This window comes from Urocampus carinirostris, chromosome 7 (genome assembly GCF_059441175.1).
Source record: "Urocampus carinirostris isolate Australia breed hairy pipefish chromosome 7, RoL_Ucar_1.0, whole genome shotgun sequence".
NCBI lineage: Eukaryota > Metazoa > Chordata > Actinopteri > Syngnathiformes > Syngnathidae > Urocampus > Urocampus carinirostris.
This window is the reverse complement of record NC_142355.1, coordinates 6,466,022-6,672,516: the sequence shown is the minus strand read 5'-3', so window position 1 is coordinate 6,672,516 and position 206,495 is coordinate 6,466,022. Positions and strand designations below refer to the sequence as shown.

General features: G+C 40.2%; 8 protein-coding genes and 2 pseudogenes across 11 annotated transcripts; 2 read left to right on the top strand and 8 right to left on the bottom strand.

Annotated features, from left to right (window-relative positions):
• Positions 1-2,019: 2,019 nt before the first annotated feature.
• sinhcaf (SIN3-HDAC complex associated factor) lies at positions 2,020-20,885 on the bottom strand. The gene is made up of 6 exons (XM_088339617.1): positions 20,740-20,885; positions 12,142-12,269; positions 11,975-12,074; positions 6,998-7,121; positions 6,676-6,826; positions 2,020-4,219 (listed from the first exon to the last, which is right to left on the bottom strand). The coding sequence occupies exons 2-6, from the start codon at positions 12,267-12,269 to the stop codon at positions 3,910-3,912; spliced, it is 813 nt and encodes a 270-aa protein (XP_088195743.1). The 5' UTR covers positions 20,740-20,885; the 3' UTR covers positions 2,020-3,909.
• A 5,677-nt stretch (positions 20,886-26,562) lies between these two features.
• Positions 26,563-26,676, bottom strand: LOC148362198 (U2 spliceosomal RNA; annotated as a pseudogene).
• A 42-nt stretch (positions 26,677-26,718) lies between these two features.
• Positions 26,719-84,065, bottom strand: LOC148362196 (DENN domain-containing protein 5B-like). Its single transcript, XM_088339609.1, has 21 exons — positions 83,787-84,065; positions 66,097-66,206; positions 63,342-64,053; positions 60,548-60,735; positions 57,702-58,199; positions 54,173-54,404; positions 51,620-51,767; positions 43,873-43,975; positions 43,669-43,788; positions 42,351-42,503; positions 42,176-42,254; positions 41,996-42,068; positions 40,707-40,835; positions 40,516-40,637; positions 37,479-37,624; positions 37,129-37,247; positions 36,845-37,029; positions 36,652-36,734; positions 34,968-35,094; positions 31,140-31,314; positions 26,719-28,289 (listed from the first exon to the last, which is right to left on the bottom strand). The coding sequence occupies exons 1-21, from the start codon at positions 83,884-83,886 to the stop codon at positions 28,106-28,108; spliced, it is 3,786 nt and encodes a 1,261-aa protein (XP_088195735.1). The 5' UTR covers positions 83,887-84,065; the 3' UTR covers positions 26,719-28,105.
• On the top strand, positions 67,464-67,726 carry LOC148362197 (U2 spliceosomal RNA; annotated as a pseudogene).
• Positions 84,066-89,658: 5,593 nt separating the features above from the next.
• armc10 (armadillo repeat containing 10) lies at positions 89,659-100,824 on the bottom strand. Its single transcript, XM_088339608.1, has 6 exons — positions 100,408-100,824; positions 99,130-99,275; positions 98,921-99,055; positions 97,410-97,586; positions 97,253-97,324; positions 89,659-93,170 (listed from the first exon to the last, which is right to left on the bottom strand). The coding sequence occupies exons 1-6, from the start codon at positions 100,664-100,666 to the stop codon at positions 92,919-92,921; spliced, it is 1,041 nt and encodes a 346-aa protein (XP_088195734.1). The 5' UTR covers positions 100,667-100,824; the 3' UTR covers positions 89,659-92,918.
• Positions 100,825-104,805: 3,981 nt separating this feature from the next.
• fbxl13 (F-box and leucine-rich repeat protein 13) lies at positions 104,806-173,152 on the top strand. Of its 3 annotated transcripts, XM_088339612.1 has the most exons (22): positions 104,806-104,985; positions 105,095-105,180; positions 105,267-105,373; positions 109,014-109,107; positions 109,191-109,258; positions 118,019-118,173; positions 118,325-118,434; positions 119,550-119,645; positions 121,558-121,653; positions 122,751-122,886; positions 143,342-143,394; positions 145,115-145,215; positions 150,652-150,781; positions 152,466-152,564; positions 158,633-158,753; positions 160,878-161,040; positions 161,182-161,301; positions 164,117-164,240; positions 165,941-166,021; positions 168,109-168,243; positions 169,387-169,550; positions 172,828-173,152. In XM_088339612.1, exons 2-22 carry the CDS (start codon positions 105,112-105,114, stop codon positions 172,904-172,906), a joined length of 2,301 nt encoding a protein of 766 aa, XP_088195738.1. In that variant the 5' UTR covers positions 104,806-104,985; positions 105,095-105,111; the 3' UTR covers positions 172,907-173,152. The 3 variants fall into 3 exon arrangements, with proteins under 3 accessions (XP_088195738.1, XP_088195737.1, XP_088195739.1); XM_088339611.1 differs by having other exon boundaries at positions 104,806-105,180; XM_088339613.1 differs by lacking the exon at positions 168,109-168,243 and having other exon boundaries at positions 104,806-105,180.
• Positions 108,976-114,757, bottom strand: LOC148362194 (uncharacterized). Of its 2 annotated transcripts, none has more exons than XM_088339615.1 (4): positions 114,550-114,757; positions 114,432-114,487; positions 111,693-113,240; positions 108,976-109,222 (listed from the first exon to the last, which is right to left on the bottom strand). In XM_088339615.1, coding segments are annotated over exons 1-3 (1,605 nt in total). In that variant the 5' UTR covers positions 114,552-114,757; the 3' UTR covers positions 108,976-109,222; position 111,693. The 2 variants fall into 2 exon arrangements, with proteins under 2 accessions (XP_088195741.1, XP_088195740.1); XM_088339614.1 differs by having other exon boundaries at positions 114,556-114,757.
• Positions 123,459-150,892, bottom strand: LOC148362193 (leucine-rich repeat-containing protein 17-like). Its single transcript, XM_088339616.1, has 7 exons — positions 150,722-150,892; positions 140,330-140,507; positions 135,868-136,338; positions 132,276-132,490; positions 130,501-130,656; positions 129,232-129,373; positions 123,459-125,531 (listed from the first exon to the last, which is right to left on the bottom strand). The coding sequence occupies exons 2-7, from the start codon at positions 140,449-140,451 to the stop codon at positions 125,249-125,251; spliced, it is 1,389 nt and encodes a 462-aa protein (XP_088195742.1). The 5' UTR covers positions 140,452-140,507; positions 150,722-150,892; the 3' UTR covers positions 123,459-125,248.
• Positions 173,153-174,631: 1,479 nt separating the features above from the next.
• fam185a (family with sequence similarity 185 member A) lies at positions 174,632-194,414 on the bottom strand. Its single transcript, XM_088339172.1, has 8 exons — positions 193,839-194,414; positions 191,276-191,385; positions 188,304-188,393; positions 184,870-185,008; positions 183,383-183,424; positions 183,209-183,304; positions 178,664-178,798; positions 174,632-176,308 (listed from the first exon to the last, which is right to left on the bottom strand). The coding sequence occupies exons 1-8, from the start codon at positions 194,260-194,262 to the stop codon at positions 176,196-176,198; spliced, it is 1,149 nt and encodes a 382-aa protein (XP_088195298.1). The 5' UTR covers positions 194,263-194,414; the 3' UTR covers positions 174,632-176,195.
• A 5,119-nt stretch (positions 194,415-199,533) lies between these two features.
• Positions 199,534-205,651, bottom strand: LOC148362190 (uncharacterized). Its single transcript, XM_088339607.1, has 2 exons — positions 203,062-205,651; positions 199,534-200,380 (listed from the first exon to the last, which is right to left on the bottom strand). The coding sequence occupies exons 1-2, from the start codon at positions 205,649-205,651 to the stop codon at positions 199,653-199,655; spliced, it is 3,318 nt and encodes a 1,105-aa protein (XP_088195733.1). The 3' UTR covers positions 199,534-199,652.
• Between the last annotated feature and the right edge of the window lie 844 nt (positions 205,652-206,495).

Here is a 206,495-nt window from a genome sequence, read left to right as displayed (position 1 = left end):
TTGGAAATATACACTTTTTTCCTTGGATTACTTTCAACGGGACCTGGACTCTGCAGGTCTGCATCAAACCTTAAGTACGGGTATCATTTTCCGTTTATTTTGCCGGCTGTGATTTTTGGACTGTGGACTTTAAAGAAGGACATTTAGTTTCAATCGCGGGACTTGAAGTCGGGTTTGGGTTAATTTGGTGTTTGAGTTACATGTTTAAATGTGGGCGCATGCGGCTTATATACAGGTGCGGCTTGTGTATGTACAAAAACGGTTTTCCTCTTAAAATGTGGTGGGTGCGGCTTATAATCAGGTGTGCTCTATAGTCCGGAATTTAAGGTAGTTTCTTTTGCTTTACAATGCATGGATATCAACAATATGGAATAGTAAACGCTATAATGGCTCTACATAAGCTTTTAAAAGGTGACTTTGAAAATCACATACTTGAGAAGTAAATGACTCATTTCAATATTGCTGAAGTTACTGATAAATGGATTGATGGTGTATACAGTCGTTTTTTGTTATGCATGGACGCTCAAATGTTGTTTCTAGTTTTTATGTTTACATACAAAAATAAGTTCAGTGTAACTCCTTCACGTTTGAAAATATTTAGAAAAGAAAAGTAGGTTTTTACACTTTTTTTAAGGCCATGCATTTGAATCGATTCTTGCATCGGACCATGGGATTCTTTTAAATTAGTGGGCTTTGGAAAAGAAAAGCCGAGGCCACAATCACTGCGACGGTCTCTCGTTTTTTTTTGTCTTTCCCTCTTTCTCTCGTTCTACCCTTGTTCCTTAAAATGCATTCAGAAAGAGCCTTTTAGGCAAATCATTTTCGTCTTTATGAGAAAGAGAGGAGTAAGGCTGGTGCATTTGCTGTTGAAGCTGTGAATAGGCCTGCTTGAGAACGCCGTGAGTGTTTGCGCACACGTTGGGCTAATTGTTATCAACACTCAAGTCACTCTTGGTGGAGGAACAAAATGCTGTTGCAGATTTTTGATCGAGATCCCTCAAGTCCAGTTTGAGGGCATTAGTGTACTCCTTGTCCTCATTACCCTTACAACTTTGGCAAACTAATACGAGACATATTACTCGTGAGGCAAAAGTTAGATTGGGTTTCTTAATTTCATTGTCTGGAGTGCCGCATGAATTTGTTTAATTCCATCTCTTTGGTGACAATAAATTGATGATATATTATATGAAATGAGCAAAACTAGATTTTGTTTTTGCGCTTTAAGTTCAAACGTCAACTTCTAAAAAATATATTTACTCATGCTAACTCCTGAGTCTCGACCGCCACAAATAAGGATTCCTATGCGCAAATTTCATTGTTAAGCTAGGTTATTACTTCTATCCTATGGACATGGGTTTTAACGCACAAGAAATGCGTGTATTTCAACTCCTTGCCCTGAGGAATTCTCGTGCCGGCGTGATGAAGGGGCCCATGGTGGAAGAAAAGCCGAAGCTAGCGAAGCGGCTAGCGGCGTTATAAGTCTTCGGTACCATCCGTAATCATGGTAAATGCGAACTCACGACCAAATAAGATCATCGAGTGCTTTTTGAAAACATCGAAGCGCACAGGGAGCGCAGTTGCTGTGTTTTGCGGAAACGTGGCTCACGTTTAGCATTCCGGACGCTAACGTGTAGCCACCCGGAGCCACCTGGAGAAATCCGGCTTCAACGTCGCTAAACAGAGACATGAAAGCCGGGGGGAATCGGAGAGGAGGCGGACTTGCACGAGGTGGTGTATCCCAGGATTTTCACAAAGAAAAGATTTCCATCTGCCGCAGGAATGTCGAACTTTTGGACTGGCGTGACGTCATCCACTCCGCTACAAGCACCCTCGGGCATCATGTTAATCTGTTAATAAACAACGGGGTAGACTGCTGGAAGTGTGAATTTCCCTACGGGGATGAATAAAGTATATATCTATCTATCTATCTATCTATCTACATTGATGTCGGTCTTGATTGTAAATGTTAGAAAAAAATAAACTATATGTAATTTTCGGGACTTTTCGAAATGTAAATGTGCTTTCAATGAAAGAAAAAGTGTGCTTTGGCTCGGCAAAGGTCGAGAAAATAACCCGGTGACCACTTTTGCCTCCCGAATAAAATGCAGTCCAGTTACAATACAATATGTCAACACTGTCATGAAGTAGCTGAAAACGTTTACATACAAGACAGTCATGGACTGTATACTGGATATCAAATAAATGCTTAATCGGAAAGCTAGGATGGGGGGTATCAATAATATAGATCTTACCTTGATCATAGAGGAAAAATGTTCTGAAGGGAGTTGACTTTTCTTCACTTTAAAAGATATCCAATGTCTAAAATGTAAATTCATTCTTTAGACAGGAATCTCCTGAATTTTGGGTAACACCAACATATTGCAGAAGAAATGGAAGTCGACAGTGTTCCATTGTGCAAATAAAATGTACCTACAAACTTAAAGTCCAGCTTTTGTCTGAAGACTAAAAACAAAGCAGAAAAGATTATTGGTCCGTTTGTCCGATTAAGGGTAGTTAATGGGACAAAGTCAAAAACATTAAACTCAATCCATACGTAACTGTTAAATGGAGTGATTCCCAACCTGTATGCCTTTCCTACAAGGCTCAATTGAGGAGGCTAAACCGAAAAAAAACCAAAAACAGATTGTGATATGGAACTTCTTAAAAGTATTTACAGGGGATGCCTTAAATGCAAATGAAGCGACGATATCATTTGGATCTACAGTGCAAGCTTATAAACAACTGGTTTTAAACTGACTCTCCAAGTTGATGCTGTCCTCAAAACAAACATTAAAGGGATGTATAAAAAAACAGCAAAATCACATTGCTTGAATAAGTCAATTCAGAGTAGAGGTAATATCGGGCCCCCCCAAAAAAAACTGTTACGCGAGCATTTTCTTTCTTTAAAAAAAAAACAAACTATAGCCCAACCCGACCCCGACCAATTAACTGTATTTGAGGGACAGAGCCCAAAGAAAACCAAAATTCTCATTTTATTAGAGTGGGCAGGCCAGGCTTCTATCTCGCTGCCTTTTTTTCTTTTTGAATCATCCACACTCACACAAATACTGGAATACACAATGGCACCAAATCAACAATTTTTTTATGAGTAGTACTTTTTTTGGGGGCGGGGCGGATTAAAAGGTTTGACTATGGCCTGTTGGCCGTAATTTACCTACTTCTTCCCTAGAACAACTAACACATTTTGTACTACAGTGGCAACTAAGCAATGGATAGTTTAGCAAAAACTGTGCAGCAAACATGTAACAGTAGCTGTTGTGAATGCTATGTGAGAAGCGCTAACTTAACTTACTCCAACTTTAAATGAACATACACACAAAACACTTTTACAACACAAAATTTGTTATTATGATTTGCCTGTAGTAGATTGCATGTGCAGACTGGACGAGCTGATGCCGGTGGTAAGCATTCAGGAGCCGTGGGCGATCTCTAGTGGTAGCCACTGGGACTTTTTGTGAACTGGATTTTTCTTCGTATAGCGAGCAAATTTTTTGTTGCAAATGAAACTCTTCCAGCGAAATTCTCTGGTTTAGATGTCATCGTACAAAGAGGTACCACTGTATGAAGAATAAGCCCTGCGATTACTGAAATCATAAACACACTATGAACTAATCTAAAGTGATATTTCTTCATTCTATTTAAGCCATCTACGCTTGTACTAAATTTAGGAAGGGCCATGAGAATTTTTGTATATTATTTTGTCTTAATTCATGTAAATGATTTCCCTTGGAAATGACATCAAAGGTTGGGAAACACTCACCTTAAAACATCAAAACATTTGTCCAGCATTATGACGGAAATGAACAAAAGAGCTGCTCTGAAGTAAGCGAAGGCGGCACAGGACGCCTGGCAAGTGTTCGAAAGAGGACGAGCGAGCCCATGGCGACTTTACCAGCCTCCTTCTGATGTGGTCACCATTGTGACGTGGAGTTGCGTGGCCTCGGTTTCCTTCGCTTGCTTCTCCAGCCCGGGCAGGGATTCCACCCGGCCCGCCGCCTCGCCTCCTGCCGGGGCCGCCTCCGCATCGTCTTCCTCCACGTCCTCGTCTTCTTCTTCTTCCTCCTCGTCTTCTTCCTCTTCCTCGTCCTGCTCGTGCCGCTGTTGTTGCTTCTTGCGACAACAGGGCTTGAATAGGTGCGGGTCGATGAGGACCTCGCCAAAGCGACCCTTGTAGATGATTCCGCAGCACACCTTTTGTCTGAACAAAACAAAAGAAAAAAATAATAATTATACATTTCGTTATATAATCATCATTATTGATAAGTTTGTTACTATCAGACGTGTGCAAAGGGTTAGAGATGCCAGTTCCTTACTTGGTCTCACTGATCTGCGTCGTTTTAACTATTACACTTGTCAACCTGTACGTTTTTGCCGTACAAAGTATGTTTATTATGCATTTTAAAACGTGTACGACGTACGAGAAAATCTGTACGGAAAAACGCAAATTTGTCAATTGTGGGTACCATCCGGTATACACCGACTATCACGAAACGGCAAATCAATCAAGTCAAACGAGTTCGCCGCATGGAGCCCTGGAGCTTGACAGGTATGCATCATTGTCACCATTGGCCAATTACTGTATGTTGCGGCTCTTTTATTTTCACATCCGTTAGAGCTGATCAGTTTTTTTTTTTAACCTTGAAGATTTAATAAAAAGAGGGAGCTCGAAGGAATGCTTAACAAAGTGTTAGAATTTTCTTATCTGAGAACACTTCTCAAGGTCCTCCTTGCAAGTTCATAATACACTGATGTCTTCTCACCTTATTTTGAGTGTCTACTAAGTTTAAACTTAGCTGCGGCCCGCGGGTCAATTTTTATTGGCCCGCAGCAAATTCCGAAAATATAGTTGAATATGGCCCGCACATGGCGCTTAAGCTCACACTTCTCAGTTATAACACTAGATGGAGCCAGTAATGGAAAAGGTGCTTCTCCACCCATATGCATTTGGGATCCCCTGAACTGGAAAACATTGGAATTGTGTTTTCTTTGCTTATTTAATGAACCTTCGTGTCATTCATTTGAACTGTCATTGAAATTCAAAGTGTATTACTGTGTAACTTATTCTAACACAAAATAAATTGATTGTTAATTCTAAACCCTATCAGTGCAGATAAACGTAAATTTTGCTACTAAAAATAGGTTAACAACGAAATTAGAGTAGATGACCGGCTATCAAACTTAAAAATAAATAAAACATCGATCCATCCATCCATTATCTGCACCGCTTATCTTCAGTAAGGCCGCGGGGGTGCTGGATCCCATCCCAGCTGTCTTCGGGCAGTGGGCAGGGGACACCCCGAACTGGTTGCCAGCCAGTCCCAGGGCACACAGGGACAGACAACTCACTTGCTCATTCACACCTAGGGAAAATTTGGACCAGCCAATTGACCTAACATGCATGTTTTTTGGGAATGTGGGAGGAAGCCGAATTGCCCGTAGGAAACCCATGTAACCCACGGGGAGAACATGCAAACTCCACACAGGAAGGTTCGATCTCATGACCTCAGAACTGTGCCGCACACGCGCTAACCACTGCCCCGCCATGCTGCCCGAAATGAAACATATTTAACAAAAGAAATATTACCACTCCTCAAACCTAGAACAAGTCCAGTATATTTTATTTCCTCTGTCTAACAGCATAGGAGCTACACTCAGGTATTGCTGAGGTTTGTATTCGTGATTGTATCGCTATATACAAAAAAATGTAATCAGCATTTTTTTTCTCCTCCTGGTCCTTTCAAAAAATGTTTAAGCTCTCCAACTTGTTAACATGTGTTCTATGGTGACAGGCTTGCTAGGGTGCTGGTGTTCCTCTGATGACATCACAGCTCATGATAAAGACAACACACGCCTTTTCGAAATGCATTATTTCGGAAATAATTGTAATACTAATGAAATAGAGGTAAGATCGGGTCTAAAAACCTGACCAGAGGGGCCCTAGGAATTCACTAGGGAGCCACGGGCCCGCCAGTAAGTTTGGGAACCATTGCTCTAAATTAAATATTTTGATTTTATGCAAAAAGCATGCATTATATCCTCACATTTTGCATGTTTAAAAATACCTTCGTTACAAGCAAAATGATGACAGACAGAAAAACTTCTTATAGTTTTGAATATATATACATTTTTATACAGGGCAGCACGGCGGCGCAGTGGTTAACGCGTGTGCGGCACAGTTCTGAGGTCGTGAGATCAAACCCCTGTGTGGAGTTTGCATGTTCTCCCCGTGGGTTGCGTGGGTTTCCTCCGCACTTCGGCTACCGGACTTACTGTGCGGAGTTTGTATGTTCTCTCCGTGCTTGCGTGGGTTTCCTCCGGGCACTCCAGTTTTCTCCCACATTCCAAAAACATGCTTGTCAGGTTAATTGGCCGGTCCAAATTGTCCCTAGGTGTGAATGAACAATGTGTTGTCTGTCCCTGTGAGCCCTGCGATTGGCTGGCAACCAGTTCAGGGTGTCCCCTGCCCACTGCCCGAAGATAGCTGGGATGGGCTCCAGCACCCCAGCGACCCTACTAAGGATAAGCCGTGCAGATAATGGATGGATATCTTTATACCAAGGTAAAAAAAATTGAATGAAAAAACACAATATTTAATAATTGAATAAAAAAGGAAATGTTTTTTGCAGTGTGCTCAAGCAGTTGAAAGTACTTCACCTTTTCCAGTAGGTGAGATCAAGGAAGGAGAAGACGGGTGAGCGACTGGAGCCTTGAGTTAGCTCCGTGTCTGAGCCATCATCCGACAAGTTGCTGTAGCTGGGTGACTGAGCAGGAGAAACACTGGAGGTGGTACTGTGGGCGTCGGAATCTAAAACGGAAGGGACACAACGGCGAGGTAGCATTCAAGATCCCAAAATTGAAAAAAGTTCAATTAACATATAGATAAAATGTATCATTTTTTGACTATTGAGATTGGATTTGCACCGTCCATTTTAGTTTGCACGAACGTGAAAGTCTTTAGCCAAAAGGCAGTACTTACTATTTCTTTTGAGCTCCTTCCGCAGCCTGTTGATCTGACTTGGACGGGCTCTTTGGGTGATGGACTTGATCTTCTTGGGCCTGGAGGTCAACTTCAGACTGGGACCACCTCGAGCATCAACCACCTGTTAAGACACGAAATTATGAAAGAGGTTTTTGAACGCAAAGAGAAAAGTGGTTGTACCGTAAATTCCGAACTATAAGCCGCTACTTTTTTCCCCAAACGTTCAACCCTGCGGCTTATTCAGTGATGCGGCCAATTTATGTCATTTTTCTAACAGCCGCCAGCGGCGCTCGAGTACAAAGGGTAAGATTTAGACCGGTGGAATATATGCGCCGAGGAAGACTGCAACTTCTTAGCTTGTGCACAAATTAATTTAGCGTAGAAGTATCCTCACAGTGCAAATTGCAAAAAGAAAGGCACATGATGCAGCTTTCAAGCTAAATGCAATCGAGCAGTCCGATAAAGAAGGAAACAGAGCTACTGCACGTAAACTTTACTTTGGGAGCGTGTTGATAGCGTGTTTTTGAATATGGGAGCGTGGGATGACGTATATATGACAAAGTCTCTTTCCCATACTGGGGAAGACAACTTTGATGACTTCAGTTATAAGGAGGAAGATGAGGACGGTTTACCGTGATCACTACAAGTACGGTATGTTTTTTTAACAGAGCCGTTTAATGTGTTGCGAGCGTGTTGCTAGTAGCGTTTTGCTCCCCTTCACAGGCACGGTTTGGGATGAAAGTTATAATATTATTATTAAAGCTTTGAAAACTCTCTCGGTGTACCGTCTTTCTTTGTAAATATGTGTAACCATGTTTAATATGTATTTGCAACTGTATATTTTGTAATGTATTTATTTTAGAGACTTATTCTGATTTGTCTTGTACGGGCGAATAAAAAAATGGGGCGAAAACCACGGAGGCTGACGGGAAGAGGAGTAAACGTGAGACGTGTTTGTGGACGCAGCGGACAATAGTGGATATATATTTTTCCCACCCTTACCTTTGGAAATATACATTTTTTTCCCTTGGATTATTTTCAACGGGACCCGGACTCTGCAGGTCTGCATCAAACGTTAAGTACCGGTATCATTTTCCGTTCATTTTGCCGGCTGTGGGTTTTGGACTGTGTACTTTATATTCAGTTACAATCGCGGGACTTAAAGTCGTCAGGTTTGGGTTAAATTTGTGATTGTGTCACATGTTTTAATGTGGGCGCATGCGGCTTATATACAGGTGCGCCTTGTGTAAGTACAAAAGCGGTTATCCTCTTAAAATGTGGTGGGTGCGGCTTATAATCAGGTGCGCTTTATAGTCTGGAATTTACGGTATTTGCTTTAAATATGTATTTGATAAATTATTTTGTTTGAGGTGAGGTATGTGGATTGGAGATTCTGTTGAATAATGTGAAGTTGCAGGGGGTTGATGGTTTTAGGTAATTGGGTTTCTATGTAGCAGAAGGTGGCGGTTTGAAGGAGGCTGTGAAGTGGGTGGGCGATGGCGAAAAGCAATGGGTGTGCTGAATGGATTGTTCAAAACAAACATCTGCAAAGGATTGTATAAAGGTGTGATGGTACCAACAGTGATGTATGGCTCAGAGGCGTGAGATTTGAGAGTGAATAAGCTTAATAGGTAGGGGCGGGCCGAGGTGGGATCGAACCATATGATGCAGTGGGGGTAAACCAGAATATGCTGTCAGGCCTTTCTGCTGATTAAGGGTTGCATGGCACAGCAACTTACCCCTTGTTGTGCTATGGGCTCAATGTTCAGTGTCAGTTTGTAAAGAGTGAATGGGAATGTAAGTGTGTTCTTGACTCTAACCACCTCCCAATAGGGGGATATAGCTTTGGTATATAGATATAAAGATTTTGTTTGATAAGGCGGTTTGAAATTGCGCCGTAAAAAATAAAAATGAAATTAACTCTTTTACTAAAATATGAATGCAACAGATAAATGTAGTAAAACATGCATTCTGTTCCACTCTCAGATAACTCATTTTATGGTGATGTCAGTAAGTTCAAAATATTTTACTTGTTGACGTCATCTTCTGGCTGTTATAATCATTGCAGCCTCTGTCAAGCTCCTTTTTTTGCGCTACCAAGTATGTGAAATTCTTAGATGCGCTTGAATGAACTCCATCTTTTCCATCTTTTTGGGGAGTTTGGGTTGGCATCCGGACTGTATTTGATGCAGTCTTTTTCCAACTTTCACCATTTTCATTCTTCATTAACAGAAAACTTCAAGCACAGTATGAAATCACTCAATACCTCAGTTTTTGCTTTATTATTGTATCGTTCTCAGCGAAGGGATGCTGCTGGAAATGTGAATTTCCCTGCGGGGATGAATAAAGTATCTATCTATCTATCTATTCTCCCATCTACTTCACCTCTGTGGCTGGAACACCGGGGGTAAAAGTAAGTTAAAAGCAGATAAGTGTGGTGGGAAAAAAATGAAAGCTCTTTGAACTCAGTTGAGCATTGTTAAAGCATACTTAATGGAGAAAATATTTAATTTGAAACTTATAAGGACTCCTCGAACTACAGACCGCATCTTTAAGTATTTTTTTAAAAAGAAAAAAAGATAAAACAAAAATTGAACAAACTGGTTAAAATTTAGTTGAATCCAAAATGACAGCAAAAACAAAAATGGATACCCTGAATGAACTCCTGAGCTACGGTAACCACAAATAATAAGAACATCCATCGATTTAGGCAACATGATAATTTAAGCTATACGAAAAACATGAACCTGGTGCCGGGAATACATTTTTAAACATTTTAGTAGGATCATGTGACATGACTGTACCACTGAAGTTTGTGGTTCATTAGCCAAAAGGACGCAAATCAGAGAGTCGAAATGTTAAATCTTTTAACTGAAAAACACTGCTTTGACTCATAAAATGTTGAGAAATACTGCTCCACACCAGGGCTCCGGAGCCTATGGCTTGCGATCCATATCAGGCTCATTTCATGGGTACATATGGCTCAGAGATAAAATGGATCTTGTGCAATACATCGATATATTGTTACATTCAGAGGCCACTGTCACACATGTGAAGACAAGACAATACTGATACACTAAGGGCTTGGTCCAGTATACCGTATTTTCCGCACTATAAGGCGCACCGGGTTATAGGGCGCACCCCAAAAAAACGTGGACAAAACAGTCAGATAGTTCAGTCCAATTTATTACCCCGTTAACATTCCCAAAGCTTGCAAAGACTCAAATACGTGTCGAGAACACGTGCGGATGCGGTGTCCGTACGATGTCACTCAAATGCATCGTTCCATCATTCGGAAGGTTCAAGTCTTGGGATTCAAGAAATGCCAACCATTCCTGAGTTTCTATTTTCTTTTTCGCTCGCAACTTTACTGTGCATATGACAATAAACACTTGGAATTGAGTTTAGGCTTTGTGTTGCCGTTTAAGCCAATGCCAGCCTGTAAATGATAAAAAGGATCCGCCCCTTGACCTCCGAATAACTTTAGCCAATAGTGATCAATTCAAATGATGATTGACACATTGGTTAGCCAATGAAACGCCGGTAAATAAATCCCAGCATACACCGTTGTTTTGGCCAATTGCAGGCTTTGTGTTGCCGTTTAAGCCAATGCCAGCCTGTAAATGATAAAAAGGATCCGCCCCTTGACCTCCGAATAACTTTAGCCAATAGTGATTGATTCAAAAGATGATTGACACATTGGTTAGCCAATGAAACGCCGGTAAATAAATCCCAGCATACACCGCGTACTACTTGGCGTTCGGGGGAAAATCGAGTCGGCGGCTGCAAGTTAGTTGGAAAACTTTGCAATTATAAAATTGATCCATAAATAAGGCGCACTGTATTATAAGGCGCATGGTCAGCTTTTGAAAAAAATAAAGGCTTTTAGGTGCGCCTTATAGTGCGGAAAATACGGTACATAAGACACAATTTTAACTACAGTTTACACTCAAAGTGACACACCAAAATACCTCGTTTTGGCTGTAAATCACTCAATAATCCTCTATATTGTGGCTCATTATACAATATATGTTCATTGTGTTATGAATAAAAGTCACATAACAACCTTTATCCTAAAACAAACATTTTACCCAAATGCTCTAGAAAAGCACCTAGAGCAAATTGATTCGGGGAGCGGTAGGAATTGGCAGAGCTATACACTGTCCTTGCCCAGCACTGTCTGCACTACAGGTAAATAAGTTTGTTTCCTTGTTTGCTGTATTTTGTGATTTTTTTTTTAAATAACTTTGCTTGCATCTTGTTTTTAAACCATTATTCAGGACAAAAATGTCAGTCAAAATGAGCCTCAACATTCTTGAGTAACTGCGGGAGGTAGAAGGATTTTAAGTGGTATATTTGTTATGATATGGGACACAGGCTCTGGCATTATTAATAATTCATAGATTTGATCAAGTCCTCAAACAGTGAAAATAAATGTTCTTAAGAATTTGCTTTTGTCTGGAGAGTGGGTTTGGCGGTTTTGTTGAATTGTGAAAAAAAGAAGTATTTATACATTGTATCTTTGCCTTGGCTTTTTTGGGTCAAAAAAGTTATCGACCCCTGCTCCACACCAACCTTTCCACTGATGGAACTGCTGCGATTAATATTTTTAGTTGGTTGTACAGGTTACAAAATTTGGTCTCACTCTTGTTTGTGGCAATACAGGAGAGCCAGTAGAGGAAAAGGTGAACGCATTCAAAACATACTTAAGAAAGAACTAAACCAATATCCTATGAGCTCCACGATCTTATCTAGTTGTGCACAATGCAAATGTAACCACATACGAAGGGATATTGTTTAATACATCTAGCCTTGGACAAGATGCCATTATTTTCTCAATGTACTAGTGAAGTTCTGGTAAAAAAGGACAATATATGATAGTGTATTTCATTCAGTCTATGAAATGCTTCTAAAACATGCAATTAATTTGTTGAATTTAAATTCGACAGGTGTTTTTGGACGCATTTTACTCACATGATTCCAATTCTTCTTTGTTCCAACTGGTAACTTTTTCCACCGCTTCACCAGAAGCACACAAGCGTTGCAGATCTCTCCAGAACGTGTTTCACTTAATCTGCAAAGCATCTCATTAGGAGTGAGAAAAAGTGAGATTTTTCATGCAGTTCCTGGCCTACACTCACCCGAAACAGCTTCTGAAGTCTTTCTCGTAACGCTTGCTGTCTGTAAAGCGAGAGCTGGACGACTTTGCTCGGCAGATGCAGCAGCCGTCCGAACTCCGGTACATTTTCGGTTTATGGAAGCCAAACATCTGTAAGAAATAAGTGAAAAGATGGTAGCGTGGCAATGGCGTCAGCAAAATACAAAAAAAAAACATATTTTATATCATATCCATCACCGAAAACATACATGTCATCTTAAAAGGCATGCTGCGCGGATCTTCCACGAAGGGAAATTAACATGCTATAGAACACATTACGAGTGGATCATTTTTGAAAGAAGAAAAAAAGAAAAAAAAAATCAGAGAGAGAGAGAGAGAGAGAGAAAAGCCCAGCTTAGTGATCGACATTTATTCGGTCATAACGCGCATCCCTAATTTTTGATGAAAAGTCTGTATAAAATGTACAATATATTTATTTAATGTCCGATTCATCACCATCAAAGATTTGTTTCCCTAGTCATGCCTTTTTGTGTGTATCCATTTCTTTCAGGATGGCTTTTCGTATTTTCCATTCTCTAAATAATTGCCCGTGGTACTGTAAAAAAAGTGTGATAATGAGATACAATACAATGCCTTTTCTCATTTCATCCATATCACTGTTAGTCTCGTGCAAGGGGTTGGTTGTGTTCAGTTAGTTCAGACCGTCAGAATGACTTCCCACGATGACTTTCTCGTCACGCAGTTCAGAATATCGTGTGCTTTGTAAATGCTTTACAAGTCGGCTGTACTATGGACCGGTTTAATGTCTCGACAATTTTCCCTTGGCCCGGCCCGATAAGAACATCCGCAATTTGGCACTGTGACTAAAATTTGTGTGAAGATAAGCTAAAATCTAATGCCTTTTCACTTGTCGACTGCATCCCTACAGGTCTAGAGAATGGGATCTGGCGCACTTGCCCTCGACAGGTCTTCGACAGGTGAGGACCGTGACGATGGGGTGGCAATTTTAATAAACAACCCTCGAATCATCATAAAGGGGAGCACTGTGAAGAAAGGAGGACGCGCAATCTTATTGTGGAAGTTGAACTGCTCCCTGCTGGAGGATGAAGCCTGGCCGCGCAATACAGGGAGCGGTACAAGGACTGGCAGACCCTTCAAGACTCGTATGATTCACGAGCACAATGGTGGGAGATAACAAAGAAACGAACACAGATTTTCTTTTCAAATATGCTGAAAAAAATAAAAAACTTAAAGAGATGAAATACATGTTGGGACTACAAAGAAGACTCCAACGCTATTTTACCCTAACACAAAAGGGGATCGAATTTAATGATAAAATCAGAGAGATCAAACAAGAACTAAAAGCTTTGGCGGAAATAAAGAGCAAAGGCAGAAAGTCACACTTTCACTTTACCTCCAGAAACCTTGTTAGAATATGATATTGTGAAATTGTGAATGTGTTTAATTGCTGTTAAAAGTGTTGATAAAAATTGTTCAAACCTCATATTGTCAGAATATGATAAAATGAAATTGTGAATGTGTTTAATTGCTGTTAAAAGTGTCAATAAAATTGTTCAAACCAAAACCTTTTCTTTCCAATTGTTCAAACCTCAGATTGTTAGAAAATTACGATATAATGAAATTGTGAATATGTTTAAATGCTGTTAAAAGTGTCGAGAAAAAGGGTTCAAACCTCACATTGTTTATTTGCTGTTAAAAGTGTTAATAAAAATTATTCAAACTAAAACTCCACACAGTAAGATATGCAATTGTGATCAGTGTTTTATTCTGATGGACCAATTAATGCCCAAATACAGCACTTTTCTGTTTTTCGGGAAACCCTACCCTCACAGTAGTTTTAATTCCATGCAGATTATTGCAGGTGTGCTTTTTGAATGAAAACATCACAAGAGACTATTTTGGGGGCTGCGCCTTATAATCCGTTGTGCCTTATAGTGCGGAAAATACAGTACACTATATTTCTCTCGTGTAATTCTCCCAAATAGTGATGCTCAATCACAAATGATCCATAAATTTACTTTTTTTTTTGTCTTCCTCGCTTTGACCCACATGAGATGATGTTGTTGGATATGCGTGTGTGTGTGAAATAAGTAGGTCAACAGTCAGACAGCGTGTCAGACAGATCATGTCACCATGCTGCGCGGGCGGCATGCATGCTTTGCTTTTGGCCAGTCCAAAATATTAGCCGGCACGCACGCCCAAGCTGCAGGGAAAGCTTGACATGGAATAAAAAGTCCACAAATGATAAGGCTCGTAACAAGCACGCCCACTGTGGAGGGATGCCGCTATGTTGCTAGGCAAATCTAAAGTCTCCCCAGCACATGGTGAGCACAACTGCGGCAGAACCGCGCCCCCTTAGACTCAGAGTGTGCTTTTTTTTTTGCCATCAATCCTAGGAAGTCTTCTGACTGTAGGAAGCCACAAAGATGCCTTAACGCAAAGATAGCACACTCAGAACTTTATATCTGACACAGTTAAGTCAAGTCACTTTTACCGTAAATTCCGGACTATAGAGCGCACCTGATTATAAGTCGCACCCACCACATTTCAAGAGGAAAAACGATTTTGTACATACACAAGCCGCACCTGTAAATAAGCCGCATGCGCCCACATTTAGAAATGTAACGCGAACACAAAATTAACCCAAACCCGACTTCAAGTCCCGCGATTGAAACTAAATGTCCTTCATTAAAGTCCACAGTTCAAAAATCACAGCCGGCAAAATGAACGGAAAATGATACCGGTACTTAAGGTTTGATGCAGACTTGCAGAGTCCGGGTCCCGTTGAAAGTAATCCAAGGAAAAAAGTGTATATTTCCAAAGGTAAGGGTGGGAAAAATATATCAGATGAACACATTTACTCACGCAACTTCTTTTTCTTTAACCAACTTTTTACCCCCTTCTTATATCCTTATCTGTCCCTCACCTTTAGCGGTCCCCACTTAAACTCGGCACCCCGTGTTTGTTCCGCCCCTCATTTTTCGTTCACACGTGCAAAACATATCAGAATAAGTGTCTAAAATAAATACAAATGAATATATTACAAAAATATACAGTTGCAAATACATATTATACATCTGTTACACATTTACAAAGAAAGACGGTACACCGAGAGAGTTTTCAAAGCTTTAATAATAATAATATAGCTTTGACAGGGCAGTTAATGGTAGCAACACTCAGGCGCCGCTAGAAAAATTACATAAATTGGCCGCATCATTGAATAATCCGCAGGGTTGAAAGTAGCGGCTTATAGTCCGGAATTTACGGTATTCATATAGCCCTTAATCACAAAAATGTCTCAAAGGACTGCACAGGATTACAATGACCTGATCTTAAACCAGCATGTGGGCAAGGAACAACTCAAAACCTCGGCGCAAGGAAAAAGAGAAACCTTGAGAAAGGACCTCACAAGTGGTAATCCCCCTTCCAGGATGACCAGGGTGAATCACAATTAGCATTACTATACACAAGCATAGTAAACACTAGATAACATGTTGAACATATAAGTTAAGAGTTCTCATAAATATGCAATTTGTTTCGATGAGAAGCACACAAGTGGGTGTGTGTTCGTGTGCATCCATGAAGTTCAATTGAATTATTTTGAAGGTCAAAATGTTTGTGAGGAGTTTGCAGCTGCAACTTTCACTGTATTTTGTACTTATAAGATAAACACCATCAATGGTATTACAAACATTAACTGTGATGATCACATTATATACAATATAGTGGCTTATTTCATAATAAATTGGTCATGTTGCTGTCCACGGTGCTGATGTGAATGTGTCATGCACTGTATGTTAACACCAAAAGAATCACTCCGCCTCAAAAAAGAATGAATAAAATAAGTCAGCAAAAAGATAAAGCTATTTTCCCGTTTTTTATTATTTATGCGTGTATAGGACTGTCTTAGAAAATGTTGTTGTTGTGATAAAGTTCTTTATTTTCATTAAAGAAAAATGTTTAAAAAAAAAAAAACAATCTTCATACATTCTGGATTCATTACAAATCAACTGAAATAATGAAAGTATATTTTTGTTTTAATATTGTTAAAGCAAAAATCTCATCTTGAAATATTTGATTATGAAAGAATATACTAAGCCATAATCAGCATTAAGAGACCTGCAAGATTTCATTTGATTTGTAATGAGTCCAGAATATGCGACATTCTAATTGTTTTAATTGCATGAATGAAAATAACTATCACAATATTCAAATTTTCAGAGACAATCTTGTATACTAGGGTGGTCCTTATTTTTCGACTTTTAAAATTTCATGCTCTGACCCCTTGAATATGTTCCAATATATACAAAACGTAATTAGGCAAAGTTTCATCAAAATCAAAGGATATTTAGAGGTCGCTCAAGGCCTCTGAAATTTTGGTATGAAAAATAAGGATTTTTCGCACATTATATCAGACCTAGTGTACAAAGTTACTTGTAACTTTTCTTGTGTTACAATTATAAGCAATGGACTGAAATTGGATGTTCTAAAACGCCGTACACATAGGGTTAAGATTTCCGTTTTTTCTCGAAAATTGCCAAAATTTTACCATTTTGGGAAATTTCAAAGTCGTTGAGCTACCTCTAAATATTATCCAAATTGTTCAAAATTGCACACAGTGTGTTTTTATCGATATAAGAACATATGCGGGGGGTCAGAGCCCAATATTTCAAAAAAAAAATTTCGACCCCCATTAAGGACCACCCTATTGTATACCAATTTAACCGATCTGTCCGATTGTGTGCACCACTGCGCATGTGCGATTCCTCTATCTAGGATTCTTTTTTTCTTCCGTGGTGCCGCAAAGAAAGTGAACTCGATGTAAGGAGACAAATGAATTCAGGGTTGGGTAGGGTTACTTTAACTGGATTACTTTTAATGACTTTTGGATTACTCCAATACCAAATATGCTCATAAAAGACAAAAGAAACTAAATAGGAATAAAATTACTAAATTTTGTGCAGGCTTGGGGAGTACCGGAATACATGGAACAGCAAAAATGATGTTGGCAAGCTGTTTGGATTTATTTTCATTTTCTTTCTGTCGCATTTCATGATAGTTTTGACGGACATCAAAGCGATCAAAGCCAGGAGGGAAAGCTTACCACGTGTTGTGAGTCATCATTTTATTGATATTTAGTTTCTTTTGTCTTTTATTAGCATATTTGGTATTGGAGTCATCCAAAAGTAATTGAAAGTAATCCAGTTAAAGTAACTCTACCCCAACCCTGCAAATGATACATGCAAAATGTGCCTTAGACGCGAAATAAACCTCATGTTTGTTGGTTTATTTCTCCAGAACATTTCCATTTTACTTTTTATTCATTACGGCAGAAATACCACAGTTGTGGGCATACATTTATAGTGTTAGTGCATACTTCGGGCAGGAAAAGCAGAAGCCCAACTTGTGAACGCACCAGATACCTCAATGGAGAAATTTTGGGTTAGGAGCAAACAAGTACAATACTTTGCTGATTTTTATTAGTGGCAAACTTTAAAAAAGTGCAGCCATGATTAATATTTGACAACGTAAACTATGACCAAAATACTAACATAAAATTGACAATGTATTGACTTATAGTCGTCAAAGTCCAATTCAACATCAGATTTGTTCCATTGTTGTACTTTTTTTGCGTTTATTTATAGTGCTCAGGATGACTTTCGTTTTTCTCCATTCTCTAACATACGTTTATGCTACCGTGAATAAAAAGTGTGATGATGAGATGAAATAGAATGACTTTTCATATGTCATCTTTAACACTTGTGGTCTACTGGTTAGAATTTGGCGCTCTCATTGTTGAATTTAATGTTTTGTGTAGTCAGCAATATATATCGACTCAATCATTACACAAATACGGTAATATACCAGGGCGGCACGGCGGAGCAGTAGTTAGCTCGTGTGCAGCACAGTTCTGAGGTCATGAGATCGAACCTCCTGTTTGGAGTTTGCATGTTCTCCCTGTGCTTGCGTGGGTTTTCTCCCACATTCCAAAAACATTCATGTCAGGTTAATTGGCCGGTCCACATTGTCCCTAGGTGTGAATGAGCGAGCGAATTGTCTGTCCCTGTGAGCCCTGCGACTGGCTGGCAACCAGTTCAGGGTGTCCCCTGCCCCCTGCCCGATGATTGCTGGGATGGGCTCCAGCACCCCCGCGACCCTACTGAGGATAAGTGGTGCAGATAATGGATGGATGGTAATATACCACCGTAAAACCTTGTGTATACCTTATAATTGTTTTAGGTAAAAATAAGTGCATTATACATAAATAAATACAGTAATTCTACACTTCATAGTGCCGATGAAGCCATTATGGGCTGCCTCTTAGTAGCAATTTTACAATAAAGAACCTGAAATTAAAGTACACAATGGTAAATTGCTTTGTAAAATGTGATACGAATGGAAACTTGGATTTAAAAAAAAAAAATTGATTAACAGTAAGTTGGGCAATAATCAATAACTACAAGATTTGGATATCAGACAAAATTACTTTGTGGTATTAAACATCCTTGTTTTAGCCTCTAACTCACAGGTGTCAAACAGGCAGCCCGCGGAACAGATCAGGCCCGCTAAGGGATTGAATCCGGCCCGCGAGACAACACTCAGAGAAGCGCAAGAGAAAAACAAGCTGCAGGTCGAAATATGTCAAATTGATGTTGCCAACGCCAGGTGCCTCGAACAAAGACACTGTACTTTTATTTCTTTTTCTCTCTCCCACCCTTTTTCTCCCACTCTCTGTGTCTCTCTTTTTCTCTTCCCTTGTTGCTCTTTGTTTCTTTCTCTCTGTGTCTTTTTAACTTCTTTTGCTCTAATTTCCTTTTTTCCTTCTCTCTTCCTACCCTTCGTGCTTTCTATTTCTGTTTGGATTTATTTCTTCCTCTCCCTTTCTTTTCCCCCTCGCTCATGACTTTTTATCTCTTTTGTTTCTCACGCTCTCGCTCTCTCTTTTTTCTTTCTCTGTCCTGCCCTCTCTCCTTTTCCCTCCCTCTTTCTCTTATTTCTTTATCTCTCTTTTTCTTTGTCTTTAATCTACTACGGTATGATGACTATGTTTGCACCAATGCATATGTTGACTATTTTTTTTTGCACTATGATGACGTTTGCACCGAATGCAAAATTGCACAACCCTTACGATACCAACCGTATTACGATACCAACTGTATGTGACATTCTACATGCCGACATTTCTTGTGTAAATATCATGTAAATTATAACTATAGCCTTATCCTCCTTGTTTTATGGTAACCTTATCTTCTCTGTTCCTTTATCTTCTTGGCTTTTTACCTCACCGTGAATGTGTGAAACTAGAGTGTCATGCCCAATCTCATTGTCACAATATGTTAACCCATTTTGTAACAATGACAATAAAGGTATATTGTATTCTATTCTATTCTACTAGTCCGGGCCCCGACAGAATGTTTTTTTCTATCGTGTGGCCCCCGAGTTAAAATGAGTTTGACACCCCTGCTCTAACTCTACTAGTAAGTATTGATACTCTGACACAGTACTCTGCCCCGGAGTGGTGCATCTTCGCTGTGTACGCGATCTCAGCAGCAGGCTCTTTTACTGTGACGTAAGCCAACATGGCAACTAACGCACACACACTCAAAAGACAGCAGGAAGAGACGTGATCCGAACACACGAATATATCCTACAAACGCCTTCCCGAAGTCCCAATAAACATCATTAATATTACACTGACGTCTTAGATTTCGATTCCCGTGTCTTGTTTCCTTGAAAGGAAAAAGTTAAATTCGTCATTTGGTTTCCCACAGCTCTCTTTGGCTAGGCAGCATGGCACCACACGACCTGCTTCATGCGCACCCATCTTTAAAAAAAGCGCCACTGGGTTGGGGTGCCGAACGACGTTATTTATCTCCGTTTAACAAGCCAAAAGCTCAAAATATCGTTAATTAGTCACATTTTCGACGAAAAAGCAACATTATGATTTGATGGGAAGTATTTTGCGGCACATACTTCTAGGATTACCGACTTAAAAGACGCGGAATACACCGAAACGCGGCTTATAGAGCGTTAAACAACAACAAAATGAGGAGAAAACTGTATTTAATGGAGTTTCTCGTTGAGACGAGTCGCTCGCGTGCGCTTGTTAGCTTGTATGTTGACAGGCTTCACCGCGTGTTCCCGCACACGGGTGGGCGTGTGAGCTTCTCCAACTTCACTCGGGACTCACGCGCCACTAAAACCCACGAAGTGATAAATTACGCGAACACAAACGCATGTTATTCCACTCACTCGCACAAAAAAACAACTTAATTCGGCATTTTGGGAGTCATTCCTTCTCCACTGCGCAACAACCCCCCCCGGTTGCCAGCTGCATCGACCCACGAACAACAGCCATTACACGCGTGAGAAACACAGGTCGACATATTTACCCCCCCTTCTAAAAAATAACGTTCTCAAACACTTTAAAACCGAATTTCAACCGCAAAGTCCACGAATTACGTTTTAAACTTATATTTAAACGAAGAGGAAAGCACACAACTCGGGAGAAATACAATGATAACGGCTTCTAGTGTCCAGAGACACGCCTGATACCAAAACACTTAAAAAGATGAAAATCTCGCCATATGTGACTTACCTTGCAAAGTTGTGAAAAGTTAACGTTGTAAAAGTAATATTCCGTACAAGGTTTGTGTTTTCAAAGCGTCTCTCTTGTTGATGTATGCGCCTGAAGAGTTGTGGAAGCGACTGCGCATGCGTGGCCCTCACACGCCTCCATTTTGCGGGCCGCTGTGCGTTTCTTCAATCGTCCTCATTAGCATAAATGACGCGGTGACGTCACGTACGTCTGCATTCTGCTGCCCTTATAAGGAAAGGGAACATTGCGCGGGAACAAGGGGCTCGGCTCTGGTTGCTAGGGCACATTGGAGAATATCAAAAAGGGGGCGGGGCGAATTGCTTGACTACAGAGCCGCCAGATGGTACAAGGCGGACTGTTAAAAAAATTAAAAATGAATTTTAATGACAAATTCCAATTGCTTTCGAATATTTTCATAGCTCTCTTTTTACTTCAGGAGTGTAGTCTCAAATCATTCGATTAAAATAGGCCTAAAACAACGTAGCCTACGTTTAGCATTGTTTAAAGCACGAATCAGGCCCGCCGAGGATTTTAATCCGGCCCGGTAGACAACACTGAGCAAAGCACAAGAGAAAAATGAGCTGTAGTTTAAATAGCAAAGCATCTGTAGAAGTATTTTTATCTTTCTCTCTATTCGCCTCATTTTTTTCATTCTTTTTCTTTCTCTTTCTTGCTCTTTTTTTGTCTCTTTCCTTCTCACACTCTTCCTTTCACTCTTTTTCTTCTCCCTCTCGTTCTCTCATTTTTTCTCTCTATTGTTTTCTTTCTCTGTCTTGCTGTCTTGGTTATTCTCTTTCTCTCTCTCAAGTTTCTTTCTCTTTTTTTCTCTTTCCTTCTCACTCTCTGTCCCTCTCTATTTCTCATTTTTTATATTTCTCTGTTTTGCTCTTCCCTTCTTTTTTTCTCACTTTGTCTCACTCTCTTTCTAATGCTCACTCTTGTTCTCTCTTTTTCTTACTCCATCTTTTTCTCCTTTCTTATTCTTTTGATCTTTCTTTCTTCTCACTTTCTCTTTTTAATTTTCTTTTTCGGTCTCTTTTTACTCTCTATGTGTTTCTCCTTTTTTCTCACTTTCTCTCTATCGTGTTCCCTCTCTGTATTTCTCTCACTTTTTCTCCATGTTTCTGTCTCTCCCAAAAACCTGATGAAAGGTTTTGCAAAATAATAAAAATAAAAGTGATAGTTTAGTCACTTTGAGTCTCTGTCGTTTGTAATTTTCCCTGTAGAATGCATTTTACGGTTGCACCACATAATACAGAGAGCGACGTGTAGTGGTCAAATATTAGTGTCCCTTTCACATTAAAATGATCTATTGATTGAATATAAAGGACAAATATCTAAAAATAGCATTATTTCATCCCTACAACTGGCTGGCAACCAGTTCAGGGTGTCCCCTGCCCACTGCCTGAAGATAGCTGGGATGGGCTCCAGCACCCCCGCGACCCTACTGAGTATAAACGTTGCAGATAATGGATGGAACATTAATTCATGAAATTGTATTAATTAGTATATTGGAGCCGAATACTTCAAAAACGTTTCTTTCAGAACTGCAGCACATTTAAGGCTTCACTCGGCTGTGCCTCATAAAAGCCCACATCCAACTCAAAAGTCATTTTTTTGCAGTAGATGATCGAACACCTTTGATGAAAAAAATATGTACCGTGCTTTGGGACTATAAGCAGTGCTCTCGTTTGCCCGCGTCCCTGCGTCCTAGACGCATTATTTTTGCTGGGGACGCATCGTGTCAAATCAACGTGCGTCCCCGGGACGCAACTTTTTGGACACCAAATTGTCATTATCATTTTTTAACAAATATTTACCACACTCCAAAGTTTTCGTCAGATCCGCCATTGTTGTTTTGGTCTCGCGGTTCGAGTTTTCGTCTGCACGCCGATTTTGAGTTCGAGTTGTGTAGTGAAAGTCCGTCTCTTTTTAGAGAACCGGCTTTTTCGGCTCAACTCATTAAAGAGCCGGCTCTCAAACGGCTCACTTGCTTTGATGCATTATATTACGAATGATGATGTTGTATAAAGAAGTTAGGAAAAAAAGGAAGTATAAAAGGAGAAAATGAAAAAAGACAGGTTTGTGGTGATCCCTTTTAATTAGTATATTACCAACAATAATTTAATGCAGAAATGAATTCATAATTTGAATAATAAAATGTATTATTCTACTTAATTCTATTTGCATGTATTTTTTCCTTCTACAGTGAACGTCCAAGCGACTTCATTTTTGAACTTTTTTTATAATAAACCTCATTCATGTCGAGCAACTCAGTGTCTCGCAACAAAATGTTCATTAACAATATATATGATATAAGGAAACACATGTACAATATAACATGTTAAACTACATAAATAAACAAGATTTTTTTGTATTTTGTAAGGGAAAATTCGACAGTTTGTAAGGGCATGGAGCACACTAAATTTTGGGGAGCCATAGATCTCTGTTGGGACCCATAGATTTTTGAGCATGAGAGTCCCCGGGACCCATCACTTTTCACAGGTCAAATGAAGACTGCTATAAGGGGCACCCATAACCCCAAAATATGCAAGAAAGTCAGAAGCGCGCCTCATAACCCAGTGAGACTTATAGACTGGAAATAGAGTAAATAAAGTTGAAAATGCATAAATACAATGAAATGCTTCAACATAGAGTGACTATTTACTAATAGATCAAGTTGCAATAAGAATATATAATATGTTTTTGTTCTGATGTTTTTTTAGCGCAACACTCGCTCTTACAGTAGTTTTCATTTTATGCACCCTATAGTTCAGTGCGCCTTATATATGAAGTCAGGTCATGTTTATTTGCAGGGTTGGGTAGGGTTACTTTAACTGGATTACTTTCAATTACTTTTGGATTACTCCAATACCAAATATGTTAATAAAAGACAAAAGAAACTAAATATGAATAAAATGACTCAATTTTGCGCAGGCTTGGGGAGTAACGGAATACATGGAACGGCAAAAATGATGTTGGGAAGCTGTTTGGATTTATTTTCATTTTATGTTAGTTTTGCCAGAGATCAAAGAGATCAAAGCCAGGAGAGAAAGCTTACCACGTGTTGTGAGTCATCATTTTATCCATATTTAGTTTCTTTTGTCTTTTATTGGCATATTTGGTATTGGAGTCATCCAAAAGTAATTTAAAGTAATCCAGTTAAAGTAACCCTACCCAACCCTGTTTATTTGTATAGCCCTTAATCACAAAGAGTCTCAAAGGGCTGCACAGACCACAGATTATGGCAAACCACAGACTATTATTACACTTTTTGGTGAGTTTTTGCCTTTAAAAACCTGCCTTATAATTGAGTGTGCCTTATAGTCCATAAAATACGGTACATATAAGTAAAGGGTGTAATAATAACTTTTGTTTTATTGAAATTCCTGCTAAAATATGTGTATAGTTTTTGGTAAATGTCCTGCAATGAGTCCAACAGTGCCACCTGCTGGTATGGGGTGGGGTTTGGTTTTGGCTTCTGACATGTGACCGGGAGGCGGGGTTTTTTGGCAGTTTCCAGAGAGAGCTGCTACTGGTAAGACACATTTTTTGGTGCTCCACAAAAGAAGTTAATTTTAAACATTATAACCCCAGCTGACAAATCTCTCAACATGCACAGTAATGTGATTGATATTGTCAAGCTGTTTAGGTTTATTTTCGTTTTGTTTCTGTTTTACTAAATATTAATTCCCCTTGTAGAGATCAAAGAGATCAAAGCCAGCAGAAAAGCTAATGTTGTGACTCATCCATTTGCAGGTAAATTGTACCCATTATTATACTCATTATTGTTTTTTTTATCTATTTTCTCATATACATTAAAAAAGGATGATGTTGGTTAAAATTTAGACTAAAGAAAAATATGTTGAATTCATTGTAAACGTTAAAAATCCACTATACGATCTCTTGTTAAAAGTATCTTGTTAAAATGTAAAGATGTAAAAATGTATTGTGATATTCTAAAATGTATTTTATGTAAAGTGAAAAGAAAGCTCTTTGATATGCTTTGTTGGCAGTCTTACCAGAGAGAACTGCAATGAGATCAAAGCCAGCAGAAAAGCTAATGTTGTGACTCATCCAGTCCAGCGTGATTGTGGATCTTTGGTGGGACACGTACACCGCGGTTACATATAATTGCGTTAGTAACTTTATTCAATGACGTCACACGTTCATAAATATCCTTTTATTGCGCTCTCTCTCTTAAATGACAATAGAGACTGGGTTACATAGTCTTTGCGTGATAATAAAGGAGAAAACGACAACTTTTTTAATGCGTAAATTAAACGCAAAACAGTAAGTTCAAAATCATTTTAAGTTCAAAGTGAGCCTAAAACACTTTTGCTATGATGAACTGGGATCACTCGATAAATGCTTCGGAAGATTTAATGAGGTGTTATTCTCTATTTAACACTTTTGTATCCGACCCACAAAACAATATTCACATGATAAAAATCTATAGTCCGAACACAAAGTTGGCCAGGAAAACATCACAACACTGAGATATTCTTCCAAGAGGCGAACATATTTACAACAAAAAGAGAAGCTTCGTTCTGAGTCCGAGCAACAACAAAATAAAGATATCGCGAGAGTATCGTCACGTACCACAAAACAAGGGGGAAAGTCATAACCCCTCTGGCGTGGAAACAAGCAAATAAGGCCCGAGTCTTGATAAGTAGGATCACGACACACTAAGGACAAAACAAACAGATTTGGCCATGCTTGTGTTTCATTTAAGTCAAAAGAGTGCAAGCAACAACAGGAGGAGAGGTAACACTGTTGGTTCAAGCAACCGCTCCAGGAAAAATAGCACATTATTGTTTTTATTATGGTGGAACAATGCACAGAATTTGTAATATTATAAAAGCCGAGTGTTTGTAAACCATCTACATGAGATGCCATCAAGGTTCTCTGTGATTTTCCTTACGGGTCTGAGCGTTCACACAAAGTCGGTGAGCAACGCTTGAAACGACGGTGAGCAACGGCAATCCCGAGTGTGGCAACTAAGTCATTGTTAAACATGTCCAAAACATCAAGTTACATTTTGAGTTTCCGGCAATGCAAAATTATTTTTCACTTTTGAATGAATTGACTAATGTACGATTGCAAAGATTGTTCGACCTACAAACGTCATTTGTTTTTACAATTCTTTCACTAGATAGATTTCCATTTCTTTTTATTTCCTGATATATTTTGTCGCATAATATTAACATTTTTGGGGGGCTTATTTAGTCGGTTGCAAGATACAGAACTGTATTTAATCATTTTTTTTAGTGGAAGTACAATGTTGGCAACAAGATTGACTTGGTATAGTTGGAAATGATTTGACTGCAACACAAACTTTTTCTTCTTTTTCCCTGTTTTTAAAAAAAAAAAAAAAAAATTCCTTTAAAAAATCTCATTGTGTTTATTTTTTCCTAGCTGTTACTTTTTCCTTTTTGTTCTCTATTTACTTTTTTCCTTTGTTTCTTTCTTTTTTTTCTGGCTTTTTTCTGAATTTTTCCTTCTTTTTTCTCTTCCTTTTGTTTCTTTTTTTCTCAGCTTTTCACTACTTTTTCATTTTGGTATTTTTTTCTTGTAATTGAACAGTTTTTATTTGTACGTAAATTTTGTTTAGTAGGCTTTGTTTTGAAAATTTGAATCAAACACATCATCCATCTGGGGTTTTTGGGGTTTTTAAGGGTTATTGTTCTATCTTCGTTATTCATTATCCATTATCCGTTATCGGTCAGTTCATAGTACGCTACAAAGCCTAGGAGCCGGGACACTTACTCTCAGCCAAAAGGCCAAGCTAAGGTCCTAGCCCTAAAGCCTTGCTGCGATCATTGCGAATGCACCGTTCCCGGAGGTACTGCAATACCGGGCCGATGCGTGGAGTGGACAGAGCAAGCTCTTATTCCATCTCCGGATTGCAAAAATCAAAGTTCAAGGCCAAGCTAAGGCCACTTTAGCCTGCGATGCGTGGATTAACTCAGCACACATCATCCATCTATCCAAGACTCCATTATTTTTTTCTAACATACTGAAAGTAGTTTTGTATCTTGATCAAATTTTGCAGTACAGTGGAACCTCGCTAGTTCGCGGTTCCACTTTTGCGGGTTCAGAGCTTCGCGGGTCTAAAAAATATACCTTACCTTCTCAACAAAAGCATTTATTGACTTGACGCCATTGAGCGCGAGCTTATGTCAACTGAGGACACGGTGTGGACACTCTTATTGTGAAGGGGAGGGGGAGGCCCTGACACGATGCTTAGTCATGGTGAGTTACCACTTCGCTTACCCCCCTCTCCTTTAACTCCTCCCACCTCACCCCCTTCTTATGTGGCGCTCAATTTATCATGGAGGAACTCGACAACGCGACATAAGTATATTCTCTTATGTCACATTTTATCTCAAGTTTGACTTTATCATACCAAAAGCGAGCGGTTGTTTGTACTACCTAAACACGGCTAATTGTGTGTGGTTTCGTGTATTTGTTGTAAAAGCCGTTCGATGCCGCTAGCTAAAGTATGTTGTTATTGTCAGAAGGCAGCTCTTTCACTTTCATTAAAATGAACACAGACCATTTTTTTAACAGTTGTTTCCCAAAACGCTTCACAAACACTCATCGAATATCACATTTTCACTGTTTTTATGGTTCGTAGTGGTTTTGCCGCAGTCCTATTCCGTGTACATACAACATATTTTAGTTTTTTTTTGTTATAAAATGAATTTCACTCTCTCTCTCTCTACCCGTATTCTATATGGTGTACTGTATACAGGGGTATACTCTATACATTTTTTTAAGCATTTTTGAAGGGGCGCCGCTACTTCGCGGATTTTCACTTTTCGCGGGTGGTCTTGGTCCCCATCAACCGCGAAAACCGAGGGATTACTGTATTGGCATTCTAGGTAATAGTTTGTCTTACTTACTGGTGTGTCAGTCAAGGTTCCCAAATTGTGCAGGTGCAGTGTCAGTGGTATATAAGAATAGTTGAAGTGTTTTTAGCCCCGGAGAACCCACATTTTTCCGAAAAAGAAACGGGTTTTCGGGTTCTCTAGGGTTAAAAAGCTCCCAATAGAAACATCAATGTGCTTTTTTTTCCCTGAGCGTGCACACGATTAAATGACATTACAAACACTGTCTTCCCATGTAGAGTGGGAAATTGCAACTTCTATACAAAGATTTTGTCATATTTTTCTTGTTCTTTTGTTTTCACAGTGTAATCACACAAAGGAGGATCCTACAACTTAAAGCAGATACAAGACTTTTACAAGGCGAAAGGTTTTGAGCTCACGTGGCATCATTCCCGTCCCCGAGAGACGTTTCCTTTTTTCGAGGGCAATCTCGCAGTTCTGATGCAGACGTGGCGAAGTCCGCTCGGAGGGTGTCAGAGGGCCACGCCCTTGACCAGCGAAGACTCCAAAGTGACAGCAAACTCATTGAGCGTGTGCAGGATACGAGAGAGCGAGTGCACGGCGGCGCGGTCGCGCATCAGGGCGCCGTCTTCGTAGGTGCGGGACGTCAGGGGACACTCGGCCAGAAGGGGAAGCCACTGGGAAAGAAGACGGTCCCTAAGAAGAGGACAGGCATGCTGATAAGATACTCAAGACTTTCGTGGCAGGTTGGGTCCAATGTTCCCTCTAATTTTCCACGAGTCCGAGCGTTTACACAAAGTCGGTGAGCAACGCTTGAAACAACAGTGAGCAACAGCAATCCCAAGTGTGGCAACTAAGTCATTATCAAACATGTCCAAAACTTGACATCAAGTTACATTTTGCTGAGTTTCCGGCAATGCAAAATTATTTTTCTCTTTTGAAATGAATTGACTCATGTACTATTGCAAAGGTTGTACGGCCTATGTCGTTTGTTCTTACAATTCTTTTACAAGATATCCATTTCTTTTTATTTCCTGATATATTTTGTCGCATAATATTAACATTTTTGGGGGCTTATTTAGTCGGTTGTAAGATACAGAACTGTACTTAATCACATTTTTTAGTGGAAGTAGAAGTAGAACAAGATTCACTTGATATAATGGGAAATTATTTGAATGCAACACAAACTTTTTCCCGTGTTTTTTTCTACTTTTTTTAAAATTCCTTTAAAAAAAATCTCATTGTGTTTATTTTTTCCGAGCTGTTACTTTTTTCTTTTTGTTCTCTATTTACTTTTTTCCTACATTTATTTCTTTTCTTTTTTTCTGTCTTTTTTCTAAATTTTTCCTTCTTTTTTCTCTTCCTTTGGTATCTTTTTTTCTTAGCTTTTCACTACTTTTTTCTTTTTTGTTCTATTCCCCCCTTCCTTTAAGTCATTTTGTGAATAATCTTACATAATATTTGGTCATGTTGGGATTAAAGAAGCAAAACAACCCAAAGAGCCGTTTAGGACCCGAAAGAGCCGGTTCCTTTTAGTGAGCCAAGCTGAAGAAGCCGGTTCCCTGACAAACTCTACTAACTTTACTCAACTTCGTTCTCCTTCGACTCGACTTCTAAATATCGCGTTTAGGACACAACGTCAGGGGAACCCGTGTATTTTTACCTTCATGCACTGTAACTTTGACTTAAGTCGCTTCTTAATAAGTAATTTTGAGCCCTCATTTTTGTGCGCTGTCTAGATTTTCTTGTGCACCGAGAATATGCGAGCAGTGCGCAATTGCGCACGCGCGCAGCTTAGAGGGAGCACTAGTTGGGTCTAAAATATCTATGATTATGTTCGGGTCTGGCCTGGCTTCTCACTTGCTGCTTTAAAAAAACTATCCACCTGTCATTGTTCTTCTTTGTCTCTCTCCCTCTTAAAGTGCCAATGTAGATTCTTAAGCACGTACTGCTGCTGCGGTTTATGGCTGAATTTTTAAACCGTCAAAATGAGGGCGGCCTTACAATTTTCCGGTCAACTCTTAAAAAAAATGTGTTAATGATAGAAAATTGTCGGGTAATAGTTGCTCTGCAAGGGTTTGTTGCGCCTCCTTCTCCTAGGGGGCGCCAACCGGGTTTGGAACTGGGCGCAGGTGTGTTCAATCTTCACACACCTGACCCCCTCATCATTCTGGCCTTTTATATAAACATTTTGGACAGCACACGTCGTCAAGCTATAATTCATTTCCTCTGTCCTTTCATTTCTTCTGTCGTTACTGCATCGGGTTTGTTTTTCTGTTCCTCTTTTGGGCATTTTGTTTGTGGCTTTGTGCCCACTTGTATGTTTGTGACTTTGTTCACTACGTCTCGATTTCCGGTTTTGATCTCCGTTTCTGGTTTGCACTTTGTCAGGTTCGATTTGGTTTGGACGTGTCGTTTGTTTTGTGCCACCTCGTTGTTCATTTCTTACTTTGGTTTTGTGATTAAATAGTATCCTTATGGCAGCACGGCGGCGCAGTGGAGCGCATGTGCGGCACAGTTCTGAGGGTATGAGATCAAACCTTCCTGTGTGGAGTTTGCACGTTCTCCCCACGGTTGCGTGGGTTTCCTCCGGGAACTCCGGTTTCCTCCCACATTCCAAAAACATGCATGTCACGTTAATTGGCCGGTCCAAATTGTCCCTAGGTGTGAATGGGCTAGTGAGTTGTCTGTCTCTGTGTGCCCTGCGATTGGCTGGCAACCATTTTAGGGTCTCCCCTGCCCACTGCCCGAAGATAGCTGGGATGGGCTCCAGCACCCCCGCGACCCTACTGAGGATAAGCGGTAGAGATAATGGATGGATGGATGGATGGATGGATACTATCCTCATTTTGAGCACATCTGCCTCAGTTCCTGCCTCCCTCCCAAGGGTCCATCACCCCCAAAACTTGACCTCAGCAGACACCTCATCTCATCTCATTATCTGCACCGCTTATCCTCAGTAGGGTCGCGGGCGTGCTGGAGCCCATCCCAGCAATCATCGGGCAGTGGGCAGGGGAGACCCTAAAATGGTTGCCAGCCAATCGCAGGGCGCACAGGGACAGACAACTCATTCGCTCATTCACACCTAGGGACAATTTGGACCGGACAATCCACCTGAAATGCATGTCTTTGGAATGTGGGAGGAAACCGGAGTGCCCGGAGGAAACCCACGCAAGCACGGGGAGAACATACAAACTCCGCACAGGAAGTCCAGTAGCTGGATTTGAACGCACACATGAGGTTCTCAAGACCTTAGAACTGTGCCGCACACGCGCTAACCACTGCGCCGCCGTGCTGTAAATGTTTTCACTGTCTTGTTTAACTTAGACTTTGTTACAAAATACACGCATTATTTTTTATCATAAATCACCCCTCACCAATAAATTGTTAAATTTTAAGCTAGGCTACGGGCCCGGTCCTGCAGATTAAGTTAATTGGTTAGGCTCTGGGTAGGTGGCGCTTTAATACCCGCGGGTATGGGTCAGGTCGGATTTTCTTTAGGCCCGAGCTTATCACTCTAGTGCGTGTATTGATGAAACCACTGACCTGACTCCCAAGCAAACCAACAGCTGAAATTTGCCCTCCTTCCCTATGTTTCGTGGTGAAGCGCTGATTGAATGAACATAGTGGCAGAGCAAGTCGCAAGGCGGATCCTTGATCAGCATGGACCCGGGCGGGTGGCCTGGGTGGTCAGCTGTCTCCATGGAAATCACAGCCTTCTCTATTACAAAGAGATATAAAAATATATATAAATATATTGTTAAAACATAACACACTTAGTGTAAAGTGACAAGAATATCATTTACTGCATTCTAACACACACAACAAACATCACACACATACAGAACTTCGAGATAAATTTTGATTTCCAGACTATAAGTTGCAGTTTTTTTCATAGTTTGGGTGGGGATGCGACTTATACTCTGGTAAGATTTATATGTCAAGTCATTTATTTTTATTTGTATAGCCCTTAATCACAAAGAGTCTCAAAGGGCTTCACAGGTTATTACACAGACTATCATTACACCATCCCCTGACCTGGAACCAACAAATGTTAATTTATTAACACATTTTTACCAGGTTTATTATTTAAAATGTTATTTTCGCACTAAACCGCAAGAGGGCCCTCTAGGCCCGTTTTCATCATTTCAATCTTGGTGTGTAGTGCCACCAAGTGTATTTTTATCCTATTGCTTTTGTTCAGAAAAAGATCCCTTGTCATTTGTTTTTATACCGTATTTTCCGCACTATAAGGCGCACCGGGTTATAGGGCGCACCCCCAAAAAATAGTTTTTGGTCCGATATTTGACATACATAAGACGCACCGGATTATAAGGCGCTACAATGGGAACGTCGACAAAACAGTCAGATAGTTCAGTCAAACTTATTACCCCCTTAACATTCCCAAAGCTTGCAAAGATGCAAATACGTGTCGAGAACACGTGCGGATGCGGTGTCCGTACGATGTCACTCAAATGCATCGTTCCATCATTCGGAAGGTTAAAGTCTTGGGATTCAAGAAATGCCAACCATTCCTTAATTAATATTTTCGCTCACAACTTTACTGTGCATATGACAATAAACACTTGGAATTAAGTTTAATTTAAAAATAGACACTCCATTCCATCCATTATCTGCACCGCTTATCACAGAAACATCGAGTTCAGTCTGAAACAAGATACAGGGAAAATATATAGCCGAAGTAGCTCACCGAAGTGGTTGTGTTCAAAAATAATGTGCAGCCATGGTCCTCTTATATCCGTGAGTTTAGTAAATCCAGGAGAATAAAACATTTAAGAATACAGAATAGAAAAAAATGCTTTCTGTATGCCGTCAACCATGTGCTATACGCATTCATCTTTTTTGGCCAATTGCAGGCTTTGTTTTGCCGCTTCAGCCAATGCCAGCCTGTAAATGATAAAAAGGATCCGTCCCTTGACCTCCGAATAACTTTAGCCAATAGTGATCGATTCAACTGATGATTGACACATCTTTTTCGGCCAATTGCAGGCTTTGTTTTACAGCTTAAGCCTATGCCAGCCTGTAAATGATAAAAAGGATCCGCCCCTTGACCTCCGAATAACTTTAGCCAATAGTGATCGATTCAAATGATGATTGACACATTGGTTAGCCAATGAAACGCCGGTAAATAAATCCCAGCATACACCGCGGACTACTTGGCGTTCGGGGGAAAATCTAGTCGGCGGCTGCAAGTTAGTTGGAAGACTTTGCGATTTAATATTCATCCATAAATAAGGTGCACTGTATTATAAGGCGCATGGTCAGCTTTTGAAAAAAATTAAGACTTTTAGGTGCGCCTTATAGTGCGGAAAATACGGTACTTAGTATATGGCTAATCAAGTACAGAATGAAATCATAATATTGAAAAACGTAGCTAAACATTTGGAGTTGACATGCTATAACTGATTCAGCCTAATAACAGAAAGTCAGGATCCGGATCCAGAGCCAAACTGTGTTTGACATCCGTGAAAGAGGCAAAACAATTCAAGAATCTGGGGTTGTTTTTGTTATGTGTAAAAAGATTTGAAAAGGAAGATGTTATTGCCCGTTTGAGTGTTTTAGCGGACAATCAAAGTAGTTGATGGAATGCATTTTTATCTAGATTTTTGACTATAATGTATTTATAAAAATAAATATTTATATTTCAAAAGGAACATACAGTGGAACCTCAGTTTTCGAACGCCTCTCAGTTCGAACAAATCGGAGTCCGACCAAAAATTTAGAGAAATTCTTGCTTCGCTGTTCGGTCAAAAAAATCGGAGTTCGAACGCCGGTAATGCGTGAGTGCGTACGCTAGGGTGCCATGCTGAGCGGCGTACGGGTGTTTTAGCCCCTTATTATGCCTCCGAAGAAAGTCAGTGCAAGCGGCAAAGTTGCTACAGGTGAAAAAAGAAAAGTAGTGCGTACAACTATTTAAGAAAGAAATAATAGCCAAATATGAAGGAGGTGTGCGAGCGCCTTCTGCTGACCACCACAAAGGTAAGAAATCCTATTCATAAGATTACTATAACGCGAACGTACAATTAGCCTGGGTTAGCTTTAAGTTTACGTTAAACATTCAGGGTGTTGGAACGGAGCCCAACATTTAGGGTGTTGGGACGCAGCCCCCTTTCCAATAAACCGCTCACCACTTGTTGTGGAGACCCGGGTGCTAAATGACTTGTAAACGACCTGATTTTTTTATTTTTACACGTTCATGTTAGCGTAATCTTTCGTACGGAAGATTACGATAACGCAAACGTACGATTAGCCAGGGTTAGCTTTATGTTTACGTTAAACATTCATGGTAAACATTCAGGGTGTTGGAACGGATTAAAACGATTTACATTATTTTTAATGGGAAAAATGATTTCGGTGATCGAACAAATCGGTTTTCGAACAGGGTTCTGGAACCGATTATGGTCGAGAACCGAGGTTCCACTGTAGCTTGTTTTGTTTTTTTCCAATTTTCTTAGTTTCATAGAAAATTGGTAATTCGTAATTTGTTATAAACTGGCGTAGCAAACTACAGAAGATTCATAGTATTCGGTAGCTCTTTTCAAGTACTGTTATTTAAGGTCAACAAAAACATAGTGCCAGAAAACATCCTAAAATGATTCACTTGGAAAGAGGGAAATTATAACTTGAGGGGCTGTAGTGAATTCAAAATCCCAAAGGTGAGAACCACCAGGAAAAGTATGTGTGTGTCTGTGTGTGGAGTCAAACTTTGGAATCATTTACAAGATGAGATCAAACAATGTTCAAATTTAAATACAAAAAAGCATTACTGGCGAAATCCAGGGATGAAGAAAATGGGATGTGAGGGAGATTGGAAATACTGCGTTTAAAACTATGGTTAACTTGTTGTTATTGTTGCTATTATTATATCAGAACTGTTATTATGTTTATTTTTATTGTTGTTATTATCATTGGTGCCGCAGTGACATTTGGTAACCTGGCGCATTATGACGTTGAGGGATGGGTATTGCCAAGATTAGTGTATAAAATCTGTGATTATTGTAATTATCATAATTATTGATATCCGACCTATGTAATAAGTATATCAATGAGATTTTGTTATATTAGACACAAGAGGAAAGGAGGATTTGTAAAATGTATTTAATAGGGAAGATAAAGGGGTAGGGAAAATAAGCAGTTGCTTCTGACTACCCCTTTCGAAGTTATGTGACATTATTTTGCTGTTGACTCATTGTTTTTGTCCTGTTTTTATTTTAATGTTCGAAATAAAAGTTTTCATTCATTCATTCATTCATTCAAAAACACGGTGTAGTTAACAGGACCATTTGCAGCCACTTCAGAAGTTACCAAGTGTTTCCTGAACATTCAAGTGAGTCTGAAAAACGTAGCACTCACCTACAAAGTCCCAAACAAACACGTTTCTTTGGAAAAGACGGCTGGACTTGATGCCGTGGAGGAGGAACTTCTCTAAAGACGGAACCAAACCGCCCTCACCGCATAGCAACATGGTCAGGTTGCCTCTCTGTCAAAAATCAAAAGGGGACAAACAGACACCAGATACAATTTTCAGTGATAGCCCCAACCAAAAACAACGTCCATTACTTAGTTACATGTACACAACTGTATTTTTTATGTTATTCTATACATTTTGGTATATTCTATACAATACAATTCATGGAATACATCCAGTACAAATGAGAGTGGTTTGCTATCTGCGATCAGGCCCACCCTTCCAGAGCGTGCCCAACGGGGGATCTGTGCCATGCTCAGGCACGGATTAATTGTGCTCACACTTCATCACATCTAAAATCTGGATTTTAGGAGCAAGCGTGCTTAGGTACAGTACAATGGCTCTCGTGTGAGTGCACCCTTTTACTGAGACGTGGATCAACAGAAGTTTTCATTGAAATGTACAACTTAAAATATGTTACCGTAAATTCCAGACTATAAGCCGCTACTTTTTTCCCCAAACGTTCAACCCTGCGGCTTATTCAGTGATGCAGCCAATTTATGTAATTTTTCTAACGGCTGCCAGCAGCGCTCGAGTACAAAAGGTTAAGATTTAGACCGGTGGAATACATGCGCCGAGAAAGACTGCAACTTTTTAGCTTGTGCACAATTAAAATTAGCACAGACATATCCTCACCATGTAAATTGCAATAAGAAAGGCACATGACGCAGCTTTCAAGCTAAAAGTAATCGAGAAGTCCGATAAAGAAGGAAACAGAGCTACTGCACGTAAACTTTGCAAGTGTGTTGCTAGCGTGTTTTTGATTAAGGGAGCGTGGGACGACGTCTATATAACAAAGTCTATTTCCCATACTGAAGGAAGACGACTTTGATGACGTCAGTTCTAAGGTGGAAGATGAGGACAGTTTACCGTGGTTTCTACAAGTACCGTTTATTTTTTTAACAGACCCGTTTACTGTGCTGCGAGCGTGTTCCTAGTAGCGTTTTGCTACCCTTCACAGGTACGGTTTGGGATGAAAGGTATAATATTATTATTAAAGCTTTGAAAACTCTCTCGGTGTACCGTCTTTCTTTGTAAATATGTGAAACCATGTATAATAAGTATCTGCAACTGTATATTTTTGTAATGTATTTATTTTAGAGACTTATTCTGATATGTTTTCCACGGGCGAATCAAAAAGAAGGGGCGAATACAACCGGGGATGACGGGAAGTGGAGTAAAGGTGAGACGTGTTTGTGGACGCAGCGGACAATAGTGGATATACATTTTTACCACCCTTACCTTACCTCCCACCCTTGGATTATTTTCAATGGGACCTGGACTCTGCAGGTCTGCATCAAACCTTAAGTACCGGTATCATTTTCCGTTCGTATTGCCGGCTGTAATTTTCAGACTGTGTCCTATATATTCAGTTATAATCGCGGGACTCAAAGTCAGGTTTGGGTTATTTTTGTGATTGTGTTACATGTTTTAATGTGGGTGCATGCGGCTTATATACAGGTGCGGCTTGTGTAAGTACAAAAGTTATCCTCTCAAAATGTGGTGGGTGCGGCTTATAATCAGGTGCGCTCTATAGTCCGGAATTTACGGTAAATGACATAAACACACCTCTTGTTCAGGTTTGTGAAAGTGCTTAACGAGGTTATTAGCCGCCTCCCTCATGTCTTCGTGGACTTCAACAGACAGAACTCCTGTCAAGATTCGGAAACACAAACATGAGAAAGAGTAAAGAAAAGTATGAGAACTGTTGTTTATCACAAGAGAAGCATAAAGAAGTTATAGATTATTTTCTAGTACGCACTGGTCCGATTCCCAAGAGAGCCCAGCACAGCGCGTACGCCTTGGGAAGGTGAGGCCAACTCTGGTGGTGTCCCGGTCCATCTTCCAGAATCCTCCTCTCCACCAGGGGTCACTAAGTGACCAATGAGGACTCGTTCCAGGCTGCCATCACCCACACCTTTCCCCAACCATCGGCCGCAAGGGAACCTAGCAGGGAACAACATACACATTTAAGAACCATGAAAAAAAATAAAAAAAATAATACAAAAATAAAAAGATCAATAAGGATAGGCTGCTTCTTTTTACTTGTAAGTGTGTCCCGTAATCTCATTGTAGACCATCACGCAGTCGATGAGACACTTGGCCAGTAGGCCCGAGTTCTCCTGTCCTAGCTGCAAAGTGCTCAGTCGACCCAGGTTCTTGCACTGGAAAAAACACAACAAGTTGTAAGGCTAGAGTATCTTTGGAAGACGTAGAACATATTCTCGTGACACAAAAATTTGGAAGAGCACATCTGCCTGTTTTGCACTTTTTTGAGACCATCACATAACTCTGGGTAGCAAAAATGTTGAATGAAAGTAGTACAGATGCTTTTTTTATTCCAAAATTGTATTCATGCACTTATGACTTTTTTGTGTGTGTGTTTTGACCCACACCTCGAAATAAATCTCCTGCGTATTCTTGGGGATCTGTCTGACTCCCGAATCTCCCATTTCTCCAGACACGCACACCCACGGGTTGACAGTTGCCATGGCGATGCTCAGCTTCTTCATGGGAATGATAGCAACACGATAGGGAATGTCTGCAGAGAAAGTGGGTTGAATGTGAAGTCAGTGTGTTAAGTTTAAACCTTGGCAGACACTCAAAATAAGGAGAGAACATAATAATGGATTTTTAACTTGCGAGTGGGACAGAAAGAGAAGCCATCAGATAAAGTATTTCCATCCTCGTTCTAAGGCCCTCTCTATTTTATTAGATCTTCAAGTTTACATAAAGCAGATCAACCTCAAGGGTGTGGAAATCAAAGAACAGCAACATGATAAAGACAATTATTTAAGTCTCGCTACTTCGCGCTTTGGTTATTGCTGTTTTACTGCTTTGCGGATTTTGAATTATATTGTCTTTATTGTAATTGATACCAACGTATTGTACATTGTGTTCTGAGCAGACAGCACACAAAAAATGCCAGGTTGTGGAGGGCTTTGTATGTTAGGTGGGCATGACTTTCATTGTGCGCGACGGTCATAAACTGGTGTATACTGCGGGTCAAACAGCACAAGTGCACCAAAACAAACTGGGAAGCATGGTAATAGCTAACTTTTAGCGTCTTGTTACATACATTGAGGAAAGCCAGAATAGCGCAAAGAAAGGGTGATCACCGGCAGGTTCTCCGTGGATTGCTATATAGTCTGAGAGGGGACTGAGGCAGCGTCGGTAGAGAAGGCAATAGCGAGGCTGCAGGGCTGGCCTACTCTTAAGGCTAAGTTGCGTAAAAATCATCACAAGCTACCGCTGCGGAGCTCAATTCGAGGTTTCCTGATGCTAGCATGCAGCTAGCCAGCGCACAATAAATCGTTTTCTTGCACGAAAAGGAGCAGCCTTCCAATTTCGTTGAACTATTGTATGAGAATAAAGACCATGAATTCAACTAAAATTCTGTGTTCTTATTTGTAGATCCAAGTCCAGTCCAGTCAAGTCAAGTCATGTTTATTTGTATAGCCCTTAATCACAAGGAGTCTCGAAGAGCTTATTACCATAATATGTTGCTATATTGTTTTATGCAACCAAAAACGAGTGCTAAAAGGCACAAGGAAAAATACAAACTACGGAGGCCCAAAGTGATCAATCCATAGTTTTTATTATGTTACGGTCGTGTACTCTTAGTAAGGACGTCATCTTGAGGTAAGTTTGACCCTTGGGGGTTTTTATAATGGGGGGACACTCCTTCGCGGATATTCCCTTTTCGCAGGGGTTACTGGTCTCCATTAACTGTGATAACGAAGGGATTACTGGAAAACAACAAACAACAGTGCGCAATCATAGTCAAAACAAGGAACTGGAATCCTATGAAGTCTCCTTTGCAGGTGTCCAATATCAAAAACAGAATAAACTTATTAGTATCAATCCATCTGTCCATCTATCCAAAACATAGTACAGTGAAGTCTCTGTTATCGCGGTTAATGGGGACCGAGACCACCCGCGAAAACTGAAAATCCGCGAAGTAGCGGCACCCCTTCAAAAATGTTTAAAAAAAACGTATACAGGTATACAGTATATCCCCCCCTGTATACATGCTCTTCGGTTCACTAGATGCACCAAGGGATAAAGAGCGTTTGGGAAGCATCACGATGGGCTTCACAAAACTTTTACACATAAAAAATCACCGCGAGACAAAGACTAACTAACAGCGATTTATGGCGAGAAGCGTACTGTATACGAGATAAGCGTAGACTGATGGGCATCGGGAGAAGCTTTGGCTACTGTAGTGAATGGGCCAATGGGGAGTCGAGTATTCAGCGAGTGCTGGCCAATCAGCTTGCGTTTATGCCCGTGATGCTTAGCGTATACGTGCATTTCTTTGTGTTTTCAAATTTTGTAAAATGATGCAATTACTAATTCTAATTGAATATTTTGTTTTCAAATTTTGTAAAATAATGTAATTTCTAATTCTAATTGGATATTTTGTTTTAAAATTTTGTAAAATAATGTAATTTCTAATTGTAATATAATATTTTTCATTATTACTGTACGTGCATTTCTTTGTGTTTTAAAATTTTGTAAAATGATGCAATTAGTAATTCTAATTGAATATTTTGTTTTCAAATTTTGTGAAATAATGTAATTTCTAATTTTAATTTAATATTTTGTTTTAAAATTTTGTAAAATAATGTAATTTCTAATTGTAATATAATATTTTTCATTATTACTGTACATGCATTTCTTTGTGTTTTCAAATTTTGTAAAATGATGCAATTACTAATTCTAATTGAATATTTTGTTTTCAAATTTTGTGAAATAATGTCATTTCTAATTTTAATTTAATATTTTGTTTTCGAATTTTGTAAAATAATGTAATTTCTAATTGTAATATAATATTTTTCATTATTACTGTACGTGCATTTCTTTGTGTTTTAAAATTTTGTAAAATGATGCAATTACTAATTCTAATTGAATATTTTGTTTTCAAATTTTGTGAAATAATGTAATTTCTAATTTTAATTTGATATTTTGTTTTCAAATTTTGTCAAATAATGTAATTTCTAATTGTAATATAATATTTTTCATTATTACTGCACATGCATTTCTTTGTGTTTTAAAATTTTGTAAAATGATGCAATTACTAATTCCAATTGAATATTTTGTTTTCAATTTTTGTGAAATAATGTCATTTCTAATTTTAATCTAATATTTTTCATTATTATTATTATTTTTTGAATATTTTTTGATATTTTTAATTTTTGAATATTTTTTAGACCTGTGAAGCTCTGAACCCGCGAAAGTGGAGGTTCCACGGTATATCACTTTTTCATTAGGGTTTATTTCAAATTGCATTTGCCCTTTTTTCCTTTATTTGCTTTGCAAGTATGAATCCGATCTACCTTAAATTTGACTGAAGCTGTACAAAAAAAGCTTCCCTCGTCTTGCCTATGTCACAAAAATTAATGAATGATAGTTGTATCTCTTTTGACTCACTGATGGAGGCGAAGGCGTACGTGAAACAAAGGTAATCCACCGTGTTGAGAGAGAGAAGGTGAAAAAGGAACTGTTCCCTTTCTTCCTCGCAGAGAAGGAATGCGTGAGGCTTGTATAACTGTCTGTGTGTACAAACATGAGCAGAGAAGGTCAAATAATGCACGGGACAAAAACAAGAATCTATTGTTCACCTGAGTAACTCTTGGTTTGCAAGCAGCTCTTTAAGGTGCAGCGATAACATCCGTTTTTCAAGGGCCAAGCTGATCCAGGCTCGCGCTTGTCCTACTTCTGACAGGCCTTCACTCATTGTCTGGATGAACCTGAAGCAAAATACCATACACTTTTTAAGAGTATTGACTGTTTATGTATCTTTATTGAATGTTCAATTTGAACCCAAGAGAACTTGTAATAAAAATAATGTTTTTTTCCCTTTTAACTTGGATTCACTAAACACCTCATTTATAACACTTGACATGCTTTTGTTTCTGATCTAATTCCAACTACCATATTCCACATTCCAAACTATTTTTTAGGTGTACAAAACAGCAAAAATCAGTCTTTGTAGTTTTTAAACCGAACCACAAATGATTTCTGAATATTCACCCGATTATGGTGTTATACAACTTCAAAATATTATTACATTTTCTGAAAAAAACATTCACCTGTACAGGGATGCTGATGCAGATATCTCTGCATATATTCACTACTCAACCGTACCTAGACAAGTCTTATTACCTCAAAGTTTCTATCCTCAGCCAAACAGCAATTACACCTTGCAACCAGTGTTCCCTCAGCGCACAAGAAAATCTATCCAGCGCAATGTTCCCTCTAAACTGCGTGTGTCAGTTTTTAGAGTTTTTCGAGAACCGGCTTCTTCGGCTCGGCTCACTAAAAGGAAACGTCTCTTTCGGGTCCTAAACGGCTCTTAAGGATGTTTTTGCTTCTTTCATCCCTATATGACCAAATATTATGTAAAATTATGCACAAAATGATTTAAAGGAAGGGGGAATAAAACAAAAAAGAAAAAAATACCAAAATGAAAAAGGAATGAAAAGCTGAGAAAAAAAGAATTGTTGTAAAAACAAATGACGTTTGTAGGCAACACAACCTTTGCAATAATACATGAGTCAATTCATTCAAAAGTGAAAATATTTGTTGCCGAGCAAAATGTAACTTGATGTCAATATTTGGACATGTTTGATAATACTTCGTTGCCACACTTGGGATTGCTGTTGCTCACTGTTGTTTCAAGCGTTGCTCACCGACTTTGTGTGAACGCTCAGACCCCTGGAAAATTAGAGGGAACATTGCTTGCAACCCTCACCTTTAAGATTAATGTTGTATTCCGGGGAGCTTTATGTAAAAGGGTTCAAAAGAATGATTTGAATTCCTCTAATTGGGATTTCAACAAGGTTGTTTGGAAGTTTTAAGTACACATTTTCTCTTTAATTCCTAATGGAGACACGGGTATGTTACTCACCTCATATCTTGTACTAAGGATCCTCTGAAATGGACAACACCCTCATCACATCTTTTCTGGTCTGTGCCTGAAACTATTTGATACAAATGAAAACATGCATTGCATTTACACATGAACCAAACCGAGACCAGACTAGATGACATGCGATTATTTACATCATATCATCCTCATTTACCCTACCTGGAGATTCAGCGGAAAACTCTGTTTTCTCCAGTGCTGCCAGGTAATGAAGCAGATGGGACCATAAAGCCGACTTCCCCTGTTTAAACCCATTTAGACACATATTAATATTGGTGACTCGGTAATTCTGCCGGCATTAATTCTATTTGGTAAAAAATGTGAGATCACATCTAACCTGTTTCATCTGCAGACCATGACCCCAGGTTCTTTCTAGTAAATCACACAAACCGTGGATCAGCGTGTTCTCCTGCAGGCCGGTGATATTGGCCTCCCCTGTACCCACTTCCACACTCTCCTTTCCTATCCTCTCCATCAACATACGTTTGGTCTAGAGAAGAATGTTTGATCATTTAAAAAGCAACAAAATTATTTAGACAGTGGCTATGTTGACATGCAAGGAATAGTCCCATTGGGATCAGATTTTGGACCAATCAGAACAAATTGTTTACATTTCTAGTGACAAATAACCTCAGATACATGCCATTTGCGAGAAATACGAGAGGGGTCTTTGGGAGGGGCAGAATTAAGCAGCGTTGTGGCGCAAATAGACGTCTTCGCATTTAATTTGAGATTAAATAAAGAACAGTTTAATTAATGTCACTCACCACAAGCAACAAAAAAACTGCGTGTTTCCTCCTTGCTCTGAAAGTGTGTGCTCTATTGTTAATTTAAAATTGTGCTCATTTGCACCGTAAATTCCGGACTATAGAGCGCACCTGATTATAAGCCGCACCCACCACATTTTAAGAGGATGACCGCTTTTGTACTTTGTACACAAGCCGCAACTGTATATAAGCCGCATGCGCCCACATTAAAACATGTAACATAATCACAAAATTAACCCAAATCCGACTTTGTGTCCCGCGATTGTAACTGAATATAAAGTACACAGTCCAAAAACCACAGCCGGCAAAATGAACGGAAAATGATAACGGTACTTAAGGTTTGATGCAGACCTGCAGAGTCCGGGTCCAGTTGAAAATAATCCAAGGAAAAAAAAAATATATTTCCAAAGGTAAGGGTGTGAAAAATATATATCCACTACTGTCCGCCGTCTCACGTTTACTCCAGATCCCGTCAGCCCCCGTGGTTTTTGTCCCTTCTTTTTGATTCGCCCGTACAAAACATATCAGAATAAGTCTCTAAAATAAATACATTACAAAAATATACAGTTGCAAATACATATTATACATGGTTACACATATTTACAAAGAAAGACGGTACACCGAGAGAGTTTTCAAAGCTTTAATAATAGTATTATAACTTTCATCCCAAAACGTGTCTGTGAAGGGTAGCAAAACGCTACTAGCAACACGCTCGCAACACAGTGAACGATCTCTGTTGGGACCCATAGATTTTTGAGCATGCGACCCATCACTTTTCAGAGGTAAAATGAACACTGTGTGCAATGCTGGCAGTCGCCCGTTTTCATCTATTTCCTGCATGTAAACATAGTCAGTGTTTTAAAAAGTACTTTAAGTTGACCCTCTCACCTTCAGTCGGCATTCACTCAACAGCCCTTGAACAAACTCCCCGTGTGTCTCAGCAATCACTTGAGGAGAAAGGTTTAGAAAACACAACTGATTGAGTTGCTTCCTTGCCAGTGAGTGCTTCTATGGAAGAAAATCAAATCAGCAAAGACACAATTAGAAATGCATTTCCATACGGACTTGATTGTAATTGTCAAAACAAAATACCTGTCTTTGTTCACCGTCCGGTCCGGATAGCTCCGCTGCTGTTGCCGCTGCTGATGTCCACCTGGGATCGGATCTGCGTGATGCTGTGACACGATTGCACCGTCTACCCGAAAGTTAACAGTCATACACTCACCACTAGATAAATGGTGAATGACCAAAAGTAGAATCCTTGTGTAACATGGTCTACAATTTTCAACTGGTGGGCCAGGGGCAAGTCAGGCTAAAAAACCCTCAAAAGGTGGACCAAATTCCTGTTAGGTCCAAGAGGCAAATATTTTTTAGAAAGGGCCAAAAAGATTTAGATTTTTTTTCCCTTCATAAATCGAATCCAAATTTCAAACCTGCATTTTGTATTTTTAGGGTTGTCTCTGTGATATTAAAATATGTGTGATGATCTGAAACCCTTGTGATTGATAAATAAGCAAAAAACGCAGAAATCAGAGAGAGAGCAGATACTTTTTACGGCACTGTAGCTATAAAACACATTTTCATGATCACAAAAACACATTGAAATAGTAATTGAACATAGAAATACAGTAATGAGACAGATAAAATGATAATAAAAATAACTTTATAGCCTCGGTCTCAAGTGGCAATGCCTGAAAATTCCCATAAATTGGATTATCTCTCATATGTCAGGCAACATATATGTTTTAAAGTCATCACAAAGCTCCAATTTTGCGTTGCTTAAGTGGCTTGTAAGTAGAGGTATCAATGTATTTATTTTTCCATATTACGCAGTATATGTGTAGTGACATTTTTCTCTATGCGACTGTAATGTTTGTGACTTGAATAATTAATAACTTGAAACTTACTTCACATTAGGTAGTTCCATTTATTTTACATAACAATTACACTAAGTTACATTTATACATCAGGCCATTTGAGGAGAGACATTAAGCTGATGTGGCCCTCGGTGAAAAGGATTTGCTCTACCTCCTGAGCTACTGCCGCCCCAAGTTGGGCATTGTTAACACATACTTAACAGAGAAAATATGAGACTTTTTTTAAGAACAACTCAAACGATGCACCCCACCTTTAAATCATTTCATTGCTTTTTAACCTTCATTATATATTTTTTATCACATCTTGTTAACAGATCCATTGAGTTCTTTATAGGTGCGCAGTGTGCAAATGGTTTATGCTTTCACCGTTAATCATGGCGTGACTGAGGCAGAAATAGCTGCGAAAACCTTGGTGGGGAGAGCCAAGAGCAATAAAGCAGCCTAATTACGATTAAAAAAAAACAATCATGCTGTTTTGCGATCCTGACTTGAAAGAGTGCCTTGGATACCAACTGTCAGTCAGTAAACCCCTGCTATATGATTCAGTAGCGCTACCAATTCATTAATCAAACAGCTACCACACCCCTTCCAGTGAGGAGACCCACCACGAGAAGAAACAACATTTAAAAGGACTTTAAAGAAATGCTGGAGTATGAAATGACGAGATAACCCAAACATCTCATCTCATCTCATTAGCCATACCGCTTATCCTCATTAGGGTCCTGGGGGGGCTGGAGCCCATCCCAACCATCTCCGGGCAGTGGGCAGGGGACACCCTGAACTGGTTGCCAGCCAATCGCAGGGCACACAGGGACAGAAAACTCATCCACTCATTCACACCTATGGACAATTTGGACCAGCCAATTCACTTGAAATGCATGTTTTTGGAACGTGGGAGGAAACCGGAGTGCCCGGAGGAAACCCACGCAAGCACGGGGAGAACATACAAACTCCGCACAGGAAGTCTGGAGCTGGAGTTGAACCCACGACAGGTTCCCATGACATGAACTGTGCCGCATAAGCACTAACCACTGCGCCGCCGTGCTGCTAACCCAAACATAAAAGAGTGAAATAAAAAGTCAAATGTAATACAATAAAGACCAATTAAGTCATACTAAAAAGTGTGCCATTAGCCTCCTCTTAGAAAACATGAAATGATCTGCATTTCTATAGCGCTTTTCAAGTCAAGACTTCCCAAAGCGCTTTACAGTGTGCTTCACATTTCCCAATAGCGGACGTGCAGCCATGTAAGGCGCTAACCTGCATATTGGGGGTATTAGGGGTTCAGTGTCTTACCCAAGGACACTTCGACATGTAACACGGAGGAGCCGGGATTCGAACTGCGATCTCTTGATCCCAAGACGATCCTACCTCCTGAGCCACTGCCGCGCCTGAGATCAAGGATCTCTGCAGACCTGATATACCCTGGTAAGCTGTTCCGCAAAGGAACCCTTACTGTAAGTGGCTGAAGGCAGTCCTACCCTAGATTTTAGTCTCTATTCTGGGATCGGCCAAGAAACCACAGTTAGAGGACCTTAAGGCCTGAGAAGGTTGATATTATAAAAGCAGGTCAGACTAGTAAAAACATCTTAAAATTGATCCTGAAAAGCACAGATAGTAAATGTAGTGATTTTAAAACTAGTATAATGTGATCCTACCGCTCACCCCCAGTTAACACACTTGCTTCTGAATTTGCAACAGCGACAGGCTTGAGATAGTCTTATTGGGATTCCGGAGAGCAGGGAATTATTATAATTTGAACTAAAAAAGATGAAAGCATGCATCACCAGCTCTGTGTTTGCCTGAGAGAGAAATGGGCACAATCTCTGAGCTTAGATTTTTTTCATTATCTAAAGCAGGGGTCGGCAACCTATGACACGGGTGCCAACAGTGGCACGCGAGGGGTTAACCAGTGGCACGCGAGCGAAAGGCAAAATAATAATGATTTTTTTTGTAAAGCGCATTTACCTGAAATGTAGACATTTTCAGTTGCACACCGTGTTATTTATAAGCTCTACTTGAAAAGTGCTATATAAATTCAGACCATTTACCATTTATGTTAGGGCCCCTCCGTGTGTCAGCGCGTGTTTGCGCGGCGCCACGCAAAGGAGAGCTCCGTGTCTTAACCCAGCCAACGAAACACACGCGCGCATTAAATGAACGAATCATGACGGCTCCTCGAGCGAAAACCAGCCAGCGGGGACAGATGACTGGGGCTTTGTGCAAAAAAATGAACGTGCTGTTTTGTGCATTATGCCTCGAGAGCGTTGTACCTCGCGCATCAAGTGTTAAACGTCATTACGGGACGAAACATGAATTCAAGGCAGAGACATTGAAACGCGCTGTGTCCAGGTAGCAAACAAACACAGACCATTAAAAACCTTTGTCGCTGCTAAAAACACCACCACTGAAGCTATCTAACAAATTGCTCACTGAATAGCAGAGCACGGAAAACCATTGACTGATGGCGAATATTTTAAAGAAGCGTGTGTAGGCCTTCTGCATTGCTGCTGTTATTTCAAGTTTTGATATTTTCTGCAAAAAGATATTGATGAATGGTATAGTAGCTGACCATATTACTTGTTTTTTGATTGCAGTTTATAGTTGATGAAGAATGGTTGATTCTGGTTAATTCTTGTGGTAAAAAGTTGAAGTCAGAATGGCTACAGGCCTTTCCACATGTTGTTCACATTCATATTTTAGTTAATTGATGAACAAGAATAGTGGAAGATAAATACGTGAGTTATACCAGTGTTTTTCAACCAGTGTGCCGTGAGACCTTGCCTAGTGTGCCGCTGGAATTTTATCTTTCCAAAGAAATCAGGCCATTATTCAGTATTTTTGCACTCCTTAGACGAGGAACTGTAATAGTCATCCATATCAATAGGTGGCAGTAGATTTTTATATAATTTTTATGTACTAATTATCTGCTCTTGAGGTAGCACAGTACATTTAATAACTTAGTTTGTTTAACAAAGCGGTTTAAGATTGCAGTGTAAACAATAAAAACATAAAGCACATCATTCTTTTTTATTTTAAGTATTATTTTCTTCTTTTTAAATAGTAATTATGAGGTAGTACAGTAAAATATTTGACATAACTTCATTTTCAACGGACGGTGTGCCATGGAACTTTTTTATAAATAAAAGTGTGCCTTGGTTCAAAAAGGCTTTGAAAACACTGAGTTATACGATTAAAATGCTATCCATGTTGTATATTTGGACTGATGTAAAATGACAGCTCTGTTTGATATTTAAAAAATGTCGTGCGAGTCATTAATCTTGGTGTGGCACACCGATTCACAAGGAAAGTGGCACTCCGCACCGAAAAGGTTGCTGTCCCCTGATCTAAAGAATAGAGTAAAAATAACGTTCCTAACACATTGTGAGGGTCTTAATTCTTGTAATTTTTGTATAAGCTTTTCTCTCTGACTAAAACTCTCTGCTTTAGGAAGTTCTCTCCCATCCATGACTTAACATCTAAAATTCATTCCAAAAGGGTATTATCAATAGGACTTTTGTTATCGGTCACAGTTGTGTATTATCTGCGTAATTATGGAACATGGTGCAGTCTCCTGATGACATCCTGGAGGAATTGCATATACGCATTCAAAAGTACTCTGAATTTTCATTTCGTTTGCCCAGTGTTGGCTCCTGCAAACTGGTGAATTTTTGTTCCACAAATCGTTTATATTTGGGTATACATTTAGCTGTCTGATTCACTTAAATTGACTACTTTGTTTGTGCAAGGTTACTGCTTGATGAGTTATATTTACTAGAATATTTATACACATTTTTAATACACTATTAATGTTGTTTCTTATTGTACAATGTTACTGTGTGCTGTTAGAACTAAGTTAGCGATGCTTAAACAATATTTTGTTCAAATTGCAATTTAAAAACATTTTAGTAAAAGATGGATAAACTTGTATCGTATCTAACTCTGTGTAAAGAAAATTTTTGTTCAACTAAAAATTAACTCATAGTTTGGGTGCACATTATAAATGAGTTTTTACAGTGGTATAATACCGCATTTGTGCAATAATTCATCAGTCGAATGCTGACCACAATCGCAAAACATTGGATGCAACAGGAATTGAACCCAGGTCGCGGCAGTAAGGGCCTCAAATCCTAATCACTAGACTACCAGTGTTATAGGTGACATAAGAAAGCGCATTAGATTTTAGCACATTATAACACTATTTTTATTCACAGTACCAAAGAAGAATGTTGGAAAATGGAGAAAACAGAAAGTTATCCAGAAAGATATAAATATACGCAAAAAAAGCATGACAAGAGAAACGACTCTTTAATGTAGTTGATGATGAATCTGACTTTGAAGGACATTAACTAATTCACTAAGTGCTAAAACGTAAAAATACTGTCTTGTTGTTATTTGAAAAAAGAACGATTATATTATGTTTGGTGTAGCTCATCGCTAAGTATTAAGCCTCAGGGAATGATTTCAGTAAGAGAAATCACTATTAGGTGCCAGGGGTGTCTATTTAGATCTTTTTTTCCCCCTGACTTTCTAGTTTTGCCCTCTCCTATTAGGCAAATGAGAGTGTGTGGACAACCCACATCGCGATTAGGCGTACTGAAGCAGTGTGGTGAGAGAACACAGCTTATTCCTTAAAAAAAAAAAAGACAAATTCCCATTCGTCATCGTCGGGTCAGAGATGGATGACATTTCATGCATGTCTGCAAGAACAAGATCGCCCAAGGCAATGTAATTGCCATGGTGAAGGAAATTGTGTGATCATTTCACCGCAAATGGACGCTGAAAAGTTCTTGCAGAGTTTAGGTATCACTTCATCGTTTAAGCAATAAAATTTATTTTACAAGAATAGTTTCCTTGTGTTTTATTGAGAGTATAGTTTAGATATTGGAGGTATCACAATCGCAAAAACATTACCAAAGTGAGAGTTCTGCTCGAAATGCATCATTCCAGAAAAATACGTTTAACTCCGTTTTTTGGGGGAAGCGAGTATTTTCAAGAAACTAAGCAATGTAGAACTGCAGTAAACAATGGTAAAAGCTAGAAACATACTTTTTTCTTTTAATGGAAGGTTAGGGTTAAAGCTTTCTTTTGATTTGTCCTATATCTGTATAGCTAAAGGAAACTAAATTTTCTATAAGCCTTCAAAAAGAGTCAAATTGGCACCGGCACTTCCAAGTTGTAAGAAAAATCTGGCATTGAACGAGTTGAATAGATTATAAATGTCATGTTTGTATTATGTATTAAACGTTTGTCACTTACAATGCTTAGTTTGAGCTGAGAAAAATGTAAAGAAAATGTTCTACTGATTTTTAATCGGTGCATGTTATACACGAGTGTGCGTTATACACAAATAAATATAGTATGAATTCTTAAGATATAAAATTAATTATTTTTATCAATTTTAGAAGGTACCTAATATTAACCACATTGTCAAAGTCTGAAACGCAGGGTTAGGTAGGGTTACTTTAACTTGATTACCGTATTTTCCTCACTATAAGGCGCACCGGGTTATAGGGCGCACCCCGAAAAAATAGTTTTTGGTCCTATATTTGACATACATAAGACGCACCGGATTATAAGGCGTTACAATGGGAACGTCGACAAAACAGTCAGATAGTTCAGTCCAACTTATTACCCCTTTAACATTCCCAAAGCTTGCAAAGAAGCGGATACGTGTCGTAGACACGTGCGGATGCGGTGTCCATACGATGTCACTCAAATGCATCGTTCCAAATATCATTCTGAAGGTTAAAGTCTTGGGATTCAAGAGATGCCAACCATTCCTTAGTTTCTATTTTCTTTTTCGCTCGCAACTTTACTGTGCATATGACAATAAACACTTGGAATTGAGTTTAATTTAAAAATAGACACTCCATTCCATCCATTATCTGCACCGCTTATAACAGAAACATCGAGTTCAGTCTGAAACAAGATAGAGGGAAAATATATAGCCGGAGTAGCTCACCGAAGTCGTTGTGTTCAATAATAATGTGCAACCATGGTCCTCTTATATCCGTGAGTGTAGTAAATCCAGGAGAGTAAAATATTTACAAATACAGTACAGAATAGTAAAATACTGTTTTCTCTATGCCGTCAACCCAACTTGCTATTCACATTCATCTTTTTCGGCCAATTGCAGGCTTTGTTTTGCCCCTTTAGCCTATGCCAGCCTGTAAATTATAAAAAGGATCCGCCCCCTTTACCTCCAAATAACTTTAATCAATAGTGATCGATTCAAATGATGATTGACACATTGGTTAGCCAATGAAACGCCGGTAAATAAATCCCAGCATACACCGCGGACTACTTTGCGTTCGGGGGAAAATCGAGTCGGCGGCTGCTGCATTAGTTGCAAGACTTTGCGACTTAATATTGATCCATAAATAAGGCGCACTGTATTATAAGGCGCATGGTCAGCTTTTGAAAAAAAATAAAGGCTTTTAGGTGCGCCTTATAGTGCGGAAAATACGGTACTTTCAATTACTTTTGGATTACTCAAATACCAAATATGCTAATAAAAGACAAAAGAACCTAAATATGAATAAAATGACTAAATTTTGTGCAGGCTTGGGGAGTAACGGAATACATGGAACGGCAAAAATGATGTTGGCAAGCTGTTTGGATTTATTTTCATTTTGTTTCTGTCGCATTTTATGTTAGTTTTGCCGGAGATCAAAGAGATCAAAGCCAGGAGAGAAAGCTTACCACGTGTTGTGAGTCATCATTTTATTCCTTTTTAGTTTCTTTTGTCTTTTATTAGCATATTTGGTATTGGAGTAATCCAAAAGTAATTGAAAGTAATCAAGTTAAAGCAACCCTACCCAACCCTGCTGAAACGTTACCCCTACAATACTACAATGGTTCACTGTTCATCCTTTTCTGAGTGAAAACAAAAATGATCCTGGCTGTTGTATGACACAGCGTCTATAGACACAGTTCACCAACCAGAATGAAAGACTCACTTGTTGCTTTGTGGGTGCATGAGGACATCAGCCTGCAGCTTGGGAAAATAACCCGGCTGGTGTCGACCCTGGCCGATCCTCATGTCTAGGAGGTGGGGGTGTATGGCGGTGTGGTCGGCCTTCAGCAGCCTGCACTCGATGGTCTTAGCTGCACGCACGGAGACAATGAAACGTCAGGAAAATACGATAGCGCTTTCTTGTCATTTTTGTGAGCAAACAAAGGACTGTTAAGAGACTATGGGTCACCGAAAACAGGGGTCCCTGACTTTTACAGTACCACAGAACGGTTTAATGTTGTTAAATAAGTAAAGGTTTCACCATTGAACAAGCAATTTTTCTCACAGTAAAGCAAACAGCTATACTGTACAGTATATGTATCTATGTATATGTATTTCAAGGACAATTGTCCTTAAACAGGGTCTTTAATTGGTTATCAATTAAAGACCCTGTGTAAGGACTAGAAAGTGAGGGGAAAAAAGATCTGAATAGAGCCACTTCCAAAGTTCCCTCTAAGCTGCGCGCGTGCGCAATCGCGTACCGCCTGCACATTCTCAGCGCGCAAGAAAATCTAGCCAGCGCAATGTTCCCTCTAAGCTGCGTGTGTGCGTAATTGCGCACTACCCAGAGCTTTTCCGCGCACAAGAAAATCTAGCCAGGGCTCGATATTGCTAATCAAGAAGCGAATTAAGTCAGCGTTACAGTGCATGAAGGTAAAAATACACGGGTTCCCCTGACGTAGTGTTCTAAATGCGGTATTTGGAAGTCAATGTCGAAGTAGAACGAAGTCGAGTAAAGTCAGTAGAGTTTTTCGAGAACCGGCTTTTTCGGCTCGGCTCACAAAAAAGAACCGGCTCTTCAGGTTGTTTTTGCTTCTTTAATCCCTACATGACCAAATATGGCTTTAAATGCTTTTTCGGCTCAACTCATTCAAGAGAGCAGGCTCTCAAACGGCTCACTTGCTTTGATGCATATTACGAATTATTTGACTTAAAGGAAGGGGGGGAAATAGAACAAAAAAGAAAAAAATACCAAAATGAAAAAGTAGTGAAAAGCTAAAAAAAGAAACAAAAGGAAGAGAAAAAAGGACAAATTCAGAAAAAAGCCAGAAAAAAAGAAAAGAAAGAGACAAAGGACAAAAGTAAATAGAGAACAAAAAGAAAAAAGTAACAGCTAGGAAAAAAAACACAATTAGATTTTTTTTAAAGGAATTAAAACAAAAATAGAAAAAAAAACAGGGAAAAAGAAGAAAAAGTTCGTGTTGCATTCAAATAATTTCCAATTATACCAAGTCAATCTTGTTGCCAACATTGTACTTCCACTAAAAAATTTAATTAAAAACAGTTCTGTATTGTGCAACCGACTAAATAAGCCCCCCAAAATGTTAGTATTATTATTATTATTGTTTTATTTGATCATTGATTTAGAAATTGAAATCTTGTGCAAGATTTTTTGTAAAAACAAATGACGTTTGTAGGCCATACAACCTTTGCAATAATACATTAATAATGCAAATTTTTTTTTGCATTGCTGGAAACTCAGCAAAATGCAACTTGATGTCAAGTTTTGGACATGTTTGATAATGACTTAGTAGCCACACTTGGGATTGCTGTTGCTCACTGTTGTTTCAAGCGTTGCTCACCAACTTTGTGTGAACGTCAGACCCGAGGAAAATTAGAGGGAACACTGGCCACCTCTGCCATCTAACTGAAATCATTCCCCGAGGCTTAATACTTACTGATGAGCTGCACCAAAGTAATTATTAGTTATTGGAGTCATCTTTTCTTATTGTCATTAGAAGAGTTGTAGTCGACACAAAGCAATGTATCAAAACAAATCCCATTTAATATTTAACGTAATATCTCATCTCATCAGCTGCACCGCATATCCTCAGTAGGGTCGCAGGGGTGCTGGAGCCCATCCCGGCAATCGTCGGGCAGTGGGCAGGGGACACCCTGAACTGGTTGCCAGCCAATCGCAGGGCACATGGCGACAGACAACTCACTCGCTCAGTCACACCTAGGGACAATTTGGACCGGCCAATCTACCTGAAATGCATGTCTTTGGAATGTGGGAGGAAACCGGAGTGCCCGGAGGAAACCCACGCAAGCACGGGGAGAACATACAAACTCCGCACAGTAAGCCGGGAGCTGGATTTGAACCCACGCAGGAGGTTCCCACGACCTAATATACTTGAGTAAAAATAAACAAATCCTGAGTAGTTAATATATAATACTTATATTTTCCAACCCTAAATCCATGACCAACCCCGCTATGTGTGAATTGGGGGAATAAACTATACAAAGTATACTGATAATTTGTAACCAGACAATGAGATATATTTTTGGGTGATTTTAGCGAAGTGTGAAACCCTTGTCTGTTGATTTGTCAGTACTATGTACTTTTTGGTGGAGGTTAAAATGTAACAAACATTTGTGAAATGTTTTGAAAAATAGGTAAGTGAACAAATTCATGTAAACGGATAGAGAAATCAGATTATGGTCCTCGTTTGACTGAAAACGGTCAAAAGACTAGTGTTGTACATTTCCCAAGTACCTGACTCGAAGAGTGTTGCGCATTTTCTATAGGGACACTCCGGTGAGTCTGCTTGGTTTGTGTCGTAAAGCCGCTCCCTTTCTAGCCGGCTGTCGAAGAGCTGTTGCAGTGGCTCACGCTCTGCCCAGCGAGAGATCACCTTGCCGTCGGCAAAAGATGAAAACATGGACGTCTCCAGGAAACGGGACAGGAAGTGCAAATGGGTCACAGGCTGAGATGCGAGGAAGGCAACCTGGAATACAAAGCACGACTGTCACACAATGTACAGTAAATAGCACATGCGTCAATCTCCCGGCCCGCGGGCCACGTCCTGCCCGCAAGACTATTTTACATTATGGTTATTAATGGCCCGTCAATATGAAGAACGCCGTCTCATCCCTGGACATCATATTCTGACGTTTTAGTCACTGTACCTATTCTTTCATATATGATGTATACTATATACCAGGGGTCGGGAACCTTTTTGACTCAAAGAGCCATAAAAGCAAAAAATATTAATTTTATTTTGGGAAAGAGCCACACCATATATTATGAGACACATTTACTAAATTGCTAAACCCGCGCCCCAGACAAAAGCTTAGTCTTCAGCACATTTATTTTTGATGATTTGATAAAAATGATGAAAAGAGAATAATGCCAGAGCCCCTGTCCCAAATTCAACAAACATACCACTTTAAACTTGTCTCTTTCTTGCAATTACTCAAGATCGGTTAAACTCCTTTTGACCCTTTTTTCATACATATTGGTTTCAAAACCAGATGCAAGCATTTATTTTGTAAAAACGTCACAACATTCTGAGAATAGGGAGCCTTATGTGCTTACCTTTGGCGAGAGATGGGAGGGAATGCTTGTACTTTTTGCATAGCTCCACCCATCCCTCCCACTCACCCAATCAAATGACTAAGTTCTCTTCCGGTGTTTTGGCGTATTTACAGTTCTGTGGATTCATCATAAAGTATCTGAACACTGAACACAGATTATATAGTGAACTTTTAAATAAAGGATTCTTTAGCGTTGTACAGCCAAAACAAGTTTTTTTTCCCCCTTTTTTTTGTGTGACACCTTGACTGTAAATTGTAGTGAAAAACGTGCCCTATATATACTGCGAAGTGTTACCCTTGTGTTTAGCTGTGGTTTGGCTTTACGTGTACTTTGATAGGATAGACAACACCGGTTTTGAACTAGATGGAGAAATTTTGCATGCAATCAAATTGGTCTCTGAGCCACAGATACTCATAGAAAGAGCCATAGGTTCCCGACCCCTGCTATATACCAAGGGTCGGGAGCCTATGGCTCGCGAGCCATATATGGCTCTTTCTATGAGTACCTATGGCTCAGAGACAAATTTAATTGCATGCAAATTTTCTCCATCTCGTTCAAAATTTAAGCCATTAATCCTGTTCAGATACTGCCTGCCTCGTGTCATTTCTCTAGCGCCATTAAGTCCTCATGGGGCGTCTTGTGGATAGCTAACTAAGGACTGTTGCAAAACCGCAACAGACAGTAATGCTTTCTATCATTTGCTGTGCTTCTTTTCTGTGCTCAGCAGGCTGGGGCCCTTTAATTACGGTAGTCCAATTAGGTACACATAAGAGAATTGCACAACTCTCAACTAAACAACTGCCAAACCATTATTTATGTACTAATCCGATATTTTTGCCAGTAATCCAAAGCTCCCTGATAACCTGGAAGGCCTTTGTTCCACAGAGTAAAACACAAGTTAAAAAATAAGGTTGCAAGTACGACAATTGTCAAAAATACAACTCAGGGTAGACAAAGTTGCAGTTTTTAACAAAACTGATAAACCTTACGTAAAAAAGTTTCGCTTTTTTATATTGTTTCATTTGTAAAGCTTGAAATTATTACTGTTTTGTCCTGGTCAGCAAAGAGATGTACTGAGACAAATTTCAGTAAAATAGAAGGTCGGAAATTATCTGTATTTCACCACACAGCACAGGAAACATATCTGTGAAAACTTTGAACAATGTTATATGATTGATTTGTGTGTTTTTTTTAGCATGCATTACAATTTCATTTCAGTATTATTTATGTCATATCAACGCTATTTCGATTTAGTTTTGAAACGTTATTATAGACTTTTAACAGGTAAGATTGTGCCTAAAAAATTCAGCCCGACCCGACCCAGGCCCATGGGTAATAAAGCCCCACCCAGTCCAAACCCGACCAATTAACTTGATTTGCAGGACTGAGCCTGACGCAAACACCTCATCTCATCTCATCAGCCACACCGCTTATCCTCAGTAGGGTCGCGGGGGTGCTGCAGCCCATCCCAGCAATCATCGGGCAGTGGGGCAGGGGACACCCTGAACTGGTTGCCAGCCAATCGCAGGGCATTCGGGGACAGACAACTCACTCGCTCATTCACACCTAGGGACAATTTGGACCGGCCAATTCACCTGAAATGCATGTTTTTTGGAGTGTGGGAGGAAACCGGAGTGCCCGGAGGAAACCCATGCAAGCACGGGGAGAACATACAAACTCCGCACAGGAAGTCTGGAGCTGGATTTGAACCCACGCAGGAGGTTCCCAAGACATGAACTGTGCCGCACATGCGCTAACCACTGCGCCTTAAGAATCTAACACGGCACTTTAAGAGCGAGGCAGAGAGACATATAGGAACAATGAGTAATTAAAAAACAAAAAGTCGACAATAAAGAAGCCCGGCCCGATCCGACCGTAATGATTAACATTTTACGCCCGTTCCCGACCAAAATTCGAGTCTGGCTCAAACTCGGGCTTAAGGTCTTACCTCTAAACAGAATTACAGACGCTGCCCGATCTACGAACGAGTTAGGTTCCGGACGATCGTTCGTAAGTTGAATTTGTTCGTAAGTTGCTTCAGTGCTATATTTTGTATGGAATGTATGTTTACAGTTTATTTAAGTATGTTTAAAATTTATTTAAGTATTTTTAAGGCTTGTATAAGTAACCCATCATTGTTTTGGACTAAAAACTAAAAACTTAATAAAATATGCTTTAGAAAGATAAATAAAGTGAAGTTAGACTTACTTTTGGAAGATGGGCTTCAAGAGTTAGGCGATGCAACCATTTCCTCAACCACGCTTTCTTATTCCACTTTCATTTTAAAGAAATTGGCTTACAATTTCCACCAACCATATTGAAAGGATGCACGAAATATTTAACAGTAAAATGTCAAAGTTCTTAGCGCGCTGGAGATACAGTACAGTATGTTTACACACAAACTGGGACTGTGACAGGAAGAGGAAAACGGTGGATGCTGCGGAAAGAAGCACTGGAGTACTGTCCTGTACTCGGAAAAAGGTGCAAAATATAAAATCTAACTTACAGCAATGTCGGAATATATTTCGAAAATCCCGATAAAAATGTTCGTATGTACCGTGGTTCGTTACTCGAATATTCATAAGTAGGGGAGCGTCTGTACTGTAAACACCAAGTTTGAGGGCGAATATGATCGATAACATTTAAAAAAATAGTATTAAATCCTCACAGATACCCCCCATTCACCAAAAATGTAAATTTACTGTACCTTATCAAAGTTGAACATCCCCTCTTTGTTACTCATCCAGGAATCTAAATCGACTGCACTGTGGATAACAAACTCCTCATAGCGGCTGAACATGGTGGTAAAGCGTCCGGCAAACACCTCCCGTAGTTGAATATTCATTTTCGCATTAAAAAGAGCTTCTTCTTCCTCTGCCCACACACATCCTAGCGTTTTGCCTTCACCAGAAGACTTGTCTCCTCCGCCCCGCCAATCCAAAGCCTGCAGTCTATCCAAAACTTCCAGTTCTTCACCTGCCAGGTTCCCGTTCCTTCTGTCCTCCATCAGATCCTCCAGGACGAGGCTGCTAAGACGAGGAGAGTCTGCGGTAGGCTTTGTGCGAGACTCTCCCTGCAAGGGAAACCCAAAATGCTGCAGAATGTCACTCAGTTCTTGCACCAGTTCGACTTGGTTCGGAAAGACTGGGAGATCTTCTGGAGATTCCACGCAATGGTTGTCAATGTCCACAAAACAAAGGTTGGCCTGTGCAGCAAAAATAGAAAAACAATGAGAAAAAAACGTTTGAATTAATTCAAATAAATAAACTATGGATCATATTTGAGTAATTTATGTTTGCGAAAAGAAGTTTCTAAAGAAACGATTGTGTAGCTACACCTAAGGTAAGTCTAATTAACACAGCTTAGTCCACATGTGTCAAACAGGCGGCCCGCGGGCCAAATCAGGCCCGCTAAGGGATTGAATCCGGCCCCCGAGACAACACTCGGAGAAGCGCAAGAGAAAAACAAGCTGCAGGTTGAAATATGTCAACTTGATGTTGCCAAAGCCAGGTGTCTCTCACAAAGACACTGTACTTGTATTTCTTTTTCTCTCGCTCTCTCTTTTCCACCCCATTTCTCCCACTCTCTGTCTCTGTCTCTTTCACTCTGTGTCTCTCCTTTTCTCTTCCTTTGTTGCTCTTTTCTTTCTCTGTGTCTTTTTAACTTCTTTTGCTCTAACTTCCTTTTTTCCTTTTCTCTCTTTTATCTTTCTCTCTTCCTACCCTTCGCACTTTCTTTTCTCTTTTCTCTCCTGTCTTTTTATTTCTCTTTGGATTTCTTTCTTCCTCTCCCTTTCTTTTTCCCCTCTCTCACGACTTTTTATCTCTTTTGTTTCTCACGCTCTTTCCCTCTCTCTCTCTTTTTCTTTCTTTGTCCTGCCCTCTCTCCTTTTCCCTCCCTCTTTCTCTTATTTCTTTATCTCTCTTTTTCTTTCTCTTTAATCTACAAGTCCGGCCCCCGACAGAATGTTTGTTCTATCGTGTGGCCCCCCGAGTAAAAATGAGTTTGACACCCCTGGCTTAGTCCACAGAACCTTGAGCAGCGACCTGACACTCAGGTTCAAACCTTAGAGGGCAGTTGCAAGCTACACATACATAGTTTTACTCACTTTCATCAATTCACTCAATTCCCTTGGTTTGTTTTGAAGGTTATTTCCCACCTTTCACCATTAATTACACCACAATAGGGTAATAATTATATCACATGCATAATTCAGTATCTCCCATGCTTATGCTCTGCTGCTTTCATCTTTGCCCTCAAGTGACTCAGCTGCCTTCTTTCTAGGGCAACCTTACAAGAGGCTGAAGCGAGATATTCACAAAGCATGCAGTAATGTTGCACGATGGATTGGATTAGTGAGCCGGGTGAAGCAGAAAGATTCCAAAAGATCTGATTTAAAAAGAATGTCACACTAGAATTCAATGTTGCCTAAAGGACTACATACATTTTTAAAAGGATTTCTAATGGATTTTTGATACATTATATAGAATTTACCTAAACAATTAAATCAATCTTTAGTCTGCTTGCTAACTTTGTTCACCTTACAGTAGGGCTAATATACATAAATAAACGCCTTGACCGCGTTTACTAGCCACAATTTGGGTTTTGGACTCACTAAAGATCAAGGAACACTTTTAAGCTAATAAAGGGCTGGGGAATAAATAAAATGTTTTTAGATTACCGCATTTCCTGCACTATAAGGTGCTACGTATTTATTCGTGTATAATTCAGATTCAGATTCAGATATTCTTTATTGTCATTCTTGTACACGTGTATACAGAACGAAATGTCGATACATCTGACCCGCACAGTTTCCTTGAATGTACAGATATAAATAAAATGTTGTATTGAGTTGGAGTATTGAAGTACTAATAATATACTAAATAATTATAGCTTTGTATAGTATTATACAGTAGTGCAAAGAGTGCAAGAGGAGCAGCTAACCAGATGTGCAAAATGGGCAGTCAGGTAAACAAGTCACTAAACAATAACAATAACACTGGAGTACGATAGTGCAGAGGAGAAAGGTTGTGCAAAGGAGTGGCTAGGTATAAGAGAACTGCCAGTAGTGCAAAAAAAACAAAAACAAACAGATGTACAGATTAGCAGCTGTGTAGGCTTACTATGTAACCGTTATACACTTGTGCTACATATTAGTGCAATGATTGGTCGGTTGACCAAAATCACATAACATTGCATACAATGGTCATTGAACCTGGTGCGCACTGTGGGCACTCTCATTTCACGACCTAAGCTCGATTCCCGCCACATACGATGATATTACAGTTAGCAATGTTTTTTGATTGCTCAATCATTGCACAAATACAGTAGTGCACTGTAAAACCTCCTGTAGTAACACACACGTACAAATACTGTACGATAATCCAATCTTGTCCACCGTATTTTGCAGTATATACTGACCAATTTGGAGGTTTTAGGTGTGCCTTTTAGTCTGAAATATGGCAATTTACCGTTTTGTAAATTTGCTAAATCCAGTTCTGAGCTTTCCTTAGTTGACAGACTGCAACCGAGAATTCCAGATCGGCTTCTTACCTCGTGGGGTAGGTGGAGGGAGGCTCTCTGGGCGCCGTCCCTGCGTTGGATGCCAATTACGAAAGGTACAGGAGCATCCAGGAGGTGGTGTAAAGGTGTGGAAATGATGGGGAGATAGATGTGCTGCCATTGGAATGGGAACAATAATGTTGTGATGCCTTCTGCTACTGTCATCAAGCGCTGGTAATCTAAGGAAGAAGAGGAGAAATAAAGATAAGTCAAAAGATACTTTTATCAACATCCTAATTAGGGCCTGATCGATTTATCAGAGTGCCGAAAGTGTTATATGGTGCAGAGACTTGGAGCCAGAACGCAAATTTGAGAAGAAAATTAAATGTTTTTGAGATGAAGTATTTGAGGAGTATGTTAGGAGTGACAAGATTGGATAGATTGAGAAATGAAATTGTGAGAGACAGAACTGGAGTAGTCGTGGAACTGAGCAAGCGTGTTGATAAGAGAGTACTCGGTTGGTTTGGACACATGGAGAGGATAGATGAAGAGCAAATGTTGAAGAGGATCTACAGAGCAGAAGTCAATGGAAAGAGACCAAGAGGAAAGCCGCGATTGACGTGGATGGATGGTGTTATGAGTGAACTGCAGGAAAGAGGTCTAAATATAATTGAAGCTAGAGCTCTTGTTGGTGATAGGAAGGAATGGAGAGGTGTTGTGAAAGAATAGTGGGATGTTTGGACGCGTTATAAGCAATGGGCAGGGCACCCGTATGATGCAGCAGGGGTAAACCAGTGAAAGCTGTCGGGCCCTGCTGTTGAACAGAAGAGTGTGTTGTGTCACTCTGACCCGAAAGCATGACCAACTTGGATGCCGAGGTCCTTAACTTGTTTGGGTGTTTGGGCATTTGGGTTGGCCATGGTCCAAAAATGTTTGTGTGTGTTTTTTTTTCTTGCTACTTTTTCCCTTTTCATCTTTTTATTTTTTTATTTTCTTTATTTTTGTATGGGTTGTCGTGCTGTCGGTCACCGATCTTGAGGGATATGACCAGGTTAGAGAGATAGATAGATAGATCTATCAGAATGCTAATAAAGAAGTAGAACTTTAAAATATATGTTGGGGGACTAAATATTACATTCCCCCACTATAGCTGTGTGTGTGAAATTAAATTCTTCATTTGAATTGCTGAACAGCCAACCTATTGCGATCAAACTTCTCATCTCATCTCATTAGCTGCACCGCTTATCCTCAGTAGGGTCGCGGGGGTGCTGGAGCCCATCCCAGCAATCATCGGGCAGTGGGCAGGGGACACCCTGAACTGGTTGCCAGCCAATCGCAGGGCACACGGGGACAGACAATTCACTCGCTCATTCACACCTAGGGACAATTTGGACCGGCCAATTCACCTGAAATGCATATTTTTGGAATGTGGGAGGAAACGGGAGTGCCCGGAGGAAACCCACGCAAGCACGGGGAGAACATACAAACTCCGCACAGGAAGTCTGGAGCTGGATTTGAACCCACGCAGGAGGTTCCCATGACTTGAACTGTGCCGTGCTGACCCGGGATCAAACTTGTGGTCCAGAAAATACAATACAGTCATACGTTTCCATACCTGTATAAGATTAATTAGTTCCTGGATCGAATTTGTATCTACAATTTCTCGCATCACGAGTAAATTTTCCGCATACGAAAAAACTTAAACAATGAATTGGTTCCCGGCCGGTCAAACTCCCGGCCCGTGGGACACGTCCGGCCCATTGAGTAATCATATCCGGCCCGCAAGACCATTTTAAATTATAGTTATTAATGGCCCGTTCTCCATCTTGTTCAAAACTTGAGCCATTAATCCTGTTCAAAGCCAAACCAAAACAGAATTACAAACACTTTTCAGAATATATTGGGCACGTTTTCACTACGATTTACAGTTAAGGTGCCACACAAAATAAAACTCGTTTTGGCTGTACAACGCTAAAGAATCCTTTATATAAAAGCTCACCATATAATCTGTGTTCAGTGTTCAGATACTTTTTGATGAATCCACGGAACAAATTGTAAATACGCCAAAACACTGGAAGAGAACTTAAAGTTATTTGATTGGGTGAGTGGGAGGGATGGGTGGAGCTATGCAAAAAGTGCAAGCACTCCCTCCCATCTCTCGCCCTACTTCGTCTGCGCCAAAGGTAAGCACATCGGGCTCCAGCAAGTAGTGCTAACGGATCCCTACCCTAATTTCTTTTGGCCCCTTGTGCAATTGAGTTTGACATCCCTGCCCTAAATATTTAAAGCTATGAAACACATTTTCGTGATCACCAAAAACACATTTAAATAGAAATTATACATAAAAAAAGTAATTACATAAATGAGATGATAATAAAATTATTTTAAACCACCGCCCTGCACCACACCAAAAGAGTAAGGAAGGTGTCGCATACTCGGCGGCTGGGTTTAAGTTTCGAGGGCGCCACCCTGGACGGTTTCCGCCCCGCGCCCAGCCCATAGCCTCCCAAAAGGCAAAGAGAAGTGTGCGGGTGCGGGTGAACGGCCGCGATATTAAAAAAAAAAACAAAAAAACAGAAGCACGCAGGATCAGGTCTGTCTGGCTGGGACGAGCTGATGCTGATAGGGAGAGTCGTCGAGCGGTCTGTAATGGTAGAATCCGCAAATTCTTTGAACTTGAATGTACTTTCATCTGTAGGGCAAGATTTTTGCTCGAAAGACATCTCTTCTCTCGAATTTCTCATATCTCAAATAGGTTGTATGTAGAGTGACCCCTGTATTCTATTTCCGTTAATGACCATCAAGGTTTGGATACTAAAAATGTTACCACACGTTCAGTACTAACCTTTAGAGTAGAGCAGGATCTGTGTCTCCAGGAGTGAGCAGGTAATCAACTTTACCATGTTCTCCACACCGAGTAAGGCGAAGGCTTCTCCTAGAGGATACTCCCCGAGAGGAAGTTCACCTGGTCCGGGCCTTTGGCACAAGATGGGCCCCTGCACACCGTGAAACCTCAGCGAGCGGCCGGGCGGCGGAAGTGGCACCTCAAAAAGGATGTTGTGAATGTAGCTTTCCAGCGGTAAAGGTGGTGCTGTTTGAGAGGCGACGGCCTGGTGTAACTGCGAGAGGAAGTGTCGAGAAGCTCCCAGGAAGGGGAGCGGCGTGAGAAGGCAGAGCGCTTTGGACACGTACAAGGTGTCACGGGATGGGTCGAAGGAGCCGGCGCAACCTAGACAAGTGGAGGCGGCGTTCCCAGAAGCTTGAGAGTCCCCTTCTGATTCATCTAGGCTGCTAACTAATGAATCCATACTGGAGGTGGAAGGCGAAGAGGCAGAAGATGAGGCAGAAGAAGAGGAAACTGAATGATGCTCCACGTGGTGCATTCTGTGTAGCGTCTGCATGGCCGTGATGATCTGTGCGCTCGTCACCTTCTCATAGAAGGTGTGGACGAAGCCGTAGGAGCGTGAACCGTCCTCCAAACAGACGGTGAACGAGTGGAAATGCGATTCTTGACAATCGGCTTGAGTGCGGAACGAAAGCCCTCTCGGCATGCAGAGCTGAAATGCAAAATGAGGTCACGAATAGTGTACTTAGCTGCAGTAATACACAGTGTTCATTTGACCTCTGAAAAGTGATGAGTCCCGGGGACTCGCATGCTCAAAAATCTATGGGTCCCAACAGAGATCTATGGGTCCCCAAAATTTAGTGCTATTGAGGTTGAAATCGTAAATCGGTGACAAATATATAATAAAAATCTATATATTCATTCAGTTTTAATCATCAAATTATTAATTCATTTTCTGCATCAAATTATTTTTGGTAATATATCGATTAAAGGGATAACCACAAACCTGTCTTATTTTCATTTTATGTGAATTTCCCTGCGGGGATGAATAAAGTATCTATCTATCTATTTCCTTCTTTTATACTTCCTTTTTTTCTTAACTTCTTTATACAACATAATCATTCGGAATATAATGCATCAAAGCAAGTGAGCCGTTTGAGAGCCGTCTCTCTTGAATGAGTTTAGCCGAAAAAGACGGTTCTCTCAAAAGAGACGGACTTTTCACCACACAACTGGAGATCGGCGTGCAGACGAAAACTCTAACCGCGAGACCAAAACAACAATGGCGGATCTGCCTGACGAAAAGTTTGGAGTGCGGTAAATCTTTGTTTAAAAACAATTTAATCGGGTAATAAGGACAATTTTGTGTCAAAAAAGTTGCGTCCCGGGGACGCACGTTGATTTGAGACTATGCGTCTTCAGCAAAAATAATGCGTCTAGGACGCAGGGACGCGGGCAAACGAGAACACTGAATACATCCACCTATTATCGCTTTTCTTTTTCACCCAAATATAAATTGATTACATACATTGATTTTACTTAATCATAAAGGGTGTTCCAAAAGTATTGGTCACATTTTGACAGCGAAAATCTCAGAAACTCCTAAGGATTTAAACCCATTGATAAAGTAATAAATTCAGAAAGCTTGTAATCCGATTTTTTACATGGACTGTTCAATGTGAGCACCATTGGACACACAACAGATTGTTAAGTTTCTTGAAAACACTCACTTCCCCAAAAACTTCGAAAACAGCTATTTGTAAAAAGATTCATTTAAAGCAGAATTTTTTTCATGTCTGCTTTTTTATTTGTGTGATTGGGATACCTCCAGTATCTAAATAATGCATTCCATTATTACAGGGGCACTTAAGCATAAACCATGCATGAACGATGCATGAACCTTCGGTGACCACGGCGATATCGAAGCCTGTGGGGACCACGTTCTTGCCTATGAGCACAAAACATCATCCCTCTCTGACCAGACAATGGGATTTGGCATATTTTTCACTGTATAAAGCTCTGTATGTTAGTTATAAATGCCTGTTACTATTTATGCATATCTTCGCTATCCTCACCACACTGCTTCAGTACACCGAATCACATTGTGGGGCCACACAGTCATTCGCCAGGAACAAGAAGAAAACGAAGCAAGTGGGGGCTTCCTTGATGTGAGAACAAAGATCTGTTCAAAGGCGCTCCTTCCATTTAATGGTGATTTATCCTACTGAAATCATTCCCAGAGGCCTGATACTTACTAATGAACTGTAGCAAACCCTTTATTATTGTTTTTTTTTTTTTTTAAATAAATCGAAAAACGTATTTTTACGTTTTGGCACACAAGGACAATGCTTCAGAAAATGTATTTATACATTGAATACGTTGTTTACAAAAATTCTATGTCAAAGTGTGCCCAAGACTTTTGGAACACCGTGAATTGCTTCTTTGAGTAAGCCAGTGCTTCTGGTTTATTTTTTGCCATGCCCCACCAAAATAAAAACAGGTTGCACCCCTCAAGCTATCCCACTGACCCACCCACCATCCCAGTGCGACTGAATAGTATACTTAATCCATAAAATTGTCATTAGAGCGCATATGCATAAGACTATTCTAATTATCTCATCATAAAAAAGAAATATGGACCAACTTTTAACAACTTTATAAAACTGTAACAACAAAACTGTAAACTCAAAAATTAAACTGAATAAAAACGGCAAAGTGCAGTTCAATTGTTGAACCTACTAATCTACATCCTCACCATGTTTACTGCATCCTTATTGAATGGGTTCCTTTCTGTGCTCTCAGGGTAATGGACCAAAATCCTGGATTTGAAGGACCGGTGAATAGGGCTCTGCTCAAAGCTCTCTCCTGAAATCAAGCATGAAGAAAAAAACAATTGATACAGAGGAAAGGAGGACGTAACGGATTGATAAAAGCTACAAGATTTTAGAACATTTTCATGTTGCACATAGAAGGGTTCAGAAATGAATCACCACATACACAGTGTTCATTTTACCTCTGAAAAGTGATGGGTGCCGGGGACTCGCATGCTCAAAAATCTATGGGTCCCAACAGAGATCTATGGCTCCCCAAAATTTAGTGTGCTCCATGCCCTTACAAACGGTCTTATTTTCCCTTACAAATTACAAAAAAATCTTTTTTTTAAAAAACATGTTTATTTATGTAGTTTAACATGTTATATTGTACATGTGTTTCCTTATATCATATATATTGTTAATGAACATTTTGTTGTGAGACACTGAGTTGCTCGACATGAATGAGGTTTATTATAAAAAAAGTTCAAAAATGAAGTCGCTTGGACGTTCACTGTAGAAGGAAAAAATACATGCAAATATAGTTAAGTAGAATAATACATTTTCTTATTCAAATTATTAATTCATTTTCTGCATTAAATTATTGTTGGTAATATACTGATTAAAGGGATCACCACAAACCTGTCTTTTTTCATTTTCTCCTTTTATACTTCCTTTTTTTTCTTAACTTCATTATACAACATAATCATTCGTAATATAATGCATCAAAGCAAGTGAGCCGTTTGAGAGCCGGCTCTCTTTAATGAGTTGAGCCGAAAAAGCCCGTTCTCTAAAAAGAGACGGACTTTCACTACACAACTCGAACTCGAGATCGGCGTGCAGACGAAAACTCAAACAGCGAGACCAAAACAACAATGGCGGATCTGCCTGACGAAAAGTTTGGAGTGCGGTAAATCTTTGTTAAAAAATGATAATGACATTTTCGTGTCAAAAAAGTTGCGTCCCGGGGACGCAGGCAAACGAGAACACTGCATACAATTGGAAGAAAACACTTTCTTTTTTTTACAATTATTATACAATTCAATACTCGAAACAGGGTAGAAACCTTTATAAGACACGTGTATTCAATATTATATGAATGCTATTGCTCTCAGGAAGCCGTCAACCAGCCGTTCTGTTATTACCTATATATCATGTTTATGATGTACGTGTATTGTCTGTAAAGCCCTTAAAGACTTCTTGTGATTAAGGGCTATCCCCAGTGGTCTATGTTTACACGCATCGGCCCGGTATCGCAGTACCTCCGGGAACAGTGCATTCGCAATGATCGCAGCAAGGCTTTAGGGCTAGGACCTTAGCTTGGCCTTTTGGCTGAGAGTAAGAGTCCCGGCTCCTTGGCTTTGTAGCGTATTATGAACTGACCGATAACGGATAATGGATAATGAATAACGAAGATAGAACAATAACCCTTAAAAACCCCAAAACCCCATACGGTGGCTGGCTGTGGTTTTTAAACTGTGCATTTTTGTAATCCGGAGATGGAATAAGAGCTTACTCTGTCCACTCCACGCATCGGCCCGGTATCGCAGTACCTCCGGGAACGGTGCATTCGCAATGATCGCAGCAAGGCTTTAAGGCTAGGACCTTAGCTTGGCCTTTTGGCTGAGAGTAAGAGTCCCGGCTCCTTGGCTTTGTAGCGTATTATGAACTGACCGTTAACGGATAATGGATAATTAATAAAGAAAATAGAACAATAACCCTTAAAAAATCCCCCCCCCCCATACAAATAAACATGACTTGACTTGGAGAGGGATGGGGGCCACCAGACACACAACAGAAAATGGTTTCCCTGCGACACATATACGTATATATATATATATACACACACACATATACACACACACACACACACACACACACACACACACACACACATACATACATACATACATTATATATATATATATATATATATATATATATATTATATATATACATACATCCATCCATTATCTGCACCGCTTATCCTCAGTAGGGTTGCGGGGGAGCTGGAGCCCATCCCAGCTATCATCGGGAAGTGGGCAGGGGACACCCTGAACCGGTTGCCAGCCAGTGGGACAGACAATCGCTCGTCCATTCATACCTAGGGACAATTTGGACCGGCCAATTAACCTGACATGCATGTTTTTGGAATGTGGGAGGAAACCGGAGTGCCCGGAGGAAAGCCACTCAAGCACGGGGAGAACATGCAAACTCCACACAGGAGGTTTGATCTCACGACCTCAGAACTGTGCCGCACACACGCTAACCATTGCGCCCCTGTGCTGCCTATATATATATATATATATATATATATATATATATGTATATATTACATATAACTACCGTATCGTCTAATAATACTAAGCGCAGACTCTGTTTAGCCAATCAGAATGCAGAACACAATGCAAGATGGAAATCTACCAATTACCAAAACCATGAACACTAAAACCACGTTATAGTGAAGAATTGCTGTAACTATGTTTCTAAATGTTACAAAAATACATAGTATAAAAGGGAAAATGGACAATTTTTATGGCGTAAGTCAGGGTATACCAACCTACGGCCCGTGGGCATTATCAGGCCCGCCAACAGATTGAATCTGGTCTGCGACCAATGCGGGAAGAAGCATAAAAAAAGAAAAAAAATAGTTGCTTAGTCAAACAATGACCTGCAGTTAATAATATGTCCACTGGATGTCCTTAAAGCATGCAATAAAACAATTCTGAAATAATCCTGTTGAGTTTTTCAATGCAACTGATCAAATATAGTGATTAAAAAGAGGAGGTATTACTTTGCTAAAACATTTACTTAGTTTTCATTTGTAAATTAATGTATTTTTTTGTATATTTTATGTGTTTCAAACCCAATTGGTGAAACGGTCCCTTAATAGACAAAGAGACAATGAAACACTTGTGCAGGTAAATGCAAATGAGAAAAAAAAAATCGATTGGCTTATGTTATTTATTTTTTGCATGTATTTCTGAGGTACTGGATTTAAAATTCTCTATCGGCATATACAAAAAAATAAATACATGAATCAGCTCCCCCCCTATGGCCCAGTCCCATAGTCAAGTCAAGTCAAGTCATGTTTATTTGTATAGCCCTTAATCACAGAGTCTCAAAGGGCTGCACAGACCACATATTATTGCAAACCACAGACTAATCATTACAATATCTCCTGATCTAAGACCTACATGAGGGTAAGGAAAAACTCAAAAACCTCTACATGAGGAAAATGAAGAAACCTTGAGAAGTGACCGCACATGAGGTCATCCCTCTTCTAGGATGACCAGGCTGCAACGGATGTTGCAATAATAAATAATACACAGATATTGTCAACATTAAGTACAGGTTATTCATATGCTATAGAATAAAAGTGTGTTTTAAGCCTAGATTAAAACAGTTCCACTGAGGTTGCAGATCGAATCTCAGGGGGAAGAGCATTCCACAGCACTGGGGCTCGAATGGAGAACGCTCTTGAACTTGCGGATCTCTTCTTGGCTCTTGGGATCATTAGTAGACCAGCATTTTCAGAGCGAAGACAGCAAATATTTCAAACCAATGCAGCCTGAGACTCAAGAAGCTTGCTGAGCCCTGATCATCAAAGCGGCGCTGCCACGAGCGGCTGCCTTTTCCAGCAGCTGCCCTATTGTTTTATTGTCTGCTCCTATCTTCGGTGTTTTTTCTTTCCGTTTTAACAACTACACTATGGATTACTTCTATCCTATGGACATGGGTTTTAGCGCACAAAAATGTGTCTAATCAAGGGTTCAACTCCTTGCCCTGAAGAATTCTCGTGCCGGCGTGATGAAGGGGCCTATCGTGGAAGAAGAGCCGAAGCTAGCTAAGCGGCTAGCGGCGTTATAAGTCTTCGGTACCATCCGTAATCATGGTAAATGCGAACTCACGACCAAATGAGATCATCGAGTGCTGGTGGAAAACATCGAAGCGCACAGGGAGCGCAGTTGCTGTGTTTTGCCGAAACGTGGCTCACGTTTAGCATTCCGGATGCTAACGTGTAGCCACCCGGAGCTATCTGGCTTCAACGCCGCTATACAGATACAAGAAAGCCGGGGGGAATCGAAGAGGAGGCGGACTTGCTAACACAAGGTGGTGTATCCCTGGATTTTCACAAAGAAAAGATTTCCATCTGCCGCAGGGATGTCGAACTTTTGGACTAGCGTAACGTCATCCACTCCGCTACAAGCACCCCAAGGGCATCATGTTAATCTGTTAAAAAAAAACGGGGTAGACTGCTGGAAGTGTGAATTTCCCTACGGGGATGAATAAAGTATCTATCTATCTATCTATATATTTAATACATTGTCACAAGTGCATGGTTTTTGCAAACCTGCAACCTTCAGCAGGATAAATGACATTAAAAAATAATCGATAGAGGAATTGTGTTTGAGGATTGTTGTATAAGTAAAACAAAGGTTTCTCCTGTCTAAATAGAAGATCGTAACCTGTTCTGGATGACTCTTTAATTTGTGCCAAAATATAAAAGGGAGCACTAGTTATTTTTCTTGAGTGACTCTGCTAAATTGTACTGTAAAAAATGTGTCGTGCCATGACGCAGAATAAAATCTTGCGAAAGGATGCTGTGTTGCCTTGGTAACCACTCTACAGTAGCTTAAAAGGATGCCGCTAAATACCACGCATTAGACAATAAATTGACACACAAAACATGGAGCCATATTACAGTCTAGACATTCTCATGGGGCATTGCATTGACAAACTCCCTACCCCAACAAGACTCCAAATCTAAATTCTAAAACCACATTTAAACCATATAAGACCGCCAAAATGCTCTAATCAGGACCATTAGTCCCCACAATGATAAAAGAAAATCCTGAAAATGGTCCTATGAAACAAAATACAACCATAAGCAGAAGAGTTTCAGAATTTTAATGAAAACTCATTTAAAGATTTGTTGTTGGAGTGCAGGAATAATTTTAATGTTTCCTCATCTAACCATGTTAAAAAGCAGCTGAATAAACTCTGCTCTCATCCGACTGGTATATTGAGATCTTCAGTATTCTAAGATTATTATTACATCAATCTTTTATGACTACCTAATGTTCTGTCTTTTGAAAACAATGGATGTTTGCATTTTTTCATAAAGGAAGGAACATATTGCTTTGTTTACAAACCCTTACACGTCATCCATACATGATGTAACAAATATGTGCTTCCTGTGCTGCGTTCCATGTTATAACCACTGAACTTGAGCTAAAAGTAGAGCAGACTATAATCACGTTTTACAGAAAAAAGTCAGTACTTTGTTGTTTATGTGTGTTTTTGCGCTGCAATGAGAGTGTGATTTAAATGTTTTTGCAGAAGTGGTGATTTTTTTCACATGCGAGTTGTATCCAAATACAATCATTGTTTGATTAGTCAAACAATCAAACAGCTTTCTTCCAAGTTCACAAATGAAAAGGCACCAACATTTTTGTGTGGTAATAAATTGTTTTAAATATCAGTCAACATGAGCAGCACGGTAGCGCAGTGGTTAGCGCGTGTGCAGCACAGTTCTAAGGTCTTGGGAACCTCCCGTGTGGGTTCAAATCCAGCTACCGGACTTCTTGTGCGGAGTTTGTGTGTGGGTTTCCTCCCACATTCCAAAGACATGCATTTCAGGTGGATTGGCCGGTCCAAATTGTCCCTAGGTGTGAATGTGCGAGTGAGTTGTCTGTCCCTGAGTGCCCTGCAATTGGCTGGCAACCAGTTCAGGGTGTCCCCTGCCCACTGCCCGATGATTGCTGGGATGGGCTCCAGCACCCCCCGCGACCCTACTGAGGATAAGCGGTGTAGCTAATGAGATGAGATCAGTGAACATATTGGCGTTTCTTCATTTAGAACCGGAAAACTCAAAATGTTTCTCTACAACAGAGTGAACATATTTAGAAGACATTTTTTTTTTGCCTTTTTCACACTGCCTTCCAGATCTAAGCTAATTCTTCAGCACATTTTATTTCACTGTGTGTCATTTGATGATTTAATCAAATGTATGAAATGATAATAATGCCAAATCCTGTGTCCCAAATCAATGTAAATATGCCATTTACAATTTGTCTTCCACCTTCAGTTAAGTGTGTTGAGGCAATTTTTTTCCATGAAATTTGTCCTTAATAACAGTTTTAAAAACATTGTGCATGCAAAGTTCTTTTGTAAAAATGTCACAAATTACTGCAAACGATAAGCATATCGTCATATTCACTTTCGGTGTAGACTGTACTGAGCGAGAGAGAGAGAAGGAAGTGCCTTGCGCTGTGTGCAGGGATCCGCCCACCTGTACTGCTCACCCAATAAAGTCATTTGCCAGTGTCTTTATTTATCAGTTTAATTGGTTTCTTATCAAACTTCTGCATTAAGTGGCTTCTGCTTTATATGGACCAAAATCGGGATGAAATCACTTGACTTTGGAACGCCACAGAGAGATGTGCAATAGTTACATTTTATTTCGGAACCATACGTACTCTTGAAAAGAGCCATATATGGCTCCCGAGCCATAGGTTCCCTACCGCCCGCTTTAAAGAATCAAAGTGACCAAAATGGACTATTTTTTTTCTTTTTTCTTTGCCCAGCCGCAAGGTATTTGGTTACCCATACCAGCAAGATGTCAGAAAATGATGTCAGCTCCCTCTAGGATAGACTCAGGTATGTGAAATAAATTCAAATTTCTTCACCTACAAGTTAAAAGCATTTTTTAAACACAGATTTACATGAGAGTTCATGTATTTTGCTTTTTTTTAAATCACTAATGTTTTTTAAAGAATAAAGTTATTTTTTACTACCATGATGTGCTAAAGATTGCACGCTTTATATTTAAATAATAATTTGGATTACAAGCAGTGTTGGGTAGGGTTACTTTAACTTGATTACTTTCAATTACTTTTGGATTACTCCAATACAAAATATGCTAATAAAAGACAAAAGAAACTACCGGTAAATATGAATAAAATGACTACATTTGTGCAGGCTTGGGGAGTAACGGAACACGTGGAACGGCAAAAATGATGTTGGCAAGCTGTTTGGATTTCTTTTCATTTTGTTTCTGTCGCGTTTTATGTTAGTTTTGCCGGAGATCCAAGAGATCAAAGCTAGGAGAGAAAGCTTACCACGTGTTGTGAGTCATCATTTTATTCATATTTAGTTTCTTTTGTCTTTTATTAGCATATTTGGTATTGGAGTAATCCAAAAGTCATTGAAAGTAATCAAGTTAAAGTAACCCTACCCAACCCTGATTACAAGTTAGATAACACATTCATTGAGAAAAACTTTTGAAAATGATCTTGGCCTTGCTTTTTAACAGTTGTTTTCAATCGTCGCAAATTGGATTTTTAGTAGCCATCGCAGACATTTACTATGCTTTAAATGTTTTGACTTTTTTAGACTGAACAGCAGGTGCACAAGTACTATGACTCCCAATGAATGAACACTTGAGCAGAGGGCGACACATTTAGAAAATGAAGGAGATTAAAATAGAAGCAGCTGTTGAAATGCAACCTGTTAATTCAAAGCTGTGGTGACCCTACCCAACCCTGGTCATAATTGACTTCAGGAGGGCAAGCACAGACCCAGCTCTACTTATCATCCCTGGAGATTGTATAGAGGGAGTTTACTTAGTCAAACTCCTGAGCGTGCACATCTACAACAACCTCTCCTGATGAACATCTACTCCATCAGGTGCCTTAGCAGTGACTCCACTTTCTTGGGGTACTCAACAAAATTTAGCTTTCACTTATTTAAGAAAAACAAATCTCAAATGAGGGCAGCACGGCGGGGCAGTGGTTAGCGCGTGTGCGGCACAGTTCTGAGGTCGTGGGAACCTTCTGCGTGGGTTCAAATCCAGCCACCTGCCTTACTGTGCGGAGTTTGTATGTTCTCCCTGTGCTTGCATGGGTTTCCTCCGGGCACTCAGGTTTCCTCCCACATTCCAAAGACATGCATTTCAGGTGAATTGGCCGGTCCAAATTGTGAGTTGTCTGTCTCTGTGTGCCCTGCGATTGGCTGGCAACCAGTTCAGGGTGTCCCCTGCCCGGAGATGGTTGGGATGGGCTCCAGCCCCCCCGCGACCCTAACAAGGATAAGCGGTACAGCTAATGAGATGAGATAAGAAATCCAAATGTGCAATGGGCAGGGTTTGGTAGGGTTACTTTAACTGGATCTAAATATGAATAAAATGATGACTCACAACACGTGGTAAGCTTTCTCTCCTGGCTTTGATCTCTTTGATCTCCGGCAAAACTAACATCAAATGCGACAGAAACCAACTGAAAATAAATCCAAACAGCTTGCCAACATCATTTTTGCCGTTCCATGTATTCCGTTACTCCCCAGGCCTGCACAAAATGTTGTCATTTTATTCATTTTTAGTTTCTTTTGTCTTTTATTAGCATATTTGGTATTGGAGTAATCGAAAAGTAATTGAGAGTAATCCAGTAAAGGAAACCCTACCCAACCCTGGCAATGGGGGAGTGCATTTTGGTCGCTAATGTCGCCCCAACCCCCATCATGACTGTCATCGGGCATAAAGCAAAAGCCTCTTCTAGCTAGCATTCCAACAGGCGGCGTCATGTGAAATTTGATTAGGCAGCACAACACACAGCACGCCATTGAAGCGCCAACAACAGCAGATTGTTCCTGGGTGCTTGGAGATTTCTCTAATGATTTCATTTGTAGAGTAATTGCGCAAACATTTTAAACAAAAATACAAACAATTCAGAAGTGTAGAGTACCATTTCTTTAGGATTTTCTTTAATTTTGCCTCGTGATAACAGACAGCAGCTTTTTTTTTTTTTTTACATTTTGCATGTTTATTTGGTTGTTTTTTTTGGACTTTTAAATGCTGATTATAAATTAATAATAATACAAAATAATAGGCCAGTTATAGATATCTCACCAGTGTTCATTTGAGCTGTGAAAAGTGATGGGTCCCGGGGACTCGCATGCTCAAAAATCTATGGGTCCCAACAGAGATCTATGGGTCCCCAAAATTTTGTTTGCTCCATGCCCTTACAAACTGTCGTATTTTTCCTTAAAAAAATACAAAAAAATCTTTTTTTTCAAACATGTTTATTTATGTAGTTTAACATGTTATATTGTACATGTGTTTCCTCATATCATATATATTGTTAATTAATATTTTGTTGTGAGATACTGAGTTGCTCGACATGAATGAGGTTTATTATAAAAAAAAGTTCAAAAATGAAGTCGCTTGGACGTTCACTGTAGAAGGAAAAAAATACATGCAAATATAATTAAGTAGAATAATACATTTTGTTATTCAAATTATTAATTAATTTTCTGCATTAAATTATTGTTGGTAATATACTGATTAAAAGAGATAACCACAAACCTGTCTTTTTTCATTTTCTCCTTTTATACTTCCTTTTTTTCTTATTCCTTATACAACATAATCAATCGTAATATAATGCATCAAAGCAAGTGAGCCGTTTGAGAGCCGGTTCTCTAAAAAGAAACGGACTTTCACTACACAACTCGAACCGGAGATCGGCGTGCAGACGAAAACTCGAACCGCGAGACCAAAACAACAATGGCGGATCTGCCCGACGAAAAGTTTGGAGTGCGGTAAATCTTTGTTTAAAAAAAAATGTAATCGTGTAATAATGACAATTTTGTGTCAAAAAAGTTGCGTCCCAGGGAAGCACGTTGATTTGACACGATGCGTCCCCAGCAAAAATAATGCGTCTAGGGCAAACGAGAACATTGCATGACATTGCTGACTTAATATACAAAATTACAGACACAAAAAGAGCAAGTTAGAATATAAGACACATTTCAAAGACTTATATGTAATCTTTTATTGGGTCAATGTTAAAGAAATGTGAGTTGCAAGTCAGTGCACAGCTAGTATAAGACTAACTGTACTGTTGGGTAGGGTTACTTTAACTTGATTACTTTCAATTACTTTTGGATTACTCCAATACCAAATATGCTAATAAAAGACAAAAGAAACTAAATATGAATCAAATGATGACTCACAACATGTGGTAAGCTTTCTCTCCTGGCTTTGATCTCTTTGATCTCCGGCAAAACTAACATCAAATGCCACAGAAACAAAATGAAAATAAATCCAAACAGCTTGCCAACATCACTTTTGCCGTTTCATGTATTCCGTTACTCCCCAAGCCTACACAAAATATAATAATTTTATTCATATTAAGTTTCTTTTGTCTTTTATTAGCATATTTGGTATTGGAGTAATCCGAAAGTGATCCAGTTAAAGTAACCCTACCCAACCCTGTTCATAAATAACCCAATGTCTTAATTGCTGCCGACAAAGAGAGTCATAAAACGTGATCACGTCTCCTCTTTTTGGATATTCCATCCGAACTAGGGATCTAACTTTCAGAATCAGTGTCAGCGCTTTTAACATAATTGTAAAGCATCAGCTTGCATCACAATCGCGCTTTGCCGCATCAACACTCATTATGCTTGCTGTAAATCATCTTGCAAAAATGTCGTAACAATTACTGTTCACCAAGGATGCACCGAAATGGAAAATTGGGCCTGAAGCTAAAAACAAAAAGGATGTAAGTGGAATGCTCTTCCCCCTGAGATCCGATCTGCAACCTCAGTGGAAATGTTTAAATCTAAGCTTAAAACACACTTCTATTCCATAGCATATGAATAACCTATATTTTTTGTTGACAATATCTGTGTATTATTTGTTATTGCATCATCCATTGCATCCTGGTCATCCTGGAAGGGAGATATCCTCATGTGCGATCCCTTTTCAAGGTTTCTTCATTTTCCTCATGTTGAGGTATTTGAGTTTTTCCTTGCCCTCATGTTGGTTCCAGATCAGGGGATGGTGTAATAATAGTCTGTGGTTTGCAATAACCTGTGCAGCCCTTTGAGACTCTTTGTGATTAAGGGCGTCACAAATAAAAATGACTTGACTTGTAACCCTTAGTTCGAAGACAAAAACAGCTGCACTAAAATAAACACACAAAGTACTGCATGTATTTTTGAGTTTAAATGCCTCAACCGTAGAAAGGTATCTCTGTTGTGTTAGTATGTCAACCAGGGGTGTCAAACTCATTTGAACTCGGGGGCCACACGATAGAACAAACATTCTGTCGGGGGCCGGACTAATAGACAAGAGAGAAAGAAAAAGAGAGATAAAGAAATAAGAGAAAGAGGGAGGGAAAAGGAGAGAGGGCGGGACAAAGGAAGAAAAAGAGAGGGAAAAAGAAAAAGATAAAAAGTCATGATAGAGGGGGAAACGAAAGGGAGACGAAGAAAGAAATCCAAAGAGAAATAGAAAGACAGAAGGAGAGAAAAGAGAATACAAAGCGCGAAGGGTAGGAAGAGAGAGAGAGAAGAGAAAAGGAAAAAAATGAAGTTAGAGCAAAAGAAGTTAGAAAGTCACAGAGAGAGAAAGAGACAAAGAGCAACAAAGGAGGAGAAAAAGAGAGACACGGAGAGTTAAAGGGACAGAGAGAGAGAGAGAGAGAGAGAGAGAGAGAGAGAGAGAGAGAGAGAGAGAGAGAGAGAGAGAGAGAGAGAATTTCAACTGAGATGTCTCCTTATAATAACCCCAAACAAAGTTGCTTTAACACTGAAAAAAAAGAACCAAATATTTCGGCAGATCTCAAACCTGTTGAACAGAAAATGGACGATTGTGAAGCTAAAACCTTCAGTTAAAAATAAAAGACAGAAGGCAGTTCAAGCACAATCAAGCCTGTTTCCTTCGACGCCTACTTGCTTTTGTTACCACTGAACACGTTTTCACAATAAAAGGTATTAGCTAAGAGTTATTTTTAAAGTATTGCATTTTCCAAATTAGGAGCGTAAACACTTGTCTGGCATCCAGAATTTAATTCTCCTGGTTGGTTGCAGAAATCTCATGCGGGCAGGAAATCCCTAGAAGGAAAATACAGTGGAACCTCGTTAGTTCGCGGTTCCACTTTTGCGGGTTCAGAGCTTCGCGGGTCTAAAAAATATACCTTGCCTTCTCAATAAAAGCATTTATTGACTTGACACCATTGAGCGCGAGCTTATGTCAATTGAAGACACGATGTGGACACTCTTATTGTGAAGGGGAGGCCCTGACACAATGCTTAGTCATGGTGAGTTACAACTTCGCTCCCCCCCGCCTTTAACTCCTCCCACCTCACCCCCTTCTTATGTGGCGCTCAGTTTATCAAGAAGGTACTCGGCGACGCGACGCAAGTACCGTAAATTCCGGACTATAAGCCACTACTTTTTTCCCAAACGTTCAACCCTGCGGCTTATTCAGTGATGCGGCCAATTTATGTAATTTTTCTAACGGGCGCCAAGGTAAGATTTAGACCGGTGGAATATATGCCCCGAATAAGACTGCAACTTCTTAGCTTGTGCACAAATTAAATTAGCGTAGACATATCCTCACCATGCAAATTGCAAAAAGAAAGGCACATGACGCAGCTTTCAAGCTAAATGCAATCGAGCAGTCCGATAAAGAAGGAAACAGAGCTACTGCACGTAAACTTTACTTTGCGAGTGTGTTGCTAGCGTGTTTTTGAATAAGGGAGCGTGGGACGACGTCTATATGACATAGTCTCTTTCCCATACTGGGGAAGACGACTTTGATGATGTCAGTAATTAGGAAGAAGATGAGGACGGTTCACCGAGATGACTACAAACGGTATGTTTTTTCAACAGAGCCGTTTACTGTGTTGCGAGCGTGTTGCTAGTAGCGTTTTGCTACCCTTCACAGGCACGGTTTGAGATGAAAGTTATAATATTATTATTAAAGCTTTGAAAACTCTCTCGGTGTACCGTCTTTGTTTGTAAATATGTGTAACCATGTATAATATGTATTTGCAACTGTATATTTATGTAATGTATTTAGTTTAGAGACGTATTCTGATATGTTTTCCACGGGCGAATCAAAATGAAGGGGCAAAAACAACAGGGGCTGACGGGAAGTGGAGTAAAGGTGAGACGTGTTTGTGGAAGCAGCAGACAATAGTGGATACCTGTATACCTGTATACGTTTTTAAGCATTTTTATAGGATTTTCAGTTTTCGCGGGTGGTCTCGGTCCCCATTAACCGTGATAACCGAGGGATTACTGCATAACATTTTCCAAATTAGGAGCGTTAACACTTGTCTGAAATCCGGAATTTAATTCTCCTGCTTGGTTGCAGCTTAAGGCTTAAAAATCTCATGCATGCGGGCAGGAAATCCCTTGAAGGAGAATATCCTGCTGCCGCTTTTGCTGCAGTGGCGAGGAGATGGCCTACTGTTGCATAAGAAGATTGGCAGCGATCGAGAGCACCAAGGCGGCAGAGCGGTCACCCTCTCAGTAGGGAGCCAGGGATTAAAAGCCACGCCAGTTAGTTAAAAAACTACAATCATTGGCAGATTTAAGCCAGAGGCAGTATTTCCTCTATCCCTGCTAAGATGAGATGCCTCACACTAGTGTAATTGTAGAAGAAATGTGGGTGTGCAGTGTTCATTTGACTTGTGAAAAGTGATGGGTCCCGGGGACTCGCATGCTCAAAAATCTATGGGTCCCAACAGAGATCTATGGCTCCCCAAAATTTAGTGTGCTCCATGCCCTTACAAACTGTCGTTTTTTGCCTTACAAAATACAAAAAAAATGTTTATTCATGTAGTTTAACATGTTATATTGTACATGTGTTTCCTACCATCATATATATTGTTAATGAACATTTTGTTACGAGACACTGAGTTGCTCGACATGATTGAGGTTTATTATCAAAAAAAGTTCAAAAATGAAGTCGCTTGGACGTTCACTGTAGAAGGAAAAAATACATGCAAATATAGTTAAGTAGAATAATACATTTTCTTATTCAAATTATGAATTCATTTTCTGCATTAAATTATTGTTGGTAATATACTGATTAAATGGGATCACCACAAATGTCTTTTTTCGTTTTCTCCTTTTATACTTCCTTTTTTTTTTTTTTACTTCTTTATACAACATAATTCGTAAGATCAATCATCAAAGCAAGTGAGCCGTTTGAGGGCCGACTCTTTTTAATGAGTTGAGCCAAAAAAGCCGGTTCTCTAAAAAAAGACGGACTTCCTTTCACTACACAACGACCAAAACAACAATGGCAAATCTGCCTGACGAAAAGTTTGGAGTGTAGTAAATCTTTGTTAAAAAAAAAAGTAATCGGGTATACATAATCATTCGTAATATAATGCATCAAAGCAAGTGAGCCGTTGGAGAGCCGGCTCTCTTGAATGAGTTGAGCCGAAAAAGCCGGTTCGCTAAAAAGAAACGGACTTTCACTATACAGTACAACTCGAACTGGAGATCAGCGTGCAGAAGGAAACTCGAACCGCGAGACAAAAACTGTCATGTCCTGCACGGTTGTCATAGCGCCCAGCTGGCCCCGCCCCTTGACACCGGCTGAGACACATTGGACTGATTGCTTTTGGAGTACTTAAATGCTCCTTTTGGGACTGCCCGTTGCAGGACCATTGCTTAACCTCGTTGAAACCCTGTTCATGCCCGTTTGATCTGAGTAATGCCTAGTTTGTCATTTTGATCGCCTTTGAACCTGTTTTGTTTGTTTTTGGTCCGTTTTTGGTGAGGAGATATTCGAAAGAAAGGGATGGCTATTGTTTTTTTTTCCCCAAAGAAAACAAGGAAGTGACATTTTTTCCAAACGTCATTTTTTTTCTTACGTAATTTGTCAGTGCTTCAACAAATGACCTCTCTTGCCTGTCACTAAAGCCCCACTAGCCCCATCAACAAATGAGAGATATCTCATTGAGATTGTTATTGCCATGGAAACCCATCAGACATCTTGGAAACGTCAATCACTAAAACACTTTAAAGAAAGACTTTGTTTACAGGAATTTCTTCAGAGTGCCAAAAGGCAAAACAATCAATCTCAAAATTACTTACTATTACTAAGTGATTATTTTTTGATTGGGTTTTAAGCAAGCGCGTGTGCGGCACAATGAGGTCATGAGATTGAACCTCCTGTGTGGAGTTTGCATGTTCTCCCCGTGCTTGCGTGGGTTTCTTCCGGGCACTACGGTTTCCTCCCGCATTCCAAAAACATGCATGTCAGGTTAATTAGCCGGTCCAAATTGTCCCTAGGTGTGAATGAGCGAGCGAATTGTCTGTCCCTGTGTGCCCTGTGAGCGGCTGGCAACCAGTTCAGAGTGTCCCCTCCCCACTGCCCAAAGATGGCTGGGATGGGCTCCAGCACCCCCGCGACCCTACTGAGGATAAGCGGTGCAGATAATGGATAATAATGGGTAATGAGCAGAATTACATTGTAGGGTTCAAATCCAGGTACCGGACTTACTGTGCAGAGTTTGTATGTTCTCCTCGTGCTTGCGTGGGTTTCTTCCGGGCACTCCGGTTTCCTCCCGCATTCCAAAAACATGCATGTCAGGTTAATTGGCCGGTCCAAATTGTCTCTAGGTGTGAATGAGCGAGCGAATTGTCTGTCCCTGTGTGCCCTGTGAGCGGCTGGCAACCAGTTCAGAGTGTCCCCTCCCCACTGCCCAAAGATAGCTGGGATGGGCTCCAGCACCCCCGCGACCCTACTGAGGATAAGCGGTGCAGATAATGGATAATAATGGGTAATGAGCAAAATTACATTGTAGGGTTCAAATCCAGGTACCGGACTTACTGTGCAGAGTTTGTATGTTCTCCCCGTGCTTGCGTGGGTTTCTTCCGGGCACTCCGGTTTCCTCCCGCATTCCAAAAACATGCATGTCAGGTTAATTGGCCGGTCCAAATTGTCTCTAGGTGTGAATGAGCGAGCGAATTGTCTGTCCCTGTGTGCCCTGTGAGCGGCTGGCAACCAGTTCAGAGTGTCCCCTCCCCACTGCCCAAAGATAGCTGGGTTGGGCTCCAGCACCCCCGCGGCCCTACTGAGGGTAAGCAGTGCAGATAATGGATAATAATGGGTAATGAGCAAAATTACATTGTAGGGTTCAAATCCAGGTACCGGACTTACTGTGCAGAGTTTGTATGTTCTCCCAGTGCTTGCGTGGGTTTCCTCCGGGCACTCCGGTTTCCTCCCGCATTCCAAAAACATGCATGTCAGGTGAATTGGCCGGTCCAAATTGTCCCTAGATGTGAATGAGCAAGCGAATTGTCTGTCCCTGTGTGCCCTGCAATTGGCTGGTAACCAGTTCAGGGTGTCCCCTGCCCACTGCCCGATGATAGCTGGGATGGACTCCACCACCCCCGCGACCCTACTGAGGATAAGCGGTGCAGATAATGGATAATAATGGGTTATGAGCAAAATTACACTGTAATTTTTTTGAATATATACTCAAGTCAAGTCACATTTATTTTTATAGCAGACCACTACGACACCATCCCCTGATTTAAAACTGACATAATGGAAAGGAAAACCTCGAAAACCTCAGTATAGGGAAAATAAGAAACCAAAAAGAATACACAAATCATGGTTAAAATGTGGTGAGACGGTGGCCAATGACTTTTCCAAGCAAAATTAACTGCTCCTGATCTGGCCCGCGGGCCGCCTGTTTGACACCTGTGCGCTAAGGGATTGAATCTGGCCCGCGAGACAACACTCAGAGAAGCGCAAGAGAAAAACAAGCTCCAGGTTGAAATATGTCAGCACGGCGGAGCAGTGGTTAGCGCGTGTGCAGCACAGTTCTCAGGTCTTGGGAACCTCCTGTGTGGGTTCAAATCCAGCTACCGGACTTACTGTGCGGAGTTTGTATGTTCTCCCCGTGCTTGCGTGGGTTTCCTCCCACATTCCAAAGAGATGCATTTCAGGTGGATTGGCCGGTCCAAATTGTCCCTAGATGTGAATGAGCAAGCGAATTGTCTGTCCCTGTGTGCCCTGTGACTGGCTGGCAACCAGTTCAGGGTGTCCCCTGCCCACTGCCCGATGATTGCTGGGATGGGCTCCAGCACCCCCGCGACCCTACTGAGGATAAGCGGTGCAGCTAATGAGATGTTGCCAGGTGCCCTGTACAGTACTTGTATTTCTTTCTCTCTCTCTCATCCACCCCTTTTCTCCAACTCCGTCTCTTTCACTATCTGTGTCTCTCTTTTTCTCTTCCTTTGTTGCTCTTTGTTTCTTTCTCTCTCTGTCTTTTTATCTTCTTTTGCTCTAACTTCCTTTTTTCCTTTTCTCTCTTTCTCTTTCTTCATACCCTTCGCGCTTTCCTTTCTCTTTTCTCTCCTTCTGTCTTTCTATTTCTCTTTGGATTTCTTTCTTCCTCTCCCTTTCTTTTCCCCCTCTCTCACGACTTTTTATCTTCTGTTTCTCACGCTCTCTCCCTCTTTTTCTTCCTTTGTCCCGCCCTTTCTCCTTTTCTCTCCCACTTTCTCTTATTTCTTCATCTCTCTTTTTCTTTCTGTTTAATAATCCGGCCCCTGAGAGTATGTTCGTTCTATCGTGTGGCCCCCGAGTTAAAATGAGTCTGACACCCCTGCTGTAGACTCTACAGTCTGATTAAACGTGTGCGCAGAGCACTGAATTGTATTTATCAAGGAAAATAATGGATGGCGAAATGGGAGCGGAGGGGCTGTGCCGCTGTCTGACATATTGTAAACAACGACGATAAAGACGACCACATTTCCCCCCTCAAACAATCTCAAATCGCCATTTTATCGTTGAGAATTCGCGAGTTTGTGCTACCTGCTCCATCGTCTGGTTCGAGGCCCGTGTCGGGATCCAATCCACAAACGACGAAGTAATGGGCGAAGCGGCAGGAAGCCGCCGCCGTGTTGTTCATCATCAGGAAAGAGAAGACGGAGTGGAAAAGAAAATGGTGCTAAAGGTGGCGCCGCTGCCTCAACATAGCCGGGGAGAGACGCTGGCTTCGGGGGTGTTGTTTGTGCGAGGATCCGGTGAAACGCGGGATGGTACGACGGTGATCTGGTGGAAAGGCTGTCCGAGAGGATGGTGATGGGTCGTTCGCGAACGAAACTTCTTTATGGGCGGGGATTCCGTCAAAATGAAGCTGAGTCTGTTCGAGACTCTCTTTCTTTCTCTCTCTCTCATTCTTTTGCTCTTTTTCTTTATCCCTTTTTATCTCTATCTGGTTTTATCTTTTTCTCACTCCTTTTTCGCTTTCTTGCCCTCTATCTCTTTTTGTACTTCCCTCTTTTTCAATCTTTTTATTTCTTTCCATCTCTTTCTCCATTTCACTTTATTTCTCTTTGTCTTTTTACCCCCCCCTCTCTCTCTCTGTCTCTCTTGCTTTGTTTCCCCCTTTCTCTCTATTTTTTTTCTCTCTCTCTCTTTCTCGTTGTCTCTCTGTTTCTTATTTTCTCTCTCTCTTTCTCTCTATGTCTTTCCTTCACTTTTAACTCTATCTTTCTCCCTTCTTTCTCTCTATGTCTTTCCCTCACTTTTAACTATAATTCTCCCTTTCTCTATCTCTTTTCTCTCTTTCCATTTATTTATTTATCCTATTCTCCCTCACTTTTTCAATCTTTTTCTCTATTTCTTTTCATCTCTTTCTCCATCTCACTTTATTTCTTTGTCTTTTTACCTCTCTCTCTCTCTCTGTGTGTCTCTCTTGCTTTGTTTCTCCCTTTTCTCTCTATTTTTTTTTCTCTCTCTCTCTTTCTCGTTGTCTCTCTGTTTCTTATTTTCTCTCTCTCTTTCTCTCTATGTCTTTCCTTCACTTTTAACTCTATCTTTCTCCCTTCTTTCTCTCTATTTATGTCTTTCCCTCACTTTTAACTATATTTCTCCCTTTCTCTATCTCTTTTCTCTCTTTCCATTTATTTATTTATCCTATTCTCCCTCACTTTTTCAATCTTTTTCTCTATTTCTTTTCATCTCTTTCTCCATCTCACTTTATTTCTCTTTGTCTTTTTACCTCTCTCTCTCTCCGTGTGTCTCTCTTGCTTTGTTTCTCCCTTTTCTCTCTATTTTTTCTCTCTCTCTGTCTTTCTCGTTGTCTCTGTTTCTCATTTTCTCTCTCTCGCTCTCTCTTTTGCTTTTCTTTTCTCTCTATATATGTCTTTCCCTCACTTTTAACTCTATCTTTCTATCTATTTTCACTCTTTCCATTTATTTATTTCTCCTATTCTCCCTCTTTTTTCAGTCTCTTCTTTATTTCTTTCCATCTCTTTCTCCATCTCACTTTATTTCTCTTTGTCTTTTTACCTCTTTCTCTGTCTCTCTTGCTTTGTTTCTCCCTTTTCTCTCTATTTTTTCTCTCTCTCTTTCTCGTTGTCTGTTTCTCATTCTCTCTCTCTTTTTTGCTTTTCTTTCTCTCTATATATGTTTTTCCCTCACTTTTAACTCCATCTTTCTCCCTTTCTCTATCTATTTTCTCTTTCCATTTATATATTTCTCCTCTTCTCCCTCTCTTTTTCTTTATTTCTTTCCATCTCTTTCTCCATATCACTTTATTTCTCTTTGTCTATTTACCTCTCTCTCTGTCTTTCTCGGTGTCTGTTTCTCATTTTCTCTCTCTCTCTCGCTCTCTTTTTTGCTTTTCTTTCTATTAATGTCTTTTCCTCACTTTTAACTCTATCTTTCTCCCTTCTTTTCTCTCTATAAATATCTTTCCCTCACTTTTAACTCCACCCTTCTCCCTTTCTCTATTTCTTTTCTCTTTCCATTTTTTCTTTCTCCTATTCTCCCTCTCTTTTTTAATCTTTTTCTTTATTTCTTTCCATCCATTTCTTTATCTCTTTTTCCGTCTCACTTTATTTCTCTTTGTATTTTTACCTCTCTCTCTCTCTCTCTCTACCTTAAACTAGGTAAATTAAAACAATAAAGACAATTCCAGCAGCACAATAAACCGTTTGGGAGCCGAAAGACCCGGCTCTCTAAAAAGAGACGGAACTCCCATATCACTAAACCACAGTGGTCTTGTGTAGGCTGTCCTACAGAGGGGGAAGGAAGGGGGTTGGGGGTTTCGTCAAGAGGAGAGGGCTCTTGAAGGAGAGGAATAAAAACTGTGTTTACCGGGAAGAGAGAATCAACCTTTTTTGATGGAGAATGTGAATTATTTAGCGTCTCTTGGTAGTTAAAAGAGGGGAAAATACATTTTTACCTTCCTTGTTGCCTTCTGGTAAAAAAGACGCGTCTGTGTGTTTCAGTGTTAGATAAAGAAGTAGTATAGGCTAAATCAGGGGTGTCAAACTCAATTGAGCTGGGGGCCACAGATCCATGTTGTGACAATGACAATAAAGGCATATTCTATTCTATTCTATTCTAAAAAGAAAAATCTCACTGGTGCCCGACTAATAGTTTTAAGAAAAAGAAAGAGAGAATGGGAGAGAGGGAAAGAAGAGGGAAAAGGAAAGAGAGAAAGATAAAGAGAGAGAAAACATGGGAGAGAGTGTAAGAGAGAGAGAAGGTGGGAGAGACAGAAAAATGGAGAAAAAGTGAAATACAGAGAGAGAACACAATAGAGAGAAAGTGAGAAAAAAGGAGAAACACATATAGAGAAAAGAGAGAAAGAAAATTAAAGAAAGAAAGTGAGAAAGACAGAGAAAGATCAAAAGAATTAGAAAAAGAGAGAACAAGAGTGAGCATTAGAAAGAGAGTGAAGGAGAGTGAGATAAAGTGAGAAAAAAAGAAGGGAAGAGCAAAACAGAGAAATATAAAAAAAGAGAGAGACAGAGAGTGAGAAGGAAAGAGAAAAAAGAGAGAGAAAGCTAGAGAGAAAGAGAAAAACAAAGAGAGCAAGACAGAGAAAGAAAACAATAGAGGAAAAAAATGATAGAACGAGAGAGAAGAAAAAGAGTGAAAGAGAGTGTGAGAAGGAAAGAGAAAAAGAGCAAGAAAGAGAAAGAATGAAAAAAATGAGAGAGGCAAATGGAGAGAAAGAGAGAAATACTACTACAGATGCTTTGCTATTTAAACTACAGCTCATTTTTCTCTTGCGCTCCGCTCAGTGTTGTCTACCGGGCCGGATTAAAATCTTCGGCGGGCCTGTTTCGGCCCGCGGGCCGACTGTTTGACACATGTGGGCTAAATGTACAAGACAGGAACAGATATAGACAAAAGGGTTATAATTATTTCCTGATGCCATGACTGTGTGCCTTATGACTATGACTAGGTTCTAGAGCTGATTTTTTTTCCTGATGTTCCACAATACAACTCTGATTCAGAAGAGGAAGTGGAAGAGGAATCATTAGAAGAAGATGGGGAGGAATAGACAGGGTTCTTACACCTTATTCATGGCAAACTTCAAGCACTTTTAAGGACTTTTGATACTGTTAAGAAATAAACTAAGTGAACTCCATCGAATTAGCCGAATTATTGTCGCTGGAGTCTTCGTCGAGCCTTCTCTCTCGTTCTCCCTCGATCTTCTCTCGACCCACGTCTCTCCGCCAGCTGGTGTGCCGGCTCCTCCCATGGGCGGGCCAGGAACGCCCCCTCGCCTCGATGTCTGAAATGGTCAAAACATTCCCGAGCGTTTCCACGTCATCAGGGATCTGTTCTCCAAACATCGCCTGCCGTCCCCCGTCATCAGGGCCCCTCTCCGTCGTCGGATGTGCTGATTATCGTATCATCCCTTGTCCCAGTTCCCGTGGTTTCTGTAAACTTCATTCTACGCAAGGTTGCAATGACCTTCCCCACAGCTCAGCCAGTTGAATATCTTTTGCATTAAATGTAATTTGATCGTACAAAATTCCTTATGGTCAAAGTCAATTTGGTATTGGAGTAATCCAAAAGTAATTGAAAGTAATCCAGTTAAAGTAACCCTACCCAACCCTGGTCAAATGTATAAAATCCTTCTAATTTTCCAATTCCTCCAATATTATTAATAGAAGAAATGCAATGTGAATCTTGTATTTTGCAGATTCCTAAACATAACCGCATACTTCACATTTCAGGTCCGCTTATATACGCGATTTACATATATGGTTTACAAATACGATTTATGAATTTATTAAGATATGATTTACATCTTGCATAATTCGCGAATATGTGTATTTGTGGATCTGAACGTGGATAAATATTTTTGAGACGAAATGGCGGTACCCTGTAGCCTTCATTTTCAGTTGCAGGAAGTTCTTTCAAAACTGGGAAACACTACCTTAATTTTTTGCATGGCCCAGAATAAATGTCCATGATTGATATGCAGGGTTGGGTAGGGTTACTTTAACTGGATTACTTTCAATTACTTTTGGATTACTCCAATACCAAATATGCTAACAAAAGACAAAAGAAACTAAATATGTGTTGGAATTATATACATATATTTATCCTACAGTTGACATTAATATGTTATAAGTGTTCTCAGCCCTTTTTGAAGAGTTTTCAACCCGTAAGCTGTTCAAAGCCATGAGTTGTTTTTTTTTTGTACTGTCTCTTTATCTCACATACCAATGGGTGCAATAATCTGTGTAATAATTTTCCTTTTATGCATGCAATAACTCAAGTTGTTTTTCACCGAAAGCCTTGAAAGAAGAAAGGAGGTGTCCAAACAGAAACCAGCTGTGATCATCGGGCGGAAAGCAAGGCGTGCGAAAGAAGATTAATTAACTCTGCGTAGCAACAGTTAGAATGCGGTCTCAACCAGTTAGATAGAACCCTTCCCTTTAGAGAAGTTGAGACTTATGTACGATAGGGCGAACCCTAATAAAAAGAGGAGAGAGATCGAAGATTGAAAGAGTGATTTGGGAGATTGGCGCTATACAATCTCTTCGATCGCTCTCCTTGCAAGATATATAAACTGATCAGATTCTCTGTCGTATTTTTATTTCAGAGCGTTTTATCATAAATGTTGGGGACTTAAACCTAACAATATGAATAAAATGATGACTCACAACACGTGGTAAGCTTTCGCTCCTGGCTTTGATCTCTTTGATCTCCGGCAAAACTAACATAAAATGCGACAGAAACAAAATAAAAATAAAACCAAACAGCTTGCCAACATCATTTTTGCCGTTCCATGGATTCCGTTACTCCCCAAGCCTGCACAAAATTGAGTCATTTTATTCATATTTAGTTTCTTTTGTCTTTGATTAGCATATTTGGTATTGGAGTAATCCAAAAAGTCATTGAAAGTAATCTAGTTAAAGTAACCCTACCCTAACCTTTTGATACGTTATCACATTTTAAAGAGCCCCGTCTGGGTGTAGCATGAAGTAAACGGTAAGCAAAAAAAATCATAGTTAAGCTAGTCATCTCCATGAATTACCTATCAAAAAACTGGAGAGAGCTGGCCCTTCCACTGTCAATAGTTGGATCCCTTTTTTTCGCATACTGGCAGCGTGCTGCGTGTGGATTTGTTCTACCTTTTAGCCGTTGTTTGTATTAAACATTTTCTAGCCATCGTAAATCAAAACGGCAGCCTCCCAGCATCTTGGTTTGATGCACCCATCTTCTTGGGTGTAACGCATTGGGGCTATGGTGGGTCACATGACAAAGGATTACAATATGAAATTTTGTGTCTTAATATCCAAAACTCTGCTTATATTAGAGGATTTGGGGGTTTAGTAAAGACGGGTCATTTTGCCACGGAGGACATGGGCGCATACAGAAATGGAGGGGGTGTGAGTTAAAGTATTTTAATAACATTGTCCTTTTAGTTCCCACCTCAAATTAAATACAAAATGTTACTGTTGTCCCCTTTTAAATATACCATACAATAAATGTCTATGAACAGCATTGTAAAACACAAGTTTTCTTTTTTTTTGACAATGCCAGAGAACAGTGCACACAAAACAACAATTGTATTCAATAAAACCCCGATTGTCCATTTGTGAGACATTTATTTCAATATTTAGGTGAGAAAATAACAAACTCATTCAAATGCTGCCAACTTAAATAAATAAGATGACTTTAGGAGAGAGATCCTCAGAAATCTCATCTCATCTCATCAGCTGCACCGCTTATCCTCAGTAGGGTCATAGGGGGTGCTGGAGCCCATCCCAGCAATCATCAGGCAGTGGGCAGGGGACACCCTGAACTGGTTGCCAGCCAATCGCAGGGCACACAGGGACAGACAACTCATTCGCTCATTCATACCTAGGGACAATTTGGACCGGCCAATTCACCTGAAATGCATGTTTTTGGAATGTGGGAGGAAACCTGAGTACCCGGAGGAAACCCACGCAAGCACGGGGAGAACATACAAACTCCGCACAGGAAGTCTGGAGCTAGATTTTAACCCACGCAGGAGGTTCCCATGACATGAACTGTGCCGCACAAGCGCTAACCACTGCGCCGCCGTGCTGCCATCCTCAGAAATAAACCCCCGGAAATGAAGTTCAACTAAGTCATCGCCAGGATAAACAAAAACCATGCAGTCTTTTATCGCGCCTGGACTTAACTCGTGACACAGAGAGGCTCTGCAAGCAGATGGATGCACAGATCCTCTATTCCTGAGGATAAAGCATGTGGACTCGCCACGTGGCGCATTATGCTAAGTGCATAATGACACTCACTATTGGATGTAAACCGACAAACGGTACTGGAATTTCGTTATTACTTTATTACTTCACTTTCGAATGATTACTCTTGTGTCATGTTGAATTCTTGCACAAAGCAAACAAAAAAATATCAATATCAATAATAAGAATACAGCAAAAACATAAATTCTGAAAAGGAAAAACAAATATTGGGAAGGAATAAGATTTTGCAAGAATAACGTTATAAAATAAAGACACAAAGTTAATTTTTTGGGCGAATACAGTATGTAATATTGAGTGCCTCCGAGTGGTACAAGAAAAACATCATTCAGTAAAAAATAAAATAAAATTGAATAATGGGCAATTATACATGAACTATCACACCAATAGGGATTTTTGTAAACATTCATAGGTCGAAAAATGTATATTTCTCTTACATGGCGGAATCCATACCTAGAAGACGCCGCCAAGTTTGTCTGGCATCTTGCTGCTAATGCTGTGCTCATTTGGCACACGTTTTCGTTCGAATTATGGAAATATAATAAAGTAGAATAGTACATTTTTTAATTTAAATTATGAATTCATTTTCTGCATTAAATTATTGTTGGTAATATACTGATTAAAGGGATAACCACAAACCTGTCTTTTTTCATTTTCTCCTTTTATATTTGCTTTTTTTCTTCACTTCTTTATATAACATAATAATTCGTAACACAATGAAAGTGAGCCGTTTGAGAGCCGGCTCTCTTGAATGAGTTGAGCTGAAAAAGCCGGTTCTCTAAAAAGAGACGGACTTCCTTTCACTACATCAAACCGCTCGCTTCGTTTGCAACGAAAAAAAAACGATACAGAGATAGAGGCTTCCGCGGCAAACTCGTTTGACTTGATTGATTTGCCGTTTCGAGATAGTCGGTGTATACCGGATGGTACCCATTATTGGCAAATTTGCGTTTTTCCGTACAGATTTTCTCGTACGTCGTACACGTCTTAAAATGCATAATAAATGTACTTTGTACAGAAAAACCGTACAGGTTGACAGGTATGTGTTTATAAGAAAGAAACATCAATAATTGTGATTTTCACAGTATACGTTCATCTTCTTGTACCTGGACAGGTTTGAATATGAGGCCCGGCTTTTTAAAGAGTTGTTCAATACAAATCCAATTGAAATTGGGAACTCGATTGGCTTTTAACTATTTCACACATTCACTGCCAAACATGGCAATGATTTTTTCCTATTGTTTGTGAATAAATGTCTTAACTGTTAACCTTAAAGAAGATCTCTTGTCATCCATGATTATAGTACGTAGGGTAGGCTACTAAATTAGGCTGATTAATAAAGCATAATACTGAAAAACTACAGTAAGCAAAAAATTGAAGTTCCCACTTTTTTACTGATCTGGCCCGCCAGAGAGCAGAAAGTCTGGATCCAGCCCCAGAGGCACAGATTTTGACATATCTGCTTTAAGAGGTTTCTTCAGAGTATGATTGTTTTAGCTTTTGCCACTCTAAAATACAGTGGAACCTCGGTTCTCGACCACAATCCGATCCAGAACCCTGTTCGAAAACTGATTTGTTCGAACACCGAAATCATTTTCCCCATTATAAATAATGTAAATCGTTTTAATCCGTTCCAACACCCTGAATGTTTACCTTTCTTTACCTTTAAGACACAAATAACATAAATGTAACCCAGGCTAATCGTACGTTCGCGTTATCGTAATCTTCCGTACGAAAGATTACGCTAACATGAACGTGTAAAAATTAAAAAAAAGGATAAAGAAAAGAATTATGAATAGGATTTTTTACCTTTGTGGTGGTCAGCAGAAGGTGCAGGTGGACGGTGGAGAGGGATGGAGGAGGAAGGAAAATGATTGTTTGGAGGGAGAGTCCCCTTCCATAAAAACTTCGGGGAGTTCTTCTGTCTGAGGGGTGCTCACACGTTCAAATCTCTTTACTACGGATGACTCAGCTACAGGATGTTCTTTTGTCTTAAAATATCTATCCAATGACACTTGCTTCTGCCTTCTTTTTAGCACTTTTCGGAAGTGGTTCATGACAGTGTCGTTAAAGTCATTGATGAATCTGGTGGCTGCAGCTTCATCGGGGTGGTGGAGTTCCACGAAATTCTGTAACTCGGCCCATTTGCTACACATTTGTTTAATCTCGGATGCCCCCTAGTGTAGTGGAGGTGCAATTGCACCTGAGAAAATTAAAAGGAGTAAAAAAATGTGATGTGAAAGACAGTACCACTGCACTACAGTTAGCCATAGCTGTCGTAGCGGCGTTCGAACTTCGATTTTCGTTCGAACTACGAAGCAAGAATTTCTCGAATTTTTTGTTCGGACTCCTATTCGTTCGTGAGTCGTTCGAAAAGCGAGGTTCCACTGTACATATAAAATGTCTAGAGTGCAAATAGTAGGGCAACAAGAGGAGTCTATGTCAATGTACGGGCCACCTGCGCTTGAACCTCGCCATCAGGGTGAGAGAGCAGCTGGACTAGCCGGCCCTGGAGCTCAGAAGACTCATCCAACATAAGCCGGAAAAGACAGTCGTGCTTGCGCCGCAGTTCCTCGGCCACCTGGGCCGAAGGCCTCCAGGCTCTCAGGTTGCCTGCAAATGTCAACAGCCTCAGAAGCACTGCAGACGGCGTTTGCACATCGAATAGCAGAATGACAGAAGCAGGGGACTGGCGGGTAAAATCACAGGAAAGATATTTTCAAACTCACCACAATCGCTTCACAGTTTCCATATTTTTCAGACTATAAGGCACACCTGAAAACCCTAATTTGGCCAGAAATGTGTAAGATCGCCTTATAACCGGTGCACCTCATACACCGCAGAATACGGTAGTAACGATTACAGTGGGACCTCGCCACTTCACGCTTCGACATTCGCGGGTTCAGTGCTTCGCGGGCCTAAAAAAAAAAAATAATAATAATAGAATAAAATAATTTTTTTAAAAAAACAACAACAACAAAAAACCACTTTTTTTAAAGCATTTTTGAAGGGGCGCCGCTACTTCGTGGTTCCATGTTCGCTGGTTCAGAGCTTTGCAGGTCTAAAAAACAATAATAATGGAATAAAATATAAAAAAAAAATAAAAAATTGACATTTATGAAGGGGCGTAAAATTAAAAAATATATATATATTTTTTTTAATATTTATTTTATTATTATTATTTTTTAAGACTCGGTTAATGGGTACCAAAACCACTCGCGAAAAGTGAAAATCTGCGAAGTAGCGACGCCCCTTCAAAAATGCTAAACAAAAACATTTATTTTTTTTAGGTGCGCCGCTACTTCGCGGATTTTCACTTATCGCAGGTGGTTTTGGTCCCCATTAACCGCGATAACCGAGGTCCCACTGTATTAATGCATAGAGTAATTATAGGTATGCGTTTCAACATGGGTTATAACAGTGTATTACCGTGTTTGTACAATGATGGATCAATCTATAATATTTGCTGACCATAATCGCAAAACATTGTATTCAACAGGAATAAAATCTGAATAGTTACGGTGAGTGTACCGACACTTTACCACGAGACCACCAGTGGTACAGGTGACATAAGAAAGGGCATTAGAACTTCTCATTATCACTAAGTTTTTACTCACGGTGCCAGAAACAGTGCATTCAACTTTTGGCGTCGCGGGCCACATTGTTTTGAAAAAAGTATTCACAGGACCCAGGCCAGGGAAGAAAAAAAATGTCTTTATTGTTTTGTAAATGGCAATGGAAAGCTTCTAATCTGATACCTCAGCAATACATGAGGATAAAAGATAACATCAGTCAATCGCTTTTTCTCTTTTGCATTACCTGAACAAGTTCTGTTTCATTTTCTAATTGTTAAGAAAGGGTCCATTTTATTCAATTGGTTTTGAAACACACAAAATATACAAAAAATTATATAATTATTAACAAATAAACACGTGAAAAGGACAGTGTGTAATAATTAGTGCCTCCTAGTGGTACAAAAAAAACTAATTAAAAAAAATATATATATATTGATTTGAATAACGGGCAATAATCAATGAACTAATGTTATTATTTTAATAAATATTCACAGGTCTAAATTTGTTTTTCTTTTACGCAGCGGAATCCATACCTCGTAGTTTCCGCCATGTTTGTCATCTTGCTGCTACGCTGTGTTTATTAGGCACCGGTTTTTGTTCACATTAGACAATATAGTGGTATTTGGTGGTCATATATTACACAATGTACCTTTAGGAGTAATGGCAAATTATCATATGTCTTTTTAAGCACTAAATTTGATCATTTGCATTAAAAACTCAACAGGGCTACTTCAAGTGTTTCATTGAATGCGTTGGAGACATCTAGTGGACATCTAAAAAACTACAGGTCATTGTTTGACTAGAAGTGGCTATTTTTCCTTATGCTTCCCTCAGCATTGACTCGCGGGCTGGATTTCAGTCTTTGGGCAGCCCTGATACGCCCTTGGGCTGTAGATTGGTGAGCCCTGCATTAAACAGTCTCTTCACTTCATCGTTAACTAACGTTAAACAATGGAGAAAACAGAAAGTCATTCAACAAAATACTAAACAAGCTGTTTTACGTTCGTTAACCTATCAAACCGCAACCTTATTGACGCGCATGTGAAGAAGTGGAGAGAAAGTTTACCCTATCAAAAAGCACTATGCAAATCCATGTTTCTGGCACAGTGAGTCAAAATAGTATGATAATGAGATAAGCTTCAATGCCTTTTCATATGTCATTAACACTACTGGTGGTCTAGTGGTAAAGCGTTGGTGCTTTGCCAATGTTTTGAGATTTTGGTCTGAGAAACTTTTCACTTATCATGAGTTGGCAGGCCTGAAAAGGGTTTCTAGATCAATCTTTCTATTAATCCAATGTAAGTGTATAACAAGTCAAATGATAATACACACGATTGATCTTACTGTAGTCTCAGTTTCATGCACCTTATGTATAAAAAATATATGACAAAAGAATAGTTTTTGGGGGTGTGCAACAACATTATTGAACAACTAAAAACAAAACAATAATCCAGGTGTCCATACTGGGTTTATAGCTAGAGAGGTATGAAAATGTTTGGGTTAACAGTGATCATTTTCAAGATTTTCTTTATTTTTTAAAATGTTTTATATAAATCGTTGGTTGTTCGGATCAGCAATTTCAATTAACTATATTAGAAGAGCAGTTTCAGCGACAGACTGCTGTCACTGTCTTGTACTATGGACAGACTGAAGAGATCTTTTCTTCCTCATGCCATGAGGCTCTTTAACTCTACCCGGCAGAGTAAAAGCCCACATTACACCACACCACCTACATTGCATATTACCGAATTTTATTGCAATATGTATTCTGTGTAGCAGTATTTAGATATTCTATATAACACGCTACAGTGGGCATTTGCACGTCACACTGGGTATTTGTATATTGTATTTTTTTTTGCTTTATTATTGTATTGTTCTCTGCTCAGGGATGCTGCTGGAAATGTGAATTTCCCTTCGGGGATGAATAAAGTATCTATCTATCTATCTATACAGCAGACAAACAAGTGGTATTGTTGAAGTAAATTGAAGTGTCTTGTGCACGATAATGACAGGAACATCTGAGACAGAGAGACAGTTTTTTCCAGAGCTGTCAAGTCCTTCCATTTTATATATATATATATATATATATATATATATATATATATATATATATATATGTGATATTATTATATCCTGTTTTGAACATTTTTAAATTTATTTTGTAAACACTGTACACCAAGGCTGCAGATAAAATTTCTGGGATCCATTGCCACGGATTTTACCTTGTGTTAATGCAACATCCATTGCAGCCTGGTCATCCTGGAAAGGGGATTGGGATTACCTCATGTGCGGTCCCTTCATTTTCCTGAGCTTTTAGATCAGGGGATGGTCTAAAAATAGTCTGTAGTTTGCAATAGTCTGTGGTCTGTGCAGTCCTTTGAGACTCTTTGTGATTAAAGGCTATACAAACAAACATGACTTGACTTAAAACAAAATTACGCTGGTGCATATCATAATTGCACACTTTTTGTAAATCCTAGAAACTTAATTTCACTTCTCAAGTATCACTGTGTTTGTCTGCTCTATAATGTATTTACCGGTAACTAAAATTGATCATCTGGACAACATATGATTTAAAAAGGAAACTGTTGAAAACAGTGGTGCCCATTTTTTTTTCATTCGACTGTAAACTGCTGCTTTTAGACAATTCTGCCCTCTAGTGGAGATTAACAGTACAAACTTTTTGAGTGGCGGATCGGATTGGGTTCAAAAAATTGGCAGATGGGCCGGACTAGGAGAGATGATTGATTGATTGCATACAGTCTGGAATGCATATCTCGGCAATAAATACGAAAAAAGACATACTGTATCCATTTTTGTCATTAATATATCTGCAGACACATACATGTTATATTTGATATTTGAGTACAAATAGAATACAACAAATGGATCTGAAACTCTCATAATTAGAGCAAATTAATATATTGTGTCACTTTTTAAAGCACTAAATGTGAGAATATGCACTCAAAAACTCAAAATGCATTGGAGCTAGCTCAGAATGAATTTGTTTTGCATTCTCTTCAATAAATATCTCGATGAATGTAATAAATACATGATTAAAAAAAACAGCAAACGCAGAAAAATGCTTCAAGTAAAATGGAGAGATGTATTGCACATTCGATTAGAAATGTTTTATGTAACTTGCAATACAGCTAAAAAGAAGTGGTCATTGTTTCAATTTTTAATCTATTCTTACCTGAGCCTGGACAATATCGTCCAACATGTCTGGATTGGATGACAAATTCACAAGAACCTTCAAAGTCTGAACCTGAAACAAATGACAATTTTAACTAAAATATTTCAAACAACGGGTAAACATTCATTCCGGCTAAAAGACCGTGCTAGTGGCAGACCTGTAATGTTGCGTTGCTCACTACCAGTAGAGAAAGTAGAAGCATAACTGAATTCTTGAGCAAGTGTTGATGTTTGTCAGTGACCGAGAAGTTGGTTAACAGCCTCAGAGCAGCGAGCTGAACATCAGAGTTCACCGCAGCCATCTCAATCACCTCAAGCACTTTTGGCACGTAGACCTAAAGGACAAGACATTTGTTACAAAGATTCAACTGGCAATTCATTAATCCACAGTTAAATCTAAAGCCAAATACTATTACAGTGGAACCTCGGTTCTCGACCATAATCCGTTCCAGAACCCTGTTCGAAAACCGATTTGTTCGATCACGGAAATCATTTTTCCCATTAAAAATAATGTAAATCGTTTCAATCCGTTCCAACACCCTGAATGTTTACCATGAATGTTTAACGTAAACATAAAGCTAACCCAGGCTAATTGTACGTTCGCGTTATCGTAATCTTCCGTACGAAAGATTATGTAACTTGAACGTGTAAAAATAAAAAAATCAGGTCGTTTACAAGTCATTTAGCACCCGGGTCTCCACAACAAGTGGTTCATTGGAAAGGGTTCATTGGAAAGGGGGCTCCGTTCCAACACCCTCAATGTTGGGCTCCGTTCCAACACCCTGAATGTTTAACGTAAAGCTAACCCAGGCTAATCGTATGTTCGCGTTATCGTAATCTTATGAATAGGATTTCTTATCTTTGTGGTGGTCAGCAGAAGGCGCTCGCACACCTCCTTCATATTTGGCTATTATTTCTTTTTTAAATGCAATAGTTATACGCACTACTTTTCTTTTTTCACCTGTAGCATCTTTGCTGCTTGCACTGACTTTCTTCGGAGGCACAATAAGGGGCTAAAACACCCGTACGCCGCTCAGCATCGCACCCTAGCGTACGCACTCACGCATTACCGGCATTCGAACTCCGATTTTTTGACCGAACAGCGAAGCAAGAATTTCTCAAAATTTTTGGTCGGACTCCGATTTGTTCGAACTGAGAGGCGTTCGAAAACCGAGGTTCCACTTTACTATGCAAGTTTGAAGTAATTTATTTCTAAAGCAGCAAATGTGGCAAATGTATGACCAAAGAGAAATCCATCTTCCATTATCTGGACCGCTTACCCTCAGTAGGGTTGCGGGGGCCCATTCTAGCTATCCTCGGGCAGTGGGCAGGGGACACCCTGAACTGGTTGCCAACCAGTCGCAGGGCACAGAGAGACAGACCACTCAATCACACCTAGGGACAATTTTTACCGGCTAATTAACCTGACATGGATGTTTTTAGATTGTGGGAGGAAACCGGAGTGCCCGGAGAAAACACGCAAGCACGGAGAGAACATGCAAACTCCACTCATGACCTCAGAACGGTGTCACAAATGCGCTAACCACTGCACTGCCGTGCTGCCCCTAAAGTGAAATCCCAAGATATTAAATTTATGCTCGGTCTCCATCACACATTTTCCCAAATATTTGGAGTTCCGTTCAATAAATTCGGCTAAAGAGTTACGTACCGTCAGCTGTTCCTGGTTTTGGATGTTCATGCATAGATTATTTAAAGCATTCAGAGTCTGCACTTTAACCTCTGGTGCAGGGTCAGATATGAAGCCGCCTATGATAGGAATCCCTTCACATTCTCGTATAACATTCTGCAGAATAAAGGATACAGTGTTAGAATACAACTTTTCATACCCCCGAACGTGATTACGCCTTATTATTTTACCTGATTAACGGTGAAAGCAGCAGCATTCCCCAACGTGAGTAATAGGCGACACTTATCTGATGTGCTATTGCACGCCTGTAGACAAGTCAGCATCATTTTAAGGTGCTTCGGCTCAAGGTTCCCAGCCGACTGGTGGATGATGTCACCTGTGAAGTCATAAACAGGTAAAACAAATTTGGAATTACAATTGTCTTTATTGTCATTGATAGCAACGTCGTGAAAATTGTTTACAATGAGATTAGAAATGACACTCCATGATCTCATCTCATCTCATCTCATTAGCTGCACCGCTTATCCTCAGTAGGGTCGCGGGGGTGCTGGAGCCCATCCCAGCAATCATCGGGCAGTGGGCAGGGGACACCCTGAACGGGTTGCCAGCCAATCGCAGGGCACACGGGGACAGACAACTCACTCGCTCATTCACGCCTAGGGACAATTGTCGGATTGCAATACCGCATTTGAGCCAACAACATTTTAAAGGACTACACTCGCACCACCATCACCTCCTCTACCTACAAGGACTAACAGAGAAACATTTGTGGTGTAGTTTCTTCCCCAGGTCCATCAACATCCTAAACAAGTGCACCAGACTCTAGTAAGGGGAATTGTGTAGCTGCTAAATGTTATGACACTATTTTTAATAGCTCTATTTTTGCAATTCACTTATAACCTAGACTACCAAACAAGCACTACCTTGTAAATATGTTTTACTATCTTTTTTTTAATCTTTAAGTCTTTTACTTGTTCATCCTGGAGTGTGGGGCAGCACGGCAGGGCAGTGGTTAGCACATGTGCGGCACAGTTCTAAGGTCTTGGGAACCTCCTGTGTGGGTTCAAATCCAGCTACCGGACTTCCTGTGCGGAGTTTGTATGTTCTCCCCGTGCTTGCGTGGGTTTCCTCCGGGCACTCAGGTTTCCTCCCACATTCCAAAGACATGCATATCAGGTGGGTTGGCCGGTCCAAATTGTCCCTAGGTGTGAATGAGCGAGCGAGTTGTCTGTCCCTGTGTGCCCTGGGATTGGCTGGCAACCAGTTCAGGGTGTCCCCTGCCCACACTGCCCGATGATTGCTGGGATGGGCTCCAGCTCCCCCGCGACCCTACTGAGGATAAGCGGTGCAGCTAATGAGATAAGATGTACAATATGACAAGTTAAACTACATAAATAAACACGTTTGAAAAAAAATATGGTGTAAGATTATTTAGTATTTTGTAAGGGAAAATACAAGTTTGTAAGGGCATGGAGCCCCGGAGGTTGACAGGTATGTGGAATACTCACCCGAAGTATCATCCATCTGATCATTTTGGGAACCCACAAGTCTCAATCCAGACACTTTGGCCACCAGGGTTCCCGGTGGCGAGCTACAGTCACTGCCCCTTGAAGGAGGACTTTGACGGCCTCCGCTTTTGTTGTACCTCCTAAAACTCCCCCCGTTGATGAGTTTATAAATCCCGTAAGACGCCCCGGCACCCGCAAGGATGCCAAGAACAGTCTTAATATTTCCAATTCGATGTGCGATACTGCCACCGTCGCCCATTTTATCTCTTGTGTTGAATTCAACAATTCCGTTTTTAACTGAAGTGTTTTCAAAGTACAGCGGCGTTTTAAAATAGCAAAGAGCTAAAGTGTGTCGTGAGTTACACTAGCATAAAGCCAACACAACAAAAGTAACTTAAAAGGAATCATTGTTGTCGTTTGTGTATGTGTTACACTGATAACCCACCGGGTAGAAACCCGTTGCTAGATCGAACATTACGCGGGTGCCCACAGTATTTAAACTGAAACATTAGGGTGCATAATTTTCACTCATATTATTCAGAAAAATGTTGCAATGTATTTAGAGGCCCATGTAAAAAAATTGGACTGTTTCCACACTTTGGTGTGAAATTGAGACACATTAGCAATCCTATCGGAGGGTATTTCCAAAAGCACAAAAAGGATGTGCTGCGTTTTTGAAACATCTCATCTCATCTCATTAGCTGCACCGCTTATCCTCAGTAGGGTCGCAGGGGTGCTGGAGCCCATCCCAGCAATCATCGGGCAGTGGGCAGGGGACACCCTGAACTGGTTGCCAGCCAATCGCAGGGCACACGGGCACAGACAACTCACTCGCTCATTCGCACCTAGGGACAATTTGGACCGGCAATTCACCTGAAACGCATGTTTTTGGAATGTGGGAGGAAACCGGAGTGCCCGGAGGAAACCCACGCAAGCACGGGGAGAACATACAAACTCCGCACAGGAAGTCCGGTAGCTGGACTTGAACCCACACAGGAGGTTCCCAAGACCTTAGAACTGTGCCGCACACGCGCTAACCACTGCCCCGCCGTGCTGCTTTTTGAAACATATATATATATATATATATATATATATATATATATATGTTTCATGTCATGGGAACCTGTCGTGGGTTCAAATCCAGCTCCAGACTTCCTGTGCGGAGTTTGTATGTTCTCCCCGTGCTTGCGTGGGTTTCCTCCGGGCACTCCGGTTTCCTCCCACGTTCCAAAAACATGCATTTCAGGTGAATTGGCCGGTCCAAATTGTCCCTAGGTGTGATTGAGCGAATGAGTTGTCTGTCCCTGTGTGCCCTGCGATTGGCTGGCAACCAGTTCAGGGTGTCCCCTGCCCACTGCCCAGAGATGGCTGGGATGGGCTCCAGCCCCCCCGCGACCCTAATGAGGATAAGGGGTACGGCTGATGAGATGAGATGAGATGATATATATATAATTTGTTTAACAAAACGCAAAAAAACTTCCATCAAAACAATTCACTACAACATACCTGTCAACCTCCACGGCTCCATCCTTACAAACTGTCCTATTTTCCCTTACAAAATACAAAATAATTGTACACCATTTTTTTTTCCGGAATGATGCATGATGGGAAATCCCCAGGCGGCAGACGCATGCGCACAGTAGCATCAACCTGCTGGCTTGGTTTGCAGCGGAAAAATAATACGATACCGAGATAGAGGCTACCGCGGCGAACTCGTTAGACTTGATTGATTTGCCGTTTCGTGATTGTCGGTGTTTACCGGATGGTACCCATCATTGACAAATTTGCGTTTTTCCGTACAGATTTTCTTTTACGTCGTACTCGTCTTAAAATGCATAAAAAACGTACTTTGTACGGCAAAAACGTACAGGTTGACAGGTATGTTAACGGCCCATGCAAAAAATAGGACTGTTTCCATGCTTTGGTGGGAAATTGAGACACATTAGCAATCCTATCGTAGGGTATTTCTAAAAGCACAAAAAGGATGTGCTGCGTTTTTGAAACATGTATATAATTTATTTAACAAAACGCAAAAACACTTCCATCAAAACAATTCACTACAATGTTACGTTCACCGTATAATCACACTGTACAAACAATCCATTATACAAAAAGATTATTCATACCTAGGTGAAGAAATTTCTTCTTTTCTTTTTTGCACTTTTTCTTCTTGGTTGTATTCTATTTTCTTCTTTTTTTTTACTTTTTTCTGACTTTTTTCATTTATGATCTTTGTTTTATTTTGTTTGTGCTCACTTTTTATTAAATCTCTTTTTCCCCTATGTTTTCTTCTCTTTCCCTTTTTTTCGTTGGTTATCTATTTTTTTCATTTATATCGCTTCTTTCATTTTCGATTTTTTTCAGTTTTTTTTCTGATTCCTTTTCAATCAATTTCCCTTCCCTTTCTTTTCTTTCTTTCTATTTTTACTGTATTTATTTTCTGTTTTCCCCTTTTCTTTCACCTTCTATTTTTTTCCTTTTTCCTTTATTATTTGTTTTGTTTTATTCTTTTATTTTCCTCCTTAATTCACGAAAGGCTGTGCAAAAAAAAATAACAAAGAAAAACAAATGTCAAATATCAAATATTACACACTATCCCTTTCGGCAGAGCTTCTAAATTATTTTCTCTCACACCCCCTTTAAAAAATCTTGTTGCGCCCTCCCCCAAAGAAGTCTGTCTCCTCGTCCAAGTTTTATTTATTTATTCAATTTTAAATGGGATTGAGGATCTGATCCACTTCATATTTACACTTCATGCTCAATGCTTAGACTCTGTGTTCTATGCACGACGTGGGGTTGAAATGTACACAAAACATTGCCATTTAGAGCGCCACTTCTCCCTAGTGTAGTGGAGTTGTAATTGCACTTGATTCTTAGGAAAGTATAGAAAAAAAAGAAAAGTAAAATTTCCCCTCGGTCAAACCTGAGCGCAGCCCCTTGACGGATCCTCGCGACCTCCCAGGGGTGTCCACCCCACTACTTGAAAACCACTCCTTTAAGGGCATGCAATTCTAGAACTTTTCCTTCTCTAGCTCCAGGACTTAAAAGATGCCACAGTCAGATCAACGAATAAAATTTACAGAGCCAATTTCGCATACCTGTCAACCTGTACGTTTTTGCCGTACAAAGTACGTTTATTATGCATTTTAAGACGTGTACGACGTCCAAGAAAATCTGTACGGAAAAACGCAAATTTGTCAATTATGGGTACCATCCGGTATACACCGACTATCACGAAACGGCAAATCAATCAAGTTAAACGAGTTCGCCGCGGTAGCCTCTATCTCGGTATAGTTTTTTTTCGTCGCAAACGAAGCGAGCGGTTTGATGCTACTGTGCACATGCGTCTGACGCCTGGGGATTTCCCATCATGCATCATTCCGTGGTAGTTGTGTAGTGAAAGGAAGTCCGTCTCTTTTTAGAGAACCGGCTTTTTCGGCAACTCATTAAAGAGAGCCGGCTCGCAAACGGCTCACTTGCTTTGATGCATTATATTACGAATTATGTTGTATAAAGAAGTTAAGAAAAAAGGAACTATAAGGAGAAAATGAAATAAGACACGTTTGTGGTTATCCCTTTAATCAGTATATTACCAACAATAATTTAATGCAGAAAATGTATTCATAATTTGAATAAGAAAATTCTACCTAATTATATTTGCATGCATTTTTCCTTCTACAGTGAACGTCCAAGCTACTTAATTTTTTAACTTTTTTATAATAAACCTCAGTAATGTCAAGCAACTCAGTATCTCACAACAAAATCTTAACAATATATATGATATAACGAAACACATGTACAATATAACATGTTCAACTACATAAACACGTTTGAAAAAAAAATATGGAGTAAGATTTTTTTGTATTTTGTAAGGGAAAATACAACATTTTGTAAGGGCATGGAGCTGTGGAGGTTCACAGGTATGCTATCGTGATCACTCAGCAGCTCGAATTACAGGAGTTTGAGCTATGCAGAAACGCAAACGATTTATTCATTTACAATTCATCCAATAGTCAAGAAAATTGTTATATTATGACATATTATCGACATATTACCAATAATTCTTCTTATAAATGTGTGTTGATCAAGTTAAGCAGGTCGCCGCCTTGCATGGCTGCATGGCCGCTATTGGTGTGTGAGTGTGTGTGAATGGGTAAGTGTGAAGCACATTGTAAAGCGCTTTGGGAGGTCATTGACTTGAAAAGCGCTATATAAATGCAGACCATTTACCATTTAAGTCCTCTTAAAAGAAAAAAAACACATTGTGTTCGAGACTTAAAGGATTGATCTGTGACATATGCGCCCGTGACGTAAACTCATATTTTAGTGACGTCTCTATGACGTCACGTGGAGGCGCTAACGCTTTATTTTTAACTTTCTCCATTTACATCTCCTGTAGGGGAATACTATGACCTTAGGAACGCAAATAAATGAGTTAGCTCCAATATTCCGAAAGAAATAAATCCAAATATGTATTGTTGTGTGGGTGATGACGTCACGCCTAGCACCAGCAACGTCCAATTTCCCAATTCGGATTACAACTCTCTCAAAGATTGAAGGTTTTGCTCAGAACGTGGGGTAAATAATGACATTTCGGCTAACTCTAATTCTCCCAAGTGTCTGTCATGTCGTGTTTGTTTTTATCTATTCGTCTTAAATTGTTAGCCAAGGGTGCCTTTGTTTATAGAATGACTAGTTTTGCAAATGACAGAAAAACAGTCCAAAATTGAAGTGAGTGCTCTGACAGAGTCTGAGCTTCAGCAATTATACAAGGTAAAAAATAATCTATGTCCATTTCTTTGAGCTAGTACTGCGTATAAAATACTACTCATTGTTTTGTGATTGCTCCATGACAACAGGCATTGCTGATCGCCTCGTGCCGTTTAGATCCCAGGGACCCCATTCAGTTCTTGAAAAATACTCTGATCACCTTCCAGGGACATGACAACTTGCAAGATGTGGACTGGTATGTGTTACTGCATTGGGGGGCCACGTTTTTATTTTGGAATGCCATATAGTTTGTGTGAATGTGTACCAATTACATCAGTGTTTCTCAACTTTTAGCCAAAACTCATATTTTATACTAAATATAGCACAACATACATCATCAGCAAACATAAATATCACTGGCTAAATCAGGGGTGTCAAACTCATTTTACCTCGAGGGCCACAAGATAGAACTAACATTCTGTCGGGGGCCGGACTGGTAGATTAAAGAGAATGAAAAAGAGAGATAAAGAAATAAGAGAGAGAGGGAGGGAAAAGGAGAGGTGGCGGGACAAAGAAAGAGAGAAAGAGAGCGTGAGAAACAAAAGAGATAAAAAGAGAAGTCTTGAGAGAGGGGGAAAGAAAGGGAGCGGAAGAAAGAAATCCAAAGTGAAATAGAAAGACAGGACAGAAAAGAAAAAAAAGCGTGAAGGGTTGGAAGAGAGAAAGAGAAAAGGAAAAAAGGAAGTCAGAGCAAAAGAAGTTAAAAAGACAGAGAAAAAGACAAAGAGCAACAAAGGAAGAGAAAAAGAGAGACACAGAGAGTGGGAGAAAAGGGGTGGAAAAGAGGGCGAGAGAGAGAGAAAAAGAAGTACAGTGTCTTTGAGGCACCTTTCTTTGGCAACATCAAGTTGACATATTTCAACCTGCAGCTTGTTTTTCTCTTGCGCTTCTCTGAGTGTTTAGCGGGCCGAATTCAATCCCTTAGCAGGCCTGATCTGGCCCGCGGGCCGCCTGTTTGACACCTGTGGGTTAAATAAATGCATACTTATATGTAATAAATGCTTTCTTAGCCACTGTTGGGGAATGGATTTTTCCTCTACGTATTCATTGGTTTTGGGTACAGATGCTGAAAACAGATTCAAGAAGATATTCTGGGCACAAATGAACTAATAGACAATAGCTGTAACATTTTAAAGGTGCAAACGCTGACGTGTTTCACAATCATTCTTAAAAAAACAAAAGCAGTCATAAGCTGATTGAAAATCTATTACAAATTGTTAGGAATTTAATATCAAAAATGTACCGTTCACCAAATTGTTTGAATTAGTTATCTGACTCCATTAACCAACACAACCTGCCTTCTCCTAACAATGCGCGCTCGTTTCTTGATGGGAAAAGATGGACAAGAATATAGCCGACATTTTCACACGGGGGCAGATTTAATTTTTTAAACAAACTAAGTGAACTCCATCGAATATATGGCCAAATTAGTATCGCTCGAGTCTCCGTCAAGCCTCCTCTCTCGATTTTTTCGCTTCCTTCTCCTGGCCCACGTTTTTTTTTACCGCGAGCTGGTGTGGCGGCTCCTCCCATGGGCGTGCCAGGAAAGCCCCCCATGTGGGCTCCATCATCTCGGAGAAGAGCGTCGCGATGTCAAGTCACTTTTATTTGTATAGCCCTTAATCAAAAGAGTCTCCAAGGGCTTCACAGGTTATTACACAGACTATTTTTTCAGACTATTATTACACCATCCCCGATGTCTGTCCTTGTGCGTCTGGCCTTCTCCGTTAGAGCCCTGTTATCAAAATTCCCCAGCCAAAACATTCCGCATTTGGAGCGGCGTGACCTGAAGCTCACTTAGTGAAAATATTCATTGCACTCGATAAATGTAACTTGTATTTAATCGTATAAAATCCTTTATAGTAAAATGTATAAAATCCTTCAAAGTCAAACATTGATTGGAGCTTGATGGCGGTTGCCTGGTCATATTCGGGGAAGTTTTACTCAAGCCGCTCATCGTTTTGAGGAAATCAAAAGCTGGACTTTAGTGTGATATTCTCATAAATTTGCTTATTCAAACATCTCAGAAACTTAAATTGAGGTTTCCTGCCTTTTAATGTGTAATCCATTAAAAAAGTCAGATATTATAAAACACAGCTGATGTTACATAACTCAAAAATTGAAGTTATCAAAGAAGGTTTATACCTATAAATACATATGTGAAGTGATGAATTTTATTATTACACTACCACTTTAAATGTTATAACAAATATAATCCTGTGTTAGTATTCAGGGTGCAGGCCTCATGTTAGCAGGTCAGTGGCCACTTGTGTCTTCAATCAGCTGTAAAATCCACTCAAAACAATAATACATCAACCATTTTTTTTCCTCAACTTCTGTTGCCTTGTTAGGCTTCCTCATCCATGAAAATGTTTCTATTTTTTGGTTGTGGGTCTCAGGGAATTTTCTTTGACAGTATACCCCTCAATTTAAATGTAAACCATTTTTTAAATGAAAATCAAAATAATTCAATGAATACAAGTTGTTTTGTTGACTGGGGTTATAAAACACTAGAATTTATTTTTTTTCATTACAATATTAACGATAATTGGGGCGGCAGTAGCTCAGGAGGTAGAGCGCTCGTCTTGGGATCAAGACGAGCGCAGTTCGAATCCTGTCTCCTCCGTGTTACATGTCGAAGTGTCCTTGGGTAAGACACTGAACCCCTAATATCCCCAATAAGCAGGTTAGCGCCTTACATGGCTGCACGGCCGCTATTGGGAAATGTGAAGCACACTGTGAAGCGCTTTGGGAAGTCATTGACTTGAAAAGCACTATATAAATGCAGAACATTTCATTTCATAACATTTAGTATTTGGGTCAGTTTTGACTCCGATATTTACTTCAGGAACAAGGCTAAAAATTCATTTTTTTTCCTATAATAGAACAATACGAGTAAAAAAAAAATAACGGATCAGAACAGAAAATACAAATTTGCAAGACCAAACAAGAAGGACCAGGATGAATTACTGTCCCAAAATTAAAAAAATAGACTAAAAGTGTGTGTGGAAGAACTTACAAGTTTATGTCAAGTTGCACGTGTCTTTTTTGCAGAACTATTACTTGATGCATAATATGTATAATTTCAGTTCTGGCTGCTAGTATTTGATCTAGCTTTTACATCTGGGTCAAACCTACCCTAACAATACAAATGTAATACAGTAATCCCTCGGTTATCGCTGTTAATGGGGACCAAAACCACCTGCAAAAAGTGAAAATCCGCGAAGTAGCGAAGCCCCTTCAAAAATGCTTAAAAAAAATAAATATACATATATATATATACATATATATATATATATATATATATATATTATTTATTTTTTTTTCATTTTATTCTATTCTATTATTTTTTAGACCCGCGAAGCTCTGAACCCGCGGACGTGGAACCGCGAAGTAGCGAGGTGCCACTGTAATTTCAATTAGAGCATTTTATAATTCAGATTCAGATCTACTTTATTGTCATTCTAGTACACGTGTATACAGAACGAAATGTCGATACATCTAATGAAGTAAATGTTGATTTTGTTTTACCTTAATTTTAATAGAATATAAATCCCTGACATCAAGAATCCTTAATGCAATAAACTTGTTTTTGCATGCATTTAAATTTCAAAATTGGTACATGGCGATCTTACCACAAGGAGGGCAAATCCATCTCCAATATAATTTTGAAATGGTCATTCATAACTGAAATTCGGATGTACAATATTGTGTCTGTCGGATGTGTATGTGATGTTCAAATACCAATGCAGTGAGAAAATATGCAGCCCTAAAACTAAATGAATTTTTAAAAAAACATTTGGTTTGTCGTTAATACCAACTTTATTCTTTTTTAGGAACAAGTTCCTTAGCGGTAGTACACAGCGGTCATTGCTGGCTTCTCTGCTACTTGATGATGACTCCGAATACATGGACTCCGATGAACTGGAGGTTACATGCGCCAATCCGAATCCCGTTCAGGTGCGATGTCACGCGTCCTTAAAATCATCGTGTACTTTTCCTGTTTCCATTAGGCCCTCTTCCGGAAATATGAGAAGGCCTATTCCTGTTACAGGAGGAAGTTAACAAGCGCTTGTTTCAAGTAAGGGTGTATGAACCTTTCCACTGACATTTATGAATAACCTTGAATTTTCACACAAAGTTAGTGAGCAACGCTTGAAACAACAGTGAGCAACGGCAATCCCAAGTGTGGCATCTAAATCATTGAATGCAACACAAACTTTTTCTTCTTTTTCCCTGTTTTTTTTTCTATTTTTTTTTTAATTCCTTTCAAAAAATCTCATTGTGTTCATTTTTTCCTAGCTTGTTAATTTTTTTCTTTTGTTTCTGTTTTTCTGAATTTTTCCTTCTTTTTTCTCTTCCTTTTGTTTCTTTTTTCTCAGCTTTTCACTACTTTTTCATTTTGGTATTTTTTTTTCTTTTTTGTTCTACTCCCCCCACTTAAAGTCATTTTGGGCACAATTTTACATAATATTTGGTCGTGTAGGGATTAAAGAACCAAAAACAACCTGAAGAGCCGTTTTGGACCCGAAAGAGCCGGTTCTCTTTAGTGAGCCGAGCCGAAGAAGCCGGTTCTCGAAAAACTCTACTGACTTTACTTTTCAACTTTGTTCGATATTGACTTCAAAATACCGCATTTAGAAAACAGCCTTTATACACTAACTTTGACTTAATCAACTTCTTAATTAGAAATTTTGAGCCCTGATATTTGTGCGCTGGCTAGATTTTCTTGTGCGCTGAGAATGTGCAGGCAGTGCGCGATTGCGCTCTCGGGCAGCTTAGAGGGAACATTGGTTTTCACCCTAGTGTAAAATGAAATGTCTATTCCAAAACAATTTGAACATGAAAAGCTAAACATCGCTTTGGTGGGCTTTTGTAGTTATGAGTATTTTTGGTTTGCCAGTATGCAATGGAAACAAATCCACTGTAGCACGTGGCCCAATTCCTGGTGTTATAGTGGGCTATCTTTAGTGTTATAAATGGCCTCCAATGTATATTTTATAGTTGAGCAAACTTCATGAGTTACCTGCCAACATACGTAAATCCAAAGTATTGTGTACATTTTTTTTTTCAAGGTATAAAAATATTGTAATCAACAAAGTTGTTAGTAGTACATAAGATATTTTCTTGCTTGGAAGTCAAGACAGTACTTTTCTCAAACAGATTCTGGTGCCCAATAGCCAATAACACTACTATTATGATAGTGTGTAATTACTCCACTCTGCAATTAATGACATAAAGAAATACCGTATTTTCTGCACTATAAGGGGCACCTAAAAGCTTTTATTTTTTCAAAAGCTGACCATGCGCCTTATAATACAGTGCGCCTTATATAGATCAATATTAAGTAGCAAAGTCTTGCAACTAAGGCAAGCAGCCGCCGACTAAATTTTCCCCCCGAAGGCGAAGTAGTCCGCGGTGTATGCTGGGATTTATATACCGGCGTTTCATTTCCTAACCAATGTGTCAATCATCATTTGAATCAGTCACTATTGGCTAAAGTTTTCGGAGGTAAAGGGAGCGGATACTTTTTATCATTTACAGGCTCGCATAGGCTAAAGGGGCGAAACAAAGCCTGCAATTGGCCGAAAAAGATGAATGTGAATCACACGTTGGGTTGCACTACAGCATAGAGAATTTTTTTTTTTACTATTCTGCATTTGTAAATATTTTACTTTCCTGGATTTACTACACTCACGGTTGTAAGAAGACCATGGTTACGTATCATTATTGAACGTGATGGCTGCAAGAGAACTTAGTTGAGCTATGCGGCTTTATATTTTCCCGGTTTTAGAACGATCTTGATGTTTCTGTGATGAGTCTATTTTTAAACTAAATTAAATTCAAAGTGTTTATTGTCATATGCACAGTAAAGAACCCCGTTTCCCTGCACAATAAAATTCTTACTTTGCTGTCCACACAGTTGCCAGCAAAAAAGAAAATGGAAACTAAAATGATATTTAGAACGATGCATTTGGGTGATTGGTGACATCGTACAGACACTGTTTCCGTACATGTCTGAGACACGTATTTGCTTCTTTGCAAGCTTTGGGAATGTTAAGGGGGTAATCAGTTTGACTGAACTATCTGACGGTTTGGTCGACGTTCCCATTGTAGCGCCTTATAATCCGGTGCGCCTTATGTATGGAAAATATAGGACCAAAAACTATTTTTTGGGGGTGTGCCCTATAGTGCGTCAAATTAGGTACATGTAAAGCCAAACATAACTGCAATTTTAAGGAAAACATATTGCAATCTGCCACTTTTAATCCAGTGTCCTGAAATTCAATTGCCACAAGTATGCAGCAGGTACTGGTACCTTTGAAAATCCTGGTATTTGCACTGATACCAGTGTGGTATTGGTACTCATCTATCACCAATTTTTACTTAAAATACTTTGAGGACCTTTCTAAAGGTTAATGAATGTTAATCTGTAATATATTTTAAATCCATAGTTTACATATTACTTCAGTACAACACACGTACACAGAAGTATGTAAAAAAAAAATGTATACCTCAGTGCAGTGAAGTCTTGTCTGTCGCTTCTTTTCCATTACGGTATGCAAAGATGCTTCCTTTGTTCATCCACGGCTCCTTGGCATCCTGGCTTTTCATGAGCACTCCTTTGCGTGGCTTGTACTGACTTCGCGAATGAGCAACACGAGTCCTCATATAGCTACTTCTGGATTGGAATCCATATTTTTTCCTGGGTTGTGTCGGCTTCCTTGGGCTCCTGTAAACAGGTAGCGATTGGTGGAATATGGCTGTTGGCCGCTGTGGTCTTGGATATCGGTAGATCTCGTTTGCCTGTGGCATTTTCGGTTGCCTGGCTGGCATCCCGTACACGTTCATGTCAGGCGCAGCGTAATCCCTGGAAGTTTCTTGAGGCTGGACCAAGCTTCGAGGCATAGCATTAGGGATATGTTGGTGGATTTTGTACGATTGTGAATTATGAATGTGGGGCATTTGCATGGAGGGCCGTGGTTTGGGTTCATTAGCAAGGGGTAGACGACGCTTTAATAGCGCCTTGAAAAACATATTGTTGGAATTGACTGGCTCAAGCGAATAATTAAGCTTCAGACCTCTGGGACTTGGTCTTGACTGTTCCAAATATTTCTGAGCCCTTGGACTCATGTTTACATTGTGAAAGTCTTTTGCCATGGGACCCTGCACTGTCAGCCTGGATGGGTCATCCTTGAACATCAATGAAGCCAAAGGGCTTCGTGATGGTTTGAGATAGAAACTTTTTCCGTAAGAGCCCTGTTGAAAAGGTGCTCCCTTGTCTTGAAACTCTTGTTTTGTAAGCCTCCTGATTGGATACCTCTGAGCTGTCTCAGTTGCGACATAGTGTTTATTCAAAGGATAATTCATCCGTGGACTTAACAAAATCGGCTCTTTGCGTATTGGTTCCAAGGGAAATTTCGATTTTTCAGGAAATTGTTGCTTTTCTCTCCAATCACTTCTAGCTTTAAAATACTCCGTTTGATAAGGTCTTGGACCATATCTTTTATAGTTGCTGTAATTGCTGTGTACTGTGGGTAAAGGTCTATTCACAGAGGCTTCAGGAGCAGACACTGAGATGCTTTGACTCGGCACAGGATTCTGGACATTTTTTCTACTTATAATGTGTGGTTCATTCCTGACTACGTTTTCACTTTCCTTATCATCAGGCTCTTTTTTAGAGGAACGTCTTTTAGCCATTTCATTTAACATTACCCCCCTTGCCGTTTGAAAGTGTGCCAAGTCCGTACCAGGTGTTAAGTAGGACATTTTTAAGGTTTCTACAAACTGATTGAGATTGTCCATATGTGGAAAACTGACACCCTCTACACCATTGTCTTTTGTATGCTCCTGTACCAAAAGGTTAAATGGATGGTGTAATCCAGAGTCCTGATGCTGGTGACCCAACTGAGGTTGCCCGTCATCTGTCTCGTTTGGGGAAAATAAGTTCTGATGACTATCGTTATCGGTGTCGGTGTTTTGGCCAACAACGTCTTGATCCTGGGTGATGGCTTGTGGTCTGAATACCCTGTGGTAGCCATTTGATACACCAGCCTTGAGACCTAACAAACATGTGCCACAGTCAGATCAATGGAAGAGGTTACAGAGAAAATATTGTCAACATTCCCTTCTATGCAGTCTTAAATGTTTTTGAACTCTGCCAAGCACTGAGCAATCTTGTCCAACGTGTCAGTACAGCGGATCATTAGTAAAGAACTACAGTAAAAGACATTTGCTGCTAACCATTTGAGTAATTCAACCTTTATCTGGATTCGGAGGCTGTACAGTCTACCAGATTGCATTGTGATTAATGAGAGATTGTGACCATTTTTGATGGACTGAAATAACTGAATTATCTGTCATCTTCAGCAAATCTCACCCATATTAACGATTGTAATTCCCCTTAGTAAGCGACAAACAACGCCGCACCCATTTATCCACAACAAGCTATGTACAAGATCATCTGTGTAAACAAGATTACTTTTTAACCAAATACCACAAAGAATTCTTCGAGAATCTTAATTCTTTCCCCACTTGCAGTAAATTTAGTGTTTCTTATTATACGTAGCAGTGCAGGGTTTTGCAGACGTCATCTGATATCAGATGATTTTACTCTAACAGAAGTTGTAACAATGTAATTTATTTTCAACAGATGTCAATAATAGTTTCCATTGTTTTCCTAATACTCGACAACATCATCTGCTACCAGTGACCAAGACAATATAGTTTAGAGATCGGTTAAGATCAGTCTAACAAAATAAACTTTTTTTTTTTTTAATATATTTTTTTGCCCCCATTCAGAGTTACACAAAATACAATTAGAAAATGATGAAAAAATGAAAAAAAAAAAAAAAAAAAAACGAAACAGGGAAAAATACAAGTTGACAAGCATGTAAAATACTTTTTATGGGCGTCACCACAACAAATTTGTGTTCCTTATAAATATGTGAAATTAAACCTCTATTGTAAAACAACACTGTTGCTGTTGTAAAGTTTCTCATGGAGTTGAATAAAATCAGAGGATGACAAATTGCCATTGATAAAAACTTCTTTGCAACAGTGTGTTTAAACAGGTTAGTGGATAAAAAGAAAATACAAACCTTCTTTAAAGACATTTTAAGATCAACCAGAACTTGAATTAGTTTCACTTGCTTTGTAAAATAAAAGCTTATTTTACCACCCAGATCTTCAGAAAGTTCCCAATTAAATTCCCTCTTAGTAAACACAAAAGCATAATACCAAACATGTCTTACCATTCTGAGGAGAAAAACACGAACAGGTCAACAGCAGAGAACAAATCCAAACTAGCCTAGAAGAGAACTAGGAGTTAGCTACACATTACACTGTGTGTTAAACTAACACTTTGCATACATTTACCCAAACACAATATCCATGACGAAAAGTTTCAACCTGGTTCCAAAATCTGCAGTAAAGCGTCCATGAAAAGTCACATCTGTTCATTAAACATCATAAGACGTAAATGAGAAAAGAGTGAAGATGACCAAAAACAGATCTGAACAGCCACACTCAGCTTCTACTGGCAATTAGTTGATCATGGGCAGCTTGTGTGGGCAGAGCTTCAAGTCATGCTCAATCACAGATGAGGTTGGATTTTGTGCAAAAATAATCAGGGTTGGGTAGGGTTACTTTAACTTGATTACTTTCAATGACTTTTGGATTACTCCAATACCAAATATGCTGATAAAAGACAAAAGAAACTAAATATGAATAAAATGATGACTCACAACACGTGGTAAGCTTTCTCTCCTGGCTTTGATCTCTTTGATCTCCGGCAAAACTAACATAAAATGCGACAGAAACAAAATGAAAATAAATCCAAACAGCTTGCCAACATCATTTTTGCCGTTCCATGTATTCGGTTACTCCCCAAGCCTGCACAAAATTGAGTCATTTTATTCCTATTTAGTTTCTTTTGTCTTTTATTAGCACATTTTGTATTGGAGTAATCCAAAAGTCATTGAAAGTAATCCAGTTAAAGTAACCCTACCCAACCCTGAAAATAATATACAAAAGCGTTGCTTTCGTCACAATTTAACACCGGAAATATGAGGAAAAATAACAAAACAATAAATTTAACAAGGTTAGCACAACTGACTCTCATAGTACTCATCTGAACCCCTAATACCCCCAATAAGCAGGTTAGCGCCGTACATGGCTGCAAGGCCGCTATTGGGAAATGTGGAGCACATTGTAAAGCGCTTTGGGAAGTCATTGACTTGAAAAGCGCTATAGAAATGCAGATCATTTCATTTCATTTCATTTCATAGAAAACTTTACATTCCTGATTTTAAATGGGAGGGTTGACTATAGGTGCAGTGTTCTGGTTTGCCCGCGTCCCTGCGTCCTAGACACATCATTTTTGCTGGGGACGCATAGTCTCGAATCAACGTGCGTCCCCGGGACGCAACTTTTTTGACACAAAATTGTCATTATTACTCGATTACTTTTTTTTTAACAAAGATTTTCTGCACTCCAAACTTTTCGTCAGACAGATCCGCCATTGTTGTTTTGGTCTCGCGCCGATCTGGCCAACGAGATCTCGTTGCTTCGAGATGACGTCATTGTTGTGGTGGTTGTCGTCGAGTGAAGGTGAAGTTTAAGTATGCCTCTGAAAAAACAGTTAGTATTAGGTGAAAATCAACACAAAATTGGTCATTTCTTCAGTGTCAATATTAAGTCGAAACATGATGCAGAAAGTGATAACAACGGCAATAATTCCGGCACGAAAAAACGGCGGAGAAATTCAAACCTGTCAACCTGTACGTTTTTGCCGTACAAAGTACGTTTATTATGCATTTTAAGACGTGTACGACGTACAAGAAAATCTGTACGGAAAAACGCAAGTTTGTCAATGATGGGTACCATCCGGTATACACCGACTATCACGAAACGGCTAATCAATAGACTCAAACGAGTTCGAGTTTTGTAGTGAAAGGAAGTCCGTCTTTTTTTAGAGAACCGGCTTTTTTGGCTCAACTCATTAAAGAGAGCTGGCTCTCAAATGGCTCAGTTGCTTTGATGATTGATATCACAAATTATTATGTTGTATAAAGAAGTTAAGAAAAAAAGGAAGTATAAAAGGAGAAAATGAAAAAAAGACAGGTTTGTGGTTATCCCTTTAATCGATATATTACCAACAATAATTTGATGCAGAAAATAAATTAATAATTTGATGATTAAAACTGAATGAATATATAGATTTTTATTATATATTTGTCACCGATTTACAATTTCAACCTCGATAACACTAAATTTTGGGGACCCATAGATCTCTGTTGGGACCCATAGATTTTTGAGCATGCGAGTCCCCGGGACCCATCACTATTCACAGGTAAAATGAACACTGTAGGTGGCAAGGCAGATGAGTGGTTAGCGTGCGGAGTTTGCATGCCTGGGCGGGGTTCCTCCAGGAACAAACCTCCCACAAACTGTCCTTAAGTATGAGTAAGCATCTCAATGGTTGTCTCTGTATGCCCTCCCAGTTAAGGGTGTCTACTGCCCAAAGGATAGCCGGGATGGGCTCTAGCACCCCCACAACCCATAAGCGGTGCAGATAACGGATGAATAGGTTGGCTGTAGTGATTCAACCTAAAAGCTCAATGTTTTCAATGATTTATTGATAAGCTCTGTGTTTTTCAACTAGTGTGCCAGGGCACACTGTTTAGTACGTACCGTAAATTCCGGACTATAAGCCGCTACTTTTTTCCCAAATGTTCAACCCTGCGGCTTATGCAGTGATGCGGCCAATTTATGTACTTTTTCTAACACCCGCCAGCGGCGCTCGAGTACAAAAGGTAAGATTTAGACCGGTGGAATATACGCGTGTTGCTAGCGTGTTTTTGACTAAGGGAGTGTGGGACGACGTCTATATGACAAAGCTTCTTTCCCATGCCGGGGAAGACGATATTAATGATGTCAGTTATAAGGAGGAAAATGAGGACGGTGTACTGTGAAATTTATAAGCATCGTATTTTTTTTAACAACCCGTTTCCTTGTGTTGCGAGCGTGTTCCTAGTAGCGTTTTGCTACCCTTCACAGGCACGGTTTGGGATGAAAGTTATAATATTATTATTAAAGCTTTGAAAACTCTCTCGGTGTACCGTCTTTCTTTGTAAATATGTGTAACCATGTATAATATGTATTTGCAACTGTATATTTTTGTAATGTATTTATTTTAGAGACTTATTCTGATTTGTTTTCCACGGGCGGATTAAAGAGAGGGGGCGAATACAACGGGGGCTGACGGGAAGTGGAGTAAAGGTGAGACGTGTTTGTGGACGCAGCGGATAATAGTGGATATATATTTTTCCCACCCTTACCTTTGAAAATATACTTTTTTTTTTCCTTGGATTATTTTCAACGGGACCCGGACTCTGCAGGTCTGCATCAAACATTAACTACCGGTATCATTTTCCGTTCATTATGCTGGCTGTGGTTTTTAGACTGTGTACTTAATAGTCAGGTACAATCGCGGGACTCAAAAGTCGGGCTTGGGTTACTTTTGTGATTATGTTACGTGTTTCAATGTGGGCGTATGCGGCTTATACACGGGTGCGGCTCGTGTAAGTACAAAAGCGGTTATCCTCTTGAAATGTGGTGGGTGCGGCTTATAATCAGGTGTAGAAAAATGCCCAACTTTATGGTTGAAAAAAAAGCATGACGTTCCATAGGTTTTCTTCCATCCAGCAATTAGTCGGGTAACTTCAACATCCTGATAATGTAATTTTTTTTGTTCTTTTTTACCGGCTATGAGATGTGTATTTGTTTTTCTCTGAGTTGTTGAAGAGCTGTGTTTGTGCATGCTGGTATTTGTGGGCAGGAGCTGGAAGGATTTTACAAATGCCAGCGTGACCGATGCCTCCGAGCTGTCCCAAAAGACAGAAATTGCACAGAAGCATTATGACAGGCGGAAAAAGGAGGTGCCTTTCCTTAAGTGGCTGCGTTGGGTCAAATTTAAGAAGGAGTCACGAGTTGGTACGTGGCTGCAAACTATTTTATTATTTCAAGATTGTGAACGTAAAAATGCCAAACTTTCTTGAAACTCTATTATCACTGCATGACTCATTCCGATCAGTGCCTTCTTGTGTTTACATCATTTCTCGTCTCTTTTAATCTCACCTTCTAGAGGCGGTGCGTAAATTGGTTGGAGTTCTAAAGGCCTGCGTTCTCAAACGCATCATAACCGCATGGAGAAATGTTGTTAGGGACTCTCAGAGAACCAAGGATTACTTTAAGGTAACTTTTCCCGTTGTTCTTTTAGAATAAATATCAATGTGTTTGTCTGCTATATTATATATTTAACTGAAATTGCTGATCTCAACAAGTAATGATCTATAAAGGAAAATCATTAATGTGATCAGGAGTACTCAAACCTTTTTATAGGTGGTGGTAACGATCAAGAAAAAAATCTATATTAGTACTTGAAGCATATAGATTGTCCTCGGAATAATACTTCACTGTTTACCAATTTCCTCAAATGGCCATTCTCTATAAATATAGCACATTCATTCTCTCTCTCCCAGCGCCGTCAGCCACCCTGTAAGGTTATGCCTATGTGGGTCATTGAGAGGCACAATTTTAGCCCCATTCCCATTCTGGCTTGGTTCTGCATCCTGCCTTTCAGGCAGAAAAGAATGCCTAATCAATATGCCCACCCCTACAAGAAGCTAAAAAATACAGTCAATTTTTTTTTCAACTACAGACAAAGATAATGACAGGTGCAATTTGGGTGGTGCTACAGTGGCAACACCATAAATTGACATAAACACATGAAAAAAAAAACATTTTGCAGAGAGAAACAAGCTGCAACCCAAAACGTAAACATGTTACTGTTACTGAACAAAAACCTGTAAACCTGTTGTCACTATGGCAACAGAGCCAATGAGAAGACAAATGAAACATTATTTGCATTATTGACTTTATCCTCAAAATATCGTGCAATGGAAGGTATTTTAGTATTCTATTTGACATTGTTGTACCGCATTTGTACTTTCGTTACAGAGCTGCTTTTTTTATTTGCTTAGCTTTTTGTTCAGAAATAGTTTTCATTTGAAAATTTCCATTTTTTATACAGTTAAAATTTGCAATGCAGTTATTTACAAAAAATGCTTAAAATATTTGTGCTGTATTTATCTTAATAGGAAACTGACTATCATATGATCATTGATCATGATATTTCCAAGCAAAAAGTATCAGTATCGGATCTGTATCGATCAATACTATCATTTATTTACTTGGGTTTTATCGATACCAAAATTCCCAGTATCGCCCACCTCTATTCATAAGACTGTATGACAAGTGCAGAAAAAAATAAAAAGGTTGTGTGCAAAATGTGCTGTTTGTCATTGCAGAAGCTGCAGAATGAATTGGAAATGGAGCGCCAACAAGGCCAGGTCGGGGAAGGATGCGACTGGCTTTCAGCCCTGCCCAGCCACATCTCACTCAAGGTTTTCCTATACTTTTATGCCACCACCTTTTGAAACAATTCCAGAATTTTGCTTTTTTTCAAAATACACTACTGTAAGACTCAATGGTTCTACTCAATAGTTTTATATTTCTTAATCCATCTCTTGTTTATGTGATAATACAGAGTGTATTCCTTGTTATTCTGACGGTGCCTCTATTTCACATTAAACCTGGAGAGACGTGTCATCATTAAAACAATATAATCCACACTATGTTGCATTTCAAACTTCAAGCTCGAGCACTTTCTAGAGCAGGGGTCGGGAACCTTTTTGACTCAAAGAGCCATAAAAGCAAAAAATATTAATTTTATTTTGGGAAAGATCCACACCATATATTATGAGACAAATTTATTAAATTGCTAAACCCGCGCCCCAGACAAAAGCATAGTCTTCAGCACATTTATTTTTGATGATTTGATAAAAATTATGAAAAGAGAATAATGCCAGAGCCCCTGTCCCTAAATCAACAAACATACCACTTTAAACTTGTCTCTTTCTTGCAATTACCCAAGATCGGTTAAACTCCTTTTTACCCTTTTTTCATACATATTGGTTTCAAAACCAGATGCAAGCAGTTATTGAGTCATACCTAAGACTTATAACATTGGTAAAATGGCGGCGCCCTCTGTTGGCTGCGGCTGCATCGGCTCGCTACAACGGGTCAGGTGTATCGTCATTTCGTTCTGTGTACATTGTTACAAAGAATGACAATACAAAGGAAATTATTATTATTATTATTATTGTGTAAAAACGTCACAACATTCTGCAAATAGGGAGCCTGATGAGCTCACTTTTGGCGCAGACGGCGTAGGGCGAGAGATGGGAGGGAGTGCTTGCACATTTTGCATAGCTCCACCCATCCCTCCCATTCACCCAATTAAATGACTAAGTTCTCTTCAGGTGTTTTGGCGTATTTACAGTTCTGTGGATTCATCATAAGGTATCTGAACACTGAACACAGATTATATAGTGAACTTTTAAATAAAGGATTCTTTAGCGTTGTACAGCCAAAACGAGTTTTTTTCCCCCCTTTTTTTGTGTGACACCTTGACTGTAAATTGTAGTGAAAACGTGCCCTATATATACTGCGAAGAAATCTCACGCTAACTAGCTTTGGTTTGGCCTTACGTGGACCTGAATTGGATAGACGTTTCAAATTTTGAACAAGCTGGAGAAATTTTCCATGCAATCAAATTTGTCTCTGAGCCACAGATACTCATAGAAAGAGCCATATATGGCTCGCGAGCCATAGGTTCCCGACCCCTGTTCTAGAGCGTGGGTCAGCTTTCGGGAGCTCTCTAGTAGCTTTTTTTTTCTGCCGCTTTTTAAAAAATGCTTGATGATGAAATAATTATTTGGTTTCTCTAGGAGGAAAACATGACACAAACGTTTTCAAATGAATATCGATATATACAGTACACATTCAATATAAGTTGCTTTTGTTGTGTTTCTTAGATAAAACGTTTACATTATATATATATATATATATATATATATATACATATATATATATATATATATATATATATATATATATATATATATACATATATACAACTTGATCAGGAAAATCTATTAGGGCGGCAGTAGCTCAGGAGGTAGCTATTGGGAAATGTGAAGCACATTGTAAAGCGCTTTGGGAAGTCATTGACTCGAAAAGCGCTATATAAATGCTGATCATTTCATCGTGGGGCGGCAGTGGCTCAGGAGGTAGCGCGCTCGTCTTGGAATTAAGAGATCGCAGTTCGAATCCCGGCTCCTCCGTGGTACATGTCTAAGTGTCCTTGGGTAAGACACTGAACCCCTAATACCCCCAATAAGCAGGTTAGCGCCTTACATGGCTGCGCGGCCGCTATTGTAAAGCGCTGATCATTTCATTTCATTTCAACCACAGATATTCCAGTATATGGAACTGCGAGACTTGTTGAGCTGTTCGGAAGTGTGCTGCAGTTGGCGAAGTCTGATCCACACGGGCTCACTTTGGAGTAAGGTGTGTACAATAAGCACTGAAGATTGTTGGATCTTAGGTAGCCCACCCCTACTATTTGAGCAGTTCACCAATGAAGTACTGTTCAGATTTTAGTGTACAATTCCGTTTTCAGCTGAGAGTTATTGAGCTAAAGTTTAAAATGATCCATTTCTTCACATAAGTATTACTATCAATCATATTTTATGGCAGTTTTATGAAATTAGACACACCAGACATGTGCATCCAACTGGCCACATTACCGTAAATTCCGGACTATAAGCCGCTACTTTTTTCCCAATCTTTCACTTTTGATGCAAGCGTGTTTTTAAATTAAAGAGCGTGGGACGATTTCTATATGACAAAGTCTCTTTCCCATACTGAAGGAAGACGACTTTGATGACGTCGGTTATAAGGAGGAAGATAAAGCCGTGCTTATTTCAAGCACTGTATGTTTTTTTAACAAAGCTGATTACTGTGTTGAAAGCGTGTTGCTAGTAGCGTGTTGCTACCCTTCACAGGCACGGTTTGGGATGAAAGTTATAATATTATTATTAAAGCTTTGAAAACTCTCGGTGTACCGTCTTTCTTTGTAAATATGTGTAACCATGTATAATATGTATTTGCAACTGTATATTTTTGTAATGTATTTATTTTAGAAACTTATTCTGATATGTTTTGTATGAGCAAATGAGAAAGAAGGGGCGGGGCAAACGCGGGCTGACGGGAAGTGGACTAAAGGTGAGACGTGTTTGTGAACGCGGCCGACAATAGTGGATACATATTTTTCCCACCCTTACCTTTGGAAATATACACTTTTTTCCTTGGATTACTTTCAACGGGCACCTGGACTCTGCAGTTCTGAGTTAAATTTTAAGCACCGGTATCATTTTCCGTTCATTTTGCCGGCTGTGTTTTTTGAACTTTATCGGGTATTGGTTAATTTCGTGTTTGATTTGCGTTTTTTCAACGTGGGCGCATGTGGCTAATATACAGGTGCGGCTTGTGTATGTACAAAATCGGTTTTCCTCCCGAAATGTGGTGGGTGCGGCTTATAATCAGGTGCGCTCTATAGTCCGGAATTTACGGTAATTGCTATCTGTTTCTTTTCATTCACTCAGATTAATGTTTCGGTGGATAAGCGCTGGATAACGGATGACACCATGAAGGCCGTCCTCCTCAATTTTCGTCCATTTGTGATCCACCTGAATCTGCGCGGCTGCACCTCCTTGCAATGGTCCAGTTTGAGGCATATTGGTGAGTTTTTGTCTTCTTTGGAAATAGTGCATAATGTACTCGTTGAATGACAAACATTAAGGTCTGAGGGTGTCAGGGGTCCATATTTAAACTTAACATACAGTAACGGGGGATAATCTAACTTTTATTGGACAAACTGTAGAACAACATGCTTCCAAAAGCATATTAAAAACATGCACAGTTTACAGTTGTATTCATTCAAACCTTTTTAGGCTTTTTAGTGACAACAAACCCTGGTCTCACTATGGCCTTCTGCCTTAAAGACAAGTGAATTGTGTGCCTCACCAATAATATTTATAATATATCATGACAATTCAGCGTTTTTGAAAAAGATGATCCCAAAAGTTAAATATATATATATATATATATATATATATATATATATATATATATATATATATATATATATGTATGTATATATGTATGTATGTATGTATGTATGTATGTATGTGTGTGTGTGTGTGTGTGTGTGTGTATTTATTATATATATATATATATATATATATATATATATATGAGAGAGAGAGATAATATATTTATGATATATGTATATATTGGCGCCAACAGCCCGGACAGCTGATTGGCTGTTGAACTCTTTTTAAACCCCCGACATCCAAGAGATCCCTGTCAGATCGTTATGCGAACCATTGCTCCCAGCTCGGCAAGCTCTTAGGTCAGCCTCTATTCCTGTCCTGCTTTTCTCTGCCTGATCTTCGTTTCCGGGAACTGACTCTGCCCCGTTCTGCCTGCCAGTTATCCGATCTGTTTTGCCCCGCTACCTGCCTGCCTCCTGTTGCCGACTCCGTTTCCGAACTTGACACCGCCCTTGCTCTCCAGTTCCGGCTAACGACTTGTAATTCCTGCCTGTCTTCGACTCTCCTCGCTAGACACGGAAGCGCCACTTCCGCATCTCCTGCTCCCCTTGTCCGTCAACCATCGGATGGTGGAAGCAAGCCCTGCTCTCCCTCTTTATTAATAGAAACTGAGAAAACGAGCGCTATTGGGTCCTGTGTCTGTTTCTGGTCTGTGACAGTGTGTGTGTATGTCTGTGTGTATATGTATGTTGACAGGTGAGGCACAGCATCACTTGCCTCCCTTAACTGCACATCATGGACGAGATTCATTCGAACATATAAATGTTATTGGCTGGCGACCAAATTGCCTTTATGTTATTATAAGCCTTTAATTAACAAATATATTTACAACATTTGTCTGGCCACTTCGTACATGTGAAAACCGTTTTCTTGTCAAAATCTACCACACAAATGTGTTACAATAATGCCAGACAGGGTTGGGTAGGGTTACTTTAACTTGATTACTTTCAATTACTTTTGGATTACTCCAATACCAAATATGCTAATGAAAGACAAAAGAAACTAAATATGAATACAATGATGACTCACAACACGTGGTAAGCTTTCTCTCCTGGCTTTGATCTCTTTGATCTCCGGAAAAACTAACATAAAATGCGACAGAAACAAAATGAAAATAAATCCAAACAGCTTGCTAACATGGGCAGCACGGCGGCGCAGTGGTTAGCGCTTGTGCGGCACAGTTCATGTCATGGGAACCTGTCGTGGGTTCAAATCCAGCTCCAGACTTCCTGTGCGGAGTTTGTATGTTCTCCTCGTGCTTGGGTGGGTTTCCTCCGGGCACTCCGGTTTCCTCCCACGTTCCAAAAACATGCATTTCAGGTGAATTGGCCCTAGGTGTGATTGAGCGAATGAGTTGTCTGTCCCTGTGTGCTGCGATTGGCTGGCAACCAGTTCAGGGTGTCCCCTGCCCACTGCCCGGAGATGGCTGGGATGGGCTCCAGCCCCCCCGCGACCCTAATGAAGATAAGCGGTACGGCTAATGAGAGATGAGAGCTTGCTAACATAATTTTTGCCGTTCCATGTATTCCGTTACTCCCCAAGCCTGCACAAAATGTCGTCATTTTATTCCTATTTAGTTTCTTTTGTCTTTTATTAGCATATTTGGTATTGGAGTAATCCAAAAGTAATTGAAAGTAATCAAGTTAAAGTAACCCTACCCAACCCTGATGCCAGATAACATATAGATCAAGGTAACTAAAAATAATTTTCAATACATTTATATTTTTATTGCAACATTTGAGTGTCAAGTGACCATCTTCTGATACTTGTAATATTTTTACATCATCGGAAAGTGAACAGATCCCCATCCAATCTGCACAGAGGTCTTAATGAAAAATTTAAAAAAAAAACATTTGATGTCATTCCCATATATTTTGGAATGATTACACACCACTTAAGTAGATTCTTCATCTGATACAGACTATTTGAAATATGGAAAGTAATTGTGGAAAGCTGCAGAAACAAAAGCTTATTGGTGGCCATTTCTCTCAAGACAGTCTAATAATCTGATACTTTTGAGGCTGTCTCAAATGGCTGGGCTCCATTTCCTCCTCGGGTTCGCCCTGAACCTCTTCCAGGGAGTCCCAGAGCTGCTCTTCGGCTTCGGTTGGGTCCCGCAGACTCTGTTGTCGATCTCGGGGGCAGCCTCGGTTGTAGGCTCTCACGTACTCCTGCACGCTCTCGCCCGTGTATTCAGGAGGCGAACGACATAACAAGCCGGAGGGCCTCACAACCGGGTGCAGTCGAAGCCAGTAGACCATGTAGTGGATGCTGCAAATTAGAATAGAATAGAATATACCTTTATTGTCATTGTTACAAAATGGGTTGAACATATTGTGACCAGTGTTCCCTCTAAGCTGCACTGCTCGCACATTCTCAGCGCACAAGAAAATGGAGCCAGCGCACAAAAATGAGGGCTCAAAATTACTAATTAAAAAGCGACTTATGTCAAAGTTACAGTGCATTAAGGTAAAAATACACGGGTTCCCCTGACGTTGTGTCCTAAATGCGGTATTTTGAAGTCGAGTCGAAGTAGAACGAAGTTGAGTAAAGTTAGTAGAGTTTGTCGAGAACCGGCTTCTTCGGCTCGGCTCACTAAAAGGAACCGGCTCTTTCGGGTCCCAAACGGCTCTTCAGGTTGTTTTTGCTTCTATAATCCCAACATGACCAAATATTATGTAAAATTATGCACAAAATGACTTAAAGGAAGAGGGGAATAGAACAAAAAAGAAAAGAATGCCAAAATGAAAAAGTAGTGAAAAGCTGAGATAAGAAAAGAAACAAAAGGAAGAGAAAAAAAGAAGGACAAATTTAGAAAAAAGCCAGAAAAAAAGAAAAGAAAGAAATGTAGGAAAAAAGTAAATAGAGAACAAAAAGAAAAAAGTAACAGCTCGGAAAAAATAAACACAATGAGATTTTTTTAAAGGAATTTTAAAAAGACTAGAAAAAAAACACAGAAAAAAGAAGAAAAAGTTGGTGTTGCATTCAAATAATTTCCAATTATATCAAGTGAATCTTGTTGCCAACATTGTACTTCCACTAAAAATGTGATTAAGTACAGTTCTGTATCTTGCAACTCACTAAGTAAGCCCCCCAAAATGTTAATATTATGCCACAAAATATATCAGGAAATAAAAAGAAATGGATATTTTGTGAAAGAATTGTAAGAACAAACGACGTTTGTAGGCCGAACAACCTTTGCAATAGTACATGAGTCAATTCATTCAAAAGAGAAAAATTATTTAGCGTTGCCGGAAACTCAGCAAAATGTAACTTAATGTCAAGTTTTGGACATGTTTGACAATTAATTATCTTGCCACACTTGGGATTATGGTTGCTCACTGTTGTTTCAAGCGTTGCTCACCGACTTTGTGTGAACGCTCAGACCTGTGGAAAATTAGAGGGAACATTGATTGTGACAACAAAATTGGACGTGGCACTCTAGTTTCACATTCAACAGTGAGGATAGAAGAAAACAAAGAAGATAAAGGAACAAAGAAGATAAGGTTATATCAAGGAAAAGATGAGAGATCAAATAACTCTGAAAGTAAAAAGATTAACTGGAGAGCCTGAAGCCGCTGCACTTGTGCGCGCCGCCATGTTGAAATTAGACTTATTTAGGGAGGGTTTTACATTCAAAGATGGATTCATGTGGTTTTTACATTATAGTCTCGTCCATCGCTGGATTCTTCGTAGGCAAAGTCAAACGCTATCAAAAGTGCTAATCTCTGTTTACAGCCATGATTTTTACTTTTTCTATATCGTGGTTGTTTTTGACCCTCCACAATCTACGTTGATTTTATTTTTTTAGTTTACTAACCAAGAAGTGATGTGGTAGAAGACAATATATTTGAATCAAGTCAAGCTTATTTGTATCGCCCTTAATCACAAAATGTTTGGATGGACTGCCAACAATGTTCCCTGTAATTTTCCTTTCGGGTCTGAGCGTTCACACAAAGTCGGTGAGCAACGCTTGAAACAACAGTGAGCAACGGCAATCCCAAGTGTGGCAACTAAATCATTATCAAACATGTCCAAAACTTGACATCAAGTTACATTTTGCTGAGTTTCCAACAATTATTTTTCACTTGAATTGACTCATGTACTATTGCAAAGGTTGTACGACCTACAAACGTCGTTTGTTCTTACAATTCTTTCACAAGATAAGATTTTTTTTTTACTGATATATTTTGTCGCATAATATTAATATTTTTGGGGGCTTATTTAGTCAGTTGCAAGATACAGAACTGTACTTAATCACATTTTTAGTGGAAGTACAATGTTGGCAACAAGATTCACTTGATATAATTAGAAATTCTTTGAATGCAACAAAAAAAATTCCTCTTTTTTCCGTGTTTTTTTTTCTACTTTTTTTTTAAATTCCTTTAAAAAAATCTCATTGTGTTTATTTTTTCCGAGCTGTTACTTTTTTTTCTTTTTGTTCTCTATTTACTTTTTTTCCTACATGTCTTTCTTTTCTTTTTTTTTGGCTTTTTTTCTTTTTTTCCTCTTCCTTTTGTTTCTTCTTTTCTCAGCTTTTCACTACTTTTTCATTTTGGTATTTTTTTCTTTTTTGTTCTATTCCCCCTTCCTTTATGTCATTTTGTGGATAATTTTACATAATATTTGGTCATGTTGGGATTAAACAAGCAAAAATAACCTGGAGAGCGGTTTAGGACCCGAAAGAGCCGATTCCTTTTGGTGGGCCGAAGAAGCCGGGACTCGAAAAACTCTACTGACTTTACTCAACTTCGTTCGACTTCGACTCGACTTCAAAATACCGCATTTAGGACACAACGTCAGGGGAACCCGTGTATTTTGACCTTCATGCACTGTAACTTTGACTTAATTCGCTTCTTAATTAGTAATTTTGAGCCCTCATTTTTGTGCGCTGGCTCGATTTTCTTGTGCGCTGAGAATGTGCGAGCAGTGCAGCTTAGAGGGAACACTGACTGCAAACGTCCTGCATTTGTTAACCAGTTCATACTTTAGCCTCACAAGTTATACATTGTTGCCCGGTTAGTAATTAGATTATTTTCTCTTCGCGTTATGTGTGTGATTAGACCCTATGACTTTTTGTGTTTCTTATTTTGTTTGTAAAGAACAAAATAAGAATGTTGTTTTGTCCTCTGGACGGTAAGAACAAGACTAGTTAGATAGAAGTGTGTATATAGTATAGGGACTTAGTCATCTTTTCAGAAAGAAAAAGCCCGGTCTGTATTTATCCATATATTGGCTTCTCTCCTACACTGCTTCACTACCTACTCGTTATATGGGGCCGCCTATACAGGAAGCAACACTAGGAAGTGAGGGCTCCCTCGATGTGTGGACAAAGATTTTATCAAAGCCACTACTGCCATCTAATGGTACTTTTTTATACTGTAATGATTTTTTAGAGGCTTAGTACTTACTGATGCGTCAAACAGACACCTTTATAATGATTTTGTAAAAATAAAACAAAAAAATATATTTTGTGTTATGGCAAACGTAAAAGTTATGACACTGAGTTAAAATTTTTGATTTGTGGGTCGTTTCAATAAGCCTAAAAAGCCGCGAGTGTCCCGCAGGCTGTAGTTTGCCCACCCCTGGGTTTGCACGATGTTACAAATCAAAATAAATGAGGCTTTTGCCTTTTGTGATTGAATTCACACCAGCGATAGGTACTGAAACCAAACTAAAAACTAGAGATAGATAGATAGATACTTTATTCATTCCCGTAGGGAAATTCACACTTCCAGCAGTCTACCCTGTTGTTTATTAACAGATTAACATGATGCTCTAGGGGTGCTTGTAGCGGAGTGGATGACGTCACACGCTAGTCCAAAAGTTCGACATCCCTACGGTAGATGGAAATCTTTGTGTCCAGGGATACTCCACCTTGTGTTAGCGAGTCCACCTCATCTACGATTCCTTAGAGAGGCTAAGATGCAGGAACATTGTACTTTCACCTTCTTAAAACTGCAAAACCTACCTGTAGTCACACACCCAGGGGTTACCCCCGAGTTTCAGCTTCGACAAGAAGTAAAGGTCTTCAAGGACCCCATACTGGATGAAATGCAGGCTATTGTCCGAGAGGTCCAACTCGTGAAGGTGCAGGAGCCCAAACAAGGAAGCTGGAATAGCATAACAAGTGTGTTGTTTATTCGCCACAACCAGTTATCATGACCAATAAGCAACAAGTCCGTCAAACTGAGTCAAAGTTTATACAGAGGGTTTTTTTTCAGTTAGGTAATCCAATTCAACTCTCTCAAGTTTATAGAAAACGGTAATGGGCTTTAAAAGCGGGAAAAAATGAGAAGCAGGCACGCGTCCAGTGTCAATTTCCCTCCCCCAAATTCTCAGGTCTCTGAGAAAAAAAACAAAGAAGGTTTTCTCTTTTCCTTTATCAAGCACATGCCGGGAAATTGGCTGCTATGTTGCTGTAGTATCGCTTTCAATTCATACACTCTTCACAAACATTTAGGTTAACAATTTGGATTTATAAGAATCTCATCTCATCTCATCTCATTAGCTGCACCGATTATCCTCAGTAGGGTCGCGGGGGTGCTGGAGCCCATCCCAGCAATCATCGGGCAGTGGGCAGGGGACACCCTGAACTGGTTGCCAGCCAGTTGCAGAGACATAGAGACAGACAATTTACTTGCTCATTCACACCTAGGGACAATTCGGACCGGCCAATCCACCTGAAATGCATGTCTTTGGAATGTGGGAGGAAACCGGAGTGCCCGGAGGAAACCCACGCAAGCACGGGGAGAACATACAAACTCCGCACAGTATGGCCGGTAGCTGGATTTGAACCCACACAGGAGGTTCCCAAGACCTTAGAACTGTGCCGCACACGCGCTAACCACTGTGCCGCCGTGCTGCCCACGGGAAAGGGTAATTGTGTTAATTATAAAGATGAGCTCTCTAATTACATTCAAAGAACAACACTAAATATATCACAATACAAAAACGTATTCTTGAAATCAGCCGAATGCTCCAATTGGGCTCATTGTTTATATAGCAATGTGGGCAATGCATAAGTGCAAACAGGATAAAAGTTGTTGACGTTTGTCTGAATTTGTGCATTTTGCTGTTTAAGTCTTTGGTAGAAGCGGTGAGCAACTTGGAACAGTCAGACACGGCCATTTCAAAAGAATACAAAATGTCAAATAGAGTTCATTTGCAAAAGGTTACAATGCATTTTTTGGTATGTCCTGAAATTGGAAGGGCCCAAAATTTTGTGCGGAGTCTGTACCTGTATCGATTCGCTCCATGTTGTTGTGGCTGAGGTTCAGCGTTTTTAAACTCCTTGCTCCCTGGAAACTCTTGGCTTTGAGATGGCGGATGGAATTGTGGGAGAGGTTTATTTGGACGGCGTCCTCAGGGATACCGGAAGGCACCTCGGTTAGACCTGTCGATCAAGAGTGGATTAATAATATGTGGACAGGGTTGGGTAGGGTTACTTTAACTGGATTACTTTCAATTACTTTTGGATTACTCCAATACCAAATATGCTAATAAAAGACAAAAGAAACTAAATATGAATAAAATGACTACATTTTGTGCAGGCTTGGGGAGTAATGTAATAATACAGTGGGACCTTGCTACTTCGCGCTTCGACGTTCGCGGATTCAGTGCTTTGCGGGCCTAAAAAATAATAATAATAAAATAAAATAATTTTTAAAAAAGCATTTTTTTTTTAAGCATTTTCTAAGGGGCGTCGCTACTTCGTGGTTCCATGTTCGCGGGTTCAGAGCTTCGCAGGTCTAAAAAATAATAATAATATAATAAAATAAAATGAAAAAATTTAAAAAATGGTTTTTCTTTTTTAAGCATTTTTGAAGGGGCGTCGCTACTTCGCAGATTTTCACTTTTCGCGGGTGTTTTTGGTCCCCATTAACCGGGTCTAAAAAATAATAATAAAATTTATTTATTTATTAAGGTGCGTCGCTACTTTGCGGATTTTCACTTATCGCGGGTGGTTTTGGTCCCCATTAACCGCGATAACCGAGGTCCCACTGTACATGGAACGGCAAAAATGATGTTGGCAAGCTGTTTGGATTGATTTTCATTTTGTTTCTGTCGCATTTTATGTTAGTTTTGCCGGAGATCAAAGAGATCAAAGCCAGGAGAGAAAGCTTACCACGTGTTGTGAGTCATCGTTTTATTCATATTTAGTTTCTTTTGTCTTTTATTAGCATATTTGGTATTGGAGTCATCCAAAAGTCATTGAAAGACGTACAGTATGAAAAAGTACTGAAAAGTATTAAAAAGTTCTGAATTGAAATCAAGAAATAAAAACTAGCCAATGAACCCAGGAGTGCCGCCATTTTATAATAAAGTAAGTGTATTAAAATAATTAAAACATATTGAAACAAATGAATAAGTACTAAATAGCATGAAAAATTATTGATTAGTACGGGAAAAAAAATACTGAAATTATGAAAAAGTTTGGGAAAAGTCAAAAAGTACTAGAAAGCCTGAAAATTGAAGGTGTGAAAACTATTGCAACATCCCGTGGGCATATTTAAAACTGGGGCTCGATTTTTGGCCATGAGGCTCATCAGCGTTGTCTGGCGGGCTGGATTAAATCAGTTAGCGGCCCTGACCTCGCCCCCGGTCCTTATATTCGACACAGCTGCCTTAGATGCCTTGTGGGGTACATGTTATCTACTGGTTGTCATTCTTTAAAAACAATTCTGAAAATGATTGGTGCTGTGTTTTTCTTTGGCGGTGAGGCAGAAAAGAATTTTCACGTAAAAATGTTATCGAAACAGCCGCCAGTTATTCTTAGTTAATGTACATAAAGAGAAAAAAATTCTCGTGCTTCTGATCGGCAGCCTTTCTATATTCTACTGAAGAGTGTGTGTCACATTCTCTGGAATTTCCTCGAGAATGAAATGTGAAATCCTTCCAGCCACAGGCAGTATCCAATCATGCATCTGTGATAAATGGCTCAGGATTTTTTTCATTACATAAGAAACATGTGTGGACTCGGGAGGGTGCCTGATGAACGCCATCTCAACTTGCCTCGGTGGCTGCAGTCCACTCGTACGTGAGGAAAGTAGTAAATGTGGCAGGATGTAATGGCCTCTGGTTTGTTTTGAAAATGACTCGGCTCTAAAGAGTCTTTGGGGTCAGTCTGGTCCCCCTGCGGTTTTTCGTCCGGGTCTGACTTCTTGCAGAGCAGTTCCGGGTCGATTTGCTTCAATTTCTTGCCTTTGAACCTGAGGGGCTCGGCACACCTTTTGAAAGTAAACGTGACAAACATTGTTTTGATCAGATCTAGTTAAGAGAAATGGTAAAAGCATTTATACACAGTGCTCGAGTGCAAGTAAAGCAGTGGTGTCAAAGTCAAATGGAGGGCTGAATAAAAAATTTGAGGATAAGAATTTCAAATGCCACATATATTCTAGTACAGTGTTTCTCAACTGGTGGGTCGGGACTCATCTCTCATCTCATTAGCTGCAATGCTTATCCTCAGTAGGGTCGCGGGGGTGCTGGAGCCCATCCCAGCAATCATCGGGCAGTGGGCAGGGGACACCCTGAACTGGTTGCCAGCCGATCGCAGGGCACACAGGGACAGACAACTCGCTCGCTCAGTCACACCTAGGGACAATTTGGACTGGCCAATCCACCTGGAATGCATGTCTTTGGAATGTGGGAGGAAACCGGAGTGCCCGGAGGAAACCCACGCAAGCACGGGGAGAACATACAAACTCCGCACAGGAAGTCCGGTAGCTGGATTTGAACCAACACAGGAGGTTCCCAAGACCTTAGAACTGTGCCGCACACGCGCTAACCACTGCGCCGCCGTGCTGCCCTGGGTCGGGACTCAAGAGTGGGAAATAATGCTAAGAAGAACAGCGGGTCAATTACACAGTAGATGGCAATAATGCCCTGCTCAATCTCTTCTTCCTGTTCCGTCAATCTGCGCCATCCCAATTGTGTTTGGGTGGGACCACATCTCATTTTATTGTGATTTTGCTTATGATTTTTTGCCTATAATGATTCTTTCTGATGGAACATTTGAATGCAAGTAAGTGTGGTTTGCATGGGCAAACGCAGTTACTGTCACATGGGAAACAAGGATTCCCGTCTGCTGACGATACAGTGAAGAATGAATCAGACCAAATTTTTGTGCTTATAGCCAATCACTGTGGAGTATGGTCAAATAAGTCACGCTAGAAAGATTGTATAAATGTCAGTATAGAAATATCTTTGACAATGGAGTTGGAGGATGCATAAAGTACACAACTCCAACAAGCTATTTGCGGGTTGGTTCATTTGGAGATTTTGTATTTTTAGCGACTTAGCACGCAGACCGACATGGCATTTTGCGTTATACGTTACAATAGCGACCAGATCGTGTTGCTTTTAGCACGTCCGCCTCACAGTTCAGAAATCCCCGGTTCATTTCCAGCTATCGGCTTACTTGTGTGGAGTTTGCATGTTCTCCCCGTGCCCCCGGGGACTCCGTTTTCCTCCCATATTCCAAAAACCTGGCTGGAATGGGCCCAGCACTCTTGGAACCCTTGTTAGGATATGTGGTTAAGGAAAGGAACAAATGTGATTTTGGTGTGATGTTAAGGAGAACATTTAAATGTTCCACACGACTACACGGTGGATTTACGCCCATTATTATTAATGTTCTTATTATCAATGTCCTAATTGTTGTTGTTTTTGTTATCACTATTAATAGTTTATAAAAAGTAGAAATAAGTCAGTTGTTGTTTGCAGATGACTGAGGAGAGTGATGAGCAACAAGAGTATGGATGTTAAGAGGGGACTGTATGAGAGTGTGATTGTGCCGACTGTGTTGTATGGTGCAAAGACTTGGAGCCTTAACGCAGATTTGAGAACGAAATTAAATGTTTTTGAGATGAAGTGTTTGAGGAGTGTGTAAGGAGTGACAAGATTGCATAGATTGAGAAATGAAATTGTGAGAGACAGAACTGGAGTAGTAGTGGAACTGAGCAAGCGTGTGGATAAGAGAGTACTCGGTTGGTTTGGACACATGGAGAGGATGGGATGAGGAGCGAATGTTGAAGAGGATCTACAGAGCAGAAGTCAATGGAAGGAGACCAAGAGGAAGGCCGCGATTGACGTGGATGGATGGTGTTATGAGTGCACTGCAGGAAAGAGGTCTAAATATAATGGAAGCTAGAGCTCTTGTTGGTAATAGGAATGAGTGGAGAGGTGTTGTAAAAAGGATAAGGGGTTTTTGGACACGTTCTAAGGCATGGGCAGGGCACCTGTATGATGTGACAGGGGTAAACCAGTGAAAGCTGTCGGGCCCTGCTGTTGAACAAAAGAGTGTGTTGTGTCACCCTGACCCCGAGTGACATGGCCGCTTTCTGGTGTCCCGTTTCATCTGGAGGGACGAAAGCATGACCAACTTAGGTGCCAAGGTGCCTAACTTGTTTGGGTCTTTGGGCATTTGGGTTGGCCATGGTCAGAAAATGTTTGTGTCTGTTTTTGCTATTTTTTTCCCTTTTTATTTTCTTTGTTATTGTATGTGTTTGTCTTGCTGTCGGTCACCCTTTTTGAGGGATATGACCAAGGTAGATAGATAGATAGACAAAAATGTTTAATGCTGCCCTATGGCCAGGCGGTTAAAATATTATCAGACAATAAACCAGTTCGTCATACAGAAAAGGTCAGGGACCACTGATATGGAGTGTTCGTTGGCGTAATTGTTCCCTCATACACTACCCATTCTACGTTTTACTAATCAACTTGGGATTCTGGAGCCTTGGCTCCAGTTATGCATTTAAGGTAGTGTAATATGTGTTTGTGCTTGTGTCCAGTCTATGTGCTCCCAGTCAGTTCCACCTCCAATCTACCACTCCATTGCTGCCTTCTCCCTTAACATCAATACAGTGGAACCTCGGTTCTCGACCATAATCCGTTCCAGAACCCTGTTCGAAAACCGTTTTGTTCGATCACCGAAATCATTTTTCCCATTAAAAATAATGTAAATCGTTTTAATCTGTTCCAACACCCTGAATGTTTACCTTGAATGTTTAATGTAAACATAAAGCTAACCGAGGCTAATCGTACGTTCGCGTTATCGTAATCTTCTGTACGAAAGATTACGCTAACATGAACGTGTAAAAATAAAAATAAAAGGATAAAGAAAATAATTATGCATAGGATTTCTTACCTTTGTGGTGGTCAGCAGAAGGCGCAGGTGGACGGTGGTGCTATTATTTCTTTCTTGAATGCAATAGTTGTACGCACTACTTTTCTTTTTTCACCTGTAGCAACTTTGCTGCTTGCACTGACTTTCTTCGGAGGCATAATTAGGGGCCAAAACACTCGGTATACCTATATTAAAATCGAAAAATAAACGAAGCACGTCCGCACGCGATAACAGTCGGTCACGAAAAGAGCGATCTACACCCGTACGTCGCTCAGCATGGCACCCTAGCGTACGCACTCACGCATTACCGGCGTTCGAACTCCGATTTTTTGACCGAACAGCGAAGCAAGAATTTCTCGAAATTTTTGGTCAGACTCCGATTTGTTCGAACTGAGAGGCGTTCGTAAACCGGGGTTCCACTGTACATGCTTCCCTGGCAAATAACACATCTGTAATTGTTTACCTCCAAAAACTCACCTGGCGTGATTACCCAGATTCCGGTTACTTGGTACTTGAAGGGTTTCTATCAGGCTGTCCATGTCACAAACACAATTGAACGGATTGTCATAGATGCGCAGGTATCGAAGGTTGGGCATTGGGATGAGCACTTCCTCACTGAGCGCAGTTAGGAGGTTGTGCTGAAGCAGCAGAGTCGTGAGTCTCGTCAAACCCTCGAAGGCCCCTTCTTCCACTCGCGAGATGTGATTCTGCTGCAAGTCCAGACTGGTTAGACTCTCGTAACCGGTAAAGGCTTCGTCACGGAGGACCCTGATCCTGTTATGCGCTAGGAGGAGGTACTTGGGTGGTCGGGACCAGGTCTGCGGCCTCGGAATGGAAGTGAGGCGCAGGCCTTGGCAGTCTCCATAGACCCGTCCGGACTCTATCGATTCTGAGCAGTTCCCTGGTCTCGGGGGGTCTGATCTGCTGTGACGGCCTACGCCTCTCACCCTGAGGGTTTTGGATACCAAAGCAAAAATGTGATTGAGGAAAATGCATGGAACATCTGTGAAATTAACATTCCTTTTGTAGACTTAGAGTAGATTTATATTTTTAGAGATTCCATTCGTATAGGGATGGCCAAACATGCAGGACGTAGGCTTTCTCATCAGGCCGCTGAATAAAATGTTAAAAAAATAAATAATAATATGTATAAAATGGTAAAAACAAGTACTACCGGTGGAAAAGTTTTGATCTAGGGCCACTCTTGTCCCTAGTATTCCCAATATGACACGGTTGCCACGTCTAGTCTTGCTCACAATGGAGCGAAGACGGCGACCTGACGACAGGTACCGTATTTTTCGCACTATAAGGCGGTTATAGGGCGCACCCCGAAAAAATAGTTTTTGGTCCGATATTTGACATACATAAGACGCACCGGATTATAAGGCGCTACAATGGGAACGTCGACAAAACAGTCAGATAGTTCAGTCAAACTTATTACCCCCTTCACATTCCGAAAGCTTGCAAAGACGCAAATACGTGTCGAGAACACGCGGTGTCCGTACGATGTCACTCAAATGCATCGTTCCATCATTCGGAAGGTTAAAGTCTTGGGATTCAAGAATTGCCAACCATTCCTTAGTTTCTATTTTCTTTTTCGCTCGCAACTTTACTGTGCATATGACAATAAACACTTGGAATTGAGTTTAATTTAAAAATAGACACTCCATTCCATCCATTATCTGCACCGCTTATCACAGAAACATCGAGTTCAGTCTAAAACAAGATACAGGGAAAATATATAGCCGGAGTAGCTCACCGAGGTCGTTGTGTTCAATAATAATGTGCAGCCATGGTCCGCTTATATCCATGAGTGTAGTAAATCCAAGGAGAATAAAATATTTACAAATACAGAACAGTAAAAAATGCTTTCTGTATGCCGTCAACCACGTGCTATACACATTCATCTTTTTCGGCCATTTGCAGGCTTTGTTTTGCCGCTTAAGCCTATGCCAGCCTGTAAATGATAAAAAGGATCCGCCCCATGACCTCAGAATAACTTTAGCCAATAGTGATCGATTCAACTGATGATTGACACATCTTTTTCGGCCAATTGCAGGCTTTGTTTTGCCGTTCAAGCCTATGCCAGCCTGTAAAGGATAAAAAGGATCCGCCTCTTGACCTCCGAATAACTTTAGCCAATAGTGATCGATTCAACTGATGATTGACACATCTTTTTCGGCCAATTGCAGGCTTTGTTTTGCCGTTTAAGCCTATGCCAGCCTGTAAATGATAAAAAGGATCCGCCCCCTTGACCTCCGAATAACTTTAGCCAATAGTGATCGATTCAAATGATGATTGACACATTGGTTAGCCAATGAAACGTCGGTAAATAAATCCCAGCATACACCGCGTACTACTTGGCGTTCAGGGGAAAATCGAGTCGGCGGCTGTTGCGTAGGTTGCGAGACCTTGCGACTTAATATTGAGCCATACATAAGGCGCACTGTATTATAAGGCGCATGGTCAGCTTTTGAAAAAAATAAAGGCTTTTAGGTGCGCCTTATAGTGCGGAAAATACGGTAATTAAAGTACCCGCGAGCAGGGTGACTGGGATCGTCTATGATTTTTAAAAAAAATGAAACACTCTAAATACTACGTTGAAACCAAAAGTTCTACTGGTCCATGCATATCCTAGACAAGTACTGTACTGTAATTGATGCCGTTCAAAAATCCCTCTTCTCTCTGAGACTGTACAGCCAATTAGAATGCAGAACACAACGTTCGAAAGAAATCCATTAAGCACCAAGAGAGTGAATGGTAAACCATTAGTGCGATTTGGGTTTTTTCAAAATATTTCTCTTCCAAGCAGTTTTTTTTGAAGAAATTTTACCTGTCTAAGGCCGTTTTTTCCCACATTTAAAGTTGAGAAGTCATTCACTGAAATTGATGACTCTACTGTACGTCAAAGTACCATTTTACAGTAACTGGAGTGGCCTTGGATGAGTTTACGAAGCAAAATATTCATTTATGAAATTCAGAAAAAAATTGTCAAGAATTTTGCTCATTTTAAATATGTTATTAATTTTATAAAGAGTTGAGATGTTTTGAAAAGTTGCTTGTAATTAGCCAAATTATCTACCTCTGGCAGATCATTTTTCTCATTTTAAGTATTTCCTAATTTTACTTTAAAATCATGGAGGAAGAAAAATAAGTAATACACTTGAAATAATACAAATGATTGAATATATATCCATCCATCCACTATCTGCACCGCTTATCCTCAGTAGGGTCGCGGGGGTGCTGGAGCCCATACCAGCAATCATCAGGCAGTGGCTAGGGGACACCCTGAACTGGTTGCCAGCCAGTTGCAGGGCACACCTAGGGACAATTTGGACCAGCTAATTAACCTGACATGCATATTTTGGGAACGTGGGAGGAAACCGGAGTGCCCGGAGGAAACCCACGCAAGCGCGGGGAGAACATGCAAACTCCACACAGGAGGTTCAACCTCATGACCTCAGAATTTTTTCTTTGTACATACATTTTTATATATCTTGAATATACTGTTTTTTTTTATCATTTTTGTCCGTTGGCACATGCTTACCTTTTTAATTTGTGCACAGAAAGGAGAAGCCCTTCAATGAAAGACATTTATTCATATCTATACATATAAAATCAAGTACTAATAATTGCAAGACGTTGTTTTCAGAAATTTTACTGGATAGCTATTTTAGTGTGCTCTTTTTATTCAATCCCTTCTTTCTCAATGTAAAAAGGAAAACTTAGCTTTACTTTGCAGAGTATTAACATTTAATGCTTTTTTTATAGCATTCTTCACTTTTTATCAGCTTAATTTATGACTTGAAACCTGAGCCAGACTTTTGTATCCGGACACAATACATTCAAATGAAGACAATTTACAGCCCCATTAGACATAATACCGTATTTTCCGCACTATAAGGCGCACCTAAAAGCCTTTATTTTTTTCAAAAGCTGACCATGAGCCTTATAATACAGTGCGCCTTATATATGGATCAATATTAAGTCGCAAAGTCTTGCAACTAAAGCAAGCAGCCGCCGACTAGATTTTTCCTCGTAGGCGATGTGGTCCACGGTGTATGCTGGGATACATATGCCGGCGTTTCAATTCCCAGCCAATGTGTCAATCATCATTTGAATCAGTCACTATTGGCTAAAGTTATTCTGAGGTAAAAGGGGCGGATCCTTTCTATCATTTACAGGCTCGCATAGGCTAAAGGGGCGAAACAAAGCCTGCAATTGGCCGAAAAAGATGAATGTGAATCACACGTTGGTTGGGTTGCACTACGGCATAGAGATTTTTTTTTTAAATATTCTGTATTTGTAAATATTTTACTCTCCTGGATTTACTACACTCACGGTTGTAAGAAGACCATGGTTACGTATCATTATTGAATGTGATGGCTGCAAGAGAACTTAGGTGAGCTCTGCGGATTTATATTTTCCCGGCATCTTGTTTTAGAACGATCTTGATGTTTCTGTGATGAGTCTATTTTTAAACTCAATTCAATTCAAAGTGTTTATTGTCATATGCACAGTAAAGAACCCCGTTTCCCTGCACAATAAAATTCTTACTTTGCTGTCCACACAGTTGCCAGCAAAAAATAAAATGGAAACTAAGAAATGTTTGTTTGGTGACATGGTACGGACACCGCATCCGCACGTGTCTACGACACGTATTTGCTTCTTTGCAAGCTTTGGGAATGTTAAGGGGGTAATAAGTTTGACTGAACTATCTGACTGTTTTGTCCACGTTCCCATTGTAGCGCCTTATAATCCGGTGCGCCTTATGTATGGAAAATATAGGACCAAAAACTATTTTTTGGGGGTGCGCCCTATAACCCTGTGCGCCTTATAGTGCGGAAAATACGGTACTCTTAATAATTCATGTCACGATGCAGGCACAATTTTGTCTTATACATTCCTATCCAAAATCAAACGTTCCGTGGTTGCCTACCTGTCCCTTGTGAGTTTGTGTCTCGCTCCTTTGAGGCCTCTGCCCTTGCCGCCACGTTTCATCTCCGCTAGTGGGAGTAGCAGCAGAAGCAAGGAGATGGCGACGTAAGAGGTCACATGCATGCTGGAACCTGCAGCTGTTTATTTCTTTCCCCACTCCTCTTTTTCCACTAGGAGGGCTGTGGAGTCAAACGGAGATGTTTTGGATGTAATGATGAGGTTTGGAAACGGGTCAAGGATTAGAACAAATGTTGTCATGCTGATGGACAACAGCTGTGGAAGGAGCGTGATGCAGCAGCACGTTGTGTAAGACACGGGGAGCATCCAAATGTGTATTTATAGCTTCACAACAACATTTCCACTCATTTCTCTCTAATGACTTTTCACGTGGATGCTATCATTTTATCGGAATCGGACTATTGCCAGGATTCCGATTATGTAACGCTATGTAAACGAGAACTGAAATCTGATTAAGGTCTTAGTTCGACCGTCAGGTAAAGTCTATAGTATAGCCCTGATCACAAAATACAGTAATCCCTCGGTTATCGCGGTTAATGGGGACCGAGACCACCCGCAAAAACTGAAAATCCGCAAAGTTGCGGCGCCCCTTCAAAAATGCTTTAAAAAACGTATACATGTATACAGTATACCCCCCTTGTATACAGTACACCATATAGAATACAGGTAGAATAGAATAGAATAGAATAGAATATGCCTTTATTGTCATTGTTACAACATGGGATATGCTGTGACAACGAAATTGGATGACTCTAGTTCCACATTTACAGTGAGGATAAGGAAACAAAGAGATAAAGGAACAAAGAACTAACTGTCTTTGTTGTAAGTAGGCTTTGTTTTCCTTCGGAAGGGGGGGGTTGATGAGGGGGGTGAGGGACAAACAGAGTTGGTGGATACTACCGGAATGTTTGATGTTGGAGAGAGAGAAATTCATGTTCTAGCAAAAAAAAAAAAACAACAACTGTAAAATATGTTGTATGTACACGGAATAGGACTGCGGCGAAACCACTACGAACCATTCAGTATGATTGTACTAACCGCTCTCAACCACATGCAGCCATCGCAGTTTATTTCGCTTGTTAACACTACCGGTTACATATTGAAAATAAAAACAGTGAAAATGTGATATTTGATGAGTGTTTGTGAAGCGTTTTAGGAAACAACAGTTCAAAAAAATGGTCTGTGTTCATTTTACATGTTAGTTACCTTTTAGAAGCAGTACATTCGATGTTTAATTTGGTAGTAATTGTGTAGTATTTCCGTCGTGTTTTTTAGCATTACTGTCGTTGTAATTTTGCAATATTTCTGTAGTATTTTTTTATTACTGTTGCAATATTCCTGTTTTTTAATGGGGTTTTTTTTCCCCAAAAAATTAAACCAGTCATATTAAGCCGTTTCAAGCACTAAACTTGGTAATTGGTTTTGTAGTAATTGTGTAGTTTTTCTGCAGTCATATTACGGTTGTATTTTTGTAAGATTCTGCTTTTTTCTTTTACAAACTAAAATGGTCATGTTTTTTAAGCACTAAATTTGAAAATTACAAGTAAAAGACATCAATAAATTTCGAACATGCAATGGGAACAAGAGAGGACTGTCCAAAACCCCCCACTATGCTAAATTTCAAATTGGTCCTAAAAGCCCTCCCCTGGGACTCTTCTATTAAATCTCCTAGGTTAGGAAAAGCTGATCCACCCTGAAAGGTGTGGAAATCAAAGAACAGCATTGGGCAATCTTGAAAATGATGTAAAATGTGCATAATAGTCTAAAATAACAAGAGTTAGGTATAATAGTCAAAATAACTGGCAATCTATGCGGTCTACTTCACAGGTGTTAAAGCTAAATGCTAGTTCACCAGGTTTGCTTTGAATTCTCAGTTTCACCAGTTCTACTGGGTTTACTAACATTTAACATCTTCAGAGGACAATGCATTAAGAGATTCATTGGCAAGGGGAAAAACAGTAATACAGCTGACTTACGTTTATATGTTTATTTTGCTAAAAAAAAGTTGAGTGACAGTTTTCATTGATCAGCCAATGTGAGGACAGAAAGGCCCCGACATTGTCTTTAATCGCTTAATTTAGGTTACATGCTCCAAAAGTTCTACTGGTCCATGCATATCCTCGACGAGTACTGTAATTGATGCCGTTCAAAATTACCTATTACCAGTACCTATTATTTCCTCTGCCGTCCTCACTACAGATTCCATCTTTGACAATTCTTTCTGATTGACGCGACCAAACCAAACTGATTGACCTAGTTAAAACGGATTCAATAATAGCACGATGAAAATTGACTGGAATGAATTGACAGACTCTGAATGATTTGAGTTGACGAAGGAAGTAGAGCCTTTTTCTGGCTGACTTTAGAATATCAATAGCATTGACAGTCCATGTGAGGCCATCTGACAAGTAAGTACCCAGAAACTTGAATGAATGGACCAGTTCGACCTCACTACTATTAATTGACAGTGGCACATGCGGGGGAGGCTTAGTACGGAAATCTATTATCATCTCCTTAGTTTTACCTACATTCAATAACAGATTACTCTCATGACACCGGGTGGAAAGTGAATCAATTTCTGCTCGGTATTCAGTTTCGTCTCCTTTTGAAATAAAGCCAGAAACCGTGGTGTCGTCTGCATATTTAGCGAATAGTGAATGGTCAGAATTGGGTTGACAGTCATGAGTGAATAGGGAAAACAAAGTTGGAGACAATGGACAGCCCTGAGGCGTACCAGTGTTGAGGACAATAGAACATGAATATTTCTCACCAATGCAATTTATTAAATTCAGAAAAAAATTGTCAAGATTTTTGCTCCTTAATTTTATAAAGAGTTAAGATATTTTAAAAAGTTGCTTATAATTAGATTACATTCTCTTGCACTCCGGTTTTCTACAGAACCAGTACTGAACGCCATATACTCAAAAGGAAATCGAGCAAAGCAAAAATATTTAATCTTAAGAAATGAATAATCTTCCTGCTCTTTCTTTTTCAGGTGACTGCAAAAACCTCCAAGAACTCAATGTGTCAGAGTGCTTTAATATCACGGTGAGTTGGATTGAAATTGAAATTAGGTGGCTGCCAATGTTCCGTTTATAACGGCACAATCATGTAAACGTGTAATCTCCAAGGTACACAAAAAATGTTGTTACATTCCTCTTTCTTAAGTTAACAGTTTGGTTTAGCATGTTCACAAAATGCAAAGCAAATTGCTTAGGTTTTTGTAAACCGGATGTTTGAATGAACACATTTACAGCTGCAAGTGTTTTTAATGGAGATACACAATTCGTCTTTTTATTCAGAAATGTTTTTTTTGGACTGTTGCCGCGGTTACAGTTTGAACTGTGAATTATTATGCCAAAAACTCCAATCATGCGATTTGTCATTCCTTAGTTTAAGAGCGAGGGAAACTGAAGCTGTAAAAATGTCAGAAGCTCATTTGCAGAGTTTGTTTACGGACTAGACGTGTGGTCTGAGCGCAAGGCAGCCAGTCACTAATCTCGTTTTACGTAAACTTTCCCTTCAACTGTGTAGTATTTTATCAGCGGTGTTCTCGTTTGCCCGCGTCCTAGACGCATCATTTTTGCTGGGGACGCATAGTTTCAAATCAACGTGCGTCCCCGGGACGCAACTTTTTTGACACAAAATTGTCATTATTATCCGATTACTTTTTTTTCAAACAAAGATTTACCGCACTCCAAACTTTTCGGCAGGCAGATCCGCCATTGTTGTTTTGGTCTCGCGGTTCGAGTTTTCGTCTGGACGCCGATCTGGGCAAACGAGATCTCGTTGCTTCGAGATGACGTCATTGTTGTGGTGGTTGTCTTTGAGTGAAGGTGAAAGTTAAGTATGCCTCAGAAAAAACAGTTAGTATTAGGTGAAAATAAACACAAAATTGGTCATTTCTTCAGTGTCAATAATAAGTCGAAACATAATGCAGAAAGTGATAACGGCAATAATTCCGGCACGAAAAAAAGGGCGGAGAAATTCTTCGGAAGATCGCGAAGGCAAGGAAAACACGTGTGTTGAAGCGAACAATTCGACGAAAGAAAAGCAAAAGAATACTCCTAGCAAGAAAAGGACTTTTCTGCCAAAATAGACTAAATTATATTACTGGTTACGCTCTGAGGAGGATGATAATGGATTGGACCTTGAGAAGGGATTACAGGTGTGACGGGACAGCAAACCACAAAGATTATATGAACTGAAAAATCTGAAGTGATAACTGCTTTGTATTACCAATTAACTGTGATAATTAAAACTGCTTGAATATATATATTCATATTTAAGCAATATTATTTTGTATAATGTACAATATTGTGAAGTGAAAAATCTGAAGTGATAACTGCTTTGTATTACCAATTAACTGTGATGATTAAAACTGAATGAATATATAGATTTACATTATATATTTGTCGCCGATTTAAATTTTCAACCCCGATAACACAAAATTTTGGGGACCCATAAATCTCTGTTGGGACCCATAGATTTTTGAGCATGCGGGTCCCCGGGACCCATCACTTTTCACAGCTCAAATGAACACTGTATCTGTAGGATATGAGTTCTTTAAAATAGATAATAATAATAAAAGCAATACTTGTGCTTTTCCTGCAGCACAAAGATAAAAGGCCTTCAGTTTACACCCTTGCTTTTGGGAATAAGCTATAAAAAAAAACGAAAAACGGCCGAATTTGCAGCTGTCCGGGAGACTGGGTCGAACGTAAAACCACAACATACGATGCGACGGTGTGTTTGTGTGACTTGACAGGACGCCATGATTGAGACTGTTGTGGAAGGCTGCAACTCCCTGCTCTACCTGAACCTTTCGGGCACACTCTTGACAGACATCACCCTCAGAGAGCTGGCCAAGTAAGCGGCACACTCATCCGTTTTTATCACCAGAGCCTCATCTTCCACTTCCCGGACGTGACCGCTGATCAATGTTCCCTGTAATTTTCCTTACGGGTCTGAGCGTTCACACAAAGTCGGTGAGCAACGCTTGAAACAACAGTGAGCGACAGCAATCCCAAGTGTGGCAACTAAGTCATTATCAAACATGTCCAAAACTTGACATCAAGTTACATTTTGCTGAGTTTCCGGCAATGCAAAAAAAAAAATTCACTTTTGAATGAATTGACTCATGTACTATTGCAAAGGTTGTACGTCCTACAAACGTCGTTTGTTCTTACAATTCTTTCACAAGATATCTATTTCTTTTTGTTTCCTTATATATTTTGTCGCATAATATCAACATTTTTGGGGGCTTATTTAGTCGGTTGCAAGATACAGAACTGTACTTAATCACATATAATGTTGGCAACAAGATTCACTTGATATAATTGGAAATTTTTTGAATGCAACACAAACTTTTTCTTCTTTTTTCCGTGTTTTTTTCTCCCCCTTTTTTAAAAATTCCTTTAAAAAAAATCTCATTGTGTTTATTTTTTCCGAGCTGTTACTTTTTTCTTCTTGTTCTCTATTTACTTTTTCCTACATTTCTTTCTTTTCTTTTTTTCTGGCTTTTTTCAAAATTTTTCCTTCTTTTTTTTCTCTTCCTTTTGTTTCTTTTTTTCTCAGCTTTTCACTACTTTTTCGTTTTGGTATTTTTTTCTTTTTTTTCTATTCCCCTCTTCCTTTAAGTCATTTTACATAATATTTGGTCATGTTGGGATTAAAGAAGCAAAAACAACCTGAAGAGCCGTTTAGGACCCGAAAGAGCCGGTTCCTTTTAGTGAGCCGAGCCGAAGAAGCCGGTTCTCGACATACTCTACTAACTTTACTCAACTTCGTTCTACTTCGACTCGACTTCAAAATACCGCATTTAGAAAACAGTGTCGGGGGAACCCGTGTATTTTTACCTTCATGCACTGTAACTTTGACTTAAGTCGCCTCTTAATTAGTAATTTTGAGCCCTCATTTTTGTGCGCTGGCTAGATTGTCTTGTGTGCTGAAAATGTGCGAGCAGTGCGCAATTCCGCACGCGCGCAGCTTAGAGGGAACACTGCCGCTGATACCCTATTCTAGCGCCAAACAGTGTTTTTTTTTTTTTTACTTTCACGTGTGAGAACGTCTCACTTGCTGCCAAGCCATGCAGAGAAGGAGTGGAACAGATGTGTCACTTGTGACGTAAAAAACAAACTTTGATTGCCATCGGGGATGGATTTATGCCTCGCAAAAATTTCACTGTAAATCAGTCTCGCTGGAACATAAAAGGGTCTTTCCCAAATTTGCTCACCACAAGGTTGAACGCGTAAAATTGTCCAAATGTCTCAAGTAGAGAGAATTATGCACCCTGCTAAAGAAAGAAATATGCGCCCCGGCAATCCCCAACATCAGGTATACATCCACTATTGTTCAACTCGTTCTTTCGAATAAAGATTGGTTCAAAGTATTGTGTTTTATGCAAACAACATGTTATTCAGATTAACCACTATGAAACACACTTTGAGTAAGACTGACTCACCACTTGGTACGATTTGAGCGTTGGTGTTTTTCACATTCCGTTCGTCATTCACTCCAGTGACTGTGTCATTAGTTACCATAATCGCAAAACACGCTTTCTGCTACATGCAGTTGCACAATTTACACCGATCATACTTTTACTATTGTTGGTTGGTTGGTTGGTTGGTTGGATCCCTTGGCCACAAGGGTCCTAGGGGCACCATTTCCTGTGGTGTGTCTTGGGCAAGTACAGCCTTGTGGCACCCATCATGGTTCCACCCGGACTCAAGACAGGGACCTTTCGCATGTTAGACGAATGTGTTAACCACTGCACCTATAGTAACGTTAAGTTAAGTCAAGTCATGTTTATTTGTATAGCCCTAAATCACAAGAAGTCTCAAACGGCTGTACAGACTATAAGTGAGAACAAAACATCCGTTTGACAATTTCTAGAAAGGGAGAGAGAGAGAGAGAGAGAGAGAGAGAGAGAGAGAGAGAGAGAGAGAGAGAGAGAGAGAGAGAGAGAGAGAGAGAGAGAGAGAGAGAGAGAGAGAGAGAGAGAGAGACATAAAAGCGAGAGCCAAAGACAGAAAAGCGAGAGAGAGGGAGAGAGAGAGAGAGAGACAGAGAGACATAAAAGCGAGAGCCAAAGACAGAAAAGCGAGAGAGAGGGAGAGAGAGAGAAAGAGAGAGAGAGACATAAAAGCAAGAGCCAAAGACAGAAAAGCGAAAGAGAGGGAGAGAGAGAAAGCAAGCGAGAGAGACAAAGCGAAAAGCTAGAGAGAGAGAGAGAGAGAGACATAAAAGCGGGAGAGAGAGAGAAATGGAGAGAGAGAGAGAGAGAGACATAAAAGCGAGAGCCCAAGACAGAAAAGCGAGAGAGAGAGAAAGAGAGAGCAAGAGACAAAGCGAGCGAGAGAGACAAAGCGAAAAGCTAGAGAGAGAGAGAGAGACATAAAAGCGAGAGCCAAAGACAGAAAAGTGAGAGAGAGGGAGAGAGAGAGAAACAGAGAGCAACAAAGAGAGAGAGAGAAAGCGAGCGAGAGAGACAAAGCGAAAAGCTGGAGGAAGAGAGAGAGAGAGACATAAAAGCGAGAGCCACAGACAGAAAAGCGAGAGAGAGGGAGAGAGAGAGAAAGAGAGAGCAAGAGAGAGAGAGAGAGACAAAGTGAGCGAGAGAGACAAAGCATAAGGCCAGAGAGAGAGAGAGAGAGAAAGAGAGAGAGAGAGGGGCCGGCGCACCAGCTGGCGGGAAAAGGCGTGTGCCGGGAGAACTTCAGAAGATCGAGGGAGAACGAGAGAAGAAGCTTGACGAAGATTCGAGCGACACTAATTCGGCTAATTCGATGGAGTTCACTTAGTTTATTATTTAAGAAATTAAATCTGCCCCCGTGTGGAAATGCCGGTCTCTTGTCCATCCTTTCCCATCAAGAAACGAGCGCGCATTGTTAGGAGAAGCAGGTTGTGTTTGGTTAATGGAGTCAGATAACTAATTCGAACAATTTGGTAAACGATACATTTTTAATCTATTTATTTCCTAACAGGAGATAAGTAAGAAAGGTGTGTTTTATAGCTTATTAGGGTTCACTCGAATGCTTTTGTGAGGACCAGAGTAGACCAAATAGTTTGTAATTATTTCATATCAGAAAAAAATCACTCATGATAAGAGCAATTCATGCTACGAGCGTGTCACCGGAAAAAAATTAAGCTTGTAAGAAGAGGAACGACTGTACTAAACTTTGGTACGTGTTGATACATCTGATTATTGATTTTAGCTAAAATGCCACGTCTGACGTTTGCAGTGAACAAATTTAGTCACTTGTTAATGACTTTCAAGGCCACTTTATCAATATCTCCAGTACTATTAAAAGAAGAAATTCCGTGTGACTCCTGTATTTTGCAACTACCGTATTTTCCGCACTATAAGGCGCACCGGGTTATAGGGTGCACCCCGAAAAAATAGTTTTTGGTCATATTTTTGACATACATAAGGCGCACCGGATTATAAGGCGCTACAATGGGGACGTCGACAAAACAGTCACATAGTTCAGTCCAACTGATTACCCCCTTAACATTCCGAAAGCTTGCAAAGACGCAAATACGTGTCGAGAACACGTGCGGATGCGGTGTCCGTACGATGTCACTCAAATGCATCGTTCCATCATTCGGAAGGTTAAAGTCTTGGGATTCAAGAAATGCCAACCATTCCTTAGTTTCTATTTTCTTTTTCGCTCGCAACTTTACTGTGCATATGACAATAAACACTTGGAATTGAGTTTAATTTAAAAATAGACACTCCATTCCATCCATTATCTGCACCGCTTATCACTTCAGTCTGAAACAAGATACAGGGATGATATATAGCCGGAATAGCTCACCGAAGTCGTTGTGTTCATAATAATGTGCAGCCAATGTCCTCTTATATCCGTGAGTGTAGTAAATCCAGGAGAATAAAATATTTACAAATACAGTATAGTAAAAAATGCTTTCTGTATGCCGTCAACCACGTGCTATACACATTCATCTTTTTCGGCCAATTGCAGGCTTTGTTTTGCCGTTTGAGCCAATGCCAGCCTGTAAATGATAAAAAGGATCCGCCCCTTGACCTCCGAATAACTTTAGCCAATAGTGATCGATTCAAATGATGATTAACACATTGGTTAGCCAATTGAACGCCGGTAAATAAATCCCAGCATACACCGCGGACTACTTGGCGTTCGGGGGAAAATCTAGTTGGCGGCTGCTTGCCTTAGTTGCAAGACTTTGCGACTTAATATTGATCCATATATAAGGCGCACTGTATTATAAGGCGCGTGGTCAGCTTTTGAAAAAAATAAAGGCTTTTAGGTGCGCCTTATAGTGCGGAAAATACGGTACACAAATATATCTGCGATTTTATATATGAGATTTTTGATCTTGCGTGTGCATTTATCAAGATTTTTAAAACTTTTTTGCAAATTGAGAATATACTGTATCGTGAAATTTGAATGTATTGTGGGTAAATATTTTTGAGACAAATCTCTCACCATATGAGTGTTGGATGTAAAAGACTGTAATATGTATTACATTTTCAGTTGCAGGAAGTTCTTCCCATTACAATTTACCACCAGGGTTGGGTAGGGTTACTTTAACTTGATTACTTTCAATTACTTTTGGATTACTCCAATACCAAATATGCTGATAAAAGACAAAAGAAACTAAATATGAATAAAAGGACTAAATTTTGTGCAGGCTTGGGGAGTAACGGAATACATGGAACGGCAAAAATGATGTTGGCAAGCTGTTTGGATTTCTTTTCATTTTGTTTCTGTCGCATTTGATGTTAGTTTTGCCGGAGATCAAAGAGATCAAAGCCAGGAGAGAAAGCTTACCACGTGTTGTGAGTCATCGTTTTATTCATATTTAGTTTCTTTTGTCTTTTATTAGCATATTTGGTATTGGAGTAATCCAAAAGTAATTGAAAGTAATCCAGTTAAAGTAACCCTACCCAACCCTGTTTACCACTAGGAAATGCTACCTTAATTTTACCCATGGCCTTCAATATCCATAATTGATCCCTAACCCTTAAACTAATACACAATCCATAGTGCCCTGTTTAAGTGTAGCATGCACCTGTCCTTCATAGGACAATGCCATACAAGCTAATGCAAGCTGCCGTTCATCACGAGAGAGGAAGAAATACAACGACAAAGCAAAGCCAACAGAGAGCAGTGTCAGCGTCATTTTTAAGCAATCTTGCTGAGAAACTTTTCAATCCTTAAAAAACACAACATTAAAATTAAAGCATTTTCAGAAATTTCAAGCGCCCTGCGTTTGTTAATTTTCTTTACGTTTTTAATTTGATTATTGCTTTTTACATGACAGCAACTGCATCAATCTCCAGTACCTGAGTTTGGCCTACTGCCACAGATTGACGGACGAAGGTTTCCAGTACCTGAGTTTGGGAATCGGCTGCCACAATCTGGTCCACCTAGATCTGTCAGGCTGCACCCAGGTAGGTCTGTCTTGCAGACTCTGCGATATAATCGACCAGATCAGTCCCAGAGGATTGTAGGAATCCAGTCTCTCTTCTCCTTGTTTGCACGTGTCCTCTCTTGTTCCTCGCTTCGAGTGAGCCGCGAGGCGAGGAAGGAAGGAGGGGAACGAAGGGAGGGGAGGGAGGAATGAGTAAGCCCACCCGCTCGCCATGTGCTTACACACACGCAGGATTGGGTAGGGTTACTTTAACTGGATTACTTTCAATTACTTTTGGATGACTCCAATACCAAATATGCTAATCAAAGACAAAAGGAACGAAATGTGAATAAAATGATGACTCACAACACGTGGTAAGCTTTCTCTCCTGGCTTTGATCTCTTTGATCTCCGGCAAAACTAACATAAACTAAAATAAATCCAAACAGCTTGCCAACATCATATTTGCCGTTCCATGTATTCCGTTACTCCCCAAGCCTGCACAAAATTGAGTCATTTTATTCATATTTAGTTTCTTTTGTCTTTTATTAGCATATTTGGTATTGGAGTAATCCAAAAGTCATTGAAAGTACCGTATTTTCCGCACTATAAGGTGCCCCGGGTTATAGGTCGCACCCCCAAAAAATAGTCTTTTGTCCGATATTTTCCATACATAAGGCGCACCGGATTATAAGGCGCTACAAAACAGTCAGATAGTTCAGTCCAACTTATTACCCCCTTAACATTCCCAAAGCTTGCAAAGACGCAAATACGTGTCGTAGACACGTGCGGATGCGGTGTCCGTACGATTTCACCAAACAAACATTTCTTAGTTTCCAATTTATTTTTCGCTGGCAACTGTGTGGACAGCAAAGTAAGAATTTTATTGTGCAGGGAAACGGGGTTCTTTACTGTGCATTAGACAATAAACACTTTGAATTGAATTTAGTTTAAAAATAGACTCATCACAGAAACATCAAGATCGTTCTAAAACAAGATACCGGGAAAATATAAATCCGCATAGCTCACCTAAGTTCTCTTGCAGCTTTCACGTTCATTAATGATACGTAACCATGGTCTTCTTACAACCGTGAATGTAGTAAATCCAGGAGAGTAAAATATTTACAAATACAGAATAGTAAAAAATGTTTTCTCTATGCCGTAGTGCAACCCAAAATGTGATTCACATTCATCTTTTTCGGCCAATTGCAGGCTTTGTTTCGCCCCTTTAGCCTATGCGAGCCTGTAAATGATAAAAAGGATCCGCCCCCTTTACCTCCGAATAACTTTAGCCAATAGTGAGTGATTCAAATGATGATTGACACATTGGTTAGGAAATGAAACGCCGGTATATAAATCCCAGCATACACCCCGGACGACTTCGCCTTCGGGGGAAAATCGAGTCGGCGGCTGCTTGCCTTAGTTGCAAGACTTTGCGACTTAATATTGATCAATATATAAGGCGCACTGTATTATAAGGCGCATGGTCAGCTTTTTGAAAAAAATAAAGGCTTTTAGGTGCGCCTTATAGTGCGGAAAATACGGTAATCAAGTTAAAGTAACCCTCAACCCTGCACACACGCATATGACAACACACTCAGTTATGCTCACTTCCAGATGTAAGGTTTCATTTTATGGGGCCCGGGGAAGTGCGGAGAGCGACGATCCGACGGGATGATTCACATTCCACTCAACTTCTATCTTTTGTTTTTATGTGTCTTGTAGGTGACGGAGACAGGTTTCAGTTACATCTCCGAAGCCTGTCCTTTTCTCCGGGAGATTTTGCTCAATAAGGTGTACAACCTGTCGGACAGTTGCATCGCTGTACGTGGTTTTTTTTATTTTTTATGTATTGCTCCAGGAAACGAGTTTAGGATTCTGCAAGATTTGAGTGTGGTCCACTGCCTTGTATCCCATTGCTGAGAGCAGCTCATTACATATCGAGTATAAACAAGTCAAAATCTCATAAACTGGCAGTCTTTAAATCGGTGCAGTGGTCCCAAAGCTATTCTGTACCGTGGACCCGTTTTATGTCTGACCGTAGTTTCGCTGCCTAGCCCTATGATAGCCTCTATCTAATCTGTCTAATCTAAATCTATCTCATCCATCTAATCTAAAGTACTTCATAAATCTGTGTGTGTATGTTTGTATGTTTAACTTATAGTTTAAATTGAATTTATAATATATTGTTTTAAATATAATTTAAACTCGAGTTTACCCTGTTAGCAGTCCTTGTTTTGATCTAATCAATCATAGAACCACCTACACGTACGCTTTGAAAACACTTCAAATATTTTGTTTATTTACCGTAAATTCCGGACTATAGAGTGCACCTGATTATAAGCCGCACCCACCACATTTTAAGGGGACGACCGCTTTTGTACTTACACAAGCCGCACCTGTATATAAGCCGCATTCGCTCACATTACAACATGTAACCCAGTCACAAAATTAACCCAAACCCGACTTTGAGTCCCGCGATTGTAACTGAATATAAAGTACACAGTCCAAAAACCACAGCCGGCAAAATGAACGGAAAATGATACAGGTACTTAAGGTTTGATGCAGACCTGCAGAGTCCGGGTCGTGTTGAAAATAATCCAAGGGAAAAAAAAGTTTATTTCCAAAGGTAAGGTTGGGGAAAATATATATCCACTATTGTCCGCTGCGTCCACAAACACGTCTCACCTTTACTCAACTTCTCGTCAGCCCCCGTTGTTTTCACCCCTTCTTTTTGATTCGCCCGTGGAAAACATATCAGAATAAGTCTCTAAAATAAATACATTACAAAAATATACAGTTGCAAATACATATTATACATGGTTACACATATTTACAAAGAAAGACGGTACACCGAGAGAGTTTTCAAAGCTTTAATAATAATATTATAACTTTCATCCCAAACCGTGCCTGTGAAGGGTAGCAAAACGCTACTAGCAACACGCTCGCAGTAAACAGTTCTGTTGAAAAAACATTCCGTACTTGTAGTAAGCACGGTAAACCGTCCTCATCTTCCTCCTTATAACTGACGTCATCAAAGTCGTCTTCCTTCAATATGGGAAAGAGACTCTGTCATATAGACGTCGTCCCACACTTACTTATTCAAAAACACGCCAGCAACATGCTCGCAAAGTAGAGTTTATGTGCAGTAGCTCTGTTTCCTACTTTATCAGACTGCTCGATTGCGTTTAGCTTGAAAGCTGCGTCATATGCCTTTCTTTTTGCAATTTGCATGATGAGGATATGTCTACGCTAATTTAATTTGTGCACTAGCTAAGAAGTTGCAGTCTTCCTCTGCGCATATATTCCACCGGTCTAAACCCTACCTTTTGTACTCGAGCGCCGCTGGCAACTGTTAGAAAAATGACATAAATTGGCCTCATCACTTAATAAGCCGCACGGTTGAAGGTTTGGGGAAAAAGTAGCGGCTTATAGTCCGTAATTTACGGTAATTTGCTGCGGTCAAAGTTAAAGCTCAAGATCAAAATGTGAATTTCAATTCAAAATTAACTCAATTATTTGAAGTGTTTTCAAAGCGTACCTGTAGTTGGTTCTATGATTGATTACATCAAAACAAGGACTGCTAACAGGGTAAACTCGAGTTAAAGCTTATAAACATATAGGCTTTGAAACCGCTGAAGCGATTTTTGGGAAAATGTACACAATAAGTGTCTTAAATATATAAATTCCATCAAAATCGATTAACATCTGCTTTCATGGGGTCTCTAACGCCCTCTGACGGCCAAATTGGGTACTGCACTTCCCGATCACCAACTGCTCCAAGCAGCCTAATCCAATCTTCTAATAGCGCGGCGATGCTGGGCCATTTGCTTGTTTTAGACACATTCAGCCTTGCTTAAAACAGCTTGTCCAGTATAAAGTGGAGACAAGTCAGACTCTCATAAACTGGAATTTTGGATCATTAATAGTCCCCAAAAAATTTTCCACTAGGTCGCAATGACCTGCCCCACAGCTCAGCCAGTGAATATCTTTTGCATTTAAATGTCATTTGTATTTCATCGACAATATTCTTGCAGCCAAGCCCAATGATAACGTCAGTAATAATAACAATAATAATAAGCCTAAATCCCCTAGACCACTAGGGGCGTAGATGACATAGGAAAAGGCATTTGATTTTATTTCATCGCATTATTTTTACTCATAGTAGCAGTGACAATTGTCAGAAAATGAAAAAAACAAAGTCGTCCTGAACGATATCATTTAACACAACAAACAAACAACTCTACATTTTCATTTTTGTGTTTGTATTGTGTTTAGAGGTTGTCAATAAACAATTTGAATAATGGCCCGACGTGTTCAACAACATGATACCGTGAGTACAAATAGTGTGATGGTGAGATGAAATTGAATGCCTTTTCCTATGTCCTCTATATCCCTATTGGTCTAGTGATTACACAGTAGATTTAGTGGTCAGGATACGGCGGTCAGGTACCAAACGACTCACGTCCTGTCCCGCGGTCCGGAGGTTGCCGACCACTGATTAATAGGACATGATGGCAAAATGGACCTTGACAGCAGAAAGAGGAACAAAGCATTTTCTCCTCAGAACTGAAGTCTCATGTTTCATAGGGGTATCATGAAGAAAGATTTATTGAAACATCTAATTTCATCTCATTAGCTGTACCGCTTATCCTCATTAGGGTCGCGGGGGGGCTGGAGCCCATCCCATCCATCTCCAGGCAGTGGGCAGGGGACACCCTGAACTGGTTGCCAGCCAATCGCAGGGCACACGGGGACAGACAACTCATTCGCTCATTCACACCTAGGGACAATTTGGACCGGCCAATTCACCTGAAATGCATGTCTTTGGAACGTGGGAGGAAACCGGAGTGCCCGGAGGAAACCCACGCAAGCACGGGGAGAACATACAAACTCCGCACAGGAAGTCTGGAGCTGGATGAGATGAGATGAGATAATTACTTGAATAATAAAAGCTCTAAATGTCGAATTTAGAATTCCAAAATTCAATGTTTCTATAGATGTTAACGATCAGTGTAAGAAACTAGGCTTGCTTGTGGCCCTGTTAGGGTCGATACACACCCTTTAGCGTTGCAATCTTTTAGATTTTAAATTGATTTTAAACTGTAAAACAATAGATAATGGACCTTAAAAGAGTTATAGTTTGGACACCAATGCTACACAGTCAGACAAAAGTCTTGGGACACTCCCGTACATAAGATTTTAGTTCCTACCATTTAATCCAATTTTGCAGTTCTCATCATGCAGAATCACGGGAAAGTGTCATTTTGAACAGTTTTTATCCTCCCAATAAAACACATTTAACTTATTAACAGGGTTGGGTAGGGTTACTTTAACTGGATTACTTTCAATTACTTTTGGATTACTCCAATACCAAATATGCTGATAATGTTACAAGGGGACCGGACCAGAACGGAGGCAGGAAGGGAGAACTCAATTGCGTTGACGATCAAAACTTTTATTTACCAAAATAAAAGTCGTCCAAAACTCAGGGACAAGACAGAACAAACAGGCTTTAACAAAAACGTGCAAACACAGGTTTCTTCCGACTCAAACAAAACAGGACAGAGCAAAACAGAACGGGAAATGCAGACAGAAAATGCAATGAGCCAGCCCCCGCAAAACCCACAACCCACCCTTAAGTAGCACATACGCAAATTAGCTGATCTACTGCAGCCGTGCCCGGGGGACGGGGCCAGCCGGTCGCCACGGCGACCATGCTGGACACGACAGATAAAAGACAAAAGAAACTAAATATGAATAAAATGATGACTCACAACACGTGGTAAGCTTTCTCTCCTGGCTTTGATCTCTTGGATCTCCGGCAAAACTATCATAAAATGCGACAGAAACAAAATGAAAATCAATCCAAACAGCTTGCCAACATCCTTTTGGCCGTTCCACGTGTTCGGTTACTCCCCAAGCCTGCACAAAATTTAGTCATTTTATTCCTATTTAGTTTATTTTGTCTTTTATTAGCATATTTGGTATTGGAGTAATCCAAAATTAATTGAAAGTAATCCAGTTAAAGTAACCCTACCCGACCCTGCTTATTAAACACATGCCTTCCCACATTTTTGCACGCAAGTTCTTCAATGTGTTGATTTATAGGTCTGTAAAAAAAACTTAAATGTTGCCTGTTTAAATTCTAGAATGTTCAAGAGAATCATTTAATTAAATTTATGGACTGAGAGGAACGAGCGTTAATTTTTCTGAATGCAGTTCCTTGACAGCATCACAAAATACTCGCATACTAAAAGAGAAAAGAATAATACTCACAGTGGCATTCTCTCTGCTTGGTAGAGAAGAACTTGAATGGAGCCTTGATTCCTACTGCCTCAAGCACCGCGGCAAGGAACTGGAACTCAAAGTGTGGATTGGCAAGGTGTCCCAATACTTTTGTCTCAAGAATTCAAGTAGAAGGAAGTAGGTTTGCAAAATTAAGTTTTCAAGTTGGAAACTTTGGTATTGACTTTAATGGGACTTAACAGGAATTTTTGGGAATACGGTGACCAGAGACATTTGAAGGTTGGATCCTAAGAGGGCATTTTCTCTTTATTAAATTCTACCTATGTCAATGAACCTGCTTTTTATTTCATTTGGAATCACGCTTGGCTGAAAGTCCAGTAATAACCACACTATGCAAGAATGTTATCTGATCACACCATATTACTGTCAATTCCCAGTAAATTCCAATGGAAAGTTCCCAAATTGGATGATGATTACCGTAAATTCCGGACTATAGAGCGCACCTGATTATAAGCCGCACCCACCATATTTCAAGAGGAAATCCGATTTTGTACTTACACAAGCCGCACCTGTATATAAGCCGCATGTGCCCACATTAAAAAAATCTAACACAAAATTAACCCAGACCCGACTTTGAGTCTCGCGATTGATACTGAATATCCTTCATTAAAGTACACAGTCCAAAAATCACAGCCGGCTAAATGAACGTAAAATGATACCGGTACTTAAGGTTTAATGCAGACCGGCAGAGTCCGGGTCCCGTTGAAAGTAATCCAAAGAAAAAAAGTGTATATTTCCAAAGGTAAGGGTGGGAAAAATATATATCCACTATTGTCCGCCGTGTCCACAAACACCTTTACCGCTCCCCACTTCCCGTCAGCCCGCGTTTGTTACGCCCCTTCTTTTTAATTCGCCCGTCCAAAACATATCAGAATAAGTGTCCAAAATAAATACAAATAAATACATTACAAAAATATACAGTTTGCAAATACATATTATACATGGTTACACATATTTACAAAAAAAGACGGTACACCGAGAGAATTTTCAAAGCTTTAATAATAATAATATAACTTTCATCCTAAACGGTGCCTGTGACAGGTAGCAACACGCTAGCAACACGCTTGCAACACAGTAAACGGGTCTGTTAAAAAAACATACCGTACTTGTAAAAATCACGGTAAACCGTCCTCATCTTCCTCCTTACAACTGAAGCCATCAAAGTCGTCTTCCTCAGTGTCAGAAAGAAAGTGTCATATAGACGTCGTCCCACGCTCCCGCAGCCTCACTCTCGTCCTCTCCGTCACGCAGCAGACCGGCTTTTCTGAACCCGTTGGTGATGGTGGATTTTTGATGCTGCCCCACGCTGTCAGGATCCACTGGCAGACTTGCGAAAAAGTTGCCTTTCGCATGCGGCCAGTTTTAGTGAAGTTGCAGTCTTCCTCGGCGCATATATCCCACCGGTCTAAAACTTACCTTTTGTACTCGAGCGCCGCTGGCGGCCGTTAGAAAAATGACATAAATTGGCCTCATCACCGAATAAGCCGCAGGGTTGAACGTTTGGGGAAAAAGTAGCGGCTTATAGTCCGGAATTTACGGTAGGTTTTTGCAACCGTTATGTAATGTGTTTGTGTTCCCCACAGGCGCTGATGGCCAACTGCCACAATGTGTCGTCTATTTCTCTGCTCGACGCGTGGCAAGTTTCCGATGCTGGCATCAAAGCCATCGCTGAAGTTGCCAAACTGAAGAGTTTCAGCCTGGAGGGTAAGGTCCAACCTGTGAAATTAGAAAAGTTTTTCATCACTTATTATTCTGAAAACCCAGATAATGTTATCGGCAATTGTTTTTAATGTTGTACTGTTCATAACGCCTTGAACAGCATGTCTGTGACTTTCATTTAAGTACAATAACATTGGGTTGGGTTTTGTCAATGTTCTCTGGTTGATTAATGTGAGTCAGCATATACAGCAACAGTAGGAGCTGTGCGAGTGGTGCCTGGCTTTACCGTCATCAAGTGGACATATTTAAAACTGCAAGTCATTTTTTGAGACAATGCAGGTCATTTTTCTCTTGTGCTTCTATCAGCCTTGCATCGTGGGTCACAGAAAATGAGTTTGACACATGTTCTTCAATTAGTAGTTTTTTATACCTTACTACTCTAACTCCATCTCATTCAGTACTGGTTTCACATTCTATATAAACACGCACACACAAACTATGTTATCACAATTAATCATTTTACTCATTCAGGATATTCTGATGTCACAAAGCACTGAAGATGTGTAGTACACAGATGAATGGTACATGCAAACTCCAGCTTACTTATTTAAAAGTCTTATGTGTATTTGATTCCTCTGTGACCATTTTATTTTCTGCCCCCATGGCGAAAATCCCACAGTTGTATCTATCCCTATATAGTGCCAATCCATACATCTGGCAAGCCACATACGAACACAACCTGTGAGCAATGTTCCCTGTAAGCTGCGCGCGTGTGCAAATGCACACTACCCAGAGCTTTTCTGCGCACAAGAAAATCTAGCTAGCTCACAAAAATCAGAGCTCGAAATTGCTAATCAAGAAGCGAATTAAGTCAAAGTTACAGTGCATGAAGGTAAAAATACAAGGGTTCCCTTGACGTAGGGTCCTAAATGCGGTATTTTGAAGTCAAGGTCGAAGTAGAACAAAGTTGAGTAAAGTCAGTAGAGTTTTTCGAGAACCAGCTTCTTCGGCTCGGCTCACTAAAAGGAACCGGCTCTTTCGGGTCCTATATGACCAAATAAAATGAAAAAGTAGTGAAAAGCTGAGAAAAAAGAAACAAAAGGAGGAGGAAAAAAAGGAAATCGATAACAAAAAGAAAAAAGAAGAAAACAAAGAAGAGAAAGGATTAAAGAATATGTTTGTATTGTCCTTGTTGCAGGCTTTGTTTTCCTACGGAGGTGGGGTGTATGAGGGGGGTGAACAACAGACAGAGATGGCCGGATCCAACTAGGTCTTTGATATTACTGTGCACACGGTCCAGTGTTTTTTCCCCCTGGTTGCTCAGTCTACGTACTGAATGAATTTGGGAAGTACAGTCCTTAAGCATGCCTGATTAAAGTCTCCGGCGACAACAAAAGCTACGTCGGGGTGTGCAAGGTGCTGTTTATTGATAGCAGCGGGCAGGAGATTTAGCGCTATGCTAACGTTAGCATCCGGTGGAACGTTAGCATCGGGTGGAACGTAAACAGCAATCACAATGACCACAGTTAGCTCTCTCGGTAGATAGAAGGGTCTACACGATACTGCGAGAAACTCTATATCGAGTGAGCAGTGTGTGTCAATAAACCGGCTGTTATTGCTGCGCATAGTCCCCCACCCATGTTTTTACCGGAGTCTCCGTCTCGGTCGTGCCGGTGTAGCGTGCGTCCTGCTAGTTGGACTGCGGCGTCGGGGAAGCCAAGACTCCGCGATGACAAAAATACTGCAATTTCGGACGAAGCTGTTGGTGGCGATCGGCAGCTCAAATTCACTAATTTTGTGGACGATGGATTTGGCGTTGGTCAGGAACATGCTCGGAAGCGCTGGTCTGTGTCGTAGCCTTTTTAGCCTAGGCCCGACCAGCAGCCTCGCTTTTACTTTTGCTCCCTACGCCGTCTCCGTCGTTGTCGACAGGCAGATCACCCAGGGAGATCCCGGTGGTCTCTGTACATCCCTCGGGATGTTCTGGATGTTATTGTAGTCGTGAAAGGTAAAATATGAGGGATAAAAGAACACTAAAAACAAACAGACAAACTGGAGAGCCTGAAGCCGCTGCACTCGCGCGCGCCACCATCTTGAAAACAAAAATTAATATAGGGGTTTTAAGTGCGCCTTATAGACCTGAAAATACAGAATATGTTCCGTTTTCAGGTAACAACCGCGTGACCAATGTAAGCTGGAAGGCACTGTGCAGCAGCTCGCGAGGCCTACGCCGACTTCACATCGTGGAGTGCCACAAGATGGGCGACACCTCTCTCAAGTCTCTGGCCACCCTCCGGAACCTGCAGTACCTGGACATCTCGCTTTGCAGCAAGTGTGTTTGTGTTGCCCTGCAAGGTTTCTGTAGCTTTTATGGTCCTAAGTTTGATCGTAACACCAAAGTTCATAGGGCCCCACTGTGAAAACCGTTACCTTAGATGACATAAATTCACATGATATCTACGTTTCGTCCCAGAGTTTCGGACAAAGGAATTACTTCTCTGGCCGAAAGTCCCTCTGCCAACAAATTGAGGGAGCTGAACCTGAGTTACTGCTGTCAGATCACTGATATGGCCATCAGTGTGATTGGTCACAGGTACTGTTGTACTCACTCACTCAATGCACAACAGATACTATATCTCAAGCTATTAAAAAAAAAATGTTTTCTAATCTTAGTAATGTGTATTTGAACAACTAAAAACTAAACTACAACCGTATAAATGGGACAGCATGTATTTGACCACTGGATGTCACTATATTGTGCCACAAATGAGTGCTAAATAGCACAAGGAAGCGTCTTGAAGACTAGAAGTGACAAAAAAAAAATCGAATCATTATTTTGCCCATCTTTTAACAAGGTATTTGTTTTTTCGGGTACCCTTAGCAACAAGAAGGTGGACCATCATGTTAGCTTCCTCAGGGTATGTCACGGTTGCCCATTGCCCTCACTTGGCCCCGCCCTGATTGGCTTCCCTCTTATTTAAGCTCAGTGCTCTCACTCACCCCTTGTCAGTCCGTCATTGAACCTCTGCACCCGCAAGACGTTTGTTTTGACCCTGTCTGGTATCCTCCTTGTGAATCCTGTCCAGTATCGATCCAGTCTATCTTGTCCTGTTTGATATCTGACTCCAGTCCCCAGTGTCTGGTCTGATCCCGTCTGTCTCGTCCTGTCTGATATTTGACTCCAGTCTCCAGTATCGGGTTTGCTATAGTCTCTATTATCGGATATCGATCCCGTCTATCTTGTCCTGTTTGATATCTTGCTATAGTCTCCATTATCGGATATCGATCCCGTCTATCTTGTCCTGTTTGATATCTTGCTATAGTCTCCATTATCGGATATCGATCCCGTCTGTCTCGTCCTGTCTGATATCTAACTCCAGTATCTGGTATCAATTCTGTCTGTCCTGTCCTGTCCGGTATCAATCCCGTCCGTCCGGTATCAGCTCGTGTATCTGGTATCAATCCTGGCTTTCCCATCCTATCCAGTATCGATCCCTTCTGTACGGTATCTGCTCGTGTATCTGGTATCGATCCTGGCTTTCCCGTCCTGTCCAGTATCGACCCCGTCTGTCCGGTATCTGCTCGTGTATCTGGTATCGATCTTGTCGGCCTCTGGTTTCCTGTTTTTCCACGCCGGACTTCTGTCTTACTTCTTCTGCCCAGCGATTGCCAAATCAATGGCATTTGTGTTCAGCCCCATTCCCGTAAAATAAAGCTTGTGTGAAAACGTTATGCATCTGGGTCCTCCTCCTGTTCTGGTTCTGACAAGGTGTTTCTCAAATAGTGGGCGCCCCCCGATTTTTCTTTTGCTCAAAGGTAATTTACAATTGCACCCCCACTGCATTAAGGAGCAGACAGACAACTTTTTGATTTAAAAAAACATCTTAACTATTTATCTCATCTCATCTCATTAGCCGGACCGCTTATCCTCATTAGGGTCCCAGCCATCTCCAGGCAGTGGGCAGGGGACACCCTGAACTGGTTGCCAGCCAATCGCAGGGCACACAGGGACAGACAACTCATTCGCTCAATCACACCTAGGGACAATTTGGACCGGCCAATTCACCTGAAATGCATGTTTTTGGAACGTGGGAGGAAACCGGAGTGCCCGGAGGAAACCCACGCAAGCACGGGGAGAACATACAAACTCCGCACAGGAAGTCTGGAGCTGGATTTGAACCCACGACAGGTTCCCATGACATGAACTGTGCCGCACAAGCGCTAACCACTGCTCCGCCGTGCTGCCCCATCTTAACTATTTATATAATATATATTTGTTTTGCAGGTTAACATTAATCAACGGCTACTTTTCAGTTTTTTTATTAAAATCCACTATAATATAAAACAATGGTTCCCAAATTTATGCATGCTGTTGCCCCCTCGGCTCCCCCAGTGTATTCCACACCAACAGTAAACAACAACAGTAAACAACAACAAAAAATAAATTGTGCACGCTGTAAAAAGGTCAACATTGCACACTAAAAATAATCCCCATATTTTTAAGGCTGTACATGTCTGCAATTAGTGCTATATAAAATGTACCATGTGCTACTGCAGCATGTTCATCAATGCAAGAAATGTATTCACGTAGCAATTCAAACCCACCATGCTAATTTTTGAACACTACTGCTACAACTATTTATTACTCTTATTCTAACATTTCGCTAACTTAAATAAAAATAAAAAGTGCAAACTTTTTTCGTACGGCGTGAAGGGTGCAAATAGAGGTTTGTTTACCTCTCAGTCCATTTGTAGATGCACCTTCTTCTTTTACTTGTAATCCTTTTTACATGCCGTGATCATTTTTAAGGTGTTACCTCCGGACCTAGCGACTCGGGAAAGTACATTTTGCAAAAAAACCAAAGTAGGTCAGAACAAGTACTGCCCTTCTCCGGTGCAAGCTTCGTTTCCTTCTCGTTTGTTGACTCTGGGACTATGTTTATGGAGTCCGCCATGACGCTCAATGAGCTCACACGGTGGGTGTGGCATAGTGTGGTGCTTGCAAACTTTGAATCACGTTTATTGGCTTGAGCTGTTATTAAAACTTACCTCTGATTGGTTGAGGCTTTTAAAACTCGAACAGTAGCAATTGTGGTTGGCCAAAACGCCATCACTCACTACAAAACCTTGAAAAAAACGCAGTGCTTTGCGGTTTCACAACCGCACTACATTCAAACTTCTGACTTCGACTTTAGACTGACGCCCCCCTACCGCCCCCCTATCGCCTTCTTCTTCCTCAACGCCCTCCCAGACCTTTCCACCGCCCACTTTGAGAACCACTGATATAAAATGTTTTTTTAATTTGGTTCTTCATAATTGTGTCTCACATGTTGTTGATTCTTAGAAATGTTAACGTATGAAAAAAAGTTATTGGGTCCACAATTGGGGCCTTGTGTTCTGCTCATCAGGTTTACGAAACTGTCCCATCTCAACCTGAGCCACTGCGAGCAACTGACTGATGCCGCCCTGGAGTCTTTGATGGGAAGCTCCATCGGCTCCCTGGACATCAGCGGCTGTAACATTCAAGACGACGTACGGCATTGTTTTACACCAGGGGTGTCAAACTCAATTATACAGAGGGCCACAACTCAAACCACGCCTTTGGTAGCGGGCCGAACAGGATAAATATTTATTGAATACACTTTCCTTTTTAAAAAAAAAGAAAGAATTTAAAACAGTCAGGAATATTTTTCCAGAATAAACAAACTTAAACATGTAAACATGACATGTCTGCAATTAGTGCTATATAAAATGTACCATGTGCTACTGGTAATATTAACTATTAATTAATATCAAATATTAAGTAAAAGCACCGGATGCTAACGTTAGCATAGCGATAAATCTCCTACCCGCTGCTATCAATAAACAGCAGCTTGCACACCCCGACGGAGCTTTTATCGTCGCCGGCGACTTTAATCGGGCATGTTTAAGGACTGTACTTCCCAAATCCATTCAATACGTGGACTGAGCAATTAGGGAAAAAAACACTGGACCGTGTGTACAGTAAGATCAAACATCTAGTTGGATCCGCCCATCTCTGTCTGTCCCTCACCCCTTCATACACCGAGGATTCAAAGTTTTTCAGCTTACTCTGAAGTTTTGTCTTGTAGTGCCGTTTTACAATTCCTTAATTAAGGCCACAAAATCTCCACAAATAAGACACATGGGTTTACCGGCAATGTCAGTTAACATAATTTTCTCGGCCATTGTGGTTTTTAGTATCCGAGTATAATTTAAAAGTTTTCAGGGTTTCATAGACTCGGGCCATTATAGTAGATGTATATACCGTAAATTCCGGAGTGCACCTGATTATAAGCCGCACCCACCACATTTTAAGAGGAAAACCGATTTTGTACATACACAAGCCGCACCTGTATATAAGCCGCATGCTTCCACATTTAAACATGTAACACAAACAAAAAATTAACCCAAACCCGACTTCAAATCCCGCGATTGAAACTAAAAGTCCTTTGTTAAAGTCCACATTATAAAAATCAAAGCCGGCAAAATGAACGGAAAATGATACCGGTACTTAAGGTTTGATGCAGACCTGCAGAGTCCGGGTCCCGTTGAAAGTAATCCAAGGAAAAAAAGTGTATATTTCCAAAGGTAAGGGTGGGAAAAATATATCAGATGAACACATTGACTCACGCAACTCCTTTTTCTTTAACCAACTTTTTACCCCCTCTTCTTTCCTTGTCTGTCTCTCACCTTTAGCAGTCCCCACTTAAACTTGGCACCCCGCGTTTGTTCCGCCCCTCATTTTTGTTCATCCGTGCAAAACATATCAGAATAAGTGTCTAAAATAAATACAAATAAATACATTACAAAAATATACAGTTGCAAATACATATTAAACATGGGTTACACATATTTACAAAGAAAGACGGTACACCGAGAGAGTTTTCAAAGCTTTAATAATAATAATATAGCTTTGACAAGGCAGTTAATGGTAGCAACACTCGAGCGCCGCTAGGGCCGTTAGAAAAATCACATAAATTGGCCGCATCACTGAATAAGCCGCAGGGTTGAAAGTTAGGGGGAAAAGTAACGGCTTATAGTCCGGAATTTACGGTAAAAGGATTTCACGGGCTGGATATAATTGTACGCCGGGCCGGATGTGGCCCGCGGGCCGTGAGTTTGACACACGTGCTTTACACGCAGCTTGCTTCCATCAAAGAGGTGCAAAGCTTTTTGATGTATCTTACTGTATGTGTTTGCTTCATTTGTAGGGCCTGGCTGCTCTCGAGGAGGTTCCCTTGAAAAAGTTGATTCTTGCCGAATGTATCAACATCACAGACGTTGGGATGGAGGTACATACACTGAGTATTAACGTCATGTACATATGCATCTACGATAGGGGTTGCCAAACTAAGCCCCGCGGGCTGTGTCAGGTTTGGCAACAGATTTAATCCGGCCCCATGATGATTTTGAGAGAAGCATAAGAGAAAGAAATGAGGCGATTCTTATCAAATAATGACCTGCAACTTCAAATATGTCCACTGGGTGTCGCCAAAGTTGAGCGCCACTCCAAACCATCTATTGTAGCTGTATATGATGACAACATTTTTTCAAACAGAACATTTGTGAAAACTCCCATCCCGAAGTCGTTTCTTTTAAAATAGGTTTAAGGCAGCATGACACTCACCTGGATTTTTTTATGTAGTTTAAAATGTTATATTGTACATGTGTTTTGTTATATATATATTGTTAATTAACATTTTGTCGTGAGATACTGAGTTGCTTGACATGAATGAGGTTTATTATGAAAAAAAGTTCAAAAATGAAGTCGCTTGGACGTTCACTGTAGAAGGAAAAAATACATGCAAATAGAATTAAGTAGAATAATGCATTTTCTTGTTTAAATTATGAATTCATTTTCTGCATTAAATTATTGTTGGTAATATAATGATTAAAGGGATAACCACAAACCTGTCTTTTTTCATTTTCTCCTTTTAACCTTCCTTTTTTTTTAAAACTTCTTTATACAACATCATAATTCGTAATATAATGCATCAAAGCAAGTGAGCCGTTTGAGAGCCCTCTCTCTTTAATGAGTTGAGCCGAAAAAGCCGGTTCTCTAAAAAGAGACGGACTTCCTTTCACTACACAACTACCACGGAATAATGCATGATGGGAAATCCCCAGGTGGCAGACGCATGCGCACAGTTGCATCAAACCGCTCGCTTCGTTTGCAACAAAAAAAAGATACCGAGATAGGGGCTACCGCGGCGAACTCGTTTGACTTGATTGATTTGCCGTTTGGTGATAGTCGGTGTTTACCGGATGGTACCCATCATTGACAAATTTGCGTTTTTCTTGTACGTCGTACACGTCTTAAAACTCATAATAAAAGTACTTTGTACGGCAAAAACAGGTTGACAGGTATGTGTTCCTTTGTGTATAACATGAAAACTTTTCATTGCGGCCAAAATTCAAAAGGCTGGCGAGATTTATCTGTACTCGCATTTTTAAAATCAATTTTACTTATCACATTACTAAGTCATATGCAATAAAACATGACGGGATCTTCTCTAAGCAAATCATAACATTTAGCGCTTCAAAAGGGAGATGTTACTTTGCTATTACTTTTAATAAGAGTTTTTATCTGTAAACGAATGTATTTATTTGTATATTTTAAGCAGGATTGGGTAGAGTTACTTTAACTGGATTACTTTCTATTACTTTTGGATTACTCCAATACCAAATATGCTAATAAAAGACAAAAGAAACTAAATAGGAATAAAATGACTCAATTTTGTGCAGGCTTGGGGAGTAACAGAATACATGGAACGGCAAAAACGATGTTGGCAAGCTGTTTGGATTTATTTTCATTTTGTTTCTGTCGCGTTTTATGTTAGTTTTACCGGAGATCAAAGAGATCAAAGTCAGGAGAGAAAGCTTACCGCGTGTTGTGAGTCATCATTTTATTCATATTTAGTTTCTTTTGTCTTTTATTAGCATATTTGGTATTGGAGTCATCCAAAAGTCATTGAAGGTAATCAAATTAAAGTAACCCTACCCAACCCTGATTTTGAGTACTTCAAAATTAATTGGATTTATAAAAAAATGCAAGATAAAAATATGCAGGTAAACGCAGGTGAGAAGAAATGTACAGTATCCTTTCTTGTCAGGTATCGCCAAGGTATCAGATTTAAAACTCAATAAAATAAATATATCAATCAGCCGTTTTCATTCTCCGACCCAGCCCCTCTGCAAATTATTCCGACCCAATGCGGCCCACGACTCAAAAAGTTTGGCCACCCCTGATCTACAAAGTATTTTTATTCGATTTATCTACATCTGTCTTGAAATATTGTGTAACAAAGCTAGCCGCAGACAATAGTTTTGAAGAGTTTTTAAGTGTAGCATTGACCTGCTTTTGTTTTCTTCGGACTAGAATTTGTGCAAGTACTTGACTGATCTGGAATACGTGGACGTGTCCGGTTGCTTGGAACTCTCCGACTTGGCCATCAAAGCCTTTTCCTTTTACTGCAGAGGTCTGTTCACACTGCGGGTGGCAGGATGTACAAAGGTATGCATTTATTTACTTTTTTGCGCACAAGAAAATCTAGCCAGCTCACAAAAACCAGGGCTCAAAATTGCTAATTAAGTAGCGAATTAAGTCAAAGTTACAGTGCATGAAGGTAGAAATACAAGGATTCCCCTGACGCTGCGTTCTAAATGCGGTATTTTGAAGTCAAGGTCGAAGTAGAACGAAGTTGAGTAAAGTCAGTAGAGTTTTTCGAGAACCGGCTTCTTCGGCTCGGCTCACTAAAAGGAACCGGCTCTTTCGGGTCCTAAACGGCTCTTCGGGTTGTTTTTGCTTCTTTCATCCCTATATGACCAAATATTATGTAAAATTATGCACAAAATAAATTAAAGGGGGAATAGAACAAAAAAGAAAAAAATACCAAAATGAAAAAGTAGTGAAAAGCTGAGAAAAAAAGAAACAAAAGAAACAAAGGAAAAAAAGTAAATAGAGAACAAAAAGAATAAAGTAACAGCTCGGAAAAAATAAACACAATGAGATTTTTTGTAAAGGAATTTAAAAAAATAGAAAAAAAACAGGGGAAAAGAAGAAAAAGTTTGTGTTGCATTCAAATAATTTCCAATTATATCAAGTGAATCTTGTTGCCAACATTGTACTTCCACTAAAAAAATGTGATTAAGTACAGTTCTGTATCTTACAACCGTCTAAATAAGCCCCCAAAAATGTTAATATTATGCGACAAAAGATACCAGGAAATAAAAAGAAATCTTGTGAAAGAATTGTAAGAACAAACGACGTTTGTAGGCCGTATAACCTTTGCAATAATACATGAGTCAATTCATTCAAAAATGGAAAAAAAATGCATTGCCGGAAACTCAGCAAAATGTAACTTGATGTCAAGTTTTGGACATATTTGATAATGACTTAGTTGCCACACTTGGGATTGCCGTTGCTCACTGTTGTTTCAAGCGTTGCTCACCGACTTTGTGTGAACGCTCAGACCCGTAAGGAAAATTACAGGGAACATTGGATATAGTGTATGTTTCCTTCCTTATAAGGCTTTCAATTTCTTTTGCTCTCAACACTTGGGGTTGCTGACCCCTTCCCTATGCTCCGCTCATTGGAGCTCATGATGCATAGTAACCAATTTCGTTCTAACTTTCCTGGGATTCTTTCCCCCGACAGATAACCGACATGGGCATGCAGTGCCTTTCTCACGGAGCAGCTCAGTACCTGCGAGAGCTGGACGTGAGCGGCTGCACTCTCACGGATCGGGCCATCAGATACATCGAGAGGCTCTGTCCGCCGCTCTCCTCGATAACTATGAACGGCTGCAACCGCATCTCAGAGTAAGAACCAATCAACAATAACATTACCCACTAACAGGGTTGGGTAGGGTTACTTTAACTTGATTACTTTCAATGACTTTTGGATGACTCCAATATCAAACATGCTAATAAAAGACAAAAGAAACTAAATAGGAATAAAATGACTAAATTTTGTGCAGGCTTGGGGAGTAACGGAGTACATGGGGCAAAAAAGATGTTTGGATTTATTTTCATTTTGTTTCTGTCGCATTTGATGTTAGTTTTGCCGGAGATCAAAGCCAGGAGGGAAGGCTTACCACGTGTTGTGAGTCATCATTTTATTCATATTTAGTTTCTTTTGTCTTTTATTAGCATATTTGGTATTGGAGTCATCCAAAAGTAATTGAAAGTAATCCAGTTAAAGTAACCCTACCCAACCTTGCCCACTAGCGCTTAATGCAGGGACTTCAAACTCAGTTTGGCTTTCGGGCGGAATCCAGACTTTCTGTTCTCAGACGGGCCGGATCAATAAAAGAATGTCAACTCATACCTGTCAACCTGTACGTTTTTGCCGTACAAAATACTTTTATTATGCATTTTAAGACGTATACGACCTACAAGAAAATCTGTACGGAAAAACGCAAATTTGTCAATGATGGGTACCATTCGGTATACACCGACTATGACGAAACGGCAAATCAATCAAGTCAAACGAGTTCACCGCGGTACTCTCTATCTCGGTATCGTTTTTTTACATTGCAAACGAAGCGAGCGGTTTGATGCTACTGTGCGCATGCATCTGCCGCCTGTGGATTTCCCATCATGCATCATTCCTTGGTAGTTGTGTAGTGAAAGGAAGTCCGTCTCTTTTTAGAGAACTGGCTTTTTCGGCTCAACTCATTAAAGAGAGCCGGCTCTCAAACAGCTCTCTTGCTTTGATGCATTATATTACGAATGATTATGTTGAATAAAGAAGTTAAGAAAAAAAAGGAAGTATAAAAGGAGAAAATGAAAAAAGACAGGTTTGTGGTTATCCCTTCAATCAGTATATCACCAACAATAATTTAATGCAGAAAATGAATTCATCATTTGAATAAGAAAATGTATTATTCTACTTAATTATTTTTGCATATATTTTTTCCTTCTATGGTGAACGTCTAAGCTACTTAATTTTTGAGCAACTCAGTATCTCACAACAAACTGTTAATTTACAATATACATGATATAAAGAGACATATGTAGAATATAACATGTTAAACTATATAAATAAACACGTTTGCAAAAAAAATATGGTCTAAGATTATTTTGTATTTTGTAAGGGAAAATACAACATGGAGCCCTGCAGGTTGACAGGTATACAACTTCAAATTTTTAACCTTGTTTTTTTAGTATTATGTTTTATCATTCAGCTTACATTTGCTCATGACATATAATAATCACGGATGAAAAGGGATCTTTTCCAAACACAACACATTTATTCACAAACAATGCGGAAGAAAGGTTTTCATGTTTGGTATTGAATGTGTTAACTTATTTTAACAGTTGATTGTATGCAGTTTTACACCTGAACCAACTCACAACACGATAAAAACTCAACACTGTCCTCTAGTGGCTGGAGAGAGCATTTGGTTTTGCTTAAATGGTAAATGGTCTGCATTTATATAGCGCTTTTCAAGTCAACCTCCCAAAGCGCTTTATAATGTTCGGCCAGAAAGTCCATGACAGCTCTACTTTGCTTATTTTTGGGGTCTGCTATGTTATGTCTGTTGACGCCCAAATAGGATCCATTGCAGCCTGGTCATCCTAGAGGGGATTACCTCATGTGCAGCCCCTACCTCAAGGTTTCTTAATATCCTCATGTTGTTTTTTCTTGCCTTCATGGAGGTTTCGGATGAGGGGATGGTACATTGGTGGTCTGTGCAGACTTTCAAGAAGCTGTAATCAAGGGGCTATAGAAGGGGTCGGGAACCTTTTTGACTCAAAGAGCCATAAGAGCAAAAAATATTAATTTTATTTTGGGAAAGAGCCACACTATATATTACGAGACAAATTTACTAAATTGCTAAACCCGCGCCCCAGACAAAAGCTTAGTCTTCAGCACATTTATTTCTGATGATTTGATAAAAATTATGAAAAGAGAATAATGCCAGAGCCCGTGTCCCAAAATCAACAAACGTACCACTTTAAACTTGTCTCTTTCTCTCATTTACTCAAGATCGGTTAAACTCATTTTGACCCTTTTTTTTCATACATATTGGTTTCAAAACCAGATGCAAGCAGTTATTTTGTAAAAACGTCACAACATTCTGCAAACAGGGAGCCTGATGTGCTTACCTTTGGCACAGACAGAGTAGGGCGAGAGATAGGAGGGAGTGCTTGCACTTTTCGCATAGCTCCACCCATCCCTCCCACTCACCCAATCAAATCACTTTAAGTTCTCTTCCGGTGTTTTGGCGTATTTACAGTTTGTTCTGTGGGTTTCATCATAAGGTATCTGAACACTGAACACAGATTATATAGTGAGCTTTTATATAAAGGATTCTGTAGCGTTGTACAGACAAAGCGAGTTTTTTTTGTGCGACACCTTGACTGTAAATCGCAGTGAAAACGTGCCCTACATATTCTGAAAAGTACTGCTTTTTATTTCAGCTTTGGTTTGGCTTTGCGTGAATCTGAACAGGATTAATAGCTCAAGTTTTGAACGAGATGGAGAAAATTTGCATGCAATCAAATTTGTCTCTGAGCCACAGGTACTCATAGAAAGAGCCATATATGGCTCCCGACCCCTGGGCTGTACAAATCAATGTATCTTAACTCATTAGTTTTATTGTGACATAATTTTCTGGATCAAATGCATCCGTAGTGTCCTTTAGTTTATAAACTTCTCCGGGCAGCAAAGGTATTATTGTTGAATACCTGTTTTATGGAGGGCAGCACGGCGGAGCAGTGGTTAGCGCGTGTGCGGCACAGTTCTAAGGTCTTGGGAACCTCCTGTGTGGGTTCGAATCCAGCTACCAGTCTTACTGTGCGGAGTTTGTATGTACTCCGGTTTCCTCTTACATTCCAAAAACATGCATTTCAGGTGGATTGGCCGGTCCAAATTGTCCCTAGGTGTGAATGGGCGAGCGAGTTGTCTGTCCCCGTGTGCCCTGCTATTGGCTGGCAACCAGTTCAGGGTGTCCCCTGCCCACTGCCCGATGATTGCTGGGATGGGCTCCAGCACCCCCGCGACCCTACTGAGGATAAGCGGTGCAGAGATGAGATGGGAGACCTGTTTTATGGGTAGTGTAAGCTTATGTTTGTGGTGTTTGTGTTTCAGAGAGGCCGCCATGAGGCTGCAGCCGTATGTGCAGCACTGGGAATACAGCAACGAACAAACCAAATTGTGGCTTCGATGAAAGAAATATTGCGCACAGAGAAAGAATGGAGCTCGGTAGATTTCAGTAGCCCCAAGCCAAATATTTGTCATTAGCTTCTGTCATAGAAACATGGATTTTTTTTCCATTAAAATGCACGCATTGTAAAAATGCATTTCAATGTATGAAAGCATTGCTGTCCAATGTAAAACCGTCAGTCTTTTATACACATTTTGATTGTTATAGTATTTACAAGAAAAAATGTTGGATTAAAAATTATGAATTTCATGACATTTGGACATTTTTTATGTTGTTAGAGGTGAGTTTATTTTTGATATTTCATTGAATTTTTTTGAAGGGACAATTTGTATTATTTAGCGCCTCCAAGTGGTGGGGAAAAAAGTCAAGTAATAAACTATATTGAAAAATAAGAAATAAAACACATTCTGTAAATTTTTAAAATACTCATACATTGAGAAATTAGCATTCATCCTAGAAGGAGTTGACATGATTATCTTGCTGCTACGGGCACCCACAAAACCCCAAAACCTTGTGAAAGGCTGGGCAAAAAAATTGTAAAGAAAAATGGTGCGGTTTGGTCACTTTTGAGTTTCTGTGGTTTGTATTATCCCTTGTGCCTGGTATCACTCGTTTTCGGTTGCACAACACAAAACAGAGACATACTATGCCATTTTCAGGTTGAAAATCAGAATCGGATGATTTTTTAAACAATTATCACACAAAACATACCTGCAAACAAAAAGGTAGCCATCATTAATAACTATTCTACAAATTCGGTATGAAGGTAACTGTTTAAAACACTTGCACTACACAATGCAGCGACATCTAGTGGGCAAATAATACACATTGCCCCTTTAAACCAGGGGTGTCAAACTCATTTTAACTCGGGGGGCCACACGATAGAACAAACATTCTGTCGGGGGCCAGACTAGTAGATTAAAGAGAAATAAAAAGAGATAAAGAAATAAGAGAAAGAGGGAGGGAAAAGGAGAGGGCGGGACAAAAAAAGAAAAAGAGAGATAGGGAGAGAGCGTGAGAAACAAAAGATAAAAAGTCGTGAGAGAGGGGGAAAAGAAAGAGAGGAAGAAAGAAATTCAAAGAGAAACAGAAAGACAGAAGAGAAAAGAGGAAAAAGGAAGTTAGAGCAAAAGAAGTTAAAAAGACAAAGAAAGAGACAAAGAGCAACAAGGGAAGAGAAAAAGAGAGACATAGAGAGTGAAAGAGACAGAGGGAGAGAAATACAAGCACAGTGTCTTTGTGAGAGGCACCTGGCTTTGGCAACATTAAGTTGACATATTTCAACCTGCAGCTTGTTTTTCTCTTGCGCTTCTCTGAGTGTTGACTCGCAGGCCGGATTCAATCCCTTAGCGGGCCTGATCTGGCCCGCGGGCCGCCTGTTTGGATCCTGTGCTTTAAACAATGCCCAATACAGAGGGTGAAACATAACCCTGATATTAAGAGATGATTGATTGAGCTACTTATACTATGGTGTTTCCCACTGAACCCTAAACAGGGTTGGGTAGGGTTACTTTAACTGGATTACTTTCAATTACTTTTGGATTACTCCAATACCAAATATGCTAATAAAAGACAAAAGAAACTAAATAGGAATAAAATGATGACTCACAACACGTGGTAAGCTTTCTCTCCCGGCTTTGATCTCCGGCAAAACTAACATAAAATGCGACAGAAACAAAATGAAAATAAATCCATTTTGTTTACAAACACCACCACTGAAGCAAGATATCACATTGCTCAACATCATTTTAGTAAATAAAGATAGCAGGGTTTTAAAGTTCTGTTCATTTGAATATCTACCACTTTTAAATCATGCCTTTTACACCATACATAGATATATTTTAAGACTTTTCCTTTTAACCCACACTTTTACCTGTAAAGGGTGTCCCGTAAAATGTATACACATTTTAGCATCTAATACAATGATTTAATCCTTGCGGCAAGCTAGTCGTGGAGTTTTTTTTAAATCAATTCCATCGCACTATAAACGTTGTCAATGGAGAAGATACATTCCAGGAGGAGTCCATCCTCTGAACGTTTGCCACAAAGACCTTGGATTTGGTTGAAGCGGTTCCAGAAATGTTTCATCATGTGTCAAGTCTGGCTGCCATTACCCGGTTCAATGAATAAATACCGGACTATAGAGCGCACCTGATTATAAGCCGCACCCACCACATTTTAAGAGGAAAACCAATTTTGTACTTACACAAGCCGCACCTGTATATAAGCCGCATGCGCCCACATTTAAACATGTAACACAAACACAAAATTAACCCAAACCCGACTTTAAGTCCCGTGATTGAAACTAGATAGATACTTTATTCATCCCCAATCATCTAAATGTCCTTCATTAAAGTACACAGTCCAAAAATCACAGCCGGCAAAATGAATGGAAAATGACACCGGTATTAAAGATTTGATGCAGACCTGCAGAGTCCGGGTCCCGTTGAAAGTAATCCAAGGAAAAAAAAGTGTATATTTCCAAAGGTAAGGGTGGGAATAATATACATCCACTATTGTCCGCCCCGTCCACAAACACGTCTCACCTTTACTCCACTTCCCGCCAACACGCGTGTGTTCTGCCCCTTCTTTTTCATTCGCCCGTGCAAAACATATCACAATAAGTTTCTAAAATAAATACAAATAAATACATTAAAAAATATACAGTTGCAAATACATATTATACATTGTTACACATATTTACAAAGAAAGACGGTACACAGAGAGAGTTTTCAAAGCTTTAATAATGATATAACTTTCATCCCAAACAGTGCCTGTGACAGGGCAGGTAATGGTAGCAACACGCTAGCAACACGCTTGCAACACAGTAAACGGGTCTGTTAAAAAACATACCGTACTTGTAAAAATCACGGTAAACCGTCCAGACTGCTTGATTGCTTTTAGCTTGGAAGCTGCGTCATGTGGCTTTCTTTTTGCATTTTGCATGATGAGGGTATGTTTACGCTAATTGAATTTATGCACAAGCCAAGAAGTTGCAGTCTTCCTTGGCGCATATATTCCACCGGTCTAAATCTTACCTTTTGTACTCGAGCGCCGCTGGCGGCCGTTAGAGAAATTACATAAACTGGCCGCAACACTGAATAAGCCGCAGGGTTGAAAGTTTGGGGAAAAAGTAGCAGCTTATAGTCCGGAATTTACGGTAATTGAGTTATGAGTTGCTAAAGTGTATATAGATTTTCGGGACACCCTGTATATTAACTTTCCAGTACCTTTTCTGTTGAAGTGCATATTGTCAGCTAGATTTGACAATTCTATGGTGAAATATTATTTCTCAGCTTCCCAGCTTTAAGGACTGCAACCAGCTTTGTTTTTGTAGGCTGACCGAGCCGCTGTCCGTGGTGACGCTGATCCGCTGATCCACTGGACTGTCGCAGTTCATGAAACCTGTCAGAGACCGGGTAAAAAATATCAAGGTTGGTTTAGAGAATATAAACAGTTGCTTCCATGTGATGGGGGGATTATATACTTTGGCAGTACTTCCCACTTACCCTGATTCTATAGAGCACGGGTAAGAAACCTTTTTGACGATACATATACATATATATATATATATATATATATATATTACAAAGAACCATAAGAGCAAGGCAAAAGCTAAGTCTTTAGCACATTTTATTTCACTGTGTGACATTCAGGGTTGGGTAGGGTTACTTTAACTGGATTACTTTCAATTACTTTTGGATTACTCCAATACCAAATATGCTAATAAACGACAAAAGAAACGAAATATGAATAAAATGACTAAATTTTGTGCAGGCTTGGGGAGTAACGGAATACATGGAACGGCAAAAATGATGTTGGCAAGCTGTTTGGATTTCTTTTCATTTTGTTTCTGTCGCATTTTATGTTCGTTTTGCCGGAGATCAAAGAGTTCAAAGCCAGGAGAGAAAGCTTACCGCGTGTTGTGAGTCATCATTTTATTCATATTTAGGTTTATTTTGTCTTTTATTAGCATATTTGGTATTGGAGTAATCCAAAAGTAATTGAAAGTAATCACTTTAAAGTAACCCTACCCAACCCTGGTGACATTTGATTTATGAAATACTGTATTAATGCCAGAGTCTGTGTCCCATATCAACAAAATATCCCACTTAAAATGCGTCTCCTCCTGGAGACATTTTTTTCCTAAATGGATTTAAAATGAGGTGTGAGCAAATGTAAAAATGCCGCAGTTAACTGCAAACAAGAAGGATACGGATGGCAGGAATCCACCCACCCCTACAGCTCACTAAATCAAATTGCTCTGGGTGTGCTTAGATGGTGTTTTCAGGTTGTTTACAGTTTGTTCTGTGGGTTTTCATCATAAAGTGTCAACAGTGACCATTGAAGGATTTTATATTTTATTTATTTGACTATAAGTTATTTTATACAATTATTTTTTATATTTTATAAAATTATATTTATACAAGTTACATTCATTGAATGCAATGAAAATTTTTCACAGAAAAGGCTTAAGGTCAATGCGGCCTAGACAGAGAAGGATGTTTACAGAAAACAGCAGGAGGAGCATCTGTGGCACGGGAAAAGCAGACATTGTTTGGAGAAGTTGTTCTGATAAGCTTTGTTGTTGTGAGTTTTTTACACGCGGCGGCGCCCTTCGGCGAGGAGGTGGTGAAGCTGGAACCCGCCCTGCCCCATGGGAGGAGTCGGCACGCCCCATGGGAGGGGCTGACACGCCGGCTTGGGAAAAAGACGTGGGAAGACGGAAGAAGATCAGATCGTAGAATGAGAGGGACAATCGAAAAAGGAGGCTCGAGGAAGCCTCGAGCAACAATAATTTGGCTAATTCGATGGAATTCACTTAGTTAAATACTTTTAAGAAAATAAATCTGCCCCCGTGTGGAAATGCCAGTCTCTTGCCAATAGTTTTTCCATTACGAAAAGAGCATGCATTGTTGGGAGAATGAAGGTTATGTTTGGTTAATGGAGTCAGATAACTAATTCGAATAATTTGGTAAACGTTACATTTTAATAGTTTTTTTCCCTAACATCATACATGAGCTTGCATATAAAGGACTCCATAGAAACGGACAGCCAATATGAGTTTGTTGGCCTAACACTGTGAATGTAAACTGAGTTGAAACTTTGCCCTAAAATAGTTTACACCAAACTCACTGTCTTTAAATTGCTCTGGCTTTGCATACACAAAAATTTGATTGGTACAGAGAATGTTAGCAGGGCTCCATATTTATTTCCAAGCAAGACATTTCTTTCTTTTTTTCTCAGCTTTTCACTACTTTTTCATTTTGGTATTTTTTTTCTTTTTTGTTCTATTCCCCCCTTCCTTTAAGTCATTTTGTGCATAATTTTACATATTTGGTCATGTTGGGATTAAAGAAGCAAAAACAACCTGAAGAGCCAATTAGGACCCAAAAGAGCCGATTCCTTTTAGTGAGCCGAGCCGAAGAAGCCGGTTCTCGACAAACTACTAACTTTAATCAACTTCGTTCTACTTGGACTCGACTTCAAAATACCGCATTTAGGACATGTCAGGGGAACCCGTGTATTTTTACCTTCATTCACTGTAACTTTGACTTAAGTCGCTTCTTAATTAGTAATTTTGAGCCCTGATTTTTGTGCGCTGGCTAGATTTTCTTGTGCGCTGAGAATGTGCGAGCAGTGCGCAATTGCGCACCTGCGCAGCTTAGAGGGAACACTGCTCAGGAGCCATACGTTCCCTGGCCCTGTTATTAAAAAAAAAAAAAAAAAGCGTTCTAATATGCTTTTTGCTGTCCTTACCGATGACTTTGGTTTGGTTTTCTGTGGCACTGTCCTGGACTTGTTGCAGTGTAATTTCATGGCTGACATCAACCGTGGCCCCACAGAGCTCCACTTGCGCTTGTAACGAGGACGGGACCCGTATCGACACCGAGCCTAAAGTCAGAAAGAAGATTAATTAGCTAAAAAAAAGTTAAAAGAAATTTCAAAAACACTTTCTAAGCAATCTAAGGTATTCAACAGACCTGGCAAACATTGGATATGACATTTCAGAATGGATAAATAATTTTCCAATTTGAAAATGTTTGTCTTAGTAGAGATGAAATCCTTAAGTTATTTAGTGCTTCCAAGTGGTTTAAAACTCAAGTTATAATGTATATATAAAGTAAATGCTGTGTTTTGATCACTTTGAGTCCTTGTAGTTTGAATTATTCCTTGTGCTTCTTAGCATTTGTTTCCACTGCACTACACCAAGCATCTGACCAGTAGTTCGAATTGCATTTCTTCAATATCAACATTTGTTATTACTATGTTGTTACAATGATGTTATTTCCAGATTGTTCTAATTAGAAGTAGGGTTAAAATAAGCACAGTCAACCGCTAAAACATTGTTTTGAAATGAACTGATCATGTCAATTATTTCTCATGCCAGTTAAAAATAAAATTCCCTGAAAAATCACTATGACCTATCACTGGTGAGCTATTTATAGATTCAGTCCGCGGTCTACTTAGGTGCTCTTAGCAAGCATCACGCTGGTGACCTCTACACAAAACAGTCCCATCCATCCATCCATCCATCTATTATCTGCAACGCTTATCCTCAGTAGGGTCGCGAGGGGTGCTGGAGCCCATCTTAGCAATCTCCGGGCAGTGGGCAGGGGACACCCTGAACTGGTTGCCAGCCAATCGCAGGGCACACAGGGACAGACAATTTGCTCGCTCATTCACACCTAGGGACAATTTGGACCGGCCAATCAACCTGACATGCATTTTTTTGGAATGTGGGAGGAGACCGGAGTGCCCGGAGGAAACCCACGCAAGCACGGGGGAGAACATGCAAACTCCGCACAGGAAGGTTGGTAGCTGGATTTGAACCCATGACCTCAGAACTGTGCCGCACACGCGCTAACCACCGCACCGCCGTGCTACAAAACAGTCCCATATAATGTTAAAATAATACATACTTTCCCTTTAAAAGTGCTATTTTTAAGTTGAAAGAGGCTCTTGCAATATGTTATCACCAAAAACTAACTGCAAACAACAAAAAACACTTTATGGTACAAATTAGGTATGAATATAACTTTATAACATTCATAACCAGGGTCGAACACCTTTTTCAAGCTGAGAGTTACTTTTTGTTACTGATTGGAACGAAGGGATACAATTTTTTTATATACATTTCTAAAATACTTTATTACTATATTGTTACTATGTTATTACCTCATGTTGTTGTGAGATACTGAGTTGCTCTACATGAATGAGGATTATTATAAAAAAAAGTTTAAAAATTAAGCTGCTGGACGTTCACTGTAGAAGGAAAAAATACACGCAAATGTAATTAAGTAGAATCTTCTTATTCAAATTATGAATTCATTTTCTGCATTAAATTATTGTTGGTAATTATTTATTTTTTCATTTTCTCCTTTTATACTTCCTTTTATTCTTAACTTCTTTATGCAACATAATAATTCGTAATATAATGCATCAAAGCAAGTGGCCGTTTGAGAGCCAGCTCTCTTTAATAAGTTGAGCCGAAAAAGCCGGTTCTCTAAAATGAGACGGACTTCCTTTCACTACACAACTACCACATAAAATCCGATGTTTTTTAAGACCAAATGTATTTCAAATTTACTCAATCAACCCCACCTGTTGTTTTCAGATCAGAATGACTTACGGCGTTTTAATTCAGGTTCGGCCATTGCGACTTGATGATTGTATGCAAAGAAAATTCAAAACTATGCTGTAATGCAGGCCTACAGCTCTGCTTTTGCTTTGATCACATGTGATCGGAATGATGCATGATGGGAAATCCCCAGGCGGCAGACGCATGCGCACAGTAGCATCAAACCGCTCGCTTCGTTTGCAACGAAAAAAAAACGATACCGAGATAGAGGCTACCGCGGCGAACTCGTTCGACTTGATTGATTTGCCGTTTCGTGATAGTTGGTACCCATAATTGACAAATTTGCGTTTTTCCGTACAGATTATCTTTTACATTGACATGTCTTAATATGCATAATAAACGTATTTTCTACGGCAAAACGTACAGGTTGACAGGTATGCTACAGTCAAAACTAAAATCGTATATTAAGCATCAACTACAGGTAATAGCTTATTACTGCGAAAAGACGCTAAAAATGTCCCTTAATAAGCAGGTAGGTGCCTTGCATGGCTGACTCCCTATCGGTGTGTGAGTGTGTGTGTGAATGGGTAAGTGTGAAGCACATTGTAAAGCGCTTTGGGAGGTCTTTAGTGACTTGAAAAGCGCTGTATAAATGCATACCATTTACATTCATTGTAAAAAGTCAACCAAAGAAATATCGTGTCAGTCAGAAATAAAATTTACTAGAAAATCGCCATGAGCCTTCACTGGTGAGCTGTTCCTAAAACCTGTCCGTGGGCTGCTCAGGTTTTCTTATAGGGGCCCACGCGCACCACACTGGAGACCCTTGATTTAGCGCCTCCAAGTGGTTAAACAAAATAAAAGTAAATTACATTTTCCTTGTACATAGCGTTAGCCAATCGACTGCTTGGAAAAACAGACTGTATATTACACCTCAACTGTTATAAATCAGCCAAAGTCTATCTTGAAGCAAACAAACCTGGAAGCAGAAGAACACACCAGCTTTCTTTAGAAAATGTCTTTTGGGTAAAAGCTTGGCAAGAGTTCCTGTTTTGACAGAGTTCTCCATCTTCTTCCTTCTCGTGTGCAAAATGAAAAATAAGCAGCCGCGTCTTGCACAAACTCCCCAACCCGGGTGAAAGCCAGCTTTGCACAGCTGCGTCTCTTTAGACATAAAATCATCCCAATATCTTTGTTTTGGACACCTTGTTTAGTTTGTTTTCTTTTGTCTGAAACTAAAATTTCACTTCTGGTTATTTTCGGCATCAAAGATTCAGCACAATCCTAATAGGAAAATACAGTAATCCCTCGCTGTATCGCGGTTTCGCTACTTGGTGGATTTTCATCATGAATTGTGTTCTGCATTCTGATTGGTTCAACACCCGCCCCCTACCCCCTTTCTGCCTGTGTCTACCTCTGCCCCAATAATGTTGAGATCTCAGTGGTACACGAATGTGAAACAGCTTGACCAACCTCGATTGCATTCGTGTAAATCTTTCATTAGGAGTTTCTCAACTAAACGCTCTGGACTCACAAAAGCACCGATAGGCAGAGGAAGATGCGTTTTATCGCTGACTAAATTGGACTTCTCGACAAGCTAAAGGAAGGTTAAAGGATTTTTATGCCACATTTGCTGCCATGTTTTTCCCATAACATCCACATGAAAGCGACAAGATATCATCTGAAATCATTTTCAACGGTATAGTGCAATACAGTATAGCAGCAAGATTATTTTTCAAATTATAATTTGACAGTACAGAAGTTATTGGTATATAGTTCAGTACTTTTATTTGTTAAACAAAAGTTTGCACCTGTAAATAGTTTGTTATTTGGCTTTATTGTAAAATAGAGTATTTGATTCAAAGGAAAAAAAAAAAGAATTATACTTTGCAGATTTTTACTATTGGGGGTCCTTTATGGAAAGCAAATACCAAGAAAAATGAGGGATTATTGTTTTTGCGATGACGTTAGCCATGTTTCAATTGAAGCATAGTATTTAGGCCATCTATGAAAAAGTCCTGAGAAGAAATGAATGCCACACAGCATATCATTTTCTTACTTATGCCACAGGATGTGAAACGAAGACATTAAAGGATTTTATACATTTGACTATAAAGGATATTATATAATGAACTACAAAGTAAGTACATGTACTCTGTTTGATGCAGTAGAGAAATTCACTAACTGTTTTTCTTCAAGGTACATTAGAAGGTTAGGCTGTCTGGAATGCATCAGACGTATTTTGATAAAAGAATTCCTGTAAGTGCTGACGGGAGAAGGCCAGACGCACAAGGACAAACATCGCTACGCCCTTCGGCGAGGAGGTGGTGAAGCTTGCACCTGGCGCGCCCATGGGAGGAGTTGGCACACCCATTGGAGGAGTCAGCACGCCCATGGGAGGAGCCGGCACGCCAGCTTGTGAAAAGAGGTGGGAAGATCGGAGAAGATCGAGGGAGAACGAGAGAGACACTGATTCAGCTATTTCGATGGAGTTCACTTAGTTAAATTATTTAAGAAAATAAATCTGCCCCCGTGTGAAAATGCCGGTCTCTTGTCCGTCTTTTCACAAAAAGAAACGAGCATGCATTGTTAGGTGAATGAAGGCTATGTTTCGTTAATGGAGTCAGATAACTAATTCGAACAATTTGGTAAACGATACATTTTAATAGTTTATTTCCTCACAACATATAGACCAAGTTGGCAAATAATCTGCATATTCCTACCTTCGTGGCTGAGCACCTCTGAGCTGGCCCCATCTCCAACATACACGTCAACGTCACCACTTTGAGAAGCCACCTTTACGAGACCATTGGAGCCATCTGAGAAAAAGTATACAAATTTAATTCAGTCTCCGTTACACAGCATTGCAGTGTGTGCTGCAGTCAGAAAATGTTTACCTATAAGTGTATGACCCGATACGTTTCTCACAGTAGCATCCCCTTAAGACAGAGAGAAGCAAAAAGTCAGTGCAGCTGAGCTTGGCGGGTAAACAAGATAATTGTTTCCAACATGTGCCTCGCAGGAAGGGGGATTTACATTCGGTAGGGGTGACGCATTCTTTTTTCCCCCTCTCCTCTGACAATGACTACATTCCTATCTTCCAACAAATGTTATTTGGAAGAGAAGTTGTTTCCTGCAATAAAACTTATAAAACGCATGCAATCCGAAAAACAAATGTCAGTTGTTGAATCGTTAAAAACCACAAACGTCAGTTGTTAAAGGTGGGCTGCGTTTGAGGTGTCTTTAAATAGTCAAAAGTAGAATATTTTCTCCATTCGGTATCCATTAACAATGCCCAATGGAGTTCGAAGAGCCTTTATATGTTATTTTCCAGCATGCCTTTCTGCCTTTATGTTACTTTTAGCTCAGGGGTGTCAAACTCATTTTAACTCGGGGGGGGGCGCACGGTAGAACAAACATTCTGTCGGGGGCCGGACTTGTAGATTAAAGAGAAAGAAAAAGGGATAAAGAAATAAGAGAAAGAGGGAGGAAAAAGAAGAGAGAGGGCGGGACAAAGAAAGAGAGAGAGGGAGAGAGCGTGAGAAAGAAAAGAGATAACAAGTTATGAGAGAGGATGAAAAGAAAGGGAGAGGAGGAAAGAAATCCAAAGAGAAATAGAAAGACAAAAGGGGAGAAAAGAGAAAAGAGAGCGCGAAGGGTAGGAATAGAGAAAGAGAAAAGGAAAAAGGAAGTTAGAGCAAAAGAAGTTAAAAAGACACATAGAGAGAAAGAGACAAAGAGCAACAAAGGAAGAGAAAAAGAGACACAGAGAGTGAAAGAGACAGAGACAGAGTGGGAGAAAAGGGGTGAAAAAGAAAGAGAGAGAGAGAGAGAGAGAGAGAGAAAGAAATACAAGTACAATGTCTTTGTTTGAGACACCTGGCTTAGGCAACATCAAGTTGACATATTTCAACCTGCAGCTTGTTTTTCTCTTGCGCTTCTCTGAGTGTTGTCTCGCGGGCCGGATTCAATACCTTAGCGGGCCTGATCTGGCCCGTGGGCCACCTGTTTGACACCTGTGTTTTAGCTGCACTCTTGTGCAATGTTCCCTGTAATTTTCCTTACGGGTCTGAGCGTTTACACAAAGTCGGTGAGCAACGCTTGAAACAACAGTGAGCAACCATAATCCCAAGTGTGGCAACTAAATCATTATCAAACATATCCAAAACTTGACATCACGTTACATTATGCCGAGTTTCCGGCAATGCAAAAAATATTTTCACTTTTGAATGAATTGACTCCTGCTTATCGTGTACTTCTGAAAATGTTTGAAGAAAAACATGATCCCAATCCATTGGAGGAACAGCATTTGGACTCATTAATCAGAACTAGAATGCAGACACTTAAGTCGAGCAAATAAACGACAGACAGAATATCAAATCACCGTGCAAAAGTCCCAATTCAACCTTCCCAGTGCAGGAGGATATGCAGCTGGATTCAGCATAGACGGCCTTGATTGCGAGGGCGCCATGCTCAGTGGAGATTTTCATCTTGGTGCCCTGCAGCTTCTTGACACGTACCGCCTGCAGAACACATGTCCGCAAAAATCAAGGGGGTTTATGGACTACAGTCACAGCTATAGCGTTGCTGATTGGGAGCTGCTGCCCTCTAGTGTCCTTGTGTTTCCACTGACTGGACATAGTGCTTTAAAAATATGTCTGAATTGTAGTTTTAAATCAAATATATGTGCCTTCCATACCCCACCAACACTACCGTTTTGTGCGTTAGGCAACCGCTTTCCTACCTTTAAACGATTAGCAATGACAAAAAAAAAATCTATAGGTCATTTATGAAATGATCTGCATTTATATAGCGCTTTTCAAGTCAATGACTTCCCAAAGCGCTTTACATTGTGCTTCACATTTCCCAATAGCGGCTGTGATCTGTGCAGCCATGTAAGGCGCTAACCTACTTATTGGGGGTTGTGTCACTTCGGCATGTAACATGGACAAGCCGGGATTCGAACTGGGATCCCTTAATCCTAAAACGATCGCTCTACCTCCTGAGCTACTACCGCCCCATAACTATCAACCTCCACGGCTGCATGCCCGTACAAAATGTTGTATTTTCCCTTACAAAATAATCTTACACCATATTTCTTTTCAAACGTATTTATGTAGTTTAATATGTTATATTGTACATGTGTTTCGTTATATCATATATATTGTGAATTAACATTTTGTTGTGAGATACTGAGTTGCTAGACATAATTGAGGTTTATGATTAAAAAAGTTCAAAAATGAAGTCGCTTAGACGTTCACCGTAGAAGGAAAAAATACATGCAAATATAATTAAGTAGAACAGTACATTTTCTTATTCAAATTAGGAATTCATTTTCGGCATTAAATTATTGTCGGTAATATACTGATTAAAGGGATAACCACAAACCTGTCTTTTTTCATTTTCTCCTTTTATACTTCCTTTTTTTCTAAACTTCTTTATGCAACAATAATGATTCATAATTTAATGCGTCAAAACAAGTGAGCCGTTTGAGAGCCGGCTCTCTTTAATGAGTTGAGCCGAAAAAGCCGGTTCTCTAAAAAGAGACGGACTTCCTTTCACTACATAACTACCACATGAAATCCGAGGCGGTAGACGCATGCGCACAGTAGCATAAAACCGCTCGCTTCGTTTGCAATGAAAGAAATAATACCGAGATAGAGGCTACCGCGGTGAACCTGTTTGACTTGATTGATTTGCCATTTCGTGACAAATTTGCGTTTTTCCGTACAGATTTTCTCGTAGGTCACGTCTTAAAATGCATGATAAATGTACTTTGTACGGCAAAAACGTACAGGTTGACAGCTATGCATTTATTTAGCCTTTAATCACAAAGAGACTCAAAGAGCTGCACAGACCACCATTAGGAAATCGCCTGATCTGAAACCTACATGAGGGCAAAGAAAAACTAAAAAAAAACTCAGAATGAGAAAAATAAAGAAACTTTGAGAAAAAGAAGACAGACAATACACAAGAATAATCAACATTAAATATAGTACAGTCATGACAGAATTTCCAATTGACATCTTGCTGCCTCAAAATATTTCAGCAGGTTCGAGATATTGCCGTGCTTTAGGGCTAAGTGCAGCTACAATGTCTCAAAATGCATGCACCGTGCAACAACCAGGCTCATCCTTATAACAAAAAAAATTGAAACCTTGATTCGAGACTCGTATTTTAGTCCACGGCTGCTTTATCTTAAAACAAAACTGCATTTTTGTGTGTGACTAAACTGTTCCAATTATTACATCAGATTTCTGTTTTGGTAAATGTTTGCCATTTGTGGTTTTAAACAAATGGTAATGGTAAATAGTCTGCATTTATGTAGCACTTTTCAAGTCACTGAAGACCTCCCAAAGCGCTTTACTCTTACCCATCCACATACACACTTACGCACCAATTGCCAAAGGGGAGCCATGCAAAGCACCTCCCAACCTAATGGAGTTCAGCAACTTGGCCTAGAACACTTCGACTTTTAACTCTGAGGAGCCGGGAATCGAACCTTCAACCTCTCGGTTCCAAGATGAGTGCTCAACCTCCTGAGCTACTAGATTTAACCCTTAACACACACCGCACAAAAAACTGAAACTCTTGCAAACGCACTACATCTCATACATATGCAAAATTGTATTCATCACTTTGCACAATGTGGACTATTGCACTAATACGATGCCAAAACTGTATGTAACATCCTACATGCCCACATTTCTTGTGTAAATATTGTGTAAATTATAACCTTTGTCTTCTTTGTTCCTTTATATTGTGTAAATTATAACCTTATCTTCTTTGTTCCTTTATCTTCCTTGTTTTCTTTTATCCTCACTGCTAAATGTGACTCTGGAGTGCCACGCCCAATTTCGTTGTCACAATATGTTCAACCCATTTTGTAACAATGACAATAAAGGTATATTCTATTCAATTCTATTTTCAAAGTTTATTTCAAATGCATGCATTTAGAATGTATTATTTGCATCTTATATTTCTTGGCTGTTTTGCTTCATCTCTTGCGATCTCCAACAGCAATTATTTTTGAAGCACTTAAATGCCATTTTGTTTTTAAAATCTGCAGCGAGTATTTACCCTGTCAGTTATCATTTTATATTACTGTATGCATTTTATTCAAGTAAATGTTACAATTCCTTTTTTTTCTTAGGTTAATTTCTTTCGGTTTTGCTATTCCTGTATTTCGGGCAAGGTGTTACACAGTTTTTCTTGCGGTTTTGGGCCCAAATTTTGATTCAGGCTAGTCCCTGATCAATATGATTATTTTAATTTTAACTACAAAGCATTTTCTTATGAAATCTGTTATTTTGGTGTAATCAATTCATAGTAAAAAAAAAAATCTGTGAACATTTTATGTGTGCTTATTTTTCCAGTTATAGTTCAGATGCGTGACCTTTTAATTTTTGCCAATCACGTTTTTCAAATGCACTCTACTTAATAAACGCCAACTGCATCCTTGCCACAAACATGGCTGAGAAAGTTGTAGAGAAAGTTCCCAATGTTGTTCCCTGTTTTAGAAATTTTGGAGATATGGGACGAGGCACTGGTTGGAGCACAAGAATGCCAAAAACTCAAAACGTGTTATGTCTCATTTACTCAGAAATCTGAAATAAAAGCCCAAAAACTGTAGGTATACTTAAACCAGTTTAGAGAATCCAAGAAATAAAGCGTATGGACTATTGTCCATAAATAACAACAACGTAATGGAACAAATATAACCAATTACCAACATATTTTTGAAACAGCGTTTTCAATAATATGAATTCCCTTTCACAAGGTTATTATTCAATTGAATCTGTGTTGTGTGGTCCTTACACCGTTGCCAAAAGCGCTGATGTCCACGTTGCCATGGATGGTGCCCCCACCTGTCACATCTCCACCTGAGCGCACCTCCACAATATGACCCTGTGGGAAAAAAACATCTGTGAATTCGCTTCTCTGCATCCTGTTATTAAAAGGTGACGTTTCCCTTTTTTACTTTTTTTTCTTTTGCAGGGGAAATGATTATTATTGATGAGTGATTTATTGTTTTTTTCATTGTTGCTCTGTTGTCTTTTTAAGTGTATAATTGGGACTACGATGCTAGTGTTTATAAAAAAAAAGTGTTAGCAGTAAGCTAGCATCAAATCTTCTCGGATGAAATCAAATTTTAACCACTGAGCAAAATCACACTATTTGGCCTTTGATAGAAGAAAATGAAATGCATTCCTCACCCGATATTAACGAATCAAATTGTCCATGGGCAGTTTTGAATGACTCCGTTTTTTGTTTTGTTTTATGTTTTTGCAGGAATCCACAACTGCCGAACGCAGTAATGTCAAGTTGTTTCTAAACCTAGACACATTTGTGGTTCCGCGTTGCCTCCTGCGCGGGCCGCACATTAAAAAATAATGTAAATCGTTTTAATCCGTTCCAACACCCTGAATGTTTACAAGTCATTTAGCACCCGGGTCTCCACAACAAGTGGTGAGCGGTTCATTGGAAAGGGGGCTCCGTTCCAACACCCTAAATGTTTAGATAGATAGATACCGTATTTTCCGCACTTTAAGGCGCACCGGGTTATAGGGCGCACCCCGAAAAAATAGTTTTTGGTCCAATTTTTGACATAGATAAGACGCACCGGATTATAAGGCGCTAAAATGGGAACGTGGACAAAACAGTCAGATAGTTAAGTCCAACTTATTACCCCCTTAACATTCCCAAAGCTTGCAAAGACGCAAATACGTGTCAAGAACACGTGCGGATGCGGTGTCCGTACGATGTCACTCAAATGCATCGTTCCATCATTCGGAAGGTTCAAGTCTCGGGATTCAAGAAATGCCAACCATTCCTGAGTTTCTATTTTCTTTTTCGCTCGCAACTTTACTGTGCATATGACAATAAACACTTGGAATTGAGTTTAATTTAAAAATAGACACTCCATTCCATCCATTATCTGCACCACTTATCACAGAAACATCGAGTTCAGTCTGAAACAAGATACAGGGACAATATAAAACCCGAAGTAGCTCACCGAAGTCGTTGTGTTCATAATAATGTGCAGCCAATGTCCTCTTATATCCGTGAGGGTGGTAAATCCAGGAGAATAAAATAATTTCAAATACAGAATAGAAAAAAATGCTTTCTCTATGCCGTCAGCCACGTGCCATAAACATTCATCTTTTTTGGCCAATTGCAGGCTTTGTGTTGCCGTTTAAGCCAATGCCAGCCTGTAAATGATAAAAAGGATCCGCCTCTTGACCTCCGAATAACTTTAGCCAATAGTGATCGATTCAAATGATGATTGACACATTGGTTAGCCAATGAAACGCCGGTAAATAAATCCCAGCATACACCGTTGTTTTGGCCAATTGCAGGCTTTGTGTTGCCGTTTAAGCCAATGCCAGCCTGTAAATGATAAAAAGGATCCGCCCCTTGACCTCCGAATAACTTTAGCCAATAGTGATTGATTCAAATGATGATTGACACATTGGTTAGCCAATGAAACGCCGGTAAATAAATCCCAGCATACACCGCGTACTACTTGGCGTTCGGGGGAAAATCGAGTCGGCGGCTGCAAGTTAGTTGGAAAACTTTGCAATTTTAAAATTGATCCATAAATAGGGCGCACTGTATTATAAGGCGCATGGTCAGCTTTTGAAAAAAATAAAGGCTTTTAGGTGCGCCTTATAGTGCGGAAAATACGGTACTTTATTCTTCCCCGTAGGGAAATTCACACTTCCAGCAGTCTACCCTGTTGTTTATTAACAGATTAACATGATGCCCTAGGGATGCTTGTAGCGGAGTGGATGACGTCACACGCCAGTCCAAAAGTTCGACATCCCTGCGGCAGATGGAAATCTTTTTCTTTGTGTCCAGGGATACACCACCTCGTGTTAGCGAGTCCGTCTCCTCTCCGATTCCCGTAGGCTTTCGTGTCTCTGTATAGCGACGCTGAAGCCGGATTGCTCCGGGTGGCTACACGTTAGCGTCCGGAATGCTAAACGTGAGCCACGTTTCCCGCAAAACACAGCAACTGCGCTCCCTGTGCGCTTCGATGTTTTCCACCAGCACTCGATGATCTTATTTGGTCGTGAGTTCGCATTTACCATGATTGCGGATGGTACCGAAGACTTATAACACCGCTAGCCGCTTAGCTAGCTCCGGTTCTTCCTCCACGATAGGCCCCTTCATCACGCCGGCACGAGAATTCTTCAGGGCAAGGAGTTGATTCCTTGAATAAACGCATTTTTGTGCGCTAAAACCCATGTCCATAGGATAGAAGTAATCCATAGTGTAGTTGTCAAAACGGGAAGAAAAACACCGAAGATAGAAGCAGACAATAAAACAAAAAAAAAATCACAAAAAGTGAGAGATAACAGGGGAGCTGCTGGAAAGGCTTTGATTTAGTTTACCTTGAATGTTTAACGAAAACTAAAGCTAACCCAGGCTAATCGTACGTTCGCGTTATCGTAATCTTCCGTACGAAAGACTAGGCTAACATGAACGTGTAAAAATAAAAAAAAGGGCTATAACACTTGGTACACCTATATTAAAAGCGAAAGCAAAACGAAGCACATCCGCGCGTGATAACAGATGGTCACGAAAAGAGCGATCTACACCCGTACGCCGCTCAGCATCGCACCCTAGCGTACGCACGCACGCATTACCGTTCGAACTCCGATTTTTTGACCGAAGAGCGAAGCAAGAATTTCTCGAAATTTTTGGTCGGACTCCGATTAGTTTGAACTGAGAGGCGTTCGAAAACCGAGGTTCCACTGTAGTTGCAACTTTACTTCCTGACTGACCTTGACAGAACGCAGAGAGCAGTGGCCTTCTTCTGTGTGGACCTTGCAGATGTCACACTCCATGTTTTTCACCTGCACGTGGCCTTTGGCATGGGTGCTAATAAATAGATCTGTAACAACCACACATGCACACAATTCAGTTTCAGTTTCCTTCATTGATTTTCAGGCTTAGCGAGTCAGGGAAATACTAAAATGGCCGACAATGGAGCTGTGTAGATCGGTCAATATCCATCTTTTAGCGATTTGTTTATTTTGATCAACACAGAAGTTAATACATTTGGATCCTATATGGTTGTTATGAGGGCGGCACGGCAGCTACTGCAGCCTCCTCGTGTGGAGTTTGCATGTTCTCCCCGTGCCTTTGTGGATTTCTGGTTTCCTCCCACATTCCAAAAACATGCATGGCAGGTTAATTGGCTGGTTCTATTTGTACCTGAATAAGGTAGTGAATGGTTATCTGTCTCAGTGTGCCCTGTGACTGGCTGGCAACCAGTTCAGGGTGTCCCCTGACCACTGCAAAAAGATGGCAGGGCTCCAGCACCCCCACGACCCTACTAAGGATGGGCTGTGCATATAATGGATAGATGGATGGAAGGTGAAGGATTTTATACATTTGACTATAAAGGATTTTATACATTTGACTATAAAGGATTTTATACGATTGACGTTCCAAATGCAGAATATTTTGTCTAGTTCTGTTGATAACAAGACTCTGACGGAGGACGGCAGGCGTTATTTTGAGAAATGCTCGCCGTAGCTTTGAGGAACCACAGACATCGGGAAGCTCGTCTCTAAGATGGTGAAGCCCAGAGGGGGGCTTCCTTGACACGCCCATGGGAGGAGCCGGCACACCATTGTGCGGGGAGAAGATGGCCAATAAGAAGAAATGGTAAATGGTGTGCATTTATATAGCGCTTTTCAAGTCAATGAAGACCTCCCAAAGCGCTTTACAATGTGCTTCACACTTACCCATTCACACACCGATAGCAGCCATGCAGACATGCAAGGCGCCGATCTGCTTATTGGGGGCATTAGGGATTCAGTGACTTGCCCAAGGACAGTTCGACATATGACTTCAGAAGAAGGCTTCCCAGAGACTCCAAAGTCACTAATTGGGCCGTTTTTGATGGAGTACACGTAGTTAAATTGTTAATGAAATTAAATCTGCCCCCGTGTGGAAATGTCGGCTTTCCTGTTCATCTTTTTTTGTCAAGAAACAAGCACGCATAAATTGTTGGGTGAATGTGTTAGGTTAATGGAGTCAGATAACTAATTCGAACAATTTGGTTAACGGTACATTTTGATATAAATTCCCAACAATGGTTATGTGCCCATCTTCCTTTGAGTGGGGGCATTTTTGTGAGTGGAGACGAAGAGGCTCTGCCATTTCAATTAAGACGCAATTCTGAAAATGATGGCGTCTGAATGACTAGGCGTAATTCTACATATGGCTCCCGGCCCCTGCCATACAGTGACATCGAGGGGTCAAATATTACATATTATCATTATTTAACAAGGATTATTTTTACAGTACTGTACAGATTTAGCACGGCGGCGCAGTGGTTAGAGCGTGTCCGGCACAGTTCTGAGTTCGTGGGATCGAACCCCCTGAGTGGAGTTTGCATGTTCCTCCCGTGCTTGCGTGGGTTTCCTCCGGGCACTCCGCTTTCCTCCCACATTCCAAAAACATGCATGTCAGGTTAATTGGCCGGTCCAAATTGTCCCTAGGCAGGGTTGGGTTACTTTAACTTGATTACTTTCAATTACTTTTGGATTACTCCAATACCAAATATGCTGAAAAAGACAAAAGAAACTAAATATGAATATAATTATGACTCACAACACGTGGTAAGCTTTCTCTCCTGGCTTTGATCTCTTTGAGCGGCAGTAGCTCAGGAGGTAGAGCGCTCGTCTTGGGATCAAGGGATCCTAGTTCGAATCCCGGCTTGTCCGTGTTACAAGTCGAAGTGTCCTTGGGTAAGACACTGAACCCCTAATAGCCCCAATAAGCAGGTTAGCGTCTTACATGGCTGCGATACAAGGACGCTATTGGGAAATGTGGAGCACATTGTAAAGCGCTTTGGGAAGTCATTGACTCAAAAAGCGCTATATAAATGCAGATCATTCATTCCATTTCATTGATCTCCGGCAAAACTAACATAAAATGCGACAGAAACAAAATGAAAATAAATCCAAACAGCTTGCCAACATCATTTTTGCCGTTCCATGTATTCCGTTACTCCCCAAGCCTGCACAAAATTTTGTCATTTTATTCATATTTAGTTTCTTTTGTCTTTTATTAGCATATTTGGTATTGGAGTAATCCAAAAGTAATTGAAAGTAATCAAGTTGAAGTAACCCTACCCAACCCTGTCCCTAGGTGTGAATGGGCGAGCGAATTGTCTGTCCTGTGTGCCCTGCGATTGGCTGGCAACCAGTTCAGGGTGTCCCCTGCCCACTGCCCGAAGACAGCTGGGATGGGCTCCAGCACCCCCGCGACCCTACTGGGGATAAAGGGTGCAGATAATGGATGGATGTACACATTTATAAACTATCAACTCACTGCTTTTGATGGGCACGGACAAATGGCAAGACAAGCTGCTGTCAGCCCTCTCGCCCGAGACTAACAACTCCTTGGTCTTGTGGTCGTAATGGACACAAAAGTCCTCCAAGTCCTTCTCCTGCTCCTCTCCATGAAGCGCAACGAAAGCTCGGTCCGATTCAGGGAAGGTGTGCGGGTCCAGAGATCGTATGGTGATGCTGCAACCCAGGCGTGCCCGCACCGTGCTGAAGGGGCTGACTTCCAAGTTCCACTGCCGCAATGGCGCCTCGCCAGCGGCGTCCTTTCCAACCACCTTGCCGCTGGAGGACGTGAAGAGTCGCCGCTCCCTCAGAGAGCAACGCCGGGGGGTCCGTAGCCTGTTCGCAGTCCGAATCCCGAAGAGAACGACACCGTTTCGTAGAGCGGGCGAGCTCATAGACAACATGGTTCCCGACAAAACTGACACCTTATTGTTAGTACGAAACGTGACAACGAGTTATCATGCCGGAGGTCGCCATGTTATGACAGACTCGGTGACGTTACGTACAAGTAAATTTCGCTAGTCACATGGAAATAGACACAACAAGGACTTCTAAGCTTCCGGTAATACAGGAAGTGACGTCATTATGTGTAACATGTTGACACACATGCTAACCTTTTGTCAAGAAAAAGTGGAAGATATTACTGACAGGGTTGGGTAGGGTTACTTTAACTTGATTACTTTCAATTACTTTTGGATTACTCCAATACCAAATATGCTAATAAAAAACTAAATAAACGAAATATGAATAAAATTATGACTCACAACACGTGGTAAGCTTTCTCTCCTGGCAACAACTCACAACAACAAAGCTTATCAGAACTTCTCCAAAAAATGTCTGCTTTTCCCGCGCCACAAAACATCCTTCTCTGTCTAGGCTGCATTGACATTAAGCCTTCTCTGTGAAAAATCTTCATTGCATTCAATGAATCTAACTTATATGAATATCTCATCTCATTAGCTACACTGCTTATCCTCAGTAGGGTTGCGGGGGTGCTGGAGCCCATCCCAGCAATCATCGGGCAGTGGGCAGGGGACACCCTGAACTGGTCGCCAGCCAATCGCAGGGCACACTGGGACAGACAACTCACTCGCTCATTCACACCTAGGGACAATTTGGACCGGCCAATTCACCTGAAATGCATGTTTTTGAAATGTGGGAGGAAACCGGAGTGCCCGGAGGAAACCCACGCAAGCACGGGGAGAACATACAAACTCCGCACAGGAAGTCTGGAGTTAGATTTGAACCCATGCAGGAGGTTCCCAAGACATGAACTGTGCCGCACATGCGCTAACCACTGCGCCACCGTGCTGTCTTTATATAAATATAATATATAAAATATAAATATAATTGTATAAAATCCCTTATAGTCGAATAAATAGAATATAAAATCCTTCAATGGTCACTGTTGACACTCTATGTTGAAAACCCACAGAACAAACTGTAAACTACCTGAAAACACCAGCTAAGCACCCAGAGCATTTTGTTGTGGTGGTGGGTGGATTTCTGCCATCTGTATCCTTCTTGTTTGCAGTTAATTGTGACATTTTTACATTTGCTCACACCTCGTTTTAAACCCATTTAGGAAAAAAATGTCTCCGGGAGAGAGACGCATTTTAAGTGCGATATTTTTTTATATGGGAAACAGACTCTGGCATTATTACAGTATTTCATAAATCAAATGTCACAGGGTTGGGTAGGGTTACTTTAACTTGATTACTTTCAATTACTTTTGGATTACTCCAATACCAAATATGCTAATAAAAGACAAAAGAAACTAAATATGAATAAAATGATGACTCACAACACGTGGTAAGCTTTCTCTCCTGGCTTTGATCTCTTGGATCTCCGGCAAAACCAACATAAAATGCGACAGAAACAAAATGAAAATAAATCAGCTTGCCAACATTATTTTTACCGTTCCATGTGTTCCGTTACTCCCCAAGCCTGCACAAAATGTAGTCATTTTATTCATATTTAGTTTCTTTTATTAGCATATTTGGTGATGGAGTAATCCAAAAGTAATTGAAAGTAATTCAGTTAAAGTAACCCTACCCAACCCTGAGTATAATTTAGGGTTTGTTTGTTTTTTCAGTAGATAAAATGATGTAGGATTATATACCGATGACATAAATACCAATTTCTGTTTAACACTGAGCACTTACCTTGGTTTAAAACAAAGTTTAAAAAAAAATAAAAATAACAAAACTTAATAATAAATACAAATACAAACATTAAAAAAAACAAGTGTCACGTCCAGAACAAAGGGTAGACCCAATCGCGTCACGTTTCTCACAAGTTTATTGAGATAGAGAGAGGAAGGGTAGCGCCCTCAAGTCGCTCTCACAATCGGATGGTCATCCGAATACGGAAGTAGATCTTCCTTAGCGAGAGATGGCGGTGTCAGGGACGGAAAAACAGGTCAATTGACTGGATAGGAGCGCAAAAACATGGTCGGGGACAGAAACGTGTCGTAAGCCAGGACGGGAGAGCAGACGTGGTCGGAAACAAAAAACGGGTCGTAAGTCGGGACGGGACAGCAGACGTGGTCGGGATCAAAACAGGTCGTAGCCGGAAACAAACAGGGGCAAAAACGGGACAGGCGGGAGTCAGGGTCGAAAAAGGGCTTGCCTTGTATACACAGAGGTTCGCAGACGGACTGACAACAGGGGACTGACAGGACTGGGTTCAAATAGGGATAGGGAGCCAATCAGAACCCGCAGCGGTTGGCGCCAAATGAGCAGGAACAGGTGATTCACATCGGTAATCATGACAATAAGTCACTTTTGTTTATAGCTATCTTGTGTATGGCACACCAGTTTACAAAGTGTATTATCGTGTCCACCGAAATATTAACTTTCTTGCAATGTCTTTTGTTTATATTTAAAAAAAAAATACATTATAGTGAAACTAGCGTTAAAAGAAAACTAGTGAATAAAAACACTTTATAGAAAGGGTTTGATTTTGGCATTGGTGGGGACATAGCACAGACTTAGTAGAACATTTCTTCTAAGTCGGGGGTGTCAAACTCATTTTAACCCGGGGGCCACACGATAGACCAAACATTCTGTCGGGGGCCGGACTAGTAGATTAAAGAGAAAGAAAAAGAGAGATAAAGAAATAAGAGAAAGAGGGAGGGAAAAGGAGAGAGGGCGGGACAAAGAAAGAAAAAGAGAGAGAGGGGGAGAGAGAGCGTGAGAAACAAAAGATAAAAAGTCCCGAGAAAGGGGGAAAAGAAAGGGAGAGGAAGAAAGAAATCCAAAGAGAAATAGAAAGACAGAAGGAGAGAAAAGAGAAAAAAAAACGCAAAGGGTATGAAGAGAGAAAGAGAAAGAGAGAAAAGGAAAAAAGGAAGTTAGAGCAAAAGAAGTTAAAAAGACAGAGAGAGAAAGAGACAAAGAGCAAAAACAGAAGAGAAAAAGAGAGACACAGAGAGTGAAAGAGACAGAGTGGGAGAAAAGGGGTGGAAAAGAAAGAGAGAGAGAGAGAAATAAATACAAGTACAGTGTCTTTGTGAGAGGCACCTGGCTTTGGCAACACCAAGTTGACATATTTCAACCTGCAGCTTGTTTTTCTCTTGCGCTTCTCTGTGTGTTGTCTCGCGGGCCAGATTAAATCCCTTAGCGGGGCCCGATCTGGCCCACGGGCCGCCTGTTTGACACCTGTGTTTTAAGTGATCGCATAATAATGGTAGGGACAAAACAACGATAGGTCAATATTGGTGGGGACACGCCCCCTCCGTCCATGCCAAAACTACACCCTTGCTTTATAGACCGAAAGAACCAAAGAACAACACCATTGTTTGTCAGCTGCTATATTTTTCTCCAAATGTGGTTATGAGTTGTAACCTCTAAAAATCTGAAACACAGTGTATATTCTTGATGATTGCAAGAGACAACATGTTTTCTCTCTGAGCCTTACCACAAAACTTATAGTTTTTCTGTTTGATTGTTTAAAGTTGTATAACTGTCACAAGTACACAAATAAATAACAACAGCACCCAATTTTCTATAGGAGTACATTTCTATTAGAAGTGAGTATTGTGCCACGAAGGCCAGTAGATGTGTTTCGTCTTGAGTTATAAAAAAATAGTAGAGGGTGAAAGATAACAGTTGACCATTTGATTGATACAAGCAATGTTCCCTCTAAGCTGCGCGCAATTGTGCACTACCCAGAGCTTTTCCGCGCACAGGAAAATCTAGCCAGCTCACAAAAATCAGGGCTCGAAATTGTTAATTAAGAAGCGAATTAAGTCAAAGTTACAGTGCATGAAGGTAAAAATACAAGGGTTCCCCTGACGTTGTGTTCTAAATGCGGTATTTGGAAGTCAAGGTCGAAGTAGAACGAAGTTGAGTAAAGTCAGTAGAGTTTTTCGAGAACAGGCTTCTTCGGCTCGGCTCACTATAAGGAACCGGCTCTTTCGGGTTCTAAACGGCTCCTTAGGTTGTTTTTGCTTCTTTAATCCCAACACGACCAAATAGTATGTAAAAGTATGCACAAAATGACTTAAAGGAGGGTGGGAAAAGAACAAAAAAGAAAAAAATACCAAAATTAAAAAGAAGTGAAAAGCTGAAAAAAAAGAAACAAAAGGAAGAGAAAAAAGAAGGAAAAATTCAGAAAAAGCCAGAAAAAAGAAAAGAAAGAAACAAAGGAAAAAAAGTAAATACTAATAAAAGTAATATTTTTTATCATTAATGTATACTTGTTCCCTGTAATTTTCCACGGGTCTGAGCGTTCACACAAAGTCGGTGAGCAACGCTTGAAACAATAGTGAGCAACAGCAATCCCAAGTGTGGCAACTAATTCATTATCAAACATGTCCAAAACTTGACATCACATTACATTTAGCTGAGTTTCCGGCAATGCAAAAACATTTTTCACTTTTGAATGAATTGACTAATGTATTATTGCAAAGGTTGTACGGCCTACAAACGTCGTTTGTTTTTACAATTCTTTCACAAGATATCAATTTCTTTTTTTTTTTCCTGATATATTTTGTCGCATAATAAAAACATTTTTGGGGGCTTATTTAGTCGATTGCAAGATACAGACCTGTACATAATCACATTTTTAGTGGAAGTACAATGTTGGCAACAAGATTCACTTGATATAATTGGAAATTATTTGAATGCAACACAAACCTTTTCTTCTTTTTCCGTCTTTTTTCTACTTTTTTTAAAATTCCTTTTAAAAAAATCTCATTGTGTTTTTTTTCCTAGCTGTTACTTTTTTCTTTTTGTTCTCTATTTACTTTTTTCCTTTGTTTCTTTCTTTTCTTTTTTTCCTGGCTTTTTCCTAAATTTTTCCTTCTTTTTTTCTCTTCCTTTTGTTTCTTTTTTTGTCAGCTTTTCACTACTTTTTCATTTTGGTATTTTTTTCTTTTTTGTTCTATTCCCCCATTCCTTAAAGTCATTTTGTGCATAATTTTACATAATAATGGGTCATGTTGGGATTAAAGAAGCAAAAACAAACTGAAGAGCCGTTTAGGACCCCAAAGAGCCTGTTCCTTTTAGCGAGCCGAGCCGAAGAAGCCGGTCCTCGAAAAACTCTGCTGACTCTACTCAACTTCGTTCTACTTCGACCTTGACTTCCAAATACCGCATTTAGAACACAGCGTCAGGGAAAGCTGTGTATTTTTACCTTCATGCACTGGAACTTTGACTTAATTCGCTTCTTAATTAGCAATATCGAGCCCTGATTTTTGTGAGCTGGCTAGATTTTCTTGTGCGAGGGAACATTGCTCACAAGACGCCCCCAACTTTTTAACTCTTTGTAAATCAAAACAATAATATGTTCAGTTTAAAAATCCCTTTGGTCTGATCATCATCCTGACTCTTTTGAACGACTGCCTTTCGTTTGTGATGTAAAACTCGGTGGAAATATTATGCCAAGCCCCCCAATAAATCCCGTTCCGTACTCCCTTGTACTTTCCGAAGTAGTATCGTCCATTCAGGTTGGCGGACATGCATGCGTCAAACCACCAGCCTGAGCTGTAGTAAGCGCCACAATTCCCGGATGGGTAACGGTCATTGTCCCGGTCTGGGGTGGTGAAGGCCTGGTTGTTGTGGTCGTAGCTTGAGCTGAAGCGAAGCGCATCTCCCGCTGTGCCAGAATAACCTCCTACCGTCAGCTTGTAGCGCATCCTTTCACTCGCCACTCTAAAATACTCATACTCTGCATATCCTGACACTCCTGAGAAATCCTCAAGCTCAATCCGCAGGGTCATATCCCTGTCCCGGGTCAAGAGGTGGATATACTGGTTCCCCAACCAGAACTCCCCTCCACCTAGAAGCTGCCCGAAACCTGATCGGTACTCAGCCCACGTGCGGTTGAAACTGACTCGGCCGTTTTCCCGAAGCTGCAGGAGAGTCCATCCGCCACCTCGTACCTCCATATCGCACAAGACGGGAAATCCCCGGCCGGCGTGGAGATCCGGATTTACTTGGTAGATTCCGCTTTTCATCAGCCGTCCTCCGACAAAGTGGTCCGAGCAGTCCTTCTTTTGTGCAGAAACTGTACCTGCTGAGAATTTAATAGAGCCACAGATAAAAGCCAGTGTTTTATTAGCTAGGGTTTTATAGCAAGCCTGTCTAATGTCCATTTTGGTTGGAGAGACTAACAATGTGTCTTAGGGCCCGGTCACACAGCCGTTTGCGTCCGTATCGAGGCTGAATCACGGCCAGAAATTTCTGCCTGTGAAGCGGACGCTATTGAACGCTTTGAGATCGCCATACAGACGAGATACAGCAGTGCTTTACACGCGGTCGGAAATTCACACGCGGTTGGCAGCGCGAAAAAGTTTTGCGCTGCTCAAAACTTTAGACCACGTGTTAACCGCGGGCGGCACACATGGTACACACAAGGTAATGACGCGGAAATGACGCGGAACGACGTGCTATGGCCGCGGCCAGGGCGTGGTTACGCGTGGGTAGGACGGGAAATTTCAGCGGGTAATCGTGGGTGGAGCACGGTCATAGCATGTTCTGCGCCTGTATCGCGGTGTTATTACATGAAATTAGCGTGTTACGCGTGTGACGGTCAAACGCCTTTCTCCGCGTATATACAGCGCGATTTGCCGAGCACACGTCAGTTGTGCTCGAGACGTCAAGGGGTGAACATGGATCCCCGTCACCGTAGTGACCTCGTCTTAATCCATTTTTATTTCTTGACATTTCTTTTCATTTCATAACAAGATAATAAAATAAAAATGAAAAACTATTACAATAATAACATATTGGCTTCTTCGGTGCCATAGCTTGAAATCTTGATCTTCACGGGACTGTGTCTTGAGCGGTTATGATTTCTACAGCCCGGTGTTATGCCGAGAAATGCATCCCTGCCGAGATTTGCATCCCCTCGCTACTACAACCACTTTTACCTCGTTTTATCTCACTTTTAGGGAATGTAATGGCGAACATATAACCAAATCCACTTCGTCTTGCATTTGTTGGGAATGTAATACAACTTAAACCATTCCGTCTTTGTTTTTGTTGCACACCGTATATAAATCACTTTTGAGAACTGTTATGCACTCTACCGTAAAGCTTATTATGCAGAAATAAGCTTTATGGTAGAGTGCATAACAGTTTCAATACGAACCATTTGTATAGAAAAAGGCAAAATAAACATGTAACCTGCTCAAAAGTGATTTGTGTACGGCGTGCATTACCGTTCGATTACATTCACAACAATTACAAAGACGGAATGGTTTAAGTTGTATTACATTCCCAACAAATGCAAGACGAAGTGGTTTTGGTTATATGTTCGCCATTAAATTCCCTAAAAGTGATATAAAAGTGAGATAAATCGAGGTAAAAGTGGTTGTAGTAGCGAGGGGATGCAAATCTCGGCAAGGATGCATTTCTCGGCATAACGCCATCTCGGCAGCTTTTATACCCGTGGTCCACACGAGAAAATGACGCGGAAATGACGCGATGAGGAAGCGGAACAGTCGCCGGTGTCTGTTTTGCGGGCATACCACCGATGAACAGCGGGTTGGCCAATTTTGCGCATTTTCCATCGCGGTCAACCACGGGCAAAAAAAACCGCTAAATTTTACCCGCGATACAGACGCAAACGGCTGTGTGACCGGGCCCTTACTATGTACAGTGGAACCTCGGTTTTCGAACGCCTCTCAGTTCGAACAAATCGGAGTCCGACCAAAAAATTCGAGAAATTCTTGCTTCGCTGTTAGGTCAAAAAAATCTTAATAAAGCATTGTGTAAAACGTTAGGCATTTGGATCCCCTGCTTGCACTGGTCGTGACAAAATGCACTATCTCGGAAAATAATTAGGATATACTAATGAAATGAATAATGCAAAAATAGTGCACTGTTTCTACACATTTAGCATGTTTAGGAATTTGGGAATACCTTTAACAGTGTTCTCGTTTGCCCGCGTCCCTGCGTCCTGGACGCATTATTTTTGCTGGGGACGCATCGTCTCAAATCAATGTGCGTCCCCGGGACACAACTTCTTTAACACAAAATTGTCAGTATCATTTTTTAACAAAGATTTACCACACTCCAAACTTTTCGTAAGGCAGATCCGCCATTGTTGTTTCGGTCTCGCGGTTCGAGTTTTCGTCTGCACGCCGATCTCCAGTTCGAGTTGTGTAGTGAAAGTCCGTTTCTTTTTAGAGAACCGGCTTTTTCGGCTCAACTCATTAAAGAGAGCCGACTCTCAAACGTCTCCCTTGCTTTGATGCATTACATTACTATTATTATTATGTTGTATAAAGAAGTTAAGATAAAAAAGAAGAATAAAAGGAGAAAATGAAAAAAGACAGGTTTGTGGTTATCCCTTTAATCAGTATATTACCAACAATAATTTAATGCAGAAAATGAATTCATAATTTGAATAAGAAAATGTATTATTCTACTATATTATATTTGCATATATTTTTTTCTTCTACAGTGAAAGTCCAAGCGATTTCATTTTTGCAATTTTTTTATAATAAACCTCATCCATGTCAAGCAAGATTTTTTTGTATTTTGTAAGGGAAAATTCGACAGTTTGTAAGGGCATGGAGCACACTAAATTTTGGGTACCCATAGATCTCTGTTGGGACCCATAGATTTTTGAGCATGCGAGTCCCGGGACTCATCACTTTTCAGAGGTAAAATGAACACTGCTATAATGATCAACCTTGGATCTCGACAGGTTCTTAAAATAAGAGCTGAAAAGTATGTTATGTCGGTTACCTTTCGATGGCATCTGTGATCCACTTGGTTGTTTACTCTCATCCTCTTTATCATCTTTCAGGGGCCTTTTCAGGAGTGGTCTTACTTTTGACTGGCTGCTATTGAAGAAGGCTGCAGCCACCTGCTTGATCTGCACACGTAGTTCACGAGCGCTCGACGTTGATGATTCCACAACCGAGTGAGTGTCAGGGCCAATGGTAGCTGTTGAGATGAAGTCCAAGTTGGAGGTGTTTTGGGTACCAGTGGGATGGGGTTGGATATCTTTTTGTAGCGGTGCTGCTTCGTCTTTATCATGGTCTTTTGACTTGCTTGGATCGTTGCTCGGAATAACGTTTTGGAGAATGACAAGTTGTTTTGGTTTTAGGATGGAAGGTTTATTGGTTGTTTGTGGCCTCAGATCAGACATTGTCTGGCTGAGCGGGCTCACCGGGAGGCTGCGTTGGCCCGTCAAGGTCTTTGGAGTGAGGTTTTCTGTCATGCTGGGCTTGAACTCTGTAGCCATTTGGGAATGAGTCACCTCAGACATCTGTGAAGCAGGACTGGGTGGAGGTGGAAGACCAGCATGTAAGAAATATTGGGGTTTTGTGGTCGTGGTGTACTGGCTTGGTTCAGATGGTGTTTCTCCTGGCCCCAGGATCACGCTAGATGGTTGTCTGTCATTTGAATTAGACCATGGTTCCGATTTTTTAATGGAGACCTCGCTGGGGCTTTGATTATTAGGATCAGGAAATACCTGGATGGCTTTAGTGTTCATGTTGGCTTTGGAGTTTTTGTCTCTAATTAGTTTGGACTGCTTTTGGTTAAGTTTAGGCACCTGACCAGTTTTTGTTTTTCCGTTAATATTGTGGATTTTTTGGTTGGTCTTCAGCCTTTTATTAGGATTAGCTTTAAATATTTTTTCTGACTCAAAGTTACCAGACGAATTTGATGAAACTGATTCGGTCAGGTTTTGCCTTCTTTTTGAATCTGTTTGCAGATCCGGTTGGAAATCTTTTTCTGGATCATTTTTTTCTTTTGTGTCAGTATTGGACTTTTTGCCAGGTTTCTGTTTGTGATCGGTCCTACTGGTTTTAACAGGAATAAAAGTTTTTTTGCTAGGAGTAGATTTTTTGTTTAACGTTTGAGTTTGGTCTGGATCAGGTTCTTGGTTTGACACTGGTTTTGTTTGTTGATTAACTTCTAGGCGCTGCAGATTAGTTGTTTTTGGTTTTAACGTTTTAAGGTAAGGATCAGATGTCCTGTTGTCGGCTCTTTGAATTTGAAACCTTTTGGTGTTGTTGCTAGTTGTCAGTTTAATCTCCGTTTTGTTTTGCTGTTGAGAGTTTTTCTGTTTGGTTTTCATTTCCATTTCATGGTCACGCTCAGAGTTCTTCGGCTTAGTGTTTGCGTCAGGCTTTGTTCCAGGTGCGTGGATTCCCCCCGGCTTGGCTTCCTGGCCTTGTAGGTTCTTCAAACTGTCGTACGGACTCGGCCACCTGTTTTGTTCTGTAACTTGAGGGGAAATAGTTGAATAGAGGGTGTGACGAAGACTGATTGGAGGTAAACTTGAACTCGGGGAACTTGTTACATCCAACTGATAACTCACGGTGGTTGATCCACTTAAAGCTGTTTGGGTTCCTTTTGGATTACTTACTGGTAAGTAATTGGAAGTAGAACTGGAAAAAGGAGGGAATGGAGGCAATGACGTGACCCTGTCAGTCTTGTCCAAGTCTACAAGCTTGGCTCCTTGAGCTGAAACAAACGTAATCAAAGGAACAGGACTGATTGAAAGAGAGTCTGTCTTCTGAGTAGCTTTGCTGGTTGTTAACTCTCCATCTCTTTGCACGTCCTTGACTGTTTTTGCACTCTTCGTTTCTCCGTCCACCGTCTTCTCCTCGTCTTTTTGTAATGAAACCCTTTTTTCCGTAAGCCCTGTGTCAGAAGTCTGTTTGGGTTTTTCAGTAAACAGTACTTTTTTTAACCCCTCTTCCATTTCCTTTTTCTTCTCCCAAATATTACCTTGATCCTTCCCCCCACCGGTCTGTGCCAATTGTATTTCTGTATTTGTGCCCCTTGTATCTGTGTCATAAGGCCACATTTGATGCTCCTGATTGTTTATATTTTTTTGAATATCTTCACTAACTTGTTCACTCCCTCCCTTCTCCTCTTTTCCAGCAGATTCCTTCAGAGTTACGTCTTTGGCACTTGTTTTTACATCACACATGGAGCGTGCATCTTTCTTTGCCTGCTTGTCCCCTTCTCCCGAATCTTTCCTTCTCAAAGATTGTGTCTCAGAGTGTTCCTCCTCGCCATACCTGCTCTGTTGGTGTTTACCACCTCCACAGTCACCGCACACCTTTCTCAGCTGCTCCACGTCATCCTTCAGTGTCTGTAAATCCTTCACCAGCTTCTCTAAGTCCCGGAATTGCTCTGGCAGGTGCACGGTGATCGTAGGCAGGCTCAAAACATATGGACAGCCGGCTCGCCCGGGCTCGCACGGCCCCCCGGCCCGCAGGGTGGCCACACATTGCCCAGATCCTTCATCCCCATCCCAACAGAGGCTGGAGGAGGCCAAAAAAGTACAAAAAACATAGAGTTGTGTTACCTTCATCTCGGGTCGCAAAAGTGAGAGGCGGAGAGGCAGCGGGGGTGTAATAGACGGCTAGGTGGGCGGGAGAAGATAAAGAAAGGAGGTGGAGTGGTGAAGAGCACATGAGGAGACTGGGAGAAAAACAGGGAGCCCAGTATTTTAGTATTTCAAGGAAACTATTATACAGTTAACATCTAGTATTTATTAGCAAAAGTACATTTAAGATCCAGCTGCAATACATGCGAGAACACACACGATGGAACAACAGTAAGTACGACCAGGGTTGGGTAGGGTTACTTTAACTTGATTACTTTCAATTACTTTTGGATTACTCCAATACCAAACATGCTAATAAAAGACAAAATAAACTGATCTGGCCCGCGGGCCGCCTGTTTGACACATGTGCATTAATGGTACAGAACAAAATTCCAAGTGTTAACATTTCATAGTGTTACTTTTTCCAACACTATACTGTAAAGTACAATGCAAAAAAAAGTATTAAACTAACATACCAACATCTGACCTTCTACCGGTATCTGTTCCCACCAAACAGTTGAAAATCAGATGGCACCTAAATCAAAATCCATTAAGAAAGTGCCGTTTGCTGGCGATGCTGGGATGCCAACTGGCTGCCAAAATTGTCAGACGTGTTGCCGGGCTTCTATGTACTTCAGTGCCTGACTTTGAATACAAACATCTGCTGATTGGCACAGCAGCTGACTGATTTTCTATCCGATAACACTTTTTTTTTAATCAATGCAATCAGGATTCAGGGCTAACCACTCTACTGAGACAGCCCTGATTAAGGTAACCAATGATCTTCTACTGGCAATGGACTCCGGCGCTTCATCACTCTTGCTGCTGC

Coding starts and splice junctions, on each gene's coding strand:
- LOC148362190 (XM_088339607.1), bottom strand. CDS start 205,651: ATGAAGGTAACACAACTCTATGTTTTTTGTACTTTTTTGGCCTCCTCC. Junction 200,381..203,061: donor ATCACAGATGCCATCGAAAG/GTAACCGACATA, acceptor TTAAATTCTCAG/CAGGTACAGTTTCTGCACAA.
- armc10 (XM_088339608.1), bottom strand. CDS start 100,666: ATGGGCGACGGTGGCAGTATCGCACATCGAATTGGAAATATTAAGACT. Junction 97,325..97,409: donor TGAGCAACGCAACATTACAG/GTCTGCCACTAG, acceptor CATTTGTTTCAG/GTTCAGACTTTGAAGGTTCT. Junction 93,171..97,252: donor ACGATATTGTCCAGGCTCAG/GTAAGAATAGAT, acceptor TTTACCCGCCAG/TCCCCTGCTTCTGTCATTCT.
- fam185a (XM_088339172.1), bottom strand. CDS start 194,262: ATGTTGTCTATGAGCTCGCCCGCTCTACGAAACGGTGTCGTTCTCTTC. Junction 191,386..193,838: donor GTCCGTGCCCATCAAAAGCA/GTGAGTTGATAG, acceptor TGGTTGTTACAG/ATCTATTTATTAGCACCCAT. Junction 185,009..188,303: donor TCAGCGCTTTTGGCAACGGT/GTAAGGACCACA, acceptor TGTGTTCTGCAG/GCGGTACGTGTCAAGAAGCT.
- sinhcaf (XM_088339617.1), bottom strand. CDS start 12,269: ATGTTTGGCTTCCATAAACCGAAAATGTACCGGAGTTCGGACGGCTGC. Junction 12,075..12,141: donor GACTTCAGAAGCTGTTTCGG/GTGAGTGTAGGC, acceptor GATGCTTTGCAG/ATTAAGTGAAACACGTTCTG. Junction 6,827..6,997: donor GAAGGAGCTCAAAAGAAATA/GTAAGTACTGCC, acceptor CTTCCGTTTTAG/ATTCCGACGCCCACAGTACC.
- LOC148362196 (XM_088339609.1), bottom strand. CDS start 83,886: ATGATGAACAACACGGCGGCGGCTTCCTGCCGCTTCGCCCATTACTTC. Junction 66,207..83,786: donor CGAACCAGACGATGGAGCAG/GTAGCACAAACT, acceptor GCTTGATTTCAG/GAGAGAGCTTTGAGCAGAGC. Junction 36,735..36,844: donor CTCTCTTGGGAATCGGACCA/GTGCGTACTAGA, acceptor GAATCTTGACAG/GAGTTCTGTCTGTTGAAGTC.
- fbxl13 (XM_088339612.1), top strand. CDS start 105,112: ATGACAGAAAAACAGTCCAAAATTGAAGTGAGTGCTCTGACAGAGTCT. Junction 118,174..118,324: donor TAAGAAGGAGTCACGAGTTG/GTACGTGGCTGC, acceptor CTCACCTTCTAG/AGGCGGTGCGTAAATTGGTT. Junction 143,395..145,114: donor CAGAGTGCTTTAATATCACG/GTGAGTTGGATT, acceptor GTGACTTGACAG/GACGCCATGATTGAGACTGT.
- LOC148362194 (XM_088339614.1), bottom strand. Junction 113,241..114,431: donor GTGTTTTTCTCCTCAGAATG/GTAAGACATGTT, acceptor CATGTTTGTTAG/GTCTCAAGGCTGGTGTATCA.
- LOC148362193 (XM_088339616.1), bottom strand. CDS start 140,451: ATGCATGTGACCTCTTACGTCGCCATCTCCTTGCTTCTGCTGCTACTC. Junction 130,657..132,275: donor AGTGGACTGCAGCCACCGAG/GCAAGTTGAGAT, acceptor CTTGATCGACAG/GTCTAACCGAGGTGCCTTCC. Junction 129,374..130,500: donor CATGGAGCGAATCGATACAG/GTACAGACTCCG, acceptor ATGCTATTCCAG/CTTCCTTGTTTGGGCTCCTG.